Source organism: Drosophila ficusphila, unplaced genomic scaffold, assembly GCF_018152265.1.
Source record: "Drosophila ficusphila isolate 14025-0441.05 unplaced genomic scaffold, ASM1815226v1 contig_607, whole genome shotgun sequence".
NCBI classification, from domain to species: domain Eukaryota; kingdom Metazoa; phylum Arthropoda; class Insecta; order Diptera; family Drosophilidae; genus Drosophila; species Drosophila ficusphila.
Genome location: NW_025064537.1, coordinates 2239889 through 2504564, shown reverse-complemented (window position 1 = coordinate 2504564; position 264676 = coordinate 2239889). Strand labels below are relative to the sequence as shown.

The 264676-nt window shown below is 42.5% G+C and overlaps 34 protein-coding genes and 1 long non-coding RNA gene across 67 annotated transcripts; 23 read left to right on the top strand and 12 right to left on the bottom strand.

Moving 5' to 3' along the window:
• The first annotated feature begins 11004 nt into the window (after nucleotides 1-11004).
• Nucleotides 11005-12479, top strand: LOC108088144. The gene is made up of 4 exons (XM_017185810.1): nucleotides 11005-11176; nucleotides 11234-11344; nucleotides 11745-11858; nucleotides 11918-12479. Exons 1-4 carry the CDS (start codon nucleotides 11097-11099, stop codon nucleotides 12417-12419), a joined length of 807 nt encoding a protein of 268 aa, XP_017041299.1. The 5' UTR covers nucleotides 11005-11096; the 3' UTR covers nucleotides 12420-12479.
• A 430-nt stretch (nucleotides 12480-12909) lies between these two features.
• Nucleotides 12910-14548, bottom strand: LOC108088140 (D-aspartate oxidase). Its single transcript, XM_017185804.1, has 4 exons — nucleotides 14331-14548; nucleotides 14059-14271; nucleotides 13409-13705; nucleotides 12910-13350 (listed from the first exon to the last, which is right to left on the bottom strand). The coding sequence occupies exons 1-4, from the start codon at nucleotides 14531-14533 to the stop codon at nucleotides 13038-13040; spliced, it is 1026 nt and encodes a 341-aa protein (XP_017041293.1). The 5' UTR covers nucleotides 14534-14548; the 3' UTR covers nucleotides 12910-13037.
• A 452-nt stretch (nucleotides 14549-15000) lies between these two features.
• On the top strand, nucleotides 15001-19202 carry LOC108088227 (keratin-associated protein 5-2). Its single transcript, XM_017185936.1, is given in 5 exon segments — nucleotides 15001-15113; nucleotides 15175-15209; nucleotides 15265-15596; nucleotides 18345-18520; nucleotides 19008-19202. Coding segments are annotated over 4 exon segments (546 nt in total). The 5' UTR covers nucleotides 15001-15113; nucleotides 15175-15182; the 3' UTR covers nucleotides 19019-19202.
• Nucleotides 18121-19202, top strand: LOC108088225. Its single transcript, XM_017185935.1, has 4 exons — nucleotides 18121-18255; nucleotides 18311-18358; nucleotides 18788-18952; nucleotides 19008-19202. Exons 2-3 carry the CDS (start codon nucleotides 18328-18330, stop codon nucleotides 18892-18894), a joined length of 138 nt encoding a protein of 45 aa, XP_017041424.1. The 5' UTR covers nucleotides 18121-18255; nucleotides 18311-18327; the 3' UTR covers nucleotides 18895-18952; nucleotides 19008-19202.
• A 706-nt stretch (nucleotides 19203-19908) lies between these two features.
• On the bottom strand, nucleotides 19909-20605 carry LOC108088145. Its single transcript, XR_001771212.1, has 2 exons — nucleotides 20508-20605; nucleotides 19909-20454 (listed from the first exon to the last, which is right to left on the bottom strand). It is a non-coding gene; the product is annotated as an uncharacterized LOC108088145 (long non-coding RNA).
• A 1227-nt stretch (nucleotides 20606-21832) lies between these two features.
• On the top strand, nucleotides 21833-33252 carry LOC108088178 (sodium/potassium-transporting ATPase subunit beta-2). 4 transcript variants are annotated; one of them, XM_017185858.2, is made up of 8 exons: nucleotides 21833-21993; nucleotides 22565-22907; nucleotides 24256-24784; nucleotides 31241-31381; nucleotides 31438-31557; nucleotides 32338-32630; nucleotides 32694-32862; nucleotides 32927-33252. In XM_017185858.2, the coding sequence occupies exons 3-8, from the start codon at nucleotides 24640-24642 to the stop codon at nucleotides 33028-33030; spliced, it is 972 nt and encodes a 323-aa protein (XP_017041347.1). In that variant the 5' UTR covers nucleotides 21833-21993; nucleotides 22565-22907; nucleotides 24256-24639; the 3' UTR covers nucleotides 33031-33252. The 4 variants fall into 4 exon arrangements, with proteins under 4 accessions (XP_017041347.1, XP_017041349.1, XP_017041350.1 ...); XM_017185860.2 differs by lacking the exons at nucleotides 21833-21993; nucleotides 22565-22907 and adding an exon at nucleotides 23041-23442; XM_017185861.2 differs by lacking the exons at nucleotides 21833-21993; nucleotides 22565-22907; nucleotides 24256-24784 and adding exons at nucleotides 28278-28405; nucleotides 29611-29784.
• Nucleotides 33253-37609: 4357 nt separating this feature from the next.
• On the top strand, nucleotides 37610-48090 carry LOC108088174 (sodium/potassium-transporting ATPase subunit beta-1). The gene is made up of 4 exons (XM_017185852.2): nucleotides 37610-38204; nucleotides 46367-46624; nucleotides 46685-46947; nucleotides 47012-48090. The coding sequence occupies exons 1-4, from the start codon at nucleotides 38072-38074 to the stop codon at nucleotides 47288-47290; spliced, it is 933 nt and encodes a 310-aa protein (XP_017041341.1). The 5' UTR covers nucleotides 37610-38071; the 3' UTR covers nucleotides 47291-48090.
• Nucleotides 48091-48288: 198 nt separating this feature from the next.
• Nucleotides 48289-54971, bottom strand: LOC108088173 (uncharacterized protein KIAA0513). Of its 2 annotated transcripts, none has more exons than XM_017185850.2 (7): nucleotides 54165-54971; nucleotides 52785-52848; nucleotides 52614-52727; nucleotides 50786-52106; nucleotides 49161-49255; nucleotides 49021-49098; nucleotides 48289-48959 (listed from the first exon to the last, which is right to left on the bottom strand). In XM_017185850.2, the coding sequence occupies exons 1-6, from the start codon at nucleotides 54351-54353 to the stop codon at nucleotides 49022-49024; spliced, it is 1860 nt and encodes a 619-aa protein (XP_017041339.1). In that variant the 5' UTR covers nucleotides 54354-54971; the 3' UTR covers nucleotides 48289-48959; nucleotide 49021. The 2 variants fall into 2 exon arrangements, with proteins under 2 accessions (XP_017041339.1, XP_017041340.1); XM_017185851.2 differs by having other exon boundaries at nucleotides 48289-48956.
• Nucleotides 54972-56547: 1576 nt separating this feature from the next.
• LOC108088180 (E3 ubiquitin-protein ligase lubel) lies at nucleotides 56548-72465 on the top strand. The gene is given in 20 exon segments (XM_017185864.2): nucleotides 56548-56694; nucleotides 58634-58767; nucleotides 58824-59022; nucleotides 59453-59589; nucleotides 59641-59760; nucleotides 59978-60055; nucleotides 60057-60323; nucleotides 60959-61240; nucleotides 61438-61729; nucleotides 61790-62983; nucleotides 63222-63391; nucleotides 63453-63710; nucleotides 64027-64333; nucleotides 64336-64581; nucleotides 64666-68609; nucleotides 68682-68948; nucleotides 69914-70371; nucleotides 70686-71057; nucleotides 71585-71753; nucleotides 72117-72465. Coding segments are annotated over 19 exon segments (8850 nt in total). The 5' UTR covers nucleotides 56548-56694; nucleotides 58634-58713; the 3' UTR covers nucleotides 72153-72465.
• A 1892-nt stretch (nucleotides 72466-74357) lies between these two features.
• On the bottom strand, nucleotides 74358-91162 carry LOC108088214 (serine/threonine-protein kinase meng-po). Its single transcript, XM_017185919.1, has 2 exons — nucleotides 90646-91162; nucleotides 74358-76727 (listed from the first exon to the last, which is right to left on the bottom strand). Exons 1-2 carry the CDS (start codon nucleotides 90656-90658, stop codon nucleotides 75370-75372), a joined length of 1371 nt encoding a protein of 456 aa, XP_017041408.1. The 5' UTR covers nucleotides 90659-91162; the 3' UTR covers nucleotides 74358-75369.
• On the top strand, nucleotides 86439-87791 carry LOC108088215. The gene is made up of 2 exons (XM_017185920.2): nucleotides 86439-86872; nucleotides 87346-87791. Exons 1-2 carry the CDS (start codon nucleotides 86490-86492, stop codon nucleotides 87752-87754), a joined length of 792 nt encoding a protein of 263 aa, XP_017041409.1. The 5' UTR covers nucleotides 86439-86489; the 3' UTR covers nucleotides 87755-87791.
• On the bottom strand, nucleotides 87787-88595 carry LOC108088216 (E3 ubiquitin-protein ligase KCMF1-like). Its single transcript, XM_017185921.2, has 2 exons — nucleotides 88394-88595; nucleotides 87787-88340 (listed from the first exon to the last, which is right to left on the bottom strand). The coding sequence occupies exons 1-2, from the start codon at nucleotides 88405-88407 to the stop codon at nucleotides 87965-87967; spliced, it is 390 nt and encodes a 129-aa protein (XP_017041410.1). The 5' UTR covers nucleotides 88408-88595; the 3' UTR covers nucleotides 87787-87964.
• A 3168-nt stretch (nucleotides 91163-94330) lies between the features above and the next one.
• Nucleotides 94331-99633, top strand: LOC108088146 (tubulin glycylase 3A). The gene is made up of 5 exons (XM_017185811.2): nucleotides 94331-95175; nucleotides 95733-96280; nucleotides 97484-97551; nucleotides 97610-98054; nucleotides 98315-99633. Exons 1-5 carry the CDS (start codon nucleotides 94331-94333, stop codon nucleotides 99388-99390), a joined length of 2982 nt encoding a protein of 993 aa, XP_017041300.2. The 3' UTR covers nucleotides 99391-99633.
• A 402-nt stretch (nucleotides 99634-100035) lies between these two features.
• On the bottom strand, nucleotides 100036-103406 carry LOC108088219 (tubulin glycylase 3B). 2 transcript variants are annotated; one of them, XM_017185926.2, is made up of 6 exons: nucleotides 101979-103406; nucleotides 100885-101693; nucleotides 100548-100744; nucleotides 100419-100497; nucleotides 100323-100361; nucleotides 100036-100266 (listed from the first exon to the last, which is right to left on the bottom strand). In XM_017185926.2, exons 1-3 carry the CDS (start codon nucleotides 103294-103296, stop codon nucleotides 100613-100615), a joined length of 2259 nt encoding a protein of 752 aa, XP_017041415.1. In that variant the 5' UTR covers nucleotides 103297-103406; the 3' UTR covers nucleotides 100036-100266; nucleotides 100323-100361; nucleotides 100419-100497; nucleotides 100548-100612. The 2 variants fall into 2 exon arrangements, with proteins under 2 accessions (XP_017041415.1, XP_017041414.1); XM_017185925.2 differs by having other exon boundaries at nucleotides 100419-100484.
• A 1760-nt stretch (nucleotides 103407-105166) lies between these two features.
• LOC108088162 (liprin-alpha-1) lies at nucleotides 105167-113004 on the bottom strand. 3 transcript variants are annotated; one of them, XM_017185826.2, is made up of 15 exons: nucleotides 112834-113004; nucleotides 111768-112037; nucleotides 111604-111705; nucleotides 110741-111094; nucleotides 110570-110671; nucleotides 110331-110498; nucleotides 110154-110273; nucleotides 109540-109680; nucleotides 107893-108816; nucleotides 106943-107568; nucleotides 106684-106886; nucleotides 106521-106628; nucleotides 106140-106459; nucleotides 105956-106072; nucleotides 105167-105895 (listed from the first exon to the last, which is right to left on the bottom strand). In XM_017185826.2, the coding sequence occupies exons 2-15, from the start codon at nucleotides 112014-112016 to the stop codon at nucleotides 105806-105808; spliced, it is 3624 nt and encodes a 1207-aa protein (XP_017041315.1). In that variant the 5' UTR covers nucleotides 112017-112037; nucleotides 112834-113004; the 3' UTR covers nucleotides 105167-105805. The 3 variants fall into 3 exon arrangements, with proteins under 3 accessions (XP_017041315.1, XP_017041317.1, XP_017041316.1); XM_017185828.2 differs by having other exon boundaries at nucleotides 109552-109680; XM_017185827.2 differs by lacking the exon at nucleotides 112834-113004 and adding an exon at nucleotides 112745-112787.
• Nucleotides 113005-113666: 662 nt separating this feature from the next.
• Nucleotides 113667-117868, top strand: LOC108088163 (homer protein homolog 1). The gene is given in 7 exon segments (XM_017185829.2): nucleotides 113667-113822; nucleotides 114768-115056; nucleotides 115114-115559; nucleotides 115618-115696; nucleotides 115786-116058; nucleotides 116119-116253; nucleotides 116307-117868. Coding segments are annotated over 7 exon segments (1620 nt in total). The 5' UTR covers nucleotides 113667-113817; the 3' UTR covers nucleotides 116700-117868.
• Nucleotides 117869-117982: 114 nt separating this feature from the next.
• On the bottom strand, nucleotides 117983-119591 carry LOC108088222 (protein Aatf). The gene is made up of 2 exons (XM_017185932.2): nucleotides 118227-119591; nucleotides 117983-118160 (listed from the first exon to the last, which is right to left on the bottom strand). The coding sequence occupies exons 1-2, from the start codon at nucleotides 119504-119506 to the stop codon at nucleotides 118058-118060; spliced, it is 1383 nt and encodes a 460-aa protein (XP_017041421.1). The 5' UTR covers nucleotides 119507-119591; the 3' UTR covers nucleotides 117983-118057.
• A 1850-nt stretch (nucleotides 119592-121441) lies between these two features.
• Nucleotides 121442-127558, top strand: LOC108088221 (gonadotropin-releasing hormone receptor). Of its 4 annotated transcripts, none has more exons than XM_017185929.2 (7): nucleotides 121442-121468; nucleotides 122874-123084; nucleotides 124235-124507; nucleotides 124629-124728; nucleotides 125160-125648; nucleotides 126110-126447; nucleotides 127112-127558. In XM_017185929.2, exons 2-7 carry the CDS (start codon nucleotides 122954-122956, stop codon nucleotides 127149-127151), a joined length of 1371 nt encoding a protein of 456 aa, XP_017041418.1. In that variant the 5' UTR covers nucleotides 121442-121468; nucleotides 122874-122953; the 3' UTR covers nucleotides 127152-127558. The 4 variants fall into 4 exon arrangements, with proteins under 4 accessions (XP_017041418.1, XP_017041417.1, XP_017041420.1 ...); XM_017185928.2 differs by having other exon boundaries at nucleotides 121448-121578; XM_017185931.2 differs by having other exon boundaries at nucleotides 121448-121578; nucleotides 126110-126456.
• Nucleotides 127559-130074: 2516 nt separating this feature from the next.
• Nucleotides 130075-156963, top strand: LOC108088171 (cartilage oligomeric matrix protein). 5 transcript variants are annotated; one of them, XM_017185844.2, is made up of 14 exons: nucleotides 130075-130161; nucleotides 130641-130895; nucleotides 137742-137926; nucleotides 139640-139706; nucleotides 139762-140077; nucleotides 140139-140268; nucleotides 141034-141174; nucleotides 144106-144300; nucleotides 144946-145063; nucleotides 151999-152120; nucleotides 154340-154662; nucleotides 155076-156559; nucleotides 156613-156746; nucleotides 156802-156963. In XM_017185844.2, the coding sequence occupies exons 3-14, from the start codon at nucleotides 137842-137844 to the stop codon at nucleotides 156870-156872; spliced, it is 3186 nt and encodes a 1061-aa protein (XP_017041333.2). In that variant the 5' UTR covers nucleotides 130075-130161; nucleotides 130641-130895; nucleotides 137742-137841; the 3' UTR covers nucleotides 156873-156963. The 5 variants fall into 5 exon arrangements, with proteins under 5 accessions (XP_017041333.2, XP_017041334.2, XP_043064556.1 ...); XM_017185845.2 differs by having other exon boundaries at nucleotides 130139-130218; XM_017185847.2 differs by lacking the exon at nucleotides 130075-130161 and adding an exon at nucleotides 130282-130376.
• A 69-nt stretch (nucleotides 156964-157032) lies between these two features.
• Nucleotides 157033-158885, top strand: LOC108088172. The gene is made up of 2 exons (XM_017185849.2): nucleotides 157033-157198; nucleotides 157277-158885. Exon 2 carries the CDS (start codon nucleotides 157286-157288, stop codon nucleotides 158714-158716), a length of 1431 nt encoding a protein of 476 aa, XP_017041338.2. The 5' UTR covers nucleotides 157033-157198; nucleotides 157277-157285; the 3' UTR covers nucleotides 158717-158885.
• Nucleotides 158886-159384: 499 nt separating this feature from the next.
• Nucleotides 159385-160293, top strand: LOC122320513. Its single transcript, XM_043208651.1, has one exon. It carries the CDS (start codon nucleotides 159385-159387, stop codon nucleotides 160291-160293), a length of 909 nt encoding a protein of 302 aa, XP_043064586.1.
• A 3523-nt stretch (nucleotides 160294-163816) lies between these two features.
• LOC108102228 lies at nucleotides 163817-164622 on the top strand. The gene has a single exon (XM_017206957.2). The coding sequence runs from the start codon at nucleotides 163939-163941 to the stop codon at nucleotides 164569-164571; it is 633 nt and encodes a 210-aa protein (XP_017062446.1). The 5' UTR covers nucleotides 163817-163938; the 3' UTR covers nucleotides 164572-164622.
• LOC108102227 lies at nucleotides 164590-198891 on the bottom strand. Of its 5 annotated transcripts, none has more exons than XM_017206952.2 (14): nucleotides 198834-198891; nucleotides 196857-197112; nucleotides 187459-187620; nucleotides 181061-181142; nucleotides 176772-178202; nucleotides 176362-176564; nucleotides 174811-176301; nucleotides 168957-174275; nucleotides 168381-168756; nucleotides 168191-168316; nucleotides 167984-168079; nucleotides 165927-167314; nucleotides 165337-165447; nucleotides 164590-165271 (listed from the first exon to the last, which is right to left on the bottom strand). In XM_017206952.2, exons 3-14 carry the CDS (start codon nucleotides 187571-187573, stop codon nucleotides 165240-165242), a joined length of 10770 nt encoding a protein of 3589 aa, XP_017062441.2. In that variant the 5' UTR covers nucleotides 187574-187620; nucleotides 196857-197112; nucleotides 198834-198891; the 3' UTR covers nucleotides 164590-165239. The 5 variants fall into 5 exon arrangements, with proteins under 5 accessions (XP_017062441.2, XP_017062443.2, XP_017062442.2 ...); XM_017206954.2 differs by lacking the exon at nucleotides 198834-198891 and adding an exon at nucleotides 198425-198468; XM_017206953.2 differs by lacking the exon at nucleotides 198834-198891 and adding an exon at nucleotides 198425-198456 and having other exon boundaries at nucleotides 196857-197115.
• A 2118-nt stretch (nucleotides 198892-201009) lies between these two features.
• LOC108102226 (essential MCU regulator, mitochondrial) lies at nucleotides 201010-201549 on the top strand. Its single transcript, XM_017206951.1, has 2 exons — nucleotides 201010-201314; nucleotides 201387-201549. The coding sequence occupies exon 1, from the start codon at nucleotides 201079-201081 to the stop codon at nucleotides 201280-201282; it is 204 nt and encodes a 67-aa protein (XP_017062440.1). The 5' UTR covers nucleotides 201010-201078; the 3' UTR covers nucleotides 201283-201314; nucleotides 201387-201549.
• A 905-nt stretch (nucleotides 201550-202454) lies between these two features.
• On the top strand, nucleotides 202455-203992 carry LOC108102231 (dnaJ homolog subfamily C member 28). Its single transcript, XM_017206959.2, has 2 exons — nucleotides 202455-202651; nucleotides 202715-203992. The coding sequence occupies exons 1-2, from the start codon at nucleotides 202565-202567 to the stop codon at nucleotides 203705-203707; spliced, it is 1080 nt and encodes a 359-aa protein (XP_017062448.1). The 5' UTR covers nucleotides 202455-202564; the 3' UTR covers nucleotides 203708-203992.
• Nucleotides 203993-204098: 106 nt separating this feature from the next.
• On the bottom strand, nucleotides 204099-214745 carry LOC108102230 (trifunctional purine biosynthetic protein adenosine-3). The gene is given in 8 exon segments (XM_017206958.2): nucleotides 204099-205531; nucleotides 205905-206954; nucleotides 207017-207438; nucleotides 208140-208303; nucleotides 208305-208366; nucleotides 208422-209071; nucleotides 209137-209384; nucleotides 214331-214745. Coding segments are annotated over 8 exon segments (4059 nt in total). The 5' UTR covers nucleotides 214508-214745; the 3' UTR covers nucleotides 204099-204245.
• Nucleotides 211774-212614, top strand: LOC108102232 (pupal cuticle protein). The gene is made up of 2 exons (XM_017206960.1): nucleotides 211774-211850; nucleotides 211938-212614. The coding sequence occupies exons 1-2, from the start codon at nucleotides 211839-211841 to the stop codon at nucleotides 212475-212477; spliced, it is 552 nt and encodes a 183-aa protein (XP_017062449.1). The 5' UTR covers nucleotides 211774-211838; the 3' UTR covers nucleotides 212478-212614.
• A 1129-nt stretch (nucleotides 214746-215874) lies between the features above and the next one.
• Nucleotides 215875-218207, bottom strand: LOC108102236 (enhancer of mRNA-decapping protein 1). Its single transcript, XM_017206974.2, has 3 exons — nucleotides 217556-218207; nucleotides 217041-217486; nucleotides 215875-216810 (listed from the first exon to the last, which is right to left on the bottom strand). The coding sequence occupies exons 1-3, from the start codon at nucleotides 217607-217609 to the stop codon at nucleotides 216210-216212; spliced, it is 1101 nt and encodes a 366-aa protein (XP_017062463.1). The 5' UTR covers nucleotides 217610-218207; the 3' UTR covers nucleotides 215875-216209.
• Nucleotides 218208-218540: 333 nt separating this feature from the next.
• LOC108102235 (mitochondrial magnesium exporter 1) lies at nucleotides 218541-219963 on the top strand. The gene is made up of 4 exons (XM_017206973.2): nucleotides 218541-218903; nucleotides 218970-219402; nucleotides 219493-219669; nucleotides 219730-219963. Exons 1-4 carry the CDS (start codon nucleotides 218787-218789, stop codon nucleotides 219900-219902), a joined length of 900 nt encoding a protein of 299 aa, XP_017062462.1. The 5' UTR covers nucleotides 218541-218786; the 3' UTR covers nucleotides 219903-219963.
• A 335-nt stretch (nucleotides 219964-220298) lies between these two features.
• LOC108102233 lies at nucleotides 220299-223574 on the top strand. Of its 11 annotated transcripts, none has more exons than XM_017206967.2 (3): nucleotides 220299-220427; nucleotides 220524-220751; nucleotides 220865-223574. In XM_017206967.2, exon 3 carries the CDS (start codon nucleotides 220902-220904, stop codon nucleotides 223101-223103), a length of 2202 nt encoding a protein of 733 aa, XP_017062456.2. In that variant the 5' UTR covers nucleotides 220299-220427; nucleotides 220524-220751; nucleotides 220865-220901; the 3' UTR covers nucleotides 223104-223574. The 11 variants fall into 11 exon arrangements, with proteins under 11 accessions (XP_017062456.2, XP_017062455.2, XP_017062459.2 ...); XM_017206966.2 differs by having other exon boundaries at nucleotides 220299-220478; nucleotides 220553-220751; XM_017206970.2 differs by having other exon boundaries at nucleotides 220299-220478; nucleotides 220535-220751.
• A 4098-nt stretch (nucleotides 223575-227672) lies between these two features.
• On the top strand, nucleotides 227673-236590 carry LOC108098701 (kinesin-like protein KIN-7O). Of its 3 annotated transcripts, XM_017201812.2 has the most exons (10): nucleotides 227673-227935; nucleotides 228000-228122; nucleotides 228187-228503; nucleotides 228561-229372; nucleotides 231194-234602; nucleotides 234660-234905; nucleotides 234967-235218; nucleotides 235278-235529; nucleotides 235587-235986; nucleotides 236046-236590. In XM_017201812.2, the coding sequence occupies exons 1-10, from the start codon at nucleotides 227797-227799 to the stop codon at nucleotides 236111-236113; spliced, it is 6018 nt and encodes a 2005-aa protein (XP_017057301.1). In that variant the 5' UTR covers nucleotides 227673-227796; the 3' UTR covers nucleotides 236114-236590. The 3 variants fall into 3 exon arrangements, with proteins under 3 accessions (XP_017057301.1, XP_017057302.1, XP_017057303.1); XM_017201813.2 differs by lacking the exons at nucleotides 227673-227935; nucleotides 228000-228122; nucleotides 228187-228503; nucleotides 228561-229372 and adding an exon at nucleotides 229915-230404; XM_017201814.2 differs by lacking the exons at nucleotides 227673-227935; nucleotides 228000-228122; nucleotides 228187-228503; nucleotides 228561-229372 and adding an exon at nucleotides 229915-230408.
• Nucleotides 236591-237019: 429 nt separating this feature from the next.
• Nucleotides 237020-238573, top strand: LOC108098708 (transcription initiation factor TFIID subunit 12). 2 transcript variants are annotated; one of them, XM_017201821.2, is made up of 4 exons: nucleotides 237020-237129; nucleotides 237397-237488; nucleotides 237596-237694; nucleotides 237766-238573. In XM_017201821.2, the coding sequence occupies exons 1-4, from the start codon at nucleotides 237112-237114 to the stop codon at nucleotides 238454-238456; spliced, it is 900 nt and encodes a 299-aa protein (XP_017057310.1). In that variant the 5' UTR covers nucleotides 237020-237111; the 3' UTR covers nucleotides 238457-238573. The 2 variants fall into 2 exon arrangements, with proteins under 2 accessions (XP_017057310.1, XP_017057311.1); XM_017201822.2 differs by lacking the exon at nucleotides 237596-237694.
• An 865-nt stretch (nucleotides 238574-239438) lies between these two features.
• On the top strand, nucleotides 239439-241433 carry LOC108098693 (lysosomal thioesterase PPT2 homolog). Its single transcript, XM_017201801.2, has 5 exons — nucleotides 239439-239674; nucleotides 239788-239929; nucleotides 239986-240093; nucleotides 240558-240831; nucleotides 240890-241433. Exons 1-5 carry the CDS (start codon nucleotides 239528-239530, stop codon nucleotides 241086-241088), a joined length of 870 nt encoding a protein of 289 aa, XP_017057290.1. The 5' UTR covers nucleotides 239439-239527; the 3' UTR covers nucleotides 241089-241433.
• Nucleotides 241434-241715: 282 nt separating this feature from the next.
• Nucleotides 241716-244454, top strand: LOC108098704 (double-strand break repair protein MRE11). Its single transcript, XM_017201817.2, has 5 exons — nucleotides 241716-242006; nucleotides 242061-243138; nucleotides 243441-243601; nucleotides 243654-243951; nucleotides 244029-244454. The coding sequence occupies exons 1-5, from the start codon at nucleotides 241780-241782 to the stop codon at nucleotides 244116-244118; spliced, it is 1854 nt and encodes a 617-aa protein (XP_017057306.1). The 5' UTR covers nucleotides 241716-241779; the 3' UTR covers nucleotides 244119-244454.
• A 96-nt stretch (nucleotides 244455-244550) lies between these two features.
• Nucleotides 244551-246780, bottom strand: LOC108098705. 2 transcript variants are annotated; one of them, XM_017201819.2, is made up of 3 exons: nucleotides 246334-246780; nucleotides 245268-246250; nucleotides 244551-244825 (listed from the first exon to the last, which is right to left on the bottom strand). In XM_017201819.2, exons 2-3 carry the CDS (start codon nucleotides 245990-245992, stop codon nucleotides 244678-244680), a joined length of 873 nt encoding a protein of 290 aa, XP_017057308.1. In that variant the 5' UTR covers nucleotides 245993-246250; nucleotides 246334-246780; the 3' UTR covers nucleotides 244551-244677. The 2 variants fall into 2 exon arrangements, with proteins under 2 accessions (XP_017057308.1, XP_017057307.1); XM_017201818.2 differs by having other exon boundaries at nucleotides 245268-246780.
• Between the last annotated feature and the right edge of the window lie 17896 nt (nucleotides 246781-264676).

Sequence of the window (264676 nt, the reverse complement as noted above, 5' to 3'; positions counted from 1 at the left end):
CTGTTTCCCCAGTTCCTCAGTGTCCTGTTCCTTTTCCTTTTCCTGTTACTATTTCCCTTTCGATTCACCCCTTCCCAGTCACCCCTTCCGTAATCGCTTCGCTCATGCCTCAGTTCACATGTGACAACATAATAGCAACAGACCACAATCCACAATCCCCGGCTAATGGAAACGGAGCAGACTGACAGACAGTCCACGCGAAATGCAGAAAATTGAGCAACGAACCTCGAAACTGGGTTAATCGGAAGGGGTAATTATTTTAATTACAGCCAAACGCTCCGCTTATGGAAAACTGTCACCTAATAACACCGCACCGCACCGCCAGTCGTCCGCTTCGGCGACAGACTCGTTTATCCAGCGGTGCGATTAGTCCGCACCTTCTTCTGATTGTACGCTTAGTCGCAGTCGTTACCCTCCCACTCACCTTTCACAGCTCTATTTACAAGTTAAAGTAATTAAGCAAATTACTAGGACCACGGCAACGCGAAGGCGAAGCGGAGACAAGCCAACTGCATGACCCCTTAGTTTACAGTTAGGGATGGTGCCGTGACCTCCACTTAAATGGACTTCGTTTATAGGAAACCGAAAGTTTAAGCAAAGAAGTATAATCTAATATTAGCTGGAATCCAACATAGTTTTATAGCATTACCTAAAATAGTGGTACTAAATTTATCCTTTAATGTCTGAACTTTTAAGTTAATACGACAATAATACACTATATTGGATTGGTATTAGAGCAAAGAGTGGATATTTTTAAAAAGTGTCAAAAAGGTTTTTCTCTTGTACTTACATTTTTTCCAAAGCATAACGTTTATTAAATTATTTAAAACAAGTTATAGTATAAATAGTTTAATTATGTATACGTTCTAAGTATAACATTTAGTTCTCCCATCTCTAGTACGTTGGTAAGCACAGCAACTCCTTCATTTTGTCAGCTCGAGCAAAGCTCTGGATACGAAATTCCCAGAAGAAATCAAGCTAAAAACTATTCACAGGTCCGAATAAGAAGGCTTACCACCCTCGATTTCATGGGGCGTGCGAGGATGTATTTTATGTGCTGTTGTTGGTTGTGGTTTGTGGCATTCTATTTGCATATTATGTCATCAGCAGTCCATCAGTTGTGTTGTCTTTGGGGACTGTCAGCCGGCCAGTTGTCCTGTTTGAAGGAGAGTAAGAGAAGTAGGAAATGGAACTGGGTGATGGCACCTAGCCCATTGCCGAGTGTAAAGTTCAGAGATTATCGTGTGCATTTCCCCAATTGGGACAGAGTGCATAACTAGTCATTAGAGTCACCTTTCTGGGCTTAATTAAAACCCACACACACCCTATCTATACTTTATGTGGGTTTGGGTGTTGTAAATTAATAACAAGTTGCAAAACCATTCATCAACGTAACGAGGCTAGTAATGCTTGGTATTGGGAGTGTTCTGTTTTAGAAAGTTAGTTCAAGAAATAGATGGAACCCCCTATGCATTAATGCAGACATTCTGCGGAAGACCAAACCAGAAAAAGAATTCTTCCAGGGTGGCGCCCTTTGAGTTCTCTCGACTTCGATTTGTTTCAATTGAACTGAAATCGGCGAAGAAATCTCCATCCGCAACACGCAACTGCACATGGAACTTCAAAGGGGAAAAGCCCCGATTCCGATCGCTTTATGAAGGTTGCGTGACTTCTGGCCATCTGGCCGGAGATCCTCCGTCCATCCCTCCGGATTTCGCCCTTCAGATCCATCCACTTCAGATCCACAGCGCCTTTCAGACTGTTTGGTTCGGTTTCCGTCGATGTGAGGGCGACGATTTCGATGGCGATGGCGATGACTGGCTCGATGTTGGCCAATTAATTGTCATTAAGCGCATTTGAAGATTTTTAATTAAAACAAAATCTTCGGCTTAATTTAAATTGATCGCGCTGACTCGCTGCCGAAATGTTTTCTCAATGACATTGCGCCGTCGTTTTGGAGCTAGTTATTTGGGGCGGAATGGAGGTTGGACATCCATTAGTTCTCTGGATCCAAATTGACTGGTTATTTTGGTTTGTTTATTAACTATGTGTTTACATCATAATATACTTAACTCCAAAGATAAATTGTATTTTAACCTGGGATGGCTTTGTGTTAACACAAGAATAAATCTTTGATTTACTAACTGTTGACTAACTTATATAATAGTAATATATTTAAAACTATAATCTAAAAGTCTGAAACATTTCAAAAGAATAAAACATATCTATAATTGATTGACTTCTCTCTAATAATTCATTTAAGTAACTTCTTATATTCGGGTTTTCTTGTTTTACTTTGTCTGTAGAAAAAAACAGATTTTGGTATTAGTTATTTTAATATTTCAAATGTAACGTTTTTAAACATAAAAAAAGCAAAGAGTAGTTTTTTCTGCATTTTCTGCTGTATTAAATATCTCTTTTTAAAGCAAGAAAGTTCGCTTTGCCCTAAAAGCAAGCCACATTCTATTGCTAAGAAGCTGCCTAATCTTTATATGTCCGACGAGCATCTACTATATCCCCCTAAAGCCCATTTAATCGTAGTTCCCACCGAGTCGAATTGAAATGTTTCGCTCCTCGATTCGGAACCCGCTGGAAATCAGCAGCCGCAGTTTTGACACAAGAGGCGGTGCCAGCAGATGTGGCAGACACCAAAGTTGGGTTTCAATTTTAAAGAGTACGTAGATTATGCCCGTTTATTGGGGCGAGGGTGAGTGAGTGAGCTTGGAGTTAATTTCTTTTCGGCAATTCAGTGGGTAATTTTTATGTGCGCCTTTTTGATTGGCGGTGCATTTCATGTTCAATGTGCGCTGACGGCTTTACGATCCGATTCGCGTCCAGTTCGCCTTCCATTCATTATTATTTATTCGTTCAGCTCTTTTTACTTGTTTTGCTGTTGATTTCAGTTAATTTAGTGCGCAATTAGGAAGCACTAAGGTCTTTTGTGTTCCGTGCCGCGCTCTGAACTTTGCCCTCTCGTATAGTCGCTCCCCGACTTTCAGCCAAACTGTTCAGATATGGTGATAAAAAAAAAAAAACGGTTGGCCAGCTTACTTACGAACTTACGAAAGGTGTTAAGCTACGGTGATAACGCCCTGCGATTAGAGCCCTCCAATATACCCATATACCATTGTACCTGAGTCCATATACAAGGCAATCACAATTACAGTCACCATCACATTCACAATCACCTGACTTGGTATGGCAAACTTCTGCCGCTTTCGGGGTTTATCGGACCGAAAGTCTTTTATCATCGATTGGTGGCTGGCTGGTGGTTGTTGAGGTGGCATGTGCACATAAATTCATAAATAAAAATCGTTTAACAAATCGTTTTGTGGCCATCGAGAGCGCTTCTAATTGCCCAACTGCTTGAAACGCACTCAAGGCGATTTTGTTTCAACGGATATCGTAAAACGATACGGTCAGCCATAATGATTTGTTCTTCAATCGAGGGGGAACTACAAAGTAAGGCAAGTTTAAGATTTAATAATAAATGCTTGCGATGTACTTAAACATACCAATGCAAAAGTCCATTGTAGTGGTTATAGGGGTTTGGATTAACTTTTAATCACAATGAAGACGTTTGGGATAATCTAGTTAACAAATTATTTTCATAATGATAATCAAGAGTATAAATAAATTCAATGTCATACAAAAGATTCGCATTATATTAAATTGATGCAGGAGTAGACTTTTTGTTAAGAATTATAGATATTTAAAATACATTTTTAAACCTTAAGATTTATTTAAAATTTTATTCAGGAACCAACAAGGAGATTAATCAAAATTATTAATCGTAACATTCAACAAAAGAAAGGAAAAAGGACGCATTAGTTTCTAAACTTTACAGTAGCTATTCATAAGCTACCATTTCAATTCTTGCATTTAAAGTACTATCTACAAAAAATGACCATACATGTCTGTTTGATTTACAGAATACTCAAAAGTATTTTCAATATAATTACAAACCAATGAATATACTCATCAAATGTAACATTATACGCTTTTATTTTGTTAGTAACAAGTATAGGTATACAAATACAAACAAGTTGAAGTACCCCGAATCTTGTTTGCATGAAAGTGACGCTCGAGTGGGCAACATTTAAGGATGTCAGGAGGTGTCCATGTGCCGCCGCAGCGAAGCCATTACTTAATTATCATAACCACGTCGGCACGGGGCTTTGGGCAACTGGGAAAGGGGTTTATCGGCGGGCAGGCGCATCCGTAAAATTGCGCCACTCCCAAGAACGACGGCCCGCCACCGAAGCAAAACACACGTCGCTAATAAAATAATAAATATCCTGGACAGACGATGCCCCCTTCCACTGGAGTCCTGCCACTCAGGCTCTCCATGAACCACAGGCAGCACACGAAAATTGTCGAAACGAAAACAATTTCATCAACGTAATACGGCATGGAGGCATAAAGCACGAAAGAGTTGAGCACGACGGAGGTAAATTGCCATATTTTATGCTCCACTCGCCCGTGTTTGTCAATTGAAATGCAATTTTCATAAAACCCACACACACGTGTGTGAGTGTGGGTGTGTGTTCGCCGGCCAAACGTATCCGTGAGATACAAAAGTGTCCCCCCTGTCAGCTTCCCCTGCCCCCTAATCGTTGGGGAAGTCGGAGGTCCTGCGACTGTTTCCACCGATATTGGTTTTCCACCCCCACCTCCATCTCCAACTCATCCTCGGTCCAGGTTCACCCTCGCCTCGAATTCCGGTCGCTGGCTGGCTTTTCCATGTCGAACATAGTCGTCCCCAGCGGAGCACTTGCAAATGCGACCAAAGCACGTTCCGCAAAAACTCTAATGACAGGCAAATAAATTTCGAAGAAAATATATTTCGAAAAATTGATCTGACGTGTCACGCGAGTGTCGAGAGCCAGCATCCAGCCAAAAGGCACCAGGTCCACGTCCCACGGAGTGAAAACCTCTTCATATTAAATTGGATTATGAGGCGAGCTTGGAAACAAAACACACAAAGTTGTCTCAATTTCACTTGGCGATTTTACAAATACATTTTATTTATTTAAAATTCCGATTCTATTATCTTTTTCAAGGAGGTTTTTAATAACCAAAAAGAATTATATTTTTCACATAATTATGAATGACATGTCTTTTCATTTGCTATAAAATAGGGTGACTTTTTTTTTTGAAAATTATATGTGGTAGGTTGAAAGTAATTACTGTATAACATAGGTTTGTGTAATAATAGATTCTAATGTTTTAATTTTGAAAATCTAGTAGTTTAATTTAAAAACTGTATAAAATTTCAAACAATAATTTTATGAGAAAGGGGTTCAAAGTCAATAACAATAGCATAAGCTTTATAAAATAAATGTGTATTTATCTCTATAAGTTTAAAACCAGAAAAAGTGCTCTTTATAAAAATGAATCCTTTGATATTTTCAACCAGGGTTACTACTTTAGCCATGTCCGCTGGAAACCACACCATGCCGATGCCCAATAAAAGCCCCATTTGAGTTTATGCAACTGCGACCTCAACGCGTTTGGCTGCGGCCAACGTAAAGCAATAAGCGTTTTTATCACCTATCCTGCGGAGTATTTTACCATCCTTGAAGACCGTGAAAGGCAAAAGAGGCTGGAAGAAGCGATGCAAAGACGCCAGGATACGTGTCCTGCGGAAGGAAGGAGCCGCAGAGTTGCTCCCACGGGTATTCGAGAGCGACATAATGAATTACCTTTATTGACAAGTTAATGTTTATCGGTGTACCGGGCCGCAGCCGCTCAAGGATGTACTCAGGTTAAGCGTGGTTAATGGCAGGTGGATAGGCTGTTGATGATGATCACGATGGTGTCCCCAAGCGATTGCCATCGATGTTTTTTGTGGAATAATTTAGTGGGCACGGAACTCGAAGGAGCTGCAAATAAGGCGCTCGGCACTTCGCCGTCAATTGAAATCAACGGCATCGGCGATGTCCTGATAAATTATTTATGGACCAATGTCAGAGTCGGCAATCAATTGGCGTTGACATCGCGGCTGCCCCGCCCCCTTCTTCCTGGTTCCGCCCACAAAGTCACGCAACTGGTCTTAAGGATCCAGTATTGACTGCATTTCATTACTTGATTAATTGAGAAAAGTATATAATTAGCTGACAAGTGACTTCAATTGGCGTCATGGGGCGAGAAAATTTTTTATTTTATCCCTTGAACCTAAAGAATAAGGACTTGGCTTAGACTCCATTATAACGTACCCAAAAGAAAAGCCATTTCCGAGGCGGGAAATTGCAAAGGAATAGCTTGGGGCTAGGATCGTCCCTCCCCCTTTTTTTATCCAACTTATTTTTATCAAAGTTTACATCAAAGACGTTGAACTTCCTAGGAAAGCGGAGGGTGTGGCCTTTACGCGTCTTTGGAGGCGGAGTTTCTTTAGGATTTTCTGGGGAGATGGTGGCTTTTCCTTGAGTGGTTGCAGATACCTTGAAGTTCCTTTTTGCACAAAATGTGTTTAGTTTTTACCTTGGCTTGATGGCGTTTCAATAGTCTAGTTAGAAAAGCTCTCTGCGCCGCGTTAAGGCATTAAATTAATTAACCCTTTTGGGTTTGCGTGTTCAGCGGCTACGCTTCGTGATTCCTCCCACTCGGATCCTTTAGGAGGGTTCTGCTCAAGCGCCTGTTTGCTCAACTCGGACAAAACGTATTGCATATTTCTGGAGAACGCACTGCGGGAGATGGCGCGAGTGTACAGTGAAAAAAACATTTGCAACGCGAATATTTTCTAAAAAACTATTTAAGATCTAATTGAAATCGTCTTTTATCATCTTTTATACGTGGTGAAAATAATAAAAGACATTTTTTAAACTATTTAAGACATCAGCTAAGCTCTCATTTCAATTTAAGTTGTCTTGTGTCTTATGATCCTCATTTTAAAAGTGAATCACATTCTCGCTTAAATACGCAATAATTTTGTCAAGGAAAAGTTTTTAGATTCTTGTACACTATTCTTAAAAAATATTCATTAATTCGTGGAGCTTAATGACCTCCTAAAAATTGTCTGAAAAGCATGACAAAGAATGATAACATTATCATTAAAACCCAGATTTCCCTTATGGAAGGATAGTACGAACATCTTAATTACGAATAGGGGAAAGACTTCGGAACATGTTCCTTAATGCATATTTTTTCTTAGTGTACTTATAAGTGAGTGGTGAACGGGGGTCGAGTGGGTGCGACCCTCACCTTCCCGATGTTCTCATGTTGGGCGCGGTCGCATGTTGTTGGCAGCTCCACTTTTGTCCGGCGACGGCAAATGCGCCAAATCACGTTCCGTCAACAAATATTGAGGTATTCTGCTTTACCCATTTTTTTCCATTCGGAGAGTCCTTTGGCCACGCACAAATTAGCATGTCCACCGATAATTGTCCTTCCGTGGAGATGACCCGCTGAGATAACTGTCCATAGTTGTAACTGATTTCCTCGGCCGCCGGTCAGCCAACTCTTTTCGCCGGGAATTTGATTTCGCCATTAGAATTTTATTGGAAAATCGCGTGTAGCTAATGGGAAAAACGTTATTTTTCATATGCCAATCGTCGGCTTTCTTCCTGCAACCTTAGCATTTCCCACTTTTATTTACTTTAACGAAATTATCTAGGCAAAACAAATTAAGAGCGAAATAAAATGAAATGGTTCGCTAAAATGCAAATATAAATGCGAAAAAAATGATATTTAATTATGGCCGTAGCCCTTCCACTCAGACTTTGCAGACACAGCTAACTTTTCCATTTTCCTCCATTTTGAATAAATTTGCATTTCACTTGAGTCGGAGCAACAATAAAAAGCGCGCAACAACAGCAAGAACAACAACAAAAGTAATAAGAGGCAATTGAAACTTTTGCATAAGTCGCTGGCGACCTAAGTGAGTTAAAACCGAGCCGGAAGTTCCTTAACGGCTTTCCTCGAGCCAGGGATGCTGTGCAACATGGCCAACTGAGGCCAATGCAAAATAGCTAAAGGAGCATAAATATTGAAACATTTTTTATTTCTAAATTTTGGCACAAAACCATAGATTATATCTATTCAGTATTGAAAACTACACACAAGCTGTATATTTCCTAAAATTAGATTCAATGTATGATTGGTAATGTTAAGTTTAAATATTTTAATTTAAAAACTTGGATGAATAAATAAAATATTATGAAATTAAAAAAATTTGTTTAATATTAGAATTACATTCGATATCTTTTGCAAACATAAAAAATGTAACTAAAATACTGAAATTTACAATATTTTTTTCAATAATAAATACATTTTTAATTTAATAAAGTTATTAAATTAAGGCTTTAAATAACAAAACACATCTATATTTACTCCTATTAGCTGTTTTTATATAATTTGGAAAATAGCTACTTTTGGCTTAAAATAATCTTCATTGTCAACTCCGCTGTCAGTACTTAAAGAGCAGTTTCCATTCTGTTCCCTGGAGAAGTCATCTGAGGTCCTGAAATTCACCAGTAGACAACCAAAGCCATTTCAAGCCAAGACGTTTAAGAAAATTGAAGTTTAATTTCTTTTTACAAGCATAATTATGAGCTATGATCACAGCAGATAAGATAATTTTTCTGAGACATAACAAAATAATTTTGGGTAAAAGTTTCAAAGTGTCGGGAAGCTGAAATTCAACATCTGCGAAGCACTGAATCAAAAGATACGCAACCGTACAACGTGGATTAGCCGCTATTTAAATGCTAAATAATCAAACAATGGAGAACCAACTGCAGGATATAGAGGGATTATCCAACTCCTTCCCCTTTCGCAGTATTTTGAATTACTTTGAGCACTTTGCTTTTGTTGAACCCTTGCTGAAGGCTTGTTTGTTTATTTGTTTGTGTGTCGACAACCGCGAAACTTCGCCCAGATGGAATGGGCTTGTGACATGCTGATGATGAGGTTGCCAGCACCTTGCGGCTAACAAGTGCACATCTCCCAGCCCCTCCCCTTCCGCCGGAATCCAAACCCGCCCACTTCATTCCAATCATGGCCGCCATACACTGTCAACCGGCTTTTTCAGCCAACACAATCAAGTGTGCTTTTCAATAGCATACCCTTCCAAGGGTTAACTATGTAACTTAATTGGGGTTAAGGATGAAATAGCCATTAATAAGGGATCATTGAACTAAATGAAGAGTACCTCTTACCGAAACAGTATATATAAAAGTCCAGGATAAATTATTTTATTTTAATATCTCCTTTTAAAAGTGTTCCATGAAGCAGAAAAGCAATTGCTTGTATACCTAAAATACAAAATAACGATACCACTTATGGTAAGAAATTTAAAATTGTTTTACCAAATTGTAGTATATTACCTTTTAGTAAAAAATTAAGCCTTGAACAACTTTCTTGAATATTAAGAAACATTTTGAAAGTTATTATCTATTAATTTTTCTGGAATGATTCTCCTGAATGATTTTCTTAGAGTATCGAAGAGGTTGTAGGTTAGAGTACCTAGTACATTTAAACTTCGGCTGAACTCCGTGTTTCCCTCAGACTCTTTTCCTTTTCATTGTTGCATTTCCATTCGTTTTGTATTTTCGAATTTAAATGAAAGCGGTGGCAGAGTTTCGCTGGCGAATGCAAGTCACGGCTGGCGATGGCACCACCCAACCACCTATATCCAACCCACCGAACCACCCAGGTTGCGATTCCGAGGGAATGCGCAGGTGTTTGCTGAAAAACATGCTAAACCGCCGGCTGACGTTAAGCGATTTTCGAATGAATTCAAATACGCCGCTGTTGTTGCCCCGAATCGTTTACCTTTTGTGGCAGAAAGGATGCCCACTGCGAGTGCGAGTGTGTGCAAACAATTTGGCGGATTAAATGAGTCCCAAATGAGACGTTTTAACGCCCGACACAGTTTATGCAACATCATAAAGTCCGCCGCGGACTTAGTAGTATTACGCCGCTTTTTGCTAAATGTTAGCGATGGTTTTTCGTTCTTGGCTCGCTTGAGTTGCTTCCAAAAATAAAGTGCTTTTAAACCCAATCCCAACTCCATTCCCCCACCGAGTGGTGTCAAAAATTAAGTTATTTCTTTTCGATATTGAATTTATCAGGACGACATGAGACAATGGCATACGTGTCCGGAATGAAAATGCCTCAAGTGGCAGCGGGCCAAACGAAACCCGAAGCCAGCCATTAAAACTGTCGCTTGTATTTAAATATCCAATTGTCTCACGGACAAGGATGTGAAACATTTAAAAATGCGCTGTATTCCTGAGGGCCCCCCACTTTCTCCAACTCGAAGGAGAGTGAAAAGCCCCCTGTCAAACATGAGTATCCGAGCCAAATTCGGTTATTCAATTGGTTTGTTGCCTAGTAAATGACACCCGATGGTCTTTGAATTTTAAAATACGGAATCCAAGGTGTATTCCAGGACGTGTTCCCACTTCTGACATTTTTTTGGGCCGAGGGTGGATCTGGTTTGGTCTCAAGCCGACTTGGTTTCGCCCACAAATGGGTGCGATTGTTATTTACATTCTTTCGGGCTGCATTTGCTTTTATGTGGTGGCAATTTATTCAAATTGAGACATTAGACAAATTAAATTTACACGTTTCTCCCTTGATTGTTACCGCCTGTATATTCGTTTAATTATGACATTATTCAAAACAGAAAATTTGCATTTTGTTGTACAAATAAACATTTACGGTTATTTCTTTTGGATATGGAAAAACCAATTTAACATCGTTGCATTCGGAAACAATATGCTAAACAGTTTTACAGGAAATGGAAATGCCATCCAAGAAGTATGCTTTAGCTTGTCAGATTATATGATATCTGAAAGCTATTTCGACCTGAAACACGATCTTTAAAAATAAAGGCTAATAAAAATTAAGCTAATTATGGAACCCTAATATGACCTCACAAATATATAAAAACGATATATGTTGTTAAAGCAAAAAAAATTGTGCTATTTTGAAAGCATTTTTGTATCTCAGAACCACCCAAAAAGTATGCTGTGCTTTTCTATATATAATTTATTTTAACACAATTATTTCTAACTTTCAGGTGTAATGTTCAGATATAACTTTATTACCAAATCTTCAGTTCTTACCAAATTCAGAGTAATCCAACTGCCATGGAAGATGTCCGCACCTTGCGGTTTGACATCCAGTGGGATGTTTTCGAGGGAATGCAAATAGTTGACATTAACTCGAAGCACGTACAATGAAAGTGAAGTAGAAACCTGAAGCTTAATAATGCCAATATTTTTAGGTACTACGACATGGTGATCGAGTTCATGTGGCACAATTCGTTTCTAAAGAGTCTGGTATACGAAAGCTTGGGACTGTTTGACTTGCCGGACATGAAAGAAACCTATTCTAGGTAATAATGAAGCAATAAGTAAATACTATATTTTTTTTAAGTATTATATAAATAAATCCGATTTATAATAACAATAAGTGTATTTTTATGATTTTTCATATCTTCATCTTTTTTTTCAAAGAAAATTTTGACTTGTATTTGCAAGAAAATATCATAAAACTGAAAATCATTTAAAAACAAACAAACAAACTGTTGTATTTAAGTATTTTAAATTACTAAAAGAGGTTTGAGGTTCCTAAAAAAAAAAAAAACGATTTTATTCTTTGTCGTAAGACATTTGAATTGATTTTTTTTTATTGAACGATGCTGGCATTTCGAAAATTGTTTTATACGGAAAAATGCTGAAATATTAAAAATGATTGCGATTACAAATAAGCATTATCACTTATCTGATTTAAAGGTATGTTCTGCACATTCTGCGAAACGAGTGTTCGGTGATGATGATCAGCGAGGACGAGACCCAGATAAGGGCAGTGGGCCTGCTGGAATGGATGACTGAGGAGTGGCACTCCTGGTATGATTTTTGAACCCATATAATGTATAACTCAAGTTCAATGTCTTTGCTTTTGACAGGGTGTTCTTTCCATCATCAATGCCCCGGAATCTGTTCCAGCAGATTATAATGATGAAGAAGGAGCTCATCGATGCGACGAAGGCGAACCTGAACATCTCCACCTTCGACGCGCTGATGGTCCACGAGATCGCCATTCCGGACGAGCTGTACTTCAACCGAGACTTCCTGACCAGCTTTTTCGACGTGTTCGGCTTTGTGGCCCAGCACATGCACATGCCCCGCGTGAGCTTCATCGCCCTGAGCTCCGTGGACCAGGAGGCAGCCAGTCTGATCGAGTACGACGAGATCGGCAGGACGATCTACTCCATCTACAAGGTGGGCAATACCCGTCCCTTCGACATCCTGCGTGAGCTGGACGAGATGTACGCCCTGCTCTTCGAACTGCCCGTCTCTCCGATCCTGAAGTACGTCGATATGCCGGGATTCGAGGAGTTCCACGAGGCCTTGGAAGCCAGATTGGCCAAGGAGGCCGCCGAGAAACGACACGACGACGATTTTTGAGCTCTTTTTGTCCCACGTCATATAAAAATACACGTCTACTTTTGGGCTTTCCCTTCAAAATTCTTCAGCCTCCAATTGATAAGCGTTTATTGCATTTCGAAGGGGTGGAAAAAGGCGAGTTTCCAAGCAGGCGGTGATAAGCCTATCGATACGATTCCTATGCCATTACGATAATGATAATGCCTAGATTCTGCCTACACTGAAAAGTGATCCAATGCAAACAAAATTTTATTTTTTTTGGTTTTCATTACAATGGTCTAACACTAACTCATCGAACACAATTCCCAAATTATTTTTCATTTAAAATCTTTTTTTAAATAATGCAGAACTGAAGAACAACTATAATCACCAAAAAACAACAATCAACAGCTTCCAAGTAACTTCAAAAAAACTAGTTAAGTTAAAGTCGAGCATAAAATTTCTGCTAAAATGTAGAAAAACGAAAATAATTCCTAATTTTATAAAAAACAGTACTAAGTGCATTAAACTATTTACATTTGACAACAACAGACACAAATTTTATTTTTGTTCCATTAGAAAACAAAAATGCCGAATGAATAAAAGAAAAAGTTTGAAATATCTTGAGGGTTAATTTCAAATATCAAGACTCATTTAGTTCTATAACTTGGAACCGTTCCTGGCAGCCTTGAGGATATCGAGGACATCGTCGGCACAGCCCCAGCACAGAGTGACTCCACTGCCGCCGTGTCCGTAATTGTGGATGAGGAGCTTCCTTCCGCGTCGCTCGGCTTCCAGCCGGAGCTGGGTTCGACCCGGACGGAGACCAACCCAGTCAAAGAGGCTTTCCGTGTGCTCCAGACCCGGAATAAACCGCCGACAGCCGTCCACAATTAGCCTCTTATCCTGCTGGCAAACCCGAGTATTGTAATCCTGCTCCTGGTGAGTTCCCCCAAGGACGACGCTCTCGGTGCTTGGATTTTGAGGGGTTAGCACCAGCAAAGTATTGGGGAAGCCTAATATTTACTTACTTGGGAATAATGTAGTTGCCATCGTCGCTCTCATCCAACACTGCCGAAAAGATCCAGTTGGCCTTCACTCTGGAAACCTGTCCGCGAACTGAGTACATTTGGTCGTCCTTCAATAGTGTCCGGGATCCAAGGCCGGAGCAGTTGACAATCACATCGTACTCGGAGTCGGCTATAAATGCCTCCAGATCGGTAATCTTTTTTTGGATAATTGCACCTCCGTTGCGGAGAAAGCGCTTCATCAAATACGGAAGTAGCTTCACGGGCTCCGATGTGTAGGTAACAAAGGATAAGCCTGACCTGTAGGGAAGCCATTGATAATTATTAAAATGTATTCTCAATGCGATTTAAAACGTATTAAATCAGATATTAATATCGAAATATAATTAACTCTATGCATAAACCAATAATTGTAACCTGGTTGGTTAAATAAAAGTTGGAAAGTGCCTTAACAATTTAATATTTAATTATTCAGATTGAGCTATAACCAGCTTTGGCAAGAACTAACAAACTTCAATAACAAGCATTGATTTTGCATTTTTGGGTTTTTTTTTTTCTTTGTGACTTTAAAGCGGAGAAACTTTTAAATTTAAATTTTAAGTAAACAGATTTCAAGCTCCTAAATATGCCAAAATCACCTTTTATCTACTTACGTGAATTTGACACTGCGGCCTTGGTTGTAGACAGCAAGCTGTTCCTGGGTGAGATCCACCGCTCCGTAGACAATGTCGCGCCAGAAATCCTCAACAGTATCCACCGTGGAGGTGCCAAGACGAATGCAGGGAAGTAAACAAACTCCAGCTTCCCCGGCATCTCCGCTCAGCCAGATCTTCTCCAGAAATTGGTGCATGCTCTTCGACCATTTGCTGCACAAAAAATTAGATAGGGATCGATTTTAAATTTGCAATTTATAAGGAACACTTACTGGACTTTCGATTGCGAGGTTCCACCCAGCAAATAAGGTCCCCAGAGCCCTGCCGATCCATCTCCAGTGGTGTTGGGTGTAAAATCCTCCGATATTATGGTCACTCTGATCGGCGCTTTTGCCTCGTTGACGAAGTGCTCCAGTATCTTAATGGCACTGGCCACTCCGTTCACTCCGGCCCCGATAACTGCAATATTGGGCATTGCTCCGATCCGATCAGCTTGGGAACTCTGAGCGAACTGCGGACCGATCTGCTTATCAGGTGGCTCTCAAACAGAACTGAGACCCTTACCCATTATAACTGATAACAGAGCTTTCGTCGCCAACAAGCGAAGCTTCTTCTTAGATTTTTGCATCGGGATTATAAGACAGCAAGGGGAAAAATGCATATATTTGCTAAAAGTGATGAAAGCGTATCTAACCAAAAAATCTTAATATTGACGAAAGTCCAAAGGCAATTAGAAGTTATATTAAGATTTAATATGACTTAAATTTTAATTTTGTTCTCGATTCAAGGATCATGTTCGTGGGATAAAAAACAACGACGTTATAATTTTTTTCATTTTTAATATATATAGTATATTATACATTTTAGGCTTTCTAAGCTAAGTAGGCCAAGGGCTACAAAAGTAGGCCATCCAAGTGCTCTCAAACTAAACTGAATATGGCGTAGGATTTGAAGTGGGATCCCCATTCGACATCAGACTCTCGAACCCTTCGTTTCGACCCTTTTTAAATTTTCTAAATTCAAAATTTCCGTTCGAGAATAATTTGACCAAAAAAGTAAGTTTGCATAGATTAAGTGATTAAGTTCGTGTAATCGGTTGTCATGTAGCTTTCGAAGGACGCAACATGTGTGACGGATGTGGATCGTTGGAGGTGGGTAGTGAACTCGCATATATAGTATATATTATATATTATTGTTATTCTGCAGCCCCGCGGATGCCGCAGTCGGGAACTGCGCTGCGGCATCATGTACACCACCTGCGACTGCGTGAAGCGGAACGGGCTGCAGGACAAGTGTCCGCGGTCCGCCTGCCAGGGTCGCCCAGCCTGCCTGTGCTTCCCGTTCCCCACCTGCGGCCCGGCGGCCTTCCCCCTGCGCTACGCCAACATGATGATGGGCGTGAACAACAAGCGGATGCGCTGCGCCGCCACCGGAGCCCCCAGCGGCGGGCCGGCATGCGGCGGTCGAGTCGCAGGCGGCTGCTGCGGCGGCTGTTGCTGTACGAGCTGAGCTCTCCACTGAGGTCCACACAGTCCGCCAAGCGGCCACCACTCACTCCTTTCTTACTCCACTCTGGCACTCCCGGATCCACGATTCTGAAATCAGTGTAGCTCACTTGTTACTTACCCACGCTTGCGTTTGTCCGTCCGTCTGTCCGTTTCAGTGCATTCGTGTCCGTCCAATAGAGAGCGGTAAACTAAGACAAAATGAGAGGGGTCCCTGCGACTGTGCGGGCCACAGCAAATGGGGAAAATCCGACCGTGCTGACAAGTAATATTTTCTTCTGCAGAAGATAGTCCAGTCTGCTAGTTAGAATTGAAATAGAGGGCACCCTGGCGGGATGAGCAATGTTGTTCCCAGGCCTAAAGTCCTTCAGTCATGACCTTCGAATCCATCCACATCCCGTCACGTGTAAGTAGCTTGTCGGCCTCCGCACCCACGGATCTTAGCCATCTCGTCCTCCAGGCGGGTTCCAAGCCCTTCCGCGGAATGCCGCTCCCTTGGCGGGACATGTTGTTGTTGTGTGGCGCTGTTTTGGTCTCTGACAAATTGAAAGCGGCTTAAATCAAGATGGAGCTCGAGTGGCCGTGGCATTGAAAAAACGTCCCGTCCGTCTTGATTTAAGCGCGAGATCATTTGTACGTTTTTAGAATCCATTTGACCCCAAATTATAATAAATAAAAAAATAAATACCACTAATTATGAAAATGCATATTTATTAAAACTCGGCTTAAGCAAAATACTACCTGGTAGCTATAGTAACTAGAAAAATCATTTGCTATTGCGATTTTAGTTACACTGATTTTTCAAAGTGAGCAAAAAGTTGCGAATTACAAAACCATTCCCAACTATCAAAATTATTATTGCTCGAATATAACATAGTTCCTGAAATGTATATTAAAAGTTAGGAGGCCCCATTAAGTATATAAGTTCCTCATCAGACCCATTAGATTACTTGTATCATGTCGGTATAAGCATAAAGATTTCGAAATCTGTAAAGCTACAAAAATTAAATTAAAAATGGGGATTCCTGTTCACTATCTGTATGCAGTGAATTTTTTTTAAACTGCTTAACACACTTATCAACCGCCTTAGTGGTGCACGTAGTATAAATGGTACAGCATATTGTGTTGATGATTTAGAATTGAAATAAAAACACCCAATTAGAATTGTAAATTAGCCTCTAAAGCGTATCCCCATTTAATTTCTAAAATTAATTTAAAAAAAATCGATATATATATGGGCTTACACTGTACACAAAGAGGATCGGTAAAGAACGCATTTAGACAACAAACTAGTGTTTTGAAAAATTCATTTACAAATGCTTCTATTATGCATTTATTAAAGCCTTTCTATAGAACGATGCTTGTGATCATATTTATAATAGGTCAAGTAAAATGTTATCCATTATTTGTACATGAAATTCAAAGCTTTTTTTATGGTTAGAATTAAGCAGTTTATTTCAAATAAGCAGCATTTTTTTGAACGGTTTTATTTAGCTTACCCTGTTTGTTTTCTTGGTTCAAAATTAGAAATTAAAATTGAAGTACCTTCCTGTTGTCAGATTGATCTGAAATTTGATACGCATCTTCAGTCCCGATGACAATACAATATAGTAATATCAATAACATTGTAAATTCAAGATGGCGGCCGCTACAAAATGGCGGATAACGTAGGGTTTACCAATCCCATCAATATGGGTATCAAATGAAAGTGCTCAACAAGTAGAATGCGAAATAAAAACTAAAATCTAGAAAATAAAAATAGGTAAATAAAACCTTTTAAGTTAAACGGTTTTATGTTAAACATACATTGCAATGTTTAAGAAAAATATACTTGTTGAGCTAATAAGCTTTTTTATTAGCTGTTGAATTAAAAAATTCCTAAAAAACCAAAAAATAATAAAATAGATACAGTCGTATCATATAAACACGACTCCACGACTGCGATAGAAGAATCGTTTAATTCGTCGTTAGGCAGTTGGCCCGCAGACGGTGAGGAAATTACTTAATATTTTCTTGCTCATAGAAATTCCAATAGTTATACACTCCTTGTAAATAAAAGAGATGTTTCAACTAGTTTATCGTTGGACATTCACACTGCTGGCTGGCGAGGAATCGTTTCACTGCTCGTAGTTTGTCTTTAATCGACAAAACATAAGATAAAAGTACTACTACACTATGAAACCCTAAAACTCGCTTTAATCGAGCTTGCTAGCTTGTTTCCACAACTGCCTAATTATAGTGTAACATTACAAAACAAAAATTTTAATCAACGATTGTAGACTATTGACGTGCCCCACGTTTTTATTTTAGTCTAGTGTATGCATATGTTTATAATTCCCACGACTGTATCTATTTTATTATTTTTAGTATAATACATTTATCTTAAACATTGCAATGTATGTTTAACATAAAACCGTTTAACTTCAAAAGTTTTTTTACCTATTTTTATTATACATTCACCACGCTTTTTTACACTTAAGACTTGTATCTCTTTTCTTTAACATAGTAGCCTTAGCGAATCCATAAAGTTGGCCATGACTTTCCGCTCTAATCGAACCGGTAGCTTGAAACGGATACCTTAGGCCGAGTGAGAAGCTAGCCTCATTCGATATCTGACTCTCGGACCAGTCGTTTCGGCTTCAAAATTTAACAAAATTCCAAATTCTTTTTCGAACAAGTTTCAACCAAAATAGTGAGTGTGTATTGTGTGTGTAGGAATGTGTTTAATATTTTTCCAACGCCTGCAGCGCTAGGAGAACTCAAGATGTGCAACGGGTGTGGATGCTGTGGACCCTGTAATGAAACTCCCTGCTGCGGCCCGCACAGTCCGCCATGCGGGGCCCCCTCGCCCATTCCCTGCTCCCCAGCTCCTGGCATGTGCTGTCCCCCGCTCCCCGAAGGCGGCATTCCCGATCCGCGAGTCTGGAACTACTATAACACGCCTCCCACCTATCCATGTAAGTCGGTCTCCGCATAAGCTTACTTAAAATCGGGCCCCAGAAAGTCCTGTTGTCCGTATGTGCATTTGTCCGTATGTCTGTTTGTCCGTATGTCTGTATGTCTGTTTGTCTGTTTGTCCGTATGTCTGTTTGTCCGTATGTCCGACGAAGAACCATCTATTTAAAAGGAATGAAGGTGGAGCAGGTGAGGCGATCGGCAACTGTGCGTGCCACAGCATTTGGATCAAGTGCACGGTGTCACGCTAAAAGTTCCTTCTCCTGAAGCTCCTTGCCCTAAGCGCTACCTTGTTAACAAGGACAACATGCCCTGTGTTTGGTGTGGGCCGTGCAAGGCTCACTGCTACAACACTCCGCCCAAGTGCTGTTGCTAGGTTCCGGATCCCCGGCTTTGATCCCCACTCCTCTCCCCATTTTCACCCATAACTGCGTGTAAGTAGTTGTTTTAGCTGCCTTATTTATCGATCTTATCCATTTCTTCCTGCAGGCGGTTTCTAAGTGGCTCTGAAAAACTCTTTGGGTGAGATGCTCACCTGGATGACTGTTTGGTTGGAACTGAATCGAACGCAGCTACGATCAAGATGAAGGACGATAAGCCGATTACAGTCGTCTTGATTTAAGCTTGCACTTTGACATTTTTTTAGGCCAATTTAGACTTCAAATTAAAAAAGATCAATACGAATTCGTTTTGTCTTGGGTGGAATTAAGGAATTCGAATAATCGAATTCAAAACGCTCTTGGAATTCAATTTTTGCCCTTGCTCCTAAAGCTATTAAAAGTTGATGGAATTCATACCCTTGAAAAGGGAATTAGGATTTCAGTCTCGCCTCGAATGGTATTATCTAGCCCTATCCCAAAACGGCTGTTAAGGTCCACTGAAAATCGGAATTGGATAAATCAATCTATAGAAATTTAAAATAAGGTTTTTAAGCATCTCCGTCTGCCCGTCTCTTCGTTTGATAACTGTAACCAAATGTGTAAACCGAGTACCTATAGAAGCGATTGGCATGATTTTTTTTAAGACGCTTGAATTTTGAGTTAAATTTAAATTCGGATGACTATATCACGTAGCTGTCATACAGCACAATCGTTGAAATATGGAAAATTATTAAGAAAATCTTAACGGCTTCGATGTTGTTAGGCAATCGATATTTAAACGTGCTTTATATAACGTACGGGACTGCTATATCATACAGCTGTCGCAGAACTAGTGGTGATTAATATAAGAATTGAACTAATAATAGTAAATTGAGGGGAACAAAATTTTGTTACTAAGAATTTTTGGTGAGTCTAGTCGTCTTTTTTAGTTGCTTAATATTGGTGTCTAACAAAATTAAACTGAATCACGACGAAGGACCCAATCTCATAAAAAAACAACAGACGTGACATCTTTTTTAAACTTTTCACTGCGTATTAATTTATATGCAAGTTCAATCCTAGACAGTAGAGCTGAATAAAATCCAAAGCATTGCACCAAAATGCTGTTTCAATATAACTTTGTGCGGCATAGAACTGATCGATTTTTGGGCTTTAATGACCGATAGTGGCGAATACCAGTCTGCCAGTTTGTAAGCTATTCTTCCACATAAGTGTTCTGCTTGGAGTTCTCTAATGGAATACATTTTACCACGTAATCATCAATATATTTAATAAGGCCCATTTTTAAGGTTAACTCTCAACGAACTTTAATAAAACCAATTCATGTCAGACATTTCTAGCCACTTGATTACGTTCTCTACCTTTTCTATTAGGCAGAATCTGTGGTCGTCGGTGGTTTGACTGTTCGATTCGGATCATGAAAATATACTCCGCAGACTAATATTACCGAAATAATAAGAATACCTATAAACAGGACGCAAAGAAATCCATATAGTACAATTGCCTGAGATCCATTCATTGTTGAAATAAAATGCAGTGCCACCGGTTACTGCAAACTGAAGAAAGCGTTTGTTAAAACAGCATCCTAAGAAATGTCTTCAAAACTTACCAACCAATTTTACAAAACACTTCGATGATTTTGTTATGCACAGATTTTGACAGTCGAACACGTTTAAAAATAAAGGTATAGACAAAGTGGCATCTAATTCAAAGTAAGGAACAGAACAAAAATCTTTAAATTTAACAAAACTAAAACAGGGTATAATTAGATTATAATCAGGAAAGAACGCCAGGGGAAGTTCATTTACCCTTACAGTGAAAACAAAAACCAGTGGTAACAAAAAGAGAGATAGCTTAGTCGAACCGAAGCTTATATACCCTTGCAGTCACCAAATGTGTCGAACAAAATACATAAAGGCTAAACAATATCGAAGCTATGTCGATTTTTCTATTAAGTTTCTATATCTTCGATTTTTATGGAATTTATTTCGTAATTCAATAGTATATAGTAAAAAAGCATTATCAAGTCGATGTGACCAAAAACAACTGCGTGGTAATTTCTTCTTTCAATCTCTTGTATGGGAGCTATCCGATATGGTCGGCCGATCCGGTCAGTTCCGACTTATATACTGTGTGCAATAACTGCACAACTTCTGATAAAGTTTCAGTAAAAAAACTTTAAAAATAAGAGACTAGTTTACATAGAAACGGACGGAGGGGCATACTAACAGTCGGGCAGACGGATTTCGATTCAGATCGTGATGCTGATCAAGAATATATATACTTTAAGAGGTAGACTGTGTCTTCTACACTGCGTTCACACCTCAGAAAAAACCTTTAATTGGTGTGTTTATATCTAAAATAAAATTTTTATCAAACCGTTTTATGGTTTTTGTGTGCCACAAAAATTGGATGTTATTTTTGAATATAAAGACTGAACCCATTAAATATTGAGAGCCTATTGGGTTTTTGTAAATTGGCCACGCCTCATTTCAGAACCTGTCCTAAACGCCAAGATCTTTGGGATGGGGCGTAAGAAGTTTCAAAAAGATATCTCTTTTATTAAAATTATTTATCTGAGTAATAGATATCTGGTTGTCGGGACTGGACTGGACTGTTGCTTTGCATCTTGTTCAATGCTGAAGACGCCGATTTGAATTTATTCTTGTGCTGAAGAAACTATTCTGTTTTCCAAACCTAATTTACATTTTTTTTTTTTATTATCAATTTTTTTTGACAAAAAATACCTTTTTAGAAAGAACTCTAATTTTAAAGGACAGATTAAAAAAAAAATTTCTAGTTGTTTGGTAGGTATTTATTATACGCGTTTGTTTAAAAAACAGCACTCTTTTTCTGTGATCAGGAGTTCAAGAATTTTCTGTCTAAATCCGTCCGCCTATAGGCACAATTGAAAATCGTTTTAAAACTACTCAAATTGTTATACAGTACTGAGCTCAAAAATGGAAACAAAAACTATCGTAATAATTTTTGCGATTCTTATCGCGGTGCTTCTTATTGTTGACATTATTCTAATCGTGTACATCAATATATACTGCTTCTATGACGTTGTGGCCCTTGAAAACAAAAGGAAGAGGGTAAGCAAAAAATATACTTTTTCACCAAATGATTCATATAAGCAATTATTTCTAACACAACACTAACACATCTAACACAATATTTTCTATAGCTGGATTTGATTAACATCTTTCGTCGCATTGTGATCAATGTGAAGTGCTTACCAATCGCTTAAGATTTCACCTATAGCTAACTTCTTATTTTTGTCAATGAACATTTAAGTTTCCTTGTTCAACATTTGAATAACCTCTTCCAAAGTGAATTCCTTATATAATTCTTAATTCTTATCTTAAATAATACTGAACGAGATAAAATGCGTTTGCCACAGTGCAATGTAAAGAAAATAAGATGCTTCATTTTAAGTATGTGCTGTAATGTATTCGAAATTTCTTGCTCAAATTATAATCTCTAAAAAATCGTTTCTAAAGCTCTAGCGTTTTCTTCTTTTAAAAATGAATTATTTTCTGGAGAATATCTAGGCCTCTGGTCGGGGTTGCTGTGACTTTTAAAACACATCATTTGAAGACTTTTCTAAACCGAAACGAAATCTGTACTTCTCGCATTTTAATAAAAACAATTATTTTTTCCCAGGATCCTCTCGTATTTCCATCCAAGAGACTTTTTAACCCGTTTGATATTTTTCATCTGAGTAACACACAACAAAGGTCTGCCCAACAACCTTAGTGGTCGCCAAAATGGATCAGAAAATCATAATAGCTTTAGTGGCGGGCTCAGTAATACTGTGCCTTCTCATCTTGAATTTGATTTTCATATACTTCCTAATCGAGAATCCCTATGACCAATACAAGAAATCCACTACAACCACAACCACAATAACCACTCCAGAACCGGTGATAGAAGAAGAAGTACCTGTGGAGGTTGTAACAGAAGAGGAGCCTGGTGCCGAGGGCGGTGGCGAAGGTATCTAAAAATTGTAAGTGTTTCCCAAAAGATCAAAATACCGGCCAAAACCTTGAGTTTGGCATCAGCCGTGCTCCGATTCAAGTGTTCGAATTAGTTGCCTTGTCTCGCGGAGACGTTGTGTTTAGAATTCAGTAGGAATACAGCCGTCGTCGGGTCGTGCTTGAAAATCAGTTCAAAATTTCCTGAAAAGAAAAAAGTTACAAAACACAAACGCAAATAAGAAAAAAACGTTTACCGTGAAAAGTGATGGAAACAAAGACTTTAATTTTAATACTTGGTATCATTGGAATAATTCTGTTCATCGTGCTTATGATAGTGTTTTACATGTTTTTAAATAACGATCACTTTGCGAGACCTTATACCTCTGTTGATATTTCAAAGTTGTGAGACTAAGAACGATATCATCGCACAATGGTGGAGAAATCGACGCTCACCACCATCTTCCTGGTTATAGTTGGGTTCCTGTTTACGCTATTGCTGATACTAATACCCTTGGCTCTCTTCAGGGAAGAGTGCGATTCGTACTATGGTAAAAGATATTTCTAGTGAGTATTGTCCTTTGGATTTCAACAATCTTATGGAACACCTCGTGTTACTTTCGTCGGCGACACCTGGCGGCGGGCAGCAGAAGCAATTAGCGGGGACACAAACTGCCACACAGCTTTCGCCACAGCCCGGGCAGGTGGCGCCAGCGAAACCGCGCGCCGGCTATCGATAGCTTTGAATTTTAAATTAAAGTTCAAGTGTATAGCTTACACATTCGTAATTAAATTGTACGACCCGCATGCTATGAACCGAATTATTTGCACATCAGTACAAAGTACTTCCGAAAGATTATCTTCAACTATAAGGTTCAACCGCAGATCTTAATTTATAAGGCGAGCTTTTAATTACAATCCGTTTCCAATCGAATTCAAACTAAAATTCTGCGGTTCACCTGCCTCCCCGTTGCTCAGGCTGAACTTCCATTCTAAAACGCGCTCAGTGCCAAAGGAAGCCATATTTCATGCGGCAATTAGTGCAATGATCATCACGGTTAATTTACATGTTCGTTTGTGTCACTCGTACAGATTTTCAGGGGATTCAGGGGGGTTTTTCGGATGATGGTCTCGGCGATCTTAGGCTTCAATTAAGTGGAAATTGTGTCACGCGCCGCGACTCGCGTCTTCTGGAGATGCCAGAGCTGTCCGGCTATCCCACTATCCAACTATCCAACTAAACTATCCGACTGACCAACCAGCTGCTAACCTTTAACTGGCATCCCGTTTCGGTGGCGCGTACGGCGGCGTATTTCCGCACACATGCACAAAGCATTTGATTAAGCCTCACTCTTGCGTATTTCGGATTTGTGATTTCAGATGCCAGATGCCGGATTTCAGATTTCAGACACCACATCACCACGGGTCCGGCGTTGCTTGGTCTTTCTTGTTTCGAGTCCAGAATCCAGATCAGTGTCGCGCGGCGCACAGCGGTGTCAACTTGTCGTGTGCAGCAAAAATTCCCAGTGTCAGTTTAAGTGGATACCGTACACCACCAGAAGCCATCCATCAGCGTTCCCGCATTCAACAGGTCCGAGAGCAACCCACCACCGAATCGCACACAGGACCTTTTAGCTCTTTGGATAACCGACCCACCGAACGGACCGATCCCCCATTTCGATCCACCACCTCTTCGAACTCTTTGAACTCCCCGTTCCCACACCGATTGCACTGAGGAAGCGCCAGCGGCCGAAGCGCTCAAGAATGCCGACCATCACGGAGGACTGCATCGACGGGTTCCAACAGTACTACTCCCGCCCCCCGGAGAGGCCCAAGAAGAAGTCGCTCAAGCAGATGGTCTACGACTCCGAGGACAACTCCTACTTCGGCCGATCCATCGACAGCTGGGGTGAGTGCAAAGTCCGCGATCCGATCGGGGATTACGTAAAGCCCCTCCGTCTTGGTGCGAAAGTCTGACCTTAATCAACGGAGCCTCTTTTGTCGTCGCATTAGCATTAGCATTAGTATAGTAGCAGCACTAGCTACGCTGACGGCAAATGCAGATTATAGTGGATGTGGGTGGATGGATGTATAGTTGGAGGGAGGAAGGGAGGGAGGGGTGGTTGGATGTATCCATTTACCGGCCGCCCGCCGCTTTGAGTCGTCCGTGTCCGCGTCCGCTTTTATTGCCCGCCCAATGGCGTTGGAGCTTCGCTGGCCCCTCGAAGCGACCAGCGAGATCTGTGTGCCCGGCCACTTGTGCCGCAATATCGGTCAATTATGCCATTATGCAATCAGGCTGGGCTGAACCCCCGACAGCGGTCTCCAGAGCCGCGGTCTCTGATTTCGCGCGGAAGGTCGCAGCCAGGCCTCCTGTGGACTGCTCCTTGACCTGGCCCTTGGGTTAGCTAAGGGGTTACCTACCACTTTACAGCCTTCTTCTAGCATGCTTCATTACAGAATGTTATGTAATTTTCCATTCGGGTGTTAAAAAACCAAATGGGTTTTCTGATTGCAAAGATTCTACAAATACAAAATAAGCTTAAGCTCTCAAATCATTTAATGAAAGCCTGGATTCAAGTCAATACCGTTGTAATTTTATGAAGTAAGCAACATGAATTTAGTTAGGTACAGGTTTTTCCACAGCTTTCTTCTAGCATACTTAAGTACAGAATGTTATGTAATTTTTCTTTCTGGTATGTAGTGCATGTAGGTGGGACCTTCACTTTGTATACCCTTGCAGAGCAAAGGGTATTATATATTCGGTCAGAAGTTTGCAACGCAGTGAAGGAGTCAGACCCTCTAAAGTATATATATTCTCGAACAGCATCACGATCAGAATCGAAATACGACTATACGTCTGTCCGTCTATCTTTAAACTAGTCTCTCAGTTTTAAAGCTGTCTTGCTGAAACTTTCCAAAAGTTGTGTAGTTATTGCACGCTGTATATAAGTATACATATACATACGGGCCGGATCGGGCGTCTATATCGGATAGCTCCCATACGAGAGAATGAAATAAAAAATTCTCATGCCGTTGTTTTTGATCAGATCGACTTGATTTCTTCAAGATGGCGTTTTATACCTACTATTGAATTTCGGTTTAAATTTATCAAAATCGGATAACTCAATGAAAACCATATTTGATGGCAGAAGTCTGTTCTCTGTCGTACATTTGGTTCCACTGACTTAAGAAGAACGTTCTAATACTTTTCCTTTGCCATCTGTTCTGCCAGAAGGCATTTTTAGTGCAAATTCATACCTAATATACATATATTATGGCCATATTTTTAGATTTCTTTACGTAATAGGCGAAAAAATCCCAAAAGTTAGTTTAGGGAGTTAAATACACTTAAACCTGAAATGTGTTCCAGTAACTTTGATGTAGGCTTTTTTTTCCTGCAGGATGGCGTTAGTATGAAAGTGCGAAATTCATTCTCAAATGCATATTAAATACGTAACGCAACAGCATCGTTAAGCAAATCATATTTTACATTACAGCTTTCTTCTAGTACACTTCAGTACATATTGTTTTGTAATTTTCCATTCGGGTGTGAAAAAACCAAATAGGTTTTGTGATTGCAACGTTTCTACAAATTACAACATAAGCTTACGCCCTTAATTTAATTAATTAAAACCTGGATTTAATTCAATACCGATGTAATTTCATGAAGTTTTTTCAGTGCTTACAGCTTTTTTCTAGCACACTTCAGTACATATTGTTTTGTAATTTTTCATTCTGGTATATACCTTAAAACGATCTATTTAGTGGAACCTTATATGTATTTTTATTTTCTACAAACTTCATGATATTTCATTTAAGTTTAGGTTTTGGTTAGGGGTTTCATCCGAGTGCGTAACAGTAAAAAGAAATAAGCAACTATTACTTTTATTCGAAGACAATGAGCATATTGTAGTTTGTAACCACATTTAATGACGGAAGTCTGTTCTCAAAATTCTTAATTATAACTTTTAATCTAAAAATTGAAAATGTGTTCCACTGCCTGGTGGCGTTAGGATGAAAAATTAAAATTCGTTCTCAAATTCATATTAGAGGACGCGTCTATTGTTAAGGGATATAACGTCGTGGAACAGCATCGCTTATTGGGCCCTCTATTCTTTAAGATGCCTTAGTATACAAATTAATTTAATTATATTATTAAGTAAGTTATAATATTGCATTAAGCAAACATTCCATCCGATTTACTTAAGTACAGATATTTTTTTTATGTTGCACAGCTCATTTGTTATTAACAATGATGGTTGTTAAGTCAAATTGTTCACTTTTTACTTTGACTGTGAGGTATTTCACAAAAAAGTGTATACCCAAATCATACTAACTTAAATAGCATTTAGTATATAAAATAAAAAAAATTATATACGGAAACGTATTTTTCTTATTTTTAATTTTGATTTCCTTTGTGATATTTTTTGAAAGTAGGTCCTAAAACGGACGTAATTTTCAGTCGGTGAGTGGTCTGACCACTTGGGCGAGGGAAATTACAGCTTAACTAATCTGTAGTAGCTTTTGGTTCGTTTAATATTGTTGACGCTTCGCGTCCTATTTCGTTGTCCTCAAGTGTACTCACGCTACTAGATTCCCTTGAATACAACTTCTTCGGAGCAGTAAGCAAGAGGAGCGGGAACGGAGAGCTGTGGTGTGAAACCCACCCTTGTGTGTGTATGTATAGCAACTCTCTGTTTGGCTCACTTTCCTAATGTCCTGTGGCCTCGTTTTAACCAGTTCTTTGCTCAGAATCTCTTGAATGCTAACTTTGCGTGACAGCAATAATAAACTAGGCCATTTCTTTTGTACAGCATCCCTTTGAAGTTTTTTAGTGGGTTTTATTAACAGCAAAATTTTATTAACATATGTACATACAATTTAATATTTGTTAAAACATTGATATTTGGTGTAGTATTTAGATTTCAATTAATATTTAAATAATTCTAAATATATTTCACTTCACAACGTAAAGCTTATAGTTTAATGCTACTATATTACACCATACTCATTATGCATAAACTTTAATTAAATACGACGATTAGGACTTGAAGAAGTTGCTTGCTAGACTTTTCTCTCGGTGTGGCCCTGGGTCCGGAATCGAACCGCGGGTAATTTGCACTAAGTGCGCTGCAGTGGCATCGACAATCGGCGGCAGAGTCTAATTAAAACGAGTGCACGGGGAGGCAGCGTTTCCACGGCAATTAGCCGCAACCCAATCTCGGCCCGGAAAACCCGACCGATCCCAGATCCGCGCAGATTCCACTCGGCGGAGAAGCGCTGCCAAAAGCGCGTTGCACTCAAAACAAACTCGGCTCGAGAGAGAGAGGCAAGCGGAGCAGAGTTTTCTCCGAACCACGCCAAACAGACTCAAGCCAAGTCTGTTGTTTGGCTGCATATCGACGGGCAGCAGATTCGGGTTTTAGTCTGAAATTTGTTTTGAGCGGCGACCAAACGTGTCACGGAGAACTCGTAACGTGGTCGAAACGCGACTCGCTTGCAAACAGCAAATTAAATAGAGTTTGTGGTCCGTAAACTGGAGTTTCCCCCGCTTTCCTCAGAGGAAGCCATAAAAAGGGTCCTTAAAATTAGTTAATAATCCCGTTAGGCAGTTACACTATAGTGAATATACGAAACACAAAAAAAAATATATTATTCCAAGCAGAGTCTTGAAGAACGCTAAGATATTTCTTCAAAAAGGTGTGGTTGTTTGTATGTGGCCGAGCGTTAAGAGCGCCAGCTAAGAGACGTCAAACTCGCTTTAGTTTCGAAAGAGCAAAAACGGTTTGTTGTGGTGGTTTCGAAACGAAGAAAAAAAGAAATGCGTTTGAATTGTGCTTAAATAAGAACCAAGAAAGATACTTTTCTTTTCGCCTGTTTGCCATTGCCGGGTCAAAGCCAAAGTGGCATTGAAAGCACCGCAGACGCGGAAATACTACAACTGTGTCGCCGGCCATCTGGCCCCGTTTCAACCCATCTTGGCCCATTTGGGGCCATTTCGGTGCTACCAGTTGCAGGTTGTATCTCGCGGATGCAATATTCGTGCTAGCCATTCGCTTCGGAAAGGAGAGCCAAAAAAGGCGCCAAATTTCCTGCTCGACAAGGGGGTTGAAACGGCGGGCGGCGAGTGAGAGTTAAAGAGAACTTAAGAGAGCAAAGGACCATAAAATAAAACCAAGTTAAATAAAAAGTGTGTGTCAATGAACGTGCCGCAAATACTATTTGTGTACATCTGCACAACTCGGTGGCAGTGCAGCAAGTATTTTCGAGTTTTTGCTGGCACAAATCACGTTCATAGTTCAGTTACAAAGTGTCACATGGAATTATAGTCGAAAGGAATATACGATTTAAAAAAATTAAAAATTAAATTTGCAAATTTCAACGTTTAACAATTTCAGTTTAATAAATTCCAGTTTCACATGGAAATATAATATGTTCTACGGAAAAATTTAATTGATCTAATCGCAGGTTTTATAATTTTAAACTTGAAAAATATTAAATCGATATGCAATTAGAACGAAATTACTAGCGAGTTCTCCCCCGGATAAAGTGCAATATAAAAGTGGCATATATATATTTTAATTTTTACAAGGAAAACAGATTTCTACGTTGGAATTTAAATTGTAAAATATATGTATAACATGTTGTACGTGTAAACTGAATTTTTCAAACCACGTATAACGATTTTTGGTCAAAAATTCCATGTGATACTCAAAACCGATCTCTGAACAGGCCTTAGTTGCAAGAAAACCCACCGATAAAACATGTCCAAGCCCGTTCCAATGAGCCCGTCCTTCACGGACGAGGATCTGCACAACCTGAGGAAGCCCAAGCCGTTCAACTTGGCCCAGTTTTTATATAACACCGAGGATGGAACGGTTATGGGCCGGGATCGTTCGTCATGGGGTAAGTTTATTGCAGTGTTTATTGCAGTCTGTCATAAATTTTTGTTTTTCTGGCATATGCCTGCTGTAAATCAGGCCCACAAGCTATATTTCTCTGTCACCAGTTCGAGCCGGGTTCGGGAATATATTTTAATAACATGGCACTGCGAAAGTTTCGCCCATTAGACCGCCTGAAGTGTCGAGAGTTGCACTAATTCGTAAAAAAGTCGAGCGGCGGTTTGGAGACGACGAGCAAATTAACATCTGCATGTAACGATGCTCGAAAATGGGGACAAATTAGGGTGGGGAAATGTGGCATCTTATTTTTGTTCGCCTTCAATTACCGCTAGTTAAGCTGTCCGCTGCAGCGTTTATCATCAATTGCACGGGAAAGGTTTTCCTCGGCACGCCAATATTGGCATTTAAAAGTTGGCAAGCCCAAGGCCCCGTCTAAATATAGTCAAGTGCACAATGCAATTATGCTGAAATGGGGAAACGCAGAGCTGAAAATATATGAAAATGGAAATATGTACTATTTGCATTGGCCAGAAATTGGCACAGAACAAGATGGGTACACATATTGGTGGTCAAAATAGCTGCACCAAAGAATCCGTATTTATTTATTTTGAATTATTTATTTGGGCTTAAATAAATTAAAGAAGTACAGAAAAAGACTTAAAACAAACTATAGTCAAAATAGAAAAAAAATTCATATGGGGTATTTATTAAATTCATGTATAACAGTAGTTCAAAACAAAAATTGTAGTTGATATTTGCTTTTGATATTCAATTAACCCTTCGGTATTTCTTCTGATATGTAATTAAATTATCTGTATTATACCTTAGTAACAATAGAAGGTAGAAAATCAATTTATGAACACTGTATAATTTTATAAGTCATAGCATATTGAGAGTTCTAAGAAATCACACCTGTAAATCGGAAAGGGAAAATGTTAGCCGAGTTGCACATAGCGTGTCCAATTGACCCGACTTCAGCCAGATAGATTCTCTCTTGGCCGATAACGCTCTTTCTGGACCAACTTCCGAGGCCGATTGAGGTTATGTCAGATGGGAAGTGCGAGTACCTGAGAGGCAAGAGCGATCTTTAAACGCACACACCCATGGGCTCTTGAGTGGAAGCGACTCATTAAGCCATTCTCTTCGGAACCGTAAGAGCGTCTCGATGTGGAATATGTAGAATTGTACGAATGTCTGGATGGTGATTCAGTGGAGAAGCTCGGCGTCAGTTTTCCGTCTACTCCGAACTTGAGAAGCACTTCGGTGTGGGGTGGCTTCCCATTTGTTTATATAGCTCACTCTCGCCGGCTGGCGTCAATTATCGGTTTAACCCATGTTGACTCGGGGGCCACTGGCAATTAATTAATTCAATCGCTCCAATTGACTAGAGATCGCTGTTAGGCATGGCTTTAATCGGTGTAATTCAATCAGCATTTCCTATTCTCATCCCCCAATTGCAGCGAAAATTGGAATCTTCTATGTGGCCTTCTACGGAGTCCTCGCCGCTTTGGTGGCCATCTGCATGTGGGCCTTCTTCCAGACCCTCGATCCCCGCATCCCCAAATGGACCCTCGACCGCTCCCTGATTGGCACAAATCCAGGTGAGTCTCCCAAGATATTTCTCGTAGAACTTGTATCTAACAGTTTGTGATTCTAGGTTTGGGATTCCGCCCCTTGCCACCAGTTGACAACGTGGAAAGTACTTTGATCTGGTACAAGGGCACTCAGCACGAGAACTACAAACACTGGACAGACTCGCTCGATGATTTCCTTGCGGGTGAGTAACTGAGGGTCGGATAGCCGATAACCAAAAATTCTATTTTCTAGAGTATGCATATCAATTGTTTTCTAGAATTCCATAAATCGGAGATTAGTCATGTTTTTGAATTACCCAATCTGAAAAAACGTTATAAATTCATAGGGGTAACTCACTTTTTCAAATTCAAAATAATTCCATTTTGAGCAAATTTTCGAGCAAATTGTTTTGTTAAGGTTTCTTATTTGTAGGTGAAATTATTAATTCTAGAAAATTCCTGGTCTACAAGAGAATTTTATTAATTTGAAATCAATTTTAAATTAAATTGTAAATCTTTCAGTAGAATTTTGTTAACTGGTCATTCAATAATCTTGAATTAATAACAACATTCAGCAAATAGCATTTTCTTTTACTTAGAATAGTTTCTGCATATCCAATCTGCAAAAACGTTATTCATTTATAAGGGTAGCTTTTCCAAATTCAAAATAATTCAATTTGCCATAGATTGTTTTCAAGAAATGTAAAATTCTCAAATTTTATTAAAATTGTTAAGCTTTCAGTAGAATTTGAACAAAATAGCACAATATTTCTAACTGGTCATTTAATAATCTTGGATTAAGGCAAATCTAGAGTAATTAGTATTATCTTTTACTAAGAATATTGTCTGCATATATATTTTGTTGTAAGGTTATTTTAATAACCTATGTATAATTTGGATTATCGGTTAATAACTCTATGATATCTGATATACTCTTGAATAGAAGTTGACAATTTTACTAATTGAATGTGTTACCCCCACAGTATATAAAGTACCCGGACTGACTCCCGGTCGCGGCCAGAACATCTACAACTGCGACTACAACCAGCCGCCGCCGAGGGGTCAGGTGTGCGACGTGGACATCAAGTCGTGGTCTCCCTGCACCAAGGAGAACAACTACAGCTACCACAAGAGCGCGCCGTGCATCTTCCTGAAGCTGAACAAGATCTACGGCTGGATTCCAGAGTACTACAACGATTCCCGCGACTTGCCCGAATCGATGCCTGCCAGTTTGAAGACCTACATCGGCGAAGTCGAGAAGACCCAGCCACACAAAGTAAGTGGAGCATTCAGATACTTAAGATCCAGACTAACGCTAAGTTTTATATCTTTACTTCAGTTAAACACCATTTGGGTATCGTGCGAGGGCGAGAATCCAGCTGACCAGGAAAACATTGGAGCAGTCAATTACCTGCCAATCAGGGGCTTCCCCGGCTACTTCTACCCCTACCAGAACTCCGAGGGCTACTTGAGTCCCCTGGTGGCCGTGCACTTCCAGCGCCCAAAACGTGAGTGCTCCTTAAATCCTTCCAATCTGGAGTATCTGTCTTAACCAATTCTGTGTAATTCCAGGCGGAATCATCATCAACGTAGAGTGCAAGGCTTGGGCCCGCAACATCATTCACGATCGCAAGGAGAGGATCGGTTCGGTTCACTATGAGCTACTCATCGATTAATGTGTTTCAAATTTAAACCTATTTAATAATGTAAAACAGAAGAATCTCCGATGAACAAGATTTTCGGAAGCAGAGGGGTGAGGACAATCCACCAGAGGCAATCCACCACATGTTTGTTGTAGTAAAATAGTGAAAGGTCCATTATTCCGATTGTAATTAACATCCAAAATTGTTTAGTTGTATTATTTTCCAAGTTATTAAACATACAAATTTTAATCAAGACTTGCATTGCCTATAATATACAAATTTAAAATCCAACAATTTTGTATGCACTTTACGATGAAAGTTACACACTAGATATACAACTGAACACCAAAATGGGAGATCCACGAAAGGGATTCTTATAGCCAAGCCTGAATCTCATTAAGCGCTGACCACTAAATCAAGAAAATGCAACAAATTTACAGTAACTAATCCAAACTGCCATTTCCAGTAAATCAACAAACGAATCCTTAGATATACAAATTTATAAAGAAAATTTAAAGATTTCATTTTTGAGTCTGCCATAAATGTAACCAAAACAGACCAATTTTGTCAACCAATAAATAACACATTTACTCTTTACAGCTAGATTCAAAATAAAATATATTTATGAACAACTTAGTCAGAAGTTAAAACTCTAAACATCATATTTGCTCAACAGCAAAAATAACCCCTGGAAACCAGAATATCGGTTATTTTGTAAGATTTTAAAATACCAATTGCGAGAGAAAATTAAGATTAATATTTAAATTGAAGCGGGCTGCAGACGCGAATCACTTTCAAATCTTTTTCAATAAAAATAAAAAGAAAGTAGTCATAAATGCAAACTGTTTTATTTAATTCGACTTAGAGCAATATCTCCTTCGTTGGCATAAGAATCTTTAGGTTTCTACAGAAAAATTTTTAGATGGGCGTATGACATACTTTGGGATTTACGTAAACGTTGGCGTTACCTTGTTGCGATAAGATAATGATAACAATGATATCTCGGAAATCTCGGCCGTCACCTGGCAGTGGTCATCCGCTAACTGATTATAAACTAAAGCCAGATCGATAGGCTTTCATATTAATATATTCAATCATGTGTGTAGACGGCAAGAACATTTTTTATCAGCCCAAAGAAGTCGGCCAATTGCGTCATTTAAAATTATTAACGTAGCTCTGGTGTTTGCTTTTTGATTATTTGTTTATTTTTAAATTGCCGGGCGAAAAGTATACACTAGCATACGCGATTATCACTTGTGGAAAAAATTGATTGCCCAAAGTGAAAACCTCTTCGCTGGGTTCAATATCTTTTCAACACGTTTTTATTTTCTCTACTGAAAGGCGAACACAAATTTTTAATTTTAATAGAATATCTATATGTGCACATTTGTATTAGGAAATATTACTCATACAACGTAAAAATCTAAAATGTGATTTCAGTTTCCAACATTCTCTTATGTAAAATAAATATTTGAATTTGATATTCGCCGACAGATATATAGCTTTTTATTTTTAACAAAGTGGAATTCTTTTTTTGAAACTAAATATTGATTAAAAAAAGAAAAGTATAAAATCATTTTTAAACTTTTCATAAACTTTTTATAATAATACATATTACAACAAATGTCCTACAACTAATTATACCAATATTTGGATTTAATAATTGCCGACGGATGTATTGCATTTTGATTTAAAGGAAGCGGAATTGTTTTTGAAACTTAATATTAAACTTTTTGAAACTTAATTAGTATGAACTACATCCTTTTTTTTACCTATTTATAAACTTTTTATAATTATATTACAACTAATGTAGAACTATATAAGTAATTCACTCCATAAAAACAATGCAACATTAAAAAAAAGATTTAAACGAATTTTCTTTTTATACTTCCTATTTTTAATTTTTAATCTTTATGTTCAAACATTTGTTGCATTCTTTGTGTTGGTTCGTATGTCCAGAGTAATTAAGCCGATTTACACTTGTATCTATCCCATCAACCTAGTGCATATGTGCATAACAACGTTTATCCGCTAATTGAGAGCTAATTATCCGAATGACGGTCCACTGTCGTCAGAACCTTAACCAAATACACAACTGCTCAAATCTTTCGCTAAATAAAAAAATCAAAGCACATCTCTAATGAGGAAGCTCTTCGAGATTGGAAGATCGACACGCTCACGCACACAGGAGTCGCTGGAAAATCGGTTTGGACCAGGATAAACTGGTTGGCCGAAGATATTCTCCGGAGAGGAAAACGTAGGTTGGTCTTATGTAATTACATTTGCTCAACTTGGAGTTAAAATTGAACAGAACTGGAGGTTTAACAAGGCAGCATCTTTCATTGGAAACTATTGTTCGGATATAACCGGTCAAATCCAACCGACGAAGTTCTGAAGCTACAGATGTGTCAAATTCTTCATTAAAAAGATAAGTGTTGGCAAATATAACTCATTTTTTAGTTGTAAGCGTTCGCAATTTTAGAATCCCAAGATATCCCAGTAGATACCCTTATCAGCGGCTAATGATTACCGGCTCCCCGTAACTCCCGCTTCCATAAACGCCACTCGTCTGAGAACCCAATAAACTCAGATGCTGGAATTGCGCCTTACAATTGAGTCGTCGACATAATGTACTCTGCCGTTGTCAAGTGTAATTTAATCAACTTATGAAGATTACAGCAGTGAAGCACCGAGATACGTACGTAGACATAACACCGTGACCATTTATCCATGCATCAATGTGCCCATAATCAGCAACATCTGTCCAAGAAGAGGAAAATTGGCAATGGCAACCCATTGTTGGGGGAGTCGGCTGGTGCAAGGGGGGTTGCCATGCAGGAGGAAGTGCACATTTATGGGGATTAATCAACTCGAAAGTTCTTGACACTTGACAAGGGTTCATACACTCGATAAAAAGTTCGTCTTTTAAAGTTCTTTTTGTTACTGATTACAATAAAAGTGTTTAATTCGAAATATAAAAAAATTGTTTTATAATTATTGTTCTCAAATAAGTACTATTCACAAAAAACTTAATTTAAAATACTATAAAAAGAGTTCTTCCACTGAATAAATAATGAATACATTTATTGCATTTAAACATGCAGTTGCCAGAGAAATTTAAATAATGTTTAAGTGCTTATTAGATTGCATGTTTGCAAACCAATTTTTTCAGTGCAGAATTAGCATTATCCAGATGCTGATGATGACGAATAATAATTGACGAACAATAACAAAGAAAGTTTTCCCGTTTTCCTCGTGGAAATTTCCGAAGCGCAGAGCAGCCAAAAAACTGATCCAACCGTTTGGGAGAGCGCGGAAAAGCAAAACAAAGCGAGTGTTGGGGAGTAAAACGGACAAAAACACGCGAGCATAATGAGCGTAACAGTGGTGGGGGGTGAGCAGTGGGTGGCGGAGCGGGGGTGGAGTGAAGTGGAGCCAACGTACTCAACTCTGGGCGCATGTCAGTGCGACAGACAGGGAGGGCAAGAGAGTGGGAGATTGGGAGAGCGGGAGAACGTAAGAGACGTGTACTAGTGAGCGTTTGATTTTCTTTGCGCCTTGTATTTTTAATATTTATAAGACAGGGGCGCATTGCACTCTTCGAGGGATGAGTGGGGCCCACTGGTTTTCAATGCCAAGCTTTTAGATGCACTGGCAGAAACTGCTTGGCCCAATCAACCACCCTCGGGTGTGTTGTTGTCTGGCCGCTGTCTGCACTCAATCATTTATTCTATTTGCGTAGTCAGCAAAGAGCGGGAGAGCGAAACAAGGTAAGAAACACACGAAACCACAAACTCACACACACACCTTGGCCAAACACCGACCGCCCCCCCTGCCCACAAGATTCTGCTTTGGCCTTTTTCATGTTGCTTGGCAGTGTCGAATACGTTCAACAGCTGTCAGCGTCACACTGTGAGAAAACGCCACTGAGTTATATGCAGCCCTTCATTCCACAACTGAATAATCATACACATGCTGTTGTACATTTTGTATAAAATTGTACCCAACAAATATTTAAATCTTTTTGAAACACTGTAAAGTAAAAGGCAAAATAAGGCAAGTTTTATTTGTTTCTTTCTTTCGACTCCCTTAAGTTCTGTAAGAACAAGTGGTTGTCAGGACACTTTTAAGCATTGCAATCTGCAATGTTTGTATAACATCCAATTTATATGCCACATAAGTTTTAGTCATACTAACAAGTTAGTAACAACATTTGGTTAACTTATTAAGTGAATGCCAATTAGGACATATTTAGGAGTATACATTAATTGGTAAATAATAGAATAGTACACATATTTTTCACATTGATTTATAATTTACAGAAAGTGGAGCTGTTTGTTTGTCACTAAATAATTTTCAGAACCACTCAAACCTTTTCAGACTCATAACCGTTGTGTTAATTAATATTTATGTCTTACCTTTATATCGTACGTTCACCTGCTATCCCCAACTTCTCTCTGTGCAGCAGCACTCTTATCTTGGAGCTTTCGTTGGGGAAACGCGAGGCGGAGAGGGAGCGCCACAGAGAGCAGCGCGTGGTGTGTCTGTGTGAGTGTTGAGGGGCGAAGAACACTGGCGTTGTTTTCCGTTTTTCGCTTTGCTTTCGCTGCGTTCGGTTAGTTGGTGATCTTTCGCTGAGAGCGCAGCAAGCAACACGCAGCACGCATTGCCTTTCGCCTTTCAAAGGAAGCAGGGACCAAGAGTTGGCAACAACTTCTCGTATCTCCCAGCCCATTTTGTGTGTGCTTCGGTTCTGGCTTCTTCCGCGGCCTAACACGTTTCTAACTCGCCTTACGACCCTGAAACAATCCGCGTATTCGAACCGCAAATAATTGCATAATTACAAGTTTTTCAAAATATATTCAGAGTGCTGCGAGTGCGAAAAATAAAAGAGAATTTGGTTCCGAGCCTGCTGAATCATCGCATATACACAGCACTACGTATACATAAATCAGTTTTCATAGCCTTGGTGCTGTCCACGTCATCAACGAAAAATATTAACCAAATTTTCGAATCGAATCGAGTCGAGAACTAAAATCGTAACCGTACACAAGTGTGAAGGAACCGCTCCAAAATGTCAAAGAATAACGGAAAGGGCGGCAAAGGCGAATTTGAATTCCCCCAACCAGCAAAGAAGCAAACCTTCTCGCAGATGATCTACGATCCCCAGGATGGAACCTTTTTCGGTCGCACCGGAAAAAATTGGAGTAAGTGAATCGGAATGGGAATAAAAAAAGTGTAAACCTTTATAAAGATAAAAGCATTTCAAATTTGAGCGTTCAGACTTGGATACCTTAAAATTTATAAGAAATTGATGTGTAACAAAACATATTTTAAGTCCTTTAAAAAAATTTATTGTCGGTTTTTGAAATGTGCCAAGAGTTTGGTAGGCCCGATTAAATAAGTTAAAATTTAAAATTGGTTAATAAAATCGAAAAAGTTTTAGTAACAAGTTCATTTAGGTACCTAATAACAAAAGTTTCTAAATATGCTACATTTTTAAGAACTCAACTTTTAAAGAATTCCTTTTTCAAACATTTATTGGATGAATCAATTTTATAAAAAGTCCAAATATTGGGACTCCGACTTTCCAAGCAATGACTCAAAATCGAGCATTCTAAAGCTAATCTGCACAAAAAACTGACCGTAAAACCGGATGATATATCTGCTTTTTACTCGCTCTGTACATAGAAACAAAAATATAATTATTGTATATAACCAGCCACATGTCCGTCATTTGGTTAGGGTTACTATATGTATGTATGTATAAATTAAGAGCGTGTGATTGTTAATACTGCTTATCAGTTCATTTGGCGACTCATATTGTGGAAATGGAGATGAGGTGGGGAAGCTGCGGGCAAAATCTTCCTTGCTCGAAAATGTTTAGTCAACGCCATAAAGCAGATAAAAACATTAACAGACAACTTGATAAAGGGGATTCTTTATAACAGTCATTAAGAATAATGTTAACTTTACGAGAATATTCACCTAAAGCAAGTGAAGGCAACGTGATTTGTACTAAGTAAAAATAATCTTAGAAGAGCCGAGTAGAAGCCCTTACCTAACTTCTGAAATTAAACAAATGCAAATTTGCTTCACTCGTTTGTTTATTTCTTTATTTAATTGCCTTTCTTAATTATTTCGCCGATCCCCAATTTTCGCTGCCCACAAAGCATAGCGAAGCATATTTCAGAGATAATGGGCATTCTTGATGTTCGAAAATGAACACGGACACACGTTCGCAAGAAGGGGAACGGGGAATCGTGAGAAGGCAGGGTGTTGAGAAGATCGCTTTTATCGCCTATAATATTTGCCTTTTTATAATGGGTTCTGTAAACAAATTCAAGGTTTTGAGCAGAGAGACAGAGCAAAAATTTCACGCTCTCACGATACCAATATTTCTGAAAGCTTCCGATTGTAATGCGAACGAAAAGAAACTCTAGAATTCCTGAATTTTCTGTGCATTTCTCTGGGTAAATGGAGCACATATGTACCTACTCATAGTAAGTGGACACCGTCACTCACATGTTCAGAAAATCTTATCGGAAACCCGCTGAAAAGTTCCCTTGACGTCAATTGTTTGCTTTTAATTAGGTCGACCGACTTCAATGCAAGTTAATCATCGAAATATTTAAATTGATGTATGATTTATTTGCAAAATAAAGCACCCCCGCAAAGCTCTAATAACTTTTTATTCTATTTCCAAATGAACTTACTAATTCTCTTGTCATGGGTGCCTAGCCCCAAAGAAATTAACCCTCTATTGACACACCTGTCCCGAACAGCAGATGTTGGTTTGACTATTTAATACAAAAATATTTGTTGGACACTCTTTGCACAGGATAAGCTGTTGGGCTCGCCCCCAGCTAATTCCTATCATTAAATCCAGTTCGTGGTGCATGTCCTTCGGTTTTTTGCTGCTTATTGCCCGGCAATTTTAGACGTGTGCAGGGCATTAAAGGGAAAATTTAATGGCTCCAACTCCAGGTGTCAAGCAGTGTGGCAGAGTAAAACGAAGCTAAATTCCCTTAGGCGAAAGGCAAAAAAGCTGTTCAATGGCAAACAAAAGCCGAAAAGATCGAAATATATCAATTTGATTTACGATCCGCCGAGAAAATTAGACTTAATGCGGATTTGAAGCGAAGGTTTTTGTTGGATGGCTAAGCTTTGATTTCCATTAATTAACGCAATGAGAACTTGTTTAGATTCGTGTCGGTTGTTTTTTTAGGTGGAGATGATTTTTCTGGGAGAACCGGTTCAGCGGGTTTATGTTTCTTTTTTGTTTTTGGAAATGCTTTCGCTTTGTTACACATTTTAATTCTCCGAAGCACAGAAAAAAATTTAACCAAATTATTACAAAAGCTTAAACATACTTTTTGATTTTTTACCTTTGGTTCATTGTGAAATTAAAATTAAAATATGTACTGTCAAATCTTTTCTTTTTGTGCATATTAATTAATTAATAGGCAAAAGTAATGTGACTGATTAAAGATCGATGCAACCGCAGTGCAACAGGAATGACATAGAAATCACTGCCCTAGCCAGTTTCTAAATCTGGCTCAAACCGGCTAGAACCGCATTTCCCCAGCTACATCTGATTTCCCATTAATCGCCCCCGCCACGCCCCTCAGTCTGCTTACATTGACATGCTGCTAACTAATTGTCACGATAGCGACAAAGTCTACGATAAAATACACAATTCAATTAAAGCGCAGGAAACTAGCCTAATTTGCTTAAGCTAATTTCGAACAAAATTTATCACAAACAAAAAACTAATTGAATTCAATTTAATCTTTTGTTTCGAAAGTTCTTTATTTTTCTTTTTGTCTATCTACATATAGTTTTTGCAAGAGTAAAGGAATTCCTTATTCAAATTCTTAATGAATTATTCATAGCTACATATTTTTTAAAATTTAATCGTATTGTTGAAAGCCTTGGGGAAACATTTCTCAAAGCTATAACATAAAATGTTCAAACAAAACACAATTATTTAAAATTTCCTGGTAATCAATTTAAATTGTTAAGTTTTTCAGACTTTGAATAATTCGGCTGTTCCAATTAGGCTAAAACCGGATAAAAAACGAAATGTTGGACTAATGGGGAAAACCCGACCCACCCGCATTATTGTTGAGAAATAATCAGCAAACTAAACGTTTGCAATGTTTGCCGTGGGCGTGGCAATCGGGGCATACCCGCTCGTTAACATGTGAAATTAATTCACTTAAAATGCCGCAAAGTATGCTATAGGCCCTAAGCACACAGAAGGCTAAAGAAAGATGGCCAAAGGATCCTGGGTGTGTTTGTGTGCTACAGTGTGTGCCTGTGTGTGTGTGAGCGTGTGTTTCTGTTTCTGTGGTGGTGACGCATGGACAAAGGGTGCGGCGAACGGCAACAAATAAAGCGGCGCCACCAAGACGGACGTCGCTCTCATTCAGGACGGCTTACTGGTAAAGGGGGGAGGGGGAACCAGGACGAAACAGGACGAAAAGGGACAAAACGGGACGGGAGGTGACGTGACCCACTCAATCTGGCTGGATGTGGTCCTGGGGTAATGAGTATAATATAATGATGACAGACACCAACAAGTTGCATCCTTGTTCTTATTTCATTCTTTCTTTACGTCTCTCCTTGGCTGAAACTTTCGCCTCGATGGCGTCATAATTGTTGCTTTCCTCCAGTTCCGTTTAGCCACCCCTGCCCAAGTACACCTTAAAAAATAGTTTGCCCCGAAAAATTTAAGCCATCCACAGTTAGAAAAACTATATTGCAAACGATAATCTAAATGATAAAATACTTATTAAAAAACATATTGAAGAAAATATTCTTTAAAAACTAATAGGATTTGTTTTTTTTAAATTTGTTTTTGTTATTAAAAAACAGAGATACATGTTATTGGACAAATAAACTTTTAATAAAAGCAGATTCCCCTGGATAGAGTTTTTACAAACTTGTTTTTCTGTTCTGATTTAATATTTATTTTATTTTCGATAAATAAAACCTTTACGTTTGATTAACAGTTCCATTTATTAAAGGTATATTTTTATATTCTTCGCTTAGCTACTTTTACTTTGAACTTTGGTCAAGGATATTTTTACAAATCTCCTGGGTCGTTTTATTTTTGTTCATGATCGTGGGACATTTCCGAACTAAAATGGTAACTAACTCATTACACAAATGAGTGGTGGTTGCACATGTGCCTGCCGTTAACCGATTTCCCACAACTACGCGGCCAACCGCTCAAATGTGCAAATGAAGCCACTTGGCGAGCGGTTTTTAGTGGTGTCCTGGATTCTGGCCATATGTGCGTCCAACACGTAACTAAATTATTAAGTTTCGTCGGCCTTGGCGGTTTTTACTTGGACGGCGACTAGAACGCAGCGAGGTTATCAATCGTTGGTCATGCAAACCGACTCCCGTTTCCAGCACTTTTGGGTTGGGTTTTCCGGGGATGGGGATGGGGATGGGAATGGGGTTGGGGATTGGCATTGGAACTAGAACTGGGAGTGGTGCTTTTTATGTGGGTCACGGGTCCTTTAAGTTTGTTTACCGCACCGGCGGACGGACGAACGGACACGGATAAGCGAAGCCCTCGTCCTCTCGACGACTCTCCAGCACTATTATAAAAACTTGGTCACCGAGTTGCACCACTCCACCTCCTCGACATTGTGCAACCAAACGTCCGAGTGTGAGTGGCAGGCCATATAAGTAAAGTTTTCTTCATGAGCCGCATTTACTTTTATGCACGAACTTGATACCTCCCGCCGACATCTTGTTTGAGTTTTATGTAAGGGTTGGATAAGTTTTGAGCTGGAACAAGGGGATTCTCAGTCACTCGTCCTTTGGGATAAAAGTGTTTCTGGCCTGAAAAGTATTGTGTTTTGCTCATTTTACCAGGCTAGCTGATTTACTTGAATGCCAGACCCTCATTTGTCTATAAATGTGCCTGATCTCAATTTTATTTTCCGATCGCTTTTATGTGTTTATATATCCCAAAAAGAGAAACACATTTCAGATCAAGCAAATGCCAAAATGTCAAAACTCATCTGCCAACAAAATTGGATCGGAACACAAGTATTTTTAATTAAATTTTCACAAAATGCCTAAAGCAAAAAATGCTTATGATTTTGCATATAAATCTAAACGAAAATCATTCGGTACACTTCTCCGTTTGAAATTTTCCTTTTAGGATCTCTTCTTTTTTACTTATCTCTTTTTTATGGTGTCATTGTCATCACCATCAAGTTTTTACTTAGTAATAAAAATCAAATTACGAGAAACCACGTTTTTATGATGTCGCCACTAATGCAGCAAAACCCTGTGGGGCATGAAAAAATCAAATGTAATAAATATAATCACGATTTCAAATTCATTTACTGCATAGTTGAAAGGACTTGGTCTGCGAGAGACATGTGTAAGTGGCCGCTTTATATACTTTATGTCCATTGAAGTCGCGCAGACTTATCGATTTCAGTGGGAAAGGCAATGGCGGTCCCTCCCTTGGCGAGTTTTTGTAATGCCTCATTCGGCGAAGACATAAGAATGTTTGGGGACTCTGCCGTCATGTAATCGTAAGCGTGTAGACCAGAATTCCTTACACATCGGATATTGGTAGTCAGCGCCACAGGCCGTCGCGTCGTCCCACCTTGCCAGGCGGCGATTGGGATTGGAATTGGAAATGGAAATGGGCAGTCGCGTTGGGTGGTCAGGGGTTCAGTGGTTGGGTGGTTGGGAGGTGCGACGAATGACTGGCGTCACACCAGCAGTGCGGCTGTCTGCCCCAGTATTTGTCTATGGCTGGCCATTGCCAAACTTGTTTCCTTGTACTTGAACGCAATTATTTCCCATTCGGACTTGGCAACAAGCTGGCGAGCCATTTGGCGCACTCTGAAACTTTGATGAGCAGCTGAAAACTCAAATATGGAAAAGTCGTTACCAACCGACGGCAAAGGCCATCGATTACCAATTGATAGCTTCTGTCATAGAACGCGGAGAACTGGTCGATACCAGATTTTGTCTTTTGCCCTTATGAAGTAGAATATTGAACCCCAAAGCCATGTGAATTTGTATTTGTTAAATAATCTGATAATGAAGAAATTCAAAACTCTTCTGTCGTGCAATTAAAAAGTTGAGTTATCAGTAGGCGAGGGAAGCACAACTCACTACCAACTGACTAATTAATTGTACAAAAACATAAATTGATTACAATTCATTAAATCAATTGTGATTTACCGGGACTGGATCAAACTAGTTATTAATCAAGTAAATAAGGTGAAAGACAATTAGTAAGTAATTAAATGCTTGGGAGTTAAATATAAAAAACTGATTAAAATATTAAAGTCACAATTTTAATGTGATAACCGCACTATTAATTAATGTCAACTCAAATATGATTTTCTTGCTCGAACCAGATTTAGTGTCGAGGGTTTAAAATTGTTTGTACATAAACGGAATAAACTTGATAACCGTCCTATTAATTAATTTGAACTCAAGTCACGCAAAACAAAATAGGGAATTAATGACACAGTCGTAAAAAAGTGGGTAATCGAAAATGTAACTTTAGAATTTAATGTTTAAAGTTAAATATAAAGAACCTAACTTGATCGAACCAGTTTTAAGTAATAATAACAATAAACTTGATAATAATAAACTTGATAACCGTGTTTTTAATTAATGTGAACTCAAGTGGGATAGAAAAAAATTGTGATTAGCTGGTGCGAAGTAGTTCTTAATCGCCCGCTTGTTGGTCTTTTTGGAAAATACTTCGCCAAGGCAGCAGGTCAATATCAACCTCGAATCGAGTAATTTCCTTTCGCCTTTGTCACCTACTGTACTCTGGCTGCCGTGCATTGTGCTCGGTATTCGATATTCATTCATACGATTAATTTGTTTGGAAATTTGAGCTCCATTGGACAGCCGTCGATTCGGTCGCTTTTTCTCGGTTGCGCTGTCAATTTCGGTTTGTCGATGTGGTCGTCGCTTATTTATGCAATTGCCATGGGGCTTGGCCGATGTCCGGTGTTCCCAGTCCGGTGGCCGCAGGGAAAGTAACGAACAGCCCACTGAATTCTAGCTGAGTCGTCAATGTTATTGACATTGAAATACTGAAAAACGCCGGTCCCGCGCCCAAGTCCCAGCATTCTGTTTGTTGTTTCTGGTCTTATTTACTGCCACTAGTCGTAAGCGTTCGATTAGCTGCGTGCCCGTTCGGATTGGATTGCATAAGCCCCGTCCCCATTCTCGTATTCATTCCAGATGCCCCATTCATCCAGTTCCGCAGTGCCATTCTCGCAGTGGCCCCCATTCTCGCAAATGACAAAAAACAATCAAATCGTAATCATGTGGGGCACAAAAGGTAGTTGCAAAGACTGCCAAAGTAGTGTCCTATCCTCTCGTATTTGCATTATAGGAGCTATAATAAACGTGGCATATGGTACAATATTTATGGTCTCTAAACATAAAACCATAGCAATTTATAATGACTTATCTTTTGGGATGTCGCAGAAATCTCAAAAGGTTTTTGGGATGGTTGGAATAAAATAAAACACAAAAATTCACCGACGCCACGAAGTAGATTTCAAATTTCAATCTTGGTCATGCTCTAACTTAATAAAATACTGTTTTTTTGAAGGATTAAAGTAAGAGTTAAATTGTTTATTTGACTTCGTCAAACTTGTTGCAAAATTATTCTGCAATATTTAATAATATTGGGGGGACGGTGGCCCAGCAGGTAGAGCGCTGGCCTCCGGTCCGGAAGGCCCGGGTTCGAGTCGAGCCCCAGGCTCCCCGAGAAAAAGAAACGGTCTCTTTTTCCAAATCTCCACCACTTCTATGCTCTATAGCTCACTTAACATTAGTAACAAATTTCGGCTCCCCGGACCCGCACACCCCCTCGTCCACGTTACTATGGACCCAACAATAGAATTTTCGTCACTCCTAGATGGCGCCAGGTGGCAACCCCACCGCTAGGATAAGTCGCTACTGGCTTATCACCGGTACGATCGAAAATCAATGATAATAAATCCTCTACAAGAAATTGTAGAGGCTCTAAGCTCCCGGGTGGAGTAAAAAAAGAATGTGAAATTTAATATAATTATTAATTGATGGGAATGGCAGACTATGTTCGATTTCCAAATCCTTTAACGAATTTTCGAAAAAAAAAAAGTAATACAAAATGTTACATTTTGTTGAATTCTTATAACCTATTAAGAGGGCTTTAAATGTTCAATAAAAGTATTTTTTAAAATTGGTATACAAGAAAAAAAATATTTAAAGTTTGGCATTGCTTTAATATATTTCTTTAAATAACACTTTCAATAAGCTTTCTATAAGAAACACCATCTAATCACATATTTTTCTGGTGTTTCCGCAGGTCAGCTGCTGCTGTTCTACACGATTTTCTACATTGTGCTGGCCGCCTTGTTCACCATCTGCATGCAGGGCCTGTTGGCCACCGTTAGCGACACAGAGCCCAAGTGGAAGCTGCACGAGTCGCTGATCGGCACCAATCCCGGCCTGGGATTCCGACCCCTCAGCGAGCAGACCGAGCGCGGATCGGTGATCACCTTCGACGGCAAGAAGCCGGCCGAGAGCGACTACTGGATCGAGCTGATCGACGACTTCCTGCGTGGTAAGCTATCTACTATTCAATTAAGGGTTTCTTGGTATTGTAAAGGTAACCCACTTGCAGAGTACAATCACACCGAGGGTCGGCAGATGAAGCACTGCAGCTTTGGCCAGGCACGCAATCCCGACACCGATGTGTGCGTGGTCAACACGGATCTCTTTGGCGGCTGCTCGAGGGCCAACAACTACGGCTACAAGACGAACCAGCCCTGCATATTCCTCAAGCTGAACAAGATCTATGGCTGGGTGCCCCAGGTGTTCGAAGAGGCGCAGGCGGGCATGCCGGACGACCTGAAGAAGGTGATCAACGAGACGAAGGCGGAGGAGGTACAATCTAGTTCTTAACTTAAGTCCAAGAATACGAATTACATTAATGATTTCTGTGCTTTAGCGCCAGCAAATCTGGGTGAGCTGCAACGGACACTTGAGCAAGGACAAGGAGAACTTCCAGAACATCGGCTACTTCCCCAGCCAGGGATTCCCCACCTACTACTACCCGTATCTGAACCAGCCGGGCTACCTGAGTCCCCTGGTCGCCGTGCAGTTCAACTCGCCGCCGAAGGGCCAAATGCTGGACGTGGAGTGCCGTGCCTGGGCCAAGAACATCCGCTACAGCGGCAGTGCCCGCGACCGCATGGGTTCCGTGACCTTCCAGATTCTGGTGGACTAAGTCCCAACCGTTAAAAGTCGCCAACTTGTGATCGCAGCAACAAACACTAGCCGTAAACGGGGCGAGAATACGGCAACATCGTCGGAGACCAACTACCAACCACCTAACTAAACAAGTGAAAGATATACACATATAGCGATTTATATGAAGGGAAGAGCTGGCGAACCTAGGTTTTCAAGTGTATTGTACATATTTATGTGAAGGGGGCGATCCGACCGTCAATTGAATTCTGAACATCTGGCCTAATCTGAAAATAGAACAGTTTTAAATCTTGAAATTAAAGTTCAAATCGTACACACGTAATTGTTGTTATAGCTTTTAGCTTGTCTACTGCTATAGGTTATTATTATTAATATTTATCTTATTATTTCATTATGAATTCTTGTAATTACGATCATTATTTTCTGTCAGTTGTATTTAGTTTTTATTTATAAATGTTGAAACATGCCCGAAAATTCTTTGTTTTCTGCACACGGCCCAGGCTTGTTCAATTTGTACAAAGAATTAACTAAATAAATTTTAACTGTTAAACGTATGCAAATCGTGGATAGCGAAACACTTCTACCTAAGTTGATCATCATTTTCAAACTGGAAAGTATTCAAGAACCTCTATGTAGTGCAATTTTAAAGGCATCAACCGCAGCAACAAAGAAATTCCAGCCATTTATGCGACTAACAAGCGAAACTAAATTTTTATTTATTTTAAACAAGTTTTCATTCACACAATCAAATAAAGAAAGGCTAAGCGAGTAATGTTCTTGTGTTGCATCAATTAAATAAAGAAACTGAGAATATAAGAATTCTGATTGCGTTTTAATTGTCGAATATTTACGAATTTATCAAATACAAATCCAACAGATTGTCTCTGATATTTCGCTGAAAATCATTGCCTTCTTTTCGGCTGTTGCCAGTTTTATGGTTATATCCAAAGAAACGTCGGCCATTCCATTTCAACTTTTTATAACTATAACACATATATGATAAACTAGTGGGACGTGTTGAATTTGGTTAGACTTTTATTAATTTGAATGTATTAAACAATTGCGAAATATTATCTCTTACATATTAAACATACATAGCATAGTTATTGATCTTGATTTCTAACAATTTAAACTGCGATATTTAGCTATTTGCATTGCATAATTTCGGTACACGTAAATATTTAGGTCTATATAAAGTAATCACAAAATATTATTATCACAATTTATGGATACATGTACTTTCAGTATTTTTTAAATGTCCCCTAACTTTTGCAGTAATGATATTCTTGTAACTGTCTTTGATTCAAAGCATATTTCCGATATGCATATCCAATTCATTCATCTACGAGATCTTTATAAATTTAAAGCTAATCATTCAAATCTATTTAAGGGTAAGAACAACAATTTTTTTTATAAACAATAGAAAAATAAAAATTTTTATTTTTGTTTAAATTTTTTTGTAATTTTAGAGCTTACCAAACCCAGTTACAAGAATGCCTACTTGTTTAATATCTTTACGGTTACAACAACGCGAGTAAAAACATCAGATTTCTGATAAAAATTCATTGATCTGCTACTTTAAGTTAGGATTAGCTTGGAGTTGTCGGCTGACTTAAGACAAAAGTTTAGCTTTAGTTGAGACGAAGATTGAAACACGATTTCGTTAGGTACTTTTACACTTGTTACTGCTGTAAAAGAAAGTTATTGTATTATATAATCAGTAATAAAGAAACAGAACCTTAAAATCACCTCAGGTGTGGCGGGCTCCCCAAAGTTGCGTCTCATGGTACATTCGATAAATATTGTCTCTGATAAGTTTGGCTTTATCTAGTTGGCGATAAAATTTTAATATAAGTTCCTATTATCAAGTGATAAATATTTTTGTTTACCCTTAGAAAGATTGAGGGCCACTACATTTTTTTTGAGGAAGTCGAGGCACAATTCTTGGGAAGTTCCCAGTGAGTGCATGTTGCAGGTCAAGGCCCTGTGGAAAAACAAATGATTAAAGTTGAATATAGATGTTTTGGCTTGTTCAAATCCCTCGGAAATATAATTATCTAGGGTAATCCAATTATCATTCGCTTCTTGTAAGCATATTTTACTTAACTAAATTTGTCAACGAGTTTTTATCCCTTGCAGAGCAAAAGGGTATTATAATTTCAGTCAGAAGTTTGCAACGCAAAGAAGGAGACTCCTCAGACCCCATAAAGTATATGATATATATTCTTGATCAGCATCACGAGCAGAATCGGAATACATCTGTACGTCTGTCTGTTTCTCATTGAATTAGTCTCCCAGTTTTAAAGTATCTTGCTGAAACATTCCCAAAAGGTGTGTAGTTATTGCACGCAGTATATAAGTCGGAATGGACCGGATCGAAACTATATAAAATAGCTGCCATACGAGAGATTGAAAAAAATATTCTTTTGCTGTTGTTTTTTTATCATATCGACTTGATTTCTTCCAGATGGAGTTTTCTAACCAATATCAAATTTCATATTAAATTTTTGTCAAAATCGGATAACTATTTCATACAGCTACTATAGGAGGGATCGAAAAGTATATAAAGAATTAACGGAAATAAATTGATAACGTCGTTGTTTTTTATCCCACGTGTATGATTTTTTGAGTATCAAGTTGATTAACTAGCCTTGAATTATAAAAAAAATTTCATAAAAATCGGCCTTAGGAAAATCTATATAGAATTAACGGAAACAAATTATACATCGTTGTTTTTTATTAGACAAATATAATTTATGGAATATAGAGTTTTCTAATGACTCTCGAATTTCGAATTAAATTTCATAAATATCGTACGACTATATCATAAAGCTGTCATAAGAACAATAGTCGAAAATATGCAAAAATTAATAGAAAAGTCGTCATAGCTTCGATGTTGTTTAGCCTTTATGTACCTATATATTTTGTTCGACATATTTGACGACTGCAAGGGTATATCAGCTTTGGCTTGCCGAAGCTAGCTTTCTTTCTTGTTAATAATAGTTTTGATAATAGAATTTAACACTGTCTAGACACGACACTGTGGCAGATTAAGATCATGTATAAATTTAGTTTTAAAAAGGTAGAGAAAAGCGTTATACCTATATATTTATGTTATGTATGTACATAAATATATGAGGTGGAATCAATTGTGGTCCCGAGAGAAGTCGAAAAAATCGTTAAAGCCGCGTTAAATCATTTGTCAAGTTTTTCTTCAAAGGTTAACTTTAATCACCTAAGCCTAATACCTTTAAAAACTATTTTATTAGCCTGTAATAAACTACAGATAATATTCAGTTATATCGCATATACATATCTACAACCTGAAGCTTCTCCATAACTCTTAATAATTTGTTTAACGGTTTCGATATATTATAAATAATAGAGATCTCTTAATTCTTAAAAATTTCTCTGTTTTAAGAAACATTGAAGTAGCAATCTTAACTTTTTAATTATTCATAATGTATTGTTTTATCTGTTCAGTTCAAGACTTTCCAATTTAATAAGGACTCACCCGAGCTGTCGAAATGCAATGTCCTCCTGATCCCTGGCGGACTGCTGTGGGGTGATGCTGGTCTTGCTCTGCCTCCGGTTGGCCGGAACGGAGCCAGTGGACGCTGGAGCGGCGGATTGGACCGCCTGGTGCGAGGAGCTGGATGATGAGTCGCCTCCCTGTTTTCGATGAGCCTTGGGAGGTGGTGCCTCTGCTGCTACCGTTCCTGCTCCCACTCCCCCTACCCCTCCTCCGCTGGCTACCTGGCGCTGCTGCTGCTTCTGCTGGCGGCGCTGCTGCCTCCGCATTTGGCTCTGACCCCGGTGCTCCCGCTCCGCCTGCAGAGCGTCGTGGAAGATGGCGTTCCAGAAGCGCGCCTGCTGCCAGATGGGCTGCTGCCGCAGCGAGGAGAAGAGGTACTCGCGGTAGGGATCGCACCCGGGCACCTCCACCTCGTGGTAGAAGAGGAAGCAGAGGTTCATGAGGACCGCCGCCGGAGCGTAGTCCTCGCACTCGCTGCACTCGAAGAGGGCCAACGCGAAGTACTGGGCCAGGCTGCCGAAGGTGAGGGAATCGAGGCGCTTGGACTTGTGCCGCTGCTCGGTGAGGAAGCGGGTGAACCACAGGCGGCCGATCTCCAGTCGCAGCAGCACTCCGAACTCCGACTTGAGCTCCAGGTCGACGGTTCCTGGGGATCCGCCGAACAGCAGGGCGGTGAAGTGCTTCATGAACTCCTTCACCGGCTCCTCGCCCGCTCGACAATCCAAGCTGATCGAGGAGGCCCACGAGGGCACCGAGTTCTGCGACTCCGAGCGGATGAAGTGCCGCCAGTCGGTGGACTCCATGCTGGGGCTGGCCAGCAGCTGATCCGGCTCGTCCCGCAGGCTGGTCAAAGTGCTGCTGTTCGAGGCGCGACTGCGCGATGGGAGGCGCATCGAGTTGCTCCCGCCCGCCCACTGCTGTCTTCCCGCGGATCCCGCTCCTCCTGCTCCACCCGCTCCACATCCCCCTCCCTCCGTCGGCGGCTGCACGTCGATGTGCGGCGTCAGGGACTCCACCGTCTCGCCGATCCGCTGCGAGTCCCTCTGCATGTCCATTTCACTGCGACGGGCTCCGGCAATCGCCCGCGCTCTCTCGTATCCGCCGGAGTGGCGCGACTCAATGGAGTCCGATCGGGTGGTGCTGCTCACCTCGTGGGAGCGGTTCACCATGTGCTCCGGCAGCGAGAGCGAGCTGCTGTCCTCGCTGCTGCTCGAACTGCTCGAAGATCCGGAGCTCGAGCGGAGCGGCCCAGCCAGCTTGCTGGCCGCATGGCGACCTCGAGATGGCTCCAGTCGGGGACCTCCAAAGGAATTGAGAGAACTAAATTAATTAAAAAGTTTTTAATAGCAGAAAAAGTACATCAAATGCTTGCGGCGCCTTGGAAATAAATAAAATATACGGAACTGTTTAATAATTTTTAAAAACATTTTTAACGAGAGGTGCCTCATTGGATTTTCGGATTCAGCATAGAAGACAAGTTGCAGATCATTATTTTATCTGTATGTTTTTAATATGTTTTTAAGAGGGCAAAGAAATTATTATTGGCTTAATATCTTGTAAAAGATGATGTATTTTACTAATCAACTAAAGCTGCACACCTGTAGCTAATAAACATATATTTTTATTTTATGTTGATGTATAAATAAAAAATGGATGAAAAAGAAAAAAAATAAAAGGTGTTTGTCATTGCATAAATGCGCCTTATCTGTTTGCACAAAATTCTAAAAGACGTATAAAATATTTGAGTGCTCGTTAAAAATGATATCTCTAATTGTTATAGCATCCCCTGAATTTGCAAATCACTTACGAGGCGCCAAATTGGGTTGGCGGTATCGTCCCGAGATGATTTCCTCGTGTGCTCGCCGTGCCTTCACCCGGCGTCCCTCGAAGTCGATCTTGGTGTAGTCAATGGACTCGTCAACTGCAGATTGAAGTTATATAGTGTTTGATAGTGTATATTCATGGACTAGGTACTCACACTTGGGAATGTCTTCGTCGTCATCGCAGTAGTCGGAGTCGCTGCTGCTGCTACTCAGAGTCAGCTGCAAGTAAACCAAGTAAAAGAAACATTTCAGAACGAACTCGATCATCTGCGAGGTGTTTTGGGCCAAACGGAGTGTTGTTTTGATTAAAAAGTCGAACCTGCTTCTATCGCTTTGTAAATCTGTTTTATTCCCCTTGAATGTACGTCATATTCGAACCCCCAAATGCGTATTGAAAAGAGCAATCTCAGTGATTGATGTTCCGAAACAATGCCAAGGAAAAATCGAATGCTGCACTTTCTCCTCTTTTCTGGCTGGTGTAAATATAATTAATTTCAATCAAGGACGAGGCTGCAGGGCTCTGAGCGAGAGAAAGTCAAGTACAAAGGGAACAGCGGAGAATGTGCCCCCGTTTCCAATTCCCGCCCATCCGCAGCCGGCACCTTCCGCCCCCAAAAACGCAGATTGGGGCCCCCGAGTGAAGGTCAAACGAGTGCAGCGGCAAAGCGGAAACAGCAAGAACAAACAGCACAACAAAAGTATCAAAGTGTCAGTTGCTTTTGCAGCATAGACATAACCCACACACAATCTGCCACCCATCCCACCTTCTACCCTGCCACCCAGCCACCCTGCCACACCCCCAGCCCAAGCACCTCTTGCCGCGTTCATTACCAAGGCTAACCCAGTCAGCCCTAGAGATGTGCGTGGGCCAGGCGTGACTGTATTACATAGCAACAGCCTATTGATTGGGTCATAAACTAATGACAGTATGGGAGAAAAAAAGAATAGATGAGACTAAAATTCAGTTCATTTTTATAAACTAAAAATCATAGAAAAATCAGGTCAGAAAAGTAGAACCGAAGAAAATTTGTACCAACTGTTAATAATATCTTGTTCACAGAAACCCAGCCATTACAAGTTGCCACTATATCTCCACCAATTTTATAAGGTTGCAAACACTTTTCAATACCAAAGAGATAATTCATTCTTAAACATATTATATTAATTGATTGAGTTTGGGTAAAGAATCTTCATTACAGTAAGAAAGGGTTATTCTCCAAAAATAATGCTCAATTAAAACAAAAATATTCTGAGAAAATTTTTAAATACAGAAAAAAAAGGTATAAAGCAATGGGGTCAATCTTTATTTAGCTATACTTGAATAAATTCTGTTTTGATGATTTCTAATTGAATTAATTTATATTTCACAAAGCTAAAATAAGCTTTAAGTAATAAAGTATATCTGCTTTGCTAAGTGTTTCATGTCCGTACACTCTACCATATATTAGATATAGATTAGCTAATAAAGGAAATATGATTATAAACCCCTCCGTTTCCCATCACCCCACTCACGCTGCGTGCCCCAGTTGGCCCACCTTGTTGGATATTCCGTTGAGGAGCTCGTTGCTGTTGCCCAGAACTGTGAGGAACTTGGACTTGAGGGCCCCGATGCTGGGCGTTCGTTCCATGAACAGTTTGATTTTCGATCGCTCGCCGGCAAACCCAGCCGGCGGCGTTCCGGGCACCGCTCCCGGAGTGGGTGGCTGTGGCTTGGCATCCACCATTTTGAGGGGACTCCTATCCCGATCTCTTAGTTTCCTTCCTCAGGAAGGACTTTGTCCTTGGCGCTGTAGTCCTCGCGGAAAAGTGGGAGCGGCCGTCGAGCGTTGCAACTGCGATGCTTCTAGTATCGATTTTTCATATGCTTTTGCATGCGACGAAGGTGAACTTCGTACTCAGCTGCAGGATTTTTGGCGCATTTCATGCACGGCTCAAAGGAAAATTTTCAAGGCTTAAACCCATGCCTTAATTGTAGAGGGATTTTGATACTTGACTCTTAATCAACTACAAATTTATGTAATAATTATTTCACTTCGCTTCCGCTTCATTTGGATTATTGTATCTTAACACACTTGTGGACTTTGATCGAATGTTTTGGACGACTAAGCTAACGTTATGCAAAGTAAAGCCAGGAAAATCGGTAAATAATAAAGGCACTTCTTTAACCGTTAGTATTTAGCAAGTACTCCTTGAGCGCCCAAGAGGAACACTACATATTCAATTCCCCCTGGCCCACACACACACTAGCGCACGCACACGCCCCTTTTGTACACGCAACGCGAAGGCGGGAGGCTAGCGGTGAATATTTTCCTGTGAGTTTCCCACACGCGTCCATTGCCTGCAGCGAACATTGCGCGAATGCAGCCGGAAAACGCTGGCCAATATCGAAGGAGCGTTAACATTTGTCGGGCTTTCCGTTCGCAGCTGTTATCGATTGTGCGGGAAATTTACATGGCATCTACATCGAATCGTATTTTACACGTGAAAGCTGCTCTACATCTTTTACACGTTCTATACACAAATGCTCTTGGGGAAGCTCCACGAAAGCTTTTCACGGAGAGACCCGGCGTTTTCAATTGTTTACGTACAGCTGGCGAACAGCTGATCGAAGCCAACTTGCGTCAACTGAGGCAAGGTTAAACGTGGGCGTTTTGTTTTTTGGGGGGTGGTGGGTGGTGGTTTCTGGGGTTGGGGAATGCTTCCCAAAAATGTGCGTGTCTGCAATTATTGAACTTTGACTCTGTCGCAGCCAATTTAGTATGCATCGCATCTATTTTTAGACCGACCTGCGGTTATCGCACGGACCCCACACGAATCCACCGGCGGGGAGCCTTAATTCCATAATTCCCCAAACACCGAATATCTTTCGTCTATTGAAATGTGCTTTTGATTTGCACCTCCGGCAAACAGCAGGTGGCCCGTGCCGATACTTTTATTGTCGATTCCATTTGTTCGATCGGAAAGATATGGATGTTCTTTTTTATCGCCGGCACTTAGCACACTAAGTGCAAAAATGTTCAAGGTCTTCCCGCAGGAGATCCCCACGGATACTTGTCAGTCGTATATCATAATTATGGCTGGGGAGCATCCCGATGAATGATTCAGAGCGTTCCTCGCGGCGCCAAGATTTTTGGATAAACTAAATGTGGAATTTGACATGCAAATCTTTTGATGAAAATTTCTTAAAACTTTCCATTGAACCCAACTCTTTTTAAAATTTGCCAAATTTCATCAGTATAAGTCAACCATTGTGAAGGAAGTTTTATATCCAAAAAGGCCAAGCAGAAATGTGTGGTTTTGGAAATTCTTAACAGTTATTAATATTAACCTCAAATGAGTTTTATTTCAAAAGAAGAATTATGTACAAGCATTCACCAAGCTGTTACATACCAAATACACATTTATTAAGTTCCCATTTATGCTAAATGTGAGAGTGCCAAACTTTCTAAATAATATATGTAAGAGATACATAAAATTTTGTACCCACAACAAATTAATCAAAATTTATTATAACACCTTACAATTTATATATTTCATTCATCAAATCAAGAGAAATTCAGGAAGCGCAGCAAGTAATAAATTTGAACAACACTTGTATGTTCTGCAAAATGTTTAACAACAAAATAAGATAAAGAGGAATATGCCAAAATAAATGTTATTCACACACGCGACGGCGTCTCGCAGCCAAAATGTTATATGCCGCTCGAAAACGATGTATTTATAAAACAACGCGAAAATGCTGAAAATAGGAAAGCGATGAGACGCGGCGGAGACTGAAGGAAATGGAAACGGAAGAGCAGACAAAATGAGAATATAGATCTGCGTTGACTTCTTCCTACTCGCGCGACGACTGGGGACCGAGGACTGCAGTAAAAATGCTGTTTAGAATCTGATTGAGATTTCAGTTCGCTGGGAGACGATCGTCGAACGAGACCGTAGCAGAATTTTCATGTCGTGCTGTGGCTAGGCATTAGAAACATATATATTCCTATATATATTCATGTGTTACCAGCTGGCAGTGGCAGTTTTGAGTGCGGCAAGACGCGTCAAGTGAAATCGAATTATGTAAGTGACCTCTGCATTTGCGGAGCCCCATCGCTGTTCAATAGAAACAAGCCGCAAAGTTCAATAGCAATTCCAATTCGCATCGCAATTAATCTATTTGAAGTGTTCTAATTATAAATCTCGGCTAAATTTAAACACACAACGCTCCATGGGAAAGTTCAAGGCATTAAGCGGAATAAACAATCAAGCCAAAAATCATCTAGAATGCAAAACGATCTATATATTTTTTAAAGCCAATTCGCCAATTAACAGAATTTAAAACTGTGCATAAAAGAAACGCAGATATAGGCAAGCCAAAGAAATGTTTAAAAATAGTTCCCAAAAGTTCTCCCGTAAAAATAAAAACTTTTTCTTTCGCGGCGTGAGACTGTGTCTGTGAGTCAGCGTTGCGTCCGAATCGGTGGCTGCCTCCCAGGGCATCTGCCACTCGAAGACGCCGGACGGAGGGACGAGGGGGCAGGTGGGGGCGGATCCGACCAACCACTGCAGGCGGCTTTCATGAATATTGCTGCGCAGTGTGACACAATTTCGGCCGAAAAGTATGGAGTGGCTGCAGAAGGCATCGAAAATAGCGCGAGAGACTCGGGAGTGCAGCCCGGTGTGAACACGTTGCGTATACGCGACGGGAGAGAACACCAATTCTGTTTTTTTTTTTGCTGTGTTTCGTAAAGCCTCTTGTATGGCAAATTTAATGAGCCGTGGAGCACGTTATTAGTGCGTATAAAAAGAGCAACTTTAGAAAATTATTTTAAAAAATATTACAAAATAATTAAAAAAACCTTACTTAGACAAAATATGAATAATTAATTCACAAAATTTTTTCAATTTCATGCAATCATCACTTTAAAACTAAAAACCTTTTTTTATTTTTAACTAGTATAGAAGTACGTTTTTTACCCAACTAAAACAAAGAACTTGTTCAATTAATCCGAAGTGCTGACCTTAACATTCATTTTACTTAAACTACTTGTATTAACATTATTACATTCATTAAGACATTAAGTGCATAAAATAAATTATTAATAAGTATATTACGAAAAGATGACACCATTTAGACATGGATTTTTAAAACCTCATTGAAGATAATAAATTATCGAGCTTTTCGTTTATTACTTTTAATTAAATCAAAAAATTTTTTTGAAATCAAAAATAACTTGATGATTTGCATAAAGGTTTTTCAACGAAGAATTGTAAATAAATCGGTTACACTAGTTTATTGCTGTGATGTTGGCATTTATATCTCAATCATTTGGCAATGTTCTAACCACCTGCGTCACTAAAAAATATGCATTTACTCACCATTTCTCTCTCTGTTAATATTGTTCATTCGCTTTTATTTACAAGATTTTACAAGCAATTCTCTTTAACTCAAACTAGAGAACAGTTTTCTGGCTTGAACTCATTCTCTCGATTTTTTAATATTTCTCTCCCGATCACCAATTTTCTTGGCATCCCATCCACTTAGCCGCGTTGACAGAGCACGCCAATTGAGTCACTTAACAACATTTCCCTCTTTCGCATCATTTCATAAATAAACAAGACCGAAAATGTTTTGCCAAAAAATGTATCTGCGTTTATTCTATGCATAGGTGTTTTAGCCTAAATTTAGCGGTTTTATTCTCAATCGAACTCTTGCTGCGTTTAGTTTTGTGCACAGCATCCACGAATTGCATTTTCCCAGCACCTTCCGCATTGGTCGTTGCCTCCGGAATTTGGGTGAGCCAGCTAAAAATATGCATTCATAATTCCCATTTTTTGGCAGTCGACTTAATTGAATTTGAAGTCGTTTGAAGTGGCGAAAATGTGGCATAGGGAATCTAAAATAAAATAAAGGCAATAACATACGAACTAAATAAATAACAAATGTATTAACTTGTATAAAATAGAATATAAAATTTGATTTGTCTAACCGCCCTTATAATTCTCAGTTTCTCTTAAGTATTCAGATAAATAAGAAGGCAATCAAGCCAATCGAGAAGACGAAAGCGCGACAATTACCAGACGAATAAATCGACAAGGATGACGACCAAACAGTTGCTCCACAAGAATGTGAAGTCCATGCCCTCGTGGGTGGTATGTAACCAGGATTGCAGCAGCCAGTATCGAGTTGCACTAATCACCTTTTCCAGACCGAGGCGAACGACCGCATCGGACCGAAGCCACCGCCCACGCCCCCCAATGGAGTGGCTGGGGGAGCTCCCAAGGCTCCTGCCCTGCCCCCCAAGGCAAAGAGCACCCCCGAACCGGACTACGAGATCATCGAGTTTACTAACCAGCAGTACTCCAACGAACCAATGAAGACCACAGTGATTAGGACCAAGACGCCAGGTATTTAGATAATAAATACTTCATAGTTGTCTTTTAAATCAAAATTTTCTTACTTAATGCATAATAACGCAGAACCAAAGTAACTTATTACCATATAATTTTTTTATTTTTTTTAACAAGACCAAACTCATTTGCTCTTTTGCGTAAAAAGAAATTGTGAAGATTTATTCGGAATCTTATGACAAAACCAAACTTTTAATTTTAAATTTTATATATGCAATCTTTTGATTCAACTTTATTTCTATGTGGGGATACTTTTTATCCATTTCGACTCTATTATTGAAAATTAATGAAATAAATATTTAAGTTATTAAGAACTTGAAACAAAACCCCAATATTAGGTTTTCGTTTGAGCAACATAAAACATTATTTTATCTCTTTTAATGTGGCTCAACTATATATATTTATCTGATCCTTTTTAAAACCTCAGATAACAAGCTGAAGTGCACCTTGTGTGGCTCCCAGAATCCCTGGGTGACCTGTTCCGAGTGCGCGGGCCAGATCTTCTGCGCCTCCTGCGACGACATGTTCCACAAGCATCCCAAGCGCAAGCAGCACATGAGAAAGGTATGAATTCTGATCCCGGAAAAACGTGTAACTAATAAACTTCACTTGCAGGCCGTGGAGCAGGGCACCCCGCCCATTCCCCCGAAGGGTGGTGGGGCACCGCCCCCAGTGGCGCCTCCTCGACGCAGCAAGCGCGGTCTACTCACCCCTTTTCTGGGCCGCAAGGATCAGGTACGCCACTGCACGATCTCCTAGACCCGTAAGCAAAGCTCCGTGGTAGTCTACTCGTAGAACCAAGTTTGTAATCGTTGAATGCTTTAATAAATCAAATAAAACCGTCCTCAAAACCAGAAAGCCCGCCCGAAATCGAATCAGAAAAAAAGATATATTTTTTCCATACTTTTTCGACTACCGAAACCGAAATGGCACCCAACCCGATTCTTTCCAGATGCTGCCGCCGCCCTCGCCCACGCCCTCCCACAAATCGCTGGGCGGCTGGCGGGCGCAGCTTGGGGGCGCGGCCACGCCCCCCCGTGCCTCCGGTCCCTGCCAATACCAACTCGTCCGGCCAGATGAACAACCGCCCGCTTCCAGAGCCGCCACGCAGCGAGGGCGGGGGATCCTCGAGGTCCGGAACCCCCAAGTCCGTCTTCGACACCATCCAGCGTCCCCCGTCCGTGCAGCTGGAGAAGATCAAGAGCAAGGCCAGTGCCACCCTGGACCGCATGGCCATCCTGCAGCAGCGGTACCGCCAGCAGAAGGCGCGCCAGGACCTCAGCGCCAACAGCGAAATGGTGAGTGACCGGCGGATCCCGGGTTACAATCATTGGAGTCCTCCCATCGTCGAGTGTCTCGTATTTGCACGGAGAAAATTATGTCAATCGGGGGTCAATTATATCTTTTGGATAACGTATTTTAATCATACCCTATGAAAAACTATTTAACTTATCAAGTAAATTGTCAATTTGCCTAAAGAAATTAAATTATACTTTAATATTCAAACAACGATAAGAACATTTAAGCGCAGGAGAAGTAATCCAAACAAATGGAATTACTTCTAAGGAACTAAAAGAAATTATTAAAACAGCTCGCATCAAAAACTCCGTCAGTACATTCCAAACAAATTCTTTAATTGTTCAAAAATTGTATTTTAAATTAATGTTTTGTCTCTTCTTTGAATAATTAATTTAAATGGAAACGAATTTAATTGGTAATCTATTTTAAATGACGGTTCGACTATTGCTTTTTTGTAAGAAATATAATGCAGGCATGGTGATCCGTGATATAATTTTTTTCAGTGCTTCTCGTATCGTATGTCGTATATCGTATATCGTATTGTCACTGTCACGTCTCGTCATGTGTCGTTTCTCCCTTCCCTCTCTCTCTCTCTCTCTTTCTCTGTTTCTCGTTGGTCATTTCCCCACCGCAGCATATGTCGAATGGAGCCGGCTTCGAGCACTGGTCAAACATTTCACCATCGCCCTCGCATTTTCGTTCCGGCAGCATGTCATCCGGTCTGAACTCATCCCATTTCGATCTCTCGGATGACTCACAATTTCACAATTCCTTGCTGCTCCAACAACGACAGGCGGCGGGCGCACAGAGGCGTCAGATGAGCACCTCGGTCTTCAACCTGAACACCAATCCTCGGAGACCCTTGGCCGAATCGCAGAACGGCAGCGCATGGCTAGCTAACCAGCGCATCCAACAGGTGAGTTAATGAAAACAATTAGACTAAAAACATAAGGCCAAGAACCACGACAACCTTTTGAAATCACTATCAGATTGACATGCTTGACTTTAACCGTCGTTACAAATGAAGTCACCTTTGATAATTATTTTTGGAGGAAATTAGATTATATTACCATATTCTTTTGTATTTACTATTAAACTCTCCCCATTTTGCAGGCTCAATCCCTTGCTCAACTAAACTGCGCTGGCTGTCAGCAAAGTCAGCAGCATCCTGGCTGGGCTCAGCATCCGCATGCTCATCACCAACATCCGCAGCACCAGCACCCCGATCAGTGGTCCCAGTTCGGCTCACAGCAGCAGTTCAACAACTCGAATCTGTCCCTCAACGTGGGACCGGGATACATGCAGCAGCACCATCCGCACTTTCCACCTCCGGTGTTTATGACACAGCGCGGAATGATGCCGAACATGTACCCGGGAGCACCCGGCTATCCCATGATGCATCCAGGTAAAGCGGGATACTTCCATAAATTTATAAAGAGTGTCTTAAAGGGCTTTCCATCCTCAGGTGTCATGGGTATGCCTCCTACAGCTGCCTCAAGAGCTGCCTCCCGTTCGCGATATGCCGCCTCCCCAACGCCCAGTCGCAAGTCCATGTCCTTAAGGCGAAAGCGAAACAGCTACGTGGATGACGAGCTAACGGATGACGAGGACTCCGATCAGGATGACCGCAGGTCCCTGGTCTCCAATCGCTCGGGCATGACCAGTGCCTCGCGGTCCAACCAACACCACCAGCACCACCATCAGCCCCGTCAAAGGCGCCTCTCGAGTGCCTCGCAACTAATTGCCAACGATGAACTGGATGGGGATCAGAGGCACGGTTCGAGGCAACACAAGATGCGGGACCGCCGGGGATCCATTGCCAAGTCCGTTCAGAGCGAGTGGTTGCCGGAGAGGCGGGACAATGAGGGAACCCTCACCAGAAACAAACCCATTGCAACAGACTCGTCCCGAACCAGTCGCATTTACTCCGATTTGGAGTCCGAGGGATCGGGTGCCCGAGCTCTGGTGCAGGCCAAGATTCAGCAGAAGCTCCAGGAAGCCGATCAGCACAAGTCCTCGAAAAAGTCTGAGCTGAAACGAAAGCCGGAGATGAAGGACGAGAACACACAGGCTGCGGCGGTGGTGCAAAAGGTGGTGCCACCAGCCCAGGAAGAAAGTGCCTCCGAGTACGAGGAAGTGGTTGAAGAGGTGACCGCATCGGAAAGTGAACAAGAAGCTCAGGCAGCTCCCGAACCCCCGGAAGTTCCCGAGGAGATCGAGGCCGATGAGCTGGGTCCACCACCTTCTACGCCGGATCACGAATGGGAGTGCGAGTTCTGCACGTTTGTCAACGAGCCCAACATCAAGATCTGCTCCATCTGCTGCAAGACGCCCAGCAAACCTCCAGTGGCGCCCAACAAGGCTAAGAAGGTGGAGGAAAAGCCACAACCACCTACTGAAAAAACCAATAAAACAACTTCCAAGCCGGAAGTCAAGTCAGTGCAAAAGCCTGCTCAGAAGAGCCAGCAGTCTAGTCAGAAAACCACATCAGCGTCCACCAAAACTAACCAGGGTACCACTACCACCTCCAAGACTTCGCCAACATCGAACTCCAAGAACTCCTCGAGTATTCCCGTGAAGACTCCTTCAAAATCAACCCTGAAAACCTCGTCGGAGAACGAATCCGACAACTCGCTGGCGAAGAGCCTACTGCACAAAGGTAGGATACAAAAGAGAATCTCATTTTTCGAGGGCACCAAGGCCTAGACCCCACCACCCAAGACTATTTACTTAGTTAGTACACTAATAAAGCCTCCAACTGTAAGCCTACAATTAACGCATTTATGGAAACCAAATACAGAACAAAACCACAACCCAAGCCGCCTCCAGTTTGTTTGATTTGAATCAGTTGGTGACCCCGATCCCCAAAGCTAATGCTCTCATCCGTATCGTTCCAGAGTCCGTTGAAAACATTTGGAATACGCTGGATGAGAGCATTCAGGCGCAGGCGGAGCAGGTTTTGAAGAAGGCCCAGAAGGTCTCCACGGGCTGTGGTGGCACTCCACCCCGCGAAACAGCAGCCGTGGAAATGGGCACCTCGCCGCCACCCCAGAGCATTTCCACACAAGTAATTATAGCGATACGGTTTATCTGAAGCAAGATCGGAGTAACAACCTGGCTTATTGCAGACCTATGACGCACTACCCTTCAACTCAAAGTCTGAGGAAATCCCGACAGTGGTTCCGGATCGCTTTAGGACCCCGGAACCGAACAAGATGGAGCGACGACCGCACTACCGCAGCAATTCGCAGCTGCAGCAGGAAAACGATCGATATCGCAGTGCCAGCGATCTGAGGTTCCACGATGGCTTCGGTCTGGATCCCTACAGCGCCGGTTTGGTCACCAGACGACCCAATTTCATAAACGAGCTGCGCATGCTGCAACATGTGAGTTGATATTATAATGAATAGGATGAATGGCTGTTGGGCAAGAAAAATCAATTTAAAGGAATCAACCTAAAAAGGCTTTTAATTTTAACTTAGAACGCCAGTTTATCTTGATAAGCTGAACACAGTTGATGGTCATTAAAGGATTTTTAATTTATTGGAAACTGGTTTAAATTTCCTTATCCTCATTAATAAGCTAGGAATAGATTTAACTTGATTAACTTGAAATGATTAGAGTAATGAAGCTTTTAATGCTACATAATTAACCTCTTTAATAATCAACACCTAATACAACTATTCTGTCCAATCGCTTTAGCAAATCTCCTCCCCCTTCGACATGCCGCATGAGTCATTCGGCGTTAAGCACGAACCGGCTCGGGATCCGGAAACAGAGATGCACATCATCCTGAAGGAGCTGGAGCTGTACAAGTTCACGGTGGAGGAACTGGAGGCCGCGCTGAAGTACTGCTCCCCCGAAACGCATCCCATTCAGTGGCTGCGGGAGAACTGGCTCAAGCTGGTGCAGACGGTGCAGAGCTTGTCCACCAAGTATGGCCAGGAGAGGGCTGAGAACACGATTGGAACCGTGTCCCAGAACGAGGCTCGTGAGGCCCTCCGCAACTCCGGGGAAACGTGTGGCAGGCGGTGGCCGACTGCATCCAGCAGAGGCAGCAGAAGTTCAGGAAACTCTCGGCCAAGGGGAACTTCCTGCGGGACGACATTGTAAATGCGCTGACCGCGCACCAAGGTAATTTGGATCAGGCGCTCGTGGAGCTAAATCGAACGCAGCTCAAGCCATTTCTAATGCGCATCTGGGGCTCGCCGAATGGCGTTGAGAATGAGAGTGGCGCAACCATTGACACCAAGTCGGGTTAGTTTGTAGATCATCATCAGTCAATCGCATATTCATAATGTCCCATATTTTTCTCTTCCCGCATTCATTTGCCGAATACAGATATCCATGACTTCCTGAACACTCATGCTTTGGACTGCCTGCAGCCTCCATTGGCGGTGGAGAGTCCCAATCCCGGCCAAGCCAACCCTTTCGATCCACTCCGCCCCGATGACAGTCCAGTTAAGTCCACCTACGCCACTCCCAGTCCCTACCAGTTGGAAGACAGCACCCTGAAGAACCTGGAGATACTCATCGGGAACATGGAACAGAACCAGGCCAAGCAGAACCAGGAGGTCCTGCGATCCATCGAGAGCATGCTGGACACCTTCAAGGGCAAGCCGGAGATGGAGTACGAAACGGATCCGGAGATAATGCGAATCCTCACGAAGAGCCCCATTAGCACGCTAAGACCCTCTGGATCGGTGGAGGATAGGTCCTCCGAGGACGTGAAGAACTTTGTGTGGCAGCACATTCAGGATATTGTGCCGAACCTGGTGCAACAGGTTGAGCAAGAGCTGATGGAAAAGCCGGAGGTTGAAGTTCCGGTTGAGGTAAACCAGGCAAAGTTGGCGAGTCCGGAACCTGAACTTGAACCTGTGCCTGCACCAGAACCAGAACCTAAACAGGAACCGGAACCGGAACCGCAACCTGAGCCTGTGCCCTCGGTGGATCCGGGTGTCTACATCATGGAGGAATTCATTAAGCCCAATTTGAGGGAGGCGAGCATCCGGGAGGAGCTTCCACCTAATTTCATTTATGCCACCGAAATAGCCAACTTCAAGTTGGAATTTGATCGTGGCACTGAACGATTACACGAAGCGGAATGGGAAAGCCATGATCTTGAGGATGCAGAACGTACTGTGTACAAAAGCTACATGGCTCCAAAAGAGGAAGTCAAGGAGGTGGTCAAAGAAGTAGCTTTAGAAGCTCCTGCAGCCAAAACCCAAGAAGAATCTTCTCCAGAAATTGCCATTAACCTACAAAAGACTGAAACTACCGAAGAAACAAAACATGGAGCTTTGGCCACCTCAACTAACGAAAAAGAGACTGTTAATGAAATACTTTCACAGAACACAGTACTTGAAATAACTACACCTTCAATAAATGAAGAAAACATTGTAACTGAAACAGTTGCACTGCCAACAGAAGAAATTGTTACTCAGAAACCGAATGAAAATAATTCGCAAGCTCAGCAAGTCCAATCAGAATCACAAGCCCAAGATGATGACAAGCCAAGCACAAGCAGAGAAGCCAACCGAAGGAACAAGCGATCCCATGAGGCCAAAAAAAGTAGATCCAGGGAACAGAGTCAAAAGCCAACTAATCGAGTGAGATTACCCAAAGACATCGATCAGAAAGTACAAGCAGAAAGCACTAAGCCATTAGAAATTGTCCCTAAAAGGGCAACGGAAGAACCAAAGGCAGTGACTGAGGCTAATTCAGTAACTAATATTCAACCAGTCGCAACTTCAACTAATGCCGAAACAAAAGTTATCGAAAATAATGTCGATTTATCCGTTCCCAATCAAAATTTGCTTACATCTTTAAAGGACAATACTGATAATACCCCAGCCCAAAGCGAACCAGAAAATTTATTAACAAACACCGTTGCCGAAAGTGTTAAAGAGGTGGTTTCAAAACAACCTGAAGAGTCCCAGCAGAAGATCGAACCTGCAGACTTAAAGGATACAAATGCAATTATAACTACAAATGAATTAGCTATTGAACAGGTTCCGCAGTCAAACTCTAATGCCTTTTTGGATCAACCTGCAAAGTCTATAAACATTACAGAATCTGCTGCCATAACGGAAATACCTGAACCGAACACTCAAGCTCGAGAAGAACCTAATGTTGAAAATGTTTCTTCTCCAATAAGTGAACCTATAAAGAATGATAAATTGGAAACTGGCCAAGCAAATCAAGTGGTTGGAACACATACTCCCGTGATTACAGCCCCCTCCCCATCTATTGCAGATGAAACTCATATAGCCGAAAATGTAGAAATAACACCCAGTACTTCATCAATAACTAACGATCACAAGCGAAGTCCGAAACGTTTTTCAAAGATTCCCGTGAGAACCCTGAGTAGCAACAGTCTTCGAAGTGAAAGTAGAGGAAGTACTAGGACTCCCACAGCCAATGATGAGATCGAAAAGGAAGAGTCTAATAGAAAAGAAGAGCAAGCTACGGAAAGTGAGATTGCTCCAAGGTCAGATAAGTCATCCGAACCAAAGGAGACATTTACAACAGAGAACGAGGTGGTTCAGACAGATGCTGCTGTTAGTCAAGAAATCCACTCTGAAAAAGAAGTTAAAGGTATTGAAGAACCCACAATCCAACCACTTATTTTAGAGCAGGAAGTACACCCGCCAACTGCAATAGCCATAGCTGTAACTCCCACAGATTCTGATGACGTATTCGAAGATGCCCCAGAATTCAGCGGCAGTGAAGAAACAAGACCCCATGATGAAGCCGCTTCCGATGCAGAACTCTACAGCCTTGATAGCGATGGACAGCGGGCAGAAACCAAGTCCCCGGAGAACGAAGTCCTTTTACTTCTCGATGAGGAATCCCAAATAGAATCTTCAATAGCCAAGTCAGCCAGCAATACAAGCTTTGCTTCCCAGTCAAGTCAATCAGAAACTTCGAAGGTTGTCCTCAAGGAGTTCGTTCCCTCCGGAGATCCAGCCAAGCAGAACCTCAGCGAACTGGTGTCGGACACTCAGCGGCTGATCAAGCAGATGCGCGACGAGATCAGCATGGACGAGTTCGAGTCCACCGACGAAGATGAGTTCTCCGACGAGTACTCGGATGAGTACGACGAGGGCGAAGAGGAGGAGTGGTACGACAGCGAGGGCGAAGAGGAAGGCGACTTCGATGGCGAGGAGGGCACCTACAACGAGCATACATCCTTTATAGAAGAAGCCTCCACCGGAGACGAGGGCACCGAGATCGAGGACATCATGGAGGAGGACGAGGATGAAGCGGAAGAAGACGAGCCACAAGCCACACAAATCGCACAAGACATTGTACCAGACATTTCGCCTGCTCTATCAGTCACCCCCACCAACGAAGAAACCGATGCAAATGCCCAAACTGAGGTTGTTTCCTCCGCAGGAAGGAGCCTGGTGACTGAGTTGCAAAATCCCGTTCAGGAGTTGATCTTACCTCCTCAAGAAAATCCGGAGGAAGTGAAAGTGGAAGCTCTACCTATTCAACCTCCTGCTATTGTAACCGACTCGGAAAGTCGACCTGCGGAGCAACCTGTTGAGCTCGTACTGGAAGTCCCTCTGGAAACTGAACCTCCCTCTGAACCGGCACTCGTTGAGGAACCCACTGCCATGCCCATTACACCCGCACCACCTATTGTTGATTCCGAATCCCGACCCGTGGAGCTGCCTGCTGAAACCGTGCTGGAAGAGCCCAAAAAGGTAACCCCGAGCGTGAAAGGCAAGAGTACCACCACAACAAGCTCTACCAAGACAAAGTCCACAGTCAGTAAGATCCCCAAGCCCACCAACGAACCCACTAACACTTCGAGTAGCTCCCCCCTAAACAAGAAGGTTCCGCTGCGCTCCAAGTCCTTTTCGGCACCCATGGGCATCTCGTCCGTGAAGCGAATCCAGGAGGTGTACCTTCAGAAGCAGACCTCGACGGTTCCGGCCGTCAGTCGAGTGCCGCTCAAGAGCAGTCCTGCCACCAAGAAGTCCATCAACGACGCCATCAGCAGGTTCAACTCGAACGATGGACCCAGCACCAGTGGAGCAGCGGCTGCAGCAGCTTTGCTGAAACCCCGATCCCAGCCCCGAATCCCCAAGAAGAAATACCACGAGACCTGCTTCTCGGACGACGACTACGAGACCTCCGCCACGGAGGAGGAGCAGGACCGCGAGGATCCCAACCTGACGGAACCCCTGAAAGCAGAACTGCTAAAGCGTAAGCTGAGTATGCCCGTCTTCCGGGCGTATCCTAGTGTTCAAGAGCCGGTTATTGAGGACCCAGCGGTGTGTACCATCCAAGAAATAGTTGAACCAGTTCTATATACATCTGGGCTCCTTTTCTTTCTCTTTTTTCAGACCCTGGCCCGCAAGTACGTCGATCAGGAACTGGTGACCAACATTGCCGAAGCCCAGATAGCCGCCACCTTGGTCAACATGAAGTTCTCGGAGGACGTGGCCTTGTGGGCAGCGAGGGAGTGCTCCGATCTCGACCAGGCCATCGCCATGCTCCAGCAGGAGTGCGAACTCTGCATGAACAGCTACCCCATGAACCAGATGGTGTCCATGCTGAAGTGCCTCCACAAATGCTGCAAACAGTGCGCCAAGAGCTACTTCACGGTGCAGGTGAGCGGTAAACTCTGTTCTCAAAAGATTGTGTGAAGGGCCTTAAGTACAAAGAAAATCTGTTAATCAGTTCTCACCCGAGAACAACACGCCTTGCTCTTGTATGTATGAAACATTACACTGTGCGACAAAATTTAACGAAATGTTTGTTTGAGTTACTTTTTTGATTGTTTTCGGTTAAGGGGCATAAGTTATGCACAAAAATATTTATGCCACCTTCTAAGTGATAGGATTTCTTTTTTTATGATAAATTTTATGAAATTATTATTATGAAAATATTTAACACAAAATATTATTATTTTTTTTACTTCCAATAAACTATTATTTTTTTTAAAAGTGAAATTTTTTCTGATTTTTTTGGCTTTTTCAGAGGTATCCTCGCGTAACAAGTTCCATACAAAGTCGCCCAGAGTATAGAGCTGGGAGAAAAAATTTTAAAGCATTGTTATAAAAGCCTAACGGTATATTTGCTTAATACATTTTAATTAATAGATATTGAACTTGCATTAACGCTTATAACGGTGAAAAAATATTTTCCCAATATGGTATTATAAGGCTGTGAAATATGCAAAAACACGCGTTTTTGGGACCTTTGAGTGTGCGTAGAAGCTGATTGGCTATTGATATTAACAAATCCAAAAACTTGTATTCTTATTTTGACTAGTAGAAGTGAAAAATAAGAAAAAATCAACTCAAACATTTTTCTGTCGCACAGTGTTATTCGTTCGTATTATAACAGCTGCTCATATTTGTGAACCTTAACCAATTAAGCTTTCAAAATTTTCAATCTGAAACCTAATAGGGCCTTCAGTAAACAGTTTGTAGAATTTAAGGTTGGTGTGGATTCATTTGATTAAACCATAATTAAATATTATTTGCTAAGCTCAAAAATTGAATGTTAACTATTGATTGATTGATTGATTGTTCCTTACGTATTCTAACTGTTACCATGTCTGTTTCTACAGATTACCGATCGTAGTATCAACGACTGCAGTTGCCCGTTCTGCAAGTTGCCCGAACTGAGTAATGAGGCTCAGCACGAGGACGAGCACCTGGAGTACTTCTCCAACCTGGACATCTTCCTGAAGAGCATCCTGGACGGCGATGTACACGAATTGTTCCAGCGAAAGTTGCGAGATCGCACTTTGCTGCAGGATCCCAACTTCAAGTGGTGCATCCAGTGCTCCTCCGGATTCTTCGCTCGGCCCAAACAGAAGAGGTTGATCTGCCCGGATTGCGGATCGGTGACGTGTGCCCAGTGCCGGAAACCCTGGGAAAAGAAACACGAGGGCAGCAGTTGCGAGGCTTATTTGGAGTGGAAGCGCGAAAACGATCCCGAGTTGCAGGCTCAGGGAGTTCAGGAGCATTTGGCCCAGAACGGGATCGACTGCCCCAAGTGCAAGTTCCGCTACTCACTGGCCAGGTAACTTCTGACTTTCCCAATTTCAAAAGAAATCTTTTCAACAAGCGGAAACTTTAAAATCTAAATGGTTTGTTCGGTAGCAAACCCATTTTTTTTATTATTATACTTTGGTGAGAGCTAATAAATTCTGAAACGAAATTTTCCCCCAATCAACCCTGAACAGGATTTTCTTAATTTTTTGAAAACCATAATACAATTTGATTCTATTTATGAGATTAAAAACCCTTAAAACCTTTGATAACCCCTTTAAGTTAAATTCTTTTAATGCAATGAAATATTAGATTTAATTTATATTATTTTTGTCAATTTTTCAGGGGCGGTTGCATGCATTTCACCTGCACGCAGTGCAAGTTCGAGTTCTGCTACGGATGTGCTCGTCCTTTCATGATGGGAGCCAAGTGCATGGTGTCCTCGTACTGCGCCAAACTGGGATTGCATGCCCATCACCCGCGAAACTGCCTGTTCTACCTGAGGGACAAGATCCCCATGCAGCTGCAGTTCCTGCTCAAGGAGAAGAATGTCAAGTTCGACACGGAGCCCATACAGATAAAGGACGAGTCCAGCAGTTCCTCCAGGGCCCGAGCCCAGGCCCGCTGCCCCATCCCGCTGCAGAAGGAAACTCCGCAGGGTCTCGTCGATACAGTTTGCAACACCGAGGTGCCCGACAAGCACGCTGGCATGTGTCGGTAAGTTCATATTCGGGAAAGCCCCCAAATCATAAATCTGTTGCTTAAAGAATCTTAAGAAATCCCAAATCGTTTGTGTTTACATATGTGTTTACCTTTGTAGCCAACAGATTTTAAAGCTCAAAATTTCCGTACTATTAGATATGATGTATTTATTTATTTCTGTGCTTTCCATTTAACTCTCCACAGATTTAAAATCACGTTAAAATGTGTTTAAGCTCTTTGGGTATTTAAGAAGATGTGATACCTATTCAGTGCCACATCATAAGTTCGGTGCAAAAGTACCTCCGATACCTCTAATATTATTTTAAATCACTTATTAAGGTGTGTAAGGGGATAGCTATATTTTTTTTACCAGCAGAAGTCACAATAAGTGATTTTTAAAGGATAAAGATATAGGCTGCACCTTATTAAGTGACTTTTCCAAATTCAGGGTATAAATCTCCACAAAATCTCCTGAAAAATGTAACCTTTTTTAAACCCACAAAACTTATTCAATTCTCATGTTCTAAATCTCGTTTTATCAGCACCCACTACGTAGAGTATTTGGCTGGCAAGGTGGCCAAGGCTGGCATCGATCCCCTACCGATCTTCGACCTGACGGACTGCGTCCAGGAGCTGCGTAGGCGTGGCATCGCCCTGCCGGAACGCGGACCGTGGGACACCGACGAGATCTACAAGACCATGTGCTCTGAGGTGCGTTCTCGATATCATCCACTGATCGCTTATTGATTTTGCCTTATTTGTGCGGCGTGGTTTTGATTTGGCTTGCCATTTGCTTTAATCGGGTTTCGCTACGCGGAAAACGAGTTTCCTTCGGGGGCGATTTGTTTTCGCCGGGTGATTCATTCTACGCCCCCGTCGATTGATCGAGGCGGAAAAAGCAAATAAAGAAAATAGGATCGTTTAGCCGCTAACTAAATTTGGCTGCCGTCTGACGTATTTCACACGCGTCTTAATTGATATTCGTTTTATTATTATTTAATTGTAAACAGTTTGGCGGTCGAGCCGAAAATGTTTATAAACGTACCCATCTCTCAATCTCGATCTTTCTTATAGGTAATCAAACAGCATATTCCACTGAAGTCGGCATGATCAGGAGCAGGAGGAGAAGTGGTGTGGTGGAAGCGGTCGACTGTTGCAGTTCTTCATTAATTTTTATTATTTATGGCCAGCACTTTTATAGACATTTTTGTACACCTACCTGCACACGAAACAAACTTAAGTTGTAGACAGTTCGTTAGGCATTAGATATGGCATATATACACCTTCATCGACACTTACTCATCGATCATCCTTCCAGCAGAATTTCCCATTTTGTTTAGTCACTAAGAGATGGAAAACAACAGACCAAAATCCGCACGTGTAACCAAGTGCATCCAATAAACCGAATATGTGAAAATCCAATGTTCTTCGATTTTTATTAATGATATTTTCCCTGTGAACAACGAAACGCAGATGGTGCGTTTGGAAAAGAATTGTTATTGCAACATGCCAATAAAATCAGCAAAAGAGTTCTTCCTTAGAAGATTCCCACAATGCTAAACTCTAGTATACTTTTAAGGTTTCCCTGGTTTGCTGAAGCAAAGCACCAAATGATAGCTTTGAATATCTTGAAAGTCGTAATTCCGCAGAGAAATATATTCTTCCCCTTGAGCGTTTGCGATATTGCCAAAAAGGCAAATGCGACCCATAAATTATGTCCCGCGACAAAAAGAAAAAGGCAAAAGCAACAACCACATCGGGGAAAATAAACCAATACAGTAAGTGGGTGATATTCAAATTCAAATTCAGCCAAGCGTCGGGACAAAGTTACTCGTGGAAAACGGGGAACGTGATGAAACGAGGGACGCTGATGGAGGCATCGTAAAACCTATTTTCGTAGCGATTGAAACGAATTTATGCGCGCGGCACAACATGTTTTGATACTCGGACAGTTTTACACCAATAACAACTAATTAAATGAGATAAATTGTATATTTATTGATCCATAAACGGTCGCCTCGTCCTAGAAGCTGCTTTGAACTCAAAACCCAAATGCAGCAGCCGCAAGCGATGTTTTTAGTCCTCGACTCCGATGCGCGTGGCATGGAAATATGCAGATCACATGGGCCAAGTAATTTATGATCATCCAGTCAGTTTATTGGTAAGGTATTCGCCTTCACGTGGACAGCGGTCGAACATTATAGTCAACGCAAATCCACGGTCACTTGGGAATTGATCGAATTTATTAGAATATTCCTTAATAAATTTATTAAATGTAGTCCTAATTCGTATCTCGTACTTTGTTTTATAATTTATCTTTAATTTAAGAGTAATACATAAAAAACATAAACAAATAAGTGATTGTTTCAAATTCATTCTTTATTTATTCTTAATAAACAGAATAAAAACTTTATTAATGGCGAAATACAAACTGAGCAAGCAAACAAGCCACATCCTGCTACCTCTCTATATACAAATTTTGGAATGTTTAAAACATATTTTATATTCAGGTATTAAGAACTTTCACATTCTTCGTCCAGCCGGCTTTTTAGAGCGCCCTGTGCCCGGCCATTAAAAGCGTTTAAGTGTTGGCATGCGCCTCGTAAAATAATGTCTTCAACTCGATGTATTTGTATAACAAAGTCAAGGTGAAACGACGTTGACCTCAGGCGCTCATCTTAATTACAGGTTAACCGAAGGCATTAATCAGTTGGCCAATCGATCGGATCCGATTCGGCTGGCATTTGATTCATGGATGCCAAAATTATACAATTTAACATCATTATCTAGGGGAGGAGGAGAACACACAATGCAAACAACAAGTCCGCCCACCGAACACACGGCGTAACCTCACCTTTGTTGAATCAACCTTAGCGCGTGTTTATTAGAGACTGAATTACGGGCGGAGGCGTCACATCCTGTCCACTGCAAACAACGAGAACCGCGCAAACAACAGCTGGACGTAGATTGTTTTCACCGGCTCCTCTTTCATTCGAAACCCTGACATTCAATGTCGAGCAACTACAGAGAATCACCGGAACGACCTTCGTGAATAACACACGAAGTAATTAGCCAAACACCAAACAGCTCTGCGCGGAAAGCCATCAGCAGGATATAAACAAGAAAAAATAATTTAAATTTAAACAATAAATATTTACCTACCATTAGTTGTAGGTGGCTTCTCCAGAAATGTTGTTCCCCTGATTGTTTTGCAAATCTTGTTTGGCGATCATGAGACGGTTTGTTCATTCGCCAAAATGTTTTATGAACATGTGGCGGCGAAACTAGATTCCGCTAGTTATATTAAAAAATACGTTTTTAAATAAACTCAGTTTACGGATCTATATTTTTAGAATTTTATAGGTATACATAGGGTATTAACTCGTAAATACATATAAGTATACTTTAAAAGTCGTATGCAATTAAATAGTATGTACAAAATTGTTCGATACTCATAAATGTCGTCTACACATCAAGGGTTCATTTAGGGATACATGTATGACTACATAGGCTATTACAATATAAAACAAACCTTAGTCGTCTAATAATTGGTCGTGAGTACACCAGGGGCACTCCTTACATCTCGTTAAGTTCTAGATCTAGATAATTGCAATAGTTGGTATCCCGTACAGATAGAGTAACGCGTAAATCACACATTATAGTACACTCATAAATATAATCATAATGCTACACACGTATATAGAGTATATAGAAAATCATCGTATCGGAAGACTAGAAAGGTAACACTACTGGAAAGTTATCCGTTGACGTGTTGGTTTTTGTTTTCTCAAACTGGGTTTCTTTATTCTACAAATTCTTACTACTTAGTCGTACCGAATTTCGTCTATATAAAACTATATCAAACTTCAGTTCTGGGATTTTGCACTCGCAGAACAACTGAACAAAAACCGTCGAGAAGTGGCTTCTCTGCTCTACAAAATCGATCTTATAGATCCACAAATTCTAACCGTGTTCCTGTGGATGCTGATATACATCCCTATTTTGCTCGGATCTACATGGGTTTTATGGGTTTATGTACATATTGTTTTTATCATTTAGTAGTTGGGTTATTCGAATTCAAAAATCTTTCGAAAAATACGGAGGGTGATTTATATATTCGACTTTCTATTTGAAAGATATTTATGCGAATTAATACACAGAAAACTCTAGTGGTTTGAAATCACTTAAAAAAGTGCCTAAAACTATGCTTTGAAAAGTAGTAAACTGCTCGAAACACTCTGTTTCATACTTCTTAGAACCTTTTAAAGAGGTTTCAAATCTCCAGAAGTTTCTGTGGCACCTACTATACGCTTTTAAAAATCCCCCTCTACTGCATCAGATCCAGGGCGTGCAGGCTCTCCACGTCCGGATCAAAGTTGGCGTCGCAGGTGGAGAGCCAGTCCCAGACCCGCTGCTTCACCATTGCCTGGTCGATGGGGATGTCCAGGCCGTAGGTGGACATCATCCGCTTGAAGCGCAGCTTGTTCTCGTCCCCGGAGAGACGGCCTTCCCGCTGGTTGAGGTAGATGCACGAGTCCTGGTCGTGGTTGGTGGGCGAGATGAGGGTGGCCGACTTGGAGGTGGAGATGCGGCACTCCACCCACCGGTCCTTCATGTACTTGGCCACCTCGGTGATCTTGCAGCGGTCCTCGGGGTCGTGGCTCAAGTACTTCCGGAAGCAGCGCATCAGCCGCGGCGAGAAGCGCCGGAAGTTGTCCGGCACCTTGGTCGTCTTGCGCTGCTCGTACTTCATGAAGTTGGCGTAGGACTGGTCCTTCACCCAGTCGGCCGACTGCCAGGGCGGATTGCCGGTGAGGATGTTGTACAGCAGGATGCCGAACTGCCACGAGTCGCTGACCGGCAGGCACTGGAAGCGCTCGTTCTTGATCAGCTCCAGCTGCTCCGGCGGCACGCAGCTGGTCCACGTGTGCTTCACCTTGTGCACCAGCAGACCCTTCTTCGTGGTGGCCCCAAAGTCGCAGAGCTTGACCCGCGTGAAGTCCGGCGTGAAGACGAGCACGTTCTCGATCTTGAGGTCGCGGTGGACGAGGTTCTTGGAGTGCATGAATCCCAGGGCGGAGCTCAGCTGCTCCGAGATCAGCTTGCAGGCGTTCTCGTGGAGGCCGTTGGGTCCGATGTTGGAGGCCAGGTCGCCGTGGGGGGCGTGCTCCATGGCGAACACGTAGTAGTCCATCGTCTGGAAGGCCACCGCGTAGGCGCTCAGGATGTGATGGTGGTGCGAGAGCTCGTAGTTGTAGTGGAACTCCTTCTGGAACTCCTTGATCGTGGTCAGCTCGGCGTGCACCGCCTTCAGCACCACCAGTGCCTTGGTGGGCCGGTGCCGGCACAGCAGGATCTTCGCGAAGCAGCCCTCGGCCAGCGTCTTCTCGATGTTGTACTGGTCGGCGAAGTTCATCAGCGGCAGCTCCACGTCCGGGATCAAGTGGATCTGGCCGCCGTCGTTCTTGTCCGGCTTCTTGTAGATGCTGCTCCGGCGGCTCACGGACGCCGCTCCCGGCACCTCCAGCCGCCCGGTGCTCGTGCTCGTCGGCGTCAGCGGGGTGCTGCACCGCTTCTGGTTGTTGTGGTTCGTGCACGTGCTGCTGTTGTTGTTGCTGTTGCGGCTGTTCGTGCTGCCGCCGTCGCCGAAGGAGCGCCGCAGCCGGAAGGAGAATGAGCGTTTCTCTGAAAGATCGAAGGATACGAGTCTGGGTTAGATTCTTTGCCAAATAACAATTCAAGAAAACGATTTCTAAATTAAAGAACTTAAAATTTATCAAACTTTTCCAAAATATTTGATTTCATACATACATTATAAAAGTTCAAAAACTTATAAGTTATAAGTTACTTAAAACTTATATAAAACATTAGTTGCAATTAGTTGTTCACAATTAATGGGTGATAATGATTATTTTCTTCCAAAATTTTAAATACAATAAAACTTAAGGGCTTTATAAAATTATTAAGTATTAATAAGGCATAAATAAAAAAAAAATAAAACTATCGGGAGTCTTCTTAAAATGTAACAAACGGTTGCCTCCCTCAGGCTTCTCAGATTTTTCTGAAGAAATCAATATCTGAATAAAAACCTGCATAATACCAAAGTTTTATCTCCTAGTGAAGATCCTTTAACATCTTTCTCCATTCACAGTTCGTAATTCTTGACTACAATTTTCAAAGAAACCCCAATTTAATTACTCAAATTAAAGAAAAGGTAAACATAAGTGGAAAAATCAATTTGAGTGGTTCACTTGACTAACAAATTTGAATCGGCGGTTAATTGACCCATGGCAACAGAGAGTTCACCTGTTCACACCTCAGTAAAATTAGACCACAAACAAAACAGCATCTTGTGTCGCTTGGAGCGGATTTAATTGGAATTATTTTTGGTTTTGTTCCTTATGATTTATGGCCAGCGTTTGATGTGCTGCTTGGGTTGCTTTTATGTGTCCATTTGTTGTTCCACAATGCGAATTATTAATTTATCAGGCAGCGGCGAACATGGGAAGCGTTTTACAGCCCTCCGTGAATCAAGGGGGCTTGGGGAGAATTCGCCCACGCCGAAGACAGATAAATAGACGATGTTGTCGCCAAATTGTCTGTGACAAAGTTAGTGCAGAATCTGCGTAGATCGGCGGGATGGGCTGGTCTGTCCCACTATGAATTATATGCGGCATATTCCGCGCAGCAAAGACGTCAGCAGTTAGTCACTGACTGACTGACGACTGCTCTAATTTTTGGAATCCGCAATCTGCGTACCTACCATTCACTCGGTCCCGTTTATCGCCGGGAAAATCGCGGAAAATCATTTGATTTGCAACCGAATGGGACACAGCAGACAGCTACAGAATGCGTTAGCTGGAAAATCGCACCAACGCGAAGCAAATAAAATTCTGGCAAAACTTTTATAGGGCGTGATGTGTTTCTCTTGATTTTCTCACAATTTAACGCAAAATGTTTTTGACACTTAATTTTTGGATATACTCAGCGATCAAAATCACTGCTCTCGCCCGTAATTCATTTGTTGTCATCTTGGAAGGGCGGAGGATTGGCGAATTAGTAATTACATCCATTCGAAAATGCTTTCCGTTAAGATAAATTACTATCAGACGCAAGCGGAAAATACTTAAGGCTCAGGCATGCGAGAAATGCATTTTCGGTTGAGAATCTTATAAACGCTTCAAGGTGGATATACACCTAAGTATAGTAGTGCCATTGGTACAAAGTATAAATAGTTATGGGACAGCTTGTAATTTGCTGTTGATTTACGAGATCAAATGAACTGCCTAATTTCGTAAATCTATATTGGGGAATGCAATTTGGGGAATGTAATGAATCTTAAAGATGTTTTCTATTATTGAAAATATGCAAAATATTGCTTTAGATTTGCAACTAAATAACACACAACTATGTTCTTGTAAAAGTTTTTATAAGTTTAATTTGCTTTAAAAATGTCCTCCTTTTAATAACTAGTTTCAACTTCTTTCTTTTACTATGCTGATTTTTACAAGGCAACAGACTTAGACTTGACTTCAATTTAAAATTCTGTTATGAATACATATTAGACCATAATAACCAATATAAATTCTGATTCCATGAGCAGACGAGACTGTCAGCTTTCCTCGCTCATCATTTATTATTAACTCACTCATTTTAGATTCTGTTGAGACAAGTATTCTAACTTGACTTCCTTTTCTGTGTTTTTTTAAGGTTTTACCTCATGGAAATATGTATTCCTTCATTCATTATTCAAAGGCCTTCGCTTCTGGAAGCAGAAAACTAGAATGTGACTACAAACGTAATGATTGTTGTAGCCCATTAACCCCCAAAATGAGTGCCATCAGTTTGGAAGTGGACAGCTAAAAGTCAAAGTTTTTGACGGTCCTCTTCTCTTTTTTTTTTGGCGACCAATTGCTATTTCCGTTCCAGAAGCAATTGGCTTGTGGCCAGAAGTGGTCACTGACCAACCGCAGAGAGATCCCTAATAAATGTGAGCTCCACTTGTTGGACAGCTACAAAATATGGGACAACTTATTTAGTTGGAAAGCATCAATCAAAGGAAAAAGCAACCTGCGCGTGGCCATAAATCAAACTTTCACTTTCCTCTCGTTCGGCATCCGAATCCCAATCCCAACCCCTTCGGCACACACAATTGGAATGATATGGCCATTTCATCTTGATATTCTCATTGGCGGCTGAAACACTTTGCTGGCCAAAAATAGCAGAACAAACAAATGAGCCAAAAAAGGGTCAGCTGAAATTCGCGAAGATGCATTTCGCCGGGCTAAATATATAATGTAAGTCAGAATTTCCGTGAAAATCAGCTGCCTTCGCGGTCTCAGGCGAGGGGAGCCGTGTAAACAGTGGCTCAAAATAAACAAACACCCCTGTGGACAGTCCGAAGTGAAATGTGAAATGCAAATGCAACAAAGGCGCCAGGAGAGTCGACCTGCCAAAGGAAAACACATTCTTTTGGCGATAGCTGAACATCTTTGGTCCAAATCCGAGGCGAACAACGGATACTCTCTCAGAATAACTCTTAATTACTACATACTATAAGTATTTGTTCAATCAATAATTTAAGTTCAATTATTGAAAGTCTTCATTTGTTATAGAAAAGCATCATGATTTTGTCTCTTTTTATATGATTTAAATATTCATTTAAATATTCATTATTAATCCATAAAAATCCATATCGCAAAGAAAAGGTAAATCCAATCGTTTCGTATCTGTGACATGAGTAAAGTTAAACAAAATATCTTAGCTGAGTGATATACAAAATGTGCAAGTTATAATAATAAAATTATATCAGTTCTGAAATGGATTTAAATGATTAAAGTATGTATTTCTTTTTGTTTAGTAAACAAGTAAATGCATTCAAGTATCTCCTGACTGATGTGTACTAAATAAAACGCAAAATATATTATCTTTAATCTGATAAACGCTAATTACGGTAATTTTGATTGTAAACTCACATCTTGTTTAATTATTTAATGTTTAATGATAAACCGGCGTGCAAAGCTTTTAAGAACCACTCGCCACTCGGAGATTTCCCAAGAATCGATACGCTCGCCTTGTCGGCAGAGCAACTCTCGTATGAGTGACTGACAAAATGAGCCATGCCCCTTTCCCCACCCCCATCCCCATCCCCTCTCTTCATCCTCATCCCCATTCGCATCCCCATCCACCATTGTCCCCCAGTGCGGGTCTCCCCAGCAGCGATTCGTGTCCCGGTTCCCGCCTGCTTGGCAGCCCGCCCGACACCGCTCGAATCTTTGGGGGCATTGCTGACGTCAATCGGCGTGTCGTTGTCGGTCGGCGTGCCACATACAGGCACAGATATAGCCGCGCTCACCCAGCGAGGCTGCCTCTGGGTCTCCATCGGATTGTAAGTTTCCTATTATTACAAAATAAACGCAGACACTTTTAGCCCAGCGCCAATCCAGCCAGCCAGCCAGTCAGCCATGATGGATTGCCCGGGCGAAGACACCAGAAGTCTGGAGACCGGAGACCATCGACCATCGACCGGACAATCCCCCCAAGCCACTTGCCTCCTTATCGAGTATTCCAAACAATTGATCCGCACTGATTGCCCAACGAGGGGAACTGCTTAAGTTTGATGTGTGGGCGGGGAACTCAAGTTGGTTTTCAGGACCTACGGCAACTCGAACGAGTCGAAATGGATTTACGTGATGCGTTTGCTGGGTTGGGGGACCTACGACAATCTGTTGCCGTGCTTTCATTTCCCACGGAAACTCAAGTTGAATTTCCCCAAATCTCCGGGTGTTTAGTAATTTTTTGTATCCCCAATATTTGTTTACAAAAACTAATTTGGGTCATGAAAGTTCCATTACAATATACAAAATGTAATGGTGTTGATTTTCTAAACACTATTAAGGTGGAGATTTCTTATGGGTATTTCATTTCTATTTTTTCGTAAGTGTTTATAATTTTTAAGATTTGGATTTCCTCTGCCAGTTTCCGATTCTAAAGGTGGAAATAATTTTATAAACAGAGCTGAAAGTGATTTAATATATATTTTTGAGCTAAAGAGGAAACCATCAACTACTTAAGCTTATTATTTTTTTTTTCTTATCGCATTGCCCACTCCTAGTTGAACAAGTTTTCGTAAGCAGAATATAACATATTATACAACAATTCAATAAAAATTAACGACTTGAAAGAAAATTTCCGTTGCGCCCACAAGCCAGACGAAAGCAACAAAAACGAAAATAAACAAAAAGAAATAAAATTAAATATATATAGGTTTTTAATGCATACACTAAAACAACACAAAGCCCAAATTAAATAAATAATACTAAGAGATCTTTTTATGCGAAGAACCTACGTCTTAGCGAGCGAATGAGTTTTGATAATGCGAATTTCGCTATTTTGGTTGTATTTATAAAACACGTTTAAATCTGTTCAATTTGCTTTCCCTATCTCTTGGCCGCGGAGCGTATTTTTAGAAAAGTAGGCGTGTATCCGCCCCTCCCCGGTCCACGAAGTATTGATATATGACGGCACTCAAGAGGACCACCACCCAGAGGCAGCTGCTCTTGGAAAATTGCGCACATGACCATCACGAGCGGCAGGTGGCGACTGATGATGCCGAAGGAGCAACCAGGACGAAAGGACGACGGAAGCCAACTCTTCAAAACCACCTTCGTCTTAAGTGTTACTTGAGCTCTCAGGAGATGGCTTATTTGAAAAAGTGAGCTCGAGAACTGTGGAATCTTTTCGAGGTGCACAGTGAGCGTCGAAAGTCACCACCCACGGCACAAGTTCCATAATTTATTTTAATAGTTCCGCATTTACGATTTATTTAATTTGCTCGCCTTTATTTTACATTATATCCGAAGTATGTATTTTCGTGAAAATAAATGCTTATAAATAGCCTCCTGTGAAGCGGACAAATTTGTAATTACGCGCAAACGAAAATGAATGAACATCACGGCGAGAAAAAACTAAAAAGTCGTGTAAAAAATTCATGTAGCTGACAATTTTCAAGGTAAGGTCAAGGCAGTTGTCGACGTAAAACCATTTATCAAGCCTCTGGTTGATAAAGAAAATCTTGGGAAAATGTTGAAAAATGAACAATGTTCAATCGGGCAGACCCTATAAATAATATCTGTAAAGTTTGCCCCAGTCGAAGGTGAGGTCCATAAATTAAGTGGGTCAGGTTAGCGAGAAAAAGGAAAAGCTTATTACTTGTACAAATAAATATGCTTCGAAAACTTTTTGCAGAGGAGGCTTGAGGCTAAACAATTGCTGTTTAATATCTCTCATGTGGCCTTCAATATGTGTTCGCGGAACACTAAAAACAGTCGTAAATAATTGTAAGTAATGCTAATAATAATATTTGCATTGCAAGCCAAACGAGGGAAATTCACTTTGTCGGTGGACCTGTGACGTCAACTTTAAGTTGCTATGAGTGAAATAATTGGAAGAGTTTTCCTCGGGAAGCGGAAATTGACTGGATAATTGCTTGGTGATTAATTGTCTGCCATTTGATTTGTTTATCCGAAAAAAGGCAATATATTTTTAGTTCAGCAGATTCTCTAATTGATTGACAAGCTGAATTTTAATTTGACCTATAAAGAGTGTGTATGGATTGATGTGCAATAAAACAATTTAAAACATAAGACTGGTCTCCATTTTATTTTCTTTTTATAATAGCCAAAAAAGTGGTTGCACTTTTTAAAGCAATTCGCATAACAATAAACTCAATCGAACAATCGGCAAACAAACAAATTTGTATACCATGCCCACTCAACTTATTTTTTGATCTTAATAAAATTAAGCAAAGTACCCCAGAGAGGTAAAAAAAGAAACAATATTTTCTAGACGAATGAGACACAAACAAAAACATTTCAGGAGAAAGCTCAATGGCAAAAACATCATCACGTGTACCTAGTATAAATAAAAACACCGCGTCTAGACAATGTTCAATAAACTGGTTTGAACTGACTTCTTTTCAAGTGATTTTTAAACAATTGACCACCGGATTGCTTCAAAGCGTTCTCTCATCATCAAATTATGGCAATATAGTTAAAGTTCCAAAATAAAAGATGATGGAATCATTTTCTTTAAAAAGAAACATTAATTAGAGGAACATTATGACTGTTCGTTCAATCAAAATGTTAGACTACATTTTCGATCACACTTTCGCACACAGATAAAGACCAATCTGCGTAAAATATTTTCCATTTATATAATAGACATTTATTGGCCCGACCAAATAGACGATTCATGTGATGTTTGAGCGGCTAAAGCGTAGCAAAAATTAATAATTTATTAAATACTACACACGTATACCCGAACGTATATCCACACAAATTAAAATAAAAATGCTTTCTTCAGCGTCAGGAAAACAGAAGATGAGAAGAAAACGTCCCCAGCGATTCCCACGCATTTAACTTAGCTTTCTCTTTATAAGAATCACACAAGTTTTTTTTATTACTCTGTCTCTCATTGTTTTAAACCTTGCATTTTAATTTAATTCCAGCAAAGATTCAATATTTTGAACAAAATAGAATGTTTTATAATTTATAATCGAATACATTTAGATTTGCCTATTTAGGATCTTTATATAAAGTCACCTTGTGTTTTTTAGGTACACATAGATATGCAATATGCATTTCAATTTAATTCCACAACACCTTCTATTTTCTGATCGATGTAGATTGTTTTAAAACTAAAATGTATTAAATTTGTATTCCTATTTTCTTAATATAAAGTCGCCTTGTACTTTTTGGGTAAATACACATATAAACCTTTTTTAAAAATTCATTTTAAAGTCTCATTTTAAAATTCTGTTTCCATCCGTTGAGGACATTTTTGTTTCTTAAGTTCTGAAGTAGACTCGTTACCTGGTGATCAACTAAGATGGGAGACCGCCGTCGAGCAGCCGATGGCATCGAACCCATGGCGACCATTGACTTGACACACGCGGATGAAAATCGAGTGAAGCACCTGACCGACGAGAACGACAGACTCTACACGTGCCCCATTTGCATGGAAACTCCGGAGCAGCCGGTGGCCACCGCGTGTGGTCACATCTTCTGCCAAACATGCCTCACCAATGCCCTCTGCCGTTTGGAGGTCTGTCCCTGCTGCAAAAAGGATGTCCACTCCGCGATTCGCCTATTCATCTAATTTCAAGCTACCAGTGTTCTTACATTCTGACTTTAATTCGTTTTTTGGTGTTTTGTTTTTCGTTTTTGAGTTATAAATATTTTGTGAAACCTAATGAGAGCTATTCGGTGCTTTCTCTATCATTCAATTACTCCCAATCATCCTCACTACCACACAAACTTATACACACTTTTCGAATCTTTAATGTGCTCATTATGAGATTTTACAATTTTAAGTACATATTTTTATTGCGTGTCAATGGCAAAAAGCGCGTCACAAACGCACGGAGCGCAGAACGCAGAGGCCGCAAACAGTTGGTCGAAAACCTGTGCAGTCCGATTTTGCCACACCGACACAGATGGATGTATCTTTTGGGGGAATACTTATATATTTTATCTTTGGTCAGCCATAATATTTCTCGCGCCGACAGCCAACGGCACGACCTTGTCCCACGGCTCAACGCGTAGAAAGCGAAAGAAGCGGACAGTATGAGATCAAATCGGAATGAAATGAACCAAACCAAGCCAAACATTCATTAAAGAATACAATTTTAAATTATTATTTCAATGGAATTAAAAAAAAAAGGTTATATTTATAGCATGGTAAGCAAAAAACCATTTTAATGTTTAGCAATTATGAATGCACTGATATTATCATTTTATGCTCAACTAATCGAGTATTGCACTAAGCCATCTTACTTTCCTTAATAAAATAATAGAAGGAATGCTATTATAGTTACAATTAAAAACTTGAAATGGTTCACAAGTTCACTATAAATAATTATGATTATTATTCAAATAGTCTTTTTGCTCTTGCAACTATTTCGAAAGGTTCATTGCACCTTCGCTTGATTTGAACACAATCAAAAAGCATTCGCCATATCTCGGGAGAATTAATTGCACATTAGCCGATTGGTGTTGAGAAAACACATCTGAGGGCACACAAGAAACACTTGTCTGGTCCAAAATAGCCCAGAAACACATTACACCAGAGAAGACATCGCGCATACGAAGCGTGTGCCGCTGCCGCAATTAAAAATCCGAAATCGTAAACAATGTTCAGAGGCTATGTGCGAAAAGTGGATTCTTTTTTTATGACTTTTAACAACTTTTTTCCAAAAGTAAAGTGTTATATTTCAGGCATGTACGTGGGTTTCGCAACTGTAGACAGCGAAATTAATTCTATGACATATGTTGGGCTGAAAATATGGTTTTAACTATTGGTGATAGTGATATTTAATTAAATCCATTGGTTTCGAACACCTCTTTCAGGTTTTGCATTTCACCTGAATATATTTTTAAACTTTTCCTTTTTGCCTTTACGATTAACAATTGACAGCCGTCAAAATTTTCAACATATTTTTTCAATTAGGGCGCATTAAATAGGTACGTTTACGGCTCGAACACTCCGCATTCACATGTTTTGTGGGTGAATTGTTTGTTTCAGTGATACTGAAAATCTTTGGGAATGAGCAATGTTTGCGTCGCGGTTTGCGTGCCCGAGTTCAAATTTCCCACCAGATCGATACAGATATATTAAATATTCTTTGAACGAGCATGAGCATTCTCAGCGCGATGCCAAAATTGTTGAAAGCGGCAATTGGCTTCGCACTTCATTAATGATGCCGCGTCGGCAGCTTCATTGCCCAACAAAACAAAAATACAACAAAATTACGCGTTTAAAAAGGAATATATATTTACGGATCCCCTTGTCCGAGTATACACAGTGTATACACAGATGAGTTAGGCGGCTTTTGGGGAAAATCAGCATCAGTGCAATATTTGGCTAATTTAATTTCCGTTTCGATGCATCCCAAAAACCAAAAATGCCCATAATTTGTATCAATCAAAGCATTTTTTTGTCGCATGAATGATTTTAATCGCATCTCCTGCCCGCCCTATAAATAATTCATTTTGTTTATTTTTATTTGACTATCACATGTTATTCATCGATCGAAACGCTGATTTCTTTTTTACGTACATGTTTTTGGCAGACAAATCCTTTTTAAATTGATTTCAGCGAAATAGTAATTTTTCATTAGTACTCATTGATTTCATCGGATCTTAATTAAAAGTGATTTTTCATCAGTTCTTAGAGAACTTTTCCTGACCGATGCCAAACAAATTAGTTCAACCTTAAATATCTAATTGGCCACTGACGAAAGAGATGAGAATTGAGAATTAAAACTGATGGGCCGACCAATGGACTCTGATGGAGATTAACACATCTAGTCTGCCTTGAAGGCAGCTCTTTACCTTACTCTCAGAAAATAAGTTAGTACACGTTAAACACTACATACCTACACACACAATGGAACATAAAGTGGAATTTCCTTTGGAATCAGCAGAGGAACACAAGAAGTGCTGCAGATTGATGGCCAAACCCGCTTCTTATATGGAAAATGAGGAACCCCATCTTACACCTGCCTTAAAGGAACACTACGAAACGGAGGCGAAAGTACTGTGCCTCCTGGTGAACCTGGAAACCCGCTTCCGGGACTACTACAACCAGTACCAGTGCGAAATGCAGGCCCAGAGCATACTGATCGAACGCATTTGGCTGCTCACCCAGCGTTACCTAATTCTGATCAGCTCCGAACAGAGCTGTCGATTTCCCGAGGTCTATACTCTGTCAACCGAAGAGGCGATCATCAACGAGTACGAGGAGAAACTGGAAGTGGTGCGGGCCTCTAAGTAAGCTTAAGAATATGTATTATTTTTAATAAGTATGATTTCTTGATACTTAAAAATGTAAGTGTATGTAATACATAAAAGAAATAAGAGAAAGTCTAAGAACTATATATAAATTTAAATAAGCTCACAAAAATTTTAAATATTCAATTTTTCTTATAAAAAATTGTGTAAATAATTTATAAAGTATTTAAAATGTTATAAATTATGTTTTTGGTAAAACTTGTGCTTCTACAGATTAACTACTTTAATAACAGAATTTTAGTATTTACAAGAAATAAAATAAGTAAGTTGTACAATAAACATAAAGACATAAACAGCATTCCAAAATTCAAAGGTTCTTTAAGAATGGATAGATATATTATCGGTAAAAATAAATGTGAAAATTAAATTTAATTAATTCCTTCATTAGTTTAATAAGTTTGATTATCTAGTACTCTCTAATCCCTTTAATCCTTTAACTTTTGTATTCATAGTAACACATTGAAAAAGTCCCTGTTGGAGATCAGCCAGCACTGCAAGGAGTTCTACGCAGCCTACGATCGACTGGACAAGACCCAGGAAACGCCGTTCATCTTGGGGGACAAGTTCCACCAAGGGATCAAGCGCCACAAGATCATGGCCGTCGAAATATTCAACTACTTGTACGCATTGGTCCTGAAACTCAAGTGCTTCATGCACCAGCTGGATCCCGTGAATCTGGAGAGTGTGGAGGAGTACCGGGACCTGCTGCAAAACGAGGCCCAGATGGAGGAGTTCGAGGAGTATCTGAAGGTGCGGTTCACCTACTGCAATTGCCTCCGACCAATGAAAACTTGCCCCATATTCAAGCTGAAGTGTTCCCACAAAAATCTATTAAATTTGAAGTATGTCAGTCGAATCTAATCTAATTGACAATAAATGGAAGCCCTCCAAAACAGAATACTATTCCTTTTATTCGTTGATTTATTCGCTTGCCATTTTTATCCAAACAACTAATCAATATTAATGAACGACCATTAACATTTGTGGGGCTCTGTTCCCGAAATGGAACGAGCAATAAACAGAAGCCCTAAAATTTGCCATTGTTGCCTTTAATTGACTTCGGTGATGGGTTTAATCGGCTCCCCGAGAATTCAGCTTGTAGCAGGATAGCAACTGTGGGTCCGCACTGGGATGCAGTTCCTTCAAATGGAGCTCGAACTCCTCCAAGTTGAAGTTGTTAATCTTGCAGTAGGGACACCGAATGAGCGTCGGGGACTTTCCGGCAACCAGCTCCTCCTTCGTGTAGAACAGAGCCAGACTGGCGGGAGTCAGGATGCAGTGCATCGCGTGGTCGAACTTGTGCTCCTTGGTGGTCACATCCAGGGCGTAGCACCCGTTGCACAGGTTGAACTCCTCCAAGCAGGACAAACAGTGGAACCGGCGACCCGGGAAATTGTGCCGCTGGCAGCCGCTGCAAGTGATTCCCATGTGGCGTTGCGACTCATCTCTACACCAGATTTTATCAACTAAATACTGTATGCATTTCAAGAAGGAATTTACTTATCACTATCCATCTTGCTAAAGTTTCTCGCAAAGTTGAAGAGTGCAGGGTCACGCGAAATTTTAATTCAGCACTTGACAAAAGGACAAGAGAGTTCGTTTGATGAAAAATGCAGCATCAACTTGGGTGTAAGAAAATACCTATGTATGTACAGTTTTCAGGATTCTTGAAATGATTGTAGGTTTTTTAAGTATTTCTTCAATGAAACATTGATAGGTGTTATTTTTGAAACACATTTTATAAATCATTGTACAAATAAAAACAAAAAAACTGGTATTTTGCTGATTTTTCCTAGCCTTTTTCATACAGTATAACTAATGAATTAGTCGTATTTTTAAAGCAAAAAACTAACACATAAACCTTTTCCAGTTTCGATTTGAATGGATCTAACTAATAACATAGATATAAGACCCATATCCAAATGATTACTAATTATTTTCCTCATTTGCCAGATGTAAGTCATGCAATAAATGCAAAACATTTCTGAAAACATAAAAGACCAAAGAGAAACTTGACAAAGTCTCTCCAAACATCCATCGACAGTAAACTGTGAATCTGAGTTATGGGTGGCTTAGTTGACAGATTTGTGCCAATCCGAAATCGAGAATGCCTGTCAACTGGCCAAAAGGCATTGTGGCAGAACGACCTTCGCGAATCGTTACGCTTTCGTGCTCGACACGATGTTGCATTACCATACAGACAGGGTCATCTCTGTTATCTATGGTTCTGTTCACCCCTGAACTTTCAGCAGACGCCAGCAGAAAGGTTCTTCGAGGATATTCCATGCTCCATGAGCATGAGCCTCGTGCCACATGAGCCGGGGCATGTTTAATGCGGCCGAATGTGGTTGGATGGTTGGGTGGTTGGTTGGGTTGCCCGCCCGCAAGTCACGTCCCGAGGACGGATTTCAAAAAGGCGAGTCCCTGGCCGCAGGTGGCACTTGGCTATGCAACTGTCGCAGCTGTCGTGTGGGCCCCGTCACAATGAACCCATTGAGGCAGAAGTGCCCCCAACTAGATGCTGGCCCCGCCGAGATGGCAATCAGGCTGCACTTGTGGCCGCACCCAAAAGGACACCGGATTGCGGATTGCGGATTCCGGTCTGTGGATTGCCGGCCCAAGGATACGGATAAGGCACCTGGCTAATGACCGGCTACACCCACATTATTGTGAGCGGCAAATCAGAACCTCGTGCGTCATTCGATTATGAGTTTAGGGTCTATCCCCGCCCCGTTCGCGCCTTATTTATTTTATACATTTTGGATAAACAAAATTCATGGCATTTTTGCGGGCAGGCCGGGAGAACCGTAGACCATGTTTATGATAATGACGTCGTTGTCATTTGTCGTTGGTGTTCTTTTCTTTTTTCTCTCAAATTATTTTTTTTTTTTTGGGCTGGTGTTGAAAGCATAGGCAAGTAGTATTCCATGTGGGTTGATTGCTCTCTTCGCTCTGTATGCCGCTGAATTTATTTTTAGCCAGGATAATTGAAAAGCAAGCAACAGAGGAAAACAGCAGGACGAAAATGGAAATGAGGGGGGCGTTGACATGGGGACCGACTCCCACTTCCTATTCGATTGAAAAGAATCTCGTCAGTGTTGTGTGGCTCTCGGAAAGGATTATTTACATAAATACAGGGTTGGGTCACAGTTCAGCTCGTGTGGAGTTAGCCCGGCCAAACAAAGGATCATCGGATTGTGGACGACAGGCAATCAGGGTTATTATTGTGCAACTGTGTTTGATAACTATTTTCAATTACCGCACTCGGAAAAGGAGCTTTTCCAAGAACAATTTCCAGTCCGGAAGCAAATTAATAGCTTCTAGGAATCCTTCAATTTGAATATAAAATATAGTTGAGTTTGAATAAATAAATGAATTTAAGCACGGGATCACCAATAGTTACCAATTCAAAAGAAATTTCAATGGATATTTTCTACAAGTAGAACAAGTTCAACTCTTAAATATTAAATTTCACAGAAATGGCCAAGAAAATCAACCAACAGTTTGGTCCAAATATAATAACAGATTTCCATACTTCGATATTAAGATTTCATTAAAATGTTCTCATGTGTTATATTATTAGGATCAAGAAATTATTTTTTAAATAACTATCAAAATACTACAACTTTTTTTAGCGCAGCCTTTTAAACTGTCTAAAAATTAAAGTCAAACCAAACCACTTCGAAATGCATACAATTTAGATCTTATTATGGTAATGTGTGGTAATGTGGTTGTTACTGAATTCCACTTACCGATAGTGCCCATTTTCGGCGATATGGGTTCCTTGATCAGTAATCCAAAATACGATCCGTAATCCTCTTTTTTATCTTTTAACTTTCGGTACCGGGTACCGATATTTACCGATTCCAGAGTGAGTTTTTTGGCCAAACGAAACGTGTAAGAAGCTGCGATCACACTTATAGAGTCACATTGCAAATAGCATATTTCGCTGATAATTGACTAGTTTTCGGTAAACAATGTACTGTCCGCTCTGTTTTTGTTTCGCAATTTCCAGCGTGAGGTGGAAATTTCAAGGTTGGTTCACAATTAGAAATAAGTTGGCAGAACAAGATGAATGGGATATTTTAGTTGACTTGTTTGTTTCGCCCCTGTTTTCTTTATTTTTCGCGAACGGATACTAAGTAGCGGGCTGTATGGTCGCAAAGAATAGTAGCAACAATATATAGTAAACACACAAAACACAAGCAGCGAGAGACGCGACAAAAATCAACGATGAAATCACGGCACTTTCACGTCCACACGTCAGGAGTTTTCCGTTATGAATGATTTCCCATTTCCCAGACGGTTCGGTTTTTATATTTGCATGGACAACCGAAGGCGCTCGGCGGCAACTTTAGCTTTTAAGCTCTTAGGAGAACACTTTTAAAAATTAATCCATCTTCGAGGAGCAGATCTCTTAAAAAGTGCTTGTTAGATATAAAATTTAATTGTATAATAATAATCTAAATTAATTAAAATTAACTTTCTATTTACTTTCTGCTCTAAAAAGTTAAAGATATTTTTTTTGAACTAAGAAAGTAATTTTCTCTTAAAAATTTAAAGAACACTCTCTTTCCTCAAAAATTTCTCTTATTAAGTTCTCTCTGTTTTCCATGTTGGAGAAAAGCTTCCTTTGCTGTCGAGGAAAAGCTCTTTGTGGCTGTAGTAGGTTTTATTGTGGGACCTACTGAATGATTTTCCTTGAGTTCAACGCATCCTGGCGAAAGTTCTTTCACTTTTTCCAGGACCGGATTCGTTTTTACTTTATAAAAAACAATTGTCTTAATACAATGCTTTTGGATTCTCAATCATAAAAAATCATTAAAAGTAAAATAAAATTTAAATTATTTGACTTTTATTTGTAATTAAAAATGTTAGATATTTATTCAAACCAGATTTAAATTCAAAAGTTTTTGGAAGAACATTTCATGAATCTTAATTACTTATTGAAATTGTCTTAATACAATGCTCTTGGATTATCAATCATAAAAAAATCATTGAAAGTAAAATAAAATTTAAGTTAATTCACTTTTATAATGATCACTAAAAATGTTAGAGATATATTAAAACCAGATTTAAATTCAAAAGTTTTTGAACGAACATTTCATAAATCTTAATTACTTATTCAAAAACACAAAGCTATTCTTCAGTACAAATAATGTAATCTTTCTTTGAGAAGAAGTTCTTCAGGCATAGATTAGGATTAAGTGCTGATTACCTCTTTATAAATAAAAACAAAATAACGTTACGTAACGTTCTGCTTCTGGAACTGGAATCTTTAAAGTATATTTACGTTATACCTAATAAATCTGAAACATGTATGTATATATTTTGTTATACTTCCCTTGTTAACACAAGCATGTTAATACCCAATTAAAAGTATTTAAGGATATGTCTGAATATTAACACCAAAACGCCGTCGTATCACGTTCGACTTGTCAAACTCCGTGACCCAAATCAACTGGAATTCTTAACCGGCTCCGCCTCCAAAGTAAATAAACTTAATCTGGCGCATTACCTCAAATTACCAGGCCATAACCCGTTCCGGATTTCACCCCGCCCCGCGGAAAATTAATTACCGCCCAATCGCAGAAACAAATGTCTTGGGAAGTGAGCCAGCCAGCTATCGGAGGAGAGGCTAAATACCAGGCAATTTTTTAATGCAATGCAAATAAAACAGACAAAGGAGAGGCGGACCCTTAACTTTGCTGGCACGCAAGGACACCGGAGTTGGAATCCGGATCCCGGCGAAGGTGTTGCCGTGTGCCGGGCGTCCCACTCCGGAAACTCCGGCGGAAACTCGTGCAGAAACCGCTACGAATCAAGTTTTGCGGCTGAACTGTCCTTGAACCAGATACCTTACCCGCAAGGAAGGAAGGATGGCACATGCCACATGGCACATGCCACTGACGTAAGGAGCCCCGTGTAGCCCCAACATAACCCAGTAATCGCTCAGCCCCCCGCCCCCTTCGCTGATTGTGGTGGCAGTTAACTTGATTATTTTGCAAATAATTGAAAAGTTTCCCTTTTCCGCGCCATTGCGAAAATTGCACAAACTGCGCAGACAAGACCGCCATCGTGGCAAGCGGCAGTACATCCATCAAGCAGCTTGCACCTCCTACTCCTTCTCCTTCTCCGCCTCCTCCTTCTTTCCACTTACCCTGACGTAGACAACGCCTCTGCCAGTGACGACAACGCCGGCGATGACACCAACACCAACACCAACACCAAACAACTGAACAACCGAACATCCAGACAACCAAACAGCAGCGATGACGACGACACCCACCGGAGAAAACAAACAGGTTTCGTGCAAGAACACCATTCACATGACCAGGATTATTCGGTGCCGAGGAGCATATGTTTCGTTTAGGGTCTGAAACGGAGGGAAAGCACGGAGACTGCTCGCACTTATCTGTTAAATAATGTCTAGTATATGGAGGCTTTTATTTATAATAATATCACTGTATTATTGATACTCAGCTGTTCATTTATTTAATGCACTTCATTAAAAACTTTCGATTTCTTGTGTATGGTAATTTCTTTATCAATCTGAGTTATTGTTCATGAATCTATAAAATACATATTTTTCTATATTCAAAGATTATTCATTTAGCTGATATTTATTTGTAAAGCATTGTTCTGAAGGTAATTTTTATGTCAACCAATATCGCCAGGTAACCGCAACCAACATTCATTGTCATTCGACCTAACCCAACCTGAAAAGTGCAGAAAACTATGCTCCGAAACTACAGCACTAAAACAGCCGAAGAGGTGGTATCTGTTATGACCGTTCTTATTTTCGATTTAGCCCTAATTCTTGACTTTAATTTGACAAACTATGAATATAAAAAATATATAAAAAGAAAAGTATGAAACCACTTTAAAATTTGTAAAACAAAAATATGGAAATAAAACCCTGATAAAAGTGACTTTTCGACTTATACTTACTTGCTCTTACTCATATATTTATATATGAAACATTTGTCAATACCTAAGAGGATTTTTTGGGACCATTAACTACTTCCAAATTTTTGGTGTGATGATAACAAATAAATTCAGAAGATCTTAACAATATCAAAAAACAACAAATGAAATGTAAATGTATAAAAGTCATTTCAAAATTAAAATCCATCAATTCGAATTTTTTGATTGCTTCGATCTAAAATTTGCACTATGATTTTCAAGAGCGGAACGCGGATTTGAGTGCCGAAACTAGTGTGGAAAACGGAGTAAAGGCAAAGGCTAAGTCCGGAAGGCAGCCAAGTTGAGCATGTACCTATTAATAGAGTCGTTGCCGAAGTGAACTTGTGAACTTATTTCTGGCTCAATGGTTGCCAGGCAGCCCGCGAATTAACAACCCACTCACCCAATCACCCAATCACCCAGTGGCCCAGTCCGAGTTGGCGGAGTCAGTCGGCTGGCGAGGCTTCCGCCATGCAGACGCGTCCGAGTAGCGAACCGCATCGCAGCAAGGAGCAGTCGGGGGATCGGGAGCGGAGCGGGGATCAGCCGCAGAAATGCGCCAGTGCCACGCTGGCCAAGAAGCCGGCCACTCCGCCGGCGGCGCCACCGCCCACGCCCTCCAACAGGGTGGTGGCGCCACTCAGGGTCCCGGTCATCCAGCTCACTCCCGCCCAGAGCGAGAGTCCTGCGAAGGACTCTCTGCTGGGACTGGCGACGGCCAAGCCGAAGGACTTCTCCGCAGTAATAACCGCCCTTCCCGAAAACAAGGAGAACCAACCGAAGGTCCCACCTCCCACTAAGTCCTGCCCATTGGGCGCTCCCACCAATTACGTGGCCAGGCGCACCTGGATCACCACGGACAGGATGAACGAGCTGCGGCGGAAGGCGCAGGAGGCGGCCAAGCAGAACAAGATCTTCACCATCCGCGGCTGCTTCAACTCGGTGAGGAACGCCCTGCTGACGAGGGGCTGGGTGGAGAAGCTCGACGTCCACCGGAAGGTGATGCCCGCCGGGCAGATGACCTACGAGGACCTCACCCAGCGGCTGCCCAAGCGGAAGGCGGGCGAGACCAGGAGGCAGTACGTGCTGAAGTGCGAGCGGAACATCATGTCCCGCTTCCTCGAGCACATGCCTGTGGACTTCCTGTGGACGAACCGCAAGGAGAAGTGCGACTACATCGACCAGGCCAAGAACCCCGGCATGACCATCAACAAGTTCCACCGCGCTCCCTTCACCTCGAAGGAGGGGTTGTGCAGCCAGCTGAGGGACTTCCACTGGTTCTTCGAGGAGGGCACCGCCGAGATGTACTTCCCCAGGTTAGTAACAACACGATTTAAGGAAAGTGATAAACTTCGTGAGTGACTCTACTCTTCTTTTCCGACTGACAAAGTTCCCAATTGGCAGTATAGAAATAAAGGCCCCTCATAGATTTAGTCCTTGATTACGCTTCAGAAGTAAATAAACCCATATGGATATGCCACTAAACCTGTGCATACATAAGCAAACAATTTATAAGAACAAGATAAGGCAACACTATTTTTGTTAAATTCTATTAAGCATTCAAATGACAGTTTTGTTACTTTTAAAGAGCCTACAATCTTTAATTTTGAACTGGGTATTTCCAAATTAGGAACTACGAAAAATAAATTTATAAAGGTTTGGTATTACTCAACTCTTTACGGGTAATACAAAAGACAACATTAACTTGTGACCACCGAAATTTAAGCTTCTTAATCGGAAAAGGGGCACCAATATTTCAAGTTTTTAACAAGTTTAAAACAAATTATCAAACTGTTTAGATGTACGAGTATTTTTGCAGATCAATTTGATTGCACACGGCATATTTTAGGTATGCATTCTTTGCCCTTTTCAGATGCTACAATGTCTGGAGTCCCGAAGAACTGGGCGAGTTCATCGAGAACTTCAAGCTGACCGCCTGCGTGGCCTTCCTGCGGGCCATGCTGTGCAAGTACCACAAGCAGGGCTCCGAGGCGGTCTTCTCCTGCAGCGGGAAGATCCCCTACTCCTCGATCGACTTTGCCTACAAGCGGCTGGTGGAGTTCCTCGACAGCTGCCAGCACAACGACATCGACTTCGAGGACCCGCCGAAGATCTGGGAGCACGACTGGGACGCCTTCCTGTTCCAGCACCACCAGCTGGTCAACGAGGACGGACGCATCCAGCACGACGGCGGCCAGCGGCTGGACCCGATGGTCAAGAGCTGCCTCTCGCTGGTCGACAAGATGAAGGTCCACTGGCCGCAGTACAGCCTGGACGGCTACCAGAACCTCTGGATCGTGAAGCCGGCCAACAAGTGCCGCGGCAGGGGCATCATCCTCATGGACAACCTCAAGAAAATCCTGGGCGTGGTCAACCCCTCGATAGCCTCCAAGAGTCGTTACGTCGTGCAAAAGTACATAGGTGAGTAAATGGGGCGTACCACTAGGGGAACGCAGCTTGGTTGGAAATTAAAGGAATTCCTTAATACCTCGAATTTTCTAATCGCATATGGGAATCTCAAGGAAAGGATTAAAATAAAGTACATTTCTGTAAAAGTTAATACATTCAAAAGTGCAGCTCAAATACGGAATCTGATTTTTTGATTTAGGTTTAAAGCAAAAAGCTTGCAATTATTTAACATGTTATTTTTTTAAGACATTAATCCCTCATTTAATCCTTTTAAAGTCTTTAATATAATCATAGCCATAGCATAAATAGTTAATAATCATTCATAGATTTTGTTGAGCCAAACAAATAGCACTTTAAATCCTACTATAATCAGAGATACAAATAAAATCAAGTGTAGTAGCAACACTCTTTAAAAATGTTGGGTGCAAAACTTTTTCTGCAAATGGATCCCAAACTCACGTTTTTCCAATCGATACCGACTAAAGCATCTTAAGTGCAGGTCTAAAACGTTTCAAGTCCTGCTAGCAAGCGATATAAACAAACACAAGGAAACTAGGTCGCAAATCAGGACGGTGCCAAAGTTGTTGTTCGAGCTGCTGTTTTTGTTTTATGTTGCTGGCCCCCATTTTCGGGGAGCTCGAAAAGTGGGTTGTGGTGCAAAACGCACGCACATGGGCTCCTCGGTGCCTTTGGCCAGAGCCTTCGGGTTCAGGCCTACATAAATGCATAAATATTTGGCCTAAAAACGCAATCATTGCTTTTGCCGCTGTCGTTGTCGTTCTCGTTTGCTGGCAGCAATCATATTTTGCTTAACGGGTTTACGAGTGTCTGCTCGGAAAATGCAACAGGTTTGCCGGAGAATGGAGCCCAATCCAAACTGAAACGACTTTTGTTTGGCCAGAATTAAGATTACCAATATGGCACATGTAATTGCCAAGGAGTTCATGTGAAGAAAGCAGAGTAGAGACTTTGTACCTTATAAAGTTCTTCTTTTATTTTTTTCCCTCTTTGTTGGGAGTTGTGCATACAGTTTTGCTGTGTTCTATAGCTATTTATCCTGAGGGGCCTAAAAATCACTTAATAATGGGTCCAAAAGTATGCCTTTAAAATTTGAAGTTATATCATCATCAAGAAATAATTTTAAAACTTTTTAAAAATTCATTATCTTATTTATTTCCAATTTAAATTTTTTAAATATGTTGTTCGTATTTTTAGAACGACCGTTGATTCTGTTCCAAACAAAGTTTGATATTCGCCAGTGGTTCCTCATTACCAACACCCAGGTGAGTCCATCTCCAACTAATTAAGCAACCAATTGTAAGGCTATGCAATAATCCTTAGCCCCTGGTGGTGTGGTTCTACCGAGAAAGCTATCTGCGGTTCAGCTCGCAGGAGTACAGCCTGAGCAACCACCACGAGTCGGTGCACCTGACCAACTACGCGATCCAGAAGAAGTACACCAACGGAAAGCGGGACAAGCGGTTGCCGAGCGAGAACATGTGGGACTGCTACTCCTTTCAAGCGTACCTGCGCCAGATTGGAAAGTACAACATGTGGCTGGAGCGGATCTTCCCCGGAATGCGCAAGGCCATCGTGGGCTGCATGCTGGCCTCCCAGGAGAACATGGACCGCAGGCCAAACACCTTCGAGCTCTTCGGAGCCGACTTCATGATCTGCGAGAACTTCTATCCCTGGCTGATCGAGATCAACTCCAGTCCCGATCTGGGAGCCACCACCAGCGTCACGGCGCGAATGTGTCCGCAGTGCCTGGAGGATGTGGTCAAGGGTGAGTCAAGTTATCTGGGCAGACAGAAAAGGATTATTTATAATACCACTTCTGTTCTTTTGTTGTTTGTTCATATTTACACCTATTGTTTATATGTGTTAAATTGCTTTTAAAGCATGACATTTAAATAAGATTATTTAAGTCAGTCAAGAAATGATTCGTGATTTTATATATTAATTGCATTTGCTAGGTGCTCTCATAAAACAATATTGTAAATACATATATCAATTTCAGTTTTACAAAATCCTGTTTTCTTGCAGTTGTCATCGACCGTCGCACAGATCCCAAAGCGGATATGGGCAACTTCGAGCTGGCCTACCGGCAGGTGGTGCCGCCCACGCCCGCCTACATGGGCCTCAACCTGTTCGTGAAGGGCAAGCAGGTGCTCCAGAAGGCGAACCACGGCGGAGGCCACGGCCACTACTACTACCAGCAGCGGAAGGAGCGCTCGCTGGCCACCAGCAGCGTCTACCGCCAGCGGTCGGCGATCGTCCATCCGGCGACGAGCATCTCCAGGATCCACCGCGCCATGCCCACCTTCAACGCCACCGAGTACATGGAGAAGTACATGGTGGAGCCGCTGAGCAGCAGCAGGAGCAGCCTGTGCAGCCAGCAGGCGCAGAAGTCTCCCTCAGTGGCACCCGTTCTCACGGCTCCGCCGTCGGGATCTCCGAGTCCCTACATCCTCAAGCAGTCGAGTCGCTCCATCACCCAGCTGCTGAGTGCCTCCCACAAGCGGAACACGGCGGGATCCCTCTCGGGAGAACCGATCACCGCCCTGCCACCCAAACGCCAGCGGAGCTGTGGACCCCGGCTGAGTTCCACGAATCCCGTGGAGAGTTCGGAGAAGAAGTTCAAGATCCTGATCAAGAACTACTCGGCCGCTGGAAATGAATCTCTACAGGAGGCGCGACCGGAAGCAGTGGCCTCCGCCACGGTTCCCATGATGAGTGAGCGAAAGTGGCGAAGTTTGCGCAACATTGCGGCCACAACGAGTTGCTCCTCCAACTCGGCGTCCCGAGCCAAAGGACCTCCTTTGACCACTCCGAGTCTTCCCACTCGCCGCTTCACCCGCACCAAATCCGAGATCGACAGCACGGCCAGCATGCATGCCATCGGCAGGACCTTCGGCCGGAAGTCGAATGGACCCCGGCTGCCGGTGAGCATCTCCGTGCAGGCACTCCACCGAGGAGAACCCATCGTGACCGCTCTGAAGCAGGCCACCAGCGAACTGCAGCTCTCCCAGGCGCAGATGATGAGTCCGCGGACCGCGTTGGCCAACAAGCTGAACAACTCCACCCTGACGATTCCCACGCCAGCACTTCCGGTGGGATAGTTCATCTGATACTGCCACTTGAGGATTTAAATGCTCGTTTATACTGGAACCGGATTAGTCTCGCAGAAAGTGGACAAACGAAATAATAAATACCTGAGCTAGGAACCTAACGTCATCAATTTTATGAGTACCAGGTTCTTAGGTAAAAAATATTTTTAAATATCTGAAATATGCATTTTCAAAAACGTTACTTTGTTTAAGGTATAGAGAACATAGAAGTTGGTCTTCAACTCATACGTTTATACATAATACATAACTATAAGTTTAAAAATGTGTTGTTAAATAGAGTGCAATAACTAAAATCTTACTGTTTTAACTTAGAAAAGAGTATCAATAGTTAAATAAATATTTTACGTGGCTTTAATGGAAACTCGAGAGAAAAGACATCAATGATTTAAAGCATAAAACATTACTGCCTTAAAAGTTCTTTAACAATAAGTTTAGAAAATCTTCATTGTAATTATTTATAAATTGACAAATTGATAAATTTATTATAAATTGACTAACAAAAACCGAATCTTTTTAAATTTACTCACCATTTTTAAATATAACTGATAAGTAGAATTGCTTGTTTTCCTTTAATCTTATACAATTTAACTAAGATAATCTACGCAGTTTCTTTAAAGAATTCTGTAAAATATTAGCTCTGTTTGAATTATAAATAATAATTTTTATTTAAATTTAAAGACGAGTTTATTGGAAAATCGTTCCCAAATTTTTCGGATGTTCTTGTATACTACATATTTTAGCTGTTAAATAAACTTCAGTCGATTTGGAAAGTGATAAATTTTCATGATTTTTTCCTTCAGCTTGGTGTTCCATTCATGAAACCTTTTTGCGTAATGAGGTGAGCACTTTAATTTTGCAGGACAGGTTCTGTAATATATTTAATAATGTAATATTTATTTTATTCATTTGTGCTTGCTAGTTACTTGTTTAGTTTTTGATCGGTTTTAGGGACTCATTCAATTCTAAGGAATAAAACGTTTATTTATGCTTTTTTCGCAAAAAGTTTTTTGAGCACTTACCTTTTGTTTTATATTTTGCACCTCAGTTTCCAAACAAATAGTACGACTAAAACAGCTATGTAAGTTCTGTAAATAATGGCTTTTCCGTAAAAGTTAAAGTGCAGTAATAATACTTCAAATATAACTTACTTCCCTAGTGGTTTACTGCCATCTGGCAGTCCAAGCATACTCGTCTGTTTCCCCAGTTTGTGTCTTTACTTTGGAGCGGTATATTGAAGAGCCAGGTTCTCCCGAGCAGTTGGATTCAGAATCACCTTGGATCCGACGTTCTGAGATGAAGGTTGTGCCGAAGCTGAGCTTGAACTTTCAGCCGATGCCTTCATTTTCTGTAAGTAAAATGATAGTAGTTGGTAATTGTTATTTTTTAAGCTATACAAATTAATAAAAAGGTTGATAAGCACTGAAAAGTATTCTGTATAAACGAATAAGTGAGTTTATTTGAATTTAAAATTGTACAATACCCTACCTTCTTTTTTGAGATCTTGGGGGAGGCAGCCTTCTCGTGTTTGGCGGGGGCCTCCTTGGCTTTTTCCACCTTTTTGCTCGAGGGAGTCTTAACGTTGTTGAGGATCTTCCGCAGGAGCCTCGTTCGCGGACTGCTCCTCGTCTTGGGCGAGTACTCGAAGAGGGTCATCTGCTTGCCGTTGAGCTCGAGGGGCTTTCCATCCGGCCCCTTGTTGATGCTGTAGTTGACCTCGAAGGCCAGTTCGAAGAGTCCAGTGTTGGTGGTGGGGTTCTTCGGCAGATCCACCACGACGCGGATGCAGTCCTTCAGGACCATCGGGCAGATCCTGGCCGTGATCTCAGTGGAGGGCGAGAGATCGGGCGTGGAGTTGATCTCGATCAGAATGGGGTTGTAGTGCTCGTCGAGCATGAAGTCGCAGCCGTACAGCTCGAAGGCGTTCTGCAGCAACTCCGTCTCGTCCAGACTGGCCATCACCACGGCTATCAGGTTCTGCTTGAATCCGTTGTAGGTCTTCGTCCACGTCCCGTCCGGAGCGCCCATGTGGCGGAGGTAGGACTTGAACTGGTCCAGCGACCACATGTTGTTCTTCGGCAGCCGCGAGTCCCGGTTGGTCTTGTTCTTGTACCGCTTCTGCACCGAGTTGTTGGTCAGGTGGATCGACTCCCGCAGGTCGTCCATGGTGAACTCCTGCGAGCTGAAGCGCAGGTAGCAGTCGCGGTACGTCCACACGCTCACCTTCGTGTCCGTGATCGCGAGGAGCATGTACTGCCGGATGTCGAACTTGGTGCGGTAGATCAGCAGTGGTCGCTCTGTCGGGGCGGGAGAATTTAAAGCCACAAGTTTTAAAGGTTCTCTATTGGGAGCTCCTCAAAGTGATAAAAAATAAATTTAAACAAAAACTACCTTTTAAAATATTTAAGGAAAAAGGAAAATTAATTAAGTCCGCTGCCCTAATAAACGAAAAAACAATTTAAGAGGGCGTGGCATTTCTCTGAAAACATATTCCAATGCGTATCCCTAACTGCATCATGATCAATAGCAACTAAATGTTCATCCCAAAACTATAGATTCCAGCAAGGAGTAACCCCACTCACCTATGTACTTCTGGACGATATACTTCTTGTTCTGGTTGTTCGACGTCCACTGCAGGATGTCGTCAAGGGAACTGCGGATAACGATGCCGATGCCACGGGACTGGTAGCCGGGCTTGAGGATCCATAGGTTGCGGCTGCCGTCCCAGCGGTAGTCTGGTCGCAGGGACTCGATTTGGTCGAGGTAGAGCGCCGCCAGACGGGCGTACTCCGTCATCATTCTTTCGCTGACCCGGAACTTGGCGTTCGACTTGAGCAGGTCGGTGGACTGCACCATGAAGGTCTGGTTCTCGACGATCTCCGCCGGAGTTGGAGGCTTGACCCGGGCGTCGTCGAGCGAGTAGTGCTCCGCGTTCCGTATCATCTTCTTCACCTTGGCCAAGGCGAAGTCCAGGATGGTGCTAGAAATGGAGCCACTGTCGCTGATCAGCTCCGACGGCGTGTGCTCCTTCACGTAGCGCAGCAGGGAGCGGGCCTGCGTCTGCTGGTAGTCCTCGATGAAGGCCATTCGCTCCTCCAGGTTGTTCCCGCCCAGGCGGTAGAAGCGCGGATAGCTCATCCCGCAGACGCCGTCCTCGCGGTACCAGCGCTCCTGCTCCGCGCAGCCGACGAGACCCACCTTGGTGGAGAAGTCGAGGAACTGGCTGCGTCGCACCCGATTCCGGAAGGGCCGCACCTCGGCGCACAGGTCCCGCTGGCCCTTGCCCTGCCAGATGAAGAAGGCCGGGAAGTGGTTGATCATCTTGGAGATGACCACCGTCTCGTAGTCGTTGCCCCGCCGGGCGTGCTCCAGCAGGGAGTCCTCGGACATGCTCTGCAGCTTGGCGTGCCGCGAGGCGGGCAGCTTCTCCAGCCAGCCGCGGCGCATCAGCGCCCGCCTAACCGTGTGGTAGTTGCCGTATACGGTGAAGATCCGCCGGTTGCGGTACGCGTCGATCACACGGGTGCGGTAGACGTTGCGCAACTGGCGCTTCTGGGCCTCCGGCGCCTTTGGCGAGGTGGTGGAAGGGGTCCGGGCCGGCGGATGGGTGGCCCGGGCGCGGGCCAGCAGGCTGCCAATGCTGTCGGCCCGGAAGTGCTGGGCATAGTTGCCGGTGGCCACGGCGCTCGACAGTCCCCCGCCTCCCAGGGCCCCGAAGTGGCTGCCAAAGGAGCCGCTGTTGGTGTTGTGGCTGGACAGCGGCTTCGGCACGGAGCACTGCTTGCACAGCTGCACCAGCTCCGCGTCCAGGTTGTGGATCAGCGACTGGATCTTCGAGACGGGGTTGTAGTAGCGGTTGCGGTTCCCCGTGAACCCCGCCGGCGTGGTGTTCGTCGTCATACTGCTGGCTGCTGCTCCTTCTGTCGTCGGTGGAATGCCCTTCTCAATCTCTTCTCAGTGTTCGTCTCCCGGCGTGTGCGTGGCCAGGTACCCTCTGGCCCTCCCCCGAAAGGACTCGTCTCTGGATGCCAAAAGTGCCGATTGCTTCGTGCAACTAACGTGGAATTTTGAAGCAGGAGCCAAACAGTTTCTAAGAGTATTGCATTTACTAACGAAAGGTCTTGATTGACATAAAAAACATTTCTTCGCATAGACAATCAAATTTGAGAAAAAGAGGGAACCTTTGACGAAACGAAAGTGAAAATGAAATGAACACGTTGAAAGCAGTGCTTGCTACTGAGCAAAAAACCATTAAGTACTCACTTGGAAAAAACCTTCGACCGAAAATTCCAATCGAAAACGTTATAGAAGATTTAGAGAACCCCCATTTCCGCTTTATCAGTGTTTCTCATTTGAAGTTAAGAATTCGTTTCTGCCTTTTTTGTAATAAATTTTAATTTGTAGTTATATTTTCTTCATTTGTTTTTGTGGTTTGCTGTTTTCATTTTTTCAAATATATATGGTACATATAAAAAACTCCTAACCGGAATTTTTACCTAAGTTGCTTGTTTTGCATTCAATTTTCATGTTCACAATATTGTATAAATATATTTACATTTGCGTATGGTAATCAATTTGTTATTTATGTTATGCATTTAGTTTAGTTTAGTTACGCTCATTTTTCTTCATTTTTGTGGAATTTTCAACAAAAGTCAACAATTAAACCAATCCTTCTTCAAATTAACTCAGATATTTTGGATTAGTAGTTAGTAAATTTAGGTTACACATCATAAATATTTGCTTTACTCTTGGATTTACTTAGATAATGCTACAGTTACATACATAAATAAGTTTTCAGTTTTTATAGCTTTTATAAGTTTTTACGCGTCTTTTTTTTTTTTTTTTTTTTTTAATTTAGCTAATACAGTTGAAATAATTTCATTAAGTATTTCCTTGTTAGTATCTTTATAATATATTTTAGTTTTATAAATTAATTTAAGTATACGGTATTCATTTTTACTGCTTTTTTATTTTTCTATTTCAACTTAAAGACAAGCGTTAGTTGCAATTTTGGTTTTTGTACAAATAAGTAAAAACTTAAACTTAATGTACACAGACCCCAAGGACCAACATTTTATAGATGCTGTGGATGTACGTGTTGTGTTTTTATGTGGCAGTTTGTGTGCTTTAACAAATACGGGGACAAATAAGTACATGCGAAACTTAAATACAGTGGTTAGTTTCAACAGAAGAGAAGGATTCGTTTTATTTTTCAACTGGCCGCGATTACAACTTAAGTTAAGAAGCCACGTTAACGATTTCGAAAAAGACTTGGGTTTTTATGTTTTGAAAAACAATGGATATGCTTTTAGATTTTGTGAATAGATCGTTAAAAATATTCAAAGATTTTATTCGCTATTGAAGATCGAGTTTCCTCAAGCCGATGATCAAAGAAATTCTTTATTAGGGACTTAAGCAAAGGCTAAGATTTGAGTTTTGGTTTATGATTAGTTCGCCTTTAAAGCTTTTTCGATTACTAAATGATCTCGTATATATAAGTATGTAAATAGTTGATTTCAATGGGCGCTTGCGACTTCTACAACTTTTCTTCCCCTTCCTTCACTTCACTTTACTTCACATTTAATACTTTGTTAGTTACACGTATGCTTCATGTTTAATAATTAGATTTATTATAATATATAAACGTATATATATGCAGCTGTTACTCTATATATGTATGCCTGATTGTTGTGCATGTTGTTCAGTTTATAAACTCAATCGGATCGACGTCTCTGCCTTCTACAAAAACCTTAACAGAAACACGATAATGTCATATGTAAAGCGTATGTTAGTTGGTTTAATTAAAAAAAGAAAATAATATTGGATTAAATTAAAAACTGTACAAAATGCCATAAAAATTATATAACAAACAAGTTTGGTCACAAATTTGGTTCGAAGCACGCTGTCATCTCTTGCCACCTCTGCATCATCTAAAACAAAATACTGTTAGTCTATTGCAAGCCCAATTGCACTATTTAAAAAATACAATAATAATTTTACAATCGAAAACTGATTAGCTTCTAAAACTTGTACACGCCTGGCAGCGGCAGCGACTTGGCGCCAATGCGACTACGTATGTCCTATGTAGAGTATGTGCTATGTCTTGTATACATTGTCTTGTTATGGATTATGTGACTATGCGTGTATTATATATATTAAATATGTGGATTAGACGTGCATCATGCTGGGGAGTCTCTTGCGTTGCGTCTTTCTTGTTAGGGTTTTTGTGGCTTAGTTGCTGCTAGCATTTCTATTCCTTCTCTTAGTTCTGCTTGTCGTTACTGTTGCGGATTAGGAAACGTTGCCCCTGGTCTTTACGTTCTTATTGTTGTAGGTTGCTTCAGTTGTCTGCCCTGTACTTCACCGGTGCTCACTCATCCACCGAAGACGTGGGCGGGCTGTAGCTGCATCAGGAAGCGCTCCGCTGCTCGTTCTCCGGCCTGCGATCTGTGGCGATCTGCAGCAAGTTATTAAACTCCGTGTCGAGTATTTGGCGAGCCTAGTCGGATGAAAAATCGTTAGATAATTGGGTTGAGAAAGGAAGGCTTTTCTAGTTCACCTGAGCATTTTGTGTGGGTATTTGGAGGGCCAAGCCCATGGCATTGGCATCGAAGCCTTCGTCCAGGGCCATTAAGCCCCCATGCACTCCCGATTCGAGCAAGTTGTTGGCATATTCCTGTGAGAAGATATTGAACATTAATTTGTATCCGAAATAGGTAATTCCTTCTGGCTACGATACTCACCTTCAGTCCGATGCTGCCAACCCACCGTATGACCCGCTCGTTGCTCCAGACGAGCACGTCGCACAGACCGTTTTCACTCATCTTCCGCCTGTGCTCCAGCTCCGTGCGATCGTAGTTAAGGCGCTTGAGCATCGATATGCCATACTGCAGGCTGGTGCGGTGGAAACTGTCCACCATCTTGAGCTGACCGCGCAGATCCTTCTTGGTCAGGTGGTCCAGCATGCGGGCGTCCACCAGACACTCCATGAAGGTTGTGCGATATTGCGGCAGACCCAAGCCGGGCAACCAGTAGTTGCCGATCCACTCGTGGTTCATATCGCCTGCGGGACGAGGATGACAAATTATTAATTGGTTACATCAAATTATAAAGACAAAGCTTACCAAACGCCAGCGTGGTCCGTGAGGTTTGTGGCGCCGAGGGAGAGGTCAGTGAAACCATTTCCTGAATGGCCAGGCGAAGCTTGAGCCTGTGCAGGGGATTGCTGATGCCTGTCAAAGAAGAAAGTTAGTCAGGGATAGCAGCATAGAAACCAAGGATGCTCACCAATCTCCCGCTGAATTTCCGTGTCGCTTAGCGCGCTCATAATGGCACCGGACTTGACGTTCGCCCGACAGGCGGCCACATACCAGGCGGGCATGCCGACCCACAGCTCCAGCCAGGCGACGATGGTGGGTCCGTTCCACAGGGCAAACGGAGTGCCCGCCTTCATGGCCTCGCCCAGCAAGTCATTGCGATAGTCGTGCTCCCTGAAAAGAGCAAAAGGATTAGTAACCGTTTCTTTAAATATTTGGTAGAGGTTTACTTTTTCTGTCTGCCATAGTCAACACTACTTATTTTGGATCCCTGGGAGCTGGCAATGCGGGGCATCATGCCGCCAGTCATGCTCATGGCATCGTAGTTGGAGTCCACCTCGCTCAGTCCGATCGACAGGTTGCCGATGGACATCATGCTGGGCGAACCGTCGGGCAGCGTGTCCTTCACGCCCTTCACCTTCTCCTTTTTGCTGAAGAACCTTCCCAGCGAGGACTTTATGCCCTTCTTCTTTTGCACAGCCGCGGCGGCCGCATCCCTGGACACGCCCGAGGTGGGCGTCTGCAGCATGGACATGGAGCCCATGGTGTTGTAGTGGCGCAGCGACTCCTGGCTGCCGTAGCGCGAGCTCAGTGGCGACAGCCCGTAGCTGTGGCTGCTCAGCGGCATGTGGCCGCCACTGTGGTTCGGCGCCACCGGGGCACTGGGATTGAGGCCGATCGAGCGTCGCCTCAGCTCCTCCTGGCTGTGGGCCAGGGCCTGGGCCACTCGCTCCAGGCGCATGGAGCGGGCGGTCAGCGGGGAAGCGGCTCCGCCGGAGCTCGAGTCCCCTGTGGTGGACATGCCGCCGTGGAGCTCCTCGCGGGAGGCATCGCTGGACAGCACGGGCAAGTTGAGCTGCGAACGGATACAATCATTAGTTGAGTGTCAAAATGAGGAGCTTACACAGAGATATCGGTATTGTATATAAGAACTGTTTAAGAAAAATCAGGTGTGCTTTTAAAGGGAATGGCGTTTTTTTTTTCGTTGCGTTCTTATCGACAGCTGTGACCTACAAAGTTATTGAATTCTCCTATTGTTTTTGCATAAGGTATGACTCATTCCATTTTACAAAGTCTTAACTATTTTTAAGATCCGAGGCAATAGTCGTGTCCCGAAATTATAACTTCGCCAGTTACCAGCTTTAAAGATTTCTTTCGTTGAATTATTTTAGTCACTCACCGTATGATACTTCTGCATGAAATCCCTCTGCGGGCTGTTGGGCGTGCTCCGGCCACTCATGGGTGGACTCTGCCTGTCCATGGAGCGACCGCGGGCCAGCAAGTTGACGTGCTCTAAGCTGCCGACACGGGACTCCAGCTCCTCGGCACGGGCCTCCGTTGACTGCTTCTCCTCCTGGATGAGGCGAATCTCGTTGTTGATGGCGTCCAGCTGCTCCTGCAGCATCATGGCCAGAGTCTGGGCATCCGTGTGACCCGACGGCGACATCATGTCCGCGGTGGCCGCCGCGTACAACACATCGGAGTCGTCGCAGTCCGCGGCGTTGGCCACTAGTTCGTAGGCCTGCTGCTGGGCATGCGCCGCCTGCTGCAGCTTCTCCCACTCCTGCTCAGCCATGGAGCGGACCAGGGCGTTCTCCTCGGACAGGCGCTGCTTGCTCTGGCGGCGCAGCGAGTGCGTCTCGAAGCTGGCGTGCGAGTTGCTCCGGCTGAAGGCTCCACTGGCGTCCACCACGCTGCTCGGCGAGAGACTGCGGGTAAGTGCCTCCGTCTGCTGGATGTTGTAGGCGATCTCCTGCTGCAGCAGCTGCCGCTTGAAGTTCTCGATCTCCAGCCGCGTCTTCGAGAGCTCCTTCATGATCTCGCTCTTCTCGTGGTGCAGCTCCTCGGCCACCTTGCGCGCCTTCTCCAGCTCCTGGGTGAGGGCGTTCTTCTCGTCCAGCGCGTGCATGCGCTCCTTCAGGTGCACCTGCAGCCGCTCGTTGGACTCCGACAGCAGCTTGTCCACCGTGGAGGAGAGCCGCAGGTTGTGCTCCTCGTTCATCTTGAGACGCTGGTTCAGTCTTACCACCTCGCCGGTCTTCTCGTCCAGATTCGTCTCAAGACCCCGGATGCGGTCTTCCGCCGAACCATGTCGTTCTTGAGCCTGAAATTGGTTGAGCCAGCGAGTTTAATGAGCTTGTTCTTCAGGTTTAGGGTTTGGCAGTGGAGAGATTAGTTTGGGTTTTAGTAATGAAAGCTAATAGTGAGTGAGCCCTCAGGTATACCAACTACTATAATAGGTAATTAATTATTCATTTAATATAGGCTTAGTAAAAAGTATTACCTAACAAGTTAATTGGATTTTAAAATAAAAGGAATTATTTTAAAACATTCTATACCCTAACGGAATTTTAGAAAATATTCTTTTTTCTTTCAGATGTTGGTTTCATTACAACAAATATATACTTTACTAACTAGTGTATTAAAATTATAGATATTATGTTGAAATGTAATCTCATAAACACATATAAATTATATTGTAAACCTTTGTTTTAAAAACACTTTAGAATAAATAAATACTTATATTGATCATTAAAAACTTGTAACTGGTATACAGAGGGCATTGTTTGGTCTGATTTTGATTTGGTTTCGGTGCGTGAGAGTAGAAAGTTCAGGTGCAGTACAGAGAGAGAAAAAGAAGAGGAAGTAGTACATAGAAACAGACTTGTTGTTCAAGTTGTTGGAGGTGGTTTCTTGTTGTGGAAAGTACGCAAAAGAAAAGAGCATTACACAAAACAGAGTTCAAGTTGTACGGGATAATAATTGATAATAGTTGATACTTGTCATATGGAACCTGTCCGGCGCGCATATTAGTTCGAGTGCATACCTTGTTTCCTACCTTAGTCAATGCCTCCATGCGAGCCTTCAGCTGCTCCTCCATGTCGGGCTGCAGCTTGGCGTGCTGGGCGAGCTTCTGCTCGGAGAGCTCCAGCTTCTCCTCGATGGCCCCGATCTTCTCCTCGTGCAGCTGATTCAGATTCAAGTTCGGATGCGGATTCGAATTCGGCATTGATCAGGTGGCATGGAGTGGTTGTGGTTCGTGTTTTTGGGGCGGGTGTGTCGATTAGTTGTCGGGGGATTGGTTGCGTATGTAAATGCAATTGATTAGTCACGCTTGAGGGGAGCTTAATGAGAGAGCGGGCTTGGGCACATTTAAGAGTCGAGAGGATCGATTTTGTAACCAACTTTTACAAAGACATTCTCGTTCTTTGGCAGTTTGGAATCTTAGCAAACATAGTACTTTGGTAGGAAACATTTCGTTAGCTCTTGTTTTAAATTTAAGTTATTTGCAAGTTTAATTTAAAGCAACGATACATTAATAATTTGGTGTTTATACATTTTTCGACGAGATACCAAAATCGATCCTTCGGAGATAAAAGTTATAACATTTTGCCCCGCCTTGACCGTGAACCCAGTAATAACTCTCTTTGTTCCACCCACCTTGAGCTGCGCTTCCTTGTGCCGAAGCTCCTGCTCGAGTTTCTCGTTGAGATCATGCAACGATGTGGACTCCCGCTGGGCATTCAGGTAGCGTTTCTCCAGAGTCGCAATGCGCTCCTCCTGTAAACCAAAAGTAGGTTAAAATTCAAGATTGTTATAGGAGAACTATCCCTTTACCTGATCCTCTTTTTGGGCCACGTTTTCGCGCAGATCTCTCTGCAGCTTGGCACACTGGTCCTGAGCCTTACAGTGCTCTTTCTGCACTCGCGACATATTCTCCTCCAGCTCACTGATCTTGTTGTTCAGATCAGAGACCCGCCGCTGCCACTGCGAAAGTTCCGAGGTCTGAAAAGGGAATAATAATTTATGCTCTTGTTCAGTTGAGAAAAAGAGGGAAGTCCCCTGGAGATACTCACCTGCTTCTCGATGATCGTTTGCAGTTCATGGGTCTTGGCTGCATAATCGTTCAGCTCATTCGCCTCGCCATTAACGCCACCAGATCCGCCCACGCCAGCCATCTGAAATTCCGGTGAAAAAGAAAATACAATTTATGACCGCATGGTTGAATGGTTTTCAGAGGTGCGCACCTTCTCTTTGAGCCCGTTCTCGGTGCCTCCGCCTCCGGCGGCGGTTGCGGCACTCCCCGCTCCACCGCCACTCCCCACGCCTGCTGGCACTACCCCCGCCTTGTACTGGGCCAGCTCCTCCTTGGCGGAGCTCAGTTCCTCCTCCATCATGTTGTTCTTCTCGATGGACAGCCGCAGCCGCTCGCGCACCTTCTCGTCCAGCGCCTTGTGGTGCTCGAACAGCGACTTGAGCGCCTTCAGCACCTCGACCTCGCTTGAGACTCCACTTTGGGCAGCAGCTTGTCGCTTCACTACTGTCATCCGCAGGGAACGCTCGTGGCGGGACACCAGACACTCCAGATGCTCCAGAAGAAGCTGAAATAGTCAGATAGAATCAGTAAAACTGCATATAACACAGATAAATGTAATCGCATTTAATGGAACAACTCTAGTTAATGACCGTGAAAATGTAATTTACGTTTTTATGGATCTGAAAGCACTTCCAGACAAAAATAAACTTTGTAGGATTGAAAACGATTTGTTTTGTCTGTGCTTTGTTGTGCCGTTTACTTTGTGATGCGCTTTTGCGTACGCAAATGGGCTTCCCTTACAAGTGACTACGGATCTCACATGTTGACATAAATTTCAGTATAAATTTAGATCAGTTTTAATAGGTCTCGTAAACGTTTGTTCGGTGGTTTTTATGTGCACAAATACGCAAATGAGCAGTCTAGTTTTAAGACCATAAAATAATATGGAAAACAGAGAAAGTTTGTTGTGTACAGTGTGAAATGTGAATAAACTTTAGTGAGAGTGATTTACGATTGTTCTTGAATATGCTAATTCTAGTTTTCAGAACAATGAAGTAAAAGTCCTTTGCTTACCCTGGTGTTATTACGCTCCGCCTTGAGCTCGCCGATCTCCTCGTCCCTCTCCAAAAGGGTTTCCCGCGCCTGCGTCAGCTCCTTGGTAAGGGTGGCAAACTCCTGGAATGATCAGGATCACAGTTATCATCAGACGACCAGTAAAACCATAAAAAAAGTTATACCTGCGGCAGATTGGCGTTGATCTGGCGCTGCAAGCTGTCCCGCTCCTTCTCGACGTCGTGGAGCTTGCTCTCCGCCTCGCCAAGCCGCTCCTGCGCCTCCCGCAGGCTGTCCATGAGCTTGTCCCGCTCGTCCAGCATGGAGACCATCAGCTGCTCAAAGTTGGCGTCCTCCCCGCTGAACTGCGAGGAGCGCTGCGAGATGCTATCCTCGGATATCGTGGGCATTACGTCGCACATCATGTTCCACATTATTTAGTGGGGGCCGCCAGACTGTGCAGGAGAGTTAGAAGGAATTATAGCAGAGGTATGTATGAATAAAATGTCCCCATTTCGAATGTGCGTGGTCCACTGAGAAATTAAGTCCTTGCGATGGTAATACTGAACCTATTCACCTTACAGATCAAATACTTTCGAGCAGTTAATGTATATGTGACTTTCTGTTCGAACTAACATCAGTTTGGCAGAATCTGAAACTATCCTTTTATAATATAAACTGGAGAATTTGTTCATTTTGGTTAGATGAGAAAATATGTCAAAATTAACAACAGTCGTACTAAACTTTTTCTAAGTTTGTACAATATATTCTCCTGGAAGATCCTGATAAAAAACATATTTCTAGCAGAATGTAAAAATGTGTGCCAGAGGAGTTCGGCTGTTACACACAACACACACACACACTCCAATTGGAATGCCCAGCATAGTGGGAGAAACATGTCTAATGAGACTTATCATAGGCGCCGCATTGATAACAAGTTTTCTACACCAACGCACACACTCACATGCACGGCATACACACTCACACACACACTGGCACACATACAGGCACAGCACTTTTTCTCTTTCGCATAACTGGCATATTTTCTGTGCCTAGGTGTGTCGCTGTCGCAATTTGCAACCAAAAATGCCCGAAACCGAATTAAGCCAGTAGCAGGTGCGAGAACACTGTCTTTTTTCACGTGTTTTAATGACTTTTTCACCTCAAAATTCCGTTTTGGGGACGGCGTTTGTGCGAAAAAAAAGCTGCGAGAAAATCGGTTCCCACTCCTCGATCCACCTTAAAACGTACCCCGATCGATCGCACGGCGGCTGGGCAGCAGCAGCAACAACAACTCTGGCCGCGATTTGGCCTTCGCATAGGTCTCCCGGCTGCTTTTAATTAAATAAACCAAATTCCAAAGAGGTTTTTTTCCCCTAATTTTACGATTGTAAAGAAACTAGAGATGGAAGTGCCGAATTGGTCTGGTAACGCCAATGACAACCTTTCTGGCACCCCAGAAATCGATATAAAATTAATAGTTGCCACCCAACAGAAAACGTGCTAGTCGTCTGGCAGCACAAACATGTAAATAACATTTTTCGAACTTCTAATAAAATTGATTTGGCTGTTATTTTGAATAAGTAGACGAATTGCAAACGACGAAAATACAATTGGGAAAGTGTTTGTGTGAAATTTAAACCAACTTCAGATATATGAAAAATTTTTACACTGCAAGTGATTTTGGTTTAAAAAAGTTAACTTTGTTGCTCACAAAATTTGACAGAATACCAACTAAATTTAAAATTATTTTAATTTTATTTCATTAATGTGATAGATTAATAATAATAACTTTTAACTGTAAGGAAAGAAAGAATTTCAAAGTGTCAACCTCGTTCACTTACGTTTTGACTTAAATTAAATTTCCTATATATTAATTTTTAATTACGTTATAGTTATAGCTTTCGATCCCAATTCTTTTACTATTGTATATTAAATATACGAGCTTCTCGCCATGATTGCTGTCATAATGTTGTCAGCAAAATTTTTTTACGATATAGCCTAAAAAAAAGGGCTAGATCGGCAGCACCTTTTAATAGAGGGCCAATTGGTTGGCATTTTTAGTTCATATTTCACACTAGAAAAGTATATTACAAGAAAAAAGGCGCGGTCACACTGGATTTGCAGGCGTTTGTGTTTTATTTTTTTTAATCGTGAAATTAATCAGTAAAAGCAACTAGCATAGGTTTAACCCGTTGCCAAAGCACTCAGCCAGCGTCGAAGCCAACGAATACAATGGGGTAAGGCCGGTGGGCGTGTTAAAACCGCCTTAAACTTGCCGCTTTCAGTGTGGGAAAAATCGACGCCGTACTAGCTGATATTCTTATTGTTGTTGTTGCTGGCGTTCTGTGTGTAGCGGGCGGCGTAAATATGTACACAAACACACATACTCGCACACGCGTGGGCAGGCCAATTATGTGTGGGTGTACAAATGCAGGTGTGCGTGGGCCTGCAGGTGTGTGCGTGTGTTTTCCGCCTGAGAATCAAAAAATCAAAAGCAAGGCTGCCGAAAAGGCTTAGCACATAATGCAATTTAGTCGGCGGTCACCAGTCGCCAGCGATAACGGAAAGACATTAGAATTAGAACCTCAACAAGCAATGTCGGCGGATAGGTAACAGATAAAAGATAAGATTGCAAACAGAATCGTGTATCGTACAACTCCAATCGAAATCAAACGGGAGTTCTTTAGTGCAAAAAATAACCTTTTCAAGACCCAAAAGAATAAACACCGTGTATGAAATCTAAAGCAGAATGTACCCCAAATCCTTCAGTGCAAGTTCTAAAGAGAAGTTAATAAAAGTCCAGAGAAAGTTGAATAACTTTTTTTTTAGTTAAATAACAAAGTTACTTGAGATAACAACAAACTAGCCTGGATGAGGAACTAACAAGGACTTCATAAATTAATTTATTGTTAAACGAAGAACCGAAGTCCACGTCGAAAGATAATTGTACAATTTTTTGATATTTTTTATAATATAATATTAGACCCTACATAACTAATTTTGATATTTCTATATAAAAGCGGTGCCCAAAAGTACTTTTACTTCTGACACCCGCGTTTTGTAATTACTCGCCTCTAATAGCCACACATGCGTACACAGGTGGCGCCCGATTTATTACCTCCTCGAAATGGAATTTTTAATTAATCACACCCCTGCCATTTAAATCTCTTTACGGCCCACAGCGAGCAACCGATTTTCACCTGCCAGGCGCACGTCTTCCACATCGATCCGAAGACGAAGCGCACCTGGATCACGGCCAGCATGAAGGCGGTCAATGTGAGCTTCTTCTACGACAGCTCCAGGAACCTGTACCGCATCATCAGTGTCGAGGGCACCAAGGCGGTGATCAACTCGACGATTACGCCCAACATGACCTTCACCCAAACCTCCCAGAAGTTCGGCCAGTGGAGCGATGTGCGGGCGAACACGGTCTACGGGCTGGGATTCGCCTCCGAGGCTGAGTTGACCAAGGTGGGTTGCTAATCTTTGCCTCTTTTGCTCCCTGACTGAACCCTCCTCCATTCACAGTTCGTGGAAAAGTTCCAGGAGGTCAAGGAGGCCACCAAGAATGCCATGAAGTCGGCCAACGGTTCGAACGCCGTCACGCCCACCACCTCGGCGAACACGTCGCCCATTTCCGGGCGAGCTGTGGGCTCCATGCAGAACGACAACACAGCCATCGATCCGCACACCGTGGAGCCGCCAAACCTGAGCAATACGAACACCCAGAACGCCAATCCGGACAGTCCCTCCCACAAGCTGCTGAACACCAGCGATGTGAAGACGGACATCGGATCGGCAACGCCCTCGCCGCAGCCCACTTCGGGCGGAACTGCAGGCGGCGGCGGAGGGGGAGTGACCATCTCGTCTGGAGGCAGCATTGTTGGAATGCATACGGGTCCGGGAGCGGGCGCCACTGCCGAGCAGCAGCTCAAGTACGAGAACGAGCGTCTGAAAATGGCCCTGGCACAAAGGTGAGCAATGGATTGGCTGCCTTATAACGTGTCATTACCGATTTCCGGTTTTTTTCAGCTGCGCCAATGCCAAAAAGTGGGAGATCGAACTGGCCACCCTGAAGAACAATAACATTCGCCTGACCAGTGCTCTGCAGGTGAGCTTCCTATTAGCTGCATAGCTAAACAATAGTTTTTAAACTCGAATCCCTTTTTTAATTAAATCTTAAATGTTTTCATTCCTAAGGAATCAACTGCCAATGTGGACGAATGGAAGCGCCAGCTGCACACTTACAAGGAGGAGAACATTCGCCTCAAGCGGGATATGGAGCAGCTCTGCGTGGGCGGGGGTGGAGTGGGCGCGGCAAGTGGAGGAGGAAGCGCCACGGAGGACGAGTTGCGTCGCGAGGTGGTCACGCTCAAGGCGCGGATGGAACTACTGCAGAAGGACCTCTTGCAACAGGAAATTGAGCTTCAGACGGCCAACCTTAGTCTACGCGAAAAGGCCAATGATCAGACTGTGAGTCAAACTTCTGGATTTTTAAAATGTCATATATATAACCAGTATAACATTTTACAGCTTGCTAAATTGAGTGACCTAAATGTTGTGTTCGCCAAGCAACTTTCGGAGCTATATGGGGTGCAGAAGGATATGGAGAGTGTTTTACAACTAGCCAAGAGCACTTGAGACACAGAGTTGGCGGCTATGCGAAAGGTTTGGCGCACTTTTCTTTCGAATGCCGCTGTGCTGATTGAATTCCCTTTCAGGTTTCAGCGCAGGAACAGACTACAATGATAAACACTACAACGACATCATCGACAACAACAGGAAGCACGACTAGTAAACGTTATTTAAGCAATTTTCCAACGGCCGAGGCAGAGAGTACGCTCTCGAACGTTACCTCGATCCACACCCAGCTGCAGTCGTCGCTCTACGAGACCCAGAACACGGCCCAGCTGAAGGCCTTGGACAAGCACTCGGCGCTGCTGCAGGAGCTGCATCAGCGGCAGGCGGCCCCCAGGCGTAATTCCGCCGCCGCTGAAGCAGCTGCTGCAGCTGCAGCCGGATCTGGTGGTGCCAAAACCGCCACGATACTCGTTTCTAAATCAAAAACCAAAACCGGGCTGCCCCTGTTGCTGAAGAATTCCATTAACAATTAGAGAAAATCCAGGAGGAAGATGACGAAAGAGAGAGAATTTAGTCAGTGGCATTTTTGTAATCTTTATATTGGTAGTTTGTATACAAGGAACGCGCTAGGAGGAACCCTCGTGCTCCCCCAATCCCCCAACCCCCTCATTTATCTGTCGTAGCGTCTTTTGGTAAGTTCGAACCAAAACCAGAATAAACCTATTCCCAGTATTTTCATCAAAATTGTTCGCGTCCCAGTGCCCCTCACGTAGGTCTTATTTGATGATTCTCGTGCGCATTCAAGTGCAATATACATTTATGTCTAGTATTTAAATGTAACGATGATATTATGTGCTCTATACACTTTCAGCTGATTGTTAATTAATTTTTAATGAGAGCTTGCTAACGAATACTCCCAAAACTCATTTCCCAAAGAAAAATCAAAGCATTTCTATCGAACAAGTGTCACAAAGATTATTTTGTAAATGTGCTCGAACTTTTTATAGTATTTTTAGAAAAACCTTTTGTATTCTCTAAACCCTAGGCGTAAATTTAAATGTTTATTTATTGAATTGTATTTCGACCCCCTTCGATTTCAAATTCTCCTCACAAGGCTCCCTTTATTGCAGTTATGCACTGATTTACTAACATTATACATGATATTTATAAATATAAAAATTAACGTATGCATAACTAACAATGACTTAGACGACGAAAACACACTAAGAAACCAATATTGAATATAAAGCTAAAGTAAAGTAAACGAAGAGAAACTTTTATAAATGGAACGAAGTCCAAGTAAACACGAGACTAGCAAAGTAAATTTAAAAAAAGTCAAGTATGTGCATCAGTGGACAACTAGTTTAATACATTAAAAAATTATTAAAACTAATTTATATGTATCGAATCGAATTAAAAACGCAACTCGAGAGATCCCAGCAAATAATACATAACAGTACACAATCTCCAAAACACAAACACCCACTAAACGAAACGGTTATGAAGCGGTAATTTCGAACGTTTGCGGTTATATTCAAGCCATATTGTTATGCACTCGCTGCATAAATACCCAGTTGAGAACAAATAAGAATTAATAACGAAAATGAAATGTTGAACATACAAATTTAGCAGTTAAAGTAAACAACAAATGAAAATATACATAAATAAATAAATATATAAAATAAAGTCAAATTCAAAATTATATTCTTTTATTTAATTAATTTATGGTGGGGTAATTTTATTTTTTAAACGAGAATATTTTAATTAGCTTGAAGTAAAAATAAAATGGAGTTATTAAATTCAAAAACCTTTAAAATTGTTATAATATTTAATATATTTTTTACCTAAATAAAAATTTCATATATAATATTTCTGTACATATAGATAATTTCTAGACAAACAACGATTTATACAACTCGGATTTGGAGCTATCCGTCCAGTCGCTGGTTTCGTTTGGAGCCATAAAGTTGATTAGTTTGTTGTGCACCACGTATCTGAAGGCAGGTATATTAAGTTGTAAGTTATTTATTTATTTCCTTTATTAAATCGCATTGACTTACCGCAACTTTCGCCCTTTGCTGGCCCTCGTATCCACCTTCTTTTTCATCTTCTGGCGCAGCTTTTGCAGCTCCACAAACTGCTTGGTAATTTCACTCATGTTTGACGAGGTGCTGGCCTTGTACTCGATGAGCTCCCGAAGCTGCTGGTGGTAGAAGTCGCTGTCGTCGTAGATGTGATTTAACCGCTGCACCGGCTCATTCTCCTGCTGCTCGGCCTGATTGCTCTTTGGCGTCTGTGATTTCTCAACGAGCGCTTCCCGGTTGGCCAGGGCGCTGTCGATCTTTTTGATGATGTCGTAGTCCTCCTGCAGGGACTTGCGCTTTAGCCCCGCCCCGGGGGTCAACAGTTTGGTGCGATCATCCCACTTGAGCAGTACTTCATTGCGATATCCTGTCATCTGCTGGAAGTTGTTCCGCAGTACAGAACCAAACCGTTTGGCAGGTGGACCCGCATCCTCAGAAGCTGGCTTGCGCTTGACCGACTTCCTCATCTCTGAGTTTTGTTGGTGGAGAGCTGACTGGAGAGCAAGCAATTGCTCTAGCAGCTTGGAGGAGCGCTCCTGGGCCTCGTTTAGCACCGATTGCAGCTCCTCATTTTCCGAACCCAGTTCCTTCAATACCTCCGGTGCCGGCAGCTTATTCGCTTTGCTGGTGAACTTCTGGGTGTTGATCCTCAGCTCGAGGAGACGCTCCCAAATGCGGAGTTGGTTTTGGACACAGAGTCCTTTTTGGATTTCCGCCTGGTGGTTGGTTTTCGACATAACATCCTCGGGTTTGATGGTGTCATTCTCTGCGTCTTCATCGTCAGTATCGACTTCTTCACTACCATCATCGTCCTCATCCTCTCCTTCACTGTCTTGGCTGTCATCTTCATCTGCCTCACCTTCATCCACACTTTCTTCGGAACCTTCATCTTCATTGGATTCCTCTGGATCTCCAGTCTGCAGCTGCTGTTTAAAGTCAGCCATGTCCTCATCATCTTCATCGCTTTCCTCGTAGGATAACTCCTGGTCCTCGTCCTCCTCATTTAGCTCCTTGCGGCTGCTTATCTTGCCTTTATACCTATCACTCTGCTCCGAGAGCAGCTTGACGTTCCGCTTCCTGAAGTCGGTGCTCCGCGCATCTGGCAGGTCGTACTCCTCCACGAAATCCACCAGACGGGGTCCGGTGGCCACGTCGAAATCCGAGTCCTCTTCGCTGTCGCTCTCGTTTGGGTGGGCCAGTAGTTTGCTGACTTTATCAGCCACCGTTTGGGGCTCTTTCTTTGATTTTCGCAGCATTTTGCTATAATTTCATTTATAATTTGAAAAGTGAAAGAGAAAACCTAGTTTTCCACATGGGAACTTAAGTGTGACCGTTGCTGGTCTTTTAAAACACCTTTTCTCAGATGCACTCAAAAAATACTGGCCATCAAATGGTATTTTATGAAGGCAGAGTTTTTACACATGTAGATAATTTGTAGAAATATGAATATATAATAATAAATAATTCGAGTCTATGTGACTTTAAAACTAAAATATAAGACACAAACATAATTTAATTGAGAACGTTTTTACTCATGAAATGAAGTTATTTTAATTTTTATAATTTGTGACTTCATTACATAATGTACCATTTATGAAAGATTTTCTTTAATCAATCTCTCTGTAGGCAGTGCTATGCTTCGACTGAGACTTCTAATTTTTTCAAAAGCAGAAGCAGAAGCAAAATCATATAAAATGACACTTACGGCAGTTTTTCAAACGCCTTTTTCCCTCGTACCGTTCATATTGATATTACCATATTAAGAACCTTACGTTTTTTAGCTTCAAGATACTTTTGTTGCTTTTTCAAGCCTCTATTAAATAATAATAAAACCGTCTTTCATTAATTTTATAGTTATGTTTAGACACAATTCCTTAAAAACGCCATCAAATAGTTTTCGAAAATCGCTTAGGCTTATTAAATCTAATATGTTACTTAGACTGAACTTAAAATTTTAAGCTGTATCCTAATAAATATTTTTCGGTATCCTGTTTTACTGCAGATAAATACCATGGATAACACAATCTTATGGATAATATCCTTTTTTCTAAAGCTAAGGTTTATATTGTTAGAAAGCCACTGCATAATTTTAGGCATACAATTTGAGGCAGTGTGAGTTTTAAGCAAAATATAAAACTAATCGTCTCACTTAAAGCTGCAATTTAGAGCAGTTAATGCACTTGCTACCTGACCGCTCATTATAACCCGTCGACTGGTGTCTTATCAGCTTGGCCAGGTGCATCTTGATAAGGCCGCGCACACGCCACATTCGTAGCATACAACACTGCGCTCCTGAACGTGAACTTGAATCCTTTTGTCCATTCTTGTGCCCTCATTAAATTTAATGAACCGTTTTGTCGAATTGCGAATCGAATGACCTCGGTGCTAGGTTAAATTGTAAGCCTTGGCAGTGGACTTGCGGCAGATGCCAGTGGAAGTTCAACAGGATCAGAGGTGTCGCAGTCCGAAGAAAAGGATATCCACACTGAGCTTCAGCCCTTCGGTTCGGGGGAGGAAAGCTCCGATAAGGCCTATAAGTAATTCTAATTTAATTACTTGTTCTGGGTGAGACGCGACTCACTCGCTTGATAAGGATTCGTAGCATTTGGCGATCAGACGGACCACCGTTTGAACTTTGAGTCGTGCACACGCATTGATAATCGTGAAATTTATGCGGGCGGGACCTGCGAACACACAGAACCACTGGCTATTGGGGTCGCCCGCTGTTATCAACGGCCCTAACATTTCGTACCTGGTACTCGAGAAGTGGAAAGGTCTATTGTAAGTGTGAAAAAGTTGCAGCAGTCTGTCTGGTAGGTACGGAAATCGGGATCTAGGAAACCTAGTTAGGGAAGTGATTTTCCACATAAAAGGATAAATATCCAAAATGTTTCTTTATTGGCAAAACTTAAAATCTTGAAAGATTTGCAAATTCCCAAGAAGATCCCAAATTAAATACGCTTCACCACATTTTAAAGTTACAAGTATGATTTGTTTTTTGAGCTTGTTACGCTCAAGTTTTTGACTTCAGGATCTTACATCGGGAGGTATTCAATAACTATAACCGACTGAAGGCCGGGTATTCTTCGGTCGGGACATCAAAAGTTCCTACGGCTGAGTTATCAGTTGTTGTCGAGATTTCGATTTCGCGGCATCAGCATCCCGGGCAGTCGATTCAGTCAGTTCCTGCTCGCCGATCGGTGTGAACCTGAAGTACCGTTAGTACCGTGTGCCGTTAGAAAGTCTTCGTGTCATCGATAGCGATAATTACGCGCGTGTGGGCGTGGGTGGTTGGCAGTGAGAACGTTTTATTTGACGCTGCTGGGAGGTGTGTGCAAAAAAATAAAGAACAAATTCCAAACGGCAAGATGTTCAACTTAGGTTGAAATCCCCCATATCTATATAGTATTGGCCAGTTCACGGAGTGCCCGCGTGTTTAGAAAAAGCGAAACAAAACGGAAATCACAAAAGGAAGAAAAACAGAATCAAGAAATACAGTTGTATATAGAAGAAAAGAAATTGAACAGCACGTACTCGCAATCAATGATTACGCCTACAATAAGTATATATGCTAGCCGATCGATTAGCTGGAAGGGGACTATTTCAATCGCTCTGTAATCTTCGAGGGGATTCGCTTAAATAAAATGGGGATTCTGTGAGTCGTCAACGAGGTTGAACGTTTAGTCACCATGGAATTCAACACAATTTTGTAGTGCTCTCAAGGTTGCCAAAATAATTTGGAACTACATTTCGGTCTATTTGTTATCTTTTATTTTGTTCAAAAATTAGTTTGGACACATTAAAACGCCAAGTTCAAAGGGCAGCAAACGCGGCGCGTCTAAACAAACAACCCGTAAAATAATTCGACTGAAGGATTAATGCGAGAACAATTTGTCGAAGTTTTTTGTTGCTTTTGCCGTTCAATTGAGTGAACTCTCGTTCGATTGAGCGAAATTGATTAACAGATTAATAAGCCAGCGAGAGCGTAAGATGCTCTCCTTAATAATAATAGTTGTATCAATTCTAGAAAAGCACAGAGCCGGAGAAGCCAGCATAAATGGAATTTTTATTATCAATTGGAAATTTAAATACTACAATGCGGTGCGAGCGTAATTAGTTCAAGGTCATCGACAGCTTTAGCACCTAAAAAACGGTGCAACAAACAAAACGAAAATCATAACAATACAATAATAACAAAGTTCTTGAACCTACAAATCCAAAGCAATCGAAAAAGTGTTTATTGTCAAATTGAGTGTAATAGATTCGTTTAATTGAGTGAGTGTCTGCCCAGACAAGATAGGGATTTTTGTTTGTGTTGTTCATCATTGCATTATCTCAATCAATTGTTTGTGCCGACGAAAAACAGGGAAAAAAGTCGTACACAAACCAATTTGTTTCTCAAATAATTGACAAGCCCCCAAACCAATGTGAATGAAGCGCTAAGCCGCACTTTTTAATCAATTTTTAGAAACAGTTCTGCTATGAGTTCTTGATAAATCTTTGTTTGTTAATGTTTATACTTGCCAATGAAAAATTAATTACAGATTGACAACAAAAATATTATAAAAAGGTTAAAAAAAAGGCAAAAACCAATTTAATGTGAATAATGTTTTTCTACTTTAGCTTAAAAAATTCTTTGAATGATTAAAAAATACCAAAAGAAACTCTAAAACTGTAAACAAAGTGTACTTCCTGGTTCAAAAATGGAAGTGTCCCAAGCAAATGATCAACAAGAAAATGACTGGCCAATCGCGAATAACACGAATGGAACATTTCAACTGACCAAGGATATGGTTTTCAATGATGGCCACCGGTTGTCCATCACTGTTTACAGGTGAGTGAAATAACGAGCAAATAACCCCATCCAATTTTAACCTTGATGATAAGGTTGATGATTACCTCCCACGTTTTCGATTCAATATTATTCAGACTTAACAGACAAAGCTTATCAACTTAGGCCTTTACATTCTGTAACACTTTTCAAGTCTAACCTAATCAATCGATTTGAAGGTGTGGGTGTCGCTGCTTGATTCTTTATTCGGCCGTAAATTTCTGTTATAAATACCTATAAATCATGCTGGGCTCATCATCTCTGATTTCCCTGCCGCTGTCTGCGATTCCATCACATTCACTTGGAATTTGAACTTTTTGGTTCATTGTAGAGTTCACATTTTCAAAGTGTCAGAGATTCCATTAACCGATTATGAGCGGATCCCACAGCAAGTCAAGGCGTAGAAAGTGTTTTATTTAGCACTGAACTGAAATTTATTAAGTTATTAATATAATACCATCAGGGACTATTTTTAATATAACCTGGTTACATTTTAAAAACAGGACAATCACTAGGTTTGGTTTTTCAAGGCTTAATATCATAATTGTGGAAACAGCGATTTAAAAAGGAGAGTAAAAACGAAAGAAATGGTTAAATAAAATTCTAGCCCCATTTAAAAAAAAAAAATAATATATAATTAAAGAATTTGTTGCCTTGTTTAAATGAATATATTCGATAAATTTAATCTGCGGTTTTGTCTTTGGGAGAAGAGATTTAAAAACCAAACAGTAAAAAATTCACATATTTGAGATTAAAATAATTTTTAATTATGTTCTAAACAATTAATAAAACTTACAAACAACCCTTTGGTGAATTGTCAAAAATAAAATATTTATTTCTTCAGTGGACAGAATCCACCTGATTCCAGTCAGATTTACGATCGCACTAAAAGGATATAAATTATATCAGTTAAGGAACTGATTGTCTACAACTGATATTAAAGAACCGAAGCTTCACGCATTCATCCAAGAAGTTCACCTTTCCGAACTGCAATTCGTTGACCCACTTATAAAGCCCACGCGACTCCCACATTCGAGGGAAACCTTCTTTAATTTCCCACTCACCAGTTTAATCGCTCCCGAACCTTCTCCCACACCTTGGCCCCCTCTACCCCTCTGTGCCCCAATCTGATATCGCTTTCCATTCGATGCAGCATACTGTTTGTGATCTCAACAATTGGCAACAGCACCGTGCTCTATCTGCTGACCAAAAGGCGGCTCAGGGGTCCCTTGCGGATTGATATCATGCTAATGCATCTGGCCATCGCCGATCTAATGGTGACGCTGCTCCTGATGCCGATGGAGATCGCGTGGGCCTGGACGGTCCAGTGGCGCTCCACGGACCTCATGTGCCGCCTGATGAGCTTCTTCCGCGTCTTCGGGCTCTACTTGTCCAGCTACGTGATGGTCTGCATTTCGCTCGACAGGTGAGTCCGCGGCCGCCGACTGTCGCTAATGGACCAAATTGATAGCCAGATAAGGCGGCTCGCAGTGTCAATCGATGGCTGACGGCTTTCTCACCACCTGGTCCTCGCCCCTCTCCCCCAGATACTTTGCCATCCTGAAGCCGCTGAAGCGGTCCTACAACCGCGGACGCATCATGCTCGCCTGTGCCTGGCTGGGCTCCGTCGTCTGCAGCATTCCGCAGGTGAGTCGCCCTGGTACACTCGAAATAATAAGTTGCTCCAGAAATTAAACAACATTTGATACCATGGCATAAATACAGCTACTCATTTAGTTTCTGTAACGATTCCTTAAAAGTATTTTTGAACTATTTGCAACTTATTTGTTTTTAAATGCATCGGTGCATAAGCATAATTTTGTTATTTAGCAAAATAATTTCTGTTTTAAAAGGGTATGGCAATAGGATGCCAATAATTTATTTAATTGTGCGTTACAGATTAATAAATTGATTGTTACCTATAACGATGTACATCCTACCAAATACATATTTTAACACTTACATAAATTTCTTTTTGTAAGAAAACTTAAGCATTTTAGTACGTACATATATAAATTTAAGTACGCGATTTCTTCGCAAGTGCATCTGACATCTTAATTAACGAGCGTCTCTGACAGGTCTTCCTCTTCCACCTGGAGGAGCACCCCGGCGTGAAAGGCTACTTTCAGTGCGTCATTTTCCACTCGTTCAGGAGCGACTTTGACGAGAAGCTCTATCAGTTGGCCTCGATGTGCAGCATGTACGCCTTTCCATTGGTGATGTTTATCTACTGCTACGGGGCCATTTACCTCGAGATCTATCGGAAAAGCCAGCGGGTCCTCAAGGATGTGATTGCCGAGCGATTCCGGCGATCCAACGACGACGTTCTCAGCAGAGCCAAAAAACGCACCCTCAAGATGACCATATCGATTGTGATCGTGTTCATCATTTGCTGGACCCCGTACTACACCATCTCAATGTGGTACTGGCTGGACAAGCACTCCGCAAACAAGATCAACCCGATGGTCCGCAAGGCTTTGCTGATCTTCGCCTCGACGAACTCCTGCATGAATCCCTTGGTCTACGGGCTCTACAACATTCGCGGGAGAATGAACAACAATAATCCGGTGGGTTTAAGTGCTAATAGGATTTGTTATAACTCCGACTAGGGATATTATCCTAATAATATCGTATAATAATATAATATAATATAATATAATATAATAATAATTAGAAATTACCTAAAGCGGTTCATCAGTTGAATTTTTATTGCTTTAATTTTTTCTTTAATTGTAATCCTGTCCAACGTAATAACTTATTTGGTAACTTAAAAATTAAATGAAATTAAAATTAAAAAACTGTGGGTAAACAAATCTGTTTATTACCATACATATTTTGTTTCCATTGTAAGGCTAGATAATGAAAAATAGTTTTTCTTAACCGAGAAATAAAATTATTGTGCTTCGCGATTGTCTTAATTTAAAGCTTGCGATGAGTTTACAGAATCACATTTATAAAACAAATAATTATTTAATATAATAACTTAAGCCTTCTTAAGCATCCATTAAAACTATTTCTTTCATTTCAGTCGGTTAACAACAGACACACTTCGCTGTCCAATCGGCTGGACTCCTCCAACCAGCTGATGCAGAAGCAGCTGACCAACAACTCGCTGCTCAATGGACGTGGCCAAGTGATGGCAGCCGCAGTGTCGGCCACCACAAAGTTGGCCAACGTGGTGGGCCTGAAGGGCACTGGCAACTCCAACGGCCCTGCAGCAGCCGTGGGAATCGGGGTCACCATTCCCCCGTCGCCCCCTTTGAGAGTATCCATCGCTCCGCTGGCCAGCGAGGATGAGGCCAACGACGACTCGAGCGTCAGTGCGGTCACCATCAGGTGCCAGGATCCGTCCAGGTTCCGCCAGAAGTAATTTCGGTCTCTATACCCTTTCTACCTTCTTGTCACTCGAAGTACCCATCCCCATTCTTGTTTAATTGATTTACAGCACCTTCACAGATTCGCTTTTCGTTTATGAGCTTGGTCGTAAAAATTGGGTTTTATGTTGTGGTTAAACTTCCAATCTGGCACAAGAAACAAAAGGGAAAACGTATGCTTTCAGATAGTTAAATAATTGTATTCTGCAAGGCAGTAGTTAAAGAACAAAAGGGAAAATGTAGGCCTTAAAATCTCACATGGGAGTAGCCTTTACCTCTTAGTCGGTTGGTAGCTTGGAAAGAAGCACAGTTGGCTTGAAAAATATATTCACAACAAAAGTTAGTAAGGTAATGCTTTGAAAGTAGTAAAAGTTTAATCCCGTAACAAGCCATCCAGTTTTATTACAAAACTTGGTTTTACATTCTTCATATTATGCAACGTATGCAATAAGGCTTTTCCATTAAACCTATCTGAAACTGTGACCTAGACCAAGCCTTACCCCATTTGGGTTAATGAAAGCTTACATAATCTCCATGCACTGAAAGATCACCCACAAAATATCCACTCTAAAAGCCATTTCCTAACCGCACTTCACTTTATGTCAACTCATTGGAGCATCGATAAGAGCAAAGTCTAAATAAATATATACTTTCAGCTGTGGCGACTCCATCGAAATGACCAGTGTGGTTAAGTAAACAATAATAAAAAGGGCTCGAGAGCAACTGGATCAATTAAGCGATCTGCTACTGTTCATCATCTGGAGAAGTCGGCTTGGAACAAAGGGCATTTAATTTGCTAACCAGCTTAGTTCGGAATTTACGTCATAAATTCTTTTGGCATTTGCATTTAGCTAGCGACAAATTAAAATGTTTTCAAGACAACCAAAGACCAGACCAGGAAAGATACAAACTCCGATTTGAAATCGCTTTGATTTGTACCATTAAATGTTTGGAAAACAAAGTTATCGCTTAGGAAATACGCTTAAGATGTAATACCGCTTACTATTAGATATACTCTAGTTAGTCGGATTATTGCTTAATTTAAAATAATTTATTCATAACAAATAACAAACGAAGTCGAAATAAAAATATGTAAAAAATTATGGAAGACAGCAACCTGAGTTCTGGTTTTGGGCGAGGAAGGGCTCCACTCTTTGGTTTGTTTGCGCTAACTTTTGTTAATCACATGGTTTATGGCTAGAGCCCTTCACATTAATTATACACTCGTGTCTCTGTTTAATATTTGCTGAATAATTTTGGGTTGGATATGCGGGTAAACCAGTTTCATCCTGAGATAAGATTGTCTATTGACCTCTGACTGCTTTTAATTTTATTGTTGCCGGAAGGAAAAACGGTGACTCAGAGGGAATTTATTACAGAAAAATTGGGAAGAAGGTTTCGTCTTCTTTTTTTAATAAGTCACTTTTTACCCTTTATATGTCACTTTAAGAAGAAAATAAGCTGGCTGAGGCCTATGTTCACCCAATTCTTAATAAATTTATCTTGTAAATAAAAAGTTATAAAAAATAAATTCACTATGTTCACTTCTTACTAAAACCCAAACAAACTTGCTTAAGGATTAACGTTTTTTTAAAAGTAGCAGCAATTTCTGTCCGTTATTACTATTTCAGAGGAAGTAAGTCCAACTTTTCTGGCTCCTGGCCAGTTAACTCCCATCAAGCCATCCATATCCACCCACGCAAACGCTTTTCCCAGGTGCAAGGCATCTGGTCTGGTCGGCGTCATTAGCCAGGTAACCCAATTAACCGGGAGAGGCATAAAATGCCAATATTTTTCATTGCAATTGAATGCCCAAGATATCCCCCGACAATCTCGCAGTGTTAGAAAGTGGCTCACTTTCGTTGCACTGCGCTACAAAGTCACGTTCCCCCGGCAAAGCACTCAACACCGCACATAAAGCGCTGGAAGAATGCGTGTAATCGAATCTTGAAGACCGAAAAATAAACATGTTAATAATACAATTTTATGATTAATACGAAATGAACTGCAACCGGGGGAGAGTTGGGGGATCGAACGAAGCAGCCGAGATGAGATGATGTTGTGCCGTCGAAAAGTGCGTGGGTTGTTTTTACCTCGTAACCACTGAAGATGCTGGGAACAAGCGAACAACTCGGCGGAGATTCGGACGATGGGGAGCGGCGACCTGGAGGTTTATTTATAAATCACGCACATAATGAAATTTCAGCAAGTGGTCGCCGCTGTCCGAAAAGCGGCAAAATATGCAGCGTTGAGATGTTGAGATCTGATGGGATACCATCTCGGGTTCGGGTGTGTCTGCACTGCATGATGTATGCGTGATATATGCACATCTGCATAATGCTCCATGCCGGCGACATAATGACGAACAGGTCGCGGCACTCGACTCCCGAGCAACTCCCCCTTAAATATTGTCGTGTTACGCATCAGTCTCGTGTCAAAAAGGAAAATCAGGGACGGGGAACTCCATATCGGGGGACACTTGTACTGCATAAGTAGCCATTAATAGGTGCCATATGCATGGCATTTTCGGGTCTAGTTTTTACGAGTGGTTCGCTTCTTTTAAATGCCTCCCGAGCGTGCCGATTATTTACGATCTTCATTTCAGAGGAGCGAGTGTCTGGCGGCGGCATCGTTTCCCTCAAGATGTGAGGATCTCGCTGGTCCAGTGGAGGAGGTCGCAAACTAGGCTGGTCGCATTATCGGGAAAGGGTTCACATGAACTCGATTTAATGGCCTTAAACGGCGCTACAATGTACGCATGTTTTGGAATCGAATTTCAGTTTAATGGCCTTAACTCAACCCAGAATTGGGGCAAAACAATTGAGAAATATATGAGCCATGATAATATTTTAAAGGTAATGTTTATGATGTTTTGTTTGTTTTGCAATTTTCATTTGATTTATATGATCTTATTTTAACTTTAAACCCCGCTTGTAAGCAAACTCTTTTAGCTATGATTACGAACAACGTTGATTTAATATTAAGATTAAAAAAATCGGAAACCTAGACTTCTTTAAATATTACGTATACGTTAGCAAGTGCATTCATATTACTTTGGGAAGTGTATATTACAGAGATACAGAGGTAATAAAATGACCAAAGCATATACAAACATATTTATGTATTTAACCGGAGATTATATTAATATTAAGATTCAACTAAAAGACCTGAATTTTGCGTATGGGTTTGACCTTTAAACTCATTTTTTTAATTTAAATAATGTTCAAGAGCAAAACAACTAAAAAAAACAATGAACATTAATGAAAAGGATGTCTGAAAATGTTACATCCTGCCATATTAAATAAGTGGGTAATAATTTTCGATTAAACTTGATCCGCAAATCCAAACAGTTATCATATCTCGAAGTCCATTACCGCTATCCACTCACTTCCTCAATTATTGGCCGGCGCTCTGGCCACACTGTCGATGTTTACGCAAATTTTGCACGTGGGCGTCTCGGCTTACTCACGCGTCAAATCAAAAGAAACGCAAACGAAGACAAAACGCGGCTGCTGCGGCGTCGCGTTTCTCCCAACAGCGACAACAAAAGCAACAAGTCAACAGCTGAGAACAAACAAACTGCAGAAAGGCAACAACAAGTTGTCGCTGCCTCAGTCGACGGCGACGCCGACTGCGCGGCTCGATCACTTCCCTTCGCATTTTCAAATTTTCAGTTTCAGTTCGCGTTGGAACGTTGGACAAGACGGTACGTGTTCGTGGTCCTTCGATAACTTATCGCCGATAAGTGATCAGCGATCACCAGGTGTGGGATCCGCAAATAAATCAGCCTCTCGCTATATCGCTAATCGGGGGAATGCCTTTGATCTGTGACGTTATTAAGTGTGTTTTTCAAATCATTCCGAGAGCATCCCGTATAAGAAACAACTCCGATCCTCAAGCAGCATCCTCCGCATATTCAAGGTGTCCAAAATCGCGTCGCGTTCGCCTTCTCGCCGTTAATAGCATAAAAGTGTTTTAATTTTTATTGGCACGAACGGGCGAGTCAGTTGTGGAGCAGTTTTCGTTGCTGGAGGATCGGCGTCGCGTGTTCGCCTCCTCGATCCCATAAAAATCTGCTCCCCGAGATCTTTGCGTGTGTGTCCCCATTCCCCCCATTTTTACCTGAGGCGTTTCGAAAAAGGTTTAAACTATCTAATGCATCCGTTTCGTTATCGATTCTTTTAGTGTGAAGAGCCTGCGATTTGTTTGATCTTTCGCTCAGAAGAAATAATAAAAGTGTCTGTGCGGTCGTCCAGGAAGCGACGGAAAAGTGTGGAAACCGCCGTAAAAATAACTCACGTCGTTTCCATTCTAAATTGTGCGTTGACAGCCGCAAGTGGCGCAAACAAGCCAACAACAAGGAGCTGTCACTCCCGCCGAGTAATTCACTCAGCTCCACTTCTCCACTTCTAGAGCACGAGCGACGTCCTTGAAACAGAGGTGAGTGTGAAGGTTACCCAGACCTCCGGGCAGCAGGCGCTCAGGAGTGGGCTATAAGTGCGCAGTGTGTGGCCAAATCTGGGTTAGTCGAATCAAGTCAAGTTAAGCGGAGGAAATTAGTGGCAAAATAAGTGGCTAAGTGTTAAGTTTATTCTTTTTTTTAACTGTCGGGAAACACATCAGAATTAGACTACTCTACGATATTACTACGTTGTTAACTGAAAATTCTAGTATCCTTATAAAATAGAAATTGGTTAACTCTAAAACGAAAACAATTTATGCTACCAATTTATCAAGGAGTAAATATAGATTTTTAAGTCACTTATTATTTGGATTGCGAGCACAAAACAATAACCTGAAAACTTTGATCCCAAAAAATATGCAAATTATAAATAAGGGGGATATATTGCTATTTCCTAAAACAAATTTAAGAATATGAAGACAAAATCCAGCTACAAAGTATCCAAGAAAAAAATGTTTATATACTGCGAATGGCGTTTTATTTAATGAGCTTTCGGATATTGTTTTACTGGTAATAGAGCTTAATAGTTATTCTGCCCCCACTGAGAAATCTTTTTCATACATCTTTATTGCTCGATAATCACCGCCTCGTTGAAAGGCCAATTTATGAATATTTTTCATCAGCGCCTCGAAAGATTCCGATTCATTTCACCGCCGTTTTTATCTGATGATAAATCATGCTAATTGTTGTTGTAATTCAAATACTATCGATACATATTAATTAGCCACACCCTAGACAACCGCAATCTCGCAGCTAAATCGGCCTGTGGCATCCACAGAAACCGAGCGACATTAATCTATGGGAGATCTTATGATCTTATCTGCATTGGCGCCATAAATACCACAGCCGAGTCATAATTTATTAATTACCGGACTTTCCACACATATTTAAGCGATCAGATTGGGGTTTATGCCTTCGCGAGAACTATAATTATGTGATCATATAAGGTCAGAGCAAAGAACACTTTTCTCTACCAAAAACGATTTGTTGTCTTGAACAGCAGCGGCCACGTTTTGTTAATGATGTTGACCAAATGGAGGTGGACACATTCCCCAACAGCGGTTTATACTTGTATACTTAATTTTATTTGGCTCGATTTCCCAATCACTTTGCTATTTCTACTGGACTCCGATCTGCTCTGCTACTTTATGCCAAGCGATTCAATTAAAAGACGCCCACAGCCAAGATCTACATAACAATTTATAACTGCCTTTCCGAGAGTCATCTTAGACTTGCGGTTATTTTATTATTCGAATATATTATTCGAAGGCAGTGGCGCCGTTACCTAAAGGGGTATTAATCTTAAGGAGGCTGTTAACCAAATGGGGGTATTTTAATGAGAGCTTGGCATTAGCATGCAGTGCTTAAATATAGGTAGGAGTAAAAAAATGGAACACTAGAATGCTTTTGGTATGTAGTTCATCCATAGGCTAGTTACCTTAAATATCCTGGTTAATAGATCATAGCTTTTGGTTATGCAAAGAGTTGTGACCAAAAAAAAAACTGTAAATAAATATTCCATATTGGAGCTTTGTATTTTTTTGGGCTCTGTCCAAACATTGATACCCTTTTACCGCACACAGTTGACTCCTCAGACATGGTAATATTTTTCTGGCCATATATAGAGCTCGAGCTTGACATTATTAAAACATAAATAATATTGCCATTGTTGGCATTGTGCTATTGGAATTTCCGCTTGGCAGCGAGTTATGAGTTCATAAACAAATGCAAATTAAGTGGAAAATTGTTGCACCAGCAAATTAGCGCATCGTCAGTGGAAAGCCATTTGGACGCCAATTTCCGACCTTATGCGGGGAATCGGGCTTACAAATTTTAATGCTTTGTATTGGTCCGATCTCGAATTTGCAATTCAAATAAAGCTCACAATGGAAGCTAAGGCTTTTTGTGTTGGTTGTTTGGACTAGCGGCGTCAAAACTGAATCATTTCGAATGGAGACGCGACTTCGTTTTAATGGTTCATCAACATAAGTTAATGGGTTTTCGCTTTTGGCCTAATGATAGATTAAACACATTCTCAAACGATTTGACAAGATCGCTAACGAAAATACTCCGCCAAAATTTAAACTTTTATCGGAGCAAGAAGTAAATCATTTATAACCTGAAGAACAAAAACCTTTTATATTGGTTTCATTATAATTAGATATTCTGCGAAGATATGCAAATATCAAAGACGACTGATTAAGAGGCGTGGCCCAACAAACACCTGACAAAAAATTTAATTATATGGCGGCCATATAGGCAGAATGTTGTTTATTGAAGTTTATGGGAATATAATATGATTTGGGACAGATTCTAGCTGCTGGCTATAATTATGTAAAGATTTTTGTAAAGGTTTCTAATTTATTCATCGTGTATGTTTACTTTATCGCATGAATATCTAATATCGAAAACTAGCATTTTGTTCAAGTTAGTTTATACATGATGATTGATATTTCAAAAACTGTAATTCACGTATTTTCATACACCTACAATTTAAATTATTTATGTTGTTGCGATTGAGCAACTTGGCAGGTGGCAATTACCATACCAGAAATCTCCATCACACGATATATAATTGACAGACCTTTCAATATTTTGAAATAGGACTCCATATAACACCTGAAAGCAACATTTCAAGCTGTCAACTACTGCATTTTTGTGGAAAATAAATAGTCAAAAATTGTATGAGAAAAAGTCGACAAAAAGAGTCGACCGATATTCAAATCGATTCAGATACAGAAACCAATGAGATGAGGACGTCAAGTGCCGCCCAAGACTATTGAACTCCAATCCTAATCTTGACACTTTCAAAACACCGGTGAAATAAATGGTTGGCCTGCGCCGGAAGTTATACAAAGTCTATTATGATGAAACCAATTTATCAGGCTGCCTGAAATCAATTCAGTCCACCGCGACTCAATGTTTTGTTGCTTCCAATTATAAAGTGCCTGGAAAAAATTAAACAAAGGCTGAAGAAAGTTGGCGGCTGCAAATGAAAATCCGCTGAAGAATTTCCCTAAGTGGCTTAGCTGGCCCTGACTGCGCTCTTTCTCTCGATTTTTCACTCTTTCTCGGCGCTCGTGATGCGTAGGCGCCGGCATAGATTTTTCCATGTCAAACCAGCAACTGACAGCAGGTTTGCCAGCCACTCGCAGCCCGGCTCGAACCGAAGCCGCTCCGAAGTTTTTGGCTGAGCATTTAAGCGCGGCTGATTTGATTTCAGTGACACGACGCCCGCGGCGGCAGCGAAACTTGTCCTGCCCACACGCGACTGCGCGGAGTTGGCAGCCCAGTCGGCCGCGCATGCGCAGTAGCTTCGCGACTCGCGAGCGTTTTCCTCCGATTTAATTTTTGCGCCGTTTCGAACGCCCTGGGGGAAGTGGACTGCGCTGTGCGGTTGCATGCTGGCGCGATCGGCGAAAGAGTCAAAATATTTGAATTTCTAATTCCGTACGAGGGCCGAACCAAGAGTGTATCATTAAATCATCCTCTACTGCGAAGACAATTGAGTTGTTTGACTTTGCTGCTTCACCGACATGGGAATTTAAAAAAACAGTGACTGGAAACGCAATTTCTTGGGGCACTAAGGGTTCTTGTAAAGGAAATGCTGCTTACTCCCCAGAAAAAAAAAAAGATGCTCAATATAAATTTAAAAATATGTTTATTCAATGTCAAATTCAATTTTTTAATTTCAACGATTAACATAATTGAAAATTTTGAATCCTGAAGAATATGTTTTTGTTGTTAGGTTTTGCTTCACCTCTAAAAAGGATCCCATGGCAATTAGCATTTATAATTAAAAAAGATTTTTTGTAATAACATTGTCGGTCCTTAGTTTTTATACGGAAATATGAGTTTGGCACCTATTCAAATATTTATTTTACCCAAAAGGAAATTAGATAAATTGCATTTCTGTTCAAATTCTAATTTCCATATTTAAATTGCTGTTGAACAACCCCTAGAACAACCCTCGTTGACAACTGGCCAGCCAGGGTTCTCGTTTCCCTTTCGCCGTCTTTTCTGGCCTGCCATATAATCTAATGAAAATGACTTTTCCGATAAGCATCAAATTTCCTTTGATGATAGACCAGAAACGCCTTTGTCACTGTCGTTTGACGCTGACGCTAAACTTGTTCAATCGGTTTAGATCAGTGAGGGGTCCAAGCCGACTAGTGGGTGAAGATCCCGACTGGCGAACCGCAGCCAACCCTTCTCATTTGCGGTCTGGGTTGGTATTGCCGGTCGATCGAGCTGCGGCTTCCGTGTGCATTTGGCTTTGCTTAATTAAATGTCAATCAATGTACTCGTCGGTTTATGGAGACGGACTTTGTTTCTGATTTGTCCGCTTTATTAACTCGATGTGGCGTCGTCTTCAAGACGCTGGCGATGCGGCTGTTGATTCTTCGGCGTCTCGATGGCGAGATTTTGTTTTTGGGGCCTCAAGTTGACGACTGCGTGGGCGCTGGACAAAGATATATGCCCGGCCTATGCATGATCTACACCCAACCGATGGCATTAAAAAGTATTTAATAAATTTCGGGCCTGAGGATTATGTGTTTAGGTGAACATGGGAAGGTGTTTCCACTTCTGGTTTCGGTTTTTCTTTATGTTCGCGGCGGATTACTCCGTTGACATTTGGTGGGAAATGTTCTGGGTTGAATCGGTAGCCGGCGGCCAACTTAACTGGATATTAATAAACGTTTCACTGAACACTTGGCACAGATCGCGGGCATTACGCCTGGGTTAAGTTCTTGATAACCTTTCACAGAACTTGAAATGGATGAATACCGCGGACGTCTTAAGTCTTCAAAACTTATGGGAGTGATTGGATGGAATCTCTTTTCTTTTGAAATCTGGGGAACATTTGTTGAATACTTTGTTTAATCTCCCGCAGATAAATTAAATTTTCAATTGAAAGAAGATTTATTTACACGATTATGTCACGGATTTTTCAAATGCCGATGAAACCACTGATATGTGTTTGTTATTGAAATCATCAACAGCGATTTTAATTAAAGTTTTTTAATTTCATTAGAGTTATGGTTCATTGTGTTTGAATGCATTGATATTGTATTGTAATATGTCAATATGGAATTTATTTTCTGAGCCTTTAACATGTAACCTTACCTCCTAATGGCGCTATCTTTGTACTAAAGTTCTAACCTATCTATTTTAAAAACGACACTAAAGCACTCTCGAATTCTATCATCGGATGGGGAATAAAAACCCTAAAATACTTTCGAATGCTCTCAGCCCGAGTACGGGCATATGGTGCCTGGGATCTGCCACCGTTCTTCTGGTTTTATTGTGCTTTGGTAATTGCGATTACACCCATAAACGGATCGCATCGGATCCTACAGCCCGTCCACTTGTGACTCAGTGACATTGTAGCCGAGAGAACGAGAATTGAACAACAGCAGTAACAACTGCCACTATAAATCCATAACTGTCAGTCAACATTTTGGACCAGTATCGGAGAAGTTGTCGTCGTGTCTTGTATGGCCAGAACGCCATTTGCTTTTGGCCCGGCTCTCTGACTGTGGCTCTGACTGTGGATCTCAATGTGGCTGGTTGGGCATCATCGACCGTTACCACATTCCTGGGACACCTCTAGCCAAAGCCAACAACAACATCTCGGCCACATTTCTCGTGTTTATTTAAGCATGAAAGTTGTGTAATGGCTGAAAGTCGGAGGATCGATTCTGGGCTGGCCTGAAGCTCTCTATTAAATGGATTTGTGTTACGCAGTTTATTGCGCTTCTTGACTTTTGTGGCCGTTCGAGTGATGAGCCAAGTGCCTAATTGCAACTGCGTATTTTTGGGTGAATCCTCAACCCATTTTCCAATCCATTTTACGACTGCAGCTTGTTTAATGCCAATCAGTCAGTACTTATTTCCACAAGCAAGTTCTTCTTTACATTTATCGTTTAAGGTTGAATTTATGATCTCTCAAAGGTATAGAATCTTTCCTTTTTTTGTTTGAGATTTATGTTAGCCAGGAAAGTAGTTTGTTTTATAGTGATTTACAAAGAAAGCAGATGCAAGCAAGCGGAATTTAGTTATTGTTACATCATAATAGCATTTTCAAAATAATAAATTTGAATGCTGTTACATAAGGGCAATTATTTCTTGTTATCTAACATAGCCCTTCCCAGAAATTGAATCACAATTCATCACCTCACCTAGAGCTCCCATCAACTTTTCTTCGGAACTTCCGCTGAGGGAAGCACCTGAAAACACACCCAGGCAAAAACAGATCCGAACACACACATTAAATAAACATTTATTTAAGTTAAAGAGGCATGCAGGAAAGAATGATTGCAAATATCCAACATAAATCTCAGGAAGCTCAAAGAATCCACATTGGGCACACCAGAAAATTACAACAAGAAATATAAAACTTAAGCTCCGAAATGCTTTATGATGATGACGCCCACAGATGGCCAACGAGATGAGAGATATGGGGCGGGGGAGGGCTACACAAATATATTTAAACAAATATATCTAGGTGATACCCGACCAAGTACTTCCGGCAAAGTGGGGAGTGAAAACTCTGGGGGAAACTCGGAGAGCTTGTTAGAAATTTAAAAAATGCTGCAAAATATTTATCTATTGCGCTATCATTCTGCCACTTTTTCTTCTTTATTGGCTGCACTAATTTAATTTGAATTTATTTATTATTTTATGCGATTTCATTTTACGCTCCGCCTCGCAATGCGCTTTGCTGTGCGTTTTATTTTTAAACGTAAATAAACAACCACCGGCTGAGGAACGAGGTCTTATTTTCTTCGCTTTATCGTTTCTTTCTCTTATTTATATTTCAGCGGACGGACAGATTTTGGAGTGAAGACCCGGCACCCCCTTTCCCCCTTCATCGAACCCCCAAAAAAAACTCAGAAGACAACGTCAACAACAAAGACTACGATGAATTGGACGCGCGTGCTGCTAATCGGGTTGACCGCCTTGGCGCTGACATTTGTGGAGGTTGCATCACTCTCACTCGATCCAGGTAAGTGCAAACGATGCACTGCACCCTCAATCCCCTCCCCTCCTCCTCCCCCTTGCACCCGTTTTGCATTCCAGTGAACTCTTTAACTCAAACAAACGATGGTGCGCCAATTCACTGGAAAAAATCGTTTAATGCTTATTATTTGTATTACTATGAATATAGTACTAAAATTGAAGATTTTCTTAACATTTTTACTGAAAAGTGAATTTAATTTTTAAAAATTATGGGCTTAGAAAAATCAAGTTGGAACAAGATAAACTTACTATTTTAGAGGAATAATTTATGGAACATTGCAGTTAGGGCCATCTTTCACTTAATTATCCGGCGAAAGTAGTGCATATTACTTCTTAAAAACTTGGCTTACAATCTTTTAAATTTTAAAATTTTATAAGAACAAATTATTACTTAAACAAACACAAATTCAATAGCATTATTTCTAGATAACAAATCTTATTGCAATTAAAAAGGCGGGTATTGCTTTAAATTTATTCGACCTTTAGCTATTGATTTATTGGAACTAATATTATATAACTTCTTGCATTGTTCCAATCAATTATTGTAATTAAGTGGCTTTTAAGTACACAGAGTACGCACACATTTTTAACGATTTTTATGGTTAACAACCAAGCGATGGCTTGCAGCGGTACAATCGGCAAATGTTTGCCGAGAAACGCCCGAAAGGCATGGTTTTGGTTACCAACTTGGCGATTTATGTAAATCGCGAGCTCAAATCCCAATGCAAACGTCGCCGAGTGACAGCTGGGTTCACTGCTTGTCGAGTTGGTGACCTCCCTGCTCCGCAAATGGCGATATTCCGGCCCGATCACGAGAGGAGGCCCTGGCCAGACCATCTTGCGAGTGCAAATCGCGACTTTTATGCCCATATCCCCGGGCTGGTGGCCGTTTTCATGTCCATGTCCACGTCGTGAAGGTCACCTGGCGTGAGCCTGTCAAAAGTCGGTCGCCGCCAGCATGACAAATGGTCGCGCAAATGCGTGAAATTCTATATGGAGTCGTCTTGATGGATTCCTTCGCCCCACGGATTGTGCAAATACGGCTCACACCCGATTATGTGTCGTGTATTTATTTGGGTTAACGCTGACACGGCCCGCTGTATTAGCGGCCATCTCCCTCCCGGGGTGACCAAAATAAATAGTTCCATGTTCCGTATCCGAGGTGTTGTAATCTGTGGCGGGCAAAAAATATAAAAACCGATTGCCAATGTTTGTGGGCAAATAGAGCAAGTGGCTAAGACGGGAATTACTTGAAGAGATTAACAAACATGACCCGATGCTGATTTGGGTACCTCAGCACATTATCTTTGTGTGCACTCGGCTGTTTATTTGGTAATCAATATGTGTGGCTACGGTAGAACGGAAGTGGTTCTTAACAGTTTCGAAACTGATCAAGGAAAAGTGAGAAAGATAAGGCACGAACCTTTGCAAAGGGGATTTATCATTTATAAATTCCTTCAAAATGCAAATAAATTCAATTTAGATACATATAGGAACATTTTTAGAATGTACAGTTAAATTCATGTTATATCTTTATAATTTTAATAAAAGAATAATTTTAATTTCAAGAGAAATTCTTACGGGCTAACCTTTTTCAAATTACCTTATCTTTGTTATAATGATATATTTATTATATATGTATTTAAATATTTATTAAATATATAGGTATTTATTTTATATTTTATATATCCTTTTACAGTGGCCTCTGCCGAACTGGAACAGTTTATAAGAAAGGGAGACGTGGTTATTTCAACGCGTCACATTAGGTAAGTTATTAATAGGGAATCTAGGGACTGATGACTATATATATTCCCCCATAAGACCCCGTCGAAAGCTGCACATCTCCATTGAGGCCCTGTTCATGATCGACTTCCCCATGCTGAAGCACAAGATGTCCTTCTTCCTGGACCGAAAGCAGCAGCGGGTCACCCTGGACATCAGTGCGAATGGAGCCACCGAGTCGCGGAACTTCGACATCCCCAACATCAATGAGACGAGCACCATCAGATCGCTGGCCCTGCAGTTCTCCAAGAACCGCATCACCCTCTTCGTGGACTGCAAACCGAGCACCCACCACGACATCGAGATGAGCCTGACCAAGCTGTACACCCAGATGGACGACCCGGTGATCAAGTTGGTGAGTGGAAGGACCCCAGTGGCAAGTGGGACCGAGAGTGAGTTGGAGTTTTCATTGACAGTTCCGCGAGCGCAAGTACCCCCTCCACTTCGACGGGGACATGGAGCACTCCCTGCAGCGCGCCAACTGCCAGAAGGGCATCCACCGCCGTGGCAACCGCCGCATGCTGCGCAACAAGATCACCGAGCGTGGTAAGTTCGCCTCGGCAGTCAGTGCCTACCTGCCACCATTCTGCATGCAGTTCGAAAAATTCAAATCGAATTCCTGCAATACATTGGTTTATTTGGAATAGCTTGATAGTTTTACCATCCTATAATCCAACTACTATAAAAATATCCAACACCTTATAAAAATAATCGAATACAAATCGTAAAATTTGATATCACGCTACTTAAATATTTGAGAACATATTTTAACTTTCGTAATAAACAAGCAAAGAGTCATTTGTTCATTATAGTTATAAGGTATCAACTGAAAAGTACAAACTCACTTTAAACAACAATTTTAACATATAAAACCATAAAGTGTAAAAAATCAAACATATTTTGCAGGAAGCAGTAAACAAATCGTTCTCTTTTTAATTGACTTTAAGAAAACAAATAGTATTAAAATCAAGGAAATGTATACTCCCTTGCTGTTTAGATTTGTGGAAAAATCGTTTTTGGTCCAATATACGTACAAGTTTTTTTTTTTTTTAATATTTGAGGCCAAAATAAATAAACAATTTATTGTTTATATTATTAGTTTTAAAATGAAATAATAGTTCCAAACTGCTTTTATTAATAATGACACTATTTGCAGTGTAAATCAATTTTAATGTATTATTTTGTTGTAAGATAGTAAACTATTTGCGACATTAGGCAATGATTATTATCTAATTTGTAATAATCATTAATTTTAACTATTCGTGTTTAATTAATTATTATATATTTTTTTCTGTGTATCAATCATTGCAGAGAAGAACAAGAAGCGGGACGTACGCGGCTGGTACGAGCCGTCGACGATCGCCCGGGAAACAGTGGTGGACCGCAGACACCAGGAGGTGCCAACGGACGTGGAGCGCGGCGATATTCCCGTGCTGAATGGCGACTGCGAAGGTAGGTTGGCAGGCACCTCTCATCCACCACCACCCATCTCCTGGCGGAGTCACCTGGTGGAGCCACCAACTGCCAGTCGGTAGTCTCTATCCAGTCAGCGGATCTTGGCCCAAAGGCGGGGCCTTCCTACGGCTCCTAAGGTTGGGCTGTTGCCAGATTAGATGCTCGACTTGATGAAATTATTTGGCTTTTGTCAGTTGGCGTTTATGTCACTCGAGCAACATAATTCAATTAAGCATACGTAGTATACTACATGTAGTGGAGCAACCTGAAATGGGGTACGAGTGTGTGGGCTGGGGAACTGATTCGGGGGATTGGTGCATCGAGTGGGGGCTTGAATTTCAATGGCATGTGCAAGTGAATGAACGAGGCCTTGAAAAGCAGTAGAGGCATTCTCCCAATGCAATGATTGGGATTGTTTCAAACACTTGCCGCATCTGAGTGGCAAGCAATTCCTTAGATAATTGCCTAAATAATATTATTTATAACACAACCTTATTTGGTAAGTGACTCAACTGTTTTTAATAAAAAGAGGAAACTTATTAGTCAACTGACATTGATTGATAATGTACAAGAGAACTTCTTAAGGCAAAACACATGTGGGTTGCGAATTTAAAACGCAAATAGTTTGGTTCTGGGAATGTTAGAAAGAAGAAAACAAAGTGGAATTTTCAAGTGATTCCATGTATTAAAATAGATCAGATGAACAGGTTAATGCCTCCATTACCAATTTGCTTGTCCTTGAGCTTAATGCTCCTCATTAGGTTGCCAAGTCGCCAAATATCTCGGCTTAACTCGCTAATGCCTTATAAATCTGGCAAGCAATTAATAACAACCCATATCTATGGGTGTGTAACACGGCCATAAGTACCCTCATCGCAGTCACCGACTTGGCCAATAAGTCGCCGCTAAGTGATCACAGGGAAATGGAAATATCGGGAGAAGATGGAGAATTACGAGGCGCCCACAGAGCGAAAACACTAATGAACGCCGAGATATGACAAAGCCCCTGCAAAAGCCGTGCACTCGATTCGAACCGAACACATTGCCTGGTGTCGAGCCGGCATAATTATTATTTATCTGGCTCAGAGCAAAGACACCAAATTGGTAGCCAGCTCCGATCTGTACCCACACAATCTACTCAAAGTCTTGCGGTCTCAATTGTACACTTTTACAAATCAAGGGTGCTTAAATTGGCTTATTTTTCCAGTTACCAGTAGATGTTTAAGGAATCTATTAAATGGAGTATAAATTTAAATTTTTTTATATTTTATATCACTTACTTAAACTTTTTTCTTAATTTAAAACAGCCTTGTTTCTATAAAATATCCCTATAATGGGTACAAAAGTTTCAGCTTCAGATTACATTTTGTATTTTAAAAAAGGAAGTTTAAGTGATAAAAAAATGTTTTCATATAAGGCATTATTCTGCTGCCTTCTGTTTTAAAATATGTGCGATTATCTTTAAGAGTATAAAATAACTATTTGAACGTAGAATGGTGAGGGAACATTTGTTAAAATCATATCTATATCACTGGGATTATCCTTTATTTTGTACAGGCTAACCTTAGTGAAAACAGGATTCGACTCTTTCATTATTACCCTCAATTTAATTACACTCAATTAGGAAAGCTTTAGTTTCTCTGAGTGCAGTTGACATGAGTACGGGGCGGCATATAAATCGCAAAGGCAAAGGCAGCGACAACGGCAAATCGTAATGAATGAATTACGTGGCCACGCCGACGACTGTTTCGAGCCAGATAGAAGCGAAGGCTGCCAAATGTACCGAATGTGGCCAAAACGAGATCGAGATCGAGATCGCTGGGGCGAGGACCCAAGGTGGAGGAGCGGATTGGAAGCTGGAGCTGGAGCGGATGCGTTTGGGCGTTGAGGCGGCGGCGTTTTCAATGTTGACAAAACTCACTCAGGCTTTCGTGCTTTCGGGTGAACCGACAAAGTCAGACAGATGTGTCCGTAGAACCAAGCGAGCTCTGTGCATGCTGAACTAGTTTAGTTGTTGCCGTGTGTCTTACACGCTGTTGTACAACTTAAAAGGCCTAGAGATGACAGATTCATAAGCGATACATTGCAATTTGCTGGCTTTGCCAGGATTACTATAAGAAGTTGAGATGTCTTGAAATTCCAGTCGGGCAGGACAGTCTTTTAGCAGTTTTAATGGTTTAACAAACTCTATTGAAAAATCTGTTTGATTTGGATAATGATACGGAGAATAGATAACAATTTTTTTTGATAAATATAATCTATTGATGGTTTAGTCCATAATTAATTATGCATTTAGTTTGTAGAACGAGAGAAATTGGTTAATCATTTTATTCGCCTTAGATTAACTCACTGGTAACTACTACTACTTCCGGTGGGAAATTGTTTACGAATTGTTCATATGCATAAATAAATTAATTAATAAATTTTAGACTCGCAAAACAAACCGACACTCGTAATTAGCATACATTTAGTACCTGAGTGGCTCCGTTTCCTCCAATTAATCAGCACAATGACTCATCCCTAGAGATTCGGGAGAACGAAAGCCGTGAAATCGGGATTGGATGCCCGGCTTTGTTGTCCCATTGCATTAAGCTGCACTAAAACCCCGAACGCATTAGCAGCTGTTCGAGATCCTGGCTCCACTGGAGCGACAAAGCGGATTAGGTTGCAATCAGAGTTCCCCACTCCTTTCGTTGAAACGAGTGCGATTTTTGCATCGGTTAGACCTTAATCTTGTCAGACGCTTGAACGCTTCCCACACACATTTTGCCAAGTTTTACTGGATCTTACTCGCTTTTACTGGGTTTTGTCAGGGAGTGGAGGGTGCTGGTGAATTATTGTTGCTTTATTTAAAGTCCCCCGTCCTCCGCCAAGTGAAAAAGCCAACTTATCTCAACTGTAACTCTGTTCTCTTATTGTTCCAATCAGACGCCCTCGCAAGATCGCTCAGCGATTTACTGGCCCTGGTGAAGCTGCTCCGCGAAGACGTCGCCCACCAGCGCCAGGAGATTGCCTACCTGCGGATGCTCCTGGAGAACTGCGCCGGCTGCAAGAATCCCCTCACCAGCGACAACCAGTTGCGCGTCGAGCCCGACTGTCGCTCCGCCAATCCTTGCTATCCCGGTGAGTAGTACAACTATCTAAATTACAAGCCATAATTAGCTTGGGTTAATGCAAGCGTTTAGGTTTGATTGCTAGGTAATAGTGTACCTACGAAAATAAGGTAACCCCATAACCCATAACAATTTTAAAACTAAATGAACTTCAAATCATATACTTGTAATTTATATAAATGAAGAGATGAGATGAACAAATGTCTAGTATTTATATATACGAGTATTACATCATAAATAAATAAACATAAATACGCAACAAATTTTTAAATGTATTGTAGGTATTTATATAATATTACCCATAGTATTAAAAATACTCCGTCAATTTTCAATAACCTTTAATAACAACATAAAGTACTTTTACTTTCTTTTTAATTTTAAAAAGTTATAGTTTTTGCTTATTGGTTGGTTTTTTAGATTTAACAGCCTTTGTTTTATACTTTTGGTAAAAAGCCTATTAACCTTTTGTAATATTGGCTAATAAAAAAAACCTTTTTTTTTAAATGTTTCTTTTTTAATGAGTTATAAATTGCTCATCTTTAACTCCCAACTTTTTTTTCAAAAGCTAACCCTTCATTTCATTTAAGCAATAAAATAGTTTTATGAGATCCCTTAAAAAGTAAGCTAAATATTGGGTCTGGCTTTCTGTTTTTAGGAGTGGAGTGCCTGGACTCGGCGGCCGGTCCCAGATGTGGCCATTGTCCCCTTGGCTTTATTGGCGATGGCAAGACCTGCAAGCCGGGCGTCACCTGCGCCCACCACATCTGCTATCCGTAAGTCTGTCTTGAGTCCTTATATACCATCCCATACCCACCAAGCTCCCTATATACGAATATATATTCCTGTGCGTGTTCTGCTCGTGCGCTTGTGCGAAGAAAATTAACGCGGATTGTGGACGTTTTAATGGCGTCAAGGGCGTGGCCATCGCATCCATGTTAATTGTATTTGTCATGCTGCGACTCCGAGGGCTTGAAAAGCGCCGCCATCCGATGGGCCTCCTTCTGCCCTGACTGTGCAATTATTTGCATTTGGCCTTAATGGCAATTTGATGTTGTTTATGGTTTGATGATCTAGTCAAACAGCAACCCAGCGACTCCTTGACAAGCTCCCCACTCCCCATAAGCATATCTGTATCTGTGATTGATAAGCACGTGATGCCCATTGAGAAGACACATTTAGGCCTTTATTTACCCGGTGAATTCTACGAATAATCGAGAGCAAGGAGACATAAGCTGGTTACCCAGAACAGCGTAAGTGGATTGGGCTTAATGGCTGTGAGTCATGTGAGGGTTTCGAGGATTGGGTAACCTGTTTTCTCACCTCATCCCATCTGATAAGCTCCGTAGATCGTAGATATGTCAATCCGAACGCGAAGACTTCCTAATCCCTTCTTACACTGCGAGATTTTCCATTTCGTGCGCATAATTAAGTCGGGCTGAGATACTTATTCAAATGAACTTAGAGATGCGGATTTATCTATCCAATGATCTCTTTGATCAGATCGAGATTATTAATGAGGTCAGGCGGCGAAGTAGAAACTCGGTTTCTGGATTCACAACCGAGTCACCTGCTGACATAGTGATATAACCATCATATCGGAACGGAACAAGGGAACCTTTCTCCGAAAATGACATCTCGTGCCACCCACAACCCATATCAAATGGTCGATTTGGAACCGGAAGAGCTCGTCACATTCGAAAATCAATAAAGAGGTTAATATCGTTCTGGCGCTGGTTATCAAGTTGCTGCCAAATTTGTGTCAAAACGAACTTATTATGCAAAAGACCCACAGATCTCTCGTAGGAAACCCTAATAAAAACATTATTTCTTTCGGTTTCCCGGCCTGCATCATAAATATGTTAAACAAAACTATAACAAGTTATGCGATGTAACGGAGAGGAATGTTTTGTAGATATTGTCGAACAAAATGCAACAAAACCCCTGGCAGTACAGAACCCAAGTCCGTGGGGTCTGGACCACAAATGGCACTTGAGGCAGCCGCATAAATTAGTTAAATGTGAGCGGGAATAAAGAGCCCGCACCCAGTTCGGCACAACCCGAATCTGAAGACTGAAGACTGAAGACTGACTGACTGCATTGTGCGGAGGCACTCAAAGTGATTTCTGTTATTCTTTCGCTGACCAGGAACCCCTGAAATCGGGCGAGAAGTGAGCGCCTATCCTCTCCTGGCCACGCGCATAGAGCCCTGCCATTGGGCCATAAATTTGGGTAAATTATTGGAAAGAGCCCCCACAGACGGAGCACCGAGAACCCAGAGTTGTAGGTGTCTAGGGATTTGTTTACTTCGCCGCGGTTGCGGGCAAGGTGCGCCATGGTTGACCGTATTTTAATTTGCATAAAATTGCCTTAAATGTTGTCACGACGCCGACTCGTTACTGTCATCTTTCATTATCGATGAAATGTGGCCAATGTGTGTGGTAGGGCCTCAGCCGAAACTCCGTTCCAATCATTTTAATTTAGAACCCACCGAATGTCATCTTGACTTGGTCATCGCTTTGTTTGTTTTCACTTCGATTCAGAACCCCATTCTTCTTGGGTTTCTTTTAAGAAACGATCGATTCTATTAAAAGGCCGTAAAACCTGCGCTAATGACATGCACACCTGTTGATCCTTTGTTGTGGCAGCTATCGTGTGTGTTTTATGGAGGTACTTCTTATAAAGGTTTTCATATCCCTCTCTTTGTGAAGTGCGTTTGGTGTTCTCTTTTGTGTCGATTTAGATAATAGTTTTTGGTTCTTAGAGTCAAAGTAGCGCTCTACTTTGATTGAGAATGTCCCGAGATTTTCTAAGAACTTTTAAAATAAATTGAAATAAATATAGAGAAAGGAGTTCCGTTTTATTTCTTCAAAATTTCACTAAGAAATTTAGCTTTATTTCTTCATATAATAATTTTATAAAGGAGAGTAAGGAGTTCAGCTTTATTCCTTAATAATAATTTTAGTGTAAATCTTAATGGCAAATTAAGCTGTAACAGCGGATTGTTTTGTAGCCCTCTTTCTGTAATAATTTCGCTGTTTGCCCTGCACTTTCCATTTCCCAAGCTGCAATCCCAGGTGGAGCTGACCACCTGAAAAGCCAATCATAACTTGGCCGCGGGCCGATGACAGTCGGGCGGCTTCGCCCAGAAAGTTTTCACTGCGCACACTTCTGTTGTTCAATTTAAATTATGCATTTGACGAAATAATCAGCAGTGCAATCAAGCCGAGGGAGATTATATTACCATCGGGAGATAGGAGATACCGATCCGGAGTGTGATTCCCGAACCGATGGCAGCTGCAACATGTGTTGCTGCTTGTCGAACAATTCCCGCGACAGAATTCCATTTGATTGAGGCAACTTTCCCACAGATTCTCGGCTTTCCTCCCCGCCGTTTTCCACTCCCCTCTCCATTTTCTTTGGGGGCTCAGCAGAGCGTTTACGGCCACAGGTAAAAGCAGGAAAAGCCAAGAGTGGAAGCAGCGACTGCGGCTGGTTCACAGCTCCAAACATCAAAGTTCGGTGGAACGCATATCTCAGTGTGAATCAAGTTCGCCTACGCATCGGAAAAAAAGTGGATCCATTGATTCCAAGTCGTCGTAGTCGTAGTCGTCGTCGTGTTTTGTTGTTTTTGTTGTTACTGTTGTTGCCGTGGCGTTGACTCCGCGGCTGTTTGACTGCTTGAATTCAAATTAATAGTCGACTGGCAGCAGTTCCCACTTGGGCTTCGTTTATGCCGCAGGAAGTATTAAGATGAGGGATCACTGCTCATTGCTTGATTACAAGTGTGAACTTGTTGCAGGAGAGCATTTTTTTAATCCATATAATATTTTGTACAAGACTAATTATTAAATTACTTGAAACTTTCATTACTTAAGAGAAAAAATTTAAATACTAAATATTTATTTAGAAATATTAATATTAATCAAGTTTTTTATGTCATTTCTTATTTGAACATTTTTTTTTCTTTTTATTGGTAACTTTGAGACTTTATTTTGTATTTCTAATTTCAAAAAGGTTTTTGCTCATTGTTAATAAAAAACTTATGAATTAAAATGAATGAGTTGGTAGTGAGAATTTATAGAATTTATACAAATGTAGTATTCGATTGTTTTCATTCCTTCTTTATCAATTATATACATCATTACAATCAATATTTTGTATTCCTAATTTCAAAAAGTTTGTGCTTATTAGCAGTTTTTAAAACATGTTAATCAAATTAAATTAAAGTTAGAAGTGAAAAGTTTTAGAATTTATACAAATGTAGTATTCGATTGTTTTCTTCGCTTCTTTATCAGTTATATATTTCAATCAATGCTCCAAAATCAATTGTTTTAATTGTACGAGTATTTAAATCCACATTTATACCACTACTTTATCTAGAAAGGAAAAAAATACTTACATTTAGATTATTGTTTTATTCACATACTTGAACTGGTCTTAAGCCACCTTAATGTGCACTATAAATTTAGCAGCCTATTTCTAGAGATCTTCCACATTTGGATAAGTTTATTTTGAGCCTCTTGAAATGCTTTATTATGCCTTAGAATTTAATTCCATTAAACGGAGCTTACTGACTACCCACGTGCTCAGTTCGCGATATCGCATCGCCGCATAAACATTTTACGACGCCGGTCGTCTTGGCAATGCGCAGGCGCAGCAATGAAAACAAAAACAAGCCCGGGCCGAGCCAACTTGAGATCGAGCCAAAGAGCTGGAACAGGAGGCTGGGTATCTGAAATGGTGGAGCCGGAGTCGAAGCCCCAGTCAACCTCGCAGATAAGTGGCCTGTGGCAAAATAAACGCCGCTTTATGGCAGTTAGCTGCAGTTTGTCCAAAGCGTGCGCCACATTCGAGGATTGCGGATCGAGGAATGGGAATGGGGATCGAGGATTGGTGGTTGGGGAGTACGAGTACCTGGTATTGAAGATTGGATGCTGGATGCTCGGATGCACTTTTCTGCGCAAAAGGGAGCTCTCCCTCGAGTGGCAGCCGAGTGTTTGTGGTGGGCTCTTTTGTTGTTAGAGCATTTGCATGGCATGCGCTACCATTAGAAGCCATTTGGTTGGGGTTAATGGCTGGGCGGTGGAGTGGGTCTAAGAATAGGGCTTACTCTGGCTAATAGACCATTAAACCGGGGAGGGAATATCTAGAATATGTGTGATTGCTGGGCTCTGACAAACACCGAGCACCATATTATTGAATTCCTGTAGCTCGAACCACTGGTTGTTCTTCCCATCCCTTTTCCTTTCCATGTGGCTAAAAGCCTTTGCATGCTTCAAAACCATGTTCACACATTACTCAGTCGCTGCTCCTTCGCCGGGACCTGCCCTCTATTCCTTCTATTCTCTCCGCTCCAACCGGTGTTTGAACTGGACTTAAGCTTGGTGGAGATCGGGGTTGGGGGTGCCAGCCAGCAAATTGGAATTATGAATTATGAATGCGTGGTTAATAAAAAGAACGGCCAGAAGAAGACAGGGCAAGTGGGTCCGTCATGGCGGCCTGACCAACTCGGTGGAAGGTGGACGGTGGAAGGAGGCGGCTGAAATGCTAATGCGTTCCTCGTTGCGCTTGACCGGCTATTTTCCCAGCACTCAAACGATGCCGCAGAGCCAGACGCTCCGCTCGAATGGGCTGAAACAAAGCAGAAAAGCGCAAAGTGGCGGCCAAAAGCGGGAAGGGATGGCCGAAAAAGATCGGGGCGGAGGCACCTGGGAACGCAGCCGGAAAGCGAAAACCCCCACGCAGCATCCAACTGGGATGGCATCCCATCCAACTTGCACCGCTTGCCACTTAAGTACTTAACACTCTTTGCTAATTGCGCCTCGCCAGTTGAGGCAAGACCCGAAAAGATTCCACCGAGAACTCCGAATTGACGCATAGTCTTGTGGATTGGGACAAGTGTGTTGTTGCCCACCGCGGATGTGCCAAAGTCGAGGGCCCCAGGTGATGGATCCCATCAGCAGACAGCGCTAGAAATAACAAAAACAATACTTCAGGGTTTCTGCGACTCGAACTGCTTTCGGCCAGCCAAATGTTGTTATAATGCTCTTACTAAAACGAGCATATTAAATATTATATTGACTTTGGGAAAGCGACCTCAATAAGTTGGAAAATATAACTTTTGAAAATACTTTGGATACGTTATTTAAAAAGAGCAAGGGCAGTTTTACGATTTGTTTTAAACACACTTATTTTAAATAAAGAAGGAAGATTCACATATCGAAAATTGCTTTGTATTTGATTATTTTTCATTAATTAACCAATTTTGTTAAATATCAAATTTAACTCTGTTATTTAATAGTAATATGAATGTTTAATATTTATTTTATTTCTTTTCTTTTTAGAAGTAATATATTTAGGTTAGTCACTTGTTTCAGTCAAGTAATTTTGGTAAATTCTTTATTTCGAAAAATTTTAAAAACCATATTATATTTTTGGTTTATAAATTTTTTTTAAGCATGTATCCATTTTGTGGTCTAAGTTATTCCACTAAAAATATCAATGTAATATTTATTTTCATTAACTTATTTATAAGTTATATAAATCGGGAATGGGTGTTTGTTTAAATTTTTTGAAGGGTATTACCTCTATGATAAGTCAGTCTCTAGAAACCCCTTCATTTTGCATCATCATTATTATTATTTAGTCCGCGGGCAAAATGGAAGATGGTGATCTAGGGCCGAGTCTCGCTGGCCAATTCTATAACCAACTGCGACTGAAACTTCCGGCAGGCGAAAACGCACTGTGTGCTTAGCCGGGCCATAAAATATTGGAACTATGGCTTCTGGGTCAGTTGGGCACGGTAGTTCCCGCTGATGGGCGATTTTCCTAGGAAATTGGACTGCCATGAGTTATGTCCTGACAAAGTGGGAAGCAAAACGATCCCGAGCTGCAGAGGCAACACAAAAAAGCGATGATGGAGGCCCGGCTGGAGATGAAGACGAGACAAATACTTTGGCCGATGGGCCAAAGGCGGCGGGCAACTGTAACCCCGGACGAAGGCGAACTAATGACCATGTCATGATATGTAAATATTTCGCAGAGCCATAAGCAATCCCACACTCCGGATCGTAAATAAGGAACGGTCAGGGAAATTTACATGCATGCAATGCACTCGGATGATGTTTTGTGTTTTGGCCATCGGCCATCCGCATTTCAACCTACACACTGGGGCTTCCCCCTCCCCATTATTTATTTGTGTTTCGCTGGCTTTTAATAAGATTTTCTTGTAATTGTAATTTGTTTTCTTTTCGGGATCCGGTGTCTTCCTGCGGGTAAATGTCCGAAAATCCACCTGAGGAGGCGGGGCAACCGGAGGAACCCAGCACCATGGCACATGTCTTGTCGCTTGTCGAACTGCGCTTTGTCGGTGCCTTGGTGACCCCGATCCCCTCTCCGGTGGGGCAACCTTCTCCTTTCCTTTTCTCTTTTGTCAGCTCAGTGGCTTTGTGCAGCCCGTTTCCACTAAACATCATTAATAAATATGCCTTTGTATGCTCTCCGACTGCGTTCAACATTAGCAGTCTTTTGTTGCTGTTTGTTCCTGGCTGTCGGTATTAATAATAATAAACAATGTACCCCGAATGGATAGCACACACACATCCCAGCCCCCTTCCCCGATCCCTATCCCTATCCCCATCCCTAATCCAATTCCCATTCCCATCCTCCTTTGCGATCGCATTAACGACAATCTGGGTTCTCTTTGCAGAGGCGTCCAGTGTCACGATACCGTGAATGGAGCCCAGTGTGACTCCTGTCCAGCTGGCTACGAAGGTGATGGACGCACATGTTCGCTCCGTAATCCTTGCCTGGACACACCGTGCCCCTCAGGTAAGTGGCAGTCTGACTGACTCAAGTGGAGTGGAGTGGTCTCCTGTGGGTTTGTTCTCCTAAGCGCAGTTTTGTCTTTTCGGGGATTTCGTTGATTTTATGGCTAATTTGTGTTTGTCGTGCCATCAGTTCGGTTTCGGTTGAGAGTGGGTCGATTGGAAAACATGGGATCACAGAAGACATTTAAAGTAGAAGTTCTCAAGGGGAGGGGAAGAAAAAGAGGAAACACTTCAGTTGTTAAACTGTTTGATTTTATTGCCAGTTTTTAGGAATATTAAGAAGAAACATTACAAATTATACATTTATTGGGGCCATAAATTTAAACTTGCTTTCTTGGGGAAATATTATTATTAAACTAAACATACTAAAATATGTTCTTATTTTATATTATAATTTTTTTTTTAATAGAGATAAATAATTATTTTAACTTTTAAAGTGAAGCTCCCAATAAACATTTTTTGTTAATATGTTACCATTAAACGAAAGCCATTTGATAGATAGATAGATATTATAATAGATTTGTATCAACAGATAATACATTAAATGCAATAGATTTCTTATCATAAAATTCAATAGCAAAAAATGTACATTTTACCATTTTTACATTTTTTTAGAAACAAATATTCGTATATTGCTTAGATTATTAAGGTTGGTTACATCTTTTTTTACATTTGACAAGGCAACGTAAACAGTTCCAAGTTAGGTTTGTATACCCTATCCACTTGAGTGTAGCGTACTCAATTCACACGACTGTTTGATTTATTAATGCCCACTTCGGTTTAATTCGGGCTCTGAGGACTCGCCGACCCTTTTGATTGAATAAAAAACCCTCGAAAATTATATAGTACGCGTGGTAATTTCGGGCTTTCCGCGAATGTGTGAAACAAGGGGGCTAATCAGAGCTGAGTTTCGCTGGGATCCAGAGGCACGGTCATCAGCAGCGATTTATTCGTGCTGGAATGTTGGGGCCTTATAAGTCGAGTCGTCTAATTGAATCGCGGCAAAGTACAAAGTGCACCGCGCAGGCGGACTTAATTAGCAGAGTCGAATGGGACACCCCACAAAATACTTACCAACTTACTAATCAACCATTCTCGTTTGTATTAGGCAACATTCTAGTGCCCTCGCATAATGTGCAACACTATCAGAGGCAGAGCCAGTACACCGCCCGAAAATACTCGGTCATAACGAACTAATTCGCAGCGGGAGTGACAATCGCAACGTTTTGGCTAAGCTATGATACTATACACACCTAAATTACGAGTACAGAACGTAGAAAGTGCACATATTGAATACTATCTTGTAAAATAGTCATAAGTTGTAAGCTCTACGATTGGCAAACAGCGGAATTCATAGTATTAGCAGTCCATTTGAAAGCAGATCGCAGCACCAACGAAGAATATCAGTTTGTATTTTTGCAAAAATGTATTGTAGATTAGAGTACACAAGTGCCCAATTAAATGCCAGAAAGTGGAGTCTATAAACGTGTAACAAAATTTGTTTTCCCCGCCTGAAATCTCCCAATTATTGTAATAAAATATGAATAATATTAATAAAACGAAATGTACGCTGTATTCTTTTGGTTTTCAATAAATAAACTTCACCATTGGCCACTTATTTTATTTGCCTACCAAAATCATTTTACACAACCCGCATGCCCTTAAATCCCTTCATGTTTATACACTATCATTTTCTGGTCATGTCTCAGGAAATCATTGTAAGGGTAAGTGGGTTGTAGTAGCATAGAGGGAAGTTTTTCTTACATTTTTAAATATGTAAAATTGGTGGTAAAAGAGCTGAAAACGAGTAGGCAAGCTGGGTAATACCAGGTTTTTATACTTATTCTTTAAAGTTTATCTCTGGTTTTAAATAAATTTATTAAGAGGGAGCTTAATTTCCCAAAGACTCGAATTATCGGGTGTATAACATATATCGATACTAATATTCTTTTTTAAAAACATTCAAGTTTCTTTGCTTAATGTGCAGCTATTAGTTGTGCTTCAATTTTAATAAAACAAAGTTCTTTTAAAATAAGGTTTTTATCCTCGATCGAAGCTTTTTGAAAAACTAAAGGTTTTAAAAAACAATTAGGACTTCAATAAATATTTGGGATTTTTAGGCTGAAGTCATGTATCCCTACAATACAGTTCCAAAATCATCTCGCATCTTCACTTATTTTTGAATATTCTACCCGCAACTCTTTGTTTTTGGCTCATAAGGTGCCCAATGTCTGCAGGTGGGTTATCCACCTTATTTCCACTGCATCTCGTGCCCAAAGGGTCACGAGGTGAACGGCACCACCTGCCGGGATCTGGACGAGTGTCTACTGTACGATCCCTGCGACGACCTTACGACCTGCACCAATCTTAATCCTGGCTTCCAATGTGGTCCGTGTCCTGTTGGATTTGATGGACTCCATGCCCATGGTTACTACGCGGACTACTACTCCGTGGATTACCGCAAGCAGACATGCTTGGACATCGATGAGTGCCGAACTGGGTTCTTCCGGTGCCCCAATCACTCCACCTGCATAAACGAAATTGTAAGTCAAATATATAGGACTATTAAGGGAGGAGCAATAGATTTAATTTTGAGATAACTATAACCAAACGCGATGAATATATCTGATAATATTAAAAAAAAACATTGTTTTAAAATTTTATATTAACACATTTTATATTTTGTAATCAAAAAAATTTAAAGGTTCTAGTTGTGAAATTCTAAAATAATAAGAAATAAAACTGCATATGATATGCTTAATGTTTTAAACTTTTTTTTTATTGGAAATATTTCTCAGCATTTATTTTAAGTCCCACACTCAAAAATTTTTAAAATTAAAACTAAAATAAATACAAAAAATATAATATTTAGCAGGTTTTAGTTGTAATTTCAAATTTCTTTGAAATTTCTATGATTTCCTGCACAGATAATAAAATCAATGCGTTCTCCCATCAGGGCTCCTACAGATGCCAGTGCCACGAGGGCTACGTGACGAACGGGACGTACAGCTGCCTGGACAGATCCTCGGTGTCCGTGTGTCCGGACGGAACCGTCTGCGACCGGAATGCGGTGTGCCTGCGGATGGACAACCTGCGGCACCTGTGCACCTGCAACGTGGGATGGGCTGGCAACGGGGTGATGTGCGGAAGGGACTCCGACGTGGACGGGTGGCCGGACCTCCCCCTCCGCTGCCCGGAGCTGCACTGCCAGCGGGACAACTGCCCCAAGCTGCCGAACTCCGGACAGGAGGACGCGGATCTGGATGGACACGGCGATGGGTGCGACGACGATGCGGATGGGGACAACGTGCAGAACAGCCAGGACAACTGCTGGCTGGCCTACAATACGGAGCAAGTGGACTCGGATGGCGACAAAGTGGGCGATGTGTGCGATAACTGCGTCCACAAGTACAATCCCAGGCAGCTGGACACGGATGGCGATGGACTGGGGGACGAGTGCGACGGGGACATCGACAACGACTCCATTCCAAACGAGGTGGACAACTGCCCACTGCTGCCCAATCCCAGCCAGTCGGATGTGGACAACGATGGCGTGGGCGACGGTTGCGACAACTGCCCGAACCTCCCGAATCCCGACCAGAAGGATCGCGACATGGACTTCGTGGGCGATGCCTGTCACAGGGACATCGACGGAGATGACGATGGAGTTCCCAATTCCCTGGACAACTGCCCGATGGTCAGCAACTCCGACCAGCTGGACACGGATGAGGATGGAACGGGCGATGAGTGCGACGACGACATGGATGGCGATGGGATTCCCAACTACAAGGACAACTGCCCGCTGGCCCACAACCCCAAGCAGGAGGACTTCAACAGGAATGGGAAGGGTGACTCCTGCGAGGACGACGAGGATGTGGATGGAGTGCCCAACGCCTTGGACAACTGTCCCAACAACTCGATGATCCACCACACGGACTTTCGCACCCTGCAAACCATTCCGTTGGATCCCAAGGGACTTTCCCAGGCGGATCCCAACTGGGTAGTCCATGCCAACGGCACCGAGATCGTCCAGACCCTAAACTCTGATCCTGGCCTGGCGGTGGGCAAGGATGCCTTCGGCGGAGTGGACTTCGATGGCACCTTCTACATCAACGACGACACGGATGACGACTTCGCAGGGTTCGTCTTCAGCTACCAGAGCAGCTACAAGTACTACGTGGTGCAGTGGAAGAAGGGCACCCAGACCTACTGGGAGCCACGCCCCTTTACCGCCTCCTCGGCACCGGGCATCCAGATAAAGCTGGTGAACAGCACCGAGGGCCCGGGGCCCACAATGCGGAACAGCTTGTGGCACGAGGGGAACACCGATGGAGAGGCGAGGCTGCTGTGGAAGGATCCCAAGAACATCGCCTGGAAGGAAAGGACCTCCTACCGATGGTCTTTGGTGCATCGTCCGGCCATTGGCCTCATCCGCCTGCAGTGAGTGATGGCTTGGCTGAGTGATACTTCAGGTTTTAACTGTGTTCTCATAGAATGTACGAGGGCAACCGCCTGATCATCGACTCGGGCAACGTGTACGATTCCACGCTGAAGGGCGGACGTCTGGGCGTGTTCTGCTTCTCCCAGCGAATGATTATATGGTCCAATCTGCAGTACAAGTGCAACAGTAAGTGAAACAGAACAGAGGTATCCCAACCTAATCCCCATCTCACCACAAACAGATCGCCTGAAAGCACCAATCTACGATGATCTGTCCGATTATCTCAAAACGAAGGTGGAGTTGCAGGACTGAGCCAGCGGAAGGCCCCTCCCCTCTTTGCCATCCATATTAACCAAATTAATATTAATGCTACCACTTAGTTAATAAATGAGTTGTCAACCGAGTTGGCCTTTTTAAAACGAAGAAAATCCTAGGGCTCAGTTGGCTGTGGAACGAAGTTAGTTCAGTTCTAGTTCAGTTATTTTCCTTGTCTCAGTTAGGCAAACACTTTCGCTAGGGAACGTTTAGATTGGCGAAGTGGGGAAAATACTTAACGAATACACCGCACACACAGCAGTCAAACTAGTTAACTAGCTAACCGAGTAAAATTCAGTCAGTTTTGCTTAAATTAATTGAGGGTGAGTAGGAGAAGGGATCGGATCCCTTTACGTTGAAGTGTTGTTCCAAATTGAGTTACATTCATCCCGGGCCTCCAGATTGCAACGATGGCCAGCTGCGACGTGCAGGCGACTCCATCCCAGGAGGAGCTCAAGAACAACGAGAATATCAAGAACGTGAAAAACTCCGAGGAGAGTCGGCCGTTGAACCTGAAACCCCATATCGATATTGATGGCTCGTCGGAGAGCGACATTCGTCCTGCGCGCGGTTCGGCGACCAGGATGACCAGAATCCCGGCACCCGTGTTTTCGGGTCCGAGTGGCAGCCACCGAGTGAGCAACCGGCTCTACAGCTCGGTGGTCCGCCAGTCCCTGGAGCGCAGTTACCCCGAAGACCAGACGGTGACCGACGACTCGGGCATTCACTTGGAGTCCTCAATCTCCGACGAACTGGAGTCGTCTCCGCTGTCGGTCAGACCCAGTCCCATTCTGCAGACAATTCTGGACGCGATTCCCGGCACCAGCAGCGAAGAGGAACTCCGGCGGGCCGAGGAGCAGACTCTCAAGGAACTGCAACGCGTCGTCGCCGAAATGGAGGCCGATGTGGGCATGGATGACCTGGAGGTGGCGAGTCTGTATTCGGAGTTGCATGGACAAAATGTGGTTCTTGAGGTCTTCGACATTCCAGATTATTCTGTCATTGATATCGAACAGCCCTCTGCAAACGAAACTGACAACCAAAAATCACAATTAATTGATCCTGATCGGAGATCAAGCAATGAAGAACCTGCAAAGGATCCTTTACAAACTGCAGAGAAAAAGAAAACTGCTGATAAAAAGGCAACTCCTGAAGACGAGGCAACTTCTATACCAGAGGAGTCTCCTGGAAAGGATGAAACGGATTCCGTGGCATCCTTTGAGCGGTTGGCCCAAGAGCCAAGCGAGGACTATCCGCAGATTGTTATCCAGGAGCCCTCTGATGAAGCAGAGGACACGGAAGCACAGAAACCTGTAATCGAATCTCTGCTGGACGAACTCGAGATGGCCATAAACGGTGGTTGCGAAACCGAAGAGGAAAGGCTACTCAGGGAGCAGTTCGTGAGAGGTCCCGATGTATTGGGCCAGAAGTTTACGCGTCCAGCAGACGAGAGCCTTTCCACCACTTCGGTAGAAGGATTGGCCGCCCGTCCCTCGAACGATGGATCCGTGGAGAGCGATCGCAGGATGGTTCCCTTGGAGAAGCTCTTCGATCCGGAGCACAATGCGGAGCTCCTGCGCCACCTCCTTCTGATTGGAGCTGAAGAAAAGGCCGAGGCCGTGCAATTCTCGCCCAGAAACGAAGCCGCGGAGGACAATAAATCGGGGGAGGTTTCGGGTACGGAAACCGAGGACGAGGAGGATCGGGATGATGCCATTCAGGATGGCAAGCAGCCTGGTTTCCTGCGACGCCTAATTGGTCGCAAGTTACTGCAGTTCAGCTATCCCATACTCTTCTGCAGCCTGGCTCTCGGCTTGATCTACCTTGCGCGCAAGGAATAGGCCTCCGTACTCAAAATGCAAATTAGATCGTTATACAAAAGCAATATGAACAGATCCGACTCCGGTATTCATATATACATATATGTGCAAGGCACTTCAAAATCACCCGACGCATTGGCACTTGGTTGCCTTATTGAATCTATTTTTCAAATAAATATGCTCAAAGCAAGCTTTCACATTTCATTTTGTAATATTTATAAGTGTATTTGAATTAAACCGCCAGTTACTACAACGTCTTTTGCAAATGAGCGCTAGGTGGCGTTAGATGAAACAGTGTGTGGCAACCTCATATGGTTGCAGCGCCAACTAGAGCCTGCCAACCTGGCGGAAAAACTTGCAACGACGAGAGAAAAGCAGTTGAGTTTCAAGAAGCGATACAGCGACGCGAGCTTTACTAACTACCTTAATTAAATGTATCATTATTATCAATAAACGTTAATGGCAAATATACTTCGCCATAGTGGTGACCCCGACAAGTTAAAACATTAAAACCCTGATCATCGTGCGAAATTAACTTTATTTCTTGAAATTCGCAACACACACATGCACTTTCGCAATCAGAAATTGCGCATTTAATGAGAAGACGCCAATACGATCTAAGAAATATAAAAGGAAGACGCCTTTATTTCGACGAAGAAAGCGATCCAGCCGATTCATCATCTTTCATCATGCCGGATTCCAATCCTGATTTAACTGCACAAATCCGAGATCTGCAACAGCAACTTGAGGCACTTCGGACGAGTGTCCCTTGTAACCGAGATGAGACTACTCACACACGCACACGTACGACAATTCACTTGCCGAAATTCGCACATAGCAATCCTCAGCTATGGTTTGCGCAAGTGGAGCGCTCATTCCGATTACACCACATCGTGGACGACACCGACAAGTTCGACCTTGTCACTCTTCACCTGGAGGCGGATGTGGTTTTGGCTGTGGAAGACTTAGTCATTCGACCACCTGACGAAAACAAGTATGTAGCAATAAAGAATCGCTTATTACAAAAGTATTCTGAATCCCCAGAGTCGAAACTACGCCGACTGCTACAAGGTGGGGATACATCTGGTCTGAAACCATCCGAAATCTTGGCCAACATGCGTCGACTAGCTCCGGATCCGGGCAGCGAGAACATTATCCTCACACTTTTCCTGGCAGAGATGCCGGCATCAATTCGCCCTACCCTCACCGTCTGGGAAGAGACCGATCTGGATAAGCTGGCCAAAATCGCAGACAAAATGCTCGAAGCAGTGAACCACAATGCTACTTTCGCCATCAGCACGAACACTTCGACTGCTGCTGATTCATCCATTTGCGCTGTTTCCACCGAAGATCCTTGGAAAAAAGTCAACGAGCAGCTGCGTTCGCTTTCACAAAAGTTTGATGATTTACAAAAGGATGTCAAACGTCTCCAATTCCAAGGTCGCTCCCGCAGCCCATCGCGTAACCGACCACAAACGGGAAATGCTAATTACCAGTCCTCCGAGTCCCAAGAGAAGCTATGTTACTACCACGAGCGATTTGGAGAAAACGCCCACAAATGCCGTCCCCCATGCTCCCGCTCCTCGTCGTTAAACTAGAGGAGCTGTCGTCCAACACGCTGGTCGACGGCAGCAAGTACTTAACCAGCGAACCCACAATACAACGAGCTGCTCCACAGGAACAGCGTCTACACATCACCGATCGCTCATCTCACATCCGTTTCCTGATCGACTCAGGATCTGTAGTTTCCGTCATACCACGAACGCTGGTTAGACAAAAAACCACTCTAAACGATTTGGAACTGTACGCTGCGAACCAGACCGTCATTCATACTTATGGAAAGTACGTAACTCAGCTGAACTTGGGTCTCCGCCGAAACTACACCTGGCCATTCATTATCGCTGATGTGCACACAGCTATTATTGGGGCAGACTTCTTGAGCAACTTTCAATTGCTCATCGATCTTAAAAATCAAAGATTAATTGACTCGCTTACTGGTCTTTCAACGCCCGCATGTCTAGCACAAGCGAAACACATATCAGTTTCCACAGTGCAGCGTGTTTCGAATTTTCAAAAGCTGTTAAGCGAATTTGTCAACGTGACAAGACCTTCTATCAACAAATCCACGCAACACGACGTTCGTCATTATATAGAAACAAATGGTATACCAGTTGCTGATAGACCACGACGCCTATCCGGTGACAAACTTGCCACTGCCAAAAAAGAAATAAACTTCTTGATTGAACAAGGCATATGCCGGCCGTCAAAAAGTCCTTGGTCCAGCCCACTACACATGGTGACCAAAAAAGACGGTGGCTGGCGGGCATGCGGAGATTATCGGAAGTTGAATTTAATTACAATCCCTGATCGCTATCCAATAGCCCATATACACGACTTTACGGAGCAACTGCAAGGAAAGAAGATTTTCTCAACACTCGATTTGGTCAAAGCCTATTACCAAATTCCCATGGCAGAAAGCGATATCCAAAAAACAGCGGTGTGCACCCCGTTTGGACTGATCGAGTTTCAGTACATGCCGTTTGGATTAAAAAACGCGACTCAAACATTTCAACGTTTTATGGACAACATCTTCCGCGGCATGGACTTCGTTTATTGTTATATCGACGACATACTTATAACATCGAAATCCTTGGCTGAACACGAAGAACATCTTCGAGCTGTATTGGAAGTTCTACAGAAACATGGTTTAAGCATTAACGTGAGCAAATGCCAGTTCGCACAGCCGCAAGTAAATTTCCTCAGCTATACGATCAACGAGTTTGGAATTAAGCCACCCACCGAACGCATAGATGCTATTTTAAATTATTCACGCCCTGAAAATATAAGCCAGCTGGGTCGTTTCTTGGGCGTCATAAATTACTATCGCAGATGTTTGGCTCGATCATCACACATACAAGCACCGCTCACTGAGTTGCTAAAAAATGTTAAGAAGAATGATCAACGCAAAATTGAGTGGACACCAGAACTCAATATAGCATTTGAAGCTTGCAAACGAAGTGTAGCAGACGCTGCGCTTTTGTCTTTTCCCACAGCAAAATCTGAACTCCAGCTGGTTTGCGATGCTTCCGATTTCGCAATCGGAGCAGTTTTAGAACAGCGCACAGACGGAAATTGGCGACCCCTAGGATTTTTCTCTAAGAAGCTAAGCTCCACAGAAAAAAACTACTCGACTTACGACCGGGAACTGCTCGCCATATTCGAATCCATTAGGTATTTCAAACACCTTGTTGAAGGACGGATTTTTGTAATCAAGACCGATCACAAGCCGCTCGTATACGCATTACAACAGCGACCAGAGAAAGCATCGCCGAGACAGCTTCGACATTTGGCTTATATTTCCCAATTCAGCACTACGATTTTACATGTGAAAGGATCTGAGAATGCAGTCGCAGACGCCTTCTCGAGATTATGCTCCATAACAATGCCGACAGCTATAAAATTATCACAAATCGAAGAGGATCAAGCATCAGATCCTGAGCTGGTACGTCTTTTGCACGGAGCTACATCATTAAAACTTCAAAAGATTCGATTTGATGACAACATCTCACTCTACTGCGATATATCGACAGGAAGCGTTCGTCCTTATATACCTAAATCTTTGCGAAATACTGTATTTTCTTCCATTCACAGTTTATCTCATCCCAGTGGTCGATCAACAGTCCGCCAGGTGCGCCAGAAGTTCGTATGGCCCTCGATGAACAAAGATGTCCTCGAATGGTGCAGAGTTTGTTTACCATGCCAGCGTTCAAAAATCCATAAGCACAACCACCTATCGCCGGAGAAGATTGAAGTACCCAACGGAAGATTTGATCATGTCCATCTTGACATTGTAGTCATGCCACTGCAACAAAACTATCGGTACTGTCTGACGATGATTGACAGGTTTACCCGGTGGCCAGAAGCTGTACCTCTTTCAAACATTACTGCAGAAACAATTGCTACGGCGTTTTGGACCCACTGGATATCTAGATTTGGCTCACCGAAAACGATAACGACAGACCAAGGAACACAATTTGAATCGGCAGTTTTTAAACACCTCGCCAATCTGGTTGGAAGCAAACACATACACACAACTGCCTACCATCCCCAGTCAAATGGACTCATAGAGAGGTGGCACAGATCCTTCAAGTCATCTTTAATGTGCAACAGTGGTACTCCGTGGCCGCAGTTACTGCCAACCGTGATGCTTGGACTTCGCACCTGTTTCAAGGAGGACATCAAGTCTTCCGCGGCCGAAATGGTTTATGGAACACCTATTCGACTTCCAAACGAATTTTTTGCGGACTTGGATGATACGGTTGACCCAACAGTTTTCTTAAGCATTTTCCGTGAGCATATACAGAAAGTGCGGCCGACACCGACAGCACATCATACCAAGCAGAAACTGTTCTTGTTGAAAGGGATCAATAATTGTACTCATGTATTCCTTCGCACTGACGCCGTCAAGCAGCCTTTGGAAAACCCTTACACTGGTCCGTATGAAATCATCAGGCGCGAAAGCGATCGAGTTTTTACGATAAAAATCAATGGTCATGAGACATCAGTGTCAGTTGATCGCCTCAAGCCAGCATTTTTAGTGAAGGATGATCGACAGTTGGATTCAGATGAAGCTACCCCTAAAATCACCAGGACATACGAACGACGAGTAAGATTTTCAAACCAAGATTCGTGACGCATTCACTGGAGGGGGAGTACTGTGGCAACCTCATATGGTTGCAGCGCCAACTAGAGCCTGCCAACCTGGCGGAAAAACTTGCAACGACGAGAGAAAAGCAGTTGAGTTTCAAGAAGCGATACAGCGACGCGAGCTTTACTAACTACCTTAATTAAATGTATCATTATTATCAATAAACGTTAATGGCAAATATACTTCGCCATAAGTGTTGGGAAGGAAAGCAGTGATCGATAAATATTAATCGATGGCAAGGTCCAAATGGTAATTTCAACTTTCAGTTTTAAGAATTGAATTTCTTAAAATATAGTTGTTGGTTATGCTTTTAATTAAAGCACCTATTTTAACTAAAAATGATTAAAATTATGAATTTATTAAATTTACCTGGGGGTATACAAGTAAAGTATATACATTTTCGCAGTAACCTTTGATATTCTGACCATGTTTTTAAATAAAATTATCCGTCATCAATAATCATTCCGTACAGAAATAAAATATTTTTAATTGCCCTAAAAATTTAAAGTAAAACATCAGTGCGATACTTGCAAGCATGACTTCCTTCCTGTGCGTTTGCACCGCCGGCTTTTTCCACCTGATGAACTACGTGGCGTTATCCTCGAAGAGTTCGGGGGTTCGAGGGCCAGATTTTCCGTCTCTGATTGTGGCCATTGCTGCAATGGATCTCATTTGGGATAACTGCTTTATTCCCCGCCGGTTCGAGATTATGCCAACGATTGTGAAGCGGATCTACGAGCTGGCAGTGTCTTTCCTATTATTGGAGATCGCCATCCACGTTTTCTGGAAGTCCGTTGAGCAAATATGCTTCTTCCTGATTGCGATTATACTGGTGGGCACAGGACTCGTGACGAGGTACCACTTTGAGAAGTACGAGAGCTACTGGGTGGGCAGCGTTACGGTGCCACTGTCCCTTTTGATCCTGTCACTCGCTAGCCAGGCCACCGACCACTTTCACATGCTGCAGGATTGCTACTACTTGGTTCACACGAAGGTGCAACTGCGAATGGACAACGCCATGAAGCATATGGTTCGGGGTACAAAGAAGAAGATGACCAATACTGAGCCAACTCCTCGGAAGCACAAGGACCTGGCTCACAAACAACGTCGTGGAAAGTCCTTTGTGAGCCAATTTCACCGCAGCGAAAACCCCTTCTTCGATCAATAAGTAAGAACTTCTCGGAGATCGTCTTCAATTAGATTCGTTTGTTTCTTTTATTTTATACAAGAAAATTATAAAATTATTTGTCATACATAATAATTAAATTGCTTTTATTAAATTACAAAATAACGACTATATTTGATCTGCTTTTTACAGCACGCGCGAATTTGTTCAACAAGCTTGGACAATCTGTACGGTTTGAAGAATCTATGTTTATATATAAGTATATAAGTATTGCAATTTGGTACCGCGTCAAGCATGGTATTTTCGAGTTTCTTGTTTAGGTAAATAATACTTAAGATTAAAACAATATTTCATTCGTTATATTACGCATAAGTTCGACTTAATTTCATGTAGTTTGCATACCTAAAGAGCACATATGGGAATTACTAATTTAAGCTTTATCTCCTCCATTCTCGACTTCAATCCGCTCCCGAAGCCTTGCATTAAGCCACGTAATATCCGAGATTGGGACTAAAGATGGATCGAAAACGAGGTCGCAGCTATTACGTTGATTCAATGCAAGGCTCCCCAGTGAGTATTTTTGGGGCAGTGGTGGATCACTGTTCTGACAGTGAGTGCTCGCTGCGTCCCATTCGATATTTATGACCACATTTTACATTAAAGCAGCTTGTTATCTGTAATTTATCTTCCCTAGTTCGCGACTCGTTGTTTTACTGCACTTCGCTATCACTATCACTCTTTTCTGAAATCAAAATTAAATGGTTAGTAAAGTATCATACATAAGATTGGGTTTGCTTGTTAACTTACCCTTTTTGCCCGTGTAGGCGTGACGTTTCAGTCGGTCGTATAAGTCTTCTTTAGTTCCATACAGCGAGGCATTGGATCTGGCCAATGTACTCATCTTGCCGGCATGCAGACCTGTCGCAAAAATGTCTATTAGGTAGGGTAAGCGGAAATGTTTTTGTAAAGATAATCTATCACTCAAAATAAAAAGTAAAGTTACATCCCAAATTGCTTTAAGAAACAGTCTAATAAAATTTTGGTGATATGAAAAAAAGTAAAATTGATTTAACTTTTTGCTGTCTTAAATCTAGTAATTTATAGTAATTAATATTATTCATTCCTGTATAACATTCACAAGCTCTCAACTAATTTCTAGTTCCTAAGTTTCCGTAATTTTCTTCAGTATTTGTATGGTTTTTAGTACTTTAAATGTATCATTTACGTTAGGAATATAAGTTCTTTCATTAGCCTGCTATTTTTAATGATATGTAGGGAACTTATATGGTGAAGCTATCATTTATAGTTTCCTAACTTTTATCTTGTATCTTATTATTGGAAATATCTTTTTCTATATCATCTTCCTATTCGTACTTCCTACTTCCTGCACTACTCACCATCCTTCATGTACGTTTCGTTGTAGAAGTTGGGCATCTCCCAGCCGTCCTCCTCGTCGTCGTAGTAGTGTGCGTAGGTGCTGTGGTGCGAGGGGGCGATGGACTCCGCGTAGGGAGTGTGAGCGCCGTAGTAGAAGTTCACCTGCGATCCGGTCTGGTCAATCGCCGGGGTGAGCATCTTCTTGGGATCCCTCCTCTTCGTCGAGCGCACGCAGATCATCCAGATGAGCAGGACGATGATGATGATGAAGATCACCGCTCCGGCGATTCCTCCCGCGATGTACGCAAACTCCGATCGCTCGGCGCAGTGGGGACCCGTGAAGGATCCCACGCAGCGGCAGGATGGCGTTCCCTTGAGGTCCTTCACACAGGCACCCGAGTTCTCGCAGAAGCCATCGCATACGTCCGTGCAGGCCATGCCGGTGCCGTTGAAGCCCGGCTTGCACTCGCACTTGAAGTCCGAGGTCTCCGGCACCATGATGCAGTAGGCATTGGCGTCGCAGTGCGGCTTGCCCTCGGCGATGTGCTCGCAGGGATTGGTGCACTCGCTCTTCGAGGTGGCGCCGGTGATCTTGGTGCTGTGGTTCGGCGGGCACTGCAGGCAGGCGGTCTGCTGCGACTCCGACTGGTAGAAGCCCTTGCGGCACTCGATGCACATGTTCAGGGTGGCGTTCAGGTACGTTCCCGCCGAGCACACGGGCAGGGTGCACTCCTCCACCGAGCTGGCGCCCACCTTGGGCGTCGTCCTGCCCAGCGGACAGGCGGCGCAGGATGGTTGCACTCCCTGCAGGCGGTACGTTCCCCTTGGACAAGGCTCGCACCTTCCGTCGGCTCCGAGTTGCTGGCCAGAGCTGCACTCGTCGCGGCACTCCTTGCGGGAGGTGGCCTCCGTGGAGCGGGTGGTCTGTCCCAGGCCGCAGAGCTCGCAGCCGAAGGATCCCTCGTTCGGCTGGTAGAATCCGTGGCCGCAGGAGCGGCACAGACCCGTCTCCGCATCGAAGTACTTGCCGGCCGGGCAGCGCTCCTTGCAGTCCGCCGCCGAGCGGGCTCCGGGTCCGGCGGTCACTCCGGGTCGTCCTGCGATCACCGGGCACTTGCTGCACTGCAGCTGGCCGGCCTCCGACTGGTAGGTGCCGCGGGCACAGGCCAAACAGGTCTTGTTGGCGCTGTCGTAGAAGGTTCCGATGGCGCAGGGCACGCAGTCGGGGATCATCACCACCTGGCCCACCGGACAGGCGTACTCGGATCCCAGTTCCAGGGAGGCGGGATCGGGAACCGTGTTCGGCAGGATCTCCTGCACCGCGAACTGGTCGTCCTCGAGAATGAGCTTCTCCAGCAACTGCTTAACACTGGATCGTTCACCAGTCGATGTGTGCACCACTGGATCGCTGCAGATTGACAGAAAAATTCGGGATTAGTTTCGGTTGCATGACAGTGTCTTATCCGTATGATTAGCAAACAAGAGGTAATGTCCAGATGAAGAGTTGTTAGAAGGAGTCACAAAAGTATCTGAGGTAATTTATACTACTTTAAAAAGGGCTTTGACCAATGTCATAATCAAATAAACTTTATTACCTAACACTGGTCAATCAACTCATACATACATATGTAGATTATGGAATATCAAAGAATTATTAAAAAACAGTTCGTTTAAAGCTACCAATTGCATTGATTGTTAAATCTATTAATTTTTTCAATAATTGAATTCTGGAAACTCACTCGAGAGTCAAACCTGGAAAAGGTTTAATTTCAGTGTTTAACAAAAAAATTAATATTTAAAATGGATTTCTTTTGTGACCCCCAACACCCTTTTAGAACATTAAACACAAGCTTTAAATTTGGGTTAGCACGCATAGACATGAAACATGAGGTTAGAAAAGCATTAGATTGGTCGATTGCTTGGTTGGATTGGATGGATTTTGTATTAGGCTGAGACGGTTGCTGGTTATATAGTTGGTAGTACTGGGTGCAGATTGAGATTGATGCTGGGCAGATCGGGTGCAGTTGTCGGAATTGGTTATTCGAAGGGTGAACCAACAAAGGAGTGCTAGACATACTTTACAGCCGGGAAGGCTATCTCCAGGGTGTATGTATCGCCGCCAGTTTGTTGGCGTCCCTGGCGACCCGTCAAAGTGAGATCGTCATCCTCCTCGCTGCAAATTGGGTTAACGAACACACAGAACACATATAACATATACACAGTGTACACGGACAAACGCGATCAAGACATGCTTAGGATCCTTGGGAGTCATACGACTACTTACTTGACCACTGGGAGTTCGGCTTCCATCACGTAGACACCGCCATCCTTGGCCTGTCGGCGCACTCGGTTGTTCTGGGCAGCGCGGTAGTGATCGCACTTCACGTCGATCTGGATGTCCTTGCATTCCCTGGAAAATAGAGAAGAGGATTTATTAGAAGGGGAACCCCAAAAGGAGAAACTCCAAAACAAACCTCGTTCCTTCGATGGCATACGAGCAGAAGTTCCAGTCTCTGTTCAGTCCGTTCACCGAATTGGTGACCTTCTGGCGGAGCACCGCCTGACCAGCCTTGTTGCACAGCACGTCCGAGGGGAAGAGCATCTTGATGCGGAACACCCGCTGGGCGGGCTTCGAAGGAGAGCAGGACGGGTAGACCAGGGGCATCGAGGGTTCCCGCGTGGGGCGCCAGAAGCCCTCCGCTCCGCAGGTGTAGAACTCCGGAACCTGCTCCGAGAACCGCAGACCCGCATTGCAGGCAATCTCGCACACCTTGAATTGGCCACCTGCTCCCCAATCCTTGCACACCTGCGATCCTCCAACAGGATCAGCCAGAGCGGGACAGAAGTCGGCTAGAAGATAAGAATTTAAATTGTTATTGAATTGTTGTTAAATTGCTTTTTAAAGTAGTTGTTAGTGTTTTCTGATCAATATAGCTATAACTATGACTTTTAAAATAAAAAACATATTAATCTCGAGACTGCAGTCACAATCACGTTATTCATTATTTTGCGATTCTAGAGTTAAATTAAAGCCCTTGGGAAACACTTACTCAGCAGGGAAACCTTGAAGCTGCAGGAGGCCGTGTTGCCGGCGGCATCGGATGCGATGTAGGTGATGTCGTAGGTGCCCCAGAGCAGAGTGGTTCCCGACCGGTGGCCGTTTCGCTCGTAGATCTTGGTCACGCCGATGTTGTCGCTGAAGTGCGGCTCGTCCCAGGTGACCACCGCAGATCCGTTCTTGGCAATGACCCACAGGTCGCCAGGGCAGTGCTCCACCACAGGTGGCTCCTTGTCGACGACCAGCTGCTGGCAATTGGCACCCGTGTAGCCCACGGGGCACTTGCGCTGTCCACACAGAGAGGGCACGTTGCGCTCCACTCCACCGGAGGTCACCTCGTAGCCCGCCCAGTTGAGGATGAGTCCGGGGTAGAGGACCGGCTCGGAGCGGCAGTCGCGCACCTGCTTCTGGATCTCCGATGTGATGTCGAGTGCTCTCGCCCACACCTGAGCCTTGGTTACGGTTCCTTGGAATCCGGAGTCGGAGTAGGCCAACTCGTGGGACAATCCATAAGGCTGGGGACGTCCCAGTACTGCCCAAAGGTAGGCAGGCAGCACTCCACCCGCTCCGTACTCCATTTTGCTGGCGATCAGTCCCTCCGTGATCAGCTGCAGCTGACCGGAGGCTCCATCCCACACCACGGCCACGTGGTGCCACTGGCCGTCGTTCACCGAGGTGTACTCCCCGAAGCTGAGGAAGGCGTCCGACTGATCCTCGAACAGGGACACCTGCACCCCGCTGGAGTGCGCCTGAAGCAGCATCCTCCGGTGCTGGGTCATCCGGGCGGACTCCACTCCGTACAGCGTGAAGAAGATGCCGGGGTCGTCCTTCTGGGCGAACTGCACCCACATGGCCACCGTGAGGCTGCTGGCGGATCCGGTGGGGAAGGGCACCACCTGGGCGGCGGTGGAGCGCGAGGGATCGCTGAAGTAGAGGTCGTAGTCCACTTGGATGGCCTTGCGGCAGTCGTCGCCGGTCATGTTGAAGGGGCACTGGCAGTAGAATCCGTTGGTGAGGTCCACGCAAGTGGCTCCTGGCGGGCAGGAATTGTCCTTGCAGTCGACGATGTCCTGCTCGCAGTTGTGTCCTGTAAATCCAGGGGGACACTGGCAGCTGTACCCTGCTCCGTTGTCCACGCAGGTGGCTCCGTTCTGGCAGACCTGCTCCTCGCAGGCGTCGTACTCGTACTGGCAGCCGATTCCCGCGTAATCCGCCGGGCAGCTGCAGTTCAGTCCGGATCCGAAGTCCTGGCACTTTCCACCGTGCATGCAGGGATCCCCGATGCAGCGCTCCGGAGCGGTTTCGCAGTTCTTGCCGTCGGTGCCGCTGGGACACACGCAGAAGTAGTCCTGGAACAGGTCGATGCAGCTGGCGTCGTTCTGGCACGGAGCCTGTGCTCCACAGGTAGTAACCTGCTGTTCGCACCGCATGCCGCTCCAACCGGGTTGGCATCCGCACTCGAATCCTCCCACGCGGTCACGGCAGAGTCCGTTGTTCAAGCAGGGTTGCGCCTCGCAGTCATCGATGTCGGTGGCGCAGAGAGGTCCCTTGAATCCATCGCGGCAGACACACTCAAAACGGTTGTCCAGGTCGAGACAGCGCTCGGTTCCCACTGGGTTGCAGGGGTCACTCAAGCACTCGTCGATCTCCGCCTCGCAGGAGAGACCCACGTAGCCGGGGCGGCACTTGCAGCTGAACCCGTCCAGCTGGTCCACGCAGGTGGCTCCGTGCTGGCAGGGATTGGACTCACAATCATCAATGGTGTGCTGGCAGTTCTTGCCCGTGTATCCAGGTTCGCAGTTGCAGCTGTATCCGTCTACGAGGTCCACGCAGGTTCCCTCGTTTGCGCAAGGTTTGTTCTCGCAGTCATCTATGTTGACATCGCAGGCAGATCCCGTCCATCCAGGATGGCAGACGCACTCGTGGTCGAAGAGACGGTCCACGCAGGTGCCGTGCTTGCAGGGTTCCGAGAGGCAGAGGTCGATCTTCTGTTCGCACCTCTTTCCAGTGAAACCTGGTGGACAGGCGCACTGGAAGTCGTTAACCAGGTCAGTACAGTTGGCTCCCAGCAGACAGGGGTTCTCCGAGCAGTCGTTGATGTTCAGCTCGCAGTGGATGCCCTCCCATCCCGGCAGGCATTCGCACTTGTAGCGACCCTGCTCCAAGGCCTGACAGCTCGCTCCGTTTCCGCAGGGATTTCCGTTCGCCGTGCACGGATCGATGGTCACGTCGCACTGCTCGCCGGTGTATCCACTGCGGCAGAGGCAGGTCACGTTCTTGAATCCCGGCTCGTTCTTGCACATGGCTCGAGCGGGACAGGTGTCGTTTCCGCAGTCACTGGCCTCCTCCTGGCAGTTGATGCCCGAGTAACCAGCGGGGCACTCACAGCGGTATCCCTGAGGAAGGTCCTTGCACTGACCGCCATTGTAGCACGGCTGCGAGGCGCACTCGTCGATGTCCTGCTCACAGCGTCTTCCGGAGAATCCTGCCGGGCAGAAGCACTGGATGTCATGGCCCATCGGCACGCAGAGTCCGCCGTGCTGGCAGGCTCCCTCTCCACAGACCACCGGCTTGCACTGCTCCCTTCCCTTGGAGGCGGGACCGTCGGTTCTCATGTTGCTGGGACACTCATTGCAGCTCTGCGATCCCGCGGCTCCCTGGTAGTGGTGCAGGGGGCAGGGCGAGCAGGGTGCCAGTCCAGTGGCGGAGTAGGTGCCCGGAGCGCACTTGGCGCGGCACAGATCCCGGTTGGAGGCGGCTGGTTGGTAGGTGAAGGTCTGGGCGGGACAGGCCTGGCAATCCTTGAAGCCACCCGTTGGAGGTTCGGCGGAGAAGGAGTTGCGGGGACACTCTAGACAGGGAACCAGTCCAGTGGGGGAGTAGGTTCCGTAGCCACAGACGGGGATGCAGTCCGCCTGCGACTTGGTGCCCTCCTCCTTGGTGTAGGTTCCCGCGGGACAGCGGAGGCAGGTGCCCTGGCGATCGCGGTTCTGGTAGTAGCCCCTCGGGCAGTAGGTGCAGCTGTTCTGGCCCTCGGAGACGTAGGTGCCCGCCGGACAGTGCAGGCAGCGCGGCACGTCGCTGGTGTCCATGTTGAGCACCTCGCCCACGTTGCAGTTGAAGCCGCGCGAGATCTGTGACTTGAGGGCGCGCAGTGGAGGACACTGGTTGCCGATGTTGGCAATGTTCAAAAGGTCATCAATCACGGCACTCGCGTAAGGAACACTCAGGTCGAAGATGAGGTTCAGGGTAGAACCGCAGAGGTCGTACAGCTGCGGCTGGCGCACCGCCGGCAGGATCGAGAGGATGAAGTCCATCTTGACCACGTTCTCCTCCAGCAGCTGGGGCACCGACTTCACGAAAGTCACGTTCATGTTAACATTAACCGCTGAGCAGCGCTGGGAAAGTAGCTGGTTAAGACCACCGTAGTGCTGGGCCAGGACATCCTGGTATTGACCTAGGCAGGATTGGGCAACTGCTCCGTTGGCGCGATAGGTGATCGAGGCAGTGACGTGGTAGGCTGCCTGCTCGGTGTTCTCGGAAACGCAGTCGGGCACCACGGAGGTGGGTCGCCACAGTCGAGAGGTTTCGCAGGAGAAGGTCTTTAGGGGTTCGCCGTCCGTGAAGCGGAATCCTGGTTTACAGGTGGCAATGCACTCGATTCCACGATCTCCGGGCAGGCAGTTGATGGCTCCATTGGCCGGTGGCTGGAGCTCCCAGTCAACGCAGGGAGAAGCCTTCACGGAAACTTGGAAGTGGCAGGATGCGCGGTTGTTGTACTTATCCGTTGCCGTAACGGTCACGTTCTCAAAGTTTCCAATCTTGATGGTGGCACTTTCGGGGCTGAACTGCAGCTTAACCTCTCCCGTGTCGTCGGAGGTCTTGATCCTCTTCCTGGTGTCGTTGAAGTTCACGGCGTAGCTGTCCTGGCGATCCACCAGTTCAATCACGTAACTCTGGGGACACTGAAGCAGGGGAGGAGTGACATCGGGCACCGTGATGTTGATCTCGCAGATGGCCACGTTGCCGTCGTAGTCGAATGCCACGTACTTTACCACCGTGTCCTTGAAAACGAAGCTGGGTGTCCGGAAGTTCTGCGGCTTGATCTCCAGGCGGGCAATCGATCCGGAGTTGTCAACGGCCGTGGGTTCGGTGAAGTTCACGGGCAGCACGCCACCGTTCTCATCGCGACGCACCACAATTGGTTGCTGTGGGCAGTTCTGGAAGATCGGGGGTTCGTTGTCCACGCAGGGGGAGTAACCGTAGTCGTAACCCAACAAGGGTTCCTGCTTCGGCTCCTCGCAGCCCATCAGCTCGAACTTCAGACAGGCGTTGTCCATGTAGCTCACGATACCCAGGATGACGAAGCGTGCCTGCACGAACTTGGGCAGCGTGATCATCGCTAGTTCACCATAGTTGCCCGGATCCCTCATGGTCAGGTTGAAGTTGGGGAAGTAAACCACGTAGTTCTCGCTCTCGGCCTGCTTGTAGAAGAACCTGATCTCCGTGGGTCTGCCCACAATGTCGTTGGTCACCACACCCTTGACCAGGATGGCCTTTACTCGGTAGATCTGTCCCAGATCAACGCTCACGTAGGTGAAGGCCTCCTGCTTGCCACACCATCCGGTGGCGGAGTTCAGTCGGATGTTCTTGGCTTCGTAGTTCGGTCGCTCAGAGGTGGCATTGATTGCCGAGTCGGGAATCCTTCCAGATCCCAATCCCAGGGGCTTGATGACCTTGCACTCCGGTTCGCGTATGCAAGTAATAGGTCTTGGGTTGATCAGAATGTAACCAGGACGATTGCAGCCGAAGTAAACCTCGGAGCTCTGCTCGTAGCTGCGGGCAATCTGGCGACCATCAGCGGGCCTTCCAGGATCCTCGCACACTGGTCCCTCGCAGCGAAGGTCTCCGAAATCCCAGATGCCATCCGCTCCACAGCGGACCACGTTGTCGTGGCGTCCAGTCTGTCCGGCCAACTTGAAGGTGTTCTGGCAGCCGAAGAAGAAGCTGCTCTGGTAGCGCGTGTCCACGAACTGTCCGTACTCCGCTCCCGGCGTGGGCATCGGGGCATAGCAGTCCACCCGCGGACAGGAGGGCTGCATTCCGGACAGCCAGTAGTCGGGCAGACCGGGCTTCGGGTCGTACACGCACTGCCGGAATCCGGAGGAGGCGGTGGCCCTCAGCTGGCGACCAGCCGATCCACAGGTAATGGTCACGTTGTCGCGGAAGGGCACCAAAACAGACTCCGGATCCGGACGAGCCACGGTCAGACCCTCCAGCTTGTCATCGGGCAGGGAAACACACTGGGCATCTGTAAAAGAAAAGTCAAAAATGTTGAATATTTTCTATAATAAGTATAACTTTTAAGTTCGTTTAAAAAAATTCCTAGGCATTTTATGCACAAATAGTGATATTATTAGAAACTACGTTTTCGTGTCTAAAAATTATACAGTTAAAAAATTTTACTCATTCATACTTTGTAAAGAAGGGTCAAAAGCCTTTTCAGCTTTGTGATTAAATTTCTCCTGCAGTTTTAAGTTAAAGAAAAACTTCATATTGTTTATAAAAAAATTGTGGGTTTTTAAAGCTTTAATAAGGTTTAAGATAACTTCCCTTGCGAGTTTAGACAAAAAATTTAAAATGATGTGACATGCATATAAAAACAAATTGTTAGTTCAAGTCTATAAAAGTAAATATCACTTGTCTTGTACTGAGCTATATAAAATTCATGTATGAAAAAGACGAGCAGTGAAAGTTGGTCTGTTTGCAATACCCACTTCGAAAGAGTTGAATCACTTTTCAGCTGCATGTACCTAGTAAACCATTGATTGATGGGTTATACTCACAGTTGCACTCGGGTACGCTGGCGTTCCACTGGCCACTGGAGAGGCAGAGGGCCGCCGCGCTGCCGCTCATGATATAGCCGAAGTGGCACTGGAAGCGAACCACGTCGCCGAAGTGGAAGTCGTTCTTGTCGCTCAGCAGTTGTCCGTTCTCGGGAGCCTCCAGCTCGGGACACATGACGGGCACGCAGGTCTTGTTCCTCTGGTAGGTGTCCCCATCCCGTTCTCCCGTTTCGGAGCGCTCAATGTGATAGCCGGCGGTTCCGTTGGAGGAGTACAGCTGGTAGCCGGTGTTGCAGCCACAGGCGAATCCTCCGGGGGAGTTGATGCACTTCTGGTCGCAGCCGCCGTTGTTCTTGCTACACTCGTTGATGTCCACGCAGTCGAGTCGCGTGCATCCCATCAGCTCCATGCGGAGACAGGGAGCTCCCACGTAGTCCTGGATACGGAAGCGGATGTAGCGTGCCTCGATGGGCAGCGGGAGGTTCAGGATGGAGAGCGTGGGCTCCAGGATGCGGAACTCGACGGCGGTGCCGTCAGGATTGGCGTAGTCCTTGAACACGTCGGTCAGATCGTTGGTGTACTGCAGACGCACCGCAGAGCTGAAGGCCACGTTGCCATCGGGTCGCTGCACCGACATGGTGCGGAATCCACGGAGGATGGTGGGAGCCTTCAGGTCAATGAGGATCCAGTTGGCACCGGGCTCTGAGGAGCCACCGCACCAGCCATTGGTGTTCAGTCGCAACTGTGTTTTGCTGTAGCCTGGTTCACTGATAGAAGTGCTGATGCTGTCGTCCGGAATGCCTCCATTACCCAATCCCAAGTCGCCCACGGGTCTGCACTCCGTGGTGGCCGTGAATCCGGATCTGCACTGGCAGTGGAAGGAGCCATTGGTGTTCTGGCACTCGGTGGTGGTCAGGTCGCACTGCGAGGAGCTGCACTCGTTGATGTCCTCGCAGGTGGGAGGCTGCTCGAACTTCTGTGCTTCGCTGCACCGCATGATGTTGCTGCCAATGAGCTTGTAGCCCTTGAAGCACTGAACTCTGGCTTCGTCTCCGAAGAGGTACGCTCTAGTGGAGTCTACGACGAACCCATTGTCGATCTCCGGGAACTCAAAGCAGCGCTTCCTCGTGCACTTGGGCACATCTCCGCTCCAGGTGCCATTGGACATGCAGGTGAGCACCGGGTGGCCATTCCGCTCGTATCCCGGTTCACATTCGTACTGGACAATGGTGCCGTAGCTGCGACCTCCTCCGTTCAGCAAAGTGACATTGGCATGGGCCACTTCCGGGAGAGCTGCGCACTGGGAGGCCATGCAGTGGGGTTGCCTCTCCCAACGTCCGTCGGGCAGACAGGAGATCTTCTCAATCGGAGCACTGGAGGCAAAGGCGAATCCTGCGTAGCACTGGTACATGGCGATGCCTCTGTAGGTCACATTCGAGGAGCCAATGGAGAAGCCGTTGTCGATTTGTGGCACAGGACCGCAGTAGACCTCTGTGGGTTAAAACAGGCATTTAAATACTACTCAGGATTACAAATGGTATTCATACTCACCCTGACACTTGGGTATGTAGGAGACACTCCAGTTGCCACCGCGCAGACATTCCGTAACCAGTCGCGTCTTGCCGGTGGCAAACTCCTGTCCAATGGGACATGTAAAGCTGACCAGCGTACCGAAAGCGGTGTCGCGACTGGAGGCCAAGGCTCCAATTCCGGGCTGCAGCTCCGGGCAATCGGCCGAGAAGGTGGCCGACCATCTAGGAAAGGTCGAAATTTAATATTAGTTAATGTTACTCAGTATTATTTGGCAAAAATAAAGTGAGTGGGTTTATTTGTTCTGTTTTTAAAGTCTAGTTAAATGGGGATTGATTCACCTAATCTTCGAACTATATGTGTACAATCGAAATTAATTTAATCATTGTTTTAAGCTCTCAATTAATTTTTTACATTCAATGAGTACTCACCCAGCAGCATTGTGCAGAGCATCCGAGGTGAACTTGATGAGCATCTCGCCGGAGGAGGCAGTCAGGGTGAGTTTGGGCGGAGCGGGACCCGTGAATCCGTTGCCGGAGTGCAGACGCAGACCGGAGGTGGAGGATCCGTCGAACACCTGGACGTTGTCGCTCTTGTGGACGGTGAACTTGTCGAACTTCAGGGAGAGCGGTGCCCTTGCGTTGTTGCGGATGGTGAAGTAGCACTCCTGGTTCTTCGGGTAGTCGGCCAATCCAAAAGCTGGAGAGGTGACAGTTCCGTTTCTGGCGGTGATCGTGGCCTTGCATCCCTGGATGAAGCGCAAACTGAAGCCCTTGCCCGCCTCTCCCAAACTGGACTTGAAGTACAGATACAAGGCATTTCCGGTGGAGATGATGACCCTGTTGTTCTGTGCCGTCTTTCCGGTCAACTTGGCGATGGTGCGACTCATGGGCGAGTCGCCATCACGGATCATCAGGTAGTCGCGTCCCTCGGCGATGTCCAGGTCATCAACTTCGATGGAGATGATGCGACCAGGCTGCGCCTTGATCACATACAGGCACTCCAGACCACCTGGATACTGCTTGGGGTAGTTGGGGCTGGTCAGGATCTGGCGCTGCAGGGTGGCCTTCAATGTGCCGCCGCAGTTCTTGGCCTCCGTCTTCCAGGTGGCTCGGAATCCCTTGCGCTCCACACTGCCGTCCGTGGTGAACTTGACGATCATGAAGTTGGAGGCGGAGACGAAGGGCTGCGTGGTCAAATCCTGCTTGCCACTCAGCGTGGCCAGCGAGACGGACTTGTCCTCTGTGCGACCTCCAACGAGGATCTGCACGGTGTCGAAGGTCTTCTCGGTCTCGAAGTCCTGGAACTGCAGGATGATGTTGCTGCCCAGCGGACCCTCCAGCGTCCACTTGCACTTGCTCAGCGCTCCGTACTTGTGCGGGTAGTTGGGCGTCTCGATCACGTCTCCGCCGGACTGCATGTGGTAGTGACACTGGGCGGGACAGTCCAGTTCATCGGTGCCATCCCCGCAGTCATCACTGCCATCGCACTTGAAGGCCTGGTTGATGCACTTCCCGTTGGCGCAGTGGAGTGCTCCTTGGGGACAGGCTTGGGCTCGGCACATGAAGGGCAGCAGGGACTCGCAGGTGCCCAGATCCCAGCTCTGCGACTTCCCGGCGAAGGCAGCCGCCACACACTCCCCGGATTCGGCATTCGGCTGGTGGAGTGACCAGTAGCCGGAGTACTGCGAGATCAGAGCTCCGGAAGCGGACTCCAGAGTGTTGGTTCGGAGATCATCCAGGGAGGCCAATCCCAGCCAGTACTTGTCCGAGGCCCTCTGGTTGGGATCGCTTGCCCGGGCGATGGACAACGTCTCGTTGTTCTCCGCATAGCTGTCGATGGCCACTAATTCCGCACCGTATCTGCAAGGGTAATACAAATATTCAAGTTAAATATTGTGCTATAAATAAATTAATGTTTGAACGAACAGTTTAACTTTATCAACCCCATTATTAAAAATAAATTTAATTATTATTTTAATCTGTGCAAATATAAAAATAAAAATTATTGTGCTTCTCCTTTATGGCTGTACCTTTCTTCAATAAAAATACTAATAACGAATAACCAAATGAAAGGCATCCCAACAATAAAAAATACAGCAATAAAAACCATTAACAAATCCATTATTTCTCAAATGTTTTTCACTCATATAAGATCAACTAAAATTTTTTCTTATAGGTAGAATTTGACAACCATGCTAAATGCAGCATTACTAAACGAACTATACAAAGCACAATAAAGTGACAAGAAAATGATAGTTCAACATTTTTATCTCCACTTTTCAATTAAAGTAAAACATTTAAGAGGAAACACCCATTACAGCAATTAAGCACAACAATACAAAAGTGCAGATAAGAATACACACGGATAATTATATTATTTTTATCGGAGTGAAGTCGGACCGGGAGGATATAGCCGATTAGTATTCCGCTCTTGGCCAAGCTTCCGTTGTTGAGCGCAATGCAAGTGCAATTATGCAGCTGCGCTTTACTTTCTATTTTCTGTTTCTATCTCAATTATATGCTGTTGTATGCTGCATGTGGATCGGGGGAAATCGGGCTCACTACACCCAAAACTTTCATTTCCAATCGCCAAACTCACTTTGATTCCGATCTCATAATTTGGAGTTCTGCGGGCCCAGCGAGAAAAACGAGTTTCCCCCAAGAGAAGTTGCGACATTACGCATTCGCCGCGTGGGACGTGGCTGCCTTTGGCAAGCGGCTGCGGCTGCGGCTGCAGCTGTGTGGCATGCCAAAAAACATACCGAAAGGCATTCGAAATTATGTATGTGAGACACTCCCTGCCGTCAACAATTGCTGCGTGCCACACAAGAGTGAAAACTTCAGACGCGGCTCCGCAGTCACATTTTTTTGGCCTGCCATTTTTCATATATGGTTTGGGCGTGTTTTAAGGTTGGCAAAAGCTGATCGATCTGTTTGGCTTTACACTTAGCGGGCTCTCTTATCCAAGACACTTCTTAGCTTGCAAAATATTTAGTCAACCCTCTAGATGGTCAAACAGTAATACAGTTGTGCTTTAAATTCATAAAGAGAACTTGCGTTGGTAATAATAATAAAGGAAATTGTAGTTTAGTCCACGGAATTTAATAGATTAACCCCTGGCTTAGGATTAGAGTGTTTAGAACGGTTAACAAAAAGAACTGACAGATAAGTACTGAGAGTATTCGTCAGTAAAGCTTTGTTTTAATTTCGCCTGCTGAAAACCTTCGACTAATTCTGCAGCAAAACCTCGGATACAAAAGGTTTATTTCCTCCAAAACTAAACGGCGGCTCCATTTAATTTCCGAAACAGTTTAATTTCCCCCTCGAGCGTTTCCAACTTGACGTTTTGTTGGTAAAATCTCCGTTAACCCGGGGTGTTGACGCCTTGTCAGGGGCTTTCCTTCATTCTACCCAATTTCGCATGCTGTGCACGCCAAAAAGAAATTTCACCGCGACAAGAGTTAAGTAAAGCACAGAAATATTTCACGGCTGAATGGATGTTGGCCTGGCTAACGACACCTGTCAACGCAACCGCCGGGTGTTGATATCAACAATGCCCACACTGGAAGGCATACGAGTGAATATAACTTTTTGGCAAATCGTCCATTTGAAGCCACATAGATGGCAATTGTCGGCTGGCGTTTGTTGACCTCCGCCACGTCGCTGGCATTCAAATGAGCACTGGACTTGACTGGGGCGAGGTCTTCGTCTTCGTCTTCGACTTCGACTTCGGTATGTAAATTACATTAGGAGCAGTGGTCAGTAGCCAGTTGAGTTGGCTTCAAGTCACGATGTGCGGGGAATAGTTAAGTGCCATTTAACGCCGTTCATGGCGAGGAGAAATTGCGTAGGGCATTGACATTCAGCGGGAGCCAATAACTTTATTAATATTTTCAGTTAGCGCCAACGAAGAGCCAACCGACCGAAACGATCGCACCGAAAACCGGAGAAACTTTCACCCCGAATGCCCCGTGGGTCAGCTCACGATTCTCACGTTCATTAGCCGGTCCGAAGTCCCAGGCTCTATTATCAAAACACTCTCAATTTTCGGGCGCGTCGCGGGGATTCTGCGGCAGGTGATCGTGGCCCAGGAATTTGGGTCATCGGTGCAGGTTACCACCCAAAAAGAAAAGCAAGAAGAAACAAAAATAAAAAGCCTGGAAGAACAGAGCTCTGCCGGAAGCTTTCGGCGACTTTCTTTTCGCTCGAAAGGAGAAGGCGGAAAAAAGAGTCGGCGAAGAAAACAAAATTATGAGTCAGCCGCGTATCGATCGGCGTGCTGATGGCCCTGCCCAGTCGGCCAGAAAAACGATTCCGAACTTGGCCAGCAACTCGCTTTTTTTGGCTCCGACTGCCGACCACTTTGGCATTGACAGTTAGCTGTTGGCAACGGAAATGCAATGCGCTGCTGTAACGGCAACTGCTGGAGCAAGTACATATATATCCATCGCTCTGACCAACCAAGCATCTATCTCCATCAATCCATCCATCGACCAGTCCATCATTCAGCCAGTCTTTCCATCAAGAACAACAGGTAGCGCATTTGTTCAAGCGAGGCGAAACCTGATTGCTTTTGCCACCTTCTCGGGATTCGATCGTTGACAAAGAGCGGAACAAGTTGGCGGCGGATCGCTTCCCCCGCTCACTTCCTCCCAAAATACTTATCATCTCATTTGGCCGCGGAATTATCATATGGTTATGGTTGTGCCTCCACTCACCTTCGACACAGTTCGGCGCTTTTATCCCACGAGTGCTTTATATTGAAGTATTTGTAGCAGTGCAAGCCGCGCAGTTCCCAGCCTGGAAAAATATGAAAATGAATTCGTTTATTAGACAAGGTTGCGGGTTAATATTTTCGGTTTATAATCTAAAGCATATTCTCGCAAGAAATTAAGTTCGTTGTTCAACAAAGAAGATAGCAAGTCATTTTGAGATCTTTGCAGAATATTTAAAACTTAAAACTCTTTAAGACAACCAAAGATCTAAGCAAATTGTTAATTTTATTTGGCTGGATATAAAGATCAAGTCCTGGTAATTTCCGTATACATTTATTTCAATTAATATTTTTGTTCACTGTTATCAAGATTTGAAATTTTTAATTAGAACTGTTTAAGACAAAGATAAGCAAATAGTTGTCCGTTGGGTTATAAATGACAACTTAGTAAGATTTCCGTATATACATATAAGTAGTTTTTTCAATTAACATTTCTGTGTCCATTTAAATCAAGATTTGAGAATTTAAAGTTAGCCACAGTGGTGGAATTACGCTATGTTTATAACTCGACGGGACGTAAGCCGCTTTTAGACCCCAAGGCGGTTTTATGGAAACTAAACTGTGTGCTCTTAATCATTAAATATCACCAGCAACTTAAAAGAAAGAGAGATGTGTGGTGACCCCAATCAGCATCTTAACTCGTTTTGCATAATTTATGTTCAACATGGGACAACTTTCAGCGTGTTTCGGCGATGAGAACAAGAATTCAACCGGCAAATCAGCGGATAATTGAGTTGTTTCGCTGACCGAGCTTAGATTTGAGATCCGTGAATGGAGTGTGACGCTTTCGTTTTCCGCCAAATGCTAGGAGTTTTCCTGGTAAAATGGGAAAGTTGCGGGCAAAACTTGGACACGGCCCGCCTCGAAGTCGGCTTGATTGACAGCTTTCATTTAAAATCAAATCAACTGAAATGTGCTGCGAAGCTCACTCGCACACACTCTTTGTTTGCACTGAGCTCCGGCGAAACAAAAAGCAAAAGTATTTAAACAATTTGTTGTTTTTATGTGCAGAAGCACGCGCCGCCATTTAAGAGACACACACAAAAGTTGTCGGCAAATGTTGTCTTTGGTGTTTTCAGTGGGTCTGCCAGTTGCCACAGATTTTCCATTTGGATGGGGGACTCTTTTTCGGTTGGGTGACGCGGGGACTTTCACGATTTCCTTGTCCAATTCAGCTGTGATTTCGATTCGAGGGAAACAAGTATTGGCTTAGATCGAAACCTGCATCCTGTCGATAAGGCTTGGCCAATCGAAATTGCATTTCTGTGCAGGCAGCAATCAAAGAAATCAAGGTGACACTTTCTGGGTTGATTCGATTTAATTACCTATGCGAAGCCCAAGGAAAATTGCTAATTTGCTTTGAACACTGTAATTTATCAAGATGGAAAGTTCAAGATTAGCTAATGTGTGACATTGGTATGTTTTCCATGAACCCGAGTTCAAAATGCATTTAAATTTCAGCTACCAAATACGAAATGATGCTCTCTTACACGAAATCATTTGTATAAATATAATATTTTAATACAACTGTTCGATTTATAAATTGAGCAAGTGCTTTTCTATAAGTAAGATCTTTCCCACAAACACGCATTTGCTGCCCGAGGTCACCAATTTTTTTCCGATAAGCAACCTAGCCGCAAACCTTGTGGTCATCGCCTATTTTTCCATCGACTCCACCCAATTGGCCAACTGTAAAATTGTTAGCGTTCTGGCTGCGGCTTATTTGTTTGGCTAACTGGTTGAGAGAACCGCTATGTGCCACACAATTTGTTCGAATTTATTTATTTGTCTGCCCGTTTACCGCAGCGCAATTTGGTATTAGCCATGCTTGAATGCCAAAATAACCGCAGGTAACTGTAAGGTGTTCCACTTAGCGGCGCTGGAGGAGAAATGGAGTGGGCGAGAGCCTTGGACAGTTCTGGACTTCTTTTCCCCGTCTTTTGGCCATCTATTAGCCGTCTTTCGTTTTTCTGGGTTGCTCACCACGCTTCAATGGAAATCTAAATCAGCACAGAAGCCCCGTGTAATTGTTTTTAATGGCTGCAGCTAAATTCTGCTCCACTCGAGACTTCTTTCGCCGTCTGCGATAAATTCCCCACCTTGTGGCCATGTCACCGTGACAGCCGAGAACTTCAGAGTTCGATTCGCCGTGAGCAATTAAAGCCACGTAACTGCCAATTGGCTTCGGAAATTCTTTGGTCTTCGACTTGGGTGCAGCCGGGGTAAACTGGACAAGGTTAGCCGGTTTCAGCCTTCACTCTTTTCTGCTCTCCGCTTTGCAGTCTTTGGCTTTATTGAATGGTGGTGTGCCAGATATTTGAAATTCTTGCCAGGGAGCTTTATTTTTCACCGAGCTCTTTGCTTTTTGCGCCATTACCTATGCAAATGTTTGCTGCGTGACTTGGCCAGGTAATTCGCTCTGTCTTTCACTCATCACCTCGGTCCGCCTCTTTCTTCTTCTTCTGGCGCTGACTGACTCCACACCGACTTTGCCCGATCATTGTCTATATATAATTTGCAAGGCAGGCCCAGGGATTGCAGCATACGAGAAGATCTTGTGGAAACAATACCGAATTAGTGATGTGAGAATTTCTTACGTCAAAATCATCTAGTTATATACAAGCACGTGAGATTTTTACAGGGATATATGTTATTATACATACATATGCGAATAGGTATACACTTTTTTTAATTGTGTATTTTGTCAAAGTAATGCTTGTTCGTTTCATTAACTAATTGACTTATTGCGGGTTATGTGGATCAAACCAGATTTTTTTAATTGACATCACAATGTGAGAATTTCATTTGGTATTCGGTATTGTAGTAATATATGAGCATTACTTCTTTAATTTATTTTTATACGGTATAAAAGTTTACTCCTTTTATCTCTCTAATAATTGTTTAACCATATAATTGAGGCGATCTTATCTGCTTCAGCTGACCACACGTACTTATTACCCAATTCCCGAAAATATATGTCACGCCCTGTTTTCGAAGCAACTCTTTCGAAACCTTCGTAGTTCTTTTCCTTCGGAGAAGTAAGAAAAGTAAAAAATGGAAAAGTGAAACCACGGCTGCGGCGTGCAATAAATCTTCTTCAGTGTGCTCATTTCATTAACCCCATTGCCAGCTGAGTAACTCGGAATCTTAGCCATTAAATCTCTACGAAAAGAGCTTAAGAAGAGAATGAGATCTCAATTTCAGCGAGTGCGTAGAAAGCTCGAAAACCAGTTAAGGAAAGCAGTTCTAGGTAATTTTATTCTGTAATTTTTCAATTACCTCCAAATGGATCCGAATCTAAATATTTTATCCACGTTTTTTATGTTCACACAGAAGTCGGTGAAGCGAAAAAGCGTTGACTTCCCCGCACAAACTCATGAACAAAAATTTGTTTAATTTGGCTTAGGCGCACGCTTTTTCACGCTTTATGATTTACTAAATGCTTCGATACCATAAATAAGCCTGCAAAACAAAAAGGCTTTACGAACAGGGGGTAACACATTGTCGCTCCCCATAAATCACTTTGGAGGCTCTAATCCAAGTGTGTGCCTGCCGACCCAGAACCTCACATCAGCCCAGTCAAATCGCCTGAATTTTCTGCCAGTGTACGCTTGGATGGCGGCTAGAGAAGCCGCGAAGAACTCACTTCGACCGACAGAGAGATGCTCATTTAATTAGCCTGAAACTCCCGGCCACTCGGCTGAGTTTACTGAAGCGTGTCCAAAAATGTGGAAGTTGCTGTTCTAAGTCTTCGCGATCGACTCGCTCGTCGCCGTGAGCCATGTTTGTCAGTCTGTCAGCTGAGTCCGCTGGTCATCATCAATTTGAGGCTTTTACCGTTAGGCGGGATTCCAAAGTGGCCGCCAATGACCGATGGCGGTGGAACTTCTGTTTCTGTTTCTGTTTGGGCCGCTGATTAGTTTGGAATTGCTGAAAATTAATTTTCTAGACTGTTGGAATGAGTGATTTGGTAGGTGAAAAAATTTAAATTTTAAAACCATTTAAATCACAATTAGAATTAAGCTTGATTTATATTTTTTAAAAGAATAAGTAGTTTATTTTTTATCTGCTAAAATAACCTTGTAACCATAAAACAAAAATAATTTTTTGTTAGTAAAAGCAACACAAATTCCGAACAAGAATAAATCTAATTAACGAAAGATTATATCTTTAACTTAAATCTCTTTAGCTTTAAAAAAAACATCAAATATAAATAGATTTACAAGGTAAATGGTAGAGATAAATAATTTATCAAATTCCTTTATTCTCAACAAAGGCCCCTCTTCTATATCTTTCTTGGTATTTCCCAAACATCAATATCTTTTACTTGTCACTACACATCTTCCACTTCTGACAGCTCAACTAATAGCCCAGCATCGTAAATCCATTAGTTGAGTCATAAAGCCAAAGACATCGCTTCTTAGCCCATATCCATATTTATGTCGCTTGGTTGGTTGGTGTATTAACATCGATCAATATGCAACGGCTAAATGGAAGTAAAAACTGCAATAACTGGCAAGAGTTGGCCTATTTCTCGAGCCCGAGTGTGTGCAACCAGACCCAGCCGACTGCACCTAAAACAAGTCACCGACACACACACAGACACCTGCACATGAAAAACTCGAGTGCGGTGGAAAATATTTAAAAAATAAAAGACTTAGGCAACGAACTTGTTTGGCTCTGCACAAGTGTTAATCAGCACAGCGAGCTGCAGCTAGTTAAGAGATGGACTTGGATGGCTTGGAATCGGCGGCAGCAAGTGGCACAGTGGGCACACAGGCAGGAACCGAGGGGAAGTACACTGAGAGAAAATGTTATACTCCATTTATAAGGTAACAATTTTAGTGTAACTATTTATTTGCTTTTATTAATGCCTTTTTATATGTTAAATTTTTATAGTTTAAACTTTTTAGCCATTATATTCCCTGTTCTCATTATCCAAAGATTATATCTGTAACTTTAAATTTAAAGTAATCAAATGTATTTAAAATTATTTATAAATTTAAAAATTCAACAAATAATTCACTTATAGGTTCACTCAGAACTACCTTCTGAATATATACTTCACCCGTGATTTTTTGCAGTGCAGAGTTAGTCAGTCACTCAGTCGCGCAAGTGAAAAAATAAACAGCAGTAATACTTCTGCAGCGGCAGCGGAAAACCGTTAAGAAATCTCGTTTGTGTGGGGCCCAAGTCTGGAGTTGGAAATTCTCCATATGGAGTATTCTATATATGCCGTCATGGCATTCTACGAACGGGGGAAATCGGTAATGGGCGAGAGAGGAGGGGAGAAACAAGTTTGGCATATGTAATAACCGTTATCGGCTGCCCGTACTTCCCGCCGAGGTGTTTTAGGTGCTGTAGGTGTTGTAGGTGGCAATGCCAAGTGAAAGGCTTGTGGCCGCACTCTGCCCACCACCCTGCAACTCCCCCTCATTATTGATTGATTAGCTTGGCCATAACTTCCGTCATGCGGACATTTTCTGCACACTCTTCAGGTAACTTCAGGTAAAAAATGTGTTTCTTGTCGGTTGGTTTTTATTCTATGGGTTTCGTTGAGTGCTAACTCGTTTAGCAGGTTGCTTATTGGCTTTTGTGGATTTTGTCATTAGCCCAGGAATTTTTATAGCACAAACGTATGCGATATGTTTATGACACAAATATGGCTAAGCCTACACTGGCAATAAATATTCTAAAAAAAATGAAGAGATTATGAGCTTTAAAAGGAGAAAACATAGGAATGCTTTTAAGCAAGTTTCTGAAAATATGAGATAATAGTTTTTCTTTAACTTATCATCTGCTTATCTGCTTATCATCAAACTTTTTGTGTTCTTTATTCTCAATATAAAAACTTCACCAGTCATTGGTAATCTATTACTTAATTACTGGGAAACCAGCGTGAAACTATTATTAATCGAAATTTATCGCAGTTTAGTTTTAAGAACAAAAGTCTGTTTATAATTTTCTTGGATCAATTTGGCTCGTAGTTTTTCTTTAGACGCGTTAACAACCGGAAATTCATACCACGCTCCGATCAAAGACAATCAATTACGCTATTAACAGCGCTTAGAACAGTCAAGGCAAGAAATTCTTAAAGACATAATTGCCAGCTTGTAGCGCACCCAAAGAAACACCCAAGCAAATCTGTATCCGACTGCCTCGACCACAATTATATTCGCTTTTGATTTATGCGCAAAGTTTCGGTTTGGCTTGGTTTCGATTTTTGGGTTTTGGTTTTTGGGCCACACCTGCGTCCGCTGGCCACGCACGTGTTTTAAATGCAGTCCGGAATCCGTACTTAATTTAATGTTTTTGGAGGTGAAGGAGTTTGGGTTAACTTACCATTTGGACACGAAAACGCCTCGTCGGCTCCAATTAGGTGTAGCAAATTTAAGAGCAGCAACGACGACAGCAAAGCGGCCAGCCAATGCGAATTGGCTGCCGTCGATTGGTTCATTTTGGCCCGATTTAATGCCCAGTTGAGCGCAGTGTGCTGTTACCAATCTGCAATCAGAAAGAGTGAAAATGAATACCAGCCATCGATTTGAATCCAATAATCCGGGGTAAAATAGTTTATGGCCTCGCCCAGGCCACCGAAAAATAAAATAGACATAAAAACTGGTTCCCTCATTCACACCTCACACACACACCCATACACACCTCACACACACACACTCACATCCGATAAAGGTAATGATTAGCAAATTTATGCCACGCTGACTCAGTCTCCGGCAAAAACTTTGACTACACTGTGATCTAAGCACGTGTTTCTGCGGCGGATCGAGTTAGTGAATGCGGTTTTAGAAAGTTCCTTTAACCACAGCTTGGAGAGGAATTTGCATATAGTTAGTCAACCCCTCTCCCCTTTGAAGTCGTTGGTGGGCCATAAATAAAGCTAATGCTCGTTTTAGTGCGTTCTGCTCGAGAATGGAATTTTTGTAAGATGACTTTGCCAGAGGAGAGATTAATATTATTCATTAAGTGGGGGAATTTCTAATGTACCAATTCGAAGGGTGACTAAGAAACAGGTTGAATGTTGCCTGAATAAAAAATAAAATGTTTAAAAAATGTCAATATTATTTTTTGAAGATGCATTAGGTATTAACTTAAAGTTTTCAGCCACATTGAAAATTCAGCTTCTAGACTTTGTTTGTCACATATATTTTTAGTTCATAATAATGTCACTTAAATTACCCCTTCAATGAATTTCAAAAATCACAATTATGATTAGATTGTCTGACTCAAACATAAATGCAAACCAGACTGAGTCAGGTGTCAAAATTTGGGTTAGACATTATTATATAGACTAACACAAAGTTTAAGGTTATTCCGATTTGACTGCCATTTATCACGACTGCGTCTGAACTTGTTTGCAGTCGTGTGATCTGTGTGTGCTTCTATTCATTCATATTCAAAGCTAAATAATGTCGGCCTGGGTTTCTGAGGTGACTGGGGTACTTGGGGCACTTGGGGTGGGGTTCGTTGGTGGGGATCGCCCCTCCCCGCCTCCCACCTTCCACCTTCCAACGCTTTGTAAGCGGAGATCGCGGCGCAAGGTTGCCGTTATTGTCAAGTAATTATAGACCAGCTAACACTCGATGTACAGTTGCAGGTTGTTACAGTTTTTATTCGAATTTGCCTGCTAACTGAACTTGATTTGGGGTGGAGGCTGGCCGGATTAAGGCCACTATATTTGGGTTGAAGTCTTTGACCTGGAATAGCTTTACCATTAATAGAAAAGGCTTTGAACCTCCCTTAAGTTTATTTTGCAATGTAATTACTTTTTACATCGTTTATAGGGGTTTCTGCGAACTAGGCCTCTTATATTTATTTATAGGCTCTGAATTTTTCATATTCCATAACTGGGCTTTCATGTTCGTTGCCCAAGTCTTTTGTTGGCTTTAGTCTTGCGATTCATATGTAATGATGATTGACACAGTGTAAATAAGGCGGTGTGTGTTTCTTAACTGCATTTGTAATACAAAACCCCGTCCAGACTTCAGACCACTCGCAGACCAAGTCCATTAACAACTTCCGCAAACTGTGTCTGAGAGAAATCTCAATCTCGTCTTAAAATTTAGTCAAACGCGAAGGCAAACGCCCTGCCACATGTTTCGTTTGCAATGAGATACAGCCACATCAACACAACGGCGAAACATTAGATAACTTTGTTGCATGCGAATGAAAGGCTCAAAGCCCAAAAAAAAAAACAAAAAGTGTGTATAAAGCCATTGAAAAGCGGCTTATACCCAGACAGGTCTTGGCGGCTTTTATTGAAGAAACAAGACAGAAAAAAAATAATTTGCAAGTAAGCTAAGACTGCACGCACCACTCAGCGCTAATTAAGAAAAATAGCGATGCCAACGGCTGTGTGTTTATGCTTATTTCTCTCGCCGCTCAGAAATCGTAATTAAAATACTAATATAAGCAAAAGGGCAATGAATTATGCAATGCGTGGTTTTCCCTCGCCGGGACTCTGAGTTTTCCCAGTTTAAAGTTGAAACTCTGGCGCAGCTGCTGCCTGAAAAGCCGCAAGTCGCAAGCCGCATTTTTTGTGCAATTAGTTGGCTATGCGGTTTGGCCCAGAAAGCAACTTGCAGCCGTCAAACAGCCAAGTGGTTCGATGGTTACCTGTGTTTGTGCCTGTCGCTGTTTATCCACTTGGCCAACAGCCGCAGCTCCTATGTGTGGGTGAGCCAAGTTAGAGTCAGCCTAAGCAGTAGCATTCAGCGGAGAGGCGCCAAAAATTACAGAGTTTACCCAACATTTATTTACCTTACTGCTTAATGAAGCGCACACACCGCCGAAAAGGGGCGGGGATGTGGGCGGCGGTTTTAGTGGGAGGCTTTGACCTAACCGAAGACAGCATTGTCATTAGCTGGCTGTGAAGCCAGTGAGTCCATTGAAGGTTAAACAGCCTCACTATTCACATTAGGTGTGCGCTGAAGATTCATTAAAATTTATTGTACAGCTGGGATGAAAATAATGGCAGGGAAACGATGTTAAAATATACCTACAAATAAATATGTATGCTCAAAGTAAATTGTATTTTAAGCTACAATATATATTTCCTACTTCATTTGTTTTTATGTAAAAAGTGGTATTTCGATTATACAATTTATTTAAGCTTGACAATTTAATGATCCAAAAATGATTCCTTTAAAAACATTCACCTTAAGCATTTTGCTGTCCATAACCGTAATAACTCCTCACATTAATGGTAGCATTATTTTTTAATTGGTAGCCCACGGGAACAATTTAACTTAAAACTGTCAGGAGTCAACACCCTGGAACATTTTTGGCCAGTAGCTTATATAATCTCAGCTAATGATGGCAGCACGAACGAAGCCCAAGGCTCACAAAGAGTTGGCAAACATTATTTGGAATTCTTCGCTCAAACTGCAAACTGCAACCGATTACGCTCGCCGTATGCAAATGTTGGCTTGGCTAATAATTAATAAAAAAAGTAAATTTACCACCCGTTTAGCATGTAAATAAACAAAAGACCGACGAGAGTGAAAGGCTTGGACGCTTATTTGATTAAGAGTCTGTGTTTTATTGCCCATTGATTTGGCTTTGATATCGGTCTGTCTTTCTAAATCTCTTCGTATGGCTAAACATCGTTTCGAAAGACTCACGAAAAATTAGCATGAAAATGGGCGGCATGGGAAGTCGTTTAGTGTGGTTTTCGTAACTCCCATGACTGACACCGTTTAAAGGTTGATTGAGCTGGAGATAGCGAATTATAATTTATCAAATCGATTGGCTTTGGTGCGACTCCTAATAACGATGTAGACACAATATACCCAAACAGTGCATCATTCAAGGCAGCTAGGCAGTGCATACACCCCACAAAAACGAAAGACTTAGGCAACGAACTTGACAGCCTCCGGACAAGAGAACCACTCATCATCACCGGAGAACAAAAGAGTTGGGCAACCGAACACGAAAAACCTTTTCCATCCGCATCGAAGCCGTGAGTTTCGCAATCGCCATCGAATGCAGGGGAAAACTGAATCGCGGGAAGTGCGGAAAATACAAAATACTCATGGCTGCGTCAGTCGCAATCAAAATTCAAATATTTTCTGAGTACAAACATGTACATATGCAGGCGAATATCAACAAGAAAACGGAACGATCTGCGACCAAACCGGTTGCCGGTGGTTCAGCATGCAGCCATTATTGATGACACCTTCGACATTTAGCCAGCAGAGACACAGCAGCAACACAAGCTAAATCAAAACCGAAGCCGAGACGAAAATCTTAAAATGATGACTAAGTTGGGTAAATGGTAAAAGTCAACCGGGGTACATAATTTCTGGTGAACTTTTTGTGCCGCCGGTTTCGATTTTGGTGATTGGAAATGCAGCTGCTGCCGGTTTGTTTGCCTTTTAGAGAAGCGTTTAAGTTTTCCATTTTCATTTCGCATTGCCCACCGCCATCTTCACACGAGCCCACAGTTTTCCACCGCAGCAAAATCGGGGACTTTCACTTGCGCACTTGTCTGGGGAGCGTTTTCAGTGTTTTTCGTTGCTGGTTTTCCTTTTGTTTTTGTGTTTTCCTCGCCTCTGCCAATATTGGCCACACAAATGTGATGTTGGCCAACGGAGAAGCGGAGGGAACGCGGCGCGATTCCAGTTTTTGTGCCTGCCCAACTAATGACCAAATATTATTTTACTTTGATTTCTTTTGGCCTGAAGGTCAATTGGTTTTTACCATTTCTCACAAATTGCGTTGGTTTTTCGGTGTCAGTTGGTTGTTGGTGATTCGAAGAAGTGAAGAGGAGGAAGTTGTCGCGGAAAAACTGGGACAGTGAACGAGGATCAAAAGCTCATAGAGAGAGAGTCTTAGCTCTTAAGAAAAGTGGCTAAATGAAATGGAGAACCGCTGAGGCTTCAGTGTTTTTATTTAATTTAATGGCTGATCGATTGAGATCAGTTAGAGAAACATTTAACTTGTGGACAGCCATCAAGCCATCAAGTAGATCAATCCAGACCAGACAGCTTAATGTATATTAAGTGCAGCATGGATTTCTTTTCATTTAATTGAAACTTTTACATGAGTAATCAATCAAAGTAATTGATCAATTTATTTCCTAGATCTTTAATGAGTTAAGCTTGGTTGATGATTTTAATAATTAATGTTGATGTTCTCTTAGATTAAATATAATCTCGTAATTTAATCCAATTTAATTTCTTTTAACAGATCTTTCTTTAACTAAGTTATAGCTAAGGTTATCTGAAATATTTTACCTTAGTAACCATTGTTTAAATATTTAAAAAATATATTTAAATGAAACCTAACGAATCCCCATTCAAATGCTCAAGAATTTTGAATACAATTCTGGAATCAGATACCAGAAAGCGGCTTCTTTGTTCTCCAACCAGACTCACTCTCATTGGTCTCAGGCTCTTAATAATCCAGCCAACCGTTATGGAACTTACTTCATGGGCCACAAGCCGAGCGAAAAGGAGAGACACTCAGAAGAAACCAGATTTTTATGTAAATTTATGTTCTTTGGGGCCCCGTGATTTCTTTTCCCTCTTGCAGCTATTGATCTCTTGGCTCAACATAAAAATTTGTGTTTAATTTCGATGGTCAGGTAGCCGAAGTTGAGGCCCCAGGGAGCAGAGCTGGCGGAGATCGGGGAGGAAAACCAGCTGGGCAGCTGGTCGATCGGTGGAGGGACCCAATGAACTAGTTTCGGGTTTGTGGCATGTAAGACTTTTTTTCGGTGCTTGGTATTTGGGTTACACGAAATGTTTGTGGCAAAAAAAGTGGGGGTAGCCCCATGAGAGTTTATTGGCAGTTCAATCGGTCAAGAAAATAAAATCGTTTAATGAGCTATGAAGGGCGGTGCTGTGGTCAGTTTATTGGACATCCAATGTGCAGCCGAGTAAATTGACGGGGCATAAATTAATGGGATAAACTTGTTTCATTTTCTCGCCGAACAAGCGCGGTTTTCTCGACCAAAGCCAGGCAACTGAAACTTTTCACTATCCTCATATTTGTAGTTAGCTTTTTCGGGTAACTTGCCACCGCCAACGGCAACGCGTTGCAACTTCAGCGGCAAAAACATTCATTTGTTTTCATGTACACCAAGAGCCGTCGAAAGCTGGGCAAAAAAAATGGTCAAGTGATTTCCACCGGCCAACACTTTCACAATCTGAAAAAAAACGCCAAGAAGCGCTGCGGGGGTCCGAAGTGGGTGATGAGCGCAATTAATATTTAATTTGTAAATAGACAAGGAAAAGTTTTGTTTTTCCTTTGTTGCAAGCTGATGGTTTTGTAACTGAAGCCGAATGAGTGGCTCGAGCGAAGAAGTCCAAATGCTGAAATGTGCAATGGGCCGCACCTCGAAATAAAACACAGCAGAAACACAAATACTCCCACCGAAATGCCAAAATGAAGTCAGCGGCTTGTCAAACAGAAAGCCACAGCGGACCATAAAAATAACAAAACACGGGAATGATGGCACGCCTGCCATATCTTCAAGTGCTATCAAAACAGCAAAGAAGAAGAAATGGTATCATAACACTGTCCAAACAACGACCATGGAATTCCCTACAATTTACCAAGCTAAAAAAAAGAGTCACTTGTTGAATTTTTATATAAAAGAAATAAGAAACTTAAAAAATTGTTAAGCTTGTTAGCAATATGGTTGTTGTTTATGGTAAATATTTATTTAATTTGAAACTCAATATTTAATTTGAGCACTAACGAAATAGAAAGAAATTAATAATTTTTATGTTTCTAAAGAGCAACTATCTTTCTTATTTAATTAGAATTCGTTTACATTTTAAAATAGTGTTTATTATTAAAGAGTATTATATCTGTAAATGCTTTACTTCCCAAAAGTATAAGACATTTGATTTATCTTTTATCACAAATCATACCATTTAAGACAACTTAACTGAGTCTAAAGAATCCATCCAATACTCTTCACTATCATAAACGAAAACCCACAAAAGAGCAGTATCAGTTTCTTAATTCCCTGTTTTGGCCAGCGACTTATTGAAACCGAAGACGTTGGCTGCGTGGCTCGAAGACGCGCAGCCGTCAAGAATGCAGCCAAAAAGGCAAAGCCACTCGGCCAAAACAGGTTGGTGGAAGTGCGCAGAGCGAAGTCAAAAGTCAGACAGTCTGCTCAAGAGTCAGTTGGGGATCTTTGTGCTCGGGTATGTATGCGTTGTAAGGCAGCCATGTGAATTATATTTTGAAGATTCGGCAGCTCGAAAACACAGATAGTCTTGAAAGTGAATGGAACGGCTTGGGAGAATTGCAAACTAGAAGATGGAGCCTGATAACTTGGCGCGATTATGAATGCGGCTCACCTCACTAAGCTTGATCACTTTTTTCCATTTTCAACAATTGTCGACAATGACAGCGTCAAATGTTTTTGTTTTGCCTCGCTTTCCCGGCGAGTGAGCTCCACTTTTCCACACAATTCTCACAATTAAAAACATAAGAGGAAAACAGAAAACGCAGATGGAAAAATAAAGAAAATTTGTGGCAATTGTAACTAATCGACGGGCAATGGCAGATGGCGCCGTGAAAGCGCCCACCTTTGGAAACTTATGAAATTGTCAACTGCTTTTCAAGATGATTAAGCTGCTTTTTGCCGCCGAGAAATAGAGAGCGCCGAGATGACCATTAATTCGCTTTTAGAATGAGTTTGGTGTTCGCGGGCACTTTCACTGCCGCCGCGGCGGAAGTTGAGAATTCAAAAATAACAAAATTAAAAATCAAGATCCACAGAAACGAAAACTTTCGTTGCCGGGAAAGAGGTTGTTGTCGATTGGAAAATTATAGACCCAATCAAATTGTTATAATTGCTTAATGATTTGATGGACGCCAAACATGCAGGGAGCATCCATCTCTCGCCACAATCAGCTACTCGCATGTCGGTGAAGATCTTAGACTTGGATCAGCTCTCTGATGGATCTCTCCAGAGATTTACGCGGACAACGCCCTGAATTCCATTCTTTTAATGGCCAACTGACACTTGATATGTGCCAGGAGATTTGTCATTCACGTGCACTAAGCCCATCTTCCCCTAACTACACATAATGAATTTCCTCCACTAATTTCATCTGACTTCTGGCACTTTCAGCACAGATTTCTTTACCTGTGTTGCGGTGAATTGATTTCTGGATACTCGGATTGTTATTGTGTTTTTTAGGGTGTGTTTGCTTGTATCTACCTGCCGACACTTTGCCATCAGCTGCCAATTATAAACCCTCGGGAAGGGTCGAAGAATTTTATACCTTGCACGTCATAGCCAAACTAATAGATGACTTTGTGGCGTTTCTCTCAGGGGTTCAGGGTTTGATTCCTGCGAAATGGGGATTAGATCATCTAAGGGAATCAAAGCCTTTTAACCATCCTCTTTGGGTAAAAAATAATAGAAGAAGAATAAATGTTTCTTGAATCTTCTGATATATTCTTGAGCAATTTCAGAGAGCATTAAAGGCCCAAGTGACATTTAAAACAACTCCAAACCTTTTTGCCTTATTTTTTAGATTTGGTAACCCAAATCAAAAGACTTAGGCAAAAAACTTGCATTCACTCTTTGAGTTTGCAATCCCTCTTTAACTCTTAACAAACTTTTGGCCGCAACTTCCGTTTAGATGCTGTGAGCCAAATACCAATTTACAAATTATGACTAAGCCGTAGCGACTATATCCATAAAGCACGCGCTTAAACGAGTCAAACTCGTTCCGATACTTTTGCCAAGCTTCGAAAATGACTTAAGTAGAACTCATCTCTCTAGAGATTCCTTAATCACAGCACAAATTTCCATAAGAAAACGAGTTTATTTATATTTGCCAAATAGCATTGCCAAAAACGAGCCGCAAAATAAAGAGCAAACTCGGCATTTTTGTGGGTTGTTTATAGATGTGATGAGAGGGCTTTTGTGCTAGTCTTGTACGTCATTTGTTCTGCTTTTCACTTTGGGTTGAGTGAAATTTTCTACTACTTCTATGGTTGTTTCGGCTCTGTTATTAAGCAACAACAACGGCGCGCAGAGTGCGTCTTGAAATTGAGGTTAACTGTTTGGGTAGCTCTCGCTTTTTAGCTTTTCGGCTTCTCGAGAGGGTTTGGGGGATTGGGGGTTACGGGGAGAGCGACTTGGCCTTTATTGAATGAATGTGACAACAAAGGCGAGTCAGACATGGCCGACAGACAATCGAAGCTTTTTAGGTTTTGTTTAATAGAAAGTAAAGAAATTGTTCTTATTGTTGTTGGGGTGTGCTACTTTTTATGGGTAAGTGGGAATCGGTATTGGAGTCTTTATATGGCCTATAGCATAACCACACTCGATACAGCAATTGTTTGCTCAATCAGTGGAGTCAATCAATTGTTTAAGCACAATTAAAGCGAAGTTTAATTGCAAATCGTTGGGTAAAACGAAAGCATGGCATTGTTTATGGCTTAAATGCATGTAGATTCATAATTGAATATTTGCGCAATGGCTGAATTCAAAATGAGGCGTGTCTCGAAATCGGTTTTTATTTCATTATTGTTTATTGATTGATAGTTGGAAACTGTTTTTTAGTGATGGCATGTAATGATGTCAGCCTTAAAGCAGTGGAACATAACGTCATCTGCAGATCAAAGGCTAAGTATTCTCTCATAAAGTTTATACTATACAGCCAATATTCGCGTATCCAATCGAAGTTGTTTTTACCTTCCACGCTTTTACTGTTAATTCGCAGCCATTTCAATATGCAACTCACCTCTTATAAATGCAGCTGTGTCTGTATATATAACCACTATGTAGATATAGGTTCGATATGTAGCGTTCGCGAATGCTTAGTATTCCAATTTATGTGGCATGTCAGCTGGTTATCCTTGAGGTCAGCAAAATCGACAAAAGCGACGGTTTTTTTCCCTTTCCCGACAACTGCGGTGTCAGTTTTTTAATGGCAACTCTTTAGTGCTCTTTTTCTTTTTATTTAGTTATACTTTTTAACGAACAAGGCCACTGTTGCACTGCTGGGAGATATTTGAGTTGATTAAAAATATAAATAAAAGCTAAGCCAAATGAAAACGCGTCACATAAATGTAATTTATGATCTGTTCGCCTGGCCCGACTATCTATAGTTTGTCTAATGGGGTTGGGTCTGTTTAATTATGCATGCCGTGGAAGAGATCCGAAACAAGTCAACCCAAGAATTATCTTCACAAGTCGAAGCACGTTTTGGAAATGCGTTGGGAACGCTTTGGTTTCGAGCTCACCAAAATGTTCCAAGAAATATTTATGTTAATTAGGTGAAAACCCGAGAATTCCTATTTGTGTTTTTCGAGATTGAAAAAGCAAACGAAAGACTTAAGGCACAAACTTTGTGGTAAGTTGAAACCGAAGTTACCCAACTTTAGCCGCTTGCACTTGTTGCTGGTGCAACTTTAACCCCAGACTGCAATTGGGTAGCCCTTATTATTTTTTTGGTAACTTTTTGTGGTTGTTTCTGGCCGCACCATTTCTCTTGGTAGTTGCGCAAAACACTTGTTGGCCAGTTGTTGCTTCTTTTCCCGAGTGTTTGTTATTTCTACCCGGTTAATGGGAGCGTAAATGCGCAGCTGGCATGTGAAGTGAGTACCAGAGTGCCAGAGTACCAGAGTGCCAGAGTACTGGAGTATGTACTCCCTGGGCGATGGACTAGTTACTCACACAGGAACTCGACTTGGCGGCAGTCTAATGTCAGTTAGCAAAGTAAAGTGCAAAAGGCACAGACGAGTTAATGGACTGGTAAAAACCGAACCGCTCACAATAAAAAGAAGCAAAGAAAACGGGGAGAACAAATTATACTAGGAGTTCAACTAACTTGCTCGGTTAAAAAAACATAATAGCGGCATTTGTGTGGAGAAATAGTGTTCCAGTTAAAATGGACTTCCTATGTTTAAAAGAAATATTTCGGATTTTACAGGGAAATTCCTGAATTGATTGCTTGTTTCTCTTCCATTAATGGGTTTATTTATGTTTATTTTGTTCACTGATTTTGTAGGTTTGTCCTTAATTTGCAGTTAATCCATTGCACTTTTATTTCAATTGAAAAGGCATTCGATTTAATGGTCTGTTTCCTCATAGAGCACACACACGATCCAAGCACGCGCCTCCATTAAAATGCACAGGAATCCTTTTTGCGCTGGCCAGCAAACAAACACAGGCACAAAATCAAAATCAAACACATTGCTGGGCAAAACAATCGAATAAAATCCAGTTTCGAGGCGAATACATTCACAGCACTGTTATATTGTTATAGGACACTAGGAGGTCCGAGGATCCGGGGAGCGATTACTGTACCATGCCACACGAAGGCCAAACTCAGACTGAAACTTGTTCAGCGAAATCAACGCGGCCTGCACCTGAAGTTTCGGTCCACGCACACACACTCGCACACACTCTCGCTCACTCGCCCGTGTTCGTGTTTGCCCAAAGACCACAAGACACGACAGCAAAAACGTAAGAAGAAGAAGGAGAAGGCGAGGAGGAACAGGCCAGAAAAGAAGGTAGAGGCGATCGGCAAAAGGTGGAAATGCAAGACTGGCGAGGAAAATAAAAGAGCTCGACGTGCCCGTTTTACAGATTTTCCCAAGTCTCTCTGCTCAGGTTTCTCTCTCTCTCTGTTTCTCTCGCCTTCTTAAACTTCTTAACGGCTTTCGTTGGATCTCTCTCCACTCACTCACACAAACAGAGCCGGATCAATACATACACTTGGCTAGAGTTCGTTTCTGCCGCAGCCTCTCGACGTCCACAACGCGCCACAGTCGAAGGCAAACTGAAGCCCCGAAAGCTTCCGATTTCTTGCGTTCATCTATGAGTTTATCGGCCGGAGAGCCGGCATTCCGATCGCCGTTCGCCGCCGTTGAATTCGGCAAAAAAAAAAAAAAAAAAACAGCTCGGAAATTATAGCCGGCACTGCGAATTCGCCGCAGAAACGCTACCTTTTGCAAAATACGTGGTCTGAATCGTCCCGACAGGATTAGCTGCACCATCCTTGTTTCCTGGGAAATTCGATTTAATTGCACAGGACATGTGTAGCCTGCAGTGGGTTTTACCCTCCCACCGATTCTGGGTTGCTAACTGTTTTCAAACACTTCCGTGTTATATAGAGGGTTATACCCTAACGAAAGACTCAAGCAACGAACTTGCTAAAAGGGTTAGCCAACAAACAGAGTGGGCCATAAAAGTGGGATTGAAACCCAAACCCATTGGAAGCCTTTGCTTGCTACTGTTTTGCTTTCAGGGTGGTTTTTATTCTTGTTCATTTTTGTGGTCATCAGACACCTTTTGTGATCAAAATTTAAAAAATGGCAATTAAAAGTCAAATTTGTACAATTAGTCACAGAAAATCGTAAAAACACTTTCAAGAAAAGAAGATTTTCACATGATATTTCAATTTACGGAAGACATGAAAGGGATTCAGGCAACGCAACCAAAATAGGGTTCACAAGACATAAAAAGTGTGCCATAAAAGTTGGGTTGTTTTCCAACCTCCTGCAATCCTTCAGCACTCCTTTCCTGCTGCTGTTATATTATTTACTGCCTTTCATCTCCTATTCTTCTTTTAAATACTTCAAATACTACTCTTTACAAATCTGTAGACTGTGCAAAATGACAAACGGAAGCAGAATCTAATAATATCCAACAAAAGACTTAAGAAACGAACCCGGACAAAAAAAAATCAGTTAGGAAGGAAAAACTATTTTCTTTATCCTTTAACTGATTGGTTTATTAAATTTTTATTCTAAAAGGGCATTGTTTTTAGGCCTTAAAATTTATGTTTCTTCAACGTTACGTAACCTTTGCGCAATTGCTTCGCATTAAATTCCACAGAATTGCGTAGGGCATGTCTTGTTAATGGCGGGTTTTACCTTCTTCCAGGATTTGCTGTTTACAAGGCACCTAAACAATTTTACCTTTCGGCCTAATGACTAGCAAGACGTGCAAAAAGCCAAACGAAAAGAGCTCAAGAAGGATATAACAATCCTTCTGGAAGTACATGGCATTAGAGGTCATAAAACAAGAGTTGGTCAAACAACTTTTATTGGTGTGTATCCCTTTATTGAAGCAAGATAAGTTGAATGGTTCCTCACTTTTATGTTTTCCCTACCTTTATCACAACTCTTTTGGTTTTTATTGAAATTTTCTTTAAATTACCTAATGATGACTAATTGATTTTTTGAAAACATCTAATGTAGTTTTACCAGAATTTAACTTCCTACTGATATTGATCGAGTGCTCTGACGCCACCTTATCAGTTCTTTTTATCCAATCAATAAGAATGATTGATTATGTTTTACACTTCCTCTCTTTTTTAAATTACACATAATTGCACAAAAACATATACTTAGAGCATGATTTAAAACATTTAACCTATTCCTGTTGAAATATAAATCAGGTAGAACGATATAGTTCACACACATACACCAAACCAACCTATGTAATTATTGGGTAATATTTCCCATTAGACTTGCAACAATCCATTTTCAAAAGGTTAATTTTCACTTCCCTTTTCAAAACAACAAGATCTTGAAGTGTAATTAAAAAAATTTGGTGAATGAAGAAAGAAGATAGAAAATGTTGAATAGAACGAAATTGTACTCTAATTACTATTTAAATTTGTTATATTTCACGTTAAAACATTTCCACTTTAAACCATTCTTTTTACGCTCCGTTAACCGAATACACAACCTTTTGCTTCTGTAGACGGCAATGTAGGCAATTGTACTTGTCCAACTGAAGAGGGACAATCAGACGGTTGACAAAATCGGACAGTTGAGCCAGCAGAACGGAAGTTCCATATAGGGCGCACACTCAAATATTCCGATGAGGGTTTAGGTTCTGGGGCGTGCCTGTCCAATTTTGGTGGGAGAAAGTCTTGACATTTCCATCAGAATTTTGTAGTGTTCGACTTCCTTAAAAAAATAACACTAGCAACTACCTAAATAACAAAAATGCCATTTGGTCGCGGTGATATACACAACGAATTTAAAGAACTAACTAAAATTCCGAAGCGAAGCAATACTTACATGTATGTCGGCATAATGCTCACTGTAATACCTGGTATTTTCTTGGGCGGCTTTTTGGGCAAGAAGTTGGCCCAATTCCTCGACGTATTCGATCTCTACACGCCCGATATCGTGGAAGATGATGAATAGAACATCCGTGGCACAGATCTGTCTGCGACATGGTAAACCAATAGTATTTGGGGCAACTTGTGCACATCCTGTTCGTATATATGCTAATGTGCCACCCCGAACAGGCCAAACGGGATGCTTCGAAAAGAAAACATAGCGCAAGCAACTGCCCAGACCGGTAATCTAACAAAATCTGGAAAATAACTCGACCAACCAATTAAATCATAATTATTCCAACGAGTTCAAAATCAAACAAGTTTATAACAATAAATTTACTCTAAAACTTAATATAGTTTTTATTCAAGAAGATCTCAAGTGCAGCATAAATAGTTATTTATGTTTATAAGTATTTAAATATATTAGATACTTTATATATATTATATATCTAACACGAAGTTGTTATTCAACCATTTTGCCTTAAAATTTCTTTCTTTTCTTTTATTAATTATGACACAATTACCTAGACAAACAAGTGCAGTTTATGTAGAGCATGAATATGACTTTGAATTGCAGATGAGCTTCGCCCAACCGCAGATTTGGTCATCGCCAGACATTAATGGCAGTTAGCTAGTCTAAGAACAACGTGTTAAAAAAAATAATTTCCACTGTGAATTTGGGTTAGACATTCAGTGAGATCAAGCACGCATAAACTTTAACTAATAGAAAAAATAACAACTATCACGCCTCAATCTTTAACTGGCTACACATTCATCATTATATGCACATTTCCATTAATAATTGTGCTCCTTTTCGCTTGAGAACGCCTTCCAGATGCCTGTAATTTCACTTAGAATAGTTTCCCCAATTCTCCGCCAGTTTTCACATTTGGGTTGCAAATGTAAGCCAGCAGATTCCCTTTTTAATTTGTATTATTATTTTAGTTATAATCTTTGTAAATTCATTTCTAATAATATAATAAATTTAAATAACAGCTAAGAAAAATAACAAATTTTATGAAGCAGATCTCCGTATGACTGACCAATAATGCAATTTAAACAAGTATCCTAACAAGTTTTATAAACAATATTGACAAACATATAAAATTTTATTTAATTCAATTTTAACTGCTTCTTAGATTACCCATCCCTGGGTGTGACCATAAATGCGAAAAGATACCAAAAGATTATTGCCCCGTTAGTATAAAAATACTGTCATCGCCCTACACCACACACACACAGTACTTTATCAAATCAGCTGATCTCCTCAAAAAACATAAACAAAGTTTAATAATATTAGGAATGTTTTAGTTGTCAGGTTGCCAGTTTCGAAAGAGTACAAACAACTTTATAAAATAAAGTGAAAAATGTTGCTGGCGGGAAAGCTGTTGGCAGGAGCTTTTCCTCGCAACCCCTTTCGCTTGTTGCACCTCAAACGCAAAGAGGTTTATATGGTAAGTGAAAGGCTTCCAAGATCTCTTGATTCCCTAAACCATTACGCAATCGCTTATCACCAGGAGTGCTTTCGCATCCTGGGCGTTCACGAGTCGGCGGATCAGAACACGGTGCGACATGCCTACTTGGATCTGGTGAAGCGGGTGCATCCGGATTCCGGGACCGAAGAGGCCAGTGCCGAGCGTTTCCAGCAGGTGGATGAGGCCTTTCGCGTTTTGCAAGAGAAGTTCGCCAAAGGCAGGCGCAACATCCAAGAGGATGAGGAGGAGGCCATGGAGTTCGACATCAAGCACACGGCGCCGCAGCACCGACAATATCTGTCCAACGAGGGCATCGGCATAGGCAATCCCTTCCAGAGGCAGAAGCAATACCAGCAGGTGCGCGCCATGAAGGCCCAGGAGCGCGTTTTGGAGCACCGCATCGACAAGGCTGCGGCCGGGGAAAAAACCCTGATGTCGAAGGGAGGCAATCACTTTCGCAAGCATGCCATCAAGACCAAATACGGCATCGATCGCGTGGTCGAGGATCTAATCCAGGAGGCCATGTCCAAGGGCGATTTTAACAATCTCAACGGATCCGGCAAACCACTGTCCTCAGCTCAGTCGCAGAATCCATATCTGGATTTCACCACCCACAAGCTGAACAAGATTATGCTGGACAACGGATTCACGCCGGAGTGGATCAGTCTTGGCAAGGACATTCGAGATGCGGTTTCCCAGTTAAAGAAGGAGCTGCGCCAAGAGCGCATCTACTATGGGGAATGGCCACTGCAACGCTCCGAGGATCTTAATGCCTGGCAAAGGTTTACCCAACAGCACCAGGAGGACGTCCAACAATTGAACAAGCTCATCGACAAGTACAACCTGATAGTGCCCATCCTGGAGAACCAGTTCTTTCGCCTGCATCTGGACAGGATGGCAGAACCTATATTTAAGGATCCGGGCTTGCAGCGTAACGTTACCCGCCCGGAAGTGAAATTTAAAGCCAAGAGTAGTATAGAAAATCAGGGAAGTACGAGTACAAGTCTGTTTTCACTAATCAGCAAACTGTTGTAATGGAAAATTTGTGATTGTCAGAAATGTGATATTAGGTTCCCAAGGGAAGTAGAGAAAAATGTAGTTAATTTGTGATTAAATTGAAAGGATTATATGGTATTGTTTTTGTACCTGCAAGGGCTAATTGAGCACTAGTTTTTTAAAGCCATTGAGGTCTAAATAGTGCAATTAGAGTTCTTATTTTTGTTAAAAAAAAACAAATTTTAAACTCAACAGAAACCACAAATACCTTCTAAACATATTCTTAAAAATTGTCGTTTTAAATAAAGGTTATTAAAATATAAATTTTTTTTACAAATATTTATTTGTTTAAAACAAAAAACAGTCTTAACCTATAAAAATTCTTAAATTCTAAACAATTTATGTCTCACAAAAAGTGCGATGTTATTACTTTTATTATTCACTAGTTGGACTTGAAAAGTCTTCGAGTTGGGGACGTATATATTTGTATAAATGGATTACGTATGCATCCATTCCTGTGATATTAATTCAAGTCGTCAAGCGTTGTTATTAAACCCTTTAAGGAAGAGAAAACCATTCACTGGCTGCCCTCGGGAGAAAGTCGAGCTGCTCCGCTGGCCAGGAGCGCCAGTGCTCTCGGGAAAGCCCAATGCTCAGCGGTGTGTATGCGTTGCGTCAGCGAGTCCTCATCGTCACCGGGCAAAATGGGAACTGCGGCCTGCACAAGGATCGCTCCCGTGTCCACGCCCTCGTCCACAAAGTGAACAGTGCAGCCGGACTCCTTTTCGCCCGCCTCCAAAGCCTGCCGCTGGACATGCAGACCCGGATACTTGGGCAGGAGCGAGGGATGGATATTAATCAGACGTCCGCGCCACTCCCGCACAAACGGAGCACTCAGTACTCGCATGAAGCCGGCAAGGCAAATCAAGTCCACTCTTGCCGCCTTCAGATTTCGCGTAAGCTCCGCATCGTAGACCTCTCGGCTGGCGAAATCCTTGTGGGAGATGACCAGCGAAGGTATTCCAGCCTTGGTGGCGCGTTCCAGACCGAGGACACCTGGCTTGTTGCTGATCACCAGCACTATGTCCGCATGGATGCCCTGCGCCGAGTCACGAGAGGCATCTATCAGTGCCTGCAGGTTGCTGCCCGTTCCCGAGATGAGGACAGCTACTCGTTTCCGGGGCAGCGAGAGGATCTTCTGGGTCCTGGCCAGAGAGGCCTCGAAGTTCTGGACCACCACCTGCGGTTTCTTCGGATCCTTGCGGGCAATCACCTCACCGACGACAGCAGCTCGTTGCGGATAGCGCAACTCCTTGAGGACATCCTCCACTTCCGTGGGAGACACCACCAGGATCAGACCCAATCCACAGTTGTAGGTGCGCTGCAGCTCAGTGGAACTGATGTTCCCGGCCGAAGCCAGCCAGGCGAACACAGGTGGCAGCTGGAACTTGTTGGCATCCAAGCGGGCGGCCAGATCCTTCCGCAACACTCGCGGGATGTTCTCGCTGAGTCCTCCTCCCGTGATGTGGGCCAGTGCCTTGATGCCGTGATTCCCTCGCGTCAGAAGGGTGGACAGTGCCTGGACATAGATCTTGGTGGGCACCAGCAGCTCCTCACCCAGCGTCTTCTCGCTGAACGGAGCCCTGTCGTTGAGTCCCAATCCCACTCGCTTGAGAACGGCGTGGACCAAGCTGAAGCCATTGCTGTGGACACCGGACGAGGGCAGTCCGATGAGCACGTCTCCTGGCTGAATGTCATCCAGAAGGGGCAGGATGCCGGAGCGTTCGGTTATGCCCAAGGCAAAGCCAGCCAGGTCGTACACCTGCGGTTCGTAAAGCAGAGGAAGAGCAGCGCTGTGCGAAGCTGAAAGAGATTGAAAGAAAGGTTTGGTGTGAAACTTGTACAAAAATATTGTAGTCACGAATGGGTTACATTTGTACTTTTAAATGGTTTCAGATTGATTGCAACTTATATCTCTTTATGCACACTAACTATAGACTGAATTTTTCTTCGATCCTTTCCTTAAGACTCTAAATTTTAAAGTAAACATTACTATTTATGCATATCCAAAGCCAGTAACTTTGTAATGTGGAATCAATTAAAAGGTAAGAATTCTTTTAACGATACATAGCTTCAGTGCTTAAAAAAATAATCTTCCACTACAAGTTCTTTATTTATGTTAATCCCAATCCCCATTTTTCTGCTTAAAGCGATCAAACCCAAATGATTTACTTACCAATGAAGCTGCTGTTGGCCTGCCTGGAACCCTCCAGAACTCCTGAGTGGACCTCCTTGGCCAGGTTCCCCTGCCAACGACCGCAGGCATAGTAGCTGGAGAAGCTGAGGGGCTCGGCTCCGTTGCAGAGGATGTCGTTGACGCACATGGCCACCAGGTCGATGCCCACGCTGGCGTTGCGATTCGTTTGCTGGGCTATTTTCAGCTTGGTGCCCACGCCATCGGTGCCCAGGATGAGGATGGGGTCCTTGTAGTGACCGGGAATCCGGGTTAACCGACGTCCAGCTGCATTTTGAAAGCATTCTGCGCGAGGAGCTGTTACAGTCAAATCGGAAGGCAGTTCCTTGAGCTCCTCGGGCAGCTCCCGTTGACCAAGGCCTCCGAAGGGGGCGGCCACCTGCTGCAGTTGCTCCACAAAATTGCGCACCTGGACGGGAGAAGCACTCGCCTTCGTCCTCCGCTGCAGGACACCCAGCACCTTGGCTCCTGGCAGGGAGGTTCGCCACAGCTGACTCGTTTGGGGAAGGATCAGAACCAAGCCGATGCCGCAGTTTTGTCGCTCCAGAAGGGTCTGGGCACTGAGTCGCAGCTTCCCCGCCAGCCAGCCAAAGATCTTGGGCACCGGAACAGCACCGAAGTCCAGCGTCGTTTCGAATCCTTCGGGCAGAAGACGCTGGACGTCGTTCAGCAGACCATGAGTCACATGGACCACCGCCTTAATCTCATCTCCCTTTTGAAGATGCGGCAGCAACTGCTGGACATAAAGGCGCGTGGGCGTGGCCAGGACATGGGCGAGGGTCAACCCATCCTCGCCACCATCAACGGGCGAGCGTTCCCTGAGATTCACTTTGGCTGCCGCCAACTGGGTGAGTATCTCATTGAAGCCGGCGCAATGGAGTCCAGATGAGGGCAAGCCGACCAGCAGGTCACCCGGCTGGTAAAGATCGAAACGGGGAAAGATGCGAGACTGCTCCACAATGCCCACGCAATAACCAGCCATGTCATGTTGACCGGGAGCATAAAGAGAAGGCATCTCCGCAGTTTCGCCACCTGGAAGAATGTAATTTGAATGTAATTTATTGGATTTAAGTGAAGATTGGTCATGTGCTCACCCACTAAGGCACATCGGGCATCTCGGCAGCCATCGGCCATTCCTTTCACCAACTGGGCGGCCAGTGGAACATGCAGCTTGCCACAGGCAATGTAGTCCAGGAATGCCACCGGTTCGGCTCCAAATTCCAGGAGATCATTGGCAGCCAGGGCGAACAGGTCGTAGCCAACATTCTCGTACAGTTCGTGATCCAAGGCCAGTTGGATCTTGGCTCCCACTCCCTGGGTGGCCTCGGCGATGACTGGCTCCTTGTAGTTGAGCTCCTTCACCCGGAAGAGTCCTCCGAACCCGCCCAAGCCGCCGAGGACACCCGGTCGCTGGGTTCCGCGGGACAAGGGCTTGATGCGCTGCACCAGAGCATCCCCAGCATCGATGTCCACTCCGCTGTCCTTGTAACTCAGCCCCGGTGAGCTTGCAGTAGCTCTAAGTATGGGAAATGCATGGAAAGAGATACAGGACCAATGGGGTTAATAATGGCAATTTACTTGAATTGAAAATTAATAATGAGCAATCGAACTATACAACAAACTAAATAAAATTAATTAAGATATTTCTAAGCTCCAGTGGTTCACGGGAGTAAATGAAGCATAATGACTTGGATAAGCATTGTAAAATGAAACAATTGATATAAAATGATATAATTGATATAAATGACTTTTCGGATAACTATTTTTATAGAAATGTTAATTTCTAGATTCAAAATATATAGCAACTAAGTAAAAAGATAAAAAGGTTTTTAAGAAAAGATATTAATTTTTTATAACTTGGAACTTTGAGCCCCTTTTCCAAAGTCTATTCTTATCGGAGAGATGCTCCCTCAACTGCTTAAATTTTCCTTGAGCTCATCGTAAAAAAAATGAAGTACTCAGAACAGCAATTTTATACCCATAGATCTTACAGTTTACCTCAATACTTTTTTATATAGTACAATATCAAAAAAAAAAAATTTGTACAAAGAACGCAAATATATTTCATTTGATACTAAGACTCCATAACCAGTTAACTTCCTAATCTATATCAAAATCACTTCTTAACCTCTTCTAGGATCCTTATTAAATTCCGTTTTCAAATCGTTGGATGCTTTATTTAAAATGTCTTTTGATGGATGATTCATTTGTAATTACATTTTGAATGCCTTCTGGGCAATGTCCGTTCGGTACTGAGCTCCAGAGCCGGAGAAAGTGATACTGCCAGCCAGTTTGGTGGCCTTGGCGGCGGCTTCCTTCAAGCTGCCATCCAAGGCAATGGCGATTAGGACCCGACCGCCGTTGGTCAGAGCCTCCTTTTTTCGAATTCACAGCCAGGCCGCTGTGGAACACCAGTTGAGTGGGAGAGTTGGCAGTCGGAAGTCCTAAAAAGATCACAAAAGTAATTAAGAAATTCCTAGGGAGATCTAAAAGTATTACCCGTTATGAGGCATCCCTTGGTGGAGGTCTCTGGATATCCGGCACTGGCTAGGATCACACCCACTGCACTGACTCCGTTGCGCCACTGCAGGGGAACCTTCTCCAGCTGACCGCTGCAGCAGGCCTGCATCACCTCGAAGAGATCGCTTTCGAGCAGCGGCAGGATCACCTGGGTTTCCGGATCTCCGAACCGGCAGTTGAACTCCAGGACGCGGGGACCATCGCGTGTCAGCATGAGGCCCGCATAGAGGACGCCCTGGTAGGTGATCCGCTCCTTGATCAGGCCCTGGACTGCCCTCTCGAGGACGGCCTTTTGGACCAGCTCCAGGGCTGGCTGGCTGATCAGGGGACACGGGCAGTAGGCGCCCATTCCTCCGGTGTTCGGTCCAGTGTCTCCGTTGCCCAAACGCTTGTGATCCTGGGCGGGGAGCATGGCGCGCACACTCTTGCCGTCGGTGAAGGCCAACACGGAGACCTCTTCGCCCTCCAGCAGCTCCTCCACCACCAAGGTGGCTCCTGCCTGTCCGTACTTCAGCTGTCCCAGGATCTCGTCTACCGCCTGGCAGGCTTCCTCCGCATTGGCAGCCACCACCACGCCTTTCCCTGCCGCCAAGCCAGCTGCCTTAACCACCAAAGCTGGATAGGGAGCACTGTAAGGGAAATGTTATACATATTAGCTTTACATTAAATAAATATATTCAGATCTTAACTATACCTTCTGATAAATGTCTTAGCCTTTTCCGTGTCCGTGAAACTCTCGTAACGCGCCGTTGGAATTCCGTGGCGCAGCATGAAGTCCTTCGCCCACTTTTTGTCCGCCTCGATTTGGGCACCTTGCTTTCCGGGTCCAAAGCAGGCGATTCCCTCCTTGTGAAGCACATCACCCAGGCCCAAAGCCAAAGGATCTTCGGGTCCCACAACCACTAGGTCTATCTGGTTTTCTTTGCTCCACTTGGCAATGGCCTAAAAAAGGGAGATAAAATTGATGATCAAAAAAAATAATACAAAATATAATCATAAAGCTTATAGCTTATAGCTGGGTAACACTACCACTTTACTGGTTTATAAATGGATTTCAATACCAAAATGTTATTTTTACTTTTAATGGAAATATTAACAGTCCGAAAAAGTAAGTCAAATCAAGAGATATAACTTTCCTTAATGTACTCGTTAAGTGATTCATAACTTCATAACAAATGTGGTCAAATATTTCGAATTATTTAAAATCATCCAAAACAAAACATGCCCCGATAAGCCCGATGCGATTAAATATAATCAAATAACCGTTGTTTAAATTGCCAATGTTAAAATCAAATTACTTAATTGACTTTGGAATCTTGTTTACAGTCGATACACTGATCAAAAATGATTATAAATTTGTTTAAATGTTTTATGAAATATAAAGGAGAATATCGATTCAATTTAGATCCAATATGTGACACCCTGAATCTCGAAAATGGCATTGTAACCAGTGTGCTTGCAAAACAATCTTTAATTATGGGATCACAATTGGTTTTTCCAATCAAACCGGGTCACGACTATCGGCCACTTCTTGGGACTCTCGTTGTATTGGGTTGTTTTCAATTTTCGTAACCACATTCCAAATGGGAGATAACACTCCTCTAAGTACTCAACCGGTTCCATCGTCAATTTGTCGCCAAAATACTAAATGCCTTCCTAATTGCTCTGCCATTAAACCGAGCTCGGGGGTGCATTGTCTTCAGATTCGGATGGGAGATGGCAGCTGCGAGATTGGCGATTGGAGACCGGAGATGATGAACTGACTCAGCCGGCAGCTATGTCAGCCATGTCAACAAACCAAGTTAATCCCAGCTCGATCGCTGGTCCGGTTTCGGTTTCGATTTCGGAGTCGTCGATATCGTTAGTCAGCTCTAATTCGAATTGGCGCCAACGCAGAATCGGATTACCCGCAGCTCCGGTGAAACGTGTCGAAATTGCAGCTCGCTGCGTTCCAGACCATTTAGCACCTGAGGGACTCATCCCGATTTCCTGACGTCCCCCCATGTCCGGTTCGCTCTTTCCCAGGGTTCAAGAACGTTCACACGGAATTACGTTTTTATTGGTCCACTCTCGGCTTTCCGAATTAAGAGCTACTTGGCAAACGCGGCCAAGGCTTTAATTTCCCGTAACGAAGGCTACGGAGATCTTATGACAGATGGAAGCGACAAAGTGAAAAGAAAGATCAACAACTTTATATACACAATGTATGTTTTTTTGGCTCTGGCTAACTCGCATTCTCCGACTGGCTCTTCCCAAATTTGGTTAGAACGTTTTCGTCTTTATGCTTTACAGAGTGCGCTCGTGATTTACTGTATTATATGCAAATTAGGTGCGGGAGAATGGGATCCGGAGGGGGCGGTGAGGTTGGGAAAGAATGCTGCCACATTTGTTTGCGGATAGGTAAGGAATTAGATACGCTTTGCTGAATTAGTCGGACGGGTTTTTTGAACTGGCCAAAAAAAGTACCAGGCGGGAGACAGCTGGGATCAAGCAGGAAATTTCGGCCAAGTGCTTGAATTATATGCTTGCAGATAAACCCAAACATCATTTATCAGAATAACTATGCTCACCTCGATGATCGAACTATGCAATTTCTAAGAATAGCTATGAAAGTAAAAGAACAAAGAGTGTAGCATTATGAACTAAGGTCAACAATTAATTAAGCTTCGCTTTACTTTAACCAAAGCTTCAAAATTCGACATTCTAGCTGTACAAAATGTATGATTAATTGGAAAGATATCTCCATTTTACACACCCCTAACGGAACTCTCAACAATATATTTAAAATTTGTAAATCATTTTAATTTATATCTAATACTTTGTATAAGGAATTTCAACAAGTACTATCTTTACGAATCTATAAATCACCCAGGGTGCAGGTTTTATCAATTATATTTTTACGACGACGTGCAGTTCAACGATCGCCGCTGAATTTAGAGTTCCTTGGGAATGTAAGTCAAGCAGGGCAATATGGGGATTTTCAAGATCAGCCACCATACATATCAAATGTGAGTGCCCCAACCTTCGAGTAGGGCATAACCATTCACGAATGTTTCATTAAAGTTTAACTCTTCTTTCCGTTCGGCTGGATTTAACCATCCCACACTTTTAAAACTGCAGCCACGGCGACAACGACAAATAACGTCGTTGATACCTATATAAAATAATACTTATAAGAAATAAAATCATTTTATTTATGACTGACTAAGGCAGCCAACAGCGATGATGTAGATGATGATCATGATGACGATGACGAGCGGAGATGGAGACGGCGGCTCGCAACTGGGTTTCCGAGGCGAAATACTGCCAAAAATCCGCTGGTGAGCGGATGGATATAAAAACGAAAGCGTCCGCGAACCAGACAAGCAGTTTAGAACCAAACTCGAGCGCGACACCATGTATTTCCTTGTAAGCCTGCCAATCTCGTCTGCCCGCCAGTCAGTCTGGGGTTTCCCCGAAAACGGATTATAATCGATGTCTCTCGTCCACCCACAGGTGAACTTTATCGTTGCGCTGGCCGTGATGCAGGTGCAGGCCGGCTCCTACGTCCCAGACTCGGATCGGAACACCCACACCCTCCAGAACGATCTGCAGGTGGAGCGGGACGGCAACTACCGCTACGCCTACGAGACCTCCAACGGGATCTCCGCATCGCAGGAGGGACTGGGCGGTGTGTCCGTCCAGGGCGGCAACAGTTACACCTCGCCCGAGGGCGAAGTCATCAGCACGAGCTATGTGGCCGACGAGTTCGGCTACCATCCCGTGGGCTCGCACATCCCCCAAGTTCCCGACTACATTCTGCGCGCCTTGGAGTACATAAGGACGCATCCGTACCAGGTCAGGGATTACTACACCGGCGAGCTGAAGACCGTGGAGCACGACGCGGCCGCCTTCAATGTGTACACCCGCAACAACCAGGATGCAAAGGCACCCAAATCACGTCCGAGCACCACTCCAAAGACCATCTACCTGACCCATCCGCCCACGACCACGTTGCGACCTCTGCGGCAAAGACGAGGTGCTCCGCTACACTGATGATCGATGGTTCTCGAGGGAACACTTTGAGGGGGAAGGGGCTGGTCTCTTTGGAATCCACCAGACGAATCTGTGAATTTTGATCTAAACAAATAATTAAGCCACGAACAATAAATAGAAGTGCTAAGCAAACGTTAGCTAAAGTGTTGGGCGACAACAAAAGATCGCTATTGTTAATCGATCCGTTGACTTGTCTGCTGAACTTCGTAGACAACGATATAAACATTTTTGGACATTTGATTATGTTTATAGGATGACAATCATTTAAGGAGTGGTGTGGAGAACAACTACCTGATCATTTTTTTGATACGGGTCGCAGTACAAAATCAGTGCTTGTTTTGATTTTTAAGTTTAACATTTATTAATATCAAAACAGGTAACATCTGCTGTTACTGATTTTAAGAAATGCACTAATGAATTATAGGATCCAATATGCCTTTTTTATACATTAAGCCAAAGTTCTTGTATTCGAGGCTACTTGCCATAATTAATTAACCAAAATGAAGAAGCTTTCAAGCCGGTTTTAAGTTGGCAATCGTTGCGGTAATGCTTCTACGATTTCATTAAAAATCAATTTGTTTATTGGTAACGGAAAGTTCATTACTTTCGATGGCTCCTGCATAATTTTTAAATTAATTATGGACTCTTTAATTGTTATTTCATTAAAAAAGTGTTTAATCAACGTTCAAGGCAATTCATTCATAAGGCCGGTGGGTTTGACAAAAAATTCTAGCTGCCAAAAATTAAAATTTTGTTTTTTATGCCAGCTTTTATTATATCACGGGTTACGGGCACAAGTTACCTTACAAAAGCGGCATTGAAATTAAACTGTCAAACTATAAATTATTAAAAAATTACAAAATAACATCTTTCAATGGCCCAAATCCATTAATTTGTAGTAACTTTCCATTATATGGTATATATAATATATACAGTAGAATCCGCTTATAGCGACTTTCAAGGGACCGACGATTTTTCGTTGTTATACCCGGAAGACGTACTAAGCAGAAGGATTTAAGTGTATAAGTCTGTATAGGGACCAATCAAGCCATGGAGTTTTCGTCGCAAAAACCGGACGGACACTATAAGCGGAGTCGTTATAACATAATTCTACTGTATGTATATAAATATACATATATGTATATAAATACCCCAGTACACAGATATGTACGAGTACATATAAATTTTGGGAGAATATAAATATTATACGAGTATATATAAATATTGATACTTTTAAAATATTAAAAGCTTGTCAGTAATATAGTAATAGTACAGTAGTAAATATTTTCACTAAATTATGTATAAGAACCAATCGAAGAAGGTATTTTATATATTTACATACTGTAACAGTAATTATGCTAAAACACAAAACAATTTTCTACTAAACTAAAATAAAATAACCATAAAATTACAAAATGCATTTGTAGGTAACATTTTCGTATTAATGTTACAGCTTGCGATAGATTACTCAAAGAAACTTGCACTTTTTGAACTCACTTATCAGCGAAACTGTTGGAAGCCCAGAGGCCCGCTGAAGGGTTAAGCCACCGGGCACTATCAGATCAGATCGACTGCAATAAAACGCTTTCCCAGAGTCTCGATTACGGATTTATGGCTGTCGCTTAGCGAAAAAATCTCGAAAAGCATGCAGTGCATGGTTTTACCATGATCCGAAGCCATAAAAGCGAATCACTGTGGCAATTAAACGAAACCAGGCGAATTAAATGCCAAAAAATCCGCAAGATGTTTGCTGAAGCTGCACCGGTAACCCAATCAACACACTCATAAAAGCGATTTTTAGTAACGTTAACCCTCAGATAGAGGTTAAACCAAGGTCGGAAAGATGAACCTACCTCGAAATCCTTTGGATCCAAGATCTGAGACTCCAGATTTTGGCATTTGTCCACCTGCTGGATTCCATTACTGCCGGGCAATGCAAAGATTTTGGAAACTTTTGGAGATTGCGACAATTTCCAGCAGATCGCGTGCTCCCGACCTCCACTTCCAATTACCAAAACGCGGTGCGACATATTTTTAGATCGAGAACAACAAGAACTAATCACGTTTTCAAAGCAATAATAATAACTTTATTAATTCTCGCCCACGTGTTAAGCTTGGCGATCAAAAGAGAGTGAGAGCCAACGAGAGTGAGAATACACAACACACACGCGATATTTCTATGCTATGTTTTCAGCTGTTCCAGCGACTTTGGATCAAAATTAAACCGCTCGGCTCGACGCCTCGTTTTCAACTAAAATCTGGAATCGAAGTTGAATATGCTTTCATGGGTAGCAAACGCCTAGGCCTAGGTAGACATTCATAAATGTACATATGTATGTTCACGAGATGTACGATTATGTCTGTACTCAGGTTCGGGCTGATAAGAGCGGTTCCAGTGGGACGATTGCAGTTTTTTGTATACAGATAAAAAAAATTATATGACTGCCTCGTTTTTCAAGACTGTATTCATATCTTATCGACTGTTAGAAGAAGTGTTTGTATAATTTGCTAAGAGTTTAAAAACATTAAAAGTTATCCAAAACGTTTGAATTGTTGTAACTTTAAACCGCACACCAATGTTGGGGATAAATGAAATAAGTATTTACACATATGTAGGATATGATATCCTACATAAAAATACGCATGTCAACCGCAACATTTTTTTCCGTGTACCGCACTGTTTGTTGTTTTCAAGCAGGTCGGTTTCAAAAGTTGCGAATAAATAACAAAAACACGACGATAGCCTTTCGGGACCTCTGAAAATCACCGATTGCTGGGGGTAAATGTAAATTGCATCGCCTATCAGTTCAATATAAACAAAATAACATAAGAAAATTCTGGAATTATTCCTCTATTTATACTTACTATGATGAGACCCAATAGATCAGCTGCTTGAGAACACAGATTTGACTAGACCAGGTTATTTGATATAAAGCTTAAACATTTTTTAAAATGATAAAAGAAAACTCTACAATTGCTACTACAATTGGGTTGTGATTTCCTGTGAACCTAGTCATTTACAGTCAAACTTTTACAACTTTTACCAAACAATATTTTAGAAACAAGATTGAAATTACTTTAAAACACAAGTGTCCAAAAGTTAGGTAATATGAACCCAAACAGACTACTGGCAAGACTTAATGAGGTCGAAAACGAGTTCGAAACAACATCCGCTGATTTATTAGGTATTGAAAAACAGCAGGCAATAAACACGATCAGATCTTGAGTCAGTATTGAGAGATCATTGTACTTCATAAACCATAATCAGGGTGGAAAGAAAATAACACCAACCGAGCCAAACAACACGGATTCAGAATAATGATAATGAACAAGGAAATATCCAATCGGTATTTGCGGAAAGCCAAACTTTTGGTTTTAAGAACTGGGAAGCAATGCATTATTTTTAAAATTACTGTTTCGTTTTATTAGTATGCATTATACAAAATTGTGTGGTGTGAGTTGTAAATTTACAAAATATCTACCATAGTCCGTCATAAAAATTTGTTTACATAGTTGTTGATGCTTGGGTCTAGCCAGTGGATATAGCAACGAATTTGCGTCGCATTGAGCCGGAGCTCAATGCCCGGCGACAAAAATCTCAGAATGACTCGTGGGTTGTTGTTTTCGGTTGTTTTTCCTTTATATATAGAAACATGCATTTGGAATCAATGTACCAAGATGAAATTAAGAAGTTGTTAAAATAGACAGGCCGCTTTCCTCCGCTGTACTCTGTTACCGGCGCATCTGAAAGCCAATGGAGCCATTCGGACAAGGACCCTTGGGCAAGCGCAGGACGAGGTCGTTGAAGGGATGCGGATGCTGGACGAGCTGCTGCTGATTCTGCTGCTGCTGCTGCTGTGGCGATTGCAGCGACTGCTGGCGCAAAAGGGCGGCAGATACCGAACCGCCCACAACGGGCGACCAGCTCTGCTGCTGCGGATTGGGCGACGACTGATGCTGCGCCTGGGGAGGGATTCCCACGCCTCCCAGTCCAGACCCTCCGCCTCCGTACGGCGGCAGCCGTTGGTTGAAATGCGGAGGAATCGAGGCCGACGGCTGCTGTTGCTGCTGCTGTTGCGGGTTATGCGGATAGTAGTAGTTCAGGCCCGGCTGATTGTGCGGCCCCTGGAAGTAGCTGTTGTAGTTATTGTACATCGGCGACACCTGGGACATCTTCGGAGCCGAGCTGGAGCGATGCATTCCGGCTGCTGGATGGCTTCCATTGTTGTTAATGACGTTGTTGTTGCTGCTGGCAGCGGGTGGAGTGGCAGACGGCGCCGAGGGCGATGCAGTCGCACTGTTACTGTTTGCCGCAGGCGCGCTTGGAGTTACCCTTAAAGTAAGATAACAAAATAAAATAGGTTTAATTAAAGTAATAGGTACACATTCAATTTGATCCACTGACACACTTAAAGTTAATACAACTGGGAAATAATTTTAGTAATATTCAGGTTCTGACTTTTGCGATAAAAGTTGAAGACGATATAATGAATGTTATGGAAACGCCCTTTTATGTCTTGGGATCAAAGAATATTATACAGCCTTAAAGGGTTTAATACTAACGGTTTGTCATCTTCGGGGTTTTTGGCTGCACCCAGGATGCGCAACCTGGCCTCGGCGTACTCCTGCTCGCGCTGCTTAAGCGTTTTGATGGGCTGCTTGGGTCGCATCCCGTTGGTGTCCCTTCGCTCCTCCGCCTGGGCGGGTCGGCGCAGGATCTTCACCGTCTGGTTGCTGGTGGGAGTGGCATAGGTGGCCGCATCATACTCGTTGGATGACTTGTGCAGCACCATCATGACGGGCGTCTGCTGGGCAGACGGATCAACCTCTGCTGGCGGTGCTGACTGGGGCTTCCGGGCAATGGTGATCTGCCGGGGCAGGGGATTCCCGCTCCCGCCGCCGCTGCCAATGACTTGTGGGGACTCTTGGCTCTGTGGCCGTTGAAGCAGCTTCATCTTGTGGGCAGGTTGGTCGCTCGCCTGCAGCTTTGTTTGCAGAGTAAGCGAGAGCTACGGAAGGGATGTTTCATTAGTTTTAGAGGGCAAAATTCTCATAGTTCAATTGTGGTCCGTACTCACCCCCGCCTCATCGATTTCCTCCCAGTTGTCTAACACATCCTCGCCATGGGACATCGTTTGACTGAGCACGCTGCACGTTGCCTGGTACTAGAATATATACTTTTGCTCACTTTTTCGCTCACTTTCTTCTCTTGCGCCTGCTGCTGCAGCTCGCACTCTTACTGATACATGATTCCTGTGCACTTTTATCAGACATAAGTTATGCGTATGTTGGCAACACACTATTTTCACGAAGTTTGCACCCGAAAAAAACCCTACTGAAAATGTAAAAAACAATACGCAACAATTTGGCCTGCTGCTAATGTTCCTCTTCTTCTTCTTCCCTTTGTTGTTGTTGTTCTACGTTCTCTCCGAGAGTTCTTCTTCTTCTGCGTCAGGTCACATCAAATGTGCGAGCTCTAGTTGTGCTCCCCAACAGCTGGAAAAGTGGTTTCCGTATTTTATGGCCCCTGATCTCCCTCAAAGGGTAATTGGCCATCCACTTTGCTAACCACAATTGCCAACAGTTTACTTTTAACGCTCAAACATGGCTCTTCTTTTGTATTAAAAAAGTGTGTGGCCGCCGCCCGCGTTTCGCTGCGATTGTCGATTGGAATTTGGTTTCGATGTCTCCTTAATAGGTTGTGTTATCGAACTGGAAATTTAAAGGTTCACGTTTCTCGTTGTGATTTCTGAATCTTTCAATGTTTCTTGAAAATTTGACAAAAATATAAAAACAGATAACACAACCAATTATCTTGTCTTTGCGTGAATTTTTTTGTTATTGATGAAATAATATATAAATTATTATTATTTTTAATTTGTTTTAAATTATTGGTCAAAAAGGTATTTTGCTCGCAATTAAATAATATAACCATTAAATATAAAACTATAATAAAAATAATTTAAATTGCATTTGGTCTATTTTCCGTTATCAAAATAATAACAATCGATAACTCAATGTTAGGATAATGTTAAGTTCACATAGAAGACTAATCAGCTGTTGCCGCTGCAATTCAAGTGGAATCAAATGAAATATTTGGAATAGATAAGAGCGCCGCCGACTGATCATGGAAGTAGTATCCCAGCGTAATTTGGAATCAAACAGTATTATCATAGGTCAGCAACCGCGCAGCCAGCAGATAATCAATCGATAGCACAAATCCGGAAAGCTGCGATCTTCGCGCACGTGCGTCCATTCAAAGGCTGACGGAATTCTCACTCGGTTTACGTAAACAATTCGCGTTCCGCCATGACGGAAGTGGAAATTGCCACGGGAAAAAAGTCCAATCCCGTTAAGTCCTTTATTGCGGGCGGCGTCGGTGGCATGTGCAATGTGCTTGTTGGCCATCCTTTGGACACAATAAAGGTAGTTTCGACAAGAAGATTTCTTTACTAAATTTCAGACATTATGATTTTTCCTCACTTCAATCAGGTTCGTTTGCAAACCATGCCCACGCCTCTGCCCGGACAACCGCCGCGATACAAGGGGGTTGTAGATTGTGCCGCGCGGATCTTCCGCCAGGAGGGACTCCGTGGATTCTATAGAGGAATATCCGCTCCGCTGGTCGGCGTAACTCCCATCTACGCCGTGGACTTTGCGGTCTATGCGGCGGGCAAGAGGTTATTCCAGACGGATGACCACATAAGGCTCACCTACCCTCAAACCTTTGTTGCCGGAGCCATGGCCGGAGTTTGTTCCGCCCTGGTCACAGTACCCACCGATCGAATTAAAGTCCTGCTGCAAACGCAACCCGTGTCCAGTGGACCTCTACTCTATAATGGAACTCTAGACACAGCCGTAAAACTTTATAGGCAGGGTGGAATTAGAAGCCTTTTCAAAGGAACATGTGCCTGCATTCTGAGAGGTAATACCCTTATCGAAATAATTCTTATACTTATAATATTTTCTAATAAACATAAACATTATAACTTAATTTATAATAAACAATCCCCAGATTCGCCCACCGGTTTCTACTTTGTGACCTATGAGTTCCTGCAGGAAATGGCCAGAAAGAAGTCCAAGTCAGGAAAAATTAGCACAACATCAACGATTCTGTCTGGCGGAACGGCTGGCATTGTGTTCTGGACTTTGGCCGTGCCCTTCGATGTACTTAAAAGCCGTCTCCAGTCCGGTGAGTCATGCACCCACAATTCACTCCATTGGCCATGATTAATAAATGCTTAAATTGCAGCACCTGAGGGCACTTACAAGCACGGTATTCGAAGCGTTTTCAGGGACCTAATGGCCACTGAAGGTCCTAGGGCTCTGTTCCGCGGCATTCTCCCGATTTTACTGCGTGCCTTTCCCTCCACCGCTGCAGTTTTCTTCGGTGTGGAGCTAACCAACGATTTGTTAAAAGCGTAGTCTTAAGGATTTGTATTTAAGAGAGGCTGTTTAGATAATTATACATTGTTAGCAAAGTGAATGCTCTTGTTTTATTTAATTGTCTCATATGTGTGAACTAAAGGGATTCTAAAATCGACGATATTGAAAGTGTATATAAGATACATCTGAGCAATGGTTTAAATTAGCATTACTCATACGCAGTGTTGTTTGAGCCGGAATCAATGAAGCCACATTTGGACTAATCTATGACTTAGAGATTGCTGCATGGTTTTGGTATTGTTTGCCAAGTTTTGAACACTCAGAAAATCTAGTAAATTGAAATATTGGATTTCGGAAATAAAGTTAACAAACTTGTCTAGTATTTATCGGTATTAAATCCAATTGAAAGCCGATATATACATCGATAGGCTTTAAGCTGAACCGATCTACACCATTTGAGGAAGAATCACGTCGAAGCTAAGAATTTTTAAGTTTCCAATCAGAAAATAAAGAAAATTTAATAAGCAACTAATAAAAAAATAATAAAAGCCATATAAAATAAATGTAAAGTGGATCCAAAAAAAAACTAAACCAACTAATAGCTGATCTACTTAGGTATTTCACAAGTGCATAAATATCTTTATCTTATCATTGATTTAGCCAGATGCAAGTATCGGTTTATTCTCCAGATATTAATCACCAGTTGGAGACGAAGAAAATAAAAATTAAATAAACATATATGCAGAAAACTCAAAATCACAACTATTGGGTAAAACCAACCAACCAACGAAAAGCTCTGATTCATCAGAAGAATTTCGCAAGGGCTCCTCATTATTTATTTGAGCGGATGCAAGAGCATGTAATTTGAATATACATATGTATGTAAATGTAAGTGTAATGTAATGTAAATAGTTAATATTGTTACTTGTTTTATCTTATCATTGTTTAAGCGGGATGCAAGTGCACATATAATATAGATACAACTGTTGGATTTTTTGCAGTAGTTAATCAGCATTTGGAAGTGAAGAATCACAAAATATGATCGCCAATGAAAACAACACCGGAATCCGGTCAATAAAAATTACCTCATACAACATCCGCGGTCTAAAAGGGAAGCACAACGACAAGGAGTTTATTGAATACCTGGCTAATTTTGATATTTACATTTTACTGGAAACCCACACACTTCCGGATGCGGAAGCCTTTAGGGAGTTTGAGAGTCAGCAGCCGGACTACGAAATCTTGCCCTGGAAAGATGCAACCAGGGAACTTCGATACGGCAGAGGAGTCGGTGGATGTGTAATTGCAATCAGGAGGTCCCTGGTTCAGTTCGGGATAACCCACACAGCTGTGGAAACAAATGGCTTCAAAATTCTACAGCTGTGTTTTCGCCGTGAGAAAGTGAACATATTTCCGCTCTACATTCACACCAATAAATGGGACACCGAATTCGGACCAGTGAAAAGCGCCTTTGAAATGAGGGAAATTCCGATCGAGAACGCAATAGTCTTGGGCGACGTAAACGTCCGAATTGGCGAGATCAAGCAGGCTGTGGAACCCTATCCATGTGTCGCCAACACCAACGGTCGCCGATCCACAGACAAAAAGATCGAAAGGGGCAGCAAGTTCCACTCCTTTTGCCTTCAGAATGAACTCACTATTGTGAATGGATTGACGCACGGGGACTCAGAGGGAAGTTACACCTACTTCAGCGGAAGGGGCAACTCGACAATTGATTTGGCGGCCGTTAGCCGGAATCTGATGCCTTCAATCGTTGACTTCAAGGTGGACAAGCCAGAGGTGGGCCCAACCCGACATGGATCAGATCACCTGCCCATTTGTTTGGAAATCAATCTTGACTTCCCGAGAAATCGAATCGCCAGAGGTTCTCCCTCCCAAAATTTGGTCAGGTTCAATTCCAACATTTTAGTGACCGATGCAACCTTAGACTCTGCCATAAAAGCCGAGGAAGTGTTATTTATTCTCAGACGCGCCTCCTTCCCTCAGCTTTCGAGAAACGCATTGCAAGATTTTCTTACTGAAATAACTATTCGATGTGATAGGCTTTTTAACAGATGTGATGCCAACCAAACCATTGGCTCGACCATTCTGTCTTTATCCGATCTTAAGAAGATTTTGCTCAATATAGTACTCAAGAGGATTATTATGTGGTGCGGGAAGAACCGTAAGATAAGTGATTTTGAGATATATACCTCGACCAAATCCTCCAAGCTGGACTTTGTCTACAACATATATAACCTTGCCAGCATCAAGTTGGCGGATAAAGGAAAGGTATATTCCTATTTTGTTCACTTTGGATCGATATCCCCAGAGATTCAGAGAGATCTCTTGTGGTACAAGCTTCAAAGTTTGGGAGTGTCGTCGAAAATAATAAAATACTTAAGAGATGTTTACACGCAGAAGCATTGCGAAGACGAACTAAGGGATTACTTTCAAAATGACCGTGGAATCTTGACAGCACTTATGATGACCCTCTACCTAAACGATCTCCCCAAAGATTTAAAGGGAGGACTGGTCATCGATGGTCGCAGGATAGGGATCCTAATGCATTCTGGTAGGATTGCCATTTTCTCGGAAAGTGCCAAAGAGCTCCAAGGTATGATTGACCACCTGGAAGAATACTTTAGAAGATGGGCCTTGGTGGTCGACATGGAAAGGTCAAAGGTTATGGTTTTCAAGCAAGCCGGCCGAATTCCCGCATCTGAACAATGGTTCATAGAAGGAAAAGAGATTCAAACAACATCCGAGGTAGAAATTTTCGGATTTATTTTATCACCCACGCTTTTAGCCAAAAAACAAGTGCTCAAAATGGTTTCAGAAGCAAAGAATAATTTCGAGAATTTCAGAAGCACGGATGAATCTTGGATACGATTAATGGAAATGCATATGGCGCAGATTTGGGGGAGCGAACATTTTGAAGAGATTAATGCCCTGCAAAAATGGTTTGCAAAGAAAAAAGAAAGTGGTGCTAAATGGAATGGCACTGACCTAAACACTCTGGCTCGGGATCTTCATCTAAAATATATCGGATCGGTACATTTTTCTCGGAGCGAAAGTTCCCTGATCCATTATCTCAATCTTAAGGTTATGGAAAGAAATGTTTTGTGGGCAGAGCACTTGGACGAATTCTGCAAGCCATTGAGAATGAAGTGGAAAAGCTTTTTGAACTCAGAAGAGGAGTGGAACGAATTTCGGTTAAAGGTGATCAGCCGCCTTTAAGTAAAACGCAAAACAGATTTACTTTTTTTTTTAACGATCCATTTTTGTATAAAATTTAAGCAAAAAAAGTTGTTATTCTATTTATACAAAATTTGTACAATAAATATTTATTTGTTTTAATTATTTTTATGATCTAAATGGAAATATTTTACTCCAATTGGAAATCTGGATATTCGAGGCTTGATTTAACTTAGCCTTTTCTTATCTTCACTAGACATTGCAACAGTTAGTAGAAAATGTAATCCAATTTGACAAATTGTATATCTTTTGATTGATATTTTATTTCTATAGTTTGATTAAAATTTTAATTTGTATTGCTTAAGGACTTTTTCATCCTGCAGAAAACGCGAAAACCGGTTTGGAAGAATTTAGCATGCATTGTCGGTTAAATATTTTTGATCAGCATCTTCATCCGAGTCGATATATGTACCTACGTCAGTCTGTCCATCTGCCTGTTTCTACGCAAACTATTCTAAAGGTTTTTATATATATTCTATATAAATATACTATATTCTACCACAAATATATAATTTAACACAGTTATCTTTTTTTGGGATCGGAAAAATCGTTTATAAGATATCATGGCGATAAGTTGAAAAACTGAAGTGTTTGTTGAAAATAGAAGGCCAGTTTTGTGGGTATGGTGCTAACGAGCTGAGCAGGACTAAAATGCAATACTGTTATATGTGTTTGTATGTGGTTGTAACTCCTGCTGCAAATGCAACCCGTGTCCAGTGGACCTCTACCCAGGGGCGGACGCAGGGGGGGGGTGTCCGGGGGTCCGGAGGAAGATACATCTGAGCAATGGTTTAAATTAGCATTACTCATACGCAGTGTTGGTTGAGCCGGAATCCATGAAGCCACATTTGGAAAAATCTATGACTTAGAGATTACTGCATGGTTTTGGTATTGTTTGCTAAATTTTGAACACCCAGAAAATCTAGTAAATTTAAATATTGGATTTCAGAAATAAAGTTGTCTAAGTAAAGTGTCTAGTATTTATCGGTATTAAATCCAATTGAAAGCCGATATAAATAACGATAGGCTTTAAGCTGAACCGATCTACACCGTTTGAGGGAGAATCACGTCGAAGCTAAGAATTTTTAAATTTCCAATCAGAAAATTAAGCAAATTTAACAAGCAACTAACAAAAAAATAATTAAATCCATACAAAATAAAGATAAAGTCAGAAACACAACTACTGGGAACAACCAACCCAACTTAAGAAAAGCTCTGATTCATCAGAAGAATTTCACAGGGGCTTCACAACCAACCCAACTTAAGAAAAGCTCTGATTCATCAGAAGAATTTCACAGGGGCTTCACATTCTCTTTATTTAAGCGGATGCAAGAGCATACTAAATATGCAAACGTACATAGCTAATTATTGTTTAAGCGGAATGCAAGAGCACATATAAAGTAGATACAAGTGTTGGATTTTTTGCAGTTGTTAATCAGCGTTTGAAAGCGGAGGATCACAAAATATGATCGCCAATAAAAGCAACACCGGAATCCGGTCAATAAAAATTACCTCATACAACATCCGCGGTCTAAAAGGGAAGCACAACGACAAGGAGTTTATTGAATACCTGGGTAATTTTGATATTTACATTTTACTGGAAACCCACACACTTCCGGATGCGGAAGCCTTTGACGAGTTTGAGTGGCAGCAGCCGGACTACGAAATTTTACCCTGGGAGGATGCAACCATGGGAGGGAACGGCAAAGGAATGGGTGGATGTGTAATTGGAATCAGGAGGTCCCTGGTTCAGTTCGGGATAACCCACACAGCTGTGGAAACGAATGGCTTCAAGATTCTACAGCTGTGTATTCGCAGTGAGAAAGTGAACATATTTCCGCTCTACATTCGCGCATATAATTGGGACAACGAATTCGGACCAGTGAAAAGCGCCTTTGAAATGAGGGAAATTCCGATCGAGAACGCAATAGTCTTGGGCGACGTAAACGTCCGAATTGGCGAGATCAAGCAGGCTGTGGAACCCTATCCATGTGTCGCCAACACCAACGGTCGCCGGTCCACAGACAAAAAGATCGAAAGGGGCAGAAAGTTCCACTCCTTTTGCCTTCAGAATGAACTCACTATTGTGAATGGATTGACGCACGGGGACTCAGAGGGAAGTTACACCTACATCAGCCCGCGGGGCAACTCGACAATTGATTTGGCGGCCGTTAGCCGGAATCTGATGCCTTCAATCGTTGACTTCAAGGTGGACAAGCCAGAGGTGGGCCCAACCCGACATGGATCAGATCACCTGCCCATTTGTTTGGAAATCAATCTTGACTTCCCGAGAAATCGAATCGCCAGAGGTTCTCCCTCCCAAAATTTGGTCAGGTTCAATTCAGACATTTTAGTGACCGATGAAACCTTAGACTCTGCCATAAAAGCCGAGGAAGTGTTATTTATTCTCAGACGCGCCTTCCTTCCCGCATTGCAAGATTTTCTTACTGAAATAACTATTCGATGTGATAGACTTTTTAACAGAACCATTGGCTCGACCATTCCGTCTTTATCCTATCTTAAGAAGATTTTGCTCAATATAGTACTCAAGAGGATCCTTATTTGGTGCGGGAAGAACCGTAAGATAAGTGATTTTGAGATATATTTCTCGACCAAATACTCCAAGCTGGACTTTGTCTACAACATATATACTCTTGCCAGCATCAAGTTTGCGGAAAAGGGAAAGGTCTATTCCTATTTTGTTCAGTTCGGATCGATATCCCCAGAGATTCAGAGAGATCTCTTGTGGTACAAGCTTCAAAGTTTGGGAGTGTCGTCAAAAATAATAAGATACTTAAGAGATGTTTACACGCAGGAGCATTGCAAAGACGAACTAAGGGACTACTTTCAAAATGACCGTGAAATCCTGTCAAGACTTATGATGACCCTATACTTAAATGATCTTCCTGAAGATTTGAACGGAGGACTCGTCATCGGTCGTCGCAGGATAGGAATCCTAATGCATTCTGGTAGGATTGCCATTTTCTCGGAAAGTGCCAAAGAGCTCCAAGGTATGATTGACCACCTGGAAGAATACTTTAGAAGATGGGCCTTGGTGGTCGACATGAAAACGGCAAAGGTTATGGTTTTCAAGCAAGCCGGCCCAATTCCCGCATCTGAACAATGGTTCATAGAAGGAAAAGAGATTCAAACAACATCAGAGGTAGAAATTTTCGGATTTATTTTATCACCCACGCTTTTAGCCAGAAAACAAGTGCTCAAAATGGTTTCAGAAGCAAAGAATAGTTTCGAGAATTTCAGAAGCTCGGATGAATCTTGGATACGATTAATGGAAATGCATATGGCGCAGATTTGGGGGAGCAAAAATTTTGAAGAGATTAATGCCCTGCAAAAATGGTTTGCAAAGCAAAAAGAAAGTGGTGCAAAATGGAATGGCACTGACCTAAACACTCTGGCTCGGGATCTTCATCTAAAATATATCGGATCGGTATATTTTTCTCGGAGCGAAAGTTCCCTGATCCATTATCTCAATCTTAAGGTTATGGAAAGAAATGTTTTGTGGGCAGAGCACTTGGACGAATTCTGCAAGCCATTGAGAATGAAGTGGAAAAGCTTTTTGAACTCAGAAGAGGAGTGGAACGAATTTCGGTTAAAGGTGATCAGCCGCCTTTAAGTAAAACGCAAAACAGATTTACTTTTTTTTTTTTAACGATCCATTTTTGTATATACTTTAAGCAAAAAAGTTGTTATTCTATTTATACAAAATTTGTACAATAAATATTTATTTGTTTTAATTTTTTTATGATCTAAATGGAAATATTTCACTCCAATTGGAAATCTGGATATTCGAGGCTTGATTTAACTTAGCATTTTCTTATCTTCACTAGACATTGCAACAGTTAGTAGAAAATGTAATCCAATTAGACAAAATGTATATCTTTTGATTGATATTTTATTTCTATAGTTTGTTTAAAATTTTAATTTGTATTACTTAAGGACTTTTTCATCCTGCAGAAATCGCGAAAACCGGTTTGGAAGAATTTAGCATGCATTGTCGGTTAAATATTTTTGATCAGCATCTCCATCCGAGTCGATATACTTACGTCAGTCTGTCCAACTGTCAGCTTCTACGCAAACCATTCTAAAGATTTTTTATTTGAACACGGCCGGGATCAGACGACTATATTATACTACAATTGTAAAATTTAACACAGTTATCCACGCACAATAAATTTTATGGGGATCGGTAAAACCGTTTATAAGATAACATGGCGATAAGTTGAAAAACTGGAATGTTTGTTGAAAATAGAATGCCAGTTTTGTGGGTATGGTGCTAACGAACTGAGCAGGACTAAAATGCAATACTAGTATAAATGTTTGTATGTGTTTCAAACATACAATAGACTTCTTATAGCAGTTGCAATAAACATTTCCAAATCGGCTTTCATTTTAAAAATAAATGTTGAATTTTTTTTCCGCTCTATTGCCGAGATTCAAACCAAGTTATGACAGGTGAAGGGAACCGCTTCGGCGGCGTTGCCAGCCCGAGTGAAAAGCCATTTCCCCTAATGGCAGCACTGAAGCGGTATTTGTTCGAATTTTTTGTTGGGGCGACATATGTACTTGTCATTCGTTGTAGCTTTTCCGAAACATTGGAGTCCGTTTGCGTCCGATTAATGTGTGTATAGAAGAGTTGTATAAAAAGGCAACAAGGATGTCTGCGAGGAGCACCAATTCTGTGCAGGTGAGCGTCAAGGTGCGTCCTTGCGGACCCAGCCAGAAGTCCCTTTGGCAGGTGAGGGAGGGCCGCTCGATCCACTTGGCGGAGAGCCACGCGACTCCTCAAATCTTCGGTGAGTACTTGTCCGAAGTCAGAGTGCCAATCCGCATCACCACATTACATCCGCGATCCCGCAGACCATGTCTTCGCCGAGGGAGTCAGCAACCAGGAGGTATTCGACCGGACGGCCAGGCACATTATGCACGCCTGCCTGCAGGGCTTCAACGGAACTATTTTTGCCTACGGCCAGAAGTCGTCGGGTTAGTACTCGTTCTATATATACACACCCATGCGCACACGTGCCTCATGCTTCGGGCTCCGCAGGGAAAACGCACACGATGTCGGGCGACGGCCAGCAGCCGGGTATTATGGTGCTCTCCGCCAAGGAGATCTTCCAGCAGATCGCCAGCGAGCCGGACCGCGACTTCCTGCTGCGCGTTGGCTACATCGAGATCTGCTGCGAAAAGATCTGCGACCTGCTGAACAAGAGGAACAAGGACCTCAGCATCCAAGAGTCGGTCAGTGGGATCGTTAAGGTAAACTGCGAGGAGAGCTTCGCCAGCAGCGAGGACGACCTCCTGCGGCTGCTCGGCGTGGGCAGCAAGGAGCGCTCCAACCGATCGCACGCCATCTTCCGGATAGTGAGTACTCCAGCCAGGTAATCCCTGCTACCAGTTATTGATACCTTCTGTCTGCAGACCATCGAGTCCCGGAAGTCTGACCGTAGCGATGACGACGTCGTACTCCAGAGTGTTCTGTGCCTGGTGGACCTGGCGGGATCGGACACCAAGGAGACTGGCCTACTTGCCCTCGGCAACGTTATAAAGAGCCTGTCCGAGAACGTGGACAGTAAACTAATCAACTTTCGCGAATCCAAGCTGACGCGCGTTCTGCAGTCTTCGCTGGGCGGCAATGCCCTGACTTCCATAATCTGCACAATTAAGCCCACCTTCATCAAGGAGACCGAGGCCACGCTGAACTTCGCTGCGCGTGCCAAGAAGATTGGTATCAAGCCCCAGGTCAATAAGGCTCTATCCTTGGGCTCGATGATGAAGCAGTTGGATAGCGAGATCAAGGCTCTGAGGGATCAGCTAGCAGAGGAGGAGGGCAAGAGCGAGAGCCAGCTGAAGGTGCAGGATCTGGACCGACGCATCAAGTCCGGCATGCTCAAGATCATTTCCAGCGCATCGCTGAACGAGCAGCGCCTTCAAAAACGGCGACGCACTTTTACCTGCGGCTCAGAAGGGGAGACTGCCGCGGCTGCTTTGCCCGTTCTGCCAGAGGAGTCTCGTCTGCCGCGACCGACAAAGATCTCCCAACTACCGAAGCCCAAGCACTTCCCAACCTCTAACTTTGCTCATCGACGGGACACGGCGTTCAAAGGCGTCGGCGGGTATAAATCCCTCAAGGAAGAATGCATTTCAGCCAACAATGTTGGGGCAAAGGCGGCCATTCAAATACCTTTAGAAGTCAGTAGGAGCCCCAAAAAGGATCAGGAGTCCGTTGAAAAGTGAGTCAATATTTATTATTCTAGAAATTCTATTTTTGCACAATTTATAAAATAGATTCAACGCTGTTTTTCACAAGTTACTCCACTTGCCATAGAAGCCATTTCACTTAATTTTATATTTTTTGTTAGTTGTGATATTTCCTCATATTTTCTCTTTTTGACTAAAATGTTTTTTGTTTTGCTATTTTCGATTTTTCTAAATTTTATTAATTGTTGTATAGTGTTGCATATTTGGAAAAAAGACCTCCAGGCTCTTATAAAATTGATTGATAATCGGTAAATTGAGTTTAATAATTTTGTTCAATTAATTTATTTGGTAATAGATATTAGATAATTAAATTAAAAAGAAAGCATACCAACATTTCCCTTTCGCTTCTTAAATAAAAGTTGCAATAAGACTTTAATGTTTAAGGAATATGTATTTATTTCTATCAGTTTGAATGTGGCTATTCACCACTGGCGCCCACTCACCTGGCACCTGAGTTGAAACGAGGTGGAGATTGCGCTGAGCTCTTCTACTCGGCTGACGGCAGTCTGCTCGGGCAGTCTTCTCGCGCAGTCTTCTCGCGGCGGTCTTCCCCGCTTTCTTCCGCGCATTCGCAAGCTTGCTCAGAGCGCGATCGCGAGGAAATCGAAAACAAAACAAACGCCAACGCAAGTAGCCGCCGCGAAACAAAAAAAAAAAAGAAGCGTTTCTCAGGAGATTCCGGGAGCGGAAAGAGGTGGTTGGAGCGAGCCCGTTTCGCGAATAGACGATCGTTTTGTGGCTCTGTCAGCGCGATAAGGCAGAAAGCCGATCGACAAGCCAGTTAACTGGCTAACTTCTTGATAATTTGAACGCTGGAATTCCGAAATGCTCATTGTGTTCACCGCTGTCCACCAGCCACCAGCTACCAGCACTCTTCTCCGACTCCCCCAACCTTCGTCTTGGGTGATCGATGACGTCGGCCCTACTGCCGATCCACCGACGTTATTGACTGTGATGTAACACTCATAGATTGGCCAACTGCAGCCGAGAGAGTTAGTGATTGAGTGAGTGAGTGACTTTGGTGGAAGATCTGCATCAACCAATCCACAGGGACAGCTGCGGTCGGAGTAATAGCACTGCGCATTTAAGCTTCTGACAGGTTGGCCACCAACGTAACAGAAAAAATAGTTGAAAACAATACCTTTTTACCTAATCGATTAGGTAAATAGATTTCACTGAATGAGTTTCTGAATGCCTCATTTTTGTGCATATTTTTTCTGTGTTGCTTTTAATTTATTAAAAACAGTGTTTACCTTTTTAATTCTACTCCAATCTACTGGAATCCAATTAGCGCTGTTTGACTGTATAAATATGCTTCTAATTTAGATTGTTATTTTATTAAAATAAACTTAATACGTTCGTTTCATATTTGATTAAGACAATGAATAACTAATTTAGCTAGTTTCCGTAAAATATTTACATATTAACTGTTGATATTTGGCATTTAGTTCAACTGTAAAAAGCACCAAGTTAGTTATACTCCCTCCATTTAACTTAAATAATAAACAAATTTTCGGGTGTGCTATTACTTCGACTGCAGCTGTGTCCATGTACATACATATCAGTGTTCCCACACACCTCGCCGGGTGCAACTTCATCTTGAATGCCGCCAGCTGCTTCTATTTTTAGTGGTATTTTATAAACGACCGATTCCCTTGGACAGCTCGAATTTAGTCGGGCAGAGTAAACAGTTTTCCTCTGTGCCGCACTGGAACTACAAAAAGGAGAAAGATTTTGGGGACTCGTCGACTCTTTCATTTACTCTTCTAACTCTCTCTCGCCTTCGATTCCAGGTGCGATGCCCTGCAGGCCGAGATCTCAGCTCTTACTGCATCCAACCAGGTAGCGAATGAGAGGATCGAAGAGTACGAGGAGCAGATGAAGACGCTGAAGGAGACCATCGCGCGGCTGGAGATGGAGAAGAGCGAGGCGGTGAACCTCGGACTGCGTTTCGAGTCGCACAAGACCAAGTCGAAGCAGGTGGAGGAGGAGCTGCTCTCGGCGCTCTCCGAGAGGGACTCGACCATCGAGGGGCTGCAGCAGTCGCTCAAGGAGCTGTCCCGCGAGGTGCTGCTCAACAGCAAGGAGGACCAGATGCGCTCCATGTGCCCCGAGCTGGAGTCCAGCTGCGAGAGGATCTGCAACAAGTGCCACGAGCTGGAGGGCCTCCTGCCCGTCGCGGACGCCACGGAGCTGGAGAGGATCGCCTGCCAGTGCGACCAGCTGCGCTCCGAGATCGCTGCCACGCGCATCAAGTTGGAGAGCGTGCAGGAGGCCTTCAGCCAGGCCAGTTGCGAGGTCTCCCAAAAAACCAGCGACTGCGAACGGCTCACCCGACAGGTGTCCACCGCCCAGGACGACTTTGGCTTGCTGCAGGTCAGGTACAACAGCCTGGAGCAGCAGTGGCAGGGCCAGCAGCTGGCCATCGCGACCATGCAGGCGGACTACCAGGCCATCCAGCAGAAGTACCAGAAGCTGCAGGATGCGTACGAGGAACTGGGCCAGAAATCTGACGATCAGTGCCGGCAGCTTCAGCAGGACAACACGCGTTTGCAGGGCGAGATTGGGACCCTCAAGGAGCGGGTGGAGGAGGCCCAGCGCAAGCTTATGCAGGCTCCCGATCACGAGGCTTCGGCGAAGGATTTTAAGGCAGAAAACGAAAGGCTGAAGGTAAATCTCGAGGAATTGGAGGCACAGTTCAAGGGGATTCAGCAGGAGTACGACAGCCTCTCCAACCAGCTGGTCGAAAGTATCCAGGAGAACGACGCCCTGCGGGAGGAGCTAAAGCATCGGCCCGCGAGGAACTTCGACGTGGATTCCATGAAGAGCTCCGGCGTGGGCACCGAGTGCAGCGAACCGGAGCACGAGTCCGATCCAGGCAGCGATCTTCTGCAGCAGTTTGTCCAGCTGCTGGAGTCCGTTCAGCAGATCGAGCTTCAGCACAACTCCGCCCACAGCCGCCTCTTCAGAGCCAGCCGTCTTGAACGGACTCAGATTGTGCCATCCTTGAAGCTTTGTCTCGGGTCAGCGGAGTTCATCGAGGGCGACACTGCGCAGCTGGACGACTCCGTTTGCCTTAAGGGATTCCTGAAGCGACTCAGGTTTCGAATTGTGAGATTGGGTGAGGAGCAGCAGAGTAAGGATGTAGTCTTCCAACTGGAGCAGGACCTCATAGAGAAAACAATGCAAGTGGAGGCGGCGGAGGATACCATCAACCAGATGAGTGAGCAGATACAAAGCCTGGAGGCTGCTTTATTGGAAAAGAGTAGTGTAGTTAGCATGGTGGAAGATTACCAGCTTAAGATCGACTCTCTGGAGAAACAAAATGCAGAGCTGCAGGATAAAATAGCCAAGGAGAGTCCGACGAGCGACAGTCTGACCGAAGGGGATACCCTAATAGGCGTGCCTGAATCTCCCCGTGAAGACGAACGGGAATTGCAGGAGGTGGCCTCACTTAAGGCAACCCTCGCAGAGCTGCGAGCCAAGGTGTGTGATCTCCAGAGCGAGCTGGAAGGCCAGCTGAGGCAGATGCAGCTGAAGGACGGAAACATTGCCAAGATGCAGAAGGAAATCGAGGAAATGGGCAAGCGCTGCTCGTCAACGGGGCTAAGACTTGTGGAGCTGGAGGAGGATGTCCGGCAAAAGCAGGATCTGCTAGATCGTCAGACTAAGAAGCTTTCCGATGGCATGATCCTCATTGACCAGCTTCAGGAGAGGAATGCGCAACTCGAGGACCGCAACATCAAGGCAGAGGAGTCTCTGAAAAGGAAGGAAGAACTGGAAAAGGAGAAGTGGAAGCAGGCAAACTTGTCCTCCGAACAGAAGAAGCAAATCGAAGAACTTGAAGAGTCATTAGGTAGGGCAAAGGAAGAGCTAAGGAAGCTGGAGAAGGTAAAGACGGATGAGATCAACGCTCTGCAGCTGGAGTTTATGGTGAAATTAGAGGAGAGCGAGATCGAGAACCGCTCGAAATTCCGCAGTTACAGCCTGGAGTTGGAGGAGAGCAAGGAAGGCTATGACAAAACTATAGCCACTTTGAAGGAGCAGCTTTCGCTGGTCGGGGAGGAACTCTCCAGCGTTACGGCTCAGTGTCAGGAGGAGCTAAAAGCGATTAAGGGCGCTCTCGAGGAGAAGATTACCCAGGCTGAGGAGGAGAGGAAGACCTTGGCTGCTCAGCACCAGGAAGAGCTCGAGAAAATCAAGGGAATGGTAAAAGAAAAGCTGGAGGAAGCCGAGAGGAAGAAGGCCAATCTTGAAGTCGATCACAAGGCGGAACTGGAAAAGCAGAAAGTGGAGAAGCAGGAACTGGAGAAGCTTTACCAGAAAAGCCAGGGAGAACTGCAGACTCAATTGCGCACTCGAGAGCAGAACATCTTGGAGGCACAAGGCGGAGCAAACGAGAAGATCGAGGAGCTCCAGACAAAGTACGACCAGCAGGTGTTGGAATTGGATAAACTGAAACAGGAGAAGATGGTTCTGCAGTCGAAGATTCAAGATGCCAATGCGCAGCACTCGAGTACCGTGAATAACCTGGTAAAACTTGAGACAGAGATGGCGATCCTTACTAAGCAAAATGTGTTGCAGAAATGTCATTTTGAGGAGAAGATGGAGACTTTTAAGCTCAAGATCAACGATCTCGAGGAAGCACTGCATGGTGCTAAACTCAAGCTTCTGCGCCACGAAGAAATGGTTTCCCAGCATGAGCAGCTAAAGAACTGTCTCACGGAGGCAAACGAATCTTCGTGTAATCTGCAAAAGAAGGTGGAGCGCCTCCGTGCGGATCTACAAACTTCCCAGCAGGAAACATCCAATCGAGCTGCGGAAATTGAAAAGCTTCGCTCGGAACTGAAGGAAGCCGAAGATGCAAGGACCTGTGTGAGCGCAGATCAATTGGTGCTGGCCACGCAGCTCAAAGAAGTGCAGGAGGAGCTCTCCCTCCAAGCGCGAAAGTTCCAACGTGAGGTAGCCGATCTTCAGGGTTCAATTGACGAGCTCCAGCTGAAGCTAAAGTCCCTTCAAGAAATAAAAGATCAACTTGAGATTGCGAACGGGGAGCTTAAAGTGAGCCTAGAGAAGGAGCACAAGTTGTGCGCCTCCCTTAAAGAAAATCTGGCAGAACTCGAAGAATCAAAAGCTCTTCTGGAGGAACAGATGCGAGCCAAGGAGGCAGAGGAACGGACGCAGGAGCTGCGTTCCGAACTAGTAAGTTTAACTTCTGTGTACATTTTCGCTTTTTGATCACACAATAATGTTTTTCAGGAAACAAAATCTATTGAGAGCTTGGAGTCGATTATATTTGATCTGCAAGTGAACAAACGACAGCTGGAGGAAAAGCTTAGCATCCTTAAAGGAAAGGATGAAGAAAATGCCATACTCAAAGTTCAGTTGTCATCCAAAGAAGCTGCACTAGAAAGCCTTTTGGCAGACAAGAGCCAAATGGAGGAAAACTTTGGTGCGCTAAAGGAGGAACTAACGAAAAAGTGCGAGGAACTGCAATCGACTCTGGTAAAATAAAAACGTTTCTGGTATTTTGCTTGATCGTTCAACGTTTTTATTTCTGTTTCAGAAATGCAGGGAAACAAGTCTGCAAAATAAAAGCAAGCAGCTGGAGCTACATTTAACCATTCTAAACGAGAAGGATGAAGACAATGCTCGACTTGAGGCTCAGTTGGCATCCAAAGAAGCAGAACTGGCGTCATTGCAACCAGCCGTCACTCATTACAAATTAGCCATAGAAACGGCCAATAATAAAGTGCTCGAAGTGGGAAAGAAATCTGATGAACTCACAACAGAATGCGAGAGGCTACGTTCATCTCTGGTAAAACTTGACTAATCCGGTAAATAATAGATTATTCATAGTTTTTATATTTGTTTTAGAAATCCAAGGAAGCATGTCTACAAAAGAAGAAAAGGATGCTGAAAGAAAATATAACAATGCTCAAACAAAAGGATGAAGAATGCGCTCGACTTAAGGATCAGTTGAAATCCCAAGGGGCAGCACTTACTTCCTTTCAGCAAGCCTTCACTAATCTCCAATCAGCCCTAGACGCGGCCAATAGTAGAAGCCTCGAAATGGAAAAGGAAGTTGACGATCTCACAAAAGAATGCGAGAGGCTACGAGTAACTCTGGTAGTATTTTAGTTAACTATTAGTTGATATTATTTTTTACCTATTATTTTGTTTTAGAAATCCAGGGAAGCCAGTTACCGAACGGAGAAGGTCCGCATGGACGGCACCATCTCCAGTTTATTGGAGGACAAGCGCAATCTAGAGGAAAAGTTTTGCACGGTCAGCGAGTTCTCGACTAAGCTTGAGTCTGAACTGGCGGCTTTACAAGCTGTCAAGCTAAACGGAGGCAACTTGCTCCATGAATCGAGCTCTCCCACCGAAGCGCCGAGCTCTGCGTCTGCTCATTCCTCCAAGAAAACCAAGGATCGCTGTGGAGCAGGTGAGAGCGGGCCAAAAAAATCCGCCACCATTGAGTGTGCGGTTCGAAAAAATCGACGGATGACGGCGTACGATGAGCACAGGAAGCAATCTTTTTGGATCGACTCTGAGGATCGCGGAACTATGACAGAGTCTATGAGTGAGTGCAGCCATTTTAGCTTTGGATTTTAAGAATTTTCCTAACACTTTCCATTTCAGCCGGCGATTGCATTTGTTCGGAGCTGAACTGCAAGAACAGACTTAATCTGAACTCGAGGCGATCCTAGAGAGCCCAAGCTGGGATTTGGCAGCATAGGCAAAAGAGCAACTGCAACTCACCCGTGCCCAAAAAAAAATTTCAAAAAAGATAAAAACAACTCTGGGCATCGCCCAATTAAGCATGAATGGGCTGCTGAAATTGTTGGAAAAAAAACCAGTGGCCTTGGAAGTCCTGCCAAAAAAGTCATGTTAGAAATTATTCAAGTATTAAGTTATTTTGTTCAGTGTTATCTTGTCAGGGGAGAAGTTTTATGTTTATAATTTCTTATTATTTTTATGTTAAACGCGTACACCTTAACTATCTGAGACGAATTTAAAATTTGTTCGGCATTAGTTAGGTTATGGAGTTTCCTTGTTCAATCCGAAAAAGCTTATTATTTTGAAAACCAAAAAGGTAAACATTGTGAAATAAGGAATCCTTATTCATAAATTTAGTAATTTATTTCGTGTACAAATCATTAAATTAAAACACTATGATTAACATATTTCTTCCTTTTTTATAATTTCTTTCTGTCTTTGCTTGTAGACCATTTATTGTCCATTTCACTTTTCACCACTTTCATTACAAAACAAATATGTTTTTAATTCCAAAAATTCTTTACATTTCTTCAGTTTTTTTAACTAAAAATCCTTTTTTATTTTATCGACAATAGTTCGCCTCAAAAAGAGTCGGGATTTTTCAAATTATTAATATATTTTTCTAGAACTATTGTTCTGCTGACCTTTATCATTTAAACTATATGAGCGAAGTTTGTATTTTCTGATAGGAATAAATATTTAAATTAACAGAAAGATTAAAAAATATATATCGTTATCGCATTTGGTTTGGCGATACCTGGACTACTACATACCCTTTAATCGATAGGATAGAAGTATTGTAAAGTGCTCGCAGGGGGGCCGCTTGAGTATTGCGAACGGCGGTAGTGTTGCAAAAGGCCGCAGACGCTTACGCTGAGGCAAAACAGAAAATTACGACAAAAAAGCAGCGCCCCGCGAAAAAAAGGCCATGAACTCGGCAACCAAGGTAGGTGGACCTGCTCCGACTGCTCCGCCGGCTACCACGCCCCCGGACTACCGCCCGCACCGTCTTGGCGCGCCGCAACAACAAAAAACGGCGGCGCGGGAGAGAGTCGAGAGTCGTTCGTTTGTCTCACTCCTGCGAGTGGGAAATTTGTTGTTCCACCTTTTGCGGGGGCGACGGGTTGTGGGCCGGGGGGCGGTGCGTTTGTTTTGAATTTGCACGCGGTAACAACAAACTGACTCCGGATGCAAAACCCCATTACATTTGCAGGTGGGGGAGATATTCACGGCCGCCGGGCAGGCGTTCAGCCGATTGGGCGATCTCACTATGCAGCTGCATCCCAATGCGGAATCGCCGTCCGGGTAAGTCGATCTCGGAATCCGAAACCCAGAGTCCGGCGTTTCCGAGACTCGGAGACCACTAATCGGAGTGTTTTGTGTGTGCTTTTGTTCCCTCGCCACGGCTGCAGGAAGTGGACGGACGAGGAGATTGACATGCTGCACTCGTCCATTATGCGCTTCTCCGACGACCTGACCAAGATCAGCCTGAGCATCAAGAACCGCACCGTGTAAGTGGCATCCTGGCGAGGGAACATGTAGTTGGTCCCGTGCTTATCCACATCTCTCCTTCCCCTTACAGCTCCCAAATCCGCCAGGCGCTGAAGAAGAAGGCCTTCGAGGACGCCGGCATCCCCGCCAAGCAAGTGCCCGTCCAGCAGGTGCAGCACGTCCTCCAGACGCTGCCCGCCCAGCAGTCGCTCCAGCAGACCCCTCCCCAAGTATTCAAGACGCAGCCCATCGTGCAGCACGTGCAGCTGGTGGCGCAGCCGAAGCAGATCATCCTGCACCCACAGACCACCGCCACGACGGGCACGACGGTCACGGTGAAGCAGTACCAGCAGATGCAGAAGGCGGCTGCGCTGGCGGCGGCTCAGGCAGCTGCTTCGGCGGCCAACAACACGCCCACCATCACGGAGAACATCATCATCCAACAGCCCACGTCCACTTCCACGACCGTGGTGCAGCAGCCTCTGGCGGTCTCCACCTGCTCCTCGGCGCAGATCGTGGTCCCCGTGGTGCCGGCAGTATCCACAGTGCTCTCGCCAACGGTGGTGATTGCCGACGACGTGGTGAGCACTACCTCCAATCCTCCAGCGGCGACGGCGACAGCAGGAGCGCCAGCTGCAGCGCCAGCGGGACTGAAGTGCGGACCGGACGTGTCCATGACCCTCAACCGCATCAACGTGCAGGAGAACGAGGTGGACGTGGAGGAGTGCCTGCCCGCCGAGGTTGTCAAGCTGGACTTTGTCAGCGAGGAGGTGGCCGGGTGAGGCTCGAGCCCTCAGAACGGGCTGGACTTCTACTACTAGAGCTCCGGCCGGTGAACGAATCACGTAACTTGGAACAGAACCGCTACAAATCTAGATCGAGAACTCTTTAACAAAACGGCGGAGATGCCGCCTTAGCCCTAAGCCTAAACTGTTAAGTGTTGTCATATTTGATATACATACATACATTGAAATCACCTTGTTCCCGGCCCCGAAAGACAAATGGATTGACTGTGCGAAGTGAAGGATGAGAAGGAGTTGTGGATCGCCAGACAGAGCGTAGATATTAATTGCAGAGCGTGCATTGCTGCGACTAGACTTAAATTTACGCAAGATTCAATAGTGCAAAGTACATAACGACGATCGTGTAAGTTGAGAGTGAATAAACGAGCATTATTTTAAGCTCCGCTGATCTCGGGGATTTTATTGAAGCTGAGAAATCCGTTTTGGTTAACTTTCTTAATTCAGCAGTATTGGTTGAGTTTAAGATATTACAAGAAATTTTTAAAATAATTTATTTTATTTAAACTATTTAACCTTCATTAAATATCATTTATTTTGCTTTTTATTTTTGAAACCACCCAACCGCTATTGGAAAGTAAAGCCTAACATTTTTAATTAACTTATGCAGAATACCTTAGAATGTTTTTTAAAAAATTATGGTAATAATAAAACAAAAAACGAATGACAAAAAACAATTTTTAACTTTTGATGAATTTTTTTATTATTTTCTATAAGTTTAAAAAACGGAAACATAAAAAATGAGAACTGGCTTTTTTAATTCTCTTACAACGCTTTATGAGCCTCTTCAAAAAGATATAGTTGAATTAATAAAAGGTTTTATTTATTTCTTTAATACGATTTTTCTTAAAATACATTCATAGGAAAAGTGAAATTTGAAATCGCATTTTGAATGTCGCTCTGCTCATATTTTCGTTGAACCTAGTTTGCCATTCACACGTCGGATTAATAACCCGCATATTCCGAATTGAAGAGTAAGAAGAAGAGACAGCTAAAAAGATACGGATACATCAACAACAACAGTTGCAATCAAAACCCATTGTTCGAAACAAAATGAGGCATCAATTCCAGATACTTCTGGCAATTCTCGCATGCTGCAAGGCTATTTCCGGCTCACCGGCCTACAAACCGGTCGTAATTCTCCACGGAATCCTTTCCGGAGCTGAATCAATGTCATTTCTGGTCCGGGAAATCGAAGAGGTTTGTTATTGGATTCCCCTTGTTTTTGTTTACAAGCAAAAACAATAGTGCCAAGGTCAAATTCGACGCAAACAGCGCAGTAAAATTGATAACCGATTGTTTTCCGTTTGCAGAAGCATCCTGGTACCATAGTTTACAATTGCGACAAGTTCAGTGGATGGTACAGTTTGGAGAACGCCTGGCGACAGGTCGATCAGGTTAGGGATTACCTCAACGAAGTGGGAAAACTGCATCCGGAGGGCATTATTGTGTTGGGTATGTTTGCTCCTATATAAGACTTTTCCCGGTTATCTAACTTATAGTATTTTTAGGCTACTCCCAGGGAGGTCTTTTGGCCAGAGCAGCCATCCAAAGTCTGCCCGATCACAATGTGAAGACCTTCATATCCCTATCTTCCCCACAAGCGGGGCAATATGGAAGTAAGTTAAACCCACCCAGTGGAATCCAATTTCAAAGCAGTCTCCCTGAGATTCGTTAAATATTGTTATAAATATCGACTCTTCGTTAGAAACACGATAATATTTTACTATTTGCCCAATCATAATGGAGCGAAACCAAATTTTTAAGAAATAGCTCTGAGCTATTCGCTTATATTTATGTTATGTAACCTCTTTTGAAATAATGTAAAGTTGGGTTAGTTTTTATTCCTGTATTAATTAGATAGTTATATTTTGAATTCAAAAACGCGAGTTAAACATATATTTCTTGATATTTTAAAATGTTTTTAAATCACACCAAAGCACAATGTTCATTAAAATATCAGTTTGAAAAATCGAGTTTTTAATAACATCCCCAAACAATATTTATTAGTCAAGCTTTCCTAGCACATAAAGGTTAAAATACAAATTTTATTTTGAAAATATTAAGAATTTATTAATTACAGCCAGCTTTCTTCATCTGATATTTCCTGATCTGGCTGCCAAAACGGCCTTCGAATTGTTCTATTCTCGAGTGGGACAGCACACCTCGGTGGGCGGATATTGGAACGATCCGCAGAGACAGGAGCTCTACATGAAGTACAGTGAGTTCCTGCCACTGATCAACAACGAGAAGCAGACCTCCAACTCCACATCCTTCAAAATGGGAATGGTGCGGCTGGATAGATTGGTGATGATCGGAGGTCCCAACGATGACGTGATTACCCCTTGGGAATCCAGGTATGATTAAAATACCAGATTTAAAAGGGTAAAAGTAATAACAATTATTCCATTTCAGCCACTTTAGTTACTATGACGAGAACATGGATGTCATCCCATTCCTCAAGCGAAAAATTTTCACTGACGACTCCATCGGAATTAAAACTCTTCAGGAGGCTGGCAAACTCATTATTGTGATCAAACCCCATGTTCATCATCTTGCCTGGCACACGAGGAGGGATGTCATCCACGAAGTGATAATGCCATATCTAGACTGAACAGTAAACCGAAACCAAACTGAAGCGATCTAAGGGCTGTGATCGGAAAGGCGGAGCGTGCTCTCAACCATAAGCGCTAATGTGAAGTTGCTACCTGGCAGACAGGCTTACACAATGATCTTTTATTGGTAACTTAGCTTTAGACTGTTTACAATGACCTGCAGTTTGCATGGGAGATTTATACAAATTTTATTTACTACATATAGGAAAATTTATAAATTTAAAACCATTTATTAAAACCATATATTAAGAAAATTAATGCGTAAGTGATAAAGGTAAAAAAAAAGTAGGAGGTAATAATTGTGGTTACTTCTTAAAAATAAAAATAAATAAAATGTTCTTGTATTTTTATAAAGATTTAAGGATTATTTAAATAAATTACTTTACTTAAATTTAATATTAATATAAACTTAATATTGTTTATACAATATTAACTTCGCAATTGAGTGAAATAAGTAAGCTGTTTAGATAAAACAGATTTAAACAGACACAATATCTTAAATACAGAGACTATATTTTAAGGTTTAGGATGATTTTTAAATAGGTACACAGGTATTAAGTTTAAAAATTGCCAATCCGTGAATGAGGATATTTCATGAGTTTCACCATCTGGTCACATTATTCTTTGTGGCGAAATCAAGGCGCAAACTTTTGGGCGCCATTCGGGGATTTTAAAGAAAAGAATTGGGGAATGGAGGATACCACGGCAGCGGAGCAGGACGCGGATAACGTAATCCGCATCCTGGTGGCCACCGACAACCATCTGGGCTACTGCGAAAAGGATTCGATCCGTGGTGAGGACAGCTTCACTGCCTTCGAGGAGATTCTGGAACTGGCGGTCTCCGAGGATGTGGACATGATCCTGCTGGGCGGAGACCTTTTTCACGACGCAGTGCCCAGTCAAAATTCCATGCACAAGTGAGTAGACACAACCCTCATTCCGTTGTGTATAATCATCCGATTCCCCGCCAGATGCATGGAACTCCTGCGACGCTACACATTTGGCGATCGTCCTGTCTCCCTGGAGATCCTCAGCGATCAGGCGCAATCTTTTCACAACGCCATTAACCAGTCGGTTAACTACGAGGATCCCAACCTGAACATCAGCATCCCGGTGTTCTCCATTCACGGAAATCACGACGATCCCAGTGGGTTTGGCCGTCTGAGCTCTCTAGATCTGCTCAGCACCTCAGGCCTAATCAACTACTTTGGCCGCTGGACGGACCTTAGCCAGGTCGAGATCAGCCCCATCTTAATTCGCAAGGGTGAGAGCCAGTTGGCTCTTTACGGACTTAGCCACATCCACGACGGTCGGCTAGCCAGGCTTATCCGGGAAGTCAAGGTGAAGTTTAACTGTCCCGACACGGGAAGAGCAGGAGATGAAGCTACCAAGGAATCGTCTGAGCAGGATGATTGGTTCCACCTGCTGGTGGTGCACCAGAATCGCGCAGATCGCGGACCAAAGAACTACCTGCCCGAGGACTTGCTGCCGGATTTCCTGCACCTGGTGATCTGGGGCCACGAGCACGACTGCCGCATCGAGCCGGAGGTGAATGCAAGAAAGGGTTTCTATGTCTCCCAGCCGGGCTCCTCGGTTCCCACTTCGTTGTCCGAGGGCGAGTCTAAGAAGAAGCACGTCGGCCTGCTTGAGATTTACAAGGGCAAATTCAAGATGAAGGAGCTTCCCCTGCAGACCGTGCGTCCCTTCGTCTTCGAATCCGTCGTTCTGCCCGATCTCGCCGAGGAGCTGGGCCTCGAGGAGAGCGATGCCTCCGACAAGGTCTTCCGATTTGCCAAGGAGCGAGTTGAGGCCATGCTCCAGAAAGCGTCCGCCCAGCACTCTGGGCATCCCAAGCAGCCCACTTTGCCGCTCATCCGGCTGCGCCTTCTTTACACCGACGAGTCCTGTATGTTCAACGCAATCCGGTTTGGCCAGATGTTTAGTACGCAGGTGGCCAACGTTCAGGATGTGGTGCAGTTCAGCAAGCTTATTAAACGCACCAAGATGGAGACCGTCAACCTGGACAAGGAGGCCTTGCGACGAGCACTGGTAAGAGCACTTTTACAATCGTTGATTATGATTGGCTTATCACAAAGTTGTGAAAATAATATGTATTGCATAATTTCTGAAAGTTTTTATTTTATATATATATATTTTTGTTTAATATTATGGGCTTTATGTCCTAGACTTGTGCCAAAACTAATTAATCTTTCTTTTGTCGGAAACAAGATATGTATTTATCTTGACTTAAACTTAAACCAGTCTTTCATAATTTCTTAGTTATTCCCAACTAACGAATCAAAATGTTGCAATTTTGTTGTACATTATCGGTATTATAAACTGTATTATAGGAAGCGGAGAATGCAACTCGAGTTGAGGAGTTGGTGGATCGTTATTTCGAGGAGGCCAAGTCCAATAAACCTTTAAGGTTGTTCCACTCGAAGGCATTGGCGGAGATGACCTATCGACTGGTGGAGCGAAAGGATGCTGATGCAGCTGATAAAATTGTCAAGTAAGTCTGGATTAAATATTAAAGAGAGTTTATCTAAACAAATGTTTTACAGATTCTATAGGGAAAAGGCAGTGGACCACCTGATGGAATCCATGCCCAATGATGAGAACATCGACGACGAACTGATGAGTTTTAGGGTGCGCCATAAGCATGAGGATCTGTTAAAAATGCTCGACATTCAGGGCCTCAAAATAAAGCCGGAAGAGAACTCCACATCGGTCTTGGGCAGTGAAGCAAACACCTCCACAAGTACCCCCCAGGGAAGGGGGCGTGGCCGAGCGCGTGGAGGTGCCAGAGGTCGAACCGCTGCCACAGCCGCATCTCGTGATAAACCCCAGTTGCCTATTTCGGTACGAAATATTACTTTTCAATTACTTCTTGCTTAATAACCTGAATATTTGTTAACTTTATCATTTATACTGAACAGCGCTCTTCAAACAGGCAACAAACGCTTCTGAGCAGCCTCAGAGGCAATCGAAACGGTCCAAGCTACGAAATATCGGATGACTCCGATTGATTTACATTCCAAAGCTGAATAAACAGGAGTTTTTTATATTGGGTGAGCCATAGGAAGTCATCCGATGTTGCTTGGCTCTCTTTTTTTTACCTAAATGACAAAATTTTGTTCTGTTTTTTGGATTATGCTTATTTGAACCTTTAGAATTTTATTGGCCAAGTTGATTGTTCCCCGTTCTTTTGGCGTATATCGTTCCATGCCTTATTTACTTAAACTTCACATCTGTCTAATACACAAAATCAAAACCGATTTGAAATTGGGGGTCATTTGCAAAAATAAGAGCAACTTCCAATAGGGTGATTTCTTTTGGCCCACCCTGCATTTCCTCTAAGAGTACGTTTCAATATCGTTTATTATTTGGGTGTCGTTTTCGGGGTTCAGGCAACTGCATAATAGACTATCCTACAACTTAGGAGCTACTTTAAGGTGAACGGCTGCTGCCGGGCTCCACTTGGCCCGACTGTTTGTGGATCGGTTCTTTGGTAGCCTAGCTGCTTCAGGACTCCGCCAAGGGATGGCGGAGATTTCTCCAGACACCGACTCGTCCCTTCGTCACGCGTTACGGCTGGTGGTACTCGTAGTAGTAGCGATACGGGTCCACCGAAGAACTGCCCCCGGGGGCGGTCACTCCCACGCCACCGGCTCCTCCTGCTGCTGCTGCTGCAGCACTCGTCTTGGTCACCGGTCGGATCACGTATGTGTTGCGCCTGGGGGAGATTGAATTCATAGGGGTTTATTTAAATAATTATGCTGCATTTATTTTAAATGCAAAATGGGAAATGGAGTAAATATTTATAGAACTTTTTTGGTATTTATGATTATTAATAATATTAAGCTATAAACAATAAAACAAGTTTACGAACGTTTTCTAAAATATCTTTATGCAGATACGAGGAAATTGTTCATCCTTATTTCTTAAATTAAATTCAATTCGAATAACATTTAAAAATTTGTTTGTTTACTAACGTTTCTAAACAAATTTGGTTTAAAAAAGTCTATAAACTTTTTTCTTTAAAAGATTTAGCTTACACATGTTTGAAACATGAAAACATTACAAGTTGTTATGTTATTAACAAAGATATTTACGTTATAAAATTTAAAATACATTCCAATGAGAAATCATTAAATCCCTTTGCCTTGAAGACTCACCTGTTATGTTCGCCGGCGGCGTGCACCTGGAAGCTGGTCTCCCCGCTGTGCTCCTGCGAGAAGAGTTTCTTCAGCGCGATGATCCCGGCAATGGTGAGGGCCACCTTGCTGATGACCAGGGCCTTGCCGGCGATCGCGGCCAGCGCCTTGAGGCCCAGAGGACCGGCGATTCCAATGGCGGTGAGCAGGGCGGCCACCACGTACTTGGTGTGGCCCCCCTCCTTGTGCTTCTTCTTCTTGTGCTTGTGCTCGTGGCCACGGCCCACCGACTCCTCCTCTCCGCCGCTGCCCCCGTCCATGTCGATCTTGAGCGTGTGCGTCCGCATAAGCTTGTCCGCCTTGGAGAGAAGGGCTCGGTCGATGGGCGCCAGGCTGCCGAACTGGCGGGCGTCCGTCAGGGAGCCCAGGACACTCTCCGTCTCGCTCTGGTTCTGCTTCTCCAGCACGAGGCCGTCCACGATCTTGATGGAGTCCTGGTCCACAGCTCGACTGAGCGCATGAAGAGCCTTCTGCTTAAGGCAGCCGATGAAGTCGTTCTTGTCCTGGCACTCATCGTAGACCCGCCTCACGATTGCCATCTCCGCACCCAATCCCCACGAGGATCCCCATTCGCTGGGACTCGGCGAGGGCGGCTCCACCACGCTGTGGCGCCTTCTCCGCGGAGCCACTGCCGTGGAGACGGAGGCTACTAACGCCAGGAGCAGCAGCCACTCGAGACGCTTCATCGTGGAATCTTTCCTGTTGACGTATGCGGCTATCCAGGGTCTGTGATTTCTGAAGTGGGCTCTTCGATATATCCAATATCTAATATCCACTAACGTCCACTTGCCGGCAATCTGGGGATGCTACTGCAGCGAAATCGCTGGGCGGGCAGAGCTTTTATAAATTGCGATCGGGGATTCGCGGCGCACTCAGACGGAAAGAACTGGCGTGTTCGATGGGACGCAGACGGATCTTGGACCTGCGGATGGAGCATACATATGCTACTTGGAGGCAATTAGCACTGGCCATATTCGACTTAGTCTAGCTCAGCTGCAGTGGGCGCTGACATGTTTTCGTTACTCACCCACGGATGGATGCCCATCCATGATGCTGATGCTCTTCGGATCTCGCGATCGACGGCGGCTCCCTGCCACAAAGTAGATCTTTTCGATTTCTTTATACTTTAGATATATGTATCTGCTGCTGGTCGATACATTATGGTGCTTTCTTCACTACAAATACAATGTATTAATTCGTAAGTTAGAGACACGATTTGCATTCGTCGGTAGTCTCTGGTACTCCTAATAGGGTCAATGGATTTTTAAACTAAAGGCTATTGAGCAAAAATAGTAAAACATGTTTCTTGAAAAATTGCATGTCTTGTAATACAAATAATACATATAAAAGATGTGAATAGCCGCAAATTATAACCTAAAACCCATCATATAATTGAGCATTGTATCATGCTGACATTTTTCGATTATTTTTATTTTCTTGTAACTTTGGAAAATTACGAATCGTGTTTGATGAACTGTTTTATCTTATCTGGAAATGTTTTGTTTAAAATGAAGAAAAGGATTGAATAAACTGACATATTATAAATATTAAAAAACTTAAATAATATTTACAGGAAATGTTCACTTATTTCTTCCAAAATATTCCTCTGCAGTTTTCCCCAAGAAGGTCGAACACTAGTGCACTGGAACAAAAGAACTGCCCACTTATTTTTTAATAGAACAAGAATAAAGATAAATAAGTTAGCAGCATCATGTTATAAATAGTAAATGTGGCTATTAAGATTCAAAAAATTAAAACAACATCAGGTGGGTGTTCGTACTCCCGCTATTCCCCGGCGGCAACAACCCATCTGATCTGCACAACATATAGTATCTCAGTGGTAACTAATAACATTTAACGATGCGTGGAGGAGCCGAGTGATTAAGTCCACGCCGGCTACTGCCCCTTGGATTTCAACTACGAGTGCGGACCGGGATCTCGGTTGGAATCGGTGCTGGCATAACATATCGCCCGTGTGGGAATGGATGTAGTCCGCAAATTGGTTATCATAAATTGCGGAGATCGCTGCACATTTGGCTCACTGGCCCACTGGGTGAAATTGAGTTGGGTACAGTTAAGAAATTTTCTTTTCTGCGCACCGACTGTGAAAATCAACAGCTCCCATCCTCCAGTTATTACTTGCCAGCTTAGCGATTCGCTTTTGAAGAGCAGAGCGGATCAACTTGATGACAATTAAGTCGCAGTGAAAAGTGACTGAGACACTCTCGCCTGATTGTGATTTCCATAGAGATAACGATAATTGGTATCATTTGGATACACGAAGAGTAATAGATAAGCAGATAATATTTATATTTATTTATTTATATATTTAGTTCGAACCTTTGCAATATAAACCCTTAGAAGTGGATGTAGTCTAATTGACAATTAAAAATATTTCAGGTAAAATATATTCCAATTCTGGTTTCGGTTGCAAAGCTTCGACTATAAGTTTTATATATCCACTTTATATATAACTATAATTCAAGGTTTCAGGGAACATACATAAGTAGTCCTTCTTGGAATACATTAAGCTATTCATAATTTTGTAGTTTAAATTAAAACATTATTTGTACACATGATAATAAAAATGTAATCAAATAATTTGAAAGGGCACCTTGTACTCTTTGATTCACTTTAATTGATATTTAACTCAATCGCAATACTTATTTAGTACTATTATACATAAGTGTGGGTTTACCTATTTTTAAAATTAATGAAGGAGTTTAAAATTTTTTATAATTATTTCAATTAATTTTTGTATCATAAATATTTGCAGTCCGCCATTCAAATGTCTACTATGAAGAGGAAAATATATTACTTTCAATGAAATGTAATGAGTACATATATGTATAGCAAAAACACGTATATATTTATCTCAAGACGCACATATGAGTGCCACGCACACGAATCCCCTGCTCAAGAGGGCGTAAATAATTTAATACATCAAGAAAATTGGAAATGAAAGTTTCTTTGTTTTGGTTTGGCGTGGCCGCAGCTAACTTTTAGTTTCGATGCTCGCAGATAGCAGGGAATCCTGCCGAAAAGGACGAGCGGACGGACGGACGGACGGACAATTGTGCGATTTATTTGCACATTTTGGCAGACCAACTGGGATTCCTGGGGCGGATGGGAGCTTCGTGTCCGACTCTTATCGTCAATAATCATCATATGCTCAAATTTTTGGTCGCTTAATTGGAAAATTGTTGTTGTTCTGGCCTGAAACGCCTGAGCGAATTGGTGATTGGATGGCCAAGATCTGGTTGGATGGATAGATGGATAAATGGATGATTGGTTTGGCTGCCGAGTGCCGTTTGATTGATGGCCTCCACATTGTTCTGCGGCCTTGTTGTGATAATATTTGCTCAGCGTTAGTTTGATTGGCATTTTGGCCAAGTGCCTTGCGGTTAGTTTGAATCTTAACATCCTGGTAAAAAGCTTATTAGGTTATAAGTTCATATTGTACTTTTCGTATTGAGTAATACTAAAATTTATTTAAAGCAGTGCTGAAACGCCCTATAATCTGGTGAGAGTAAAAGTAGTCGTAAATTGCAATAACATAAGAACTGATCGCGGCACAGATTTAAACGGTTTGTGGGCGTGGCACCAAATTGTAATGAACTTGCGCTGCGAAAAATTAAATTCATTCTATAATTTGAATCCCAATATTATAGTTCTAATTTCTACGTTCATACGGTCAGATAAAATATACTTTTACTGTATGAGATATAAAAATATCTTCCATATTGAAGCCATTTTGTTACGGCCAATGGTTGACCAGTTTTGATAAGACTTTTTTTCGAGCAGCAATCGCGTTTGCGCAAAATCGGAAGAGTAAGCTAAGGGTGGAATATTAGTTCATATCTCGTCATATTTCATAACACCCACTTCCTGCTCAAACTTGTGGTTGCGACTCCTTTGTGGGCGTGAGTTGCGACCCAGTCCAAAATGGCGACGGACTTCGGGGATTACTTTTCCGGGCAGGAGAATGCGCTCCGGGTTCTTTGAAGTTTTAGTTGAATTGGCAAATGACAGGCGCCGGGATTGGGGGAATCTGCTCTCGAGTGTGCACCATGTTGGAAAATGCTCTCATATCAAAAGAAGTCGAAACCACAAAGAAAATCTCAGCGGCAAATTTTCAGCTACATCAAATCATCGAGTCCCGTATCCGCATTCGAGTCCTTATCCGAAGTCAGAGTCCTGTGCCCGTATCTCAGTCCTGTTTGCACCTGCACCCTTCACTGCGGGGTAGACAAAGAATTTTCCCCACTTTCCAAACTCCCCGAAGTCTCCGGCGACTGCGGTTCGTTCGCCTGCTGCCAACTTTCAACTACTTGCCAAGTTTTCACATTTTAAATTTGTTGGCTTGTTGCTTGTGCTCCGATTTTTCTGCTGCCATTTTCCTTCTCCTCCAAAGTTTCTTTGTTTTTCTTTGTACTGTTCCTGAGTGCAGGTCGTCATTCAACAATGGAATTAGGTTTTTCAAGGTGCCGAAGAAATATTTTTCAAAATCTGATATGCTATAAAAAATGGTAAAAATTTATTTTAATAAATTTAGATAACAGGTTGAAATTGATTATTTATATTAAGATATTCCCTTTATTTTAAATAATTTCTTGATGTATTATATTAGATGTACGTACATGTTGCATATAAAAAAGGTTTATTTTATTTAAATTGTTTTACTGTTTACGCGAGAAATTTTATAAAAGTAAATATGCAATTTAAAATAAAAGTACTTAAAGAAAACTAAAAGTTTTTTTTTTAAGTAAATATGCAATTTAAAATAAAAGTATTTAGAGATAACTAAAAGTTTCTTGTTTTGTGTACTGTTTAAGTTTATGTACCTACGTTTTAAAAATTGCATCTATGTATGTATATGTATCTATATAACTTTTGTTCTTATGCTTAACTCAGTTTAGTTATGTGCACATTCTTCAGTACATATTTGAGTGGAGAGACAGATTTGTGGAAATCTTTTATTCGGTTTCCACGTGCATGCAAAAGGGCGATGTACCGTCGTCCTGGGCGCAACTCAAATATGGAAGGATATGGGCTGGCCACGGACTCAGCTCCTTCTTCGGACTTCGCCACAAGCTGCGGTCTCTGGCCAAATTTGCTTGCACTACATATTTAGAAGTTTACCTCCAGGATCCTCGGCACACTATACCTAATAAGCCGGGGCACCCCGGCCGGGGAAGTCCTCCTGCCTTCGGTGTCCCGGTGTCGATGGCTCGACGACTCCTTTGTCTCCCCCATCGTTATCGATTGCGCAGCGAGTTGAGCTGGAAAAATGTTTTCGCTTTATCTCCACGGTGGGCGTGGCAAGGGGGGAGGGGGAGGGGGGATTCGGTGGGAGAGAGAAAAATAAATTGTTGCAAACACAAACAGAAATATAATTTTGTTGCCTCGCATCTACATGGGCCACATATTTATGGCATGCCAGCACGTACGCGATATATTGCAACCCAATCGCTAGACGAGAAGCGGGGCTGTAGCTTTTATTTATTTGGTAAACTTCGTTTATATCGCACACAAACCGAAACCGAAACGGAACGAAACGATACGAAACGAACCGAACCGGGGGAATCCCCCTTGGCTCTGTCGAAGGGAAAGCGAAACAGAAAGCGAAACACCAACAGACGCCATGTTGAATGCGTCGCAGTGGGCGGTTGGCGGGGGGTGGGGTTATTGTGGGTGGTACTCTGGGTGGTCGTCACCATCATAAAACCCAGGCTGAGATCCAGGACCCAGGACTCGGGACTCATGTACCCTGTGTTTGTTATGCTTGTCAAGCATTTTGCGCGGGACCGTCTAACGATATTTCGATTTTGATATCTTTGGGTGTTATCGTTAAATGTCTGTCTGGTTGTTACAAAGGGGGTGCTCGCGGGGTGGCAGGGGGTGTGGCGGGGGTCCCACAGTGTATACAATGTCCCGTGTTGATTATGGTCTCATTTTCGGTATTTACTTTACTTTGCTATTAATCCATACTTAAGGAAAAAGTTTTTTATTTTATGGAATGTAATTTACAATTACAAATATTTACTAGAGATACCAATAACATTATCTATAATATACAAAACAAATTTCACCGGAAAATCAACTTTAGTAACACAAAAATCTATTCCAGAGTAGAACTGAAAAAGTAGAAACCCTAAAATAAATAAAATAAATAGCAATCCCTTCAAAATTAGAAATACATACATATATGCAAACAAAGAACCAAATATGATTGCCTTTAATTAGCTTAAATTTGTTTTGTTTTTTTTTGTGCAGAATCATGATCGTTGCCACCTCTCCCATGCTCTCCATAATCGATGCATTTCTGGCCATGGTCATGTGCGAGACTCCTAAATTAGCACTCAAATGTGTCAAGAAGCCAGCATCATTATTCCACGAACCTAAGACCCTCGTCCACGTCTCCGATTCTCTGCAAATTATGCCTGCATGTGCGGACTTTTTGACATGGGTCGGTCCTGGCATCGGTGCCATCATATGTCATAATTATAGCTGCTCCAGTTATCCAGGTATCCTGTCGGGAACCCGCTCCAGTTCCTGCCCAGATATTCATAATTGGCCAAGAAGTATGACCAACTGCGCCTGCGGCTGGCGAAGTCTAGACGAAAAGTGTCGGTTTTTGAATATTTTGACAGTTGGCACTTGATGGCTCCAATTGGACATAGATTAAATTATCTTTAACAGCTCAAGGGCAACACGATCCTCAGAATGTGTTTTTTGTTAATATCAACCTTGTGATACATTGTATTCAAGGAAGTGTGGTTATTATGGTTTTAGTTTGGGTAATATCTACTTTGTTGAAATATGCAGATTATCACCTTTTTGTTAGTATCAACAGTAGGCTTAATCTAAATTGTTTTTATATTTGTAAAACAATAGGTAAGCGACTAACTTCCAAAATAAAAATTCTAAAGATAAGAAACGAAAATACAAATAATAAACAAAAAGCATTTATAAATTTGAGAAGCTGCTAAGTTAAATCATGATTTATTTTGTAATATAAACATTTTAAAATGATTTAATATACAACTAAAATAAGGCTTAATTCTTATTTATGTTCTAATATTTATGAATTATAAATTTATACCCAATTTGTATGGTGGCCTCGACAGATTTTGAACTCGAACCCATAACTGAATATTGTTTTCCCAAAGTAATAAGATTAGCAAACTAAGTGGGGATATGGAGGGCTGCTCCAAGGGGAAGACCAAAGGGAAGTTGGTAAACCCATTAGCGATAAACTCCTCTTGGGGCACGCGATGCTCTGCCGGATGTGATTTATGTGGCTTTTAGGATATTTTATTAAAATGCATATTCGTTGCTCGGGTGTCACCGTCTGCCGCCGTTCAGTGTTTATGATTTTCATAAGCTCGCCGTCCATTGGCTACTGCAGCATCCATTTCTGAGCCGGAGGATTACCAGGAGGAGAAGCTTGAGCAGGAGGAGCAGGGGGAACCTGGCTGGGGAAGTGGTTCCTGCTCGACGGCCAGGTTGTACGTCATAAATTGTCACCGCGGGCAGTCGGTTCGCATCCGATCGGATTGGATTGGATTGGACTGGACTGGGGGACAGAGGCCCACAGTTAAAAACCGGGCGCAGTGTCAGGTGAAGATATTGTATCTGATCGCTGCGACCAGTGCAGGTCGTAAACAAGCGGACAAGCGACCTGGTCTGGCCACTATTTGCCTTCCTTCTGGCTCTAATTAAAGCAGTTTGCCTTCGTCTTCGTTTCAGCATCTTCCTTTAGCTGGGAGAAGTTGTATCTTTTTGTCTGCCAGCCGAAAAACAGCCATCAACGTTGGCTGGGGCTTAGAGCGGATTCGTTTATCAGTTTATTTAAATTTTCCTCGCATGTTCGGTGGGTCGGGTGGCTCGTATTTATGCCCATAATCAGGGCACATGGAATCCCGTTAAGTCGCGTCATAAGGCGGTTCGCCATTTTCGCTTATCGTCATCTGAGTCTCAGTGGAAGTCTCCATCTCCATCTCGTTCTCGTTCCCGTTCTCGGATTTGGGATTTCGGTTACATCTGCAGCCCCGCCCACAAGAAGCTGAGCCGAGTTTTATTGTTGCCGCTGAGAAATTGGATTCGTATCAGTGGCACACATCCACATTTATTCAGATTCGCATAAGCCCACGCCCACACGTACAGTTTATGGCAACTCATATCTGGCAGATATAAAAGTGAACACCCCGATGCAAAGAATCTTCAGAGAATGGAGCAGTCGGTGGGGTAGAGACAAGCACAGAGAGAAATGATTCAAATCTTTGGGGTATGTAAAAAATGAGTTGGATTTGGAAATTCAAAATATAGTCAACTTTTCGTCATTTCTTGTAATGGTATAAATTTTACTTAAAACAGATGTACTTGCTTTCAAAAGAAAAAAAGGTTAAGAAAAAAATTATAGGACAGTTTCAAACAAGTGTTTTTCATATAAATACATTCTTATAATTGACATTTAATCAAATAAGTAAAGTTTTGAATTAAATGTGAGAAAAAGCAATAAGCGTTGTTGTTTATTTCTTAAGAAATACAGTACAATATTTGACACTTATTAGAAAACTTGACAAAAAATGTTCATTCAAAAATCAAATTTAGTGATATGAAGCAAACCAAAAATATAATTTTAAGAGAGTACAAATATTCTTAACCAACATAATAAAACAAAAATGTACTTTTTAATTTATTATATTATTATAATTTGTAAGTAAACGAATCAAAGTATATAGTATGTTAAGCAACGGATTTAATTAGCTTCACAGATACTTTAATTGCACATTTTAAATGAAGGAACAAAAAATACTAGTCGTTATTCGTCCTTCGTATAGACATGAACAAAGAGATAAAGGATAAAGTCGAGAATGAATAAACATCAACAGAAAAGCCCCGAACAGCACGCCATTTTGTGAGAAAATCTTGGCGAACGACAAGAACGTCGAAGAAAAATGATAATAAAATAACACAAATATGGCAGAGGGAAATGCTCGTTATGCGAGGATTTTCCTCTCGCTCTTCCATTTTATTTTTATTTTATGTATTTGCCACATAAGCAGCTTAAGTGGCAGCAGAGGGGGCTAGATAGGGCTCCAGGCATATGCGGATTTACATATAGACACACTCGTCTGTGTGTGTGTGTTTGTGTGGCTTTATGTATATGTACTCTGTATGCCGTATCAAAGGCAGAAGGATCAGGCATAATGCCGACGTCGCCGCATGTGCCATAATTTGCAGAAAAGTGCCAGAACAGCCACCCAACCACACGGCTCCAATCCAATTTCAATCCCATCCCCATTTCCATTTCCTTTCCCACTTCCATGGGCACCCAGCCCCGGGTTGGCATTAAAATGCCTTTCGAACAAGGATAACATTTTCGCTTTCTTGCAGGACGAGGGGTATATGGCACATGGGGCGAAATGGGTGCATGCCATAAAAACAATAGCGCACATAAATTTTGCACAAATATATAAAGTATGCAAAAAGGCATAAAACCGAATAAAAACGAGCGAAAGGGGGGACTCTCCCCCTCCCCCAAAATGAGCTGGGGAGAAAAGGAAAACCCCACACGAAAACACATTTGTACGAACACACATTCACGAAAATCGTAAAACATAAGTAAGGATACGAAATATTTGCGATTTCGTTTCGTTTACTTTCCTCTTTTTCCAGCTTTGTGTTCATTTCATTTCGCACTGATTTCGCTGGAATTTTAACGAGGTCCGATATGGGCGAAGCCTCCTCGTCGACGGACCCTGGGGAAATGGTAATTGGGATAGTTATTGTCTTACACGAATTTCCTTGCAGTAATGAACACTACAACGTGAAATAAGTCCATGAAAAAATTAATATAAAAAGTTATTACTAATTGTTTGATCTTTAATCTTTTTTCATTTATCGTTTAAACTTTGCAGCTTTATGTATTAGTGATTTATATAATTAATTATAGATTAATATTTTTAAGATACTTACTGACAACCAAGACTAACCCGAACTATTCTCATTTTTAGTTATATACTGTTTTAAAATCCTTAATATTGGAAAGGATATTTTAAATCTTCATAACTTTATAAATAAATAATAGTGATATAATGATTATTTAGAACTTTAATTTTGGTCTTGGTTTAATTTTGCTTTACTTTTGTTGATATTAGATTTATTAATAGATTTTTAAAACTTCGAATCAGTTACAATTTTCATGTAATAAAGAAAGCATTTCATATACAGCTTATATCCTTTTTTTAATCTTTGGATGATTTTTCAGTATATTTAAAGGAAGATCCCAATCGAACCGGACATTATCAGGACCTTTTGAGTTCATCATATTTAGGTAATGACATCGGCAGCCTCCGCTCCTTCTGGACTCTCCGATATCGACGGATATCAATCTTGTGCATTAGACGAGGCAATCGGAACAAATGCGATTGCCGGAGGGCATTCACGCATCTCCATCTTTCACGGGGTCACAGATGTTGGCATTTGCCGGCGTAATCGTCGTCACCCGTAATTGGACATCGGCAACGGTTCAAGTGCTCCGTAACTCCCCCTAGCTTCACCCCTCACCTCGTGTAATTGTGATTTTCCGTGTTTTCCATTTGATTTTCCGTTTTTTTCTCCATTTGTTTCCTCCCTTCCCTCGAAATTCGCCGAGTGCATGAATTTGTCGTTTTCAGAAATTTATGCTTTTTAGTTTATTGCCAGTTGAGGGTGGGGTATATATGTAGACTCTATTCCTTATATGGGGTAGGGTGTGCCTGCATAGTTTTATGAGTGGACCTTGTGTGCCGGCCATCAGGACCTCGTCCCTGGCCGGGAAAACTCCATGTGTAATTGGGAATTTATTAGTCGCTAGAGACTCATTTACATTTCTTCCTGTCCAGAGAAAGTGGGAGTTGGCGAAGGACGAAGGACTCGGAGTGGGGGAGTGCTGGACACATACTGGGCCATCGGACGCTGCTGTAATTATTAGCCATTCTTTTATTTATGGCAAACAAAGTTTTGATTTATCCGGAACAGGCTGGATTCTCAAGACGAATGCTCGCAGCTTGGCCAATAAATTTCCCAAATTGTCTATCGCTCTTCGGTATGGAACTGATTTATTACTAATTGCTAGTCATAAAGTGAGGAACTTGCACCTGACGGATATTTGCTATCCTGAAAATGTACTGCATTTAAGTATGAGAATAAAACTTGATCAATACGGCATTTAATCAAGCATTTTTTAAAACAAATTACTAAAGTTATGCACACCCACATTTCTCTTTTGATTCAGATTCTAAAAAAATAATAAAATAAAGATATAAGATATTTACTTTGTTTAAATGGGAATTGTATAAGTGGACTTCTGCCCTACAATCAAATCATTGTCCTGCAAGCTTAACTTGTCTGCCATAGGTACGTTTAATTTAAGCCTCGAATTCGTGGACTGGCGAAGGTCCTTGTTAATGGAAGCCGTGCTCGCCGGGTCACGCATAATCTTATTAAGCACCGGACTCCATCTCCGCTCTCAATTGGAAGGCAGAGAAGAAATTTCAACAACGTCACCAATTTCCGGCAATTATTTCGACTGTCGGTTGATTTAATTTATTCGTTGCTCAAAATTAAAACCAAACCAAAACAAAGAAATCCCCTTGTCCAAGTCGAGCGACATTGTAAACAGGCCACATCCCCGGACTCATCCTCCTGCCGGAGGTCCTGTTTCCCCCAAATCCCCTTATTCATCGCCCGCTGAGTTTGTTGGCGCGATTTTTCATCCCAGGCGCAATTGGTTTTCAATTCAGGACCATGTAATCCCCCAGCTCCATGGGATATTTCTGGGGATTTATGTTGTTTTTCCTCCGCTAGACGAGGAGTGGGATCCTGGATGGGATCCCTGCATATTATTAGCGGGCGCCGCGTGACTGCGAGTTCAACTTTTAATCGAATGCACATAATTGCCAAAATAAATCAATCAATTCGGCTCTGCTGCCCCTAATGAGAACTGACAGTCGCCAAGTCAGACCCACTTTTGAGCGGAGTTTAAGTCCAGTTCTTATTGGTTTACATGTGGGACATTTGCATAAATTACACTTGACATGAAATTAGCTTGACTCCTCTTTGATTGCCTGTCTTAATAATACCTTTATTAAATTGAGCAGAAAGCTGAAGTAAAATAGTATCTTCATTTAATTGTTTTTTGTCGGCAAACAGTAAATTTGAAACACTAACATTATAAAGTCAAATTAAGTCGTAATACAACTAATCAAAAAAAAATTTAAAAACTCATAATAAACGCCTACTTTATATAATTAAAAAAATGTTTGAAATATTCTAAAGCTTGGTTAAAAATGGAATTATAATAAATTGCTTAATAGCTTGTAAGGTATGTTTATATACCTATGTTTGTTGATAACATTTCTTAGATAGAATAAACACATCTGTTAGAATTTTTGTATGATATCATACTTGCAATGACAAATAGCACAACTGCTTACAAAAATAATTAATATTAAGAAACTATTATTAAAAAAACCAGGTTAATCTCTAGACTGATCGTTGTGGCCCAGTGTCACATTTCCAGCATTAAGTTCGGGGACCGGGCGACCTTTAACGACTTGGTTTACGTGTCATTTGATTCGGGAAGGAAGGCCTCTGGTTAAATCCACGTCTTAGGTGAACATAAATATCCGTGTTCCGACCGATAGTGATCTCGGGCCAAGTCTCTTCCTTCAGACACGTGCCACCGAGGTCGCGCCTCCGTCTCGTTTTGTAATCCGCGAGATATGGATTCGACGACACGCTCCCGTCGACTTAAGCATTTACTCTGCGCCCATTATGAAAATGACAAATGGAGCGCAAGTGTCCGCCTCCCCGAGGTAAATAAAATAGAACGGGGTAGAAGAACCGGAGAAGATCCCGGAACGCGTGAGGGATTACGTGTCAAAGGATTAGAGACAACACGAACTCCATTGTTCCCACCTCGGAGCTTAATTCAGATCGGAATTGATTTAGCATAATAAATGAGGAAGATAACTATCATAATTGAATCGGAAAAACGTTAGATTAGTATACATACAGGGTGATCAAATCTCTTAGTCTTCGCTTTTGTGATATTTGGTGGAATTTTCTTTATGTATGTTAAATGCTAAATAATAATACATTGCAAAATCGTATAATAATTTATATCATATAGTTTTATTTTTACATATCGTTGTTAAGATTAATTTCCTTACTCTGGTTACTTTTTATATTTTTTTATTAGTGAATAGATGTCTTATTTTGCGATGTTTCCTTAAACGTTGCGTCAATTTAAAAAATCTTAGTCCTTTCCCCAATGGGATTTTATAAGCTGAGTAACCCGTATTGCAGAACAGCAAAACCGCGCCAAAATGAAAGAATTAACCATTGATATATGTATCAAAAATGTCATTTTATTTTAATAAATTAGTAATAAATTGAAAATAGTATTATTAAAGTAATTCATAATTATTGTAAGCTCTGTTAATTTTTAACGATTACTCTACCTCATTAGATACATTTTATCTTTGTTTTTAAAAAAGAGCAAAACCTGTAAGTCGAAAAAGTAACAAATCTTAGGTGACTTAAAAGGGGAACTCCCCGCTGTGTTAAAAACGCTGGCAAACAAATTTGTGTTAAAATTTCAACCATAATTTGCTGACACCGAAAAGCACAAGAAGGACTCCGGATTTATGAGGATGGGGTGGCAGGAGTGAGCTGCCGGAACTGACGAGGACATTATTAGCCGCAGGGGGAGTTGAAGACAAAGTCGAGGAAAAGGCTGATACCTTTCAGGGGTGGTTTGATTTTTTTCCACTGTGGCCGTCCACAATTGAATTTTTGAAAAAACTGCAAAACGCATTTTTCAGAATGACAAACAAACCCAGCGAAAAGTGAAACGGAAATAAAAACAAACAACAACGGAGGCCAAGGAAAACAGAGTAACCTGAGACCGATTCCGAGTTCAAACGAACAATGATGATGATGATGAGGCTGGGAAAGGTGGGGTGGCTCCGATAAAGAATGGGAAGACCCACAAGGGGGTGTGAAAAGGAAATAAGTATAAACAAATAGAAGCGCACAGTAGGCAGCTCAATTTGAACGGAGTCAAATGGACTGGGCGACGAGGGTTCGCTTTTTTGCCGGGGTTGTTCGAGTCTACATTTTGGCAATTATACTTCCGAAATGTATACACGCAATATGCAGAGCGTTGAGCAAACAATAAACTGTTATCAATCAGTTTTACATGTGTGCCAACATTATTTTCGAAGCGAGTGTTTAGTTTCGCATGTCGAGCCTGCAAAAAAAAAAATGTTTCCATGTAGAAGAAACACACGTGAAATAATATGTTTTTAATAAGTAGTAGTATAATATTATTTCGAAAAATGATTTTTTTTATAGGATTTATCTATATATTTTTTAATATTTTATGAGAGCGGTACCCATAAAGTTTCTTGGAACAAATGTAGTATTTGAGAATAAAAACATTTCGATGGCTCAACAGATTTCTATAATTTATTCTTTAGTGAATTTTATGTGACGGATTTCCCCGCTTGCGGGCCTTGAAACAAAGTTTTCCGAATCCGAAACAGGCTGAAACGAACTGAACCACAGATGTCCGGTTCCGTCGAGCGATTTCCCGGCGCCACGGGATTCGTCCTCATTAAGGCGCCAAAGTGCAGGCCAATTGCAGGGGGCAAACCGAGAGAGGGGGCGTGGCAGGGGCCGCGGGTATAAATCACGCCGTTTAATAACTAATAAACGCCATCGCTCAAGTGGCAGCTGTCAGCTTGTCAGCGGCGGCCGAAGAGCGTGAAATTGTCGCAGGCGCACAGGACCAAGGGTCAGGAAGCACAAAGGACGAAGGACATCGCAGAGCTCGTTCCGAGTAAAAAACACCCCAGAGGAATCCATCAGTTTCCGTGATTTCCGTATATTAAGTCATCATTTTCGGTCCCAGTTCAGCAGCTCCCTTGGGGAAAGTCCGATTTATTCGGGGGAAAAACTTAAAATTGAAGCTGCGACAATAATGGTGGATGAATTTCATGTCCGCGCTGTCTGATTACAAGAAAAGTTAAGTGCTTCGACTCAAAATGGGAAGGCAGGGGATGTCCAAAGCCGTGGGGTCGCTTTCTTGTCCAAGTTTCATTAGTGGTTAATGTCGAACACAATGGGGAATTTTGACTGGATAAGGTGGATGTCTGGTGACAAATTGATGGTACAAAAATTATTAAAAATTAAAATAAACTTCTATTTCTTACTTGTTCCTTTGTTCTTAGAATCACTTATTTATTATTAGGCCTTAATTTATTAAACATCTGTAGTATTCTCTACAAAGTATTCTTAAATGACTATCAAATATAATTCATTTACCCATTCTATGCATAGTTGTGCCTTTGCCTAGTAACATTTTGGTGTTAATACCTAAAAGTATGTTACAACTATTGTTCAAATACTAGAAAGCTATTTATACTGCATAGAAAATGGGTCTCTATAAATTTGTATCACTTGTGTAATTTATCTACATATTTAATCTGTTTTAAACAAAGGAATATAAATTCTTACCAAAATAGTTCTGTATTTGATCTCATTTTATTGCAGAGTTATTGTGTATAATAAAAATAACTCTGCAATAAAATGATATGATGATAAAATGAAATGATGATACAATATTTTCCTAGACTTTGTAAATGTTTACATCTATATCTACCTGACACCTCGTCACCCGTTAAGAAGTGCTACAATAAATGCACTCATTTGCTTGCAGGTGTCTAAACCCTCCACCGCCCAACCCCCTCAAATATCCTTTGCCCCGGGGGAGCACTCTAATGCGTCAAAATCCTTCAACTTTTCGCAGCCTTTGCGCACAATGCGATGGGCGAAGGGGGCGTGGCTGGTGCTGAAGAGCCCTCAGCTCGACTGGGAAAACAAAAACAAAGCGAAAAGCAGTAGAAGGGGCACAAAAAAATTGGAGAGAGACTGACGAAAGTATTTGAATTGACAAGTGCCATCAAAATAGAAGCGGAATTAAATTTATCATGCCAAGTGGTGGCTTCGCTGGGAGGAGTGAAAGGTGAGGCCAGAAAACCAGGATGGCTATGATGAGCTGTCAGGGGATGAAACCCCGGGAACTGTAACATCAACCAGGCGAAGGCAGCGTCATCGATCAACTCGAGCGGAAGACAGTTCCGCCGGAAAGAAGGCGAACTTTTAAATATTGAATAATATGTTTTTCTTCCCCATCCGTCCACCCAGCCTCCTGCCACGCCCCCTTTTGACTTGGCTCGTTTTGGTTGCCAAAAACTTGGCATAATGAGCAGGGGGAATGATGAGCGGAATCTTGACAGTTCAGCACAGTGTGACAGGAATTATCCATATATATCCAGATAATGGAAAGAGGAAAAAATAAAATACTAAATGAAACAGATAATTTAATTTAATGCTTCAGGTGAAAAGAGTAAAAACATAACCATTTTATCATTCGTAACGAATGGTTTAAATGTAAAATTAAAACTGTTTGTAATTCTGTCTCATTCAACACACTAAATTGCAATATTTGGACCTTAATAATGTGGCTTAAGGGGTTATATACCTTTTTCAGACTCAAAAAATCGAAAAAAATTTTATGATTTTTTTTGATGTACATACTTTCAACAATTTTTCTGCAAAATTTTTTTAGAGATCGGGGCACTAGAACCTAAGATACAGCCGTTCATAGCGCACGGTGAACATGACTACCTAATGTCCACCTAAAACTTTAAACGCGATTATCTCGGAGTCGCATTTTTGAGAAAAGGTCATTGCGGTGAGCACGATATCTCGGTAACCACTACATCGATCGATTTGAAATTTTGGGGGATTGTTTGTAGATACAATAGCTAGTTCGTGAACGAAGGAATTTTTTTTCGACAAATTTTTCTATTTTTTTGGGGCGAAAAACTAAATTATTAGACCTCGAAAAATCGGTTTTTTTGAAAAAATAATCACTGTAACTGTAAAAAATTTTTTTCGTAAAATCCTTCGTTCACGAACTAGGTAACACTATATACTAACGTAGTTTTTTTTATTTTTTTTTTAAGTTGAGCCGTTTTCTTGTTTTTATGCTCACCGCAAGCCTCTAATGAAAAAAGGACTTCTGCGGGAAGGACTATAACTTCCACAATACACAAAATTTTCACTCGAGATTTTATACGAATTAAGTTAAGGACACGTACTTTGATAAAATTTTTATTGAATTTAAATAAAACAATGGTAACATGCTAAAAAAAAAAAAAAAAAAAATAAATAAAAACCATGTATTTCTCTGGTGAAAAAGGTATATAACCCCTTAAGATGTTACATTTTTATTTGATATTGTTACACGGTTAAAGAGCTTGCTAAATCGATCAGCATTTGGATGATGATGACGACAATGACGAAACGCTTTTGGATTATTGGGCAAACAAATCAGCTCCAACTGCAAAAGTGGAGAAGCCAAAAGGATAAAGAGTGGGAAACATGGCAACCAGAACAGGATAAAAAGACACAGGATGGTCTGATATGTGAAACTCAGAAACTCTTGAATCTACAACGCATTAAAATTACAACACATTTTGAATGGGCTTTTTAATTTGTATTTAATTTCATAATTAGAGCTGAGCCGCGACACGTTTCCCTTTTTGCTCGGATTACAGAGCACGTGACTTAATTTCTTACAGGACACCCGAGCTGCTCTCCAGCGAATCGTGTTAAATGTAATCCGCTTAGCGTTCATAATTTCTGCTAATATGTGCCAGGACCTCAGGTTCGTTTGGCTTTTCCAGAACCTTCAATTATTCCCAGGCGCATTCAAATCGAGAAAAAGTGGAGGGGTTTTCAAATCCCGTCTGAAATATGGCCTCCCGTTTGGGCCTTTCAATGTAAACATCGCCCGAGAAGTGGACAAATCGTTCAACTAAAAACGACAGCAATCAAACAAAATTGAATATCAGCGGAAACGGAAACGCCAAAAATCGACAGCAGCGACTGGCAGAAAAATGCTGAAAAAAGCGGATGTCGGCGTGACATTTTGGGGCTGAGAACGAGGGAGAGGGGAGGGGAGGGGGATTGCGGGGGCTCACGGCAATTGTTACGTGTCAATAACTGCAATAAAAAAGCCGACTGCAACAGCATCCCATTCCGCTGCCCATCCCTTTTTTCTCCGGCAAACTGCGCCCCAATAACTCTGCAGCTCAAATCAAAATCAACGTTGCATTTCAATTGCGAAATTGCCAACTGCCAAACGTCCACATCCGCTCATCAATCGCCCCAGGAAAAATCGGGGCCCATCGTCCACTCTGGAATCACCTTTGTCCCTCCCTTTGAATCGGAGGGCTGGAGAATATTAAAATAAATGTCCATCAGTTAGTTATTCCAGCGAGTTATTTGTTTCGCTCGAGATTAAATTAAACTAGGCCGTGAATGGCCTGTTGGTCGGTTCGGAGAAACAAGAGTAAATAAAGGTGTTTTCAATCAATTTCGCTGGAGTGGAACCATTTTTCATAGCAAGCTTTTGAGCTTCAAGGGTAAATTAAATCTATTTAAATACACATATTTCACAAGTACATACTTGTAACCAAAAAGTAATAAGAAACTGTTTATTTAATTATTAAAGTAAAATAAAAAACCCAATGCACAACTTACCAACGTCCACAATTTAAATACAATTTTATTATCGCTCGATCAAAATATTTATTTCATGTAAAAGTTTCGTCTTTTGTTGCTTTTTGTTCAAATTAATCCCGTGAACAATGCAAAGTAAGAGTATCATCCGATGTCTATTGCCATATGTCGTGTTATCTGGCTTGCAGATCGCACCAGTTAACTGCCCTTATTGGCATACAATGTTTTACGGGCTGGTTTGATAGCCATTATCTTATCTGGAGGGAGGAATCTGCAGTGATCTATTGGGATGTCATCCAACAAAGGATATGGAAAATGTGTTCGGGTGCAAGTTCTCTTCTGGTTTTTTGTACTTCGCCAGGGTGACTCCGCTGTGCTCATGTTTCAGCAGTTATTAACACTCTGTTGGCGATTTGTCACAAAAATACCTCGTATGACATGTGTGCAAACAAGACCAGAAAACGCTGAAAGGTATGATGATATTGCGGCCAAATCGGGGGTTGCAGATAGTCCTTTTTTAGGATCTCAGATCCACCCTTTCAACGGAGACCAGCGAGCCGCGATTAATAAACATGTTGTTTACTTTCAATTTGACACAATACTTAAATTTAAACTCAATAAGAGGCGGGTTTCGTAAAAGAAATCCATCGCTTTTCACAACCCAAACTTATTTTACTTGCGACCGTTTCCGCTTTGTGCCAAGTATTTATGCATATCAGTCA

Coding starts and splice junctions, on each gene's coding strand:
- LOC108088144 (XM_017185810.1), top strand. CDS start 11,097: ATGGAAGATGTCCGCACCTTGCGGTTTGACATCCAGTGGGATGTTTTC. Junction 11,177..11,233: donor ATAGTTGACATTAACTCGAA/GCACGTACAATG, acceptor CAATATTTTTAG/GTACTACGACATGGTGATCG. Junction 11,859..11,917: donor ACTGAGGAGTGGCACTCCTG/GTATGATTTTTG, acceptor TGCTTTTGACAG/GGTGTTCTTTCCATCATCAA.
- LOC108088140 (XM_017185804.1), bottom strand. CDS start 14,533: ATGCCCAATATTGCAGTTATCGGGGCCGGAGTGAACGGAGTGGCCAGT. Junction 14,272..14,330: donor ACCTCGCAATCGAAAGTCCA/GTAAGTGTTCCT, acceptor TTTTTTGTGCAG/CAAATGGTCGAAGAGCATGC. Junction 13,351..13,408: donor GGCAACTACATTATTCCCAA/GTAAGTAAATAT, acceptor TCAAAATCCAAG/CACCGAGAGCGTCGTCCTTG.
- LOC108088225 (XM_017185935.1), top strand. CDS start 18,328: ATGTGCAACGGGTGTGGATGCTGTGGACCCT. Junction 18,359..18,787: donor GTGTGGATGCTGTGGACCCT/GTAATGAAACTC, acceptor CTTCTCCTGAAG/CTCCTTGCCCTAAGCGCTAC.
- LOC108088178 (XM_017185858.2), top strand. CDS start 24,640: ATGCCGACCATCACGGAGGACTGCATCGACGGGTTCCAACAGTACTAC. Junction 24,785..31,240: donor CCGATCCATCGACAGCTGGG/GTGAGTGCAAAG, acceptor CCCCAATTGCAG/CGAAAATTGGAATCTTCTAT. Junction 31,558..32,337: donor GCTCGATGATTTCCTTGCGG/GTGAGTAACTGA, acceptor TTACCCCCACAG/TATATAAAGTACCCGGACTG.
- LOC108088174 (XM_017185852.2), top strand. CDS start 38,072: ATGTCAAAGAATAACGGAAAGGGCGGCAAAGGCGAATTTGAATTCCCC. Junction 38,205..46,366: donor TCGCACCGGAAAAAATTGGA/GTAAGTGAATCG, acceptor GTGTTTCCGCAG/GTCAGCTGCTGCTGTTCTAC. Junction 46,625..46,684: donor GATCGACGACTTCCTGCGTG/GTAAGCTATCTA, acceptor ACCCACTTGCAG/AGTACAATCACACCGAGGGT.
- LOC108088173 (XM_017185850.2), bottom strand. CDS start 54,353: ATGGTGGATGCCAAGCCACAGCCACCCACTCCGGGAGCGGTGCCCGGA. Junction 52,849..54,164: donor TCAACGGAATATCCAACAAG/GTGGGCCAACTG, acceptor GTTTACTTGCAG/CTGACTCTGAGTAGCAGCAG. Junction 52,728..52,784: donor CGACGAAGACATTCCCAAGT/GTGAGTACCTAG, acceptor TTCAATCTGCAG/TTGACGAGTCCATTGACTAC.
- LOC108088215 (XM_017185920.2), top strand. CDS start 86,490: ATGGAACATAAAGTGGAATTTCCTTTGGAATCAGCAGAGGAACACAAG. Junction 86,873..87,345: donor GAAGTGGTGCGGGCCTCTAA/GTAAGCTTAAGA, acceptor TTGTATTCATAG/TAACACATTGAAAAAGTCCC.
- LOC108088146 (XM_017185811.2), top strand. CDS start 94,331: ATGCAGACGCGTCCGAGTAGCGAACCGCATCGCAGCAAGGAGCAGTCG. Junction 95,176..95,732: donor GCCGAGATGTACTTCCCCAG/GTTAGTAACAAC, acceptor TGCCCTTTTCAG/ATGCTACAATGTCTGGAGTC. Junction 97,552..97,609: donor TCCTCATTACCAACACCCAG/GTGAGTCCATCT, acceptor AATAATCCTTAG/CCCCTGGTGGTGTGGTTCTA.
- LOC108088219 (XM_017185926.2), bottom strand. CDS start 103,296: ATGACGACGAACACCACGCCGGCGGGGTTCACGGGGAACCGCAACCGC. Junction 101,694..101,978: donor TATCGTCCAGAAGTACATAG/GTGAGTGGGGTT, acceptor CCGCCCCGACAG/AGCGACCACTGCTGATCTAC. Junction 100,745..100,884: donor CCAAGATCTCAAAAAAGAAG/GTAGGGTATTGT, acceptor TTTTACTTACAG/AAAATGAAGGCATCGGCTGA.
- LOC108088162 (XM_017185826.2), bottom strand. CDS start 112,016: ATGTGGAACATGATGTGCGACGTAATGCCCACGATATCCGAGGATAGC. Junction 111,706..111,767: donor TCAACGCCAATCTGCCGCAG/GTATAACTTTTT, acceptor TGATCATTCCAG/GAGTTTGCCACCCTTACCAA. Junction 108,817..109,539: donor TGACTAAGGTAGGAAACAAG/GTATGCACTCGA, acceptor AACCAATTTCAG/GCTCAAGAACGACATGGTTC.
- LOC108088222 (XM_017185932.2), bottom strand. CDS start 119,506: ATGCTGCGAAAATCAAAGAAAGAGCCCCAAACGGTGGCTGATAAAGTC. Junction 118,161..118,226: donor AGCAAAGGGCGAAAGTTGCG/GTAAGTCAATGC, acceptor ACCTGCCTTCAG/ATACGTGGTGCACAACAAAC.
- LOC108088221 (XM_017185929.2), top strand. CDS start 122,954: ATGGAAGTGTCCCAAGCAAATGATCAACAAGAAAATGACTGGCCAATC. Junction 123,085..124,234: donor TTGTCCATCACTGTTTACAG/GTGAGTGAAATA, acceptor CATTCGATGCAG/CATACTGTTTGTGATCTCAA. Junction 124,729..125,159: donor TCGTCTGCAGCATTCCGCAG/GTGAGTCGCCCT, acceptor CGTCTCTGACAG/GTCTTCCTCTTCCACCTGGA.
- LOC108088171 (XM_017185844.2), top strand. CDS start 137,842: ATGAATTGGACGCGCGTGCTGCTAATCGGGTTGACCGCCTTGGCGCTG. Junction 152,121..154,339: donor GGACACACCGTGCCCCTCAG/GTAAGTGGCAGT, acceptor TTGGCTCATAAG/GTGCCCAATGTCTGCAGGTG. Junction 156,560..156,612: donor ATTGGCCTCATCCGCCTGCA/GTGAGTGATGGC, acceptor GTGTTCTCATAG/AATGTACGAGGGCAACCGCC.
- LOC108088172 (XM_017185849.2), top strand. CDS start 157,286: ATGGCCAGCTGCGACGTGCAGGCGACTCCATCCCAGGAGGAGCTCAAG.
- LOC122320513 (XM_043208651.1), top strand. CDS start 159,385: ATGCCGGATTCCAATCCTGATTTAACTGCACAAATCCGAGATCTGCAA.
- LOC108102228 (XM_017206957.2), top strand. CDS start 163,939: ATGACTTCCTTCCTGTGCGTTTGCACCGCCGGCTTTTTCCACCTGATG.
- LOC108102227 (XM_017206952.2), bottom strand. CDS start 187,573: ATGAACCAATCGACGGCAGCCAATTCGCATTGGCTGGCCGCTTTGCTG. Junction 176,565..176,771: donor GCTCTGCACAATGCTGCTGG/GTGAGTACTCAT, acceptor GACCTTTCCTAG/ATGGTCGGCCACCTTCTCGG. Junction 167,315..167,983: donor ATAGCCTTCCCGGCTGTAAA/GTATGTCTAGCA, acceptor GTCAATCTGCAG/CGATCCAGTGGTGCACACAT.
- LOC108102226 (XM_017206951.1), top strand. CDS start 201,079: ATGCCATTTGGTCGCGGTGATATACACAACGAATTTAAAGAACTAACT.
- LOC108102231 (XM_017206959.2), top strand. CDS start 202,565: ATGTTGCTGGCGGGAAAGCTGTTGGCAGGAGCTTTTCCTCGCAACCCC. Junction 202,652..202,714: donor AACGCAAAGAGGTTTATATG/GTAAGTGAAAGG, acceptor GCTTATCACCAG/GAGTGCTTTCGCATCCTGGG.
- LOC108102236 (XM_017206974.2), bottom strand. CDS start 217,609: ATGTCCCATGGCGAGGATGTGTTAGACAACTGGGAGGAAATCGATGAG. Junction 217,487..217,555: donor AGGAAATCGATGAGGCGGGG/GTGAGTACGGAC, acceptor TCCCTTCCGTAG/CTCTCGCTTACTCTGCAAAC. Junction 216,811..217,040: donor AACCCCGAAGATGACAAACC/GTTAGTATTAAA, acceptor TCTTACTTTAAG/GGTAACTCCAAGCGCGCCTG.
- LOC108102235 (XM_017206973.2), top strand. CDS start 218,787: ATGACGGAAGTGGAAATTGCCACGGGAAAAAAGTCCAATCCCGTTAAG. Junction 218,904..218,969: donor ATCCTTTGGACACAATAAAG/GTAGTTTCGACA, acceptor CACTTCAATCAG/GTTCGTTTGCAAACCATGCC. Junction 219,670..219,729: donor TAAAAGCCGTCTCCAGTCCG/GTGAGTCATGCA, acceptor CTTAAATTGCAG/CACCTGAGGGCACTTACAAG.
- LOC108102233 (XM_017206967.2), top strand. CDS start 220,902: ATGATCGCCAATGAAAACAACACCGGAATCCGGTCAATAAAAATTACC.
- LOC108098701 (XM_017201812.2), top strand. CDS start 227,797: ATGTCTGCGAGGAGCACCAATTCTGTGCAGGTGAGCGTCAAGGTGCGT. Junction 228,123..228,186: donor CTACGGCCAGAAGTCGTCGG/GTTAGTACTCGT, acceptor CGGGCTCCGCAG/GGAAAACGCACACGATGTCG. Junction 235,219..235,277: donor AGAGGCTACGTTCATCTCTG/GTAAAACTTGAC, acceptor TATTTGTTTTAG/AAATCCAAGGAAGCATGTCT.
- LOC108098708 (XM_017201821.2), top strand. Junction 237,489..237,595: donor AATGCGGAATCGCCGTCCGG/GTAAGTCGATCT, acceptor CCACGGCTGCAG/GAAGTGGACGGACGAGGAGA. Junction 237,695..237,765: donor AGCATCAAGAACCGCACCGT/GTAAGTGGCATC, acceptor TTCCCCTTACAG/CTCCCAAATCCGCCAGGCGC.
- LOC108098693 (XM_017201801.2), top strand. CDS start 239,528: ATGAGGCATCAATTCCAGATACTTCTGGCAATTCTCGCATGCTGCAAG. Junction 239,675..239,787: donor TGGTCCGGGAAATCGAAGAG/GTTTGTTATTGG, acceptor TTCCGTTTGCAG/AAGCATCCTGGTACCATAGT. Junction 239,930..239,985: donor GGAGGGCATTATTGTGTTGG/GTATGTTTGCTC, acceptor TAGTATTTTTAG/GCTACTCCCAGGGAGGTCTT.
- LOC108098704 (XM_017201817.2), top strand. CDS start 241,780: ATGGAGGATACCACGGCAGCGGAGCAGGACGCGGATAACGTAATCCGC. Junction 243,139..243,440: donor AGGCCTTGCGACGAGCACTG/GTAAGAGCACTT, acceptor ACTGTATTATAG/GAAGCGGAGAATGCAACTCG. Junction 243,952..244,028: donor AACCCCAGTTGCCTATTTCG/GTACGAAATATT, acceptor TATACTGAACAG/CGCTCTTCAAACAGGCAACA.
- LOC108098705 (XM_017201818.2), bottom strand. CDS start 245,992: ATGAAGCGTCTCGAGTGGCTGCTGCTCCTGGCGTTAGTAGCCTCCGTC. Junction 244,826..245,267: donor GCCGCCGGCGAACATAACAG/GTGAGTCTTCAA, acceptor AATCTCCCCCAG/GCGCAACACATACGTGATCC.